General features: G+C 42.4%; 10 protein-coding genes and 1 long non-coding RNA gene across 19 annotated transcripts; 6 read left to right on the plus strand and 5 right to left on the minus strand.

Annotated features, from left to right (window-relative positions):
* The first annotated feature begins 597 nt into the window (after positions 1-597).
* On the plus strand, positions 598-4,870 carry LOC138193433 (free fatty acid receptor 3). The gene is made up of 3 exons (XM_069141468.1): positions 598-705; positions 924-1,107; positions 3,352-4,870. Exons 1-3 carry the CDS (start codon positions 669-671, stop codon positions 4,244-4,246), a joined length of 1,116 nt encoding a protein of 371 aa, XP_068997569.1. The 5' UTR covers positions 598-668; the 3' UTR covers positions 4,247-4,870.
* Positions 4,482-7,974, minus strand: lim2.5 (lens intrinsic membrane protein 2.5). Its single transcript, XM_069141497.1, has 5 exons — positions 7,885-7,974; positions 6,556-6,768; positions 5,379-5,528; positions 5,034-5,168; positions 4,482-4,641 (listed from the first exon to the last, which is right to left on the minus strand). Exons 2-5 carry the CDS (start codon positions 6,731-6,733, stop codon positions 4,580-4,582), a joined length of 525 nt encoding a protein of 174 aa, XP_068997598.1. The 5' UTR covers positions 6,734-6,768; positions 7,885-7,974; the 3' UTR covers positions 4,482-4,579.
* vsig10l (V-set and immunoglobulin domain containing 10 like) lies at positions 7,942-18,476 on the minus strand. Of its 4 annotated transcripts, XR_011177863.1 has the most exons (13): positions 17,289-18,476; positions 16,632-16,961; positions 15,496-15,738; positions 15,097-15,375; positions 13,926-14,018; positions 13,229-13,453; positions 13,014-13,136; positions 12,880-12,920; positions 12,574-12,660; positions 12,355-12,471; positions 9,664-9,695; positions 9,375-9,399; positions 7,942-8,028 (listed from the first exon to the last, which is right to left on the minus strand). XR_011177863.1 is itself a non-coding variant. In XM_069141447.1 (10 exons), the coding sequence occupies exons 1-10, from the start codon at positions 17,353-17,355 to the stop codon at positions 12,397-12,399; spliced, it is 1,560 nt and encodes a 519-aa protein (XP_068997548.1). In that variant the 5' UTR covers positions 17,356-18,476; the 3' UTR covers positions 11,643-12,396. The 4 variants fall into 4 exon arrangements, 3 of the variants coding, with proteins under 3 accessions (XP_068997548.1, XP_068997536.1, XP_068997557.1); XM_069141447.1 differs by lacking the exons at positions 7,942-8,028; positions 9,375-9,399; positions 9,664-9,695 and having other exon boundaries at positions 11,643-12,471; positions 13,014-13,133; XM_069141435.1 differs by lacking the exons at positions 7,942-8,028; positions 9,375-9,399; positions 9,664-9,695 and having other exon boundaries at positions 11,643-12,471.
* A 96-nt stretch (positions 18,477-18,572) lies between these two features.
* On the minus strand, positions 18,573-24,606 carry etfb (electron transfer flavoprotein subunit beta). The gene is made up of 7 exons (XM_069141482.1): positions 24,475-24,606; positions 22,201-22,359; positions 21,692-21,850; positions 21,513-21,575; positions 20,665-20,823; positions 20,256-20,471; positions 18,573-19,177 (listed from the first exon to the last, which is right to left on the minus strand). Exons 1-6 carry the CDS (start codon positions 24,526-24,528, stop codon positions 20,301-20,303), a joined length of 765 nt encoding a protein of 254 aa, XP_068997583.1. The 5' UTR covers positions 24,529-24,606; the 3' UTR covers positions 18,573-19,177; positions 20,256-20,300.
* A 1,796-nt stretch (positions 24,607-26,402) lies between these two features.
* On the plus strand, positions 26,403-40,530 carry usf2l (upstream transcription factor 2, c-fos interacting-like). Of its 2 annotated transcripts, XM_069141510.1 has the most exons (11): positions 26,403-26,451; positions 27,020-27,060; positions 27,277-27,383; positions 28,239-28,358; positions 29,639-29,792; positions 32,723-32,810; positions 34,658-34,696; positions 36,613-36,671; positions 37,065-37,159; positions 37,263-37,391; positions 38,328-40,530. In XM_069141510.1, the coding sequence occupies exons 1-11, from the start codon at positions 26,417-26,419 to the stop codon at positions 38,415-38,417; spliced, it is 957 nt and encodes a 318-aa protein (XP_068997611.1). In that variant the 5' UTR covers positions 26,403-26,416; the 3' UTR covers positions 38,418-40,530. The 2 variants fall into 2 exon arrangements, with proteins under 2 accessions (XP_068997611.1, XP_068997620.1); XM_069141519.1 differs by lacking the exon at positions 34,658-34,696.
* Positions 40,531-47,678: 7,148 nt separating this feature from the next.
* On the plus strand, positions 47,679-48,762 carry hamp (hepcidin antimicrobial peptide). Its single transcript, XM_069141534.1, has 3 exons — positions 47,679-47,965; positions 48,066-48,143; positions 48,307-48,762. The coding sequence occupies exons 1-3, from the start codon at positions 47,879-47,881 to the stop codon at positions 48,412-48,414; spliced, it is 273 nt and encodes a 90-aa protein (XP_068997635.1). The 5' UTR covers positions 47,679-47,878; the 3' UTR covers positions 48,415-48,762.
* A 42,307-nt stretch (positions 48,763-91,069) lies between these two features.
* Positions 91,070-190,748, plus strand: iglon5 (IgLON family member 5). Of its 2 annotated transcripts, none has more exons than XM_069141547.1 (9): positions 91,070-91,240; positions 91,335-91,640; positions 166,282-166,360; positions 168,848-169,080; positions 170,758-170,877; positions 178,621-178,752; positions 178,984-179,104; positions 180,827-180,978; positions 183,576-190,748. In XM_069141547.1, exons 2-9 carry the CDS (start codon positions 91,580-91,582, stop codon positions 183,677-183,679), a joined length of 1,002 nt encoding a protein of 333 aa, XP_068997648.1. In that variant the 5' UTR covers positions 91,070-91,240; positions 91,335-91,579; the 3' UTR covers positions 183,680-190,748. The 2 variants fall into 2 exon arrangements, with proteins under 2 accessions (XP_068997648.1, XP_068997659.1); XM_069141558.1 differs by having other exon boundaries at positions 91,073-91,156.
* A 7,052-nt stretch (positions 190,749-197,800) lies between these two features.
* Positions 197,801-228,890, plus strand: LOC138191841 (uncharacterized). The gene is made up of 3 exons (XR_011177757.1): positions 197,801-197,888; positions 197,973-198,011; positions 228,744-228,890. It is a non-coding gene; the product is annotated as an uncharacterized lncRNA (long non-coding RNA).
* Positions 199,610-202,401, minus strand: LOC138191831 (free fatty acid receptor 2-like). 2 transcript variants are annotated; one of them, XM_069138870.1, is made up of 2 exons: positions 202,118-202,401; positions 199,610-201,204 (listed from the first exon to the last, which is right to left on the minus strand). In XM_069138870.1, exon 2 carries the CDS (start codon positions 200,960-200,962, stop codon positions 199,940-199,942), a length of 1,023 nt encoding a protein of 340 aa, XP_068994971.1. In that variant the 5' UTR covers positions 200,963-201,204; positions 202,118-202,401; the 3' UTR covers positions 199,610-199,939. The 2 variants fall into 2 exon arrangements, with proteins under 2 accessions (XP_068994971.1, XP_068994980.1); XM_069138879.1 differs by lacking the exon at positions 202,118-202,401 and adding an exon at positions 201,826-201,938.
* On the minus strand, positions 215,675-227,268 carry LOC138193473 (uncharacterized). The gene is made up of 9 exons (XM_069141570.1): positions 227,175-227,268; positions 226,903-226,960; positions 222,817-223,167; positions 221,376-221,642; positions 220,480-220,767; positions 220,020-220,133; positions 219,804-219,865; positions 217,767-219,668; positions 215,675-217,359 (listed from the first exon to the last, which is right to left on the minus strand). The coding sequence occupies exons 2-9, from the start codon at positions 226,940-226,942 to the stop codon at positions 217,330-217,332; spliced, it is 3,054 nt and encodes a 1,017-aa protein (XP_068997671.1). The 5' UTR covers positions 226,943-226,960; positions 227,175-227,268; the 3' UTR covers positions 215,675-217,329.
* Positions 228,891-230,357: 1,467 nt separating the features above from the next.
* On the plus strand, positions 230,358-238,724 carry LOC138193481 (uncharacterized). 3 transcript variants are annotated; one of them, XM_069141591.1, is made up of 6 exons: positions 230,358-230,557; positions 231,042-231,101; positions 232,267-232,632; positions 234,057-234,296; positions 237,708-237,804; positions 238,121-238,724. In XM_069141591.1, exons 2-6 carry the CDS (start codon positions 231,050-231,052, stop codon positions 238,179-238,181), a joined length of 816 nt encoding a protein of 271 aa, XP_068997692.1. In that variant the 5' UTR covers positions 230,358-230,557; positions 231,042-231,049; the 3' UTR covers positions 238,182-238,724. The 3 variants fall into 3 exon arrangements, with proteins under 3 accessions (XP_068997692.1, XP_068997700.1, XP_068997683.1); XM_069141599.1 differs by having other exon boundaries at positions 231,045-231,101; XM_069141582.1 differs by lacking the exon at positions 230,358-230,557 and having other exon boundaries at positions 230,580-231,101.
* Positions 238,725-257,223: the final 18,499 nt, after the last annotated feature.

Here is a 257,223-nt window from a genome sequence, read left to right on the forward strand (position 1 = left end):
GACGCTCTGAGGTGTGTCTGCCAGGCTGATGCGTCTCCTAATGCCTCCATAGACTGGATCATCGATGGGAATGAGACTCTCACGTCAGCACCTACCTCTCTCTCCACAAATAAGAAAAATGTCGTCTCTGGGGAGATAAAGATCGCAGCTGAAGGCCAGATTAATGTATCTTGCACAGTCAGGAACCCATTTGGCAGTGACACCAAACATCTGGTTATAGGGAATGGTGGTAAGTTACACTCTGGGGGATTAACAGGTGTTTTGTGCGTGTCTATAATTTTTACTGATGAAGCTGTTCTTTCTTTTGCAGCCTCTTCACTCATGTGGTTGTCATTCTTAATGCTCCTGGGATTTTCTCTGCTGCTAGGATGTGCAATAATAATTTACAGGAAGTATCTCAGAAACAGGTTGGTAGATGGTGCTCCTTGTCAATGATTATGGTTGTATAATGATGATTAATCTTGATATTGTCGTTATGAGTACCCACAGACCACCACGCTCCTCTGTGTGCACTACTATTAACCTTTCAATATATGAAACTGGATTTTTGTTTTGTTTTGTTTTTGTTTTTGTTTTTGGCTGAATAGTTGACGAGGCTTTATTGCAAATTTGCTGAATTCATAACACTTTTGCAAAAAATATTTTTAGGTCACAAAATTCGTCGGGCGATGTCCAACAAGAAGAAAGATACAACACCCTTCCAAGGTGAAAGGAAACCTCTTTACTCTTAATTTCAGCACAAATACTTTTTGTAATTTTTGTGAGTATGCGATGAGCAAACTGGAAAAAAGAGTTTACCTTTGTGTCCTCTGTAAGACCACAAGAGTCAAAGAAAGGTTTTTGACAACAATACTGCATATATTAATGTGCAGAAGAGGAAATACGATTTTAAATCATAGGAAATATAACTATTTAATTATTAGGTCTCAAGCTGAAGATACACAATCAAGCCCCCACAGACCGGAGACAAGGTCAGAGGAGGAAAGACTTTCCTGCGTTTATAACAATGATTTTGTGGAAGACATGGAACAGTTATGGAGCGTTCAGCACCACCAGAACGATCCAGCAGTCCTCCTCAAGGAAGGTGAAATACAGCCACTGGCAAAGGTGCAGTAAATTTTACAACAGACCGTCACTCATTTGTGTAAAACACATGAAAACACACCACATAGATGAGATTGGGAGCTTGCATAGACTTTTTGCTGCTGGTCTATCGGATTGTTTCATCTGTCCTGTCACATATGGGTTTTATCTGCTGTTGCTTTTATTCCTCAAACATTTAGAAATATTAAAACCGTATATTTGACTTCCATAGGATGAGTATTCCAACATGGATGTCTATCGAAACTGCTGATCAGAGGATATTTGCTGCTGATCTCACACTGTAGGTTTCACACTGTAGTCCTCACTGAAGTACATTGCTTGCGACAAATCATTTGGTGCATTATTTCTGTACTGTGCGGTTTCCTTTGATACGGTTTCGTCACACTTGAACATGGCTGTTTGCGCAGACTTTCAGATACAGTTTTGCAAAAGAACCTGCACTATTTCTGAACACATACGGGTCCGTGTTTATGTCCTGTTGCAGTGTTAACCGATGTAGTTATCAAAAGGGTAACAGGAAGGAAATCAATATTTAAGTTGTTCCTAACCAACAGAAAATAAGATCTGTAAGGTAAACAGTGATGGAGTACAACTAAGGTAATTTACTCAAGTCCTGTACTTTAGTACAAATTCAAGGTACTCGTACTTTACTTGAGTGTTTCCATTTCATGCAGCTTTATATTGTTACCTCACTACATCTCAGAGGTAGATATTGTACTTTATTTGTCTGACAGATTTAGTGAAAATTAGATTATAAAATGTCATACCCTTCCTGTCCAGTAGAAATATATCAATGATTTAAATGTTTCTGATAAGAATTCAATTTGAGAAGATTCTCCTACTTCTCAATCTAAATACATTATTTAAAAGCCCAGTTAGGTTAGCTGGAAAATGCATCATCACAAAGCTGAAAACAGGACTGTTTTTCTAAACGCATGGAGGATTGACATTTTAGACGTGTGGTTTTTACAGGTTAGTGATGCTATAAACATGTGTTTCTCTCAAAGAATATGTACCATTGCTTTGATTAAACTAACTGTGTAGCTCAAATTAGCTTAACCTTAAACACTTACAGCAGTAAAATGCAACATTAACATTAACATTGTAAAATTACCACTGACATTGTTTTACCTTTGCTGCATAGTGTGTACTTTTACTTTTGACACCTTAAGTACATTTAACTGCTAATATTCACATCATTTTACTTAAATAGAGTTTTAAATTTAGTTGTGCAGTATTTTCACATTGTAGCAATAGTATTTTTACTTAAGTAAAGGATCTGAATCCTTCTCCCTCCCCTGAGGTTAAAAGCCTCATGTATAGCTACTGTCCACTTTCCTGCTGAAACCACAAAGTTTTCTGAAGACGTGAACTCAAAGAAGGATCTATAAATCAATTGTCTGTGTGTAAAAAATATCTGAAATAATGACTCGGCTTAATAATAAAAGCATGGCCTGATAAAATCTGAACCTAATATCCAGGTTGAGAATTCATTTCAGCAGAGAGCCGGTAGGAGGAGGCTCTATATTAACACAAGTCAACAGTTTTGCATTTGAGTTTAGATTAACCAACTGGTGATCTACACTGTGCTCAGCAGGAGGAGCAGCGCACTGTATCACAACCCTTCTGCTTTTTATATCAGCTTATCATTGAACCCATAAGTTAAAAACTGGTGATCTTTGATCCTTTGGTCCTTAAAATTTTTGAAAATCCTTTACGACTAGGTAAGTGAATATATTTACTTCATTAGATTGCAGATCATTTATGTTCTTAAAATTCTACATCTGGTGTTTGGAGTCAGAGCTGGAGAGACAACTATGACTCATTTGTTTTTGGGACTGGTCAGTGACTGGAGTCATGAGAAGCCATTGTCATAACTAAACTCATCCACTTTCACACAAAAAGAAGACATGGGATGAAAAACACAGTTGAGGTATTAACAAAATCTGTAATCTTGCTTATCGAAAACCTCAAGATGCCGTTTTGACTTAGGTAAAATTAAATGACATTTAAGGTAATTGTAGAAGTGTAGAGACATTTCTGATGTGGGCAAACCTCCAACAGCTGTCAATTAATACGTCTCGATTAATTTGGGATTGATGGCAGGTTCCAGTTGTGTTTCCGAGGTGGTTTGATAATGTTCTGGTATAAGAATAGAAAGTAAAGTATAAATTTGAACTGTAAGCCACCACCTGTCTGTTACTATGCACATTTTGTTTGATGTTTGTCGTTTCCTTTGGTTTATAGGTCCATCATGGAGTCAGGTGTGGAGAGTGAGTTCATTCTCTCAGTTTACATAATCTCCTTCCTCATTGGCTTCCCCTCCAATCTGCTGGCTCTCTACGCCTTCAGTGTCAAGATCCACTCCAAGCCGCTTCCAACGGACATCCTGTTACTCAATCTGACCGTCTCCGACCTGCTCTTCTTGCTCACACTTCCTCTGAAGATGCACGAGGCAGCGTCTGACATGAATTGGAAACTGCCAAACTTCCTGTGTTCCTTCACCGCCTTTACCTTCTTCTCCACAATCTACACCAGCTCCCTGCTGCTGATGGCGGTCAGCATGGTCCGCTACATGGCAGTCGCGTTCCCCGTCACCTATCATCAGCTGCTCAAACCAGTGCACACCATTGCGATCAGTGCTGGTATTTGGATAATCTCAGGGGCGCACTGCAGCATCGTTTTCTTCACCCTGCACCACCCATCCCTGTCCAGCACGGACTCCGGAGTGTGCTACGGAAACTTCACAGAGAGGCAGTTGGAGATTCTCCTCCCAGTGCGTTTGGAGATGTTCACTGTGCTTGCCCTTGCACCTCTTTTAGTTTGTGTTTACTGCTACTCACGCTGCATCTCGATTCTGTACAGCCTCCCCAATATATCCCCGATGCAGAAGCAGAAGGCCATCGGCATGGCCTTGGGGACTGTCGCTGTGTTCCTCATTTGTGTTCTGCCATACAATGTGTCTCACATAGTGGGTTACATTCAGGGTGAGAGCCCACAGTGGAGGTACTACAGCTTGCTGCTTGTCTGCTTCAACACCTGTATTGACCCCATCATCTTCTACTTTTCCTCCTCCATCTTCCACTGCACTGGTGAAAAATCAATTTTCAAGAAGCTTGGGCTCCCTGTTGCAGCAGCGTAAATGCAGAGCATAAGGCTGAGCTAAGATTAAAACGCACTTTCAATATTATATGTACATATTGTGCTTCAATGTTATCATTTTACTGTAAATTAAGGCACGATATCAAGGGGGAAAATGTCATATTCAACACCTTTAAAATATCTTACGGGTGATCTAATCTTGTTCGGAGGGACTGTATTAACCATTGTTGTCTATTTTCTAATAAAACCACAAGACATGTTTGGTACATGTGCAAATTTCCAATTTTTATTATTTTTCCAGTAAGTTGTCTATCTTTGAATGTGAGATGATATCCATTGTAGCCTTGTCACATCATTACTTTCTGTTTTTACTTTAACGCGGGCCTGCCACTCTTCTGCACTCATGCATTCTGTAGGCACACATGTAGAATATACCTGCAAAACAACAACACAGGTCAGCTGTAACGAGGCATCGTGTTAATCACCATAAAGAGCATTTTTATGTGGACAGAAAATGTGTTTTTTTGACGGCAAAACATATTTTTGGTGTAAAATTCTGAATGATGTCTGACTTTGGAAATATGTATAGTGAGCATTTTCATGAATGCAAATGTTAAGACTGTTATGACTCAAGTAGCAACTTCAATCATTTTTGTGAGTAATATTTCAGGAAAATAAAAGTGTTCATGTGCAAAAGTTTGATGTAAGATTTGATGATTTGTTTTTTTAAGGAAAGGCACGATATGTGTAATATTCATATCAAAACTCAAACTGATTTAGTTTACTGTCAGAAAGAAGCAGTAAATATACAAAACTGCACTACAAACCTGCAAAGAAGGTCATTAGCAGTGCCACCCAGCCTAGTATGTATGACCAAGAGAAACGCCAGTCACCAAAACGCTTGCCCAGGAAGTTCACCGTCACCCCGGTGTAGATGGCCATTGCAAGCAGCACAAAGAGAGCTGGTGTGGAGAAAGAGAGGGACGCATAATACAACTCATAAAAGTAAAGATCATCTCAGTTCGAGGCCATCATCTCCATGGCAGCCCTGATGAACCTTGTCTAAACTTCACATTATATGCAAATTCACCACATAGTGTGCCATTCATGGCTAAAGCGGTGTGGAAAACAAATTTAGAATGACGCAATTGGTTGCTGCATCCACGACTCACTTGAAACAAAGAACATGATCCCGGCAGCGAATGAGCGGTTGAACCTCTCGAAGGCAGAAAAGTGGGCGAAGGAGAGGATTCCTGCGATGATGCCAGCAAAGCACGACATGGCAGACAGGATCATGAAAGCACGAGTGGCGTTCCAGTAGGCTGAGGAGGAGTGAAACGAGGGAATGAGTAAAAAAAAAAAAAAAAAACAGTGAGAAGATATGTGTTGGACGATACTTTAAATAGAAGATTACAAACCTTTGATTAGAGTTTGATCCAGAACTTCTCTAAATTTCACACCACGACTGTTTATCTGGCAACAGCCGAAGCAGTTACTAAAATTAGTCAAATTCAGTGCTGAAACTACACACTACTGTAATAAGGAAAAAAAAAAAAAATCAAAATAAATGAACATAGAGATTATTTAAAATTTCTGGAGGATCAAGGCTTTTAGAATTGTAATCTTATTGTACTGAAGTGTTTTGATTCTTAGCCGAGCGGCTGTGTTTGATGTGAGGGCAGCATCTGTTGGGTCCAGACTAAAATATCTCAGCTATTTAATTTAGATATTTACTGTCCTCAGATGGTATATCCCAATGACCTTAGTGAAGTATTAACATTCCCTCTGGCACCAACAAAAGGTTGACTTTTTTGGGGTATTGAGAGAAATGTTTCCACAACTAAATTGCCACGATTGCTCGGGGTAAATTGTAGTGACACTGGTGATGACCTGCCTTCATCAGGTGAAACCTTTCATCAGGCCAAACAAATCTGGGAGACTAAAGACATTCCCGTCAGCTTCAGTTGTGCTTTGTGTTTGGTGCTAATTAGCTCATTTTTATCACGCAAACAGAAGTTATTAAGTTCAACATTATAGTCTAATCAGCGCTGCCATAGTTGCTACGTTTGCATCTTGACGTTAAAGCAGACGTCGACTCGACGTTGTTAAGTCAAAGTGAAAATATATTTTTCCGCCATTTTTGTTATCCTAATCTGCCTATACGCACTTACCATCATAAGTCAAAACATCTTTTTAGTTGACCTCAAAAGTGTAAGGACATTCATTACAATGATCTGGGTATGCATTTTACCCAGATAAAAAAAAGACCTAGACTCTGGTGGGCATCGCTGCTTCACAGGAAGTCCCAAGTAAAATTTGTAGGGCCCACGAAGACGTTTCCCTACTTACCAATGCTGTCAGTCTGCATGTAGCACTTGCCAGACATGCAGTATCGCCACAGGCCCTGATGGGCGAAGCTGCCAGAGAGACGGTACTGCATCCAGTAGTCTGTGGCTGTGGAGACCACCAGCAGGATGTTCCCCACTATGGCACAAAATAGGCCCCCTCCCATGAAGCTGTACATCATGAGTGACACTATGACGGCGGTTAAGGCTTGATGCACTGTGCGAAAAGAAAAAGAAGATGGGAGTCAGTGGTGCAAGTGAATTTGTGGCAATGAAATCGGTCATTTTCCGCAACCAGGGTTGTAGCTTTAGTTTTAATGGATTAAATAGGCAGAAATGACCTGAAGGGAGTGGATGCACAAGCAGAAAACAACTGCACACGTTTAAGCCAACATTTTCTGAGACAGACACAATCTTTCCTCACCATCACTTCATTTCCTGGCGGCAGGGTTGAATATACAAGCATGCATATCCTCAAAGACAGAAGTAACTTCCTCTAATGTAAGAGGACAGAGTTGCCACATGATTGACTCAGATATTTTTGTGGTATGAATATTGCACCTTAATTATTCTAGCAGCAACATTTGAGGTCCCTCTTTCAAGAGAGAGGTTTTCTGGAGATAAATGAGGAAGTTAATGCACGTCATTCGTTTTGACTATGCAGTAAGCTGTAAGAGCAAAGTGCAGAGCTGCTGGCCTGGACAAACTAAGCATAGAAGCCACAATACAATCCGTTCATAGAAACATGTGCTCTCGTTCTCTGTTTGACCTGGTTTTTGCCGTCACAAATACATTTCCTGATCCAGCCAAAGAAAACCCCCAAATCAGAAAATAGAAGAACACAGACACACAGCTCACAATGTTGTGAACTGATACAAATAAAGTAAATACTGAGCAAGGGTTTAAAACATCTCAAACATCTGTCAGCCCGGTCAGTTTTGCTCCGAGTTATCAGAGATAGCATACATCCTCCACATTTGTGTGTAGCATTGAACGCCATATATTCATCTGCATACATGAAAAGAACCAGATACATTTTGAATCTCAAATTCGGGGTGAAATCTTAAAAAAAAAAAAGTGTATTTCGTAAAACTTTCTATATGTAATAATGACAAGAAATGAAAGAATGAATCCGACACACATTGATTGAAAATAAGCACATTGTATGTAAATTATTTGCGTTTGAATGCTGATATCGTGTGACTAGAACATGGTGAAGGCCTTCTCGGCCCAGATGTAAGCCATACACCTGTTAGTTGGCATGCAACAAAAAGACTTTATTGTTTTTACTTCCTATTCATAAAAAGAAAAAAAAAATTCAACATCATCTTACCTGAATTCCTCAGGATAAATCAACCCTCTTTAAGTGTCAGCCTTTCCTCAGGGAAAGAGTGAGAGAGAGTGCAGGCCACGAGTGAGCAAAACGTCAAAGAGGAAGCCCTAGGCTGAATTCCAAAAGGTTATCCCCTCCACTTTTCTGTTGATGGAGGCAAAATCCTTTAAAACAATCGGCACAGAACAAATGCACTTGAGCTGTTGGGCCAAAGAGCCACGTGACTCGTTCACATTGAACTACATGGGAGTATTTTTTTTTTTTTTTTTTTTTTTGATTGGGGGGGGGGGGGGGGGGGGGGGGGGTGGTCAGGGGAGATGGAAAGGGGGTAGGGGAGGGCTTGGGATAAGAGGCTGCTGCACCACAGTCCTTGTCTGTTGTTCTATGAGGCCTTCTGGAACTGTGGATGTGCAAAGGCTTGCAGTACTGCTGCGGTCAATGGAACATGCTGAAGCGGACACTTTCTTTCAGTGTGGCCGGGGTGTGGTTGTGGTGACAAACACACACACACACGCGCACGCGCACACACACACACACACACACACACACACACACGCACACGCGCACACACACACACACACACACGTTTAGAACACATTGGTGACCAAAGACCTGCTTAGTAAAATGACACTGCATGTAAAGCGCATTATACATGTTCACCCTGAATGTGTTATGATGTTATGGAAACATTGCACAGACACTTAAAGGCTGAATTCCACTGCATTGGTAAATATCTTTGAAAATGCAATACACATGGAGTATTTTGTTTATATTAGCATTAACATTGCAAACTACTGGACATGCATCATTAATGCAAACCAGATAGCTTGTAAACTTCCTCGAAACAGTCACAGCTGCTACTTTTGCCATATTAATTTGATAATAAAATGTCAGATGGTGTCTGAGGAACTTCTCCTTCAGGGACAGCCCAGCAGTAATTTCATCCTTTGTACTTCATTGCCTAATTACTTTGTCCATGTAGGGCATTTTTCTCTGTGACTGGAATCATTTGACATTCTAATAAACAAATATTCTCAAAAAGATCTCAGAATAAAGAAAAAAAAAATATTTCTAGCTTTGTATTTGTGGATGTGATATTCCATCAATATTTTGTAGAACTGGGATAAAATGTATTAACACTCTGGTGGTATCATACTTACATGGTTTGCACGTACACAAGTTACCGGCAATGAACTCTATTTCCTCATATGTGTAATCAACATGTCATCTATCACTGTGTTAGTAAGAATAAAATATTGAATGCTGCACCACAGCTGAGCTGTGTTAGTTGTGACGCCTTCAGTCTGACCCCTATCTACACCGGCCTTTTCCATAACGAGAACTGAGGTACAAACAAATCATCAGCCATTAATTCAAATTTTTAAATGCAAAATTAACTGACACATTAACAGAGTTTGTTTAGGTCTACAATTTTGAGTGAGCAGTGGTGTCTAAATGACGCTAGCCTCACAAATGATGACCTCACTTACCTCCAAGCATCACGAGGACCAACATCTAAGACAGATAAAGAGAGCCCGTATAAATCATGAATCCAAAAGATGACTAAAGCAAGAGAGATCACATGATACTGAATTAAATATACAGCTATATCATCTCATCTGTCACCCACAAGCTCCCCATCAACTGCAACTAATAACTGATCTGTCGTATTAAAGCTACCCAGATTAAAACTCATGCATTGATTATGTTGGCCTGAGTTAATTCAAAATCCTAAAATCTCTTTAAATGGGAGTTACATCATTTGTTTCCTGCACTAACCTCAATCAGTAGCCAGTTGTATGTTCAACAACCTGAAAAGAACGGAACAAAAGGATTAGTATCGTCTGATCTGAAAAAGAGTATCACTCAATCTCAAGCATTTATAAGTCAAACTCTTTTGTGGCTTTTTTTTTTTTTTTCCTACATTCAGCTTCATGTAAATAAGGATGATTTATTTATCAGTACTGCTTACATGAAACGGAGAAACTCTGCTAATGCATGTTCAAGTGGGACTTAAGAGAATGTTCAAGGTAGTTCTGCGGTTTGTTTATCAGGGAGCGGTCAACACTCTGCTCTCACGGCCCTGCCCAGCGCATTCAATGTGAAGGGTGAAATGTTTCCACCAAGTTTTCGGACGGTGAACATGAACGTCGATCGCCGCGACAGGTCCACCCATTATATTGCTCCACAGGAAGAGTTCGCTGGAGGAATGTTGTAACCGTCAGTGACACGTTCAAGAACACCAAACTGAACCACTGTCTCATCCAGTGAACAAGAACAAGTGAGGTGATCTCAGATAAAAGGGGGAAATAAAAAAAAAAAGAGAAACGCAAACTCTGACAACGCCATCTCCCAAAGTAACAAAAGTGTACCGTTATAGATTATTTTCCAGATATGGTCAACTAGCTCTGTGAAAGCTGTGAAAACACACACCCCGTCTGCAGCTGCACCCTTTTCTTATTCATCTGGACCTCTTCCTCATTTCAACGTGGCCAGTTCAAGTGTCGGTTGATTACTAGCTGCTAAAAATGTAAACCAGCATAATGTGTTTTTCAACTGATCAAAATTCTAAATAAAACTCTGCTTTACTGTAATATTAACAAATAATGTACACAACTCATAACAGCGTAAAAACAAAACCGTCATTTTGCAACATTTAAATTCATGTAAATTCATGTAATGCATCTCTGACCTAAAGAAAAATCGGTTTGATAACGGGTTTCAATTTTGGGTTTTTAATTTTCAATAGTGGGACTAGTTTACAAATCGGGGATTGAATGTTTTGAGTCAGTTTTGAGTGGAAAAGAAACTATTAGTAGTCAAAATCAACCTCAGAAAATACAGATGCAGGACAACAAAGAGAAACTGCAGAACAGTCCAATTGTATAATGATTGTCATCTATATTCATAATATATAATATTTATAACAAGATATTTTCAATTTTCATCATCTAAACAGCTGTTTGGAAATTGTTCATTGCCATTGCGTGTCTTTCGCTCTTCTCCACAGCACCATCTACTGCACAAATGTGAAACATCAGCTGACCAGAGACCGCAAACATTCAGTGTCACGGTCACTTTGAGTTGTTCACCAGAGCTCTGAAAGGGAAGGGAAGGTGCAGCTGAGGGGCAGGAGAATCGAAATTGCAGGAAACCCCGTCGACACTTCCCTCTGCTGGCTTTCCCCTCAATGGTTTAGTGTCTCTGTGTAACGTGCACAATGAAAATGAAAACCTACAAGCACATCACGGGAAACGGAGAGGCGATGCAAATGGGACGAGAGGCTGGTGGGATGCAGTGCAAAGAGACGCGGCATGAGGATCATGGAGCACATTTACAAACCTGACATTCATATAAAAAAAATTTAAAAAACTTTGTCATTATCACCCACAGCCAGGACTGAAGATACAAACAGCAGAAGCTCACCGTTATAAAAGTTTTAAGATCACTAAAAAAAAAAAAAAAAAAAAAAAAGGTAAACATTTTCAACTCGTTATTTTATGGGAAAACACCTCGATGCGGAAATGAGGGCCTCTGGGAAAATCTACTGTCATTACCTCTTCAATGAGGGAAGCATAAAGCAAAAAGATTTGGGAAAAAAAACAAAAAAAACCAGGGAATTCTGGTGAATATGATAACGCCAGCTTGAAATAGTGACGTGTAAACATTCTGATCACCATTGGCCGTTTTGTAATTTAATAGAATCAAAGAAAGATGAGCTTGGAAGCGTTAAGTTTACACATTTTGCCACACATCCATCAGTTTCTCTCTCATTTATTTTATGACGAATAAAAGAGAAGTTTCAACAGCAGCAAAAACGTGAAAAAGATCTGAGAAATTGACATTTTTGCAGCCAACAGGCAGAAGAGTAAACAGATCAGAATTTTTAAATGGCCGTCACTGAAGTACAAATACCAAGGTTGATGGTTGAAGCATTCAAGAGCAGGAATTCATATTTTGTCTCCGTTTAAAACAAATTTGTGTGTTGTGACTGATTTTCAGTCATTTAACAACTTTCAGGATGAGTTTTATGTAGTAAATGTAGTTTATGTAGCTAATTATACTTCTAAAGCAACTACAGACCGAAGCAGAAAAGGATCTCCCCTGATTAAATACGCTCATTTTAAATCAGAGTACCACGAGTATTTGTGCACGAGTGCGGTGTGTTCAAGGCATGAAGTCAGTAGGGTTTCAGTTGTGTTTTAAAAGAAATATTCAGAACTTGTAAAGTTAGGGTAAATGAGAAAGAAACGGACTGTCACTCACATGCAGCTGAATAAAGTCATAGGCATTTAACACTTTGATTTATAATCATGAGTAATTACCGTTACAAAAACAGAGTTAGTGATTGTACAGGAAAGCTATCCACGTCCACTTCAATTTACGACACAGATCCTCATTTAAATTAAAACTATTAAATATCCAAAATCTTTTCCAGGAAAATAACAGCATAAAAAAAATAAAGCGTACTTTACTAAAATGACCATACGTATCGAAAACCAATGTGAAAGTTTAAACAGTTGTTGCGACTCTGACAGGCGGTGGAGGGACAAATGTGGGCAGAGCCGCAGACCTTTCAGAGGGATCCTGAAACAAGACAAGACACAAGCCAGTTCATTCACTGTAACCTGAGGAAGGCGGCAGCTTTCCACTACGCATGCACATTTATCTTGTATTTAGAAAGCCTACCTGGTGGAATGTGTTGTAGTCGGGGGGGGACTTCAGCCCTCCTGTCTGCGGGTTATGAGGAGTTGAATCCGGCTGGATTGTTTTTGCCTGCGAGTGACGAGACATACACAAAAACAGCCAAATAAAAGTAAGACAATCCGTTGTGCAGCATTATCAGGAGTTAAAACACACAGCACTGTTATCTGGTGTACACCATGTCCAGGAACGGAATACCCACAAGTTCACCCTGAACTGTAAGTATGAACTAATCTGTTGGCAATAAAAAAAAATAAAAAAAAATAAAAAAAAATCGAGCCAGATTCAAACCTTCTCCACTGCTCTGGGGACGGGATATCTTGTCTGATGACCTACAAAACGGAAACAAATATTTCACGTTATATGTTAAACGTAAAAGGAATTAAGTCCCCGTTGATTTATGCTTGCTGCCCAACTTCGCCTACTTTTGTTCGCGTTGCAGTAGACACAGAGGTAGATGAGGCCGCCCAGCAGCAGCAGGAAGAGGAGGCTGCAGGGGATTCCAGCTGCGATGCCAGCGATGGCAGGACCGCTCAGCCCTTCACCTGCTGTCAACAGGCCAGACTGTAACCGAGTATTTCACCGTCACTGACGTGTCCTTTAACGCGTCCTTTAACGCGTCCCTTAACAGGCGCCATACCTGGACCGATTCTGTGGACCCCAGACGGCTCGCCCTCAGTCAGACGAGCTTTGGGGATGACCCGAAACCGATAGGTCAAGTTGGGGTCGAGGACAAAGACGTCGGCGCTCCTGGCAGAGCCGGGCTTCTGCTGGATGGTGCGGTACCCGTTCGGGCTGCCTTTCGTGGGAGTGGCGTTGCTGTTTTTGCTCAATAGGTCTGGTCCTTTCATTTGGATGTCGAACCCTTCGCAAAAGCGCGCACGCGCACACACGCACACACACGCACACACGCACACACACACGGTTGCGTTTTGTAGCACTAGAGCCGACTAAGCATCAAATCCAATTCAACTCAAACCCCCGATCAATATTACAGGTGTTTCTAAATATCATGTACATACAAAAAGGGGGCGACATGATAAAAACGGACATTTGCTTTTCACTTCAGTTTCGTCCGTCAAATATTTTTCCCATCACACGGCCCCGCTCGGCTTCTGGTTTCGCTCGTCACACAGTATTTACGCTTCTGTCGTCTGTGCCCAGTTTCTGTTCGCAACAACTGTCAGCATTTTTCCGCAGACGGGTCGGCTTAGATGTGTACAGTCAAAACAAAGAAGGTTTGGTTTGTGTGCGTGTTGTCAAGAGACACTCGGGCGGCGACAGGGCGGCCTGGAGCTGTGCAGAGCCGCTCTCTCACAGTGAATCCCCCGCTTTACCTGTAACGACGGACGTGGGCGGGACCTCCCAGGTCAACGTGATGACGGTTCCATTTTCATTAGGGAACAGACTGGAATCCGAGATGGTCGGTCCTGCAGACACGCACAGAGAAAGAGAGAGAGAGAGGGCGGGATCGTGAGTGAGTGAAGGGGGAGATGGAGAGAAGGAGGGGGCGGAGGGGATACCAAGACTGGAGAGCTTTGTTTGAAGGGGGAAATAGCAATCTCGGGTACTGCTTGGCTCTCTTTCTGAGGGCCCATTGTGTCGTTCTCCAAATTAGAAACGGGAGGCAACAGAGTCCTTATTTAAAGGCGACATAAATAGTCACTGCACTGCGCTGTATGGCAGCGGTGGAAGAAGTAAGCACATATTTTTAGTGAGGCATCACTATAATACACTTAGATCAATGTGGGGTTGTTTTTTTTCCTCACTCTAAAAGTTGAAAAATTATCAGTTTGTTCATTTAAGTTACATTGTCCAATATATTTTTATGGATGAGCCCATTTATTAATTTTTTTAAGTGATCCGAGGTTTTAATTTTTTTCAGTGCATTCTGTAACAATAAAAGGTCTCTCTATATTTCACCCTGAATGCAAATAGGAATGCAACTAATAATTACTTTTATTATCTATTATTTACTACTTTCCCCATTTAATTAATTCCAAGTTTTGGTCTGTAGAATATCAAGTGAATGATTCCCCTCTTTATTTCCGAAAGTCAAAAGGTATCATCAACAATTTGCTTTCTACTTACAGTCCAAGTGGGTTATTTTTAAACTGATTGCCAAAGCAGTTGCAGATTTATTTCTTCTCCATCCATGGACACAATCTGACTCATGTTAGTTTTGATCCTTTAAAGAACATTTTGCCGATAATACGTCTCTACTTTTACTGAAGTAGAAGTGGTATTAGAAGTTCATGCATGACTTGTAATAGAGTATTTTTACATTGTTGGACCGACACTTTTAATAAAAAAAAAAACAAAAGTCAGAGTGCTGCTCCACTGTTTACATATAAAATCTTAAATGTGCAACTCTGTTAAATGAAGTGGAAGTATAATATTTGTCTCAGAAATGTAGTACAAGTTACTTCAAATGCATATACTCAAGCAGAGCACTTCACAATTGCGTTAAAATCGGTTCCTTTCCATACAAGATCAGCAACCGTGTACCTTGTAGCTGGATTGTCCGCGTCTGGCTGCCCAGCGGGTTGCGGCAGGTGCAGGCATAGTTTTGGAGGAGGAAGTTGCTGACGTCGTGGTCACGAATCTCGAGCAGTGTGGCGTTGCTGCTGATCTGGTGTGTTGCCCCGCTGGTGACGGCCTCGCTGCCTTTGGACCAGGAGACCACGCCTTTGGGAACGGCCTCACAGACACAGTGGATCGCGACCACTATTTTGCCCTCGGAGTTAACTGTGGTCCTCACAGCCGGGAGGAACTCCACTGGGCGACCTGGAGAAAAAGAAGGTTCCGGGGTTCAGGCTTGTGCTGCCGAAGTCAACAAAGCGCATTACGCATAACTTACTTCGAATGACAGACCGTCGATTATCCGTAGCGAGATCGCAAGCTTACTCGCAGTGACGTTGCACTTCTTCTCTTCGGCTTGGTGGTCTGCGGTGCACTCCACAGTTTTCCCGTTGAGGTTGTCGGAGGCGGTGACAGTCAGGTTGAACTCCCCTGCTCCACTGATGCCGTTGCTGAGCGCTGGGAAAGACAGCTGGGCCGGCGGGGTTCCCCCCGTCCACTCACAGTGATACCGCAGGTCCGCGTCATTCGCCGACTCCACAGAGCACTCCGGGTTTCCCAACGGCCTCTCTGTGCCAAGAAGAAAAAAAAAAGAATTATCTGCTGCTATTATATTATTGTGAATCAAGCTACCTGGATATACGTGTTTGGATACATACACTCTATTATTTAGGTCAGAGGTGCCTTAATTCTTGCCCATAATAAAGGGCCATACATTTATCCGGATGGAGGGCCACGGGCCAAAACATGAATGTTTATTTCAAATGACATTTCATTAAAATGCGATATATTTGACAGAAAATTAACATTGTCAAATCTAAAATAAGATTTCAGTATAATCAAAAAAAAAAAATTACTCTTCAATCTGCGCGAGTGTAATTTTGGTCATTTGTCGTCTCGCCAATTTCCCCCCGGTTTGATCTCGTCAGCGTGCCACTGTCGCGTCCGTCATCTTTTCTTGACGTCTTGGCAGCTCAAAGTCAGCGATAGCACCAAGAGTGAAGACAATAAGCACGAGCTCGTCAAACGACACGGTGGGCCAAAACAAAGAGGGTTTGGGCCAAACCTGGCCCGCGGGCCTCGCATTGGGAAGATCTGGCGTAGAGAGATACGAACAATGTCGGGGTGTGAACTTGTATTTATTAGATCTCAACTTTTCCAAGGTCTTTATAGGTGTAAAGATGGAGAAACTAAATACACCGCAGCACGTGTGTAATTTGACTAGGAAACGCAGGCTCTGCAGAATATTTTTTTAGGGCAGGCGACCTTCATTTACGGAAATGCAGGCGCTTTTTGTAAACAAAGAAGAGTTGCTTTGGAAACCCTTTTCTCCAAATTCGCCCACCTATTAACTTTACCCAGCTCACACGTTTCTGGTTAATACCACATCAAATTTGAAGGCGCTATTGAATCATCTCACCACAAGAAGAACAGCAACACATCTCCAAGTTGAAGGTACTCACCGAATACGATGAGGGTGAAAGTAGTCGAGGCTTGTTCCAGTCCAGGCTTTGTCATCTCGACCATGTAGCTGTTGGTGTAGTCAAGTGGCACGTTCACAAAAGTGAGGGATCCATTTTTCTCAATCTGAAGCACAGTCTTGTGTTTTTCATCGATGGTCGGGGGAGCGCCGGAGTTCACCTTCCATAGGACAACGGGTAAACCTCCTATAAACCAGGTAACAGCCGGGTCGGAGGCACCACTGAAGGACACAGCCAGAGTCACGGTGCTGCCAGCGGCTGCATTCACCCGAGATGGACCTTCAGGAGAAACCACCAGTTCGCAGGAGGCACCTGTGAGAATGGAGCCCAAGGTTAGGTCGCAGAGGGGAAAAGTCCTCATTGGGCCGGTGAGAATAAAGGAACAACTTGCATATTTAAAACCAGTGGTATGTCTGTTCCCATTAAAAAAAAAAAAAAAAAAATCATACAAGAAATAGAATTACTGTGGTTTTAAACTTGAAAATAACAAAAGGGAACCATGTTGCAAACGGGAACACGCGTGGAAAAACCCATTTTTATTTAACTGACACACTCTTCTCGTAAACTGATCGAAGAACAAACAAAGCAGAGCAAATGAGCGTTTAACTCGTGAACCGAAACCCGAGTTTTAAACCTCACCTTGAACAGTGAATACAACGGCCAGAAAAACTGCGCTTAGTCGTTTAAATTCCTCGAGCCACGTCATATTTTTTTTTTTTTTTAGAAGAAACTACACGAGCACAGAGATTTGGCTTATTTTGAAGTTGTACCGCGAGCGCAGAAATGTCCTCGGCGTCTCGCGTGTGTCCTCCTTTCCGCTCGAGCCGCGGCTGTCGGGCGCGTGAGCAGCTCACCTGTGCTGCTCGAGTCAAAGCCCTGATTGCGCACGCGAGGCCACGCCCCCTCATCTAATTACACACGACAGCGGCGCGTTTTATCGGGTGGAAAATATCGTTTCATCTTAAAAGCGTGCCTCGTTTAAAAAAGTGATAAATGATTTAAGGTGTCCCTGGTGATTTATGGTTCTTAAATTGAGGTAACTATTACGCATTTGGGTCTCTGAGCCGCTCCGGTTTGTTGGTACTCTCACCGAAGGAGACACCAAAAAGGAATGCGAGGACGTCCAACAGCCTTTATTTTGATAATCGAGAAAGTCCGTGCACTCCGGATCCAGTTTTAAAAGGCCATATATCAAATAAATAGGACATTCGGACATGATCACGAGTAGGAGTATGAAGTAAGATAGCCATGAAACTATAAATTAATACAATAAGTTCTTCATTATCATGAGTTATTTCATCCTGCTTCTTTTCACCATAAGAGTATTTCTAATTGCAGCAGTTTCTATTTCAAACGTTCACACGTGAGATACTTTGAGCCAAATGCTGCACAAAACCAAGATGCTTGATTGTTTCCATATACTTCTACTCCATTTTCAGAGGGAAACATTGTGTTTTTTCAGTACTACATTTATTTGTCAACTTTAGTTACTTTACAATTTAAAACAAAATGATGCATAAAACGTTGTTGTAGGTTCAGTTGCATCCATACACAGTGCCGATTAGTTGATTGAAAGAAAATGAATTGTAAACTATTCTGTCTTTAAAATGTTTACATTTTACGATTCCAGCTTCTTTTTTTTTTAAATATGAAGATTTGATGTTTTTCTGTTCGATTATTTAAATAATTCAGAAGTTTGGACTGTGTCAATACATATATATATATTTATATGATGTGGAAAAATTCAGTGTATTTAAAATGACTGCAGGAGGAAATACATTTTCTCCTGTCCACTCACAATTTGGAGAGTGTGCTGTCATGTATTGTTTTAAAAAAATTTTTTTTTATAGATTATAAAACCGTGAGGATTTGATATTGTAAGAAAAGCACTCAAACAAAAAAACACGTGAACCGACTCAGCTGTAGATATGAAAAAGACTGGCTGCTTTATTGTCATGGTCATGTTCTGTATAATCAACAGAAAGTCGAGGCGCTTGCGGTAAAATTTTGATTTATGATCATCTTTCCTGTCTCATACTGAGAGACACTGTCCTGTCAGTCCTAAAACGCAGCGACAATTTCATCAACTATACATATAACCAGTAGTCATGACGATAATCTTGGACGACACCATCATCTCTACATGTTCGGATCTGTATTTACATACGTCATTTACAAAAACTGCACCGCTTAACATGTGTGACTAGAGATTTACAAGATTAAGAGCCGAGTGTCGGTGAGATGCAGAGTTAGTGTACAGTCCCATACGAACAGCAGCACGAGTGACAGGAAGTTCTTAAAATATTGCAAAAAAGACTGTTCTTTAAATGGCATAACATAGATTCCTGCTAACCACCTATGTGAGTTCAAATGCACAGCTCAGACTGCAGGACAGCGTCTCTCAGTACTCCACCTCCCCTGTCAGTACCTCCCTGCATAGCCTCGGGAGCCACAGTCTCAAACAGAGGGATTAGACCAACGCATGAGCTCGTCCTCCGGGTCTGCTCCTGTAATTCATTACAAGAGTCCTGCGAGGAGAGAAGAGAATATAGATCCATAAGACAAGAGTTGTAATTAACATTTGTAATTAGTTTAGCTTCCATCACCACAAGACATATAACGGTCTTTGTCAAGGGAATTAATTCGATTTTTTTTTTTTTTTTTACAAATAAAGAGATGGTGATATAAAAAAGGATATTAATATTCAAAGCAAACAATTCTATCGTTCATCACGAGAGGTAACTTTGCTGCATACTTGAAAAAGGGTAGACATAGGTTTATTCTTAATTGATTTTTGGTACGCAGTAATCTCCTATAAATGATTAAGTAATGATCCATTGACGCCTCGTTCAAAAACCTTCAAATAAAACGTATTACTCACTTAAATTTTTTTTTAAAGGGTTGATGTTATGATTAAAAAGTATTTTACTGTGTAAACTAAAGTTTCTAAAGAGGAAATATGACTTAATATCACCAACGGCAGACAAAGCTGTCGTAATTAGTTGATTAGTAAATCAGAGAAAATAAGTCTAATTATTCTGACTTTAAATTTAAACACCCAGTGTCACTGTGCGTAAAATGCCGACCCTGTACTGCAACATTCACATCCTTTAATCGAAGAGGAAACCTTTCTTGCTCTTCCAGACATCCCTCTAGTAGTGCATGCAATTCCTAGAAAATAGCTTATGAAAAACAAATGTGATAATCATTGAACAGTGCAAGTCATTTTCGGACCAAAATCATTCTCTGGTTTCACCTGATGTGAGGATTTGTGGTTCTTTGCTGCTTTATACGATTACAAATGGAAAAAAAAAAACAGGAAACCTGAAGACCTAACTTTGAGACCTTGTGATGGAAACTTTCCACTTTTTTCCTAAATATTTTTTTTACTACACTATTATTTGATTAATCCCCCCCCCCCCCCAAAAAAAATCTAAAATAATCACTCGATTAACTGTTAATAAATATGATAGTTGTAGCCTGCGGTGACATTGCAAATCTTTGCAAACTTTTTGCAGGATGTTTTCCAAAAAAAAATGTTTGGCGTGTTGGTAAAAATCAGCAGTTTTTCATCAACTCTATATTGGCAGATGCACTGATACTCACCCCTCTCTTCGGTTCTGCGCTCCCCTGCTCATGTCTCTAAAACCTCTATATCGTCCCGCCGTCCTTCAGTTTGGCCACCAGGTCGTCCACCGTCTCCACCTTCACCCCCGCCAGCCGCTGCGCGGGCTCGTCCACTCTCAGCACCTCCAACCGCGACGTGAGGTCCATCCCTAAATCTGCAGGCTTAATGTTAGCGATCTTCTTCTTCTTGGCTTTCTGAAGGAAGAAAAAAAAAACACGGGAAGGGTCATGTGTTTTTTATAAAAAGTATTTCCACGAACTATGAAAAGAGAGAGCTGCATACACATCTAGATCTATTTAATCCCATTTCATTCCTTAAATCAACAACACAATCTTAATGCCTTCTCCTGGCCTCTCGTGTTTCTGAACACAGCTCCCTGCTACCTACCATGATGTTAGGCAGGGTGGCATATCTGGGGGTGTTGAGTCGAAGGTCTGCCGTCACCACGGCTGGTGTGTTGATCATAATGGTCTCCAGGCCTCCGTCGATTTCTCTTACCACCTTCAATTTGTCTCCTTCCATTGACAGCTCTGATGCAAAGGTTCCCTGCAATATGAAGATACAGCAACAATGCATTCAATTCAATTAATGACTATTTTCGAACCAGTCCATCTGGAAAACAGGGAGACTAGTTTCTGACCCTGCAAATGAACACGGCTGACAAAATGAGTCTCATCGGGTCATGAGGCAGTCAGTGTGCCCCCTCTGCTGGTTAGCTGGTGTAGCTACACTTTAAACTGTAACTAATTCTACAAATAACTACTGACTTTAAAAGATAGCAGTAGCAATAATATGTATGTGAGCGTGTACCCCATTATCTAGATAAGGGAGGTGAAGAGTTATAAATACACTGACTAGATGTTTGGATTTACATTGTAATCCGAGTCTCAAACGGCTCAACCTTTTACACTGGGATAATACGTCAAAGTGCTCCATCTGTTTGCCAGCCAGAAGAACTTCACTCCATCTGTCCCGGCAGCCTTTGACCTACTCTGTTCAGGATCGCTGGCGCTTTTACTGACTGGAACTGGCTTCCACTAACCTTGATAAAAGGCAGTGAGGACAGAAGCGTATCCCGATATCAGCGTTGTTACAACAACACTTGTGAAGAGCAACAGTAGAAAATAGAAACTAAAATTATGTAACTGACATTTAGCTGACAAAGTCATTTTAGGTCAAACCTAAAATCGTGGCTGTGTGCCGTTTCGTATAACTGCATTTAAGTTATGACTTACTTGAGGCCAGTCCAGTAAGGCTGCTGTCATCTGGCCAGTCTGATTGCAGTCGTCATCGATGGCCTATCGAAGCAACACGAGTCATTAATATGAAAGTAACAGCAGTGCAAGTGTTCACCAACGTATGCTAGTTTGATATTAAATGAGAATATTAAGTGAATTTAATCCACATCTTTAACCTGTTTGCCCAGGATGATGAGTTGAGCGTCCTCCTTTTTGGCCAAAGCAGCCATGATCTTGGAGATCTGCAGGGGTCCCAGAGTTTCATATTCTTTCCCACTCACTTCCACATGAATGCCGCGGTCAGCGCCCATGGCAAGGGCAGTACGGATGGTCTCCTGAGTGATGGGGAAATATGGTTCAAAGAACTCTAAATTTAATTTTTGTTACCGAACCCAAAATGGACCAAACTTTATGTCACATTCATCTCTAAATGTTAAAATAACTACTTCTTGGATATATCTGTTGAAAATAATTATTTCTCTTGTTGGTCCGCCTCTGAAATTTACCCCAATTAATTACAGCCTAAATTCCAGCAGTTTTTTTTTTTTTTTTTTTTAAATTGAAAGAGTTTCATCAGCAAATACAGGGTTGGCCTGCAATTAAATTTGGCGACATGTACAAAAAAAGGACGATAATATTCGTATAATGACATCTGCATTGGCTGATCTGGCTCCAGCTCACCCACCTGAGACTGCTGTGGCCCACAGCTGACAGCCACGACCTCCTTAATAAACTTCTTCTCCTTCATCTTGACCGCCTCCTCCACAGCGATCTCACAGAAGGGGTTCATTGAGTGCTTAACGCCATCCGTCACCACGCCACTGTTATCCGGCTTCACTCGGATCTGTGGGGGAAATGAGACAGAGTCACTACAAGGTTGCCAGACACGGAGACAGAAACTTGGAAGACATGACGTGCGACACCACACGATGTTGAGGGAAAAAAAAGACATCTTGTGATGCATGTTTGAACAGGAGCCTTGTAGTTGGCAAAAAAAAATCCTACATTTGAATGGGTTCTTATTTCTTCGTTTATTGGGCTGCTTTACTTTCGGAAAAATGACAGACAAGAACCTCTACTGAAGGTATTAATTATTTAATCCTGAAAAAGTGTCTGGTGTTTAGAAGCATATTCTGTGGGGATGATACATTATATGGCCAAAAAATATGTGGATATTTAATTCCAAAGTCAGGGGCATTAATGTGCTGTTATAACAGCCTGCACTCCTCTGGGAAATCTTTCCATAACATATCTGCAGCTGGCATTAGGTGATAAGGCCTGGCATGCAGCTCACTTTCCAACAATCCAACCAAAAGCAATTGATGTGGATGAAGTCGAGACTCAAGTCAAGCTTTTCTGTTCCAAACTGGGTAAAAGCATTTATGGACCTGGATTTTTGCACGGGTGCAATTGTTATTTTGAAATAGGAAAGCTGTTGTCACAAAGTTAGACATATAAAAAAATTCACCCCAAAGGGAAAGAAAAAAAATAATAATTTAAACAACTGCAGACCAAAAAAAAAAACCAAAAAACAACATAGGTATGTGAACAGGAGCGTCCTGGCATTATATTTTCACATACACTGTTCAGAACACTCATTAGATAAAATATGAATTCTTGCAATAATATTATTATGGTATTTTGAAACACAGTTCTGAGAATATGAAGAATCATCTCAACAAATGGCCAAACATCACAAACAGTATAAGAAATGTTAAAGATATTTGAGAGGAAACTTTTGCCCCGAGTGTCTAAAAAAATTGGGAGAATTTCAAAATTTTGGGGGTTCTTCTAGCAAAACATTAGCGTAATTAGTGCATAAAGTTGATGTTTTTAATGTGAGACCAGTCCAGATTAAAAATGCATAAGGTAATTATCAACTTGTGCCAACAAGAGTAAAAAAAAACAACAATAAAAAAACTGAGAATCCGTATGTGTATAAAATCCCACCTGTATGCGTGAGATAAAGCAGGAGACAATTCTAGCCGTCTATGCTTTTATTTCACTTTTAAATAGTCTTCTTATAGGTATAATCCACAGGTTAACAGATAAATTCAAACTTCGCCAATGCAGGTGCAGGATTGCTCGATCCCTGCCCGATATTGTAATATCGAGTAATGAAGGTACGTAGTGTGAACAAAAGCCGTTTGGTTGAGTGTTTGTTAGAGATGGAAATAGAAGTTTAAATGAAATGAATGAAAACAAAAAAGATGGCATACTGTAGGATTAGGATACAGCCCTAAATTTGTAAATATGATAGAGCACAAATACAAAAAAAAAAAGATTAACCATAATCTTGGGGGGCAAATTATTGCTCCTCCATCACAGTTTAAGGGCTTCCTGAGATTTCTATGGGAATTTGACACATTAAAGTACATACGAGTGTTTTCCAAACCACGCACAAATTCAACAACAACAAAAAAAAAGGGTACTTTTCCTGACTTGTTATAGTCGGATATCTGAGTGATAAGAGGCAAACAGATGTGTACAGATGTGTCAGGAGTGTTCCTGCTGCTAACGCTTCTTGAACACAGCGCTGTGCTTCAATTTCAGGAAACATAATCCAAAAAAAAAAAAAAAAGGTAAAGTAACAAGATTACAATAACAGGCGCCGTTGTCCTGCAAGACTGGTTTAAAATGGGAAAACTGATCCCGTGGAGGTCACGCTAACTGCACAGCCAGCATGTTGCGCAATCAAAAAAAAAAAAAATAATAATAATAATCACCAGCCAAGACAGCAGTTCAGGTGAACTAGGAAGAAGTAATGTACCGCTGCGTTGCTCCTAATAATCTAAATGATTCAAGATATATGAACAGTCAGTTGTGTGTTCAAGTTCTTGTGTCACCACCAGCTGTCGTTTCGCAGACTAACGTTAGCTAAAGTCAAGCGAGTGAGCGCGGAGATAACCATTTTATTTTAAAAGGAAAGACGCGAGTTGAAACAGCAGAAGAATACTACCTTGACCGCGTAGTCAATGACACGCTTAACTCCGACGAGGACACGACCAGACATAGTTTGAGACGTTGAACTACACCAGACAGCTGCCGGGACACAGTCACCGCAATGAACCTTCACCCAAAGGAGGAAGAGGTCGGAATTATTTCAGGGTGAATCCAGAGGAGGAACCGAGGTTCCGCCTACCGTTCCAGCCAATCAGGAGCCGTTATGAACGCAATCCTGCGCTCTGATTGGCTGAGACGCGCTCGACGCCGTTGTTGAATTCAACAAAGAGTCAGTTCGCGTTTTCAATGACTGAATGTCAGCTAAAACGGACGTACATTTTCGGGAAATAGGCTTAAATGGATTACAATGCAACGAAATTGATTACTCTACTGATCAAACTGCTTAAAATACGCGAATTACGACAAATCGGCTGTAAATAATGCGGTGCTCCTCACATCTGCGTCGTAAACAAAACCTAAAGGAGAGAGGTTCCGCTTTATGCGGAGCAAAGTTCATGGCAAATAGTGGAATTTCGGTTTTTCCTTTCGTCTTGTTCTTTTACCTCTTTCTTAATTTCTTTATCCTATTTTATTGTCCCCTTTCCCGTACTGTAAGATGGATAGATTTAATAGAGGCAGAAGAAAGGTATAGAACTCCTTATAATTTCAATGACTTTTAAGTGTTAAAGGTACCACCAGGTTATTGGGGATTAATATTTAGAGGGTTGAAAAAGAGGAGCTTTAGAATTGATATTGATAAATATATTAATTAATACTTGTCGGGTCCATCAAATTTGATTTCTGAGAAATAGCCTATAAAACAAATGTCAGCATGTGCATGTTGTCTGTATATTTAGTTTTTTATTGTTTTAAAAATGAAAAAAAAAAAAAAAATAGATGCAAGTCTGTAGTAATCAGACTGTCATAATCTTAATAGCCTACTGAATCGTCAAAACAATAATTTAGCAATCCAAAGAGTTTGAGATCTTAAACAAAGGGTTGTATTTTGTATAACTTGCTACATTCTCCATTTTGTCCAATCTTTATCTTAAAACTACATATAGAGGAAGGGAAAGTGCAATACTTCACAATTTCCCTCTGAAATATAATTTAATGAAAGTATGAAGCAGCATGAAATGGAAATACTCAAATAAATTACAACTACCTCAAAATTGTAAGTTTACTTTTGTAAAGGTAGCCTACTTAGTTACTTTCCACCCCTGCATCCATGGCAAGCCTGAACACTTTCTTTCCACTTTCCATGATGGTTAAAATGAAGAAAAAAAAAAAAAGAAATAATAATGATAATACATTCAGATGCCAGTTCAATGAACGAATAAAACACCCCTACAACTAATTCGAGCTTCCAAGCTGTTATGATTACGTGTGGTTGAGAGTTGCAAACGACCTGTTGATGTGCTTTTTTTTTTTCAATAATAATGCTTTTTAATATACTTAATAAAGATGTATGTCACCTTCGGGGCGCCAACACAACAGGTTTTTTTTTTAATTTAATTTTTTTTAATTTTAATCCTGACTGCTAACTTGTTGACCTTTTTTTTTTTTAATTGTTCTGCGACCATAACTGTTTCCTCCGTGTTGTGGGCCAGCGGGGGGGGGGGAGAGAAAGAAAAACCGGTGGCGATTGAACGCCGTTTGATCACAGATGAGCAGCAAATCCTGCAAAAGCGCGACAGCTGATCGAGCAACGCGGAGTCACGGTCGGATCACCCGGCGGAAGAAGAACAACAGCAGCGGCGGCAGCGGCGGCCTCCATTTTAACTTCGACACCGAGCCGCGCCTCACGTGTCCTGGGCTGTCTCTCTCACATGACCCGAGTGTTTGTTCCCGTGATCAGCAACTTCCATCTCCGTCTGTGACACCGAATATCGCTTTTTTTTTTTTTTTTTTTTTTTTTTTTTTTTTTTTTTTTTTTTTATTTATTCCTTCCGACCCTGATGGATATGCTCGAACAGAGTCTGGACACCGCAAGGTAACCGAGAGTCGGGCCAAAATGGCCAGCTGAGACACGCTAGCTTTCAACGTGCTATTTAGGATAGCTGGTTTACGACGCGAAGCAAGGCCTGACCTAAAAAAAAACAAAAAAAAAAACAAAACAAAAAAAACTGTTGTCAAAACGAATTTAAACCGAAGGCTGCGATCAAACGTTAGCAAGGAAAGTGGAAAGTCCTCCTCTCCGCAGTATAGCCGACAAGTTGGGTCCATTAAAACAAACGTCCCGTTGCGAACAACGTGTTAATAATTAGCTAATTATACAGCTACAATAGCTTCAGCTCGCTTTTAAAAACACAAATAACAGCGTTGTCAGTCTGGAGATAACCCGAGGACAAAAGCGATGTTGTGTTTGTCATTGCCGTTTAAGCTTATGGTTGACTGGGTTCTTTTTCACAAGTTTTGCCGTCAACTGAGCCGAAGTCCACTCAATGATGTGTTGTTGTTGTTGTTGTTGTTGTTTTTAATAAATATCCGGAATGCTCATCAACGTTAACCGGTTGCGCAGTTTGTAAAAAACTTGAGTAATTTGTGCATCCGATTTGCAGCCAAGAAAAGCAAGAAGAAGAGGTTGTCCAGACATCTGAAGGTAAGAATTTATTTAGTAACAACTGGCCCCGATAACAGCTGTTATGTGTGGAATAGACAAAACACATTATTTGGTAAAAAAAAAAAGAGGTGGTGGGAAAACTCAGCTTGCAGTTGTCACTCTTAAGTATACTTCTTTATCCAGGATTGTTATCGGTGCTTCAGTAGGTCTTTTCCATTCTAATAACTTCCTGTGTCTTTGTCTTTTCTTCTGGAGACGGGACAGGAGAAGAGCAGACAGCTGTCACAATAGCCAGTGTTCAGCAGGCTGCTGCGTTTGGTGACCACAACATACAATATCAGTTTCGCACTGAGGGTGGGCAGGTAAGTAACGGATAGATTGACACCTCAGTTTATGGCCTATTTACATGACATTGCGTTTGTTCAGAAATGTCAACTTGAAAGGATCTGTACATTGTGCAATATGACAGTGGGGGATGATGTGATTGTCTATAAACAACATTTGTTATGCTTTTGTGTATTTTTCCCGGCTACTGATGTTCCCTACGTTTGTACAAATTGCCTGCTGACTCGAAATGTGTGTTGTTTTTTTTGTTTTTTGTTTTTTGTTTTCTTTTTCTAGTCTCATGCTTGACCTTGCTGGCCACTAATGTGGTACTCACTCCCGTAAGGGTCAGTGATGGACAATGATAACAGTGCAGGAACTGGAAAATGTAGCGTGGCATTCAAGTTGGTTTATCCTCATTTGGGGGAGTTTCACTGGAGGAAATTAAGTCGGTGATCCACGTGGCTCGTTTGGCATAAACGGGACTAATGTGAGCGATCATGTGATTCTGGTCTGGTCTTGGATTGGCATGGCGCTCCTGTCACATGTCAGTCAGGAGGAGTGTCACATGATAGAGGGATACAAATGCCGATTCTTGGAACAAACAAGCTCATTTTCTGTACTTGTTTTTTTTAAAATCGAATCAGGCCCATTCTGAAGCATAAGCATATTGTGTGGGATAGTGAGATCAATGCGCTGCTGAGGTTTAGGACTGCAATGTCAGATGCTAGGCTTGGCTGAACTAAAGCAACAGCTATGATAAACAAATCTACAAGTCAGGTAAGGTCTTGACCTGTGCACTTTACACCTGCCATACGGGACTGCAGGAAATGAAGTACTTTATTTTTCTCTCACTCTCTCCTTGTACCCGTCTCTCTCTTTCAACCCCGCAGGTGACGTATCGTGTTGTTCAGGTGACTGACCAGCACCTGGAGGGAAGAGATGATGCAGGAGGAGCAGTGAGTGTCGTCTCAACGGCCGCATTCGCTGGAGCTCCTCAGGCTGTGGCTCAGGTACCATCGTCTTCCCATTTTAACGATTGAAAGAACCCGCTTGTGATATGTTATTATTGACTAGCTTCATTCTTTGTACATGTCATGAATGACGCGGCTGCTGCTATTTCAGCACATTTTTTTCTATTTCTAACAATCCTCCTGCGGACTAAAACCAACAACTACTAACTGGTTTTGCCTCAGCAGACGCAGCCTCAGACCACTCATGCCATAAAACACCAATGTTTTCTAAATTGAGAACACCTGAAAAGGGATGCAGTTTCTTTTATTGTAGGAATTCATTATATATTGGTGGGCGATAATCAAGAAAATGAAATTATTGCTTTAGTTTTAATTCAATTATTTCAGATGTTGATTACATTTGATAATCTGGAGCATCGCCATGGACAGAGGAGGATCCTTGAAGTGCAACAAAGTCCACCAGTGAGGGAGAGAGAGTACGAGCCCGAACTCCTGTTTAACACCTGTTAAATTAGCAGAACAGCTTGTGGAAATGTGATGTCGTTAAACTGCTTCCTCCTCTTCATTCACAGCCAGTATGTTTTACACTGCAACAGTGTTCTTTATGCTAATAGTAAATTGTGTTGAACAAAGTACAAACAAAAGCTATTTGTCAATAAGAAGATAAGGTCTGGCAATTAAACACGCTTAAAATCAATTAATGTATTATTCATTCTGGGGCTGATTGAGGTTCTCTCAGCTGCGGTGTTGTTTTGTACTTTTGAAAATTAATATTATTGCTTATCGTATTTTTACCAGTCACAACAAAGGGATAATTATCAGTTAACATCGGCGCATCTGTGCTTCCTTGTGATAAAAGCTGCAGGTGTCTATAATTCGTCTTAGCTCTTCAAATGGCAGAACGATATAAACAATGAGGCTCGTGTCTGAGCATGACGTCTGCCAAAACTGACTCACGGAGATTAAAATGCAGTTGCAGAGTTGTTTTTAAATGGACTAAAGTAGCAATATATGCTGGACAACATTCGCAGCAAGACTCAGAACAGATTTGTGGTGAAGAGTTTGCAGTTTTTCTTGCAGGAACAGACCAAATTAGTTTTTATTTAATGACTTCACTGACCTCGCTGTTATCCCTGCTAACAAGATCAGTGCGACTACCTTTCATCCCAGCTGTCAAACTGCACCACGTCTGGCTCAGGGGGTCTGGAGGGGATACTCGAATGGAGTCTGACAGAGAAAGAGTTGTGTGTTTACCTGCTGTGACTGCTCCATTGCTACTTGTTCATGCCTTTCCACTGTCTCTCTCTTATCTGTCACAGGCTGTGATCCAGAACCCTTTCAGTAATGGAGGAAGCCCAGCAGGGGAGGCCGTGGGTGGGGAGACCCGCTTCGCTTATTTCCCCGCAACCGCGGTGAGCGACGGCACGGTGTCTGTGCAGGCCGCCACGGACCCCACGCTCACACAGGCAGGGGGTGAGTCAGTGCTCACACTTCATTTGGGTTGAAGCTTATCACACAGCTCAAGGGCTAATTTAGCTATTATTTTCAGGGACAAACAAGAGTGTGCTGAGAAGTACCTTTAAAGGGAGAAAAATAGGTCCTTTTTCAGTGGGTGTAAATAAACCATGGTCCCCACAGCTTTGGCTGATGTGAAGGAAACGATGTGTGGTGCAGGGGGTAGACACATATGGTGATATTGTTATAGTTGCCCCGCAACTTGTTTTGCTCGATATCAGATTCCTTGATCGGTAATTTACTGGAATATTTTTGCCATGACTAAAGTATGCCTCTTCCAAATAGCATATTGTCAAAGGCCAAATCGAAATTAGCTACGCTGATCATGTTTACTTGTCGTTGGCTTCGTGTCCTCCCGCTCCGCCGCGCTTCCTCTTTACCGCCGTATGTCATTGTCTGGCTGTTCGACGTGTCCTTGCGGTTTCATGGTAGTTGTCCAGATGAGGCCGGTCAGTGTATGGCTGGCTGAAGCTCGCCGGCCGTCCTCTGCTCCCGAGTCGTCCGGCCTCGGCTGACCAGGAGAGGAAGACACAGCCTGTTGGTTCTGTCATAAGCAGCCCGCATCTGCTTATGCTGCATTGTTCAGTCAGGTCTCGATATAGCAAGCACACAGTTACAGATGGCTGCAAGCTGAAGGGTGGATTGTCGGTCCTTTCTGATGGCTATAAGAGGAGGCGAAAGTTGCAGGGTTTGTAGGCAGAAAAGTGTTGTGCTTGGACAGCAGTTACTGTAGGAACATGTAATTCATCACGCAGTGTTTCTGCTGCGGTGGGGGATTTTTTTTTTCTCCCCCCAACCAAAGTCTGGAAAGACGTGAAACGAGGAACCAAAAGAACCTGCACCTGCATCCCAAGATCCAACACCACAGAGTTAGCTGTACTGCCGGACAGAGACGCAGAGAGACGCAGAGAGACGCAGAGAGACGCAGAGAGACGCAGAGAGACACAGAGAGACAGGTCCCTTGTTTGTGGCAGTCACACTGCACAAATTCCAGCCAAGTACCAGCACATGACAAGCAATTATTTATTATTATTGAACTCATATTTATGTTTCTAAACTTTAGCAAGGTGAACCAGCCTTTCCAACCTAAAAGCATCTTCCCCAGTCAGACAAGGTCATTGTGTTGCTTCAACGAGTCAGTGTTTTTCATACAGCACATTTAAACACAACATATATTCACCAAAGCGCTGCACAACTTCAGAACACAATCAAAACACGTCAAGCCATCCGACCATTAGGTTTCTTTGATGTACTTCATCCATTACTGATTACTAACGCAGCTTGTCAGACTAATGCAGCACATCCCCACACCCTGCCTCTCGCTCGCTCTCTCTCTCTCTCTCTCTCTCTCGCTCGCTGAGTATTTTGTATCTACTTGCATCACATGACACACACCCTCAGAAGTCAGACACCCTTAAGGCCATATCAGTTGACGCACCTCAGTCGTAGCTTGGATAATAGACTCTGCTACTGTAGGTGCAGCTTTAAAAGTGAGGCCAGATTAAAGCCAAAGTGTTGAAGCAGGTGGATGTAAAGCGCTTGATGAGCATTGAGCATCTTAAAACATTACGACGTGGCCTTGCTCAGTTGGAACATCTGCAATCGGCTGCAAGAGGAGATTGGAAAAGCAGAGTGCTCAGCCGAAACGCTGGCTGTATCCTGCTGGTTTTATGTGAGAAATACCGTATTTGTTGTGTATTTTCTGTCAGCTGTTGTGGCTGATGGGGAATTGTAGTCCCTGATCATATATATATATATATTTTTTTTTTAAAGGATTTAGCTGTCTGGACTAAACTGAATATCTGTAATGTCTCTTTGACTAATTTGGAGAATCTGATTTTTGTTTTAAAATGAAATAAAGAAATAACTTAGCCCTTGTTCATGTTTCTTTGATACATGTCCTGTAACTGATGTTACTGGGGAAGGTTTCGCGTGAGAAAACCTTCATTTTTGTGCCGATGTATTCTGCCTTTGCAGAACAACATTGCGTCGCTCAGTTTTTGTCTGGTCGGGCCATGTTCACCATCCGGCTGACCTAGAGGAACAATATTGGTCTTTCTCCCTGACAGCCATAGTAGCAGTGCTGAAAGCAACAGTGTCTGTGTGACTCAGTAGAATATGTCCATTTTTCTCTTAATGTTTATGTTTTTATTCTTGAGTAAAGTGTCTGGACTCTTCTCCCGTCTGCATGTTGATTGTATATGAGAGCTCCCGGTTGTGTAAATGTTGTTTTGTGTGTGCCAGTGTAGATTTAGGGTTTTACTTCCTATGAAATATTCATTACAAACTGTGGTTCGTGTACCACTGGTGGTACGCAAGAGCACTGCTTAAAGGCCAAACAATTACACTCGGAACTGGCCAAAGTCCAAAAACTGTTTTACGATTTTCTTGGCATAAAACTGAGGTTAGTTTGATGCAGTCGGATTCTGACTTCTCAGTCTTTGATTCTTAGAAAAGCGGAATGAGTGAAACTTTGAAATGGCTGCGAGGTCATAAAATCAGAATAAAAGGACAACCCGAGACCTGACGGGTCCGACAAACCTTTCAATTACGAAGACGAGTCGGCGCCGGCATTCGAGCTGAAGTGCGGGGCCTTTTTCTAGCAAGAGATATAAATGTATTCTTTGATTTTTTTTTTAAATGGCAGCCTTATGTTCTCATTATTTAGCCTTGCTCAAGCTGTTGCCTAAGATGTACAGGACTAAAGTGTACAGGTTACATCTGTGAATTTTATTTTCATGATGGATTTCACAGAAGGAAGTAATACTTTGAAGCCTTTTGTTCGGTTCGTAGTGATCTGAGGAGTTTTAAGAAGTTTTGCGTTAAGAGCCACACGAGTCGGTCTGTTCTGTCTCGTGGCTGACTGAATGCACCCATGTCCTCCACAGGTCAGTTTTATGTGATGATGACCCCCCCTGATGCCATCCAGACAGGCGCACAACGAACCATCGCCCCCCGCACACAGCCTTACCCTGCGTAAGTATCAGCTCTGTCATTTGCTGTTGAGGGAAAAAGGAGATAAACGCTGATGTAGCAGTCTGAGACACATTTAGTTCTTGAAAGAAAGGAAAACACTGTCTGATCTTGTAAACACGCCGCCGCTACCCTGCATGTAAATGCCACTTGAAATTAGCCGTTTAGCGAGCTGAGGATGCAAGTTGTGAAGTTTGAAGGGGAATTTTGGTCGAGAGTGTATTTAATGTTCAGAGCTGTTTACATCGTATTAGTTTCAGTTAGGTTATTTTTTGTCAAGGCTTTTACCCATTTATAGAAGCAATAACACATTTGAGTTCAGCAGCGTGGCTCTGCTCCCGCGATGCTCCAGAACACATTAGAAACGAGATGCAGACTTCCTTCTAGTCAAAAACAGCCATCCATCAAAGTCTGAGATACACAACATTAAATAAACATCAGACCGAGTTAAAAAAAGGAGGCTGAATTTTCTCAGTAGAAATGGTAATGCAGGAGGAGGCTGTGGAAGTAGAGGGAGATGTAACACTTAGCAGTAATGCATATTGATAGAAAGACCAGTCATTGTTAAGGATAGATTAGTTTCTTCTGTCATTGAATGTACGTCTATTTGAAATACTGCGAGGATCAAATTTATCACTCTTGCTGCTGACTGTTGTCCTTTTCTTTAACTAACAGTCATGCATCCCTGTTTCTCCTGAGTTTACTGTGATGTTTAACTTGAAAGATTTCTGCACTGATTGGTCTGGTTTTTTTTTTTTTCACCTCCTAAATGTTACGTTGTTTATCTCTAAAAATTCACAACATGCATCATTATAATCACGTATCAAAAGGAATTCTTCTCGGGCTCTCTCCAACTGGTAGCCACATGCTGGTGATTGCTGTTATTAAGCTGATCAGCAGGCTCACCTGAGGAAAAATAGTTTTTCATTTTAATTGCATGATACCCGGCTGGCTCTGGCCTGCCACAGATACTGAGTAAAAAAAAGAAAAAAAAAAGTCATTCCAACAACCTTGATTCAAACACAAGAGTTCACTCGAGTGCTAGAAAACACATGAGCCCAAGTGCTGAGAGACACAAGGTTCTTGACTGTCAAGTAACTAATTTTCTCTTGTTTTGCTGAAAACTAAACCACAGTCATTTGCCTGCTTGGTGACTAAAGATGAACACATGACCCGTTATCAAATTGAGTTAACTCTGACTTAAGTGAATATTTCTCCATTTTCCACCAGGCTTATACTTAACCTTTAACTCGTGAAACTCACTGGATCATAGTCATTTAGCTCGTACTCTTATATGGAGTGTGACTACCAGTTGTTGTTGTTGTACCTGAGGACACAACATATTATTTGTGGTTGCGGGATGCATCACTTAAGCCGCTGGTTTCCTCTGCATTATGTGCTCGAGTGATTTTCAAGAACTTGAGATTTCTCGAAGAGTTAAGCTCCTTTGTGGTGGGCAGCTTTAAGGGGAAGTTGTAGATCCGCCTTATATTTAGCAACAGCTCTGACATACTTTATGTTGCTTGATGTTCACACACACACACACACACACACAGCGTCAACAGACGCCTGCTTTCCAGGCGGGGGTAAAGATCGAGCTTTGTCGCAGTGTATGTCTGCGTTTTTTCATGTGTTGAAATACAAAAGGAATTTGTTTTTTTTCATCTCTCAGAATGCCTTTCTGCAAAATGTATGTTTCTATTTATTGCCTCTGACATGAATAATTTATGACTTTTCAGTGATTTCAGATTGTCAGAGTTCTATTTAATTGTCAGCTAATAAACAGTGACATTATGGCTTACATGTGAGCAAAGTGAATGAAAACCTGCCACCCTATCTGCCGTTCGCAGAGATGAAAACGAGCTGCTGCAACATGAAGGTTTAAACTGGTGAGGACAGTTTCCACATTTCTCCCACACTCTCTCTTTCTCTCTCTCTTTTTTATTTTTTTAAACACCGCAAATGAACTAATCAGATTAGATGACAAGAAGCACACACACCTCTTCCCTCCTCTCCCTCTCCAACCCCCCCTCCCTACCCACAAGTCCCCGGTGATTCTCCCCGCGCTTCATGTGTGAGACACAGATGTAGCGCTGACCCCAGATCCGTTGTTGTTAGTTGTGCTTGTGGCGAACGTATTTTTCCATTAGGACCCCTAGAAATTAGGTCATTGTTCTCCATCTTGGAAAAAATGGCTCGCACCACTTTTATTCTAGTGTAATTTTTTTAAGTGTCCCGTTTTAGTTGTTAGACTTGTTCCTATTTTAGCCTCGTTTTGAAGTCAGTGATATAAAACGATTCGGACAGCGTTTAAAGTTTTTTTTTCTTCTTATGTTCTTGGAAAATATGTGTATTTTGTTGACACGACAGGAACGTGGAAGTCAATGGAAACGTATTTTCTATATCACTATTAATGGTGACTAACCAGTTAATGCTCACAAAGGCTCATCTCTGTTAAATCATCGATTGAGGGAATGTGAGCTGCAGTCCGCTCAGTGTGTACTTTACTGATTTACTGTCCAGGCCATGGCTTCATGGTAATAATAGTAGTAATGTAGGAGGGAGGGCAGACGGAGTAAAAATTGCATTTCTCTTTCGCAGATCAATAAAAGACTGCACAGTTCTTTAATACACCTGTGCCTCAAATAACGTAGATAAAGTGCTTTAGCAGTGGCTCTGTTAAGTTTTGGGGATTTCTCTGGCAACAATAACTCAGAGATGAGATGTGCCTCTTTACGCCTCTATATTGTGAAAACTGGGGGAAAGACGTTCCTCTCGGCCTGCACATTTAATTATTCATACAGTCATCCACATTTTTTTTTTTTTTTTTTTTTCCCACTTTGCCTAAGAGTACTGCGGAGCTAAATCCATTATACAGCTGAAATCCCATTAAGATGCGTTGAGATACAAGAGAGTGTCGTTTGGCTTAGCTGACTATCTCCAACGAAGCTATCAGCAGTCGAGTTGTATTGGAGGGACACAAATTCACTGCTGTAGAATAAAGATTTGTTGTGGAGGGACAGACAAGGTACAATAATGACCTCATTGGTTGTTTATTAACTTCATGAACCATTAAGCAAGGGTGGCATGAACTTCCGAGATTTTCTGCCGCAATTTTTCCGGAATTCATCATTTCTGTTCTTTTTATTAATGGATGCTGATTGATTTCAAATAGGGTGAGTGATTGCCTGTACCATAAGAGATATACAATAGGGCAGCCATGAGTATACCCGAGTGTGTTATTGGCCTGTTCTTGCCGTGGCGGCTGTTTGGATAAGCCTTCCTGTCACGTCTCAGGGACTTAATTAACAGAATCCTGAGGGAAGATCTAGAGACAAGAGACAGTTGTGTCATTAGGCGTCCGCCCAGACTCCAATAGACATCTGGTTTTCTACACTGTTGTAATTTTACAGCATAATAAAGCGGCGCGCTCCCTCCGGGCCTCACCTGGGAAGAGGACAGCCAGCAAGAATAAAAAGGTCTCAGTATTCCAGGCGAGCTAGCCCACCTGGAGCCTGCGGTGGTGGAGGGTGGAGGGTGGGGCTGCTTTTGTGGCCTCTTCTGACTGTGCATCCTTCAGTGTTGTTTTTGTTTTTTTTACCAGCAGCGCTACACAACTTCAGAGGCTTATTTTACACAGCAGTCACAATAGGCTTGAATTTAAAGATAACAGTGAAGAATGGTTTTTAATAGGCACAGGATTAGTTTGAATTTAGGGGGATTTGTGCTTGATTGTACGGTGCTTGGAGATGGGAGATATTGTAGAGTATGAAAAGAGTTTTTTTTATTTCCTGTCTATCCGCAGGAAAATGGATGGACCCCGAACACCAAGAGATGAAAGGAGGAGAGCGCAACATAATGAAGGTGGGTAATTAGCTGCGATTGTGGGTTTTGATTTCATCAGACGGTGTAACAACGCCGTGTCGCGCCTAAATGGAGCCCTTTTTTTTTTTTTTTTTTTTTTTGAAAGAAAATCACCAAGCCCTGTCAAAACATTCTTTTATTCTATGAGTAGGTATTTGTAAGAGTAGGTATTTTTTGGACTGGCCACTAGAGGTAACTGTTGAGCTGTCAAAGTCGGGGCTGTAAATTTGGCTCTTACAACATCCAGGAAATGAAAACCTGGTTCTGGACACTAAGACTCTCAAAATAAGAAGCAAATTTGTGAATGGAGATTGTATTTATTTAACACACATATATATATATATATATATATATATATTTTAAATCTCTTCCTATTCTACAACATTTTATCAGTTGAAAGGCGGCGAAGAGACAAGATCAACAACTGGATTGTCACGCTCTCTAAGATCATCCCAGACTGCAGCATGGACAGCACCAAGACCGGCGCAGTAAGCAGCCTTTTACTTGACATCCTTTACTGCGGCTAACCTTCGTCTGTTTTAAATGTCCACTTTTCAAAATGCATGAAATTCCTTTGCTCTGTACTTCCAGAGCAAAGGAGGCATCCTATCTAAAGCCTGCGATTACATCCGCGAGCTGAGGCAAAGCAACCAGCGACTGCAGGAGAGTCTGAAGGAAGTGGAGAGGATACAAGTGGACAATGAGTTGTGCAGGCAGCAGGTATATAAATATCAAGTCTTTTTTTTTCTTTTTTCGGCATGTAAATGTGGCATCATGTGAAGTTTTCATGACTTCAGTAAAGGGCAAAGGAGGTCTAACAATGCTAATTCAAATATATTCCCTTTGAGGTGGTCGGGTGTCGTTGAAAAATAGACTTGCACATAATAAGGCAAGTCATAGTGGGCTGCATATGTGGCTGTGAAGATTGCCACCGCACTGAATATGTTAGCCCGCTTTATAGTGCATTGCAACATTCTTTCACTTGAGTCTCAGAAGCATGAAATCCATCTGGCCCCTGTATGCATCTTCATTCTCCAATACAACCCCCCCCCCCCCACCTCCTCGAAGCCTCGGGCTGTATAGCTGATCATCGCCACCTGACAAAGGGGATCAAAGAGCGTGCACTCATCTAATGAGAAGTGTTACCTGAAATCAGCACTGTGAGAGACTGGGAATATTACACACAGGGGTTATGTGAGAACTAAGTACATGCTAATGCACTCAAAGCATTTTTGAAATCTTGCAGCTCTGAGGCTGCCGCGTCTCCCCCCCCCCCCTTGAATCCCGGGCCTGCAAGGCTCTCGGCAATATATTCTTATTCTGACGCTCAAAGCTCAATATCCTTCCCTCAGTCCCTCAGTGGGGAGGCAGTGAATTCAGGATTCACTCAAGAGAAATGTAGCAGAGATGACATACCTCAAGATTTGATAATCCAGTTGGTTGTGGACAGGGGTGTCTTTGAAAAGGGCTGCACACATTACTGTGTAATCCCGGGGATTGCCTAGCCCAGTATATACATTACAGACATCCTTCACTCTCGCTCTTCAAACAGTAAAAAGTTTGGTCTGTAAACTTGGAGCTATATTTAGTTGTCACGGGTATGAAGCTGTTGATGATAAGATTTTTCTTCCTTTTTTTTGGTGCTCTGTATTTGAGATTGAAGAGCTGAAGAATGAGAACGCGTTGCTCCGAGCGCAACTCCAGCAGCACGGAATCGAGATGGTCGGAGAGACGCCACCTCAGTGAAAGAGACGACGGGAACGGGGGAGGAGCACCGCCACTCAGACACATAACTGACAGGCTGGAAGAGAAGATGAGATAATTATTAAAGGACGTGTGGAGAACCACTTTCTCTTTTAGTGAATGCATCCTTCTTCGGCTTTCCAGGTCGCGAACCCTTCACCAGCCAAAACGGCTGCACTTGACTGTTCCAATCCTATTGAGATAACCACCCGTTGCAACTCAGTAGAAATGAGCTCTATGAAAAGATGTCCGCTCGCCTCCATCAGAGTGCTTCACTTGCACTTGCTATGGAAGAGAACCTCTGCTGAACTCCTCCCTTGTTTTCTATTTATGTAGCCTCACTCATGGACTATGAAGTTTGTCATTTAGTTTTGGTCACTGTCAGTGTATGTTTTTTTTCCCTCCTAGTTATTCATTTTGACTTAGTTCATGCTTTTATTCTGTTTGTGTTTTGGAGTTCTGTATTAATATGTTGTTTTTAGATCCTTTAATTTATTAGTCCGCTTGCTGACAGAAGCCTTGATGGAGACCGGTTACGTTATAACTCATGCACCCCGGAGAAGCTGATTGAATTTTAAAGCGGGGAAACATCAAAGTGTGCAAAAACATGCTTCTACAGACGGAAATAATGTGACACACATAGCTTACCTAGACTCAAAGACAGATGCAGAGCTGTGGAGGCTTCTGGGGCTGATTTCTGTAAATATGACTTGTCGTGTTTAAATACAGATGTTGCAGAATGTTAATACAGATTATCTCTGGGAGTCAACAATCAATAACTCATTAACTCATGCTGGACCCTTGTCACAATAATTACCACAATGTCTGTGCAATCTTGAAGCTTGATTTGAACAACAACAACAACAAAAAGGTATACTTGAATTGTTGGGCATTTGCTTGACCAGAAAAATAATCCTCGATGTAAAAAAAAGAAAAGAAAAGAATTACATGTAATTGGTATTTAATAAGAAATTGAAATGTTAAAGTCTTGGAACATGCAGACATGACAAACTCAGAACTTTGGATCATGGACTGGAAAGATTTGTGGTGCAAATCCCAACTTTTGCCAAATCATATTTAGGTACTGTGGATTTTATTTTCATCTTTTGTTCACGTGTGATTTACCGGTGTCTCGATACGTGTCTGAATAATCCCCACGTGTTTCATTTCAACCTGTTTGCTCTATTTTGGTATTGCAACTCTTCAAATGGAGCTCAACGCACAAGGGGAGGGGGATGCACCCTGGAGAGCAGTACACAAAGACTCTGCTCACGATGGAAGAGAAGTACACACGCATTTCTGCGTCGCACTTCTTAGTCGAGCACAACTCCGTGAAAAGACAAAATAGTTGGGAAGTAGGAAACTTTGGAAATGATCTCCCATTTATATCCACCCACTCAGGCGAACAATAAGTAAACCGTAATTGGTTGTACAAACAGCAGAAGCCAATATTAACATTGTTGATGATTTTTGTGAATGAATATACATGATGTGGTTTTGTTTTTTTGTTCCGCTTTGGGCGATGTGAGTGAAAGTGGAAGAGAGATACCAAGCTTCAGAGCCATTTACTAGAGCACGACTGCTTCTCCTTGTATCAACAGCTCAGGATCCAGCAATGCAAAACCAACATTCAGACAGACCCCTGGCAAAATCAGGCAGACTATCACATTTTAATATCTCGCACTCTGTAAGTTAATAGCTAGTGCTGTGGAAGTGCAGTTCTGTCACATCTGCTAGATTCAAACCTGATAGGGATAGTGCAAGTGTCTGATCTATCAAACGAGGCTCCCAGCCAAAGTTGAATGGTAGATGTTTTGCAGTAGAATCTTTTTTTTTTTTTTTTTTTTTTTTTTTTTTTTAACACCTCAGTGAGAGGAGGGCAGAGAATGTGAAGACATGAATAACGCTTTGGAAGACGGATGTTCACAAATGAAAGGTCATTTGTGGCTAATTCTATATTTTATTTTTTTCTTTCTTGTGTTTCTTTTTTGAAATGGCAGAACCAAGGAAAAAGAATACTTTTTCTCTGTGTAGCAGCCTCACTGTTCTCAGGTTAGAGACATCTTTTCTAAGTAAAATGGTGGAAAATAAAACTTTCACTCGCTAAGAAGCTTGATGATCTTTGGTTGTGGCTCATTGTCTTTCCCCAGGTTTTGGCAAATGCAAAAAAAATGATGCCTTATTTCTTCTGTAAGGTCGGTTTTCAGTCCATAATTTGTTTGTCCAACTGTTAATTAACACGGCATGTGAAGAAGTGTAATATGTTTTGAAACCCCGAAACTGTGGGGTGGAAAAAACAATTTCATATGCTGCTGTCTTGTGTGGTTTAATCCAATTTGATTGATAGCACGGCTGGGCAATTTATCAATACCATATCCATATTGTGATATGAGTAGATTTCTTCTCAGATTTTGAATATCATAATATGGTGATAGGGCATACGTGTTGTCTTAAAGGTTTTATAAGCTGCATAACAGCAAAAAGATGTCCTTTTCTGAACTTACTGAACAGCTGATTGACTGAACTGATGTCTATTTATCAAAAATGTAATTGTGCTAATACTTTGTTAAAGCCTAAAACGTCGCCCCTACATGCTGTCGCACAAATTTCTAAACGTCGAGATTCTCGGTCCATAAAATCATGGTATTTGCCCAGCCTTAACTGACAATACCGACAACAGCAGACAATCCACCAACTATTGTTTGGAGTTATATTCAAATAATGTTAAGTACATGATTAGTGCTTAAAAGTACGTGACGTCACTTGTTTTAAATGAAGCCCAGCTGGTTAAAACAACGTAAATAAGACGCTAATGGAAAAGATTAGATTTCAGGGTCTGTAAACTATTCCTTACAACTCCAATGTATTTTAGGTGTGGCATTGACTGTTTCAATAACTAGCAAAAAAAAAAATCACTGTGTAAAATTCTAAAAACATCTGATGGGGCTTTCGCCCACCCTATCGCAACACGATCGTTTTAAATGGCCACCAATCGCGGGCCCTGAATCTTACACTTGGAAATTGGCAGAGTTCAACCTTCTACAAAGCTTTACTCGACTTTTATCACAGCAGAAACGTAGCTGGTGTCACTGATAACATACGGCTGGATTTCATTTAGCTAGATGTCCTACTTCCTGTGGTCCGGTATCACACTTGAACAGAATCATCATTGACGAGGTTTGTTTCACCGTTACCTTTCCTGCTGTCAAAATGTCTTCAAAAATTCAGGTTTGGATATCAGCATGGCCGTCCAGTGGTGATAAAAAAAAATTTTTTTAAAAAGAATTATTTGTTTTTTGTCCTTGTAGGAAATATGCTGTGCTGAAGGCTCCGGTTAATACAATCAATCGATCCACACGCCGGTAAAATTGAAACCAGTTGGTAGTTAGAAGACGTAGAGGGCACCTTGGGTGAGAAAGATCAATGGTGTATCTAAGCCCTCAGTGAGATTGAGTTCGACATCGCAGGTCTAAGACATTTAAGTGTCATTCTGCTGTTCTTTAAGCGGGAGCAGACATGATATCTTTTAACTGCAGACTCGCGTGCTGTACGCATCCGAACAGTAGGACTATTTATAAGTAGTTATCTATCAGTATTCATGAGCTGACACTGTGATAAATTTGCTTTAGTTTTGTCGTGTCGCCCCCCCCCCCCCTCCCCCCCTGCAGTGTTTCCAGGCTTGACAGCTGCCGTTTAAACACACACAGCTAGCCAGGCAGGCAGGCAGGCAGGCAGGCGTCTGTATGTCCCTGTTTCTGTTTGAAGTGGGTGATCTCTGATCCCACGTACATCTCTGATTGGGACATACATACTCTGTCTGTCTGTCTGTCTGTGTCCTCCTCCTTCACCCACAACCCTGTTAAAGCTCTCTGCAGAGAACCAGGCGGAGTTGAAATAAACTCAGTTTGGGAAAGGAAATTAAAAAAAAGCGTAAAGGCATGGCGGGATATTTTAATGAATGTAATATGAAGGGGTGTGCTGGGGAATGCAACTTTCACCTCCCGGTGTAGATAATTCACTTACAATTAATTGATGCATTAATTGGAAGAGGAAAGTGTCTCCGCTTTGAGCAATAAATTGTTGTTGCTGGAATTATATTTAATGGATTTGAAACAGTGGTTTATGTCTGGTCAGTAGAGAAAATGCTTGTTGTCTTTTGCCTGGAGGACAGAGACACTGCTGAAAAATATTTCATGTGAATTGGAATAGTCCCTTATTTATTGTGTATCTGCATGTGTGTGTTTAGGCACGTCAACCACAGCACACGGTTGACTGATTTTCATTGAACTCATGCAGACCAACATATTCTGCTGGGGAGTCACAGTTTCATGTCCTGCAGGCTCGTCTTACCTTTGTGCATTTTTAGCTACAGAAGCACACCGCCACGAGCGTGCATTGTCCACTACCTGCGCCTGTCTAACTATTCCCTCTCTCCGAGATTCTTACTTGTGGGAAAATGGCAGACAGAAAGAGTCTTATTCCATCTGACACACAATGCTTCTCGCATCTTGTGTGAGGACTCTCATTTCTCTCTTTCTGAAGCCTACATTCATAACGACACAGCACCTGCCTCGGTGCTACAAAGGTATGTATTCTGCTGTTGTTGAAGATGGAGGATAAGCTCTGATTTATTTTTTTTTCCACCTTCTCTGAGCAACCAGTCTCCTATGTGACAGCAGGCTCACAAGAATCTGGCAATGCTGGCAAATGCCATATGGGCCGGCACACCTACCGCGCCAGAAGGCCACAAGCAAATAAATAGCTGGAATAAAATTGCAAGCCGCTGGCTGTGGCCGACTTGATAGTGGGATCGCCTATCTGATAGGGTAGTTACACGAACATAAATAGGCTACTTACATTGTAAGGCAGGTGCAGGAAATGCTCACGCCCCCCCCCCCCCCCCCGCCCCACCCCACCCCACCCTTTCAAGTGGACTCGTCCAGCATGTCAGCGCGTTTAGGCGGGAAATATTCAAAACAAGACGGACAGACACTCACGAAGAAAACACAGGAACATACGTCGCAAGCAGATAAACGACGCAGCGGAAAAGATCAAAGAGAAAAAGAAAACAAATTCCGATAGTGATGCTGTCTAAAGTTTTAAGTTAACAAGCTCATTAAAAAGAAGTTACACAGTCCACCGGAACTAAATGAAGAGGAGGAGGAGGAGGAGGAGGAGGGAGGAAGAGTCTTCAGATGCAGGCGGATTACAGTGGAAAGGTGCTGCAAAAAGAAGAGGAGGACCGGGACGAGGAAGAGCAGCAAGACAACCTCACAGGTGATACTGTAAGTGGGGACAATCACCAGAGGCCTAAAACAACAATGCATTGATTAGCTTTAATATGATTTGCCACATCTTGGGAAACACCGGGTTGGTCAATTGCTAGAGAATTTTTATTCCAAGTCCGACCCTGTTTCACAGAATCTTTAGCACTGATCTAACTGACAGATCAATCTGTTTGCACATGTTGAAAGACCGTATGATTTCCCCTTAAAACTTGCAGTTTGGATTGCACCTGCAAGTAATGTTAGGGAATAAACATGGAAATGTCACCGTATTCAGTATTTCTATTTCTGATGTTAGTGCACAAAAAAAAAAAAATAAACATTTGTATACATGTATTTGCTCCCTGAAAAACAACAACAACCAAATTAACACCACACAAAAGGTAAAAAAAAAAAAGAAGTGATATTTCAATGCATCAAATAGTAAAACCATCACATTTAACATGTAAAATAAGATGGGCACTGATTGAACTGATCTACAGATGAGAAGAAACAGAAAAGGTGGGTAGTGATGCATGGGGGGAAAAACAATTTTTTTGCAGGGAAAATGTATGGCTCTGGTCATTTTTGTATATTTTGGGGGATTTTCTAACCACAACCAGGAACGTTAGACAGATCAGTTCAGAAACGGATCACAGATTGCATTAAATTCACTCAGTAAATAGCAACTTGTGCAAAAACCAACGAAGATGACAATTTAACAACTTTTTAAGAAGTAAAATGTCATGTAGAGTTGCTACATTTAATTGAAAAGACAGTAATTATAACTAAAGCCTTTCACCTCGGTCGACATCTCCTGGTGTGCTTTCACACCGACTTGACAAAAGGATCTTTAGAGTCCGTCTTTAATTTTTAATCACACATCAAGACAATAAAAAGAACAGCAATCTGTCCACTTTGATATATTGCTAATGTATAATCCTTCATACAACCATAATGGAGAAAAGATAATTCCTACTTCCATCTCAAGCAGGCTACAATTATAAACCATTTTTCTCCAGTTACTTGAAATGTTATTGAAATAAAGTTGCGCTGTTCTAACCAAATCTAAAGGAAAGCTCACACACTGCTTCTCTGGCTGTTGCTAAACAATCCACCAGATGTTTGCATCCCGGTTGTTTCGATTGTCCGAAATTCTCTTAATACATTTTCCCGCAGTCTTCATTACTTTAACATCAATTTCCATAATTTTTCCATGTGTTTGTGTGTTTTTCTCGAGGTTCCTCTGCGAGTATTTCTGTTTGACATGACAGTCGAAAGCATTTCATAGCTTTAAAGTAGTATTTTGGCTTGTGCTTGGTATACTTTTTTTTTTTTTTTTTTGTATCTGTTAAAAGGGCATTTTATGCCATTATTGGAGATTTTGAAAGTAGAGCGATAAGTAATGGCATCCATCAAGTGTGCAATCTTGGACCATTGCAGATCATAGTAGGTGCCTCATCCTATGAGCCTTTAGTTTGTTTTATAACTTCTAATCAAGTATTTCTCTCTTTTTTCATGTTAAATTAAAGTTGCTTTTTAAATATGGTCTCATTCCTGCATTCAGGACTGATCCTGCTCAGAAATATTTGGGAAGTTCCAAGTAATCCAGTGTTTTGCAACATGCCTCTCTATCCCCACAGACTGGGGGGAAATCCCTGCAGCCACCCGTTAACCTGAGCACCATACTGCCTCCTCAGTCTGAAAGAGACATTGCATTTGTCCAGCACTTTTGACAGTCAGGAGACGATTGGTGGCCTTGATCATAATATGCTCCCACGCTTAGTCACAGATTTACGTGTTTGTGAATGCACCAACACTGCTTCGTGTGACCCAGTTTGCCTATGTTGATGGACAGTCTTTTGGACATGAGACTATTATGTGTGGTGTCTTTGGTAGCAGACAAGTATAACGTGTGGGATGCATTGCAGTTCCATATAAAGCTGGTGGGTGGGTGGAGGGGGGTGAAGGGGGGGGGATGGACGGGCGACAGAGGACGATGATGAAACAGGGACAGACGGGGGCAATGCCCTCGACCAGGAGAGAAAAGGTAGAGTGGCGCCTGCTGAGGTGAACCTGTCCGCCATGCTGGTGCCTGGTTTTGTTTGGCCAGAAGATTCCTAGTGATAGCCTCGAGGGCGGAGACATGCATGCTCAGGAAAGCACAGGTCAAAATGTGCATGCTCGGAAAACACAGGTGTTTAAGTCCTTTTTTATTTTATTTTTTTAACTCTTTAATGTGTTCTTGTTTCTTTCTCAAAATCTGTATATATATATATATATATATATATATATATATATATATATTTTATTTTTTACATTTTTTTTTTGTCGTACTGCAGTCTACTGGTGTCAGGTTAGACCTCGTGTGCTGAGTCATGCTCAGAGAAACTTGACAAACAAAATGGCTTGTTCATCATGAGTCTACAGTATGTGCTGGTTCAAAGTGTACTAGGGCCTCTTTCTGTTGTTCAGAAGCACACGAGCAGACAGAAAAAGTCCCGATAACGTGATTGATGGTTCTAAATATTAGAAAAGTGTGGACAGATTCCAACAGATGTGGAGCCATTCATGAGTGTATTTGTTGACATGGACGTTGAGGTCACCCAAAGCAAGCAGGGTGGGCCAGCGAGGTTATCGGTGATCGAGACAGACTGACGCAGCCGTCCTGCGACATGTTGTTCTCTAATTGAGTCAGCATGGGCAATTTGGACAGACTTTGAAAGTATAATGAGAATTCAAATGGTCTCTGATTTTTATCTGCATGCACAGCCCACCATTTATCAATCCGTACCTTTATTTTTCTCATTTTTGTTATTTCATTTCCAGCATTATTGATTTAAAAAAAAAAAAATTCCCCAGCCTGGTGTTGTTGTGCAACAGTGTTCGTAAACTGACAGGTTAATTAATCTGTTGATGTTTATCGCTGCCTCAGTGATAAGGGGAAAAATAATTCTTACACATTTAGAGTTTTGTTTTTTCTATGAAACCTGGTTTATTATCATTATGCCAACGCCATTAAATAAACAACATTTTAATTTCAAACTGTTCTATTGACATCTATTGACATTTAAAAGTATGCAAGGAAATGAGGAAAGCTCTTTTAGTGAAGCAAAAGCAGCTTTTATGTTTTATGTTGTAGCTTCTTCGGTCTCTAAAAATGATGTCTGGAAATTGAAATAATAGTATAAAAAAAAAATATAGCCCGTGTCATTGTGATATAACAGATGCAGAGTAAAGCACCTGTAGGGATTCTTTTCTGTCCAGACATAATAAACCTCATCATATTACTTTATATTCTTCTTTCATGAATGCATACTGAAACACCTTGACTCTCAAACAGAGGATTTTAATCCTGGCTACTACTCCGCAGCTCTCAAAGGGATTTAATTTGTTTCAACTGCAGGTTCCTGTGTGTTATGCAAAAACTGAACGTGGTGAAATTGAGGGGCTAATTATTCCATTTGAGAGGTTGTAATTACATCCTTTAGACTGAGCAATGGATATTCCAAAGTGGCTCCTTCTCCTCAGTGGAGGATTTCCTGGGTTGAAACAAGTGCAGCTCAGTCAGCCATGCAATACACTGACCCATGCTGTCCTGGCCTTTGCTGTGGGAATCTCCAGTGCCAGATTTTCTCCAAGAAAAGTCCCATTTACAGAAAACATATAACTCTGGTGTTGTAAAAAAACGATAGTCTCGAGCAGCTTGTTCAAGTGTGGAGTTATGTGTTCTCTCAGCGGAAAGTTTGTGATTGGTTTCATATTGTTAACAGACAGTGGGAAGGGGGGGAGAGGGGGCTCCAATCAAAAATAGATCAGAGAATTCCCCCCCCCGTTGTTGCAGAACTATGAAGAGGAGAAGTGAGGAGGTCAAAACTTCCCCACTGGAGTTAGGTAACGGCTGCCAGGAATGGGCCGGGCTTCCAGCAGTGATGAGGCAACACTTGGCCCAAGTGTGTATAAATGCCAGCGCACTCTGCATGCTCAACCATCGGACTGGGGAAGGACTGAGAGCTGACAAGGGTCAGTGAAAGATCTGAAGAAATCCACTCGCTGAGACAATCACCATCCATCACTGAAGAATAAATTGAAGATACTGTGGTGCTCCTCGGTGGCCTGACACCCATGAGAGAGAAGACCTATCAGCTCTAATCTTCAAAGGATTTAATAACTAAACCGTTTAAACCCCCCCCGACCAAAATGAAGGCATTCAGCATTGCAGTTGCAGTGACACTCGTGCTCGCCTTTATTTGCATTCTGGAGAGCTCCGCCGTCCCATTCACTGGGGTAAGAATTTGACTTAAACTCCCTTCATTTGCTTATTAGCTATAAATGTTTTGCCGGGATGCTAAGATGTGGCTCCTAAATGTGCATAATTCATTAACAGGTGCAGGAGCTGGAGGAGGCAGGGAGCAATGACACTCCAGTTGCAGCACATCAAGAGATGTCAATGGAATCGTGGCTGGTATGTTCAATTGACTGAATGAATTAAGCCAATTACCATGAGCAAATTAAAATTTAAGTGGATGTGTTTTCCCCACAGAGTGCCCCGGTGCTCTCTCCATACAGCGAGAGGATGAAGTGCTGGAGATGAACACCTCGCTCACGTCTCTTTGTCTTTCCCACAGATGCCGAACCACATCAGGCAGAAGCGTCAGAGCCACATCTCCTTGTGCCGCTGGTGCTGCAACTGCTGCAGGGCGAACAAGGGCTGCGGTCCCTGCTGCAAGTTCTGAAGATTTCCAGCAACAAGCACAAAATATTAATTTATTACGCTATCTGTCCTCTCCCCCAAGAAACGGCCTTCTTTTCGGGTTTTTTTTGTTTTTTTTGTAACTATTTCTCCGAAGCATTCACTGTGCTAGAGACATTTTGTATCATTTATAAGAAGTATGATTCAAGGACCAGCACTGACAAATGAAGGGCTGCTCTTTTCTATTTATTTTGTATGTTTTAACTTTTTTTTTTTTTTTAAGCTCAATGATATGTAAATTTCTTTTTAATGTCAGATGTGGCGGTTTTTTCATTGGAAAAAAAGGTCGAACAAGTTGATATTTAGTGCTGAATAAATACATTGAAACTACTGGGAAATGTTTTGTGCCATTAATATGGAAATATTGAACAATGATAGGTCTTTGCTGACTAGTTCTAAATTGAATAATATGAGTATCATGATCCCCAGGGCTTGTGATAAATATTGCGCTTATGGAACAGCATGTGTGATAAATTATTATCAGACATAAAGTGATAAAAGGCAGCTGGACCACTCTGAATTGTAATTATGGTCAAGATATTGCCCGATATGTTCCGACTAGTTAGCTCGGTGATGAACGCAGCATCTAAACACAATTTTGCATCTTCAAACACGACACCGTGTTACCACATTAAAATTGAATCTCACTTGAAATGCTTGACATAGTGTGTCTGTAACAGCCAGTATGCACTTTCATATACTTTTAACATCTTTTTTTTTTTTTTTTTTTTCCTCTTCTCCATTGCAGACAAATCCTTTACAAGGAAATGACTCAACTGACAGCCTATGAAACGTTAAAATTGATTGTCAATCACTGCACATAAAGTTCTTGGCGAGGACTCTCGTAAACGATATTTTTCATACAATGAGGCTTTCCTGGTTACATTAAAAAAATAAAAAAAAGTTGTTGTCTTTCTCCCAATTTCATATTTCTGACCTTCATGCATGCTCGTGTGGTTCCTGAATTTTATTTGGGGTACAATAAAAAGTCAGCAGAAGTCATTTTGTAGTCAAGACTGAGGGCGCTGAGCTCAGGCTGTTTTTCAGATAATCGTCATAATTTAACATATTATCTACATAAGATGCATATTGTGATCAACTCAACTTGATTATCATTCGCTGTTGCCGCTGGAATCAGCTCAGCTCCACAACATTAACACCGGGATGCAAATAATAGAAATCGCTACGAGTGTGGCTGTATTGTCTGATCAGTTACACCAGACGATTTTTCTTCCGTATGGTTTTGAGGCACGTTAGTTAAAATTACAGAAAGTACTGGGATGTTGGGATTACCAGTTTCAACAGTGTGCCCTCTGCTGACTCGGCTACTAATCGCAGCCACTAGTGGTTAGAAAATTTCACAAATATTTTCAGAGATGTAGCCTTCACTACAACTCCCCTCATTCAGCATGATATTTACCACCGAATCCTGGCTTCTTCTCTTTTTTTTTTCTTTTTTCTGTTACTCCAAAAATTCTCTGAACCCTACTGCACACTACTAACAAATTTAGCGATCAGAAAAGTAAACTTCTGCTGTGTCTTCATTTGTGTGCTTATCCTTACTTTTTTGAGTGCCTAAGGACTTTCACACACAACGCTGCAGTGCGCTATGGATGGCGTACACATACCGGTCACCCTCAACGGTTACCATTAACAGTCCGGACTACCAACCTGTTGGCAAACTGCTGAGATCGGCAGCTGGGGAAGATGCAGTTTTTTGTGGTGAACGCCAAACTATACAAATGCCACATGTACACGTCCACGCAAAAGTGTTTATTTTTCATCTCAACTACCATTATACTGTTTCAATTGAAGCCATCAGCATGTTTATTGTGTGTGTGAAACAGGGGCATGAAAACACAACAAGTTAGATGACGGGTGACGCATTCAAATAATGTAGTCGGCAATTCTGGTAAGTGTGAAATTCAATAAAACACGACCCTGTTGAAATTCAAACACGACACAATTAAGTATGCTAACATGTAAATGCACTATCGCAACTACGCAAATTGAGACACAGCCATATTCAAAGATAAAAACAGTGAATTAAAATTGTTGTTGGGTATGTAAATATGCAACTGCTTACTAACCGGTTTAGCGAATATCAAAGTGTGGAGAATGTTTGGCCACAAATTGGGCCAAAGAAAATCAGTTATAGCAGGTTTAATGCAAAATTAATGTTAACATATTGATGATGCTTGTTCTGGACATGCCTAAATTCACACGCAATATATCATGAAAACACGTCTGTCGTCACATATTTTACAGACATGTAACTTGTGCTTTTTTTTGGGGGGGGGGGGGTATATAAATTCATCTTATATATATATTTTCAATAGACCAGACCTTGAAATAGATGAACCAGATTTCAAAAGACCGCTGTTACAAAATCATATTTGGGAAGTGCAGCGCAACGCCACAGCAACAAGCTCCCAACAACAGCATCAAAGACGTTGCCAGAATAAACAGGCTCGTAATTTGTGATAAGCCGTGACCAGCTTGGGCAGCATGCTAACGTCGGAAAGTCAGTTCAGGCCACTAAGCATACTGTTTAATGTTTTCCTCACAGACTACAAAGACAGGCACACACACCACCCACACACTCATACACCACACACACACACACACACACACACACACACACACACACACACACACACACACACACACACACACACACACACACAAACACATGAGAGAATTCACTGCAATCAGTCAGTTTTGACAATCATTTCCAGAATAATCAACACCTAATGATGGGTGATCATTTTATAAATTGCCACGTCTTCTGCCCATTGTCATGTCATCACAACTGCCACGCACCCTCCAGATATCCTTCAACATTTATTATAATCAAACTGCAGCCATTTGTAAGTGGGATGCCACTGCCTTCACATGTGGAAATATTTTCTGTACATTTTGACCTCATTAGTCAATATGAGCACACATGTAAATATGAGTTTAAATGTTCCTATGTGCAAGATTCCCTTTTCTAAATTGAACAACAAAATGTAAAAGAAGATCTCTTACTGTGCCCTGAAGATTATTTTGTCTTTGAAAAGCTCTATCTGGGGCAACATGTCTAAAAGCTTTCATTAATTACTATTATATTTTATCAGCTTTCACTTGAGTTGAATTTTGTTTTGGAAATACATCAAGGAAACAACATGCTTTTAAAATGCCCTTTCATTTAAGTGCCTAGTGAAATAGAAAAGAAAACTAAATACTCATAGGGCAAAATGTTTGATTTCAAAGCAATCGTACAATACACTCTACATTAAAGCTATTTCAGTACAGAATTGGGTCTTCGTTAAGCATCATTTTAAACTAAACCTTGTAGTGTTCTGGAAATCAAGTGGCTGCCAGGCAACACATCCTGGGCCAACTCAGTATAACAGCGGCGGAGAGTTAAATAAACCCCTAAGCGTTAAATCCAAGTTCAAGTTCATGCAATAAACTCTGTCACCCCACTTATTATCGCGGCGGTTTGGCCTTTAATATGTCCAGGAAATTCAAATATTAAGAGGAGAAAAAAGTAATCAAAAGAAAATCAGCATCGTTGAAGACAAAAAGAACTTCAATAAGAATTTTCAATGACACGATAGAAATGAATGCCAAAGGCATAACAAGCACAATGATCCCCGTGTTGTCTCATCTTTGATAGTTGAGCAGTCCAACCCCAGGCAAGTTTGTTTATTGGGTTTTCTTTCAGATTAAAGTAACCTCATTGAGGGTATTAATACTTGCGTGCAATTTTATATGTAAGAGGAGGAAGCGGTGAAGAGGCCACCCACATGATGGTCAAAGGGTTCAGACGCAGACATGGAGGGCTCAACCACCACACAGCAGAAACCTAACACAAGGGTGTGTAAAACCTCTCTTACTTTTGTACTGGGGACTAAATGAACAAATGAGAAACATCTGTGCGGCTGCAGTGTTTCAGATTCAGGCGCTCTCCTCCGGCTGCACCGACTGGGAACTGCCTCTGTGACGTCCGACCTTTTGCCTGATTGATTTAAGGCTTCACTGACACGGTTTGTTTTTATTCTAAGAACTTCAGCAGTTATCTTCTGCGGTCATCTCAGTTTATTGATCTGCTCCTTCTAGAAGCTCAGCGGCTACCAGACACACAGTGGCTTTAATCTCCAAGAAACAAAGATGTAAAAACACTTTTGTGCTTTCTAGAAGTAAACAGATTAAAGACCATGTAACCCATATTTTTTTTAATCCTTTAGATTAATTTAATTTCCACCCTCTTGATAATGTGGTCGCCCTAAAAGTATTTTCAAGTTGATAGTTCTCAAATAATAAATGTTGTCCATAGAGCAGGTATTCCATGTTTGGCTTTTCCCCCCATAACCTATCGCCCTGGAGAAGTTTTCATGAAACATTACTTTACTTAATTTCATGTTTATCAAAAGACTGATATCAACTTGTGTCTGGCCTAACACCTAAGTGTCCCGGTATCTTCCCAACAGCCTCATCTTTTCCCTCTGTGCCTTTGCATTTCTTGCATTAGGTCATCCCACTGTTAGCCTGCTAAATTTGTAACCCTTTGTGGCTTGCAGACATCGTCCATGTTGCTGTTGCAACTGTGTTTTCACAACTTCACCACTTGAACGCCAAGTATACAGTGAATACGATTTCCTAAGAAACCACGAGCTTACGAGTTCCATTGGAACACAGGTTCAATACACGGCAGGTAAAGCCACACTGAATGTGGCAAACCTAATCTGGAAATGCCAGTTAGAAGAAATATGTTTTTAATCGGGTTAAGTTGACAACCTGATCCGGAGAGGGTTCAGTTCCTGCATTCCTTAAAGGCAAAATGGAACAAAACTTTCACTCAGTTTTATACAATTTTACATATTGTAAACCTTTTATAGGAGACGTTTTTGTTCCCTTATGGTTTAACAGACTGTATTGTTTGACCTGATGCAGATTAATATATAAAAATGAAGATCTGAGTGAGTGCAGTAGATAACAAAGCCTGACAGCAGGACATTTTGTCCAATCAAAGTAGGCGAAGCACAGGTGTTACTGGTAATATTAACTGTTGTAAATGGAATCGAGCATTCATTAATTTTATTATTTACACCTGCTGGACAGCTGTTGGTTTATTGATCACTGGCTGCTGAGTCAACATCCTCTAACACTTTGATGGAAGAATCTGCAGCAATCACACTATCGCTCTGTCTTTTTATATCACACAGACACACCTTGAATAAGATCATGGTGTCATATTTAAAATTTTTACCTTCTTGTCGTTCAAAAATTGTATACAGTGAAGATTCCGCTTCAACTAAACGACCATCACCATCTTCAAACTAACTTTTACTCAAATCGATTTTCCAGAATTAAATTCATCCATATTTTACACCTGTGATAGTGCCGGCAGTATCGAGAACGTAACTATTTGTCATAATTATGGATCTGTACCAGTGTGTGTGTGTGTGTGTGTGTGTGTGTGCGCGTGCGTGTGTGTGTGCGTGCGCGCGTGTTCGAGGAATGTCAGGACGGCCTTGGGGCTCTTGAGACCCGGTGTGATTTAAAAAGACAGGGATGGGAATAGACCTAGTTGCTCGCTCACTCTCTTCCCATCTTCCATTGATCACCAGATACCTCAAAGGCTGAGGAGAGAACATGTTAATCGACTGCTTAGCTGTTGAGAAACACACCGCCCCTCCCTACTCCCAAGCTTTTGGTGAACATTTAGAAGCCTGATTCTGCCATTGAACCTGCAGCCATCGTCGAGATATTTCACCTGTGTTGCTTAAAAAAAAAAAAAGAAGCATTGTCCTGCTGCCTGTATCACTTCTCCACACACACAAGCGGACTGTATAACTCTGTATAATGCATCAAGCTGGTACCATTTGCATTTAGATCACCCCCTTTTTCCTTGCATTGTGTGTCGGGATCGGAGTCGATACTGCGGTGGGCTCCTAAGGAGAATGGATGGAGGTGGTAATGAAGGCGAACCACCAACACAAACAAGCCGCCCGGCCGTTCCTCTGCCCGGCACCATGCAGCACCTGGAGTCGTTAGTTTTAATTAGTGGAGGGAAGTGATAGGAGCTCCTCTCCCCTCCCACCCATCCCATCCCCTCTGGTGGAGAGCAGCTGCATACTGATGCTCCCCTCACACACTTCTGCGTGGTTTTTCTACACTTTTATTATTTAATCGCTGATGCAGAATATAACAGTTTGTTTGGATGATAAAATTAATCATCTGGTCAACATATTGATGAGCTCAGTTGGATTGGTTAATTAAGACTCTTTTTTTTTTTTTCTATTTTGGTGTCACAATCGACTTGCATTTCTTCTAATATTCAGCAGCATGTGACAGCTTTAGTAGAATCTGTCGGCTGTAAAAGAGAAAATGGCATATGGTTTATCAAGTGGGCTGCTCTCCACAGCTATTTCATGGAATTAACCTCTTGACAGTTGCAGAAAGTTGGGCAGTAGATTCCAGCATCCTTAAACATCGCCTCCCTCCTACAACTCCGCTCTCAACACTGATAAGGCCTGTAGTCACCTACACTGGCCTGACACTCCACCCACACACTACACAGATGCCTTGTTAGCTCAAGTGGAGGAAAAAAAAAAAAAAAAAGCAACAGCACTGAACTCTAAATTCAGGCAAAAGCGTGAGATTAGCCAGTAGGCGCTGATAATGTCTTCTGATATTTCAGAGAACAGTATGGCAAATCTTCTGTTTGTCTAATATTACAGTTCCTTTCGTGGCTCCTCCAAGCTTTATCTATTTCATTCTTATTCAAAGCTGCATTTGGAGGATTTGATTCCTGATAGAATCACTCTGCTCCAACCACCTCCCTCCTCTCCACTGAGGCATATTTCATGATTTACATTACCTATCAAATCTTCCAGTCCCTTGCTGTCAAATACTCAATGCAGCCTTCCAGCCAACTGGAATAGCTTAGGCTCTACCTCATCCTCACAGTGTGTGTATGCCAAGTCGAGGCGGGTGCAAGGGGTGGTGTGCAGCAGTTTTGGCGGACTTATTTCTGGGGAAAGAAAGAAAGAAAAAGTCCAGTGTTTTGGAAACCTGTAACACTCTGGCAATCCCATTGGTATGTAAAGTCCTATCTTGGGTCAGACATGTGGAACTTTTTTTTTTTTTCCATTTTCCAAGGCTTCTTGAGTCCCAGGCAAACTGTAAAAAATGTATACAGTGTAAAACTATTATATGCTCCCACTTCAAGCCTGCATCAGTTTATGAGACTACTTGTGTAGATGAGGTAATGCATTGCACGTGAAGCAGAGTCATTTGGGGCCAGCCTCTCGCAAAGTTTGTCTCGCCTCTTGTCTTGAAAATACTCTTGGATTGTGACCACGGCCTTCACGCATGTATACAGGCACCAGAAAGTACAAACCGTACTCTCTCACAGCTGCCTTTAAAATTGTTCCCTGCTTCCCCAAAACCTGTGGAAAATTGTGTACCTCACATGCAATATTACCCATAGCCACGTGTTGAAATCTGCATAAATCATGTCAGTGTTACTCAGACTTATATTACCCTTGGGAGGGCCATGTGTTTGAATGCTGCGCAGTACCCCCTGGTCTATGTTGATTATATCAAACAATATGCAGCACGACTGGAATACATAAGGAGACCGGGCACATCTTCCCTCACGGCTGAACTGTGCAAGAAGCCCCTTTATCTCAGGGCTCAGTTTAATACTCCAGACTTCGGAGGAGCCACCCTGGGGTGGATAGATAGGGCTTGTCATTGTTTTACTGGCTCACACTCCACTATGGAGCTGTATAGGCTCCCCTGTGTGCCTCTAGTCAATGTAACGGTGCTACAAAATCAAACAGCATGGATTTGTCATTCCAGCTTTCACACGCGCTCCGTCTCTTACCAGCCATGTTCTGCGACACCAAAATGGATGTTGTTTAGTGTACATAAATGGAACTGTTTCAGATCAGAGTGAAAGATTTAAAAAAAAAAAAAACGGATGAGGCTCTTTTCTTTCTGCCCTACCCCAGAGTGACGCTTTGTCAGTTGGTGCGTCTTAATATTTTATTGTAGACTTGTAAATCATACCAGTAGTAAAGAGTCATATTGCAAAACTTTGGGAGCGAGTCCAGATTTAAGTTGTGAATTAGTCCAGGATTTATGTAACAAACTAATACAAGAAATATATCGCACATTGCCCTGAGATCATGCATCAGTGCATTTTCGTGTAATACTATAATGCCGTAAATGACTTATTTAATCCGTTCCCACACTCTGAAAGGTCTCTCTCTTTCCCCTGTCTCTCTCTCAGCATTCATTCGCATCCATCACCATGAATGGCCGGTGGCCTAAAACAAGCCTGCCCTCATATAATGGATGGTTCCGATTAGTCACCTCTGTGTATGCTCGACAGCGGCGGGGCGAGTTGAGCGCTGTGCGGCTGGTGATTTGTAAGGTCACGTTGTGGTACAGTGGGGACGGATATTAGCAGGCCGTTCGGTGTCCCAGGAGAGCTATGTTTCCTGCTGACGCCATCACATCTGTAGGCAAATATGCGCGTATATCTCTGCGCCTCCCCCGTCTCCGATGCCACGGCTCCTGCACAAATAACTTCCTCCCGGACTTAAAAAAATTTGCTTTGGGTTGCACCATCCATCGATCCGGCATTCCTGCTCCATTTCCCCTCCCCCACTGGTGGCAAGGTCCTCTGTCAAGGCACTCCTTATTCTTCAGCTTGTTTTGCTGTTACACACATGGTTGGAATTGCGGGAGAGCTAATGGGAGCTCAACTGCCCTGAAAAGGACATAAGCTCACCGGAAAGCCTACTTTGAGGCATTCAGGGGGAGCTCTAAATCATCATCCATTTTCGAAGACCAAAGTGTGCGCTCCGGATAACAGGGCTCCCCTAAACGCCGCTGTGTAATTCAAACCCTTTCACACATACTGCCCTGCAATATTTTCTTTTAGTGAAAATGCAATTTCCTTTCGGTTCCGTTCAGATATCACCAAGAAAATCTGGATGAGTATTAAAGAAAGAAAGAAAAAAAACAAAAAAAAAAACAGGGATGGGGGTTTTTCTCAAAAGCTGCTACAGGGAAATAAAAAAAATATTTTATCTGAAAATAGGTCAGTAAATAACAAGACAAGTGAATATATTTTGTTAAATAGCACATGTGCTGACTTGTGGACAGCTGAATATCTGTGTAGCTCATCTCTCGTGGTGTTGACTCTCCAAGGATGCTCCAGACCAAAACATTATGGGAGAGGGGGGAAATGTATTTGAAGCTAGTGCTGGAGGAAAATCATCCCTAATTAAGAAAACCCTTGTCTGGTCTCCGTGCTGTGCGCTCATAGGCATACGCCTCCCAAATTCCTTACGTCCTCTTATGTAATTCTGAACCGATTCCCTTAGAGAAGGCCTTAAAGGGATTTTCTAAGCACCTCTTGAAAGCAACACGTTAATGATAACAACACTGCATTATTTGTTTTTTCACGTCACCTCGGAGGGATTTCAAGAAAGGTGTTTCTGTTTGTTCCTCGAGCAGCTTAATGTGGCTTAATCCAAGCTTTGTTCTATGCAATATGTGTGTGTGTGTGTGTGTGTGTGTGTGTGTGTGTGTGTGTGTGTGTGTGTGTGTGTGTGTGTGTGTGTGTGTGTGTGATGACTAAGCACTTTCATTACAATTTGAATGATCAATAAACTTGTTAGAACAGTTGTCAATGTCATCCCCAGTCCTAAGGGGATGGTTCTCATCAAAAAACGATCACACAAAGTCCACATGGAGGGCAAAGGCCTCCGAAAGGTTCCCCCTCTCTCCTCTGTGTAGAAATAGGGTGAAGACACGAATTTGAAGAGGAGTTATTTATTAGAGACACATGCGGCATCTCTCCATCCTGCTGATTCAGCTCTCTAGTGGCACTCCAGAGCACAAATCAGCAAACCCAGGCCTCATTCCCCAAATGTTCATCTGTCTATCCCAGCCCGTGGCCCCGTGAAATGCTGCAGTATGTGTCTATCATCTGTTGCAACCAGATGCCCCACCCAAAACAAAGGGTCTCCAAGGGGACTGCTTTCTGGAAGTCAAACGGCCACCGTACGGCACAGCTGAGGGGGGGTCCCCTCGGTCTTCGAATGTGACTTCCCCTCAAAAAATATCCCATCTGTGGTTGCTGCTGCATGACGAGCTAAATGGAGAGGAAAAGAGTTTAGGGAAGGGGAGCTGAGATACACCCAGCTGTTCCCCCAGTCGGAGGAATTGTGCCAATCCTGGCTCTTGTTTGTCTATCTTGTTAATCCACTGCCATCACACCTATCCTCCAAGTGCCCATCCGCCATAGCTCACTTCACATCCTGGATGACTCCTCATCCAGCCAATCAGAGGCAGGGCGACACTGGCCCCCGTGCTTTAATCCGGTGCCCCCTATCAGAACAGGCCTGTGGTTTATGGACAAGAGTCTCTGCATGAAGTGACACTTAACATTTATTGTTGCAGAGTCAATCAAATAGCTACAAACAGATGCAAAATAACTACAAAGACACAAAACTACTGTTCTGATTAGTCATTTTCTTTCATTTTAAGTGTCTCGCTCTTATTTAGAGTGGTGGCCCTTTAGATGTCTGCGTCCAGGCTCCCACAGTCCATGGCTGTATGCTATTTGAAGTTACAAACTATAAAGTATTGATGTTATATTAGAATATTTAAAGCTGTTTATTTGGCATTTGCTCATTGCAGCAAAATAAAGAATGTAACTAAAATAAAGTTAATTTTTGCCAAAAAAAACAAGTCTTTAAATGTGAGTCTGGTTGCATTTTTACTTACTTTTACAAGGACGTCTACAACCAGTCCAAAAGTACATAAGCTGTAGTGTAGCTGTCAAGGCCAAAACTGACTAATGCTATGAGGAAAAATCGCCCTGCTCAGACAGCCTTTTCATTTTCTCATCTTCTCTAAAAATAGTTTGTGGTAAGATAAGGTCCCTGTGGGGAACTTGTACAAAAAAACCCACTTCCTGCTCCTCTTGTTTTATGCTCTCCATTATTCTAGCAGGGCTGATAAAGTATCGACTTCTAAGCTTGTAAACCATCATGACCTTTAGCTCTGTTTTCTGTAGACTACCATTATAAGACAAAACAAAGGCACAGCCAATTTACCAGCGACTACATCTTCCGTGTGACAGCTAGAAAATAATTGTGAAAGATGCATTAGTGAGATGAATACTGAGAATACGGAAACTTTAATTTTTCTTTAAATTTGAGAAGTTTTCAAAATTGAGACTGGATTCCTAGCCATTCAACTAGTTTTAGAAATATAATTCATTTATGAATCATAAAGAACAGTATAATAACTTGGAGCCTCTTTATTCTGTCGCATCCTCTGTGCCTGGCGTCCTTTTATAGAGCACTTTATTTCTCAAATGTAATATCTCTTTCTTCTCCGCCTCTAGAGCCTCCCTTAAAACATAAATCCACTCCAGACTAGCGTGCTTCACAGTCCGCAACGATTCCGCCGTCTCGCAGATTAAGGCAGAGTGATCCAAACAACTTGGCAACACTCTCCCTGACACCACACTGATTTGCAAACTGATTACCATGTAAGAAGAAGAAAAGAAAACGCAGAGGATCTGAAGAGGTGTCAGTCTTGTCTTCTAAAATAGGCGGCAAATAACACGGAGAGTGGAAAAGAGGGAGAGGAGGGGGAAGGAAAAAGGGTGGAAGGTGAGGAGTTAAAGGACAGGGGAAAAAGGAAAGCTACAATAGGACTGATTGGGATGATGCTTTCCACAAGATGGGGAGTGGCAGAAGAAGATGGGTTAGCTGCTTTCAGACAAGAAAAAAAAGAGGCAGAGGTAGGGGAGGGTGAAGATGAGAAAGCTGCAACTCTCTCATCCCTTAAAAAAAAAAAGAATAAAACAATATGAGGTTTTTGAATGAGGTACTCTGGGACTTGAGACAAGGTCAAAAGGATAAAGGCATCAACAACAGAGATGCGACACTTTGCCAAAAATAAATGTCATGGAAAAGACTGCGATCCCACGTCGCTGTGGGGGGGGAGTCTTAACGTCTGTGTGTGTGTGTATGTTTGTGTTCTCAGCCATAAGCCTACAGCCAGCCTCTCGATACGGGGCCGGGCCACAGTCCAGAGAGCTCAGGTAATTTGACGGATCGTGCCACTCCGGCTGGTGATGCTTGTAGCTCTCCCTTGCTAGGGATTGTTTCCCCAAGCTTGTTTGGCCAGGCTGGCATGCCGACATAAGATGAATAGCGGCTCCTTCTCCCCGCCTGTCTGTCTCTGATCTGTCCTCGCTGCTCCAAGGTCAGCCAGCCACAGAGTTGTGGAGAATGGGAATGTGGACCTGGGAGGGCTGGTTGGCTGCCTGACTTGAGGAGAGAGGAGAGAGGAGAGAGGTGGAAAGGGACAGAGGCAGAAGTAGGGGTGGGAGGAAGGTAGGTGTGTGTGTGTGTGTGTGTGTGTGTGTGTGTGTGTGTGTGTGTGTGTGTGTGTGTGTGTGTGTGTGTGTGTGTGTGTGTGGCGAGAGTGTTTATTAGAGGGAGAAGACAGATGTCAGGGAATCTACAAGCAAGGGTACATGACTTGGGTCTGAGCAGGCCTGCGTGTGCCCTCTGTTTGTCCTGTGGGTTTTCAGTGTGTATGTGTGTGCAAGGAAATAAAAAATGGTGAAAAATACATCAAACACCATCAGCATGCTGCTGAGACGGAGCCTGCCAACATGCAGTTTGCTTGGCCCACCTGCAGTTAAGTGTGTTGGTCTCGCTTTGGTTTCTGTAGCCTCCTGAAATGGAAACCAGGACAACTTTCTGTGTTTACCCAACTCTCCGGTTAGAAGAAAAACCATCAACCCTAATGGATAACTTAGAGGAATAGATATTGTATATAAACTGTATTTCACTCAGAAACACTTTGACCATTTATAGGAAATGCTTATGCAGTTACATTTGCTAGAAAAGGCTCTGCTTTCGAGGGAGCTTTCAATGAATCTAAGCAGTGACAAGTATTCTGCTGAGAGAGCTATTTCAAATCTGTTCTTTGATTAGGCCGTTCCATAATGCTCTCTGTCTTCTTCATAAACCATTAGTGGAATTGTCTGCATTGGATCATTATCCCCTAGTTCAACTTAAACTTTCGTACAGTTCTATAAGCCCTTCGTTATGGTATTGTCAGAAAAAAAACCATTTTTTGCGACTTGGTAGGTATGTTTAGTAAGAATATTTCCTCATTATGTTGCCTATTGTTTACAGGTTCAGTTTTCCTTGCTGTGATTATCATCCAGAAACACTGTTCGCATTAAGGTTCAGTTTCAGTGAACAATATGGTGGTCAATGCTGATTGGGTAAAGGCTTCCCCAATTGTTTCAAAACTAACCCAAGGTCTACGCCCATTATGGGATGACAATTGGAAACAAACCTCAATGTGACATGGTCAGACCCAAAAAGTAAAGCCCGAGAGTTATTAGTGTACGACATTTTGTCTTGAGTTAGTGATTTTAAATGTTTGGTTATGGCTGGGTGACCAAAACATTTGATTTACTTCCAAAAAGACCAACATTATATTATATGTTGGGCTGTGACAAACGTTGCTCTCCAGATCAGAGGTGTGACATGCTGCACGGCCTTTCGAATGTACAATCTGCGCATTCTTACGTTTATCAGATCCTTGCTTCAGTGAGGACATAGATCTGAAAATAGGGTTAGGTAAAACTCAAAGCTTTAAAACACTGGTGGTCTTAAAAAGATGTACCACTAATGTGACATTTCTGGAACAGTTTTAGTCAGCTGAACATCTCAGGCAACATCGCCTTACTAACTTGCTGCCATTGTTATTGTCTCTGTTGCTTCATGGGTGGCTTAAACCGCTCCCTTTAGATCATGCTCTGAAACTATGATGGGACCTTCCACTTTGTGTCTACAGCCACCTTATTACTACTTTCTCTCGCTGGTGGAGGAGGACGAGATGTGACTCGCGGTGACAAACTTGGAAGACATGTCTGGCTTACAGGTGTTTGAGCTTGGGCTTGTTTTTCGGCCATTCAAGATTTAGCATTCTCAAAACAAGTTGCTTTGATAGACCAGGATGCAATGCAGTGTTTTGGTGTAGAGGCCAATTTTGATGTGTGGTGGCGTATTTGTTTTCCTGTGGTACCTGACATCAAATCCGATTATGATAAACTTGCTCTTGGCTATCGCTGTTCCTCGCTACACCCACATATGTGTGTGTGTGTGTGTGTGTGTGTGTGTGTGTGTGTGTGTGTGTGTGTGTGTGTGTGTGTGTGTGTGTGTATGTGGTATCTGGCTGCAGTATCTGTGTGTTTGCATTTGTGAGGAGTGTGTACATGAGTGTCAGTACACATATGTGAGCCTCATGAGTGTACTGTATAAATGTCACTAGATCATCTCTTTGTGGATGCGGCTGAGTAAGTATAGCTCAGAAAAATCAATTTTGTGCCCCATAAGGGGAACATAAAAACCACATAACTTTTTCCTTTTTATTTCAAAACACGTTAGCTAAGCTTTAGTCTGAAAGCTTGGCCCGCAAATCATGTGCCATTTTTTTTCACCCTGAGTAATGCAGCTGAAATAAAAACTGCAATACATGAGGACACAGCTCTTTCTGCACTATATCATTTATTTTTTTAACAGGCGACTGCTCAGGAGCTGCTGTAATTAAATAGTTTCCCCCCCCTTACACAACATTTGATTTGTGTCGGAATTGGAGTTAGTTCAGCAAATTAATCGTTCTCTTGTTTGGGGAGCTTTGTGAAACACTCATCCCTCTTGGAAAAATGGAGCCTCTTGTAAAACGAGTAATGCAGCTACCAGTAATGACAATTTCATGTCTTTCCAAACGCACAGTCCAGTGTAAAGCCCGTACTGTTCCTCAACGTATTTTATCAGCCTTCCACTTCACCCCTGTCCCATTCACTTTTCCTCTTAACTAACTCCCTCTGCCTCTCCTCTCCTAACAGCCACCCTCCTTCGCCATCCCCACACCGCCCTTGTTCAATCTCTGCACTGTCACTTTGAGGCGCGCGCTTCTCCTTCAGTCATTGATCACGGTGGCAATAGCGTAGTGTTTGCTGGTCTGGAAATGTGTGGCGCGGCGGGGAAGGAAAGGAGATCAAACACTTTAATTACAGCAGGCTTGTAGGTGGCGCCAGCGACAGGCAGCAGGCATGTAACAAGGACAGGTAGGAGAAAAAACCTCCTTAATCCAGCCGCACTCACTCCCTCCCTCACATTTGTCGAGCGTCATCATAACTACCTTGTCATTCCTGTGCTTATGAATCCTGCTGACACGGATGGGCTTGAATATGTAGGTGAAAGCTCGGCTGAACATATTCACAGGCGCAGAAATCAATCACTCGTGTGAAAACACCAGAAATGCCTTTGCATACACAAACAGTCAAACCCAGTTATGTGCATACGGACGTGTATAAATCATATCTGCACTTCTAATCAAACTAACCAGCTTGATCAGTCAGTCTTCCACTAAAAATGTAAAATCCTGTAAGAGATAAAAACTCATTGTCATTCTGCCTTCCTCGCTCCACTGATTCATTTGTAGGACCTGTACTGATCCCACAGAGAACTTCATAGAGAGGAGGGAAAGGCTGACACAGACCCTGTGATTGATGCCCTCTCTCGCTCATCCCAGTGCTGATTCAGAGCTCTGGGCATTATGGGAACCACCTTTCTACTTCGCTGTTTTTTTATTCCTACCAGGTACTGCCTCGCTGTCACTCAGGGCCCAGTCAGGACTGCACACAGTGTCAACCAGCTGATCAGATGTTGGAGACGCCTTTGGCTTGTCAGAATTATGCTGCTTATAAGACCGAGGGGCTAAAAGGGTGGTCTAAAGGTCAAGAGAAAGGACTGCGTGACCTAAAAGTCAAGTAATTCAAATGGATTGGAGGTCAGCTTTTGGTGAACATGGCAACAGAGGAAAAGTGAGAGACTGTCCAAAGCACAGATAGCATCACAGAGTAGATAAATCATTAAAAAAAAGTCAACACAAAAAAGAGCAAGATAAAGTGTGGGCATTTTAATTACGACAGCTACACAAAGCCTTATGCTGGTGGGACTCTGTTATAATTGTTCAGGTTGCTTTGTTTGTGGTTTTCTGTCTTAATGAACAAATTAACTCAGTTGTGATTTTAGTTTAAGCCAGGCGATGAAGTGTTTTCATTTTTCCCCATGAAAAGAAATAAATTTAAGCAAGCAGGCAAAATGTAATCAAGGAGACCTTCAATTCTGTTGTATTGTTTGCGAACATAATATATATTTTTATTGAGATTTTCCATGAGTGGTGCCGTCCCTTAAAGGCCACAATGAAACAGAAGACATAATTAGAGAGATATGTGAAATAATACATGCATAAAGATGATTGGATTCTTTTGGTGGCTCATCGTTTTTTACCCCGAGAGAATTATTCTTTATCTTCTTAAATGTACCTTGTCTACCAGTCCCACAGGGGCTGCCAAAGACATATCAGCTTTACGGTTGTTTGGTCTGGCTTGCGCTAGAGGAATGGATTTTTTTTCTTTCATGAAGAAGCGAGGTCTTTGATATGGCGGATCAATTTTTTCAGAAGTGTTTTTCTTTGATAAACAAGGGCCTTTTCCTCACCGGGTGAACACAGGCGCAGGCTTGGACCTCACCCAGCGCAGGTTGGAACGAGAGCAGTCAAAGAAATTACGAGGAAAATAAAGTGAGAGAGCGAGAGAGGTTGAGAGGGACGAAGGGGGGTGAGGTGGGGGGTGGGGGTGGGGGGGAGGCTTGGAGAGGAACAGATGAAGATGGAGGCAACAGCAATGAAGAGTGGAAAATAAATATTTATGTCCTAATGTTTCTGCATGACAGATTTTATATTATATTTGAATGTGGTGCTACACCTCAGCCATGAGGAATGTGTTGGCAATGAATCGCACACCGGGCCAATAAAGCACATTGGGGGGATTTGGAAAAAGAAAAGAAAGAGGAAGGGTAAACAGATTGTGGGGATGTGCCGGAAAGAACGGATGAAATACAAGTGAGAGAGGAAGAGAGGGAGCAAAAAAAAAAAAAAAAAACTCATGAAAGGAGGAGCCGAGGGATGAGATACAAACAAAGCACCGACAGACCGAAATTGACATTACGGGTACGGCAAATGGGACAACGGACATCAAGCAGATCGAGATGGTGTACACATGGAAAGATGGCAAAAGAATGAAAGAGAGATTTGTGGCCTGCGGAGTGAAGGGCATGAAATGGATAGAGCCAGGGGGCCCACTGGAGTGTGTCAAGGGGATATGTGCGGCTGGGTCAGGGAGCACAGAGGGCTGTGGGAGCAGGCATGGCTGCAGGCCCGGTCTATAGAGCCAGCTAAAGGAAAGAAGAAGAAGAAGAAGAAGAAGAAGAAGAAGAAGAAGAGACAGACAAGGCCCATTAACTCAGCAATAGTAGCTACCAGGATCACCTAGGGAGGGGTGGCAGTTTGGATATCTGCACTGACGGGAGAGAGAGGAACGAGGATGTTTAAAATGGAAATCTGCAAAACCCTCAGTTTTCTATATTTATGTGGCATCGTTTTTGGTGAGCTCTGCAGTTTTTGCACCACACTGACATCAATCTAAAGCCCCGATCTGTAGTTTCTCTTTATCATATAATCACAGCCATATTTACTTGCGCATTTGAGATTTGAGCCCCCCCCCCCAAAAAAACTACAGGCCTGTATTTCTTCTGATAAATTGGAGTGGTCTTTTATGGGTGCGAAAAATCTCCCACTTCTTATGCTAAATAAACTTTTAAAAACCCATTGGGTTAGCTAAAAAAGGAAATGTCACCAGTGGTGGGAGAGATATTCAAATCCAAAGAAATGATTCAAAACTACTCTTCAAGTTAGTTGGTAAACGTCCTGCATGAAAAATCACACTTGAATAAAAGTAAAGTATTTGTGGCAGGATGTAGTTACTGTATCAAAGTAAAATTACTAGTTTGGTTCCTCTGACTGATATATTTTTGTGTATGACACAATTGGATTATTAATACTAAAGCTAATTTGAACTACTTTATACAGAGTTTTATATGGACAACAGCTGAATGTGAAGGCTCATCAGATGATCACTGGGAGAGGTAGGAAGAAAAAACTATTTCTGGACTTTTTCCTCCAATCTTAACTTTTTGGTGAGATATTAGATTATTCAAACTTTTATTGAAATGAAACCAAGTGAGAAGTTCAGAAGGAAAAAAAAAAAAAAAATCACTGTTTGGTGAAGCTATTAACAACTCAGACATCTGAAATGTAACGACTCCACACACGCTTTCTGAATGAAGTCAGGCATGAAACCACTGGTTTAATCTGTAACAATGTGTAGTATTTTAAACACATTGTTATCCACTCTGTCAAAAATGCATCTTAAAAGTAACTGAAGCTGTCAAATGAATGAGTAGAAAGTCCAATACTCCCCACTGAAATATATTGAGTGGAAGTAAAGAGTGACATTAAATGGAAATAATGAAGTAAAGTATAAGAACCTCAAAATTGTAATTAAATGCAACTTGAGTAAACGTTTCTCATAAAAAGTTGATGTTTTGGGGGAAAAAAATGGGGGATGCACCTTCAATATGTCAGTCAGATTTTGTTAATTTTTTTTTGCATTAAAGACCCATCAATCAATTAAGAATAAAGATTCCCTTTTCTTTAGATCACAGATTCTACTGCTCCTCTAAATGTGTGGCAAGAGCAGATTTCTTTTAGTTTACTTGGATTTAAGCTAAAGTTTGGTGCCACCTTCCACTAGATAGTGTTTACAGAAAATGATTTAACCCAGAACCAATGGCTACAACAGTGAATCTAAATAATGTATGTTCATAAGTTAGGTTGGCTCTCTGATGTGTAAAATACATTTTCAGTGTTTGAAAATCTGTACATATTTATTCAGATAATATTTTCAGAGATTAGTACTTTTATTCCTTGACTGATTCCTATGAGAAGCGGGAATATGCAGTTATAAAAACAAAAGAACCAAAAATGGCTCACATTCAAAACTGAGACATAATTGTGATGAAGAATGAATAATGATTAAAAAAATGAAATGTGTAACAAAGACCGATGGAAAGAGGGGAAAAGTCCTTTTCACGTGGGACTAATTTCACTCTCACGTATCGAGCAATTTGTAATAATTGTGGTGCTGGATGGTGGTTTTAATCCACGGGGAATCTGCCACGTCTGCTGTTTCAATCTCCCCTGAGCCATGAAAAATGGAGGCAACTATTGGTGGAATCATTTAAGGCATGTTTTGCTTTGCTGAATCAGATTGTGACAAATGGAAAAATCTGGAAAACCTCCACTCAGAGTTGAAGATGTTCCAGTTAAAGGTATAATTAGCAATTATATTCAAACTAATTACATCAAATGACCGTAATATGAAAAGGTTGCAACAGTTGCACGACCACTAATATTAATTCTGGATTCCTTTAAGCCACTTTCATCTGATTGTTTTGGTTTATCTATCTATATTGTTGTGTCCCTTCTAACCGTCCCCTGCTTATGAAACTGCAGGCAGCTACTCACACAAGCTGGTTGTAGGCTTCCTGCCCAGCATGAAATGACTGAGAGCCAAAGTATCTGAGTGGGTAGTGAACACATTCGAACATCCAGGATGCCAGAATGGGCCAGATGTTTTTCTCAGGAGTTGGCGGACTAAACACAAGAGAAAGTGCCAGTGAATATTGGACTTGATTTAACAAGTGGTGAGAAAGAAAGATCCAGTTGAATGCCTATGTTGCTCTGTTTCTTCTGGGTGTGTAAGCAATATTTCATAAGTGTTTTCGAACACATTAACACTTTGATAAATGGATTGATTATCAAGGCATGTCGGTGTGAGTTTGTTGTGGAATTCACTTAGAGTGTTGAGAGCTCAAACTGATTTGTACCGCCTTAATTTCATTTTCCAATTTGAATGTCTGTAACAGAATGCACAGATTGGAAAATAGTACACATTTATTATTCTGTACGCCTCCGATTTCCAGTGTTAGTTATGCCACATGCAGAAGTTCTCTGTGGTGGTGGGGTGTCTTGGATATAGGCAGGAGTTGGAGTGCAGGGAAGACATGCATAAGGAATCATTTGTTCCTCCATGTGAACATGACCATAGAGATAGTGGTAGATTTTAGGGAGGAAACCTCATGGGGGAGTAGGGATGCGTACCCTCAAGCGGCAACAGTGCCGTCATCCATTGGTTTGTGAACTGCTGTTCTGAAGCCTCGAGTTCTGCATTTTGTCCGTCGCCATTTTGCTATTTTAGAACCAGAAGTGACCGTATTTGTACGAGCAGTGGAAGAGTGAGCTCTGGATCTAATTGGGAACCTGAGGGCACTATGAACATGCACCCTTGGCAGAAACCTGACTGCACCACAGGCCGATATTTTCTAAAGAAGGTCAGATTTTTCTATGTTTGTAACAAGATGATGGAAATCTTCTACCACGCTGTGGTCACAAGTGCCATCTACTGTGCTGTAGTCTGCTGGGGTGCAGCATCAGTGCCAGAGATGCCAGCAGGATCAATAAAAACATTCGCTAGGCTAGAACTATCATAGGTCAAAATCTGGAGACGTTGCAGGAATTGTGCTGTCTCATTTCCATCCATCTATCTATTCAGTCTCTTTTCTTCCTCTTTCTGCATGTATCTTGGTTTATAATACAGTGACAATCTTAAGCCCAAGCCTTTGCTGCTGGCGTCCACATTGCAGCCTTGGACTATATGCACACGAGTTTGCCCATGCACTTTAATGCCATGCAGCGCTGAGAGAAAGCACTGATGTGTGACAGAATTGCCCGACGGCTGGCGATGCGCTAGCAGGCTGTATCAATGGAAGTGTCTTCCTTGCTTCCCCTAAATGCTCTCAGACACAGACAAAGACAGAGGCTGCAGACTGAATCCCTGACATGGACAGCCCTGGGACGCCGAGTGAAAGTCAAACAGTTTAGTGCAAAGTAGTTAGAGGCTGGAGCTCGGTTTGCCTGCTCCATTAATAGACAGTCGAGCAGGTGAGATGCTGCAGTGGTGCAGAGGCTGGCATATGCCACGCTGGAGGGGTGAGACTGGCACAGCAGACCCCCTGCCTTCGGTGTCATCTTTCACCATAGGAAAATATGTGCGTGCTATATGTTTATGTGTGTGTGTGTGTGTGTAGGTGCAGCTGGGAAAGGACGAAGAGGAAGATGAGGGAGAAGGAAGAGGTTGATGTAGAGGGCAGAAAGCCTGGCAGATACCGAACAGGGAAATGCAGTATTGGTTACAGTATTCGGGAAGGTAGACTGGAATAATTGATAATCCAGAGTTTACAAGCAGGCGAGAAGTGGAAAAACGTTGTACATTTAAAGTAAGATAAAAACCTGCTTATAAAATCCACTGTGTTCATTTAAATCATGCTTTTTAGCTGAAGATACTCTTTGTCTTCATAATATTTTAAACAAGGGCCGAAAGCAGGAAAACAGATCATTCAAGTCATTCAGTTATTTTAATAATGAGCTGCAGCATCTTTATCTCATTGTTTTGGGATTTTCCTGTCTGCAGGTTTTCTGGTTATACCACTTTTAGATACTCACTGAAAACAGCAAGTAGCTTTTTTTCAGTGAGCAAAACCTCCAAAAACCCACAGGATGCCTCTTACCCAGCACCAAATAGCAGACAGACTTAACCAATGCCTGGCAGGTGAACATTGTGAAGCATTTAAGAGCTAAGGAGTGAGATATTTCCCCCTTGGGTTAGTGAAGCCCAAAAAACAGAGCTAAAAGAGAATTAATATTTCAAGTTGTGTGCACTGTATCAACTTGAAAAGATGATTGTTTTCATGGCTTGTTATTAGTGTTTCTCAAAGGCATGAATATCAGTTAATGCAGGTCAGGTTAGTGTTAAAGTCAAGGTTTTGGTTAGAGGTTAAGCAAATGCATTAAGTAGGGAACTAAGGTTGTTTGGATCAAGAAGTTTGGCATTATCTATCGAGGCAGTTTTTTTTTTAAGTTTGTTTTATTTCATTTATATTTTTACTTATGGGATTGGTAGTGATAATTTAAGGAGTCTCAAAGCATTTTTCAGAAGCAAATCATTCTGTAGGCTGCAGAGTTAACCTTTAAGTATGTTTTCCACCAATGCGGTGGCCACGTCTTTGCCGAATTAAAGATTTTCAGTAGGTTGAAGAAGTCATTTTCACCAAATCTGCAATATTCTGTCATCAGCAAAGGCTTCCCTTTCAGGATGCGAAATAATGCTGTCTGACAAAAATAAAAGTCCATTCAGCTGAGCAGAACATCAAGAAATCACACACACACACTCAAGCACATAGGTACTGGGCTTTATCACCGAAGTAATGCAAGCAATTTCCCATTTTTATTTGTGCTTCCCTTTTTATCTGTTTTGATGACAGGCTGCACAGCCAGGCCAAATCCATGGCACACATTTTAACACCTTATAACTCCTCTTGAGTTCCAATTTATTACCACGTGGCAAAATGAATAGTAGTTGAGGGACTTACAGCCTATAATGTGCTCTTTCTTCCTATTGTAGTCAAAGTAAAAAAAGGACACAACTCGGTAATACAGTACTACGTCTAATCACAGCTCAATGTGTGCGACCAGCATGCACAGACACATTCATATTATTGTGCCGTGTATATTGTAGCCACGCACAATAGCCTTGTAGGTCACTTTTATTCATTATCAAGCTTAGATCACAGTTTCCTCCACAGTTGTTAATATGCGTCACCTGCGTTGTGACTGTTGAGCTTCAGTCAAATCTCCAGAACTTCATATAAATCAGTCCGCCAGTAGTCAGATGAGCTGATCACTTATTCCAAAATTACTTTCCACCTTCCCCAGAGCTCTCCTGTTGTGCTTTGAAATTATCTCTCTAGATTTTTATATTCTGCTGTCAGAGATAACAAAATGGAAATATGAAATAGCTTTTTGCTTAAGACTTGGTCACTACAATAAATCTGCTCTCTTGGTGTCCCAAAGGAAATTCTTCTTTTACGATTACAATAAAAAGAATATTCCTGGTGTTTGTCTTCACATATATACTCAAAATTATAAACATTCAGAATTTTTTGTTTTGTTTTGAACTGTGATAACCCTCCCTCCATTAATGTTCTTCAGTGGATGTAGTCACTAGGATAGGTGTGTCCAAACACAGCTTATGTGTGGGGGGCCAACAATGACACAGTGAATGAGATGACAGACCAAAGTGACTGATGATTAACTCACATTGTAAATTAAATCAAGCTTAGATGCTGCTAGTGATCAGCTTTAAAGACCAGAACAACAAAAAGAGGTCCACCCAGCAAGGAAGGTCATCAGCATTTAAGAAACTCCACTTCATGGCATGCGAAAGTAGAGTTGTGGGGTCATTTAAAAAAAAAAAAAAAAAAAAAAAAAAAATTTGGAGCAAAAGAAACCCAAATTTCCCTGAACAAGGAGACGCCAGCAGCTTTTTAAAGAGAGCACTGAGGAAGCCTGGCTTTTATGCTCCTCCTCACAAGTGCAGACCATCACCAATCAAGAGTAGGCGGAGCCTCCCAGCAAACAGGCAGCCAGGAAAGCAATTGATTTCAGCTGTGTCCTAAAGCCCTCCCTCATTCATTCCTTCCTATATAATAGACACGAACTAACCATTGTCATTTGGTGTCATCACCTGAAGCTGTAGAGGCGTGTCACCGTGGATTTCACATATTTTAAATGAGGGGCATTGCATTGTGGAATTGTTAGCAGAAAGTGAGTTAATATCACGCGTTCAGCCAGATGGGAATTGAGAAAGTTATCGTTGAGGAACGTTCCTTTTCTCAGAGAGTTACAAACAGGCCTTAATATCATCTGTGTAAAGCAACACAGGGACGAAATGGAGACCAGGAGGTCAATTTTGTTTCAAAACCTACTTTTCGGACCTCTCGGAAACCTCCCGCTTTCCTACTGGGATGTTTCCAGTTTGACAGCCATTCGGGTGTATTCTCCCACTTCCCAGTTGCTCGTTAACTTACGAATATTTACACACTCAGTTTTCGGACGCTCAAATTAAATGGTAGAGGTATATGTCGGAGATTATATAGAAATAGCGATTTTAGAGGCATCCCACAGAAAGCAGAGAGTCACACAGCCTGAGAAGGACAGACAGGCTGTCACAGTAGACATGTAGTTTAGGTCAGTGATTGCAGTCTGAATAATTTGTTTTTTTAAAAAGCTCAATTATTTTCAGTTGATTAGAAATTAAATTGTATGGAGGGCCCTTTAAATTCGCAGTACATTCGGTCCTTATCATTATTATTTAAATTTCTATAATAACCCATCTTAAATGTTAAGAACACATAATTTACAGCCAAAGAAAACATGAAAGTTGAACACTGGATGTCTCATCAGCCATCTCTGAGCATATTGAGGCCACACTCTCCATGAATTACCAGGGAAACAAGCCTAGCATGGAAATGCATCCCACTTCGATGGAGGACCAGCAGTGCATCTTGAAGCTAAGCTTTTGGAAGCAGCCAGCAGAAGTGGTGCCTGAAGCTAGAATTATACTGCTCCGCTCTCAGAGTCAATCTTAACTGTGGGGAAATGGGCGCTTTTGGCCCCCTTAAGCAGGATCAGCATCCGACACCTGCTTCAGTCTTGGGTTACAGGTGCATGTTGTCCCCTCGGGGCATTAGTTAGCAGCTCTGACCATCTTCCAGAAGCACGGCCTGGGAGAGACAGACTGAAGCAAACTCATGTCAAGAGTTATCTGGTAGCCTCTCGGATACATTTCACGAGGTACGTGGTTGTGAAGAATTACATTTGACAAGTACAAATACACCTCGGGAACTGAGAAATACTGAGATTATTTAATAGATTTATCATACAAACATTGACTTTTCAACAGAACTTTGAACATAATACTAACCTATTTCAGTCTGATGAGCAGTTTATTTTATTATATCTTGGAATTACGTATGCCTGTTTCAATGTCCTGGTTTCCGTCACAACGCAATCAGCAAGAGCACAGCGCTGAGGAAACACAATACCTTCAAAAGAACATGTCTAACAGTGAAACCTTGAGAGAACATTTTCAAGGCAGCTTTTTTCATTGCATGCTTTTGCTGTGAGGAGCTTTTCACAGCAAGCCTTAAATTCTTGGGACTGAACACGAGGGCCATCAGAGCCACTTTTCACCGATGGAGCTTAGCACATCCTCTTTTCTTTTGTGCGGCGTCAAATTCTAAGCAGTGTTTATAGAGTGTCAAGGCCGCGTGTCGTGTTGCTTCAAAGACAAAGAACAGGAGAAATTTCTGGAGAAGTCAGATTCTTCGTTCTTATTCCATCACTCGGAAAGACAGCGCTGCCGAGCATTTCTGCCGTGGCAGGATTTTTTTTTTTTAAAGCACTCAGGAGGGGGAAAAAAAAAAAAAAAAAAAAAAGAGGACACAGAACGAGATCGGTGAACAGCCTCACACTTTTTCAGCGAGTAGTTTTCTAAAGGTCACAGTGTCCATTCACACACCAATTTCCATTGATCAGCACTCCCCGCAGTTGTTTATGCACTAGGAGTTTTGGCCAGAAAACCCTGCCATAAATCAACCACGGACTGAATCCAGCGTTAAGAAAAAAGATCTCAAAGCCCTTTTTCATATGAATGCGCACTCGCAACAATAGATGCAGCTGAGGCTTTTTCCCTGTTGTATTTCTTTTTGCTATAAGACACCGTTTGGTTTTCCCTCACCAAGTTTAGTGCGCAATTGATGCAGATCAAAGCACAGAACATTTCACAAAGAATCAGGCTGTGAATCCCAGCGGTCACTTGAAAGCGCTGACATAATAAATAAATAAAGAAGGAAGATACATTTTACGTGACATGTGTTCAGTTAGTCTGTGTGTTTCAACATTGTGAAGCTATTTGTCTAATTAATATATCAGTGCTCACTAGTTGGATTGGGGTATAGTGAATAATCACTATAATGACTCAATTAGGTTTAACAATTAGGTTTTTCTGCTTTGCTTGGGAAGGCAGCATGTAGGTACGTCTGCTTTTTTTTTTTCTCTCTATGCACCTTCAGTTATTTTCCCAAGACGCACGGTATTAGATTTTCATGTGCTTCACAGTTAGCTGCATATATACATAACACAAACCATAAGCCCATGAATATGAAAAACCATGCACAGCAGGTGGTGAGTGACTGCAGTGCAATTAGATTTTTCATATGTAACAAATAACTAGTCATGGGGAACCCAGAACCAGACTCGGTACTAGAAGTCTTACAGTTTTCTTTATTTTCTTACTGACAAAACAAATTCAATGAAAAAAAAAAAAAAACTGACAATGAATTGAACTGACTAGCGTTGTCCATGTACCCAAAGCCTGACAGCTTTTTAATCTGCCATAGTCCTCTACCGTATGAAAACTAAAAACAACAGTGAGGCACACCTTTGTACCATGACACGTTACTTTATTAAAATTTTAGGTATTAAGATAACAAGTCCAGTACGTTATTTGTTTAGGTATGTTCTGAGCGATTTTTATTGTTGGCGTTTTATTATTTCCGGAGTACACACGGCAAAACAACTTTGAAATTATTATTTTTTTTACTGAGCCTGTCTAACACATACCGTCCAGCCACTCTAAATACTTCCAAATCAAAACCTTCTCCAAAAAGCAACCCCATCGGTACTTGCGGTTTTTGTGCTTGCAGTTTATTACGACCCACTGGTATGTTTTAACAATAAGCGCCCTCTAGTGTTTTTTTTTTTATAAATAACAACTATCTGGTGATGCAGTTCAGATGGCGTCTATATAAAGTGAGTTTTTCCTCCTCGGGAGAGGGCCAGTTGGTGGAATTTAGTGCAAGAGATGCGCTGTTGGCTTTCCGTTTTAAACCACAAATGGAGACAGTTTTCTAAAACTGCCTTTATCGTTGCTATGACGACAGATGTTGCATAGCTTTAAGGAGGTAGTCATTTTACGGTGCAGCAAGGTTCAAGATCATTTTAACAGAAAGTGTTATCTTTCTCTAATCATAACCAAGTTGTTTTTGTGCCTGAACCTAACCAGGAGTGTTAATCTAGAATACACTCCTGTGGGTCGTATTTCAAGATGAGAACAAACGACCTATTAGGTCATATGGAATGAAGGACTTGTTGGCAAAGGTAACATTTGCTACTGAGGCTAAGAATTTACAATTATGCTCACAACTGTGTGATGCCTTCACAGAGGTGCTTTGAACTAAATGCTACATCAGCACGCTAACATGCTTTTGCAGATATTTGGCCTTAAACTGTATAGATAGATAGATAGACAGACAGACAGACAGACAGACAGACAGACAGACACTTTCTTTATTAATCCCCAAGGGGAAATTATTTCGCTACAGCAGCATTTATAGATACAGGAAAGCAATAAAATAACAGTAACAAAAATATTAAATATAAAAATGCACAGTATATACAATAAATATAATAAAATAAAATATAATCATTAAATTAAAACTAACTAAACAAGAGTACAATTAAAAAAAAAAAAATAATTATTTAACAAACAAGAAAAACAGACAACGGTGTTATTGTTGTGTGATGGATTTTTCCAGGGGTGAGTTATTGTACAGTCTTATTGCAGTGTGTGTGACGATAAGAAGAAGTTTGTTACAAATTGAAATGCAACCCATTAAACAGTTGTTATTGGATAGTTTGGAATAAAGTAGTAGACTGAGCAGCCAACACTAATCCCAGGAGCCACACAGTTAGCATGGCAACAGACCAACGTACCCATAAATTTTAGAAAATGAAACTATGAATTTGGACAAATTTTTTTGACATTTGAACCTACATTAGAAATTAATCAGATAGAGCAGCTGGAAAATAAAGTGACAGGTGCAATGTTCCTTTTGTTCTTTTCACAGGATCTGTTTGAAGACAAATGTAATGTTAACACCACCATTATTCTTTCACTCAATGACTTTGACAAAAATCAGGGTTTCCAGAGAAGGTGGCCTCTTTCTCCAAACAGGTGGCACTCTGCCATCATCCCAACGCCAAAATAGATTATCCTAAAGGTGATGCAATTTTGCAAATGCATGATAATGAGATTCACGCTGAGTTGCAAATCTGTTTGCTTCAGAAATGTCAGTGAACTGCGTTATAACAACAGCTGCTGGCCTGTCATGACAACTCTATCAAACAAGACAAAGCATCCAATCTCAGCATTCATTTTCAGTCCTAACTATCCCACATCGTTTGAGTCAAAAATATTGCAGTTTTAAAAAGTACCAGCTAAAACGTAGGACACAATTAGACATGATCAATGTGTATAGAGCACAGAGATATTGAGGGAGGTCAAAAAGAGATGGAAAAAAAAAAAAAAAAAAAAGCTGGAGGGGCTGAGAGAGAGATGAATATCAGCTGAGTGATTGAGATGCAGAGCAACGAGGACGGACAAGTTGAGAAGCAGGTGATGCATCATTGATTGGCACTGTCATGGAGCCAGGACCGAATCCACATCAGCACCGAGGTCTTTGATTCAGAATGTATTGACAAATGTTCCCTCGTGTTTGGCAGCGCTAGGATGTGCTTAATTAATGGGTACAGCAAGGTGTATATGTAGAGCGCTGAGCAGGGCCAGGCCAGAGGACACGGGGAAGAATCGAGACTCTTACACAAACTGCAACAAATCTTGGCAGAGTTTACAATCAATACATTAATTACGGTAGTGTGTGATTATCACGCAGAGATGCTGATGACAGTCGTACTTTGATTAATGATTTTACTGGGAGTCAGTCCAAGCGCAGAGCAAACGTGCCAGAAGCGTGACATTAATAGTATAGCATATCCGGTGTACGACTGTTTAAATGTGCATTGATGGACCATGGCAAATGGGTTAAGAGACAGCCAGCGAAATGAATGGCAGCGCCATAAACAATCAAACATTTAATTGTACATTCCATTCCACTTAGCATCTCCGCTAGCTGAGGATAATCAATTTTAAAAGCCAGTGAGTTAACTCTCAGTAGAGCTGAATCTGTTTCTGGATACATTTAACGCACTGTAGACGTATCACCATCATGTTGAAACCCTTTAACACTTGAGCTGTGCACAAAAATGATTGCATTTCTCAGGTTCCCTCTCTATATCTTCCTCTACAATTCCAGCTCTTGTTTTTCCTCTCTTCCTTTTCTCTATAAGCCTTACAAACCCAGCAGAAACATTCGGAGGAAATACAGCGTGGCACAGATTGATTATAGGTCTCAGCTAATACATTGGAGACCGCCACGTTGTTGGGATGTTGCTGTGTTTTGAGTGGGGAAATGGATAAATCTACCAGTGTGTGCTTGTCTGATTGCACCGCACAAACAGCTGACTTTAGCTTCTTTTTCAATTTTTTTTTTTTTTTTTTAAATCTACAAACTGATGAAAAGTTTAGTGCATATGTTTTTGTATGCATCTTTGGCTGCCAATCCAAAAGCTGCTTATCAATTCTCTTTCATTTTTCCCATCAATCACACATCCAACTCTGCAGTACTTCTTGAGGGGAAATTTGTTTCCAAGCAACTGCTGAACATCTTGCTGAGAAACAACTATCAAAGAGAAGAATGAAATCACAACTCATTCATGTGCAGGGCCATTTAGCTGCTTCTCTAGTTTGGGGGTTAAGTTGAGGGAATCAATATCTGCCCTCTCCCGTAACTTGTATGGTTGTTTGTTATACACTGAAGCAGCGCTGAAGTTAATAGCACAAAACAAGTGAGTGCATGTTGAGTGCGCCTTTGTAGGGTTGAAAGCCCGATTCAAAATTCACTGGATGTGTTCAGATCTATGTTCTAGGATTGCGTGTATTTTTCCGTGGCAGAAATCATATCTTTGGCTTGTTTTAACAAAGCCAAGAGACGGGGATTTTTTTTTTTTTTTTTTTTTTTGCTGGCATTACTTTAAAAGACAACAAGAGGTAGCCACATATGGCTTCTGTCAGAAATATATTGGATTTTTCATTAAGCCAGAAGACAGAAGTCAATATGGTACTTACATGTTTGGCAAGTTTTTCCTTCTGCTTTGAAACTTGCTCCATGTGTTGCTACTAAGTGCTTGGCACAGTGATGTATTTATCCTTTCTGTCTACTCAAGCATCTCTTATTCTGGTGCTAAAGGATGAGACCAATGTTTTTGCAACCTTCAGCCTGTTTACTACATTCCATCTTTGCCGCTGCAATACATGAAGGTATTTGGCCACCAGACTCTAATATGTAGTTAAAGTGACTGTCTTTATGTCTAAAAAAAAGGTTCAGTTACACCTGAGTTAGTGTGGCTAGTTTTCAAAAAGACTGAATAGAGTAGCTGAGTTAAATTCTTCACTTACTGGGAGGAATTCTGGGCTTTATAATAACAATTGCCACGTATGTATTTCTTCTTACATTTTCTTAACAACTTTTTGCGAAGCCTGCCAGAGTTATCAGATAATTGCCTGATTGTGAAAACTTGAGCTGACTGCAATCATTTTGCACAACCATTAGAAACCTTTCCATTCATCTGTGCAGAAATAGCTGGATGAAACTGACAGAAATTTCATATTTCCATCATTATTTCCACGTCGTTTTGCCCTGTTTGACGTTTTACGGGCGCTCTTTTAATGACATCATCTCCCGTCCCTTTCTTCTGTGATGGTTTGGCACCACCATGGTAACGTTGTTTATTTTGATCATTAGTCTCTGTCCTTGTCAGTACTTTCTTTGCACGTTTCAGTAATATACTTTTTGTATTTAAGTTATTTATGTCATATCTTCCCTGTGCAATCGTTTTTTACAAAGCCTCAAAGACAAACAGAAATTGTCTTTTCATTTCAATAAAAGTTCCAATATTCAGTGCCAATCAGTAGCCCTTCTTCATACAGTATATGTACTATTTAACAGTGATTAGGCTAATACTACTTTTGAATTCCACACAAAGTGCCATAATACAGAATAACACTGATTCTATCAGCCAAATGTCTCACTAAGCTCATACACATACTGTGTACTATGCTCATACACCAAGAATACTCCCTAAGACAAAGTCTGAGCAACACAGTGAGAGTGTGCAATATCATGGGGTTATCAAGTGGACACCTCCCTTCACTGGTGTTTCATTGAGTTTGGCCCACGACACCTCGAGAAGGCTCAACAGCAGTCCTGGCATCCCAGAAATACTCCCCTCAATACTCACACCCACCGCTCCTCATCTCCCTGTTTATTCAGACTAGTATGACCTGTGCCTACATACTTTGGCAACGTTATCTTTGCTCGAAAAACCAAAGACTGCCCTATTCATCTGCTTCTGCCATCTCCCTCACTGCCTGCTACAGACTCCGTCCCTGGTTTCCAAGATTCCGTAATAGCGCTGTTGTTGACCACGCAATGAACCCTCGTCAACCCAACTTTCACTGGGTGCACTCTTCGCTCCTATACCTCAGCTGCTAGTTCGGTATATCTTTCCCTTTTCCTCTCATATGCCTCATCATATACAGTGGGTATGGAAAGTATTCAGACCCCTTTAAATTTTTCACTCTTTGTTTCATTGCAGCCATTTGCTAAAATCAAAAAAGTTCATTTTATTTCTCATTAATGTACACTCAGCACCCCATCTTGACAGAAAAAAACAGAAATGTAGAAATTTGTGCAAATTTATTAAAAAAGAAAAACTGAAATATCACATGGTCATAAGTATTCAGACCCTTTGCTCAGTATTGAGTAGAAGCACCCTTTTGAGCTGGTACAGCCATGAGTCTTCTTGGGAATGATGCAACAAGCTTTTCACACCTGGATTTGGGGATCCTCTGCCATTCTTCCTTGCAGATCCTCTCCAGTTCCGTCAGGTTGGATGGTGAACGTTGGTGGACAGCCATTTTCAGGTCTCTCCAGAGATGCTCAATTGGGTTTAGGTCAGGGCTCTGGCTGGGCCAGTCAAGAATGGTCACAGAGTTGTTCTGAAGCCACTCCTTTGTTATTTTAGCTGTGTGCTTAGGGTCATTGTCTTGTTGGAAGGTGAACCTTCGGCCCAGAGCACTCTGGAAGAGGTTTTCTTCCAGGATATCTCTGTACTTGGCCGCATTCATCTTTCCTTCAATTGCAACCAGTCGTCCTGTCCCTGCAGCTGAAAAACACCCCCATAGCATGATGCTGCCACCACCATGTTTCACTGTTGGGATTGTATTGGGCAGGTGATGAGCAGTGCCTGGTTTTCTCCACACATACCGCTTAGAATTAACACCAAAAAGTTCAATCTTGGTCTCATCAGACCAGAGAATCTTATTTCTCATAGTCTGGGAGTCCTTCATGTATTTTTTGGCAAACTCTATGCGGGCTTTCATATGTCTTGCACTGAGGAGAGGCTTCCGTCGGGCCACTCTGCCATAAAGCCCCGACTGGTGGAGGGCTGCAGTGATAGTTGACTTTGTGGAACTTTCTCCCATCTCCCTACTGCATCTCTGGAGCTCAGCCACAGTGATCTTTGGGTTCTTCTTTACCTCTCTCACCAAGGCTCTTCTCCCACGATTGCTCAGTTTGGCTGGACGGCCAGGTCGAGGAAGAGTTCTGGTCGTCCCAAACTTCTTCCATTTAAGGATTATGGAGGCCACTGTGCTCTTAGGAACCTTGAGTGCTGCAGAAATTATTTTGTAACCATGGCCAGATCTGTGCCTTGCCACAATTCTGTCTCTGAGCTCCTTGGACAGTTCCTTCGACCTCATGATTCTCATTTGTTCTGACATGCACTGTGAGCTGTAAGGTCTTATATAGACAGGTGTGTGCCTTTCCTAATCAAGTCCAATCAGTTTAATTAAACACAGCTGGACTCCAATGAAGGCGTAGAACCATCTCAAGGAGGATCAGAAGAAATGGACAGCATGTGAGTTAAATATGAGTGTCACAGCAAAGGGTCTGAATACTTATGACCATGTGATATTTCAGTTTTTCTTTTTTAATAAATTTGCACAAATTTCTACATTTCTGTTTTTTTCTGTCAAGATGGGGTGCTGAGTGTACATTAATGAGAAATAAAATGAACTTTTTTGATTTTAGCACATGGCTGCAATGAAACAAAGAGTGAAAAATTTAAAGGGGTCTGAATACTTTCCGTACCCACTGTATATCTTCCCATGGCACTCTCAGCTCAATGAAATCAACTATTCGCTGGCTGCCTGACCACAGTAATGAATCAGAAGATATATAGTTGTGGCATAAAATCCTCAGCAAAAGACAAATACAAATTGTAATTGCAATTATTTATGGCTTATAATTGTCAACCAAAATTTCGTGATTGCGACAGTTCTACTTCTGGAAGATAAAAACCCTGTATGACATTTAAAAGAAATCATGAGGTTAACCGTCTAACATGGATATAACTGCATGGATTACTGGACGGGCAGTGGTTGTACAGCTACAGTACATGCGACACATTGTTTCGTGTGGCTTTTATTTTGGTACACAGATTTCTTGACATTTACTTCTTCTATTTCCCATTATTGCCTTTGTTCCACTTACAGAAGATTGAATGTTAAACACGGGCAAACTCCATGATGCTTTTTTTTTTTATTGTTGCTACAAATGTGAACTCTGTTATATCCAGACTTATTAATTTCAAGTCCAGAATTTACATTAAATCTCACTGGCCCAGGGGGCGTCACATGACTCAAATGTGCACCTTGTGATTGTGCCTATTGTGCCAAAATCACTACTGTTCAGCCCCGTCCCCCCGGGGCTCTTCCTGGTTGACAAATGTGATTATTTTGCTGCCAGAGCAGCTCTGTCTCTGGGAAGTGTCTTTATTACAAAAATTACAGTCTATTGTAGATGCGAGCCGGCCTTCTGGACCCATGTTAATGAAGAGTTAATAAATACGGTTGCTGCCTTCTACACACACGTGGTTTTGTGATGTTAACTAAGACACCGCAGCTGTTAAAATACAAAGTATTCAAATGTTTTGTTTGTTTTCATGAAGGATGTAAATGTAGAATCATTTGTGGGAAAGATAGAGAAATCCTGTCGTGCATTAGTATACTGTGACACAACCGTTGTGATTGGGAATCCTTCTGCTTTGTACTAAATGCCAGCGCTCTGTTAATAATGAACTACTGGCTGCCTACATGATAGCATATGCATGGCACCGATTCTGCAGCACAGAATGCTTAGCAATGCCAGCCGCATCCAATCAAGACATCGTTCCACAACTCTGTGGGGGTTACCAAGTAAGAGGACAGAGCAAAGGAGCCTCATTTGTAATGAGTTGCAGTGCAACACAGAGCGCGATAGATAGAGAACGAGATAGAGGAGTAGAAAAAGAGCAAAAGATAGAACGTAGTAGGGCTGGATGAATGCGTGAGAGCGGGTGGCAGAATTGCGTCAGCGATAAGAGATGGCGAAATCAATTCTGGACAAAATGAGAAAGATTGATTTGTGAGTGAAACAAAGGAAATAGTGGTGAGAGCAGGTGGGAGGAAGAAGGGAGTGAGACGGAGGGGAACATGGCAGAAAAATAGATGTCACCTTTAGGTGACTGGAAGTCAGCGGAGAAAGTGACAGCCTGTCAAACCTCTGAGAACACTAAAACCGCTGACTACAATCTCAATCATGAGTATTGTACTCAAACATTGTTGTCCTCATCAAAGTTCAGTTTTAATTCAAAGATGATTTGGTTTAGTTTCTTCGGTCTAATTTGTATTTTGAGATCTGAAACACTGCCGTCATTTATTAAATCATTTGTTGATTTACATATTCATTTTTTTTATTCATCAATTCATTTCTTCTCTTGCAAATCATAGTCACTCTATCTATCCCCAGTGGTCTCACAGATGAATGAAAATGTCGACAGTGCATCATTCACTCGCTTCCTCTTGGCAGAGCTGATGAACTGTGTGGGCCGCTTCATGTGTTTGACACCCTGTGTCCTCGTTTGATTTTTAATTTCCTTAATCATAGCAGCCTTGACAAGGAAAATAATAATAATAATTCTCAAGATCCCAGATAACTAAATTGTTTATCGTACTAAAAATCATGAATGCATGTATTAATACCGATTAGTAAAACTAACTTGATTTATTACTCGTTATGAATCTGAAAGAGCTCCAAATATCCGCCTCTAATGAAGCAGTTATTTATTTGAATAAGGTCTTTGTTTTGGACCCTTTCTGGCTCACTGTCATTCCTACTTTGACCTCAGTTGATGGTCATTCTGTTGGGCATGAATGTGTTCGTGCATCAGCTGAATTCACTCTTGCAAACGTTATATCTGTCTGTCAGGTCGTCTGTTTCCCCGGCCTTGCTCTCTCCCTCTCTGTCTCTTCAGTCATCCATTTTCTCTCCTTTTTACACCTCAGGCAAAAAAAGCGAGGTTCCTATCCTCATTAACCTCTCTGGCTCTTTACAGCTCACCTCAGGCCAGCCCCACCTTAAGCTGCGCTCATTACTGTTGAATCAAGCTGGGGAGAAGGCAAGAGAAGGCGGGCAGCAAGGAGGAGAGAGGAACAGACAAATAGTCGGCACGGAGAGGGAAGGCTGTCATAATGGGTGAGAGACGGGGAAATAAAAGAGATAGGAGTGGGACAACAACTGTAAGCAGAAAAAATAAATAAAAGGAAGACAGAGAAAAGAATTGTGATTCACTTCGGTGTGGTTAAATGAAAGAGGGATAAAAGAGACACAGACGACAGGGGCAGAGAATCCATTAGGGAACTCGGAAGTGGCTAAGATGATGTGTGAGCCCAGTCTTAAGCAGACACGCTCAAAGCTTAAAACTATGGCACTGGGCATGATTATCCATGATAGATATCTACCTTCAGAAACCAGTTATTCATCAATGCCACGTTTCTGTTGGCTCGAGACGACCAATTCCTGCTCCGAGCGAAGCGTTTCATGGCATCTCCTTTCTTTCTCTAAAGATCCTGACTCCACTGAGCTGCTTTTGTAGACCCCTGTGCCGCCGCTTTTTATGGCTGAGTCAGAGTTCAATAATCCCTACAAACGCATCATTGATTAATGAGCTGCTGCTTAAAGTGCAACAGTTATGGATACAAATAAATGCAAAAGTACTCTTGATTATAATGAAGCACACTGTTTTAAAAGTTCTGCTTTCTGCTGCCCAGATCTATGGACATGATTAATGGCATAAGGAACGCTCTTGAAGTTCTATCATTAAGAAATTTTTTTAATTAGTAGGGCATGGTTTGGGGCGTGAGAAGCACTTATTTCTCGGACAGAGAAAAAAAAAAATAAAACATGGCTGAGCAGCAAAAATGCCAGAAGGCAAATCACGGACGCTCGCTAAGATGTGACATGAAACATGACCCGCTTGGTCTGACATCAGTCCGCGCTAATAAAGTAATTATGCTGATGTTTTTCTGTCATTGGACTTCAATAAGCCAGCGACTTGGATGTAGAAAGTCCGAATGTTGCATTGATGGAAAAATTTGATAGAGTGGAGAGTTAAAATAAATGGGAAATGGCAGTTGCATTTTGAAAGCCGTAAAACAGACGGATGGAGACAAAGTAGAGAGAGTGTGTGGAGAGACTGTTAGGCAGCAGACATGATTAAATTCTATCATCTATTACAGCTCGGCTCGTGGCTTTGATCTGGCTTCAAGGCCGCACTCGGTGACGCACTCGGGCTCCATTCGCTTCTTAAAAGGTGACTCTCCCTGCGCCTTGTTTCATCATTTACTATCCATCATTCTCCGCCTACAGGGAAACACATTCATGTGCACACGCTCATGTTTGCCCATGTACACTTATCCCTCACGCTCGTGCTTTGGTGACAGCAATCAGCCGCTTTGACCACAATAATTCACATTTTTGACCTTCAAGGGATTTAATTCTCACTTTTTTAAATTTTTTTATCATCTGCCTTTTCTTCCACTTCTCTCCGTTTCCTCCATCTCTTTGTCATCTCCTCTTCAAATTCAAATGCTGTTTCTCAATTTCAAGGTACTTTACAAGCATGGCGCGTTGTGGCGGCGGCAATCAGCGGTAAAAACAATCGTGTGCTTTAAGTGGATGTAACAACATCAACTTGTGAGGCGCTACCACCGAGGGTTGTGTCAGCGGTGGAAATGAACCAAATTAATAGGTTCTGGTTAACAAATCAATTTTTGGAATTAACATGCAAGGCCTGTTCCTTCCTGACTGTTTCTCTCAATTTTGAAAGTTTACAGAGGATGAAAACCAATTAAACTACAACAGGTGCCACTTTAATGTCAATAGACTTCTGTCATCTTCCTCTGACCCTCCACTCCCGTCTTTTTTTCCCTCTCGTTTTCTTTGTGTCGATCAAACATCCTATCCCCCATCCCCCAGCATCTTTTTCCCCTCACAGATCCATCTATCAATCCACATCCATAATCCCCGACATGAATCTCCCATTTATTCCCAATTCTCCCTCCTTCCATCTTGAGTCCTCCATTTCTCTGGCAGCCGAGCAGCTCAAATCGCAATTTCCTCTCCAGCTTCTCTCTTTCTTTTCAGTCCTCGTTCCATATCTTCCTTTCTTCCTCTTCCCCTCCCTGTCTTTCTGCTCCCTTGCACCTCTTGGGATAACGTAATTCAGAGGACAAGCTTTTCGAGACCAAAGGGCTCTCCCTTGCTCTCCCTCCGTCCCTCTCTCCTTCAATCCTTCTCAGTGGGGTTCTCAGAGGGACAGTGATTACAACCGAGTGACTGCCGCCTCTGCCATGCCAATTAATGTGGGGGGCTTAAAGACAGAGCGGGGGGGGGGGGGGAGTGGGGTGCTCGTGCCCGCATCTCCATACATTATCATACTAAACAGGCTGGTGGGGTGTCTCAAGCCCAACTGGTAGCTCTACAGCAGACACTTCAGGGACAGCCTCCCCCCCCACCACCACCACCACCAGCCAGACGTACTCCAAGTCAGATGTGTTTGCATAAACTGCCCACGCTGTCCAAACAAGGTGTCCTTCTGCGTTTGTCCTTGCCGTCAAGGTGCCAACATCTGACATTATAGTATAGGTCTGCTTTGTACTCCATTAATTGGGTGTGAAATTACTGTCATTTCAGCCTCGCCAGTGAAGGTGTCTCACTGACTCTGGCTGTGGATGATAGGTGCACATACACTCAGGCGTATACCCTCACTGCACAGCCCGCACACACAAACCGATATATGCACACATATGCTACAATGCATCTTGCAGCAAAGTGCGTTAAAGTTCCAATTCATCAAACCGGCCTCACTGTTCCTACCCCTGATGAGTAATGATGCACTCAGAGGCCGGTCTCACTCTATACTTTGCATCATGACCACTATAATACATTAGTTGTGGTTGGCTACAACAAACTCCCCCCCATCAAAGTTACTCTGAGAGTTCATCGCAAGAAAGCCAGAGGAAGAATTGAAGAATCATTCGAGCTTTAATTGCATCACGACAGCACTGAGAAGCCTGTTTGCCCGGTACAAGTGGAACTGCAAAAAAAAAAAAAAAAAAAAATGGTCACTCACTGAAGTCATGAAACACGAAGTCAGTGATGGTGGAACATTTATGCAGAGATGAGTGGGATTATTATGTCAAAAGTTAGTTACAATAATTGGTCACTGCAACCAAAAGAACCTTCTCCTCGAAAGAAATTAAAGACTGCAGGTAGAAAAAGCAAAAGGTCAGAGCTCTGATATGACTCCTCTAATTAATGTTACCTTGGAAGAAGATGAGGTCTTCCTCCTAAGCTAAAAGTCTCTCGCTCTTCTGTGAGTGCAAGGGGCCGTTTTCATTCGACGGTACATTACAAAGTTCTTTTAGCAGAAAGAAGCTGCCAAGATGCATTCCATCCTCTTTAAACGCTTCCCCAGCACATATCCAATTGCCTCCACCTGTCTTTTGCATTACGTTGCCTTAAGCCAACATTTCAAATTACTGAGCAAGCAGACTGCAGCACTCATTTCTAACCTTAAACACGTACTTCCCAACTTCTATTGTCAATTCACCTTTTCTATATCTTTTAAGCTTTTCTGCTTTTCAAGTTCTTTTCTCTCTATTTGCCCGTTCCGCCAATAAATGTCTCCCGCCAACATTTAGTCTGAAATGAAAGTCCACTATCAATCTTTGTAAGTTGTTTTGGTGAATCTGTTGAATCTCTCCAAGTCTGCAGGAAGTCCAGCACAGCATGAATGTGCAGCATTAATAAAATTGCTCATGTTCTTCTCTGCAGTGTTGTGCTCCAGGGACAAAGTGACAATAATGCTTTTAGATAAAACTTGTAAATAAAATAAAATCATTGGAAATTTGAAAACATCATTGCAGACTTAACAGCCAAGGTACTCTAACCGAGTAATCAGAAGATAAAATGAGATAATAACCCTCCATTGTCTGTTCCTGTTTTTTTTCAAGCCCTCGAATTATAAGAGAAAACCTATTCAATGCATAATTTTTCTAATTATTATCTGTTGCTCCAACGTGAGCTGTCCACCAATTGGAAAAAAATTGGCACCTCTTAAAAGACGATCTAAAGCACAAAATTGCGGCAAATTATGGTGCTGTTTGCTTTATCATCACATGCCATCAATAGCTGGCAAGGTTGCTTGTTTTAATGTGTGTACATCAGTTCAAATTAAGCTTTTCTGATATGTGCTAATAGTTATTCTCGCATCTCGTGGAGGCAGATTGTTGTTAAATGGGTTCTGGACAAAAACTAGAACATTTGTGTTCAGTTTATGCAAGAAATAAAAAGACCTGTGTGTCGTTAAAAAATGTACAACAATACTTTTTTAGATACCATTTGGACGAAATCCATTTTAACAAAAAGAAAGGTACATTACACATTAGCGCACAAATCTTTTCATGCAGTTTAGGAGGGGAGAGTGTAGCCAAGGTTTGTCTTTTGTCACTACAATTTACCGATGTTCCCTAAACGCTTCACATGCTATCGCTAGATGGTAGCTAGCTGTGCACAGATAAACTTGAATTTACGCTAATGAGATTTACTCTGGAATAAATGGAGCAAAAGGTATGTGTTTAAAATAAAAAAAATGTCTGTGTAGATGTTGGAATTTGATATCAAATGACAAGGCACTTTTAGATAGGCAGTATCAGAAGTTTGGTATCCAGCCCTAGAAATAGGGCAACTCAAAGAATTTGTTATACTTGAAAAATGGAAAGATATTCAACTTCTAATAGAAATGTTGTCAGTAAATTGAGGATGTCGCCGCAGTGGATCCTGACTTCCAGCAAATGTGTGTTCCTTTGTGCTGTTTTAGAGTGAAACTACAGCCTCCCCAAACTTTTATAAAGGTGTGATGATAAAGTTGCCTTATTGTACTTTATAGTCTGCTTCCTGTGTGGCCTTCTGACACACAGACTATGTTTTGCTGACAGTACAGCTGACGATTTGCACACCAAAGTTGTCGTAGTTGTACTTTTACATTTTGAACAAAAAGGACTGACATGCACAAAGCAAAGAACCGTATGTTTCCATTGGTTCACAGGCCTGATGTCCTCAGCGGGGAAGTCTAAAGCCTTTAATATCTTTGGCCTCAATTTTGAATCATGGGAGGAAGTGAAACATTTCCCATCATGTCCTTCTGCTGGTGCTGATGCATGCCAGTCTTTCCAAAATTAAGAGATCTCCCTCGGCCTTCCTGCCTGCCTGCTTCCACTGCGTGCTGGGTGTCATACAGTTTGATGCGAGCTGGCGAGGTCTGGGGGTAATTGGCTTTGTAAAAAATCTGAGTCAAAATGCTAATTTATGTCAACATTTTCTCAGGTGTTTTCTTCTTTTATCAAATAACTTGGAACAACAGAGCGCAAACAAACTGCCGCTTGTGACAGGTCTATAAATTAGATCTGTGAGTACACGGCAACCCGGCTGAATTACTGATTGCAATCATGGATACCATTAATGAAGCTCCCCGAGTGGAAACACTGTACCTCTTGTTTGGATCAGAGTTTGGTTTTTTTGGTGTCACACAGAGGCGAGGCTTTAGTGTGGAAGCTGTACAGTAACTGTCCTGCGGCATTTCACTGCAAATACTGAATGTCCAAACAAAGAGGAGGAGGAGGAGGAGGAGGACACGCTGATTAGAGGAACAACATACCAGTCTGTGTTTGGCTTAATTGTTTTGTACAAACAAAAGCATAAAGTAAAGGGTGTATAAGCCCATTTTGAAATAAGATTTCCCTCAGGACACAGACTATTCTGTCACCTGTGATAGCTGTATACTGCCATTTCTCCTGTTTCCTCACACAAAAACAGGAATTGTACTATAATATTGATTATCTGTCACTCTCATATCAATTGCAGTATCACAAATGATTAATTTCGTATCAATTGCAAAAAAAAAAAAATCAGATAGTGACATTTAAAAATAGCAGTTTAATGAGCCAGTGGTTAACATCATAAACAGGATTGGCTCCTGATTCACTCTGCTGTGTCAGATCTAATTAATATTGAATAATAAGTATTTACAAACAAATCACACTCGATACATAACTAATGCTGGGCTTTGATTAGCTGACTCATTAATCAGCCTTGGGTTTTTCTTGGTGCCGGCCCATTCATCTTCCTCCATCTTTCATCTGCAGCGGCTACGCAGTCAGTTTATCCTCTTCTGTACTTATTCAAATTTTGTCCGAATAGCATAAATCAGCAAAGCAGTGTTTTATTACTTATGCGCTCACCAGTAATACAGTATTAATTGGTTATTTGGGGAATAAAGACGCAAAGTGTATCAGTCAAAAATGAAACAATAAATCAGATATGGAAATAATCATCTCAGGGATACAGTAAATATTGCAGAAAATGGACCCGAGGGCACCGCACGAGCTGTATGTTTTTGACCGTGGAGGCCCGCTGATATGATGCAATATGACTGTAATAAACTGCCAAATGTTAGGGAAAGCATGCATAAATTTGGCAATCAAAGTTTTCTGTCTCACGGCCTCCTGTCTCTCTCTGGTTCTGAGCTTTCAAGCAAAAATGATTGGCTCATGGCGTGAATGTCCTATTTTGCTTCACTCTGGGCAACTGGCTTTTTAGTAGCAGATGCAGCACAGACACTAACATGTTTACAAATGGCTCATTAGTACTTCTGCATAAATATAAAGTGTCTTCCTAAATGTGTTTATGGTGCCTACCATTAAGTCAGCAGCATCATCAGATGGTGCGTTTTTTTCTGCAGCAGAGACATAACTTAGCCTCGATATGTGCAGTTTTCTCACACTATTTACAAGCTCAACCTCTTCTGCTCTGGCAATATTCATTTTTCAGCAACCGGGTGATATGTGCTCATCAGCAGCACAACCCGTAAATTCTACCTCACTCAGTTTTCATTCAGCATCTTCAAAAGCCCGCCACCACAGCCGATATGGCTCCACCTGCCCCTCACTCACCCTCCACCTCTGTCCCTGTAGTTATTATGCCTGCCTGTCCCCCTGTGGACTGTTTTCTCTGAGTACTGCAGCAACACCAAACTGGCTATAAATCACATTGCATTATCGCCGCGCCGTGCTTCGCCCCGCGCTCTGCCCGCCCACCGCGCACCTCCGATTGGCCCGTGAGGCTCTTCGCTCGGCCTCTCTTCGCGGGACATCGGCGCAATCGTAAATCCCGCCTCCCTCCTTGGGGCCGGTGATTGGAAGAAAGGGTCTCTCCTTGAACTGTCAATCATGCTCTTTACTTGTGCGACTCGCATTCAGTGCTGCTGCCTGCGACGCGCTGAGTACGGAGCGACGAGACGCGCTGCATACCAACAGAGACATACGGAGCAGGCTAATATTTCTGGTCAGGACGCACGGACCCCCCATCCTGATATATTGATGACAGGCCGTTGGACAGTTTGAATTGCACCTATCCTGCATGCATTTTGTAAATTATTTTCTCTGCTCTTCAAGGCACTGAGAGCCAAACTAAGTGTCTGGGATATTTGTTCAATCTGCTTTAATATTTTTCTGGTTGACAGATTCTGCACCGGAGAAGATATAACAGCCAGCCCGCCTCACTCTCCGACGGGGGGTAACCAGAAAGGAAAAGTCAAGACTGATGTTTTCGTCCACTCACATGTAGAAGCGTTGGACTATTGTTGTTGACATTCATCCACTGGGACATTTTTTTTTAATGAACAGATTCCCCGCTACGGTACCGTAAGGGAGGAATACCGAGACATTTGGCTGCACAAACAAGCAGACAATCAATCAGAACTCCACCATGGGCTGCCCCCTCTTGCGGAACGCGTTCGCTGGTCTGATCCTGGTTCTGCTGTCGAAAGGTAAGTTCGCACGAGCTTAGCCTACTTTGGTGATGTGCCGACAGTTCCTGTGCTGCTGCGTCTTTACGCATGGATCTTTGCCTTTCATTAAAAAAAAAAAAAAAAAAAAAAAAAAAAAAAATGGTTGTGGAGGTGAATACTAATGATGATGAGGAGGAGGAGGAGAAGGAGGGGGGGGTCTACCTGCTTGTGAATCACGCGTGTCTGCTGTGCCACTGGGCTCCAGCTTTCTATTTGCTCACACGGAAATGCAGAGAAAATGCTGTGTTTGTGTGTGTGTGCGCGTGCGCGCGCGCTCGCATTGTGCGCTTGGGGCGCGTGCACGTGAGCGCAGCGCCAGGTTCATCTCCAAGCCAACCTCGTGGTTCAGTGTAAGCATCGAGTGATGCATGTCAAACTGTTTACTATGGAGCAAAAAAAAACAAAAAAAACCCAATAGACTTCCCCTTCTGTGAGCATTCCTTTACGTGACATGAATGGCCTCGGTATCCCCACGCGCACGACGCATAATCAGTGCGGGGTGGGGGTTGTGGAGTTAACGTGAGTACGGGGTAGAAGCAATGCAGAGAGACTCAGGATAGAGACGGTGTTTTGTTCTCTCTCTTCAAAACCAAGGTCGAGAGGGAGGCAGATAACTGGTGAAGGTTGGACAGTTGGGGGGTCTGAGGGGTGCAGACGTGGACCTGGCCTTCCTGTCAAACCTTAATTCCATCTTTTATCACTGGCATAAAACATCTTTCCGCCCACTGCTCCACGAAAGGGACAAACACACACTTCATTCATCTGCTCCAAATTGATCCAATTACAGCAGTTTACAGTGTTGAGATAAGCTGCACAAGCAGGAGGTTCAGATTGCATTTTAAAGCTTCTTCATTAAGAACCACCACAAACAGACAAGTGCTGTGTATGTTGTTGGTTTCGTCCTCGGGGAACGCTGACCGGGGAATATTTAAAATCTTCTCACATTTTTCACGTCATCCTCTAATAGTCTCACCGTGCTTTGGGATGTCCCACCCTATATTAGCTGTGGACAACACTCTCACCATGTACTCTAATTTCCCTCTGCCCATCTAGCACCAACACACACACACACACACACACACACACACACACACACACACACACACACACACACACACACACACACACACACACACACCTGGCTCAATTAGTCCTGCCTTCGTCCTATGGGAAATCAGTATATAAATAAATTACTCTGGCCCTTAATAACAATAATTGATGTGTCAGTGCAATAAGATGTGAGGTTAACAACCTACAGATGCAGACGGGCTATAGCCTCCTGCTCCTCAGCTCCTTGTGGGCAGGAGAGCCCAGCTGGTCATGGTTGGCTTGCCACAGCGAGCCCCTTCTCAACACCAGGCAGAGACCAGACGGACAGCCCTGCAGGACGCACACAGCACACACAAACACAAAGCTCAGCGCCACGCAGACCAACCAGAATCCCCCTCATTTCAGGTTTTCAAGCCCCTCTGTTTTCGTAACCTGTGTTTTTTTTTTGTTTTTTTTTTGGCGATGTGAAGGTGTGACCGGTCATGTAAGCCACACTTCAGGAATGATTCGATATCGATGTGAGCGGTGCACATTGCAGCACATGTGAATCACTTCTGCGAAGGAGGGGGAGGTAAGGGGGGTCCTGCCTGCTGCCGTGAGTTGCTGTAGGTTCACAACACGTCCATCTTTAAATGTAGAGAGCATGCATTATAAAGGAAGAACATGACTGTTAAAAGGGCACCGTTCGCTGCTCGATAAATCATGCAGCAGTGGAATAATCCTCGGCATCTGTGCCACTGAAATTCAGGCAAGTGTGGTGTGTGGTTGCTTAAATGCTTCCCCACCACTGTTGGGCAGATTGTGTGCGAGGTATTATTGCCTGTTTAATGATGTATAAGAAGATATTTCCTCCTCTGAAAATATTTCATCCTTTTGAGTTTCTCTCATGTAGCTTTTCACATTATGGACAACAAGTTTTAAGAGACTAGCATTTTATTGTAAGCTCAGAGACTGATAGTAAGAATGGCTTTCAGAACCTGTACAATGACACGGCAAGAAGGGCTTTTTCTGTGCTGCAAAAACACCTTTAGGCTATTCAAAGGTTTCCTACTGCCTTGCCGTGTGAATGCACAAACCACTCCATAGGTGTGATGGCCAGCTCCTGGCATGCTTTCTCCTCCTCATTTATTTTCCCCTTTTTGCTTAAAATGTACTCTCTAAAAGAGGTGGATGGGCCGAGCGTCCACTCGTACATATCTTAAAATACCTACATATTTCTGGCACAGAAGACATCTGCGATTACTCAAAAACTCTGTTTCATTGGTGAGACCAGACCAACGGCGGAGCATTAAGGCTGGAATGTATCCACACGAAATTAAACAATTTACCCTCCGCTCAAAGGATTTATGTTATGACAGAAGCCTGCAATATCTAATAATGAGAATCACGCCGTCACTGATTCAGTGAAAAGTGAAGATGACAAGTGAAATTGCTTCTACGTATGTTGATCCACAGGTCCCAGCAGAGGAAGTTTAAGGTTATATCAAAGGATATGATCTCTTTAGATGTTTAAACTCACCAATTTCTGCCTTACAGACATCCATTTATCCATTAAACCAATGTCCACCTTCACATTGTACACTAAACGGTACACACTGTATATGTCACTGATGGTCAAACAGATGGGTCTTCCCATGATGGAGATTCTGGTTAGAGGAAGTGTGCGGGGCAGGATCACAGGTGAAAACAAGCGCGCCATCATGCTTATTTCAGCAACATATTGAGGCGCCAAGTGGGGTCAATGTATATTGCACATGTTAGCCCGTAGGCCACCCTCTTTCCTACCTGCACCCACACACACACACACACACACACACACACACACACACACACGGCTGGATCACCGGTATTGGCGTGCAGATGAAGAGCAAGGATATGCCAGCATCAACAGATGCCTTGCGCTCCTATTCAGGAAGGGCCTGTGCTTTTTCACCCTCCCTTTGAAATACACGGTTTCTGTGTGCCGTTGTTCTCCGGTTGGCTTAGAAAATGCTCTGCCATTTTGGCAGGTTTTAGTTATCTCCAAGTGTTGGAGTGAGAGGGCCCCTGTTTGGACTGGAGAGCCTGGGGGATGAGGATTGGGGGGTTGTAGCCAGCCTGGAGTGGGCCTGTGGTCTGGATGTTTTCCACGAAGGTTTCATCTTCTTTTTTTGTTTTGTTTCTCTTGCTGTTGTTCGGTGGCTTGTGGTGCAGTGCATCCAGCGTTTCACACAGAATGCATTCCTCACACGTCGAGGAGCTGATCGCACCTTCAAAAAAGTTTCGATTGGCCGAGGCAGGTGATGTGATGGAAAATTATTAGGCGAGTTAGATGTTGCATTTAAACCTTGTTTTAACTTGTGGTGGAGAATTGATATATGAGGGTCTGCCGATTGATTATAAGGACCCTATTATGTTAAGTGTGCTCAGATGACTCAGGTTGGGTTTTTGGTGCCATATAAATGAATCAATATATCAAAAGTAAAACTTAGCTGAAAAATGTTTGGTGACTACAACATGTTTTACTGGAGAATAGGGGCATGAGACATGTTTCACTCATGAATTCATTTTGATCTGATAGTGTTACTGCGTGGAGGGAGTACTGCTACGGTATCAAAGCGCGAGAACAAACTTGAGATTCTTTTTGTAATCGCATCAGAAAGTCTCGACTTCGTAAAATCACCTCAATTATCTGACTTGCATTGCAACTCGCATTAATTCAGAAGTCAAATGGCTTTTGTACTATGACTTTAGTGTTGTGACTGCAGTGCAATGAATCATATTACACCTCAGAGGCACTTGTAGTATTTGTATTGGATTTCAAGGTGTTACGAATCCACATCAAGGAATATAAAAAAAAAAATACAAGCGATTCATTTTAGTCTTTATTACCTGCTACGGGAAATTATGCTCACGGCATGGCAGGAACAACCGCACTAAAACAGACGGATCCGTCTGTAAAAGAGATTAAAAGAGACAAATATGATTCAGAGTTATACAAACACAACCTGCATGAAACAAAAGAAAGACCTGGAATTCGGAACAATTAAAAGAAACAATGAGACAACAGGAAAACAATGCAGGGACTGTCTTGATTGCAAAGAGTACAAATTAAGAGATGTTATTTCACACACTAAAAATAAAATGTTTGAGGCCTCCACTATAAAAGAAGCAGCAGAGTAGGAGTATCTGGGCAGTAGTTGTATCAAATGACCAGAACAGAAAATAATTTCATTGTAGTCGTTATTGATCCGTTTACGACGTGGGTATTGCTGCATTTCCAATTACCGGCTAGACGGAGGTGAGTAACCCTCCCACCCCCGAGCCAGTGACCTCCTGACCTCACGAGCTGCAGCTGAACTCAGCATCTCGTAGCGTTAGCTGCTATCTGGCGAGAGCGGTGACGGAGAGGTCACGGGTTCAAATCCTTTGAGGACCGGTAGCCACGGCGCTACCGTGCGAGATAGGTGGATGAAGCTCCACCTCGCTGCCCTTGAGATTCCTCCTGTCAGTTTTGATAAACACACCGCTGGGCTGCACATATTGGTTTGGGGGGGGGGGGGGGTTGGCAATTACACATAGTGTCAGTGTCATAAATAATGATTACAGTGTCGCTTGTTTGCAATTATAATTACAGTTATAATATATCGAGTTCAGTGTAATGGAAAGTAGCTGGGACCGCTTTCAACTTGGGACAGGTAGTTATACTGTGTTTAATTACTGTAGTAATTCTCTTCATTACAACCTCCCCTCGTCCTCCCGGTGTCCCAGTCCCAGCTTAAAGACCCGGTGTCAATCCGGGTGTGAATACGAACATGAGCTGTGGGTTCTCACTGTAACAGATGAAAAAGAGCTATGTTTTATTTAGTGCAGGGGAAGGATCATTCAAGAGGGAGCAGAGTGGCTGTAGAAGCAGAAATAAGTGGAGGCTCTCGTACTCACATCTACCGCCGCCTACGAAGGGCCCCACACACACACACACACACACACACACACACACACACACACACACTCTCTCTCTCTTTCTCAGTGGCCTGTGTGCATGTGCACACTGTAGCATAGCTCCTTTGGACCACTCGGAAGATGAGTTTCCACAATTTCCTCACTAAAGGTGTTCACAATAAATCGATGGTGAGCCAACAGGAAATGAATATCTTTACTTACACATGGTATAAAAAATAAAAAAATAAATAAAAAACTCATTGATTTCATTTCAATAATATTCTAATAGAGAAATCAAATCAGTCTCTGAATTGAACAAATTTCTTCCATTTGGTCTGCGGCGCTTCGGCCCACACTGCAGATCGAACAGGGAAAAGGAGAGCGGAAGAAAAAGAGATGTTTTTTTCTTCTTGTTTGGTTATGTGCAGATGTTACAGATTTAGCAGGAATGAGTACTGGTTGAGGGGGGCAGGCAGAAAGTGCCATATGATGTTTCTTCCCTCTGTTCCTCCTCCCTCTAGTCTTTTTTTTTTTTTTTGTGTGTGTGTGCCAGGGAGTTAGCATCATTGGAAACACAATTCAGATTAGCGCAGGCGGCTTGTCCTCGGGGAGCCGGGAGGGACTAGGGTCCCGCTTTTCTCCCTGTCCTCATTACCAAAAGACAAGGAGCTCGCCGGCAAATCAATGGAAAAGGCTTAGGCACTAATGCAGGCCATGTCTGGTGATGGGACTTAGCTTTGTGTGTGTGTGTGTGTGTGTGTGTGTGTCTGTGTGTGTGTTGTGTTTGTGTGTGTGCGTGTGTTTATGTGAGTGATCCTCCTCTTTTTGTGTGTGTATGTGGAAGTTTAATCATTTGTGCTACACCAGAAGGCTGGAGAAAAACATTAGTTTCAAACGACTGTTGAATTGCTCGTTGCTGGAGTAACCTCAAAACTCCCGGTTAACTATGCTGATGTTTACCACGGGGACACGCGATAGCACGGGAGCCCTTTAATTACGCAGAGATAACGTCAGATTCATCTGTGAATCCATTTAGTCCAGTGCAAACGCTGTTACCATTGTAATCATAATTGCTCAGGGCATTGTTACCATGACTACTACTACTTCAATAGCCGGCAGTTGTGTACAACTTCCTTTACACTGACACAAAAAAGAGCAGCGCCTCGGTGTTTCCTGTCAACAAGCCCCTGCAGCGGATGCTGGCATCAAAATACGTCGAACAATCCACCTGTCTCGCGGCTCAATATGCGCCGCATCTGGTCTTGTTGGGAGTTGATGCCGCAAAATGCCTTCATCTCGGTCTTGCGCCTCTTATTTTGTTTACACAGGTAAAACCACTGTGTGCAACAAACACTAAATAATGGTTTTATGTTGTGGATTTTCAGCCCCTCCGCCGCCTCTGACATCTCGTGGCGCTTGGAGGTGTTTCTGGGTCTGTGCGGAGGGGAAAGGGAGAGCAGGAGGGGAGAGAGGGAAATAAATAAAACTGAGGAAAACAGATCAATAAATATTTCAGCAGCTGCTCCCTTCACAGACTTCTCCTGAAGCCATAAGAGGTGGAGAGAGAGAGAGAGAGACAGAGGGGAGGGAGGGATGGATAAAGTGCAAGAAAGAGAGAGGGAGAACAGGGGTAATTGTGTTGCAGACTCTCATTCACAGTGAGTGAGAGAGATGGAGGGTGAAAGAGGAGTGACAGAGAATGGGGATAATTGTGTCCCAGACTTTAATAGACAGAGAGAGAAAGCATGAGCGCGGGGTGGAGAAGCGACACGGGGCGTGCTAACGAGCACCACATACCAACATTATCTTCCATGGGAACAAAACAACAAAAAGCCATAGGAGAGCCCGGGCTCCCAGACTTTGGCACTCTGTAATAGTGACTGTAAGAATCTCTGTCGTCCCGACTTTCACATAATTCAAATTCCTGTCAGGAAGTTGGCGACAGACTGTGTGGGTGCGCAGTTTGTGCAGCGAGCAAATGACAACGAGCCGGTCAACAGCCGAGGCGGCTAACGCGTTGCTGGACAGTCAGACGCGGTCCCCGTCGGTCCCACCGCACTTCCGATCGTCCGCCGGCGAGTTCCCGTGAAACATGGCCGTGAAATCTGCATCGCACAAAGACGCGCATTACATGCGGCGCGTGTAGTGCGGCCTGTATGTTTAATGCAGAGAGCAGAGGCGGCGGGGGAGAAAAAAAAAAGACAAGAGGGAGCTCATGAGGATGGACAGGCCGGAGAGATGGAGTTATGGAAAAAAAAAAAAATGATTGAAGGGAAGGGCTGCTGGGAGGGAGCGAGGGAACAGAGACAGATGGTGTGAGGGAGGAGGGAGGAGGAGGGATTCAAAGACCCGCAACAGGCAGTGATCGAGATGGATTGATTTCGCAGGCAGATGATTAGGAGGAATAAAAAAAAATAAAAAAAAACATGTCAGGTTTATCCTGCCAATGAAAGCTGTGTTTGGGGTGATATTGAAATTATTTCAGGGGTCACTCGTTGTATGATAATGCGACATTTGGGAGCTGATGCTAATGTGATGCGCCACTGGTTGGGGAGTCACTCCTGCGAGGCAGCACGCCTCTAATGAGACGCTCATAAAGTGTGGAAACCCACTAAGAAACGGTTTGGAGGTTGTCGAGGATCCACAGGTTAAATAAAAAGTTAGATTTTGAGAAATCTCTGCAAATTTACCACCGCAATCAAATATAGATATTACACGCTGCTCTATGGCAAAGCTACATAATTAGGAGCTCACGCAGTGTGGATGCCGGTGGTAGGCAGGGCATTGCGTCGCCATCCAGCCAGAGCTTCCACTGCGATTTTCGAGATATCCCACAATTCTCCTGTCATTTAAGGCCGGCACGTGGCTGTGGTTCCAGCTGTGAAGGTGCCTGCTGGGATTTCTTGTAATAAAATGTCCATGTTAGCATGACACGCTGACAGTAAAGACTCAGTTAGGCAGAATTTCACCAAGGATTTGGCTGTGACAGCCCATACATTTACTTGCAGAAAGTGTTCCCACAGTTTCTTGAAAAAAAAAAAAAAATCTCAATTCCTTTCCCCCACCGTGTCCTCTGGGTATGGGGTGTAAAGTGAAGCAAAAGATTACAGGAATAGTTTTTGAACAAAATATCATGTTTGTGACGTCGTGATACTATTGTCATAATTGGGATGTTAGGTGAGATTTCATCAAACATTTGTGCTGCTTATAGACCATTAATTGGGTTTGGGAGAGGAGGCTGCTGTATTATTGTGTGATGATATTTCACTAATTAGATGTGCAGTTGGATAACACCAAAAGCCTGCGCTGCTCTTCCCAGTTTAGTAATGCACTGAGTGAAATTCCATTAGTGTTTGGACCTGCATGGGAGCGGATGTGAGCAAAGTATTCGCTTCAGATTATTTAAGACATTTCAAGGATATGGTGCGCTTTTTATATTGTGCTTCATTTGCTCCTTTTATTCATTGAGGAATGTGGATGAATTGTTCTCTCTAATTTGTTTTGTAATAACATTCCTGGGGTGCCAATGTGACTTCCTAATTCCCCCTTAAAAATCTGTTTCAAGGCTGCGGTGCAGTTTAAAATCACACGCCGGTTCTTCTCTTCCCTCTTGTTTTAGCTGCAATAAATATAAAGAAATTTGGCCAAATAGTGCTTATGAAAACACATGATGCAAGGCAAATTTTTCAATTAAAATGTCTCATCCAGCGGTCCTTGTTCAGCTGTTGTTGACTCTTAGTTGCAGCAGTTATTGCAGCACTAGAGCACATGTAACCGTATTAATAAAAATGATTGCTGGAACCGGTCATCCAAAGTGCTCTGGTTCCTGCTATGCTTGATATACTGATCAAATATAGTGTTGGAAACTCTTAATAGTACATACAACACAGTCTTTTAGCAACCCTGCTGTTAGAAATGACTTTGTGAAATCAATTTGTCACAGCGGCAAAAGATCTCAGTCTCTCCTCATCGAGGGGGCACCGGCTGTATCGATGTGACCTTTATCTGGCCAGCAGACCTCCAATTCCATTAAGGAATAATGGATGTGTCAGAAAAGGGCAATTAGCTGCTTAATGTTGAGCAACAGTACTCTAATACAACATATTTTTGCTGACAAGTCAATATCTATACCTGACAACAAGCGCGATAAGACGTTATTGGAAACGTTGACATTATAGAAATGACTTGGTTGATTTAAGTTTCACTGCCTCAAAAAACAGATCTGCTTCTGGCGCGGTAGACAGCTTGGAAATAAAACAAAACACAGTGATTGAGATGCCTTTAAATGGTGCTATAAAATGAAAAATCGGGTCACAGATTGAGTGATTTAAATCCGATATTCAGATGTCTGAACCGTAGAAGATAAATAACCCAATTCAACACTTGTTATTAAGCGTCATGTTGGCCTGTTTATTGTAAATATCTGCTTTATCAAACCTTCAGTTACCTTTGTTTGTTATTTTGGGTTTGACAGCTGTAATCAAAATTGATCTGTATGCTACGGGGAGGCAGCTAAATCAGACATGACAAATGTGGGGCAGACAGTGCAGGTGTTTTCTCAATCAGGCCGACGTGATTGATCCTCTCTTGAATCCATCATGATCAGGCCTTATTGACATTGGGCTTCTATTAAGATTCTTTTTTTTTTCTTTTTTTTTTTTTTACAGGGGGAGAGAACAGAGAGATAGCAAGCTGAAAGACTTTAGTGGGGAAAAGTTTCAGCAAAAAAAATTGCATTTCCACTCAAAGCTACAGAGCATTTATAAATCCAAAACTGTTGGAAGGATTTCTGCTGGTGCTATTGATTTTCCTTTAATTAGATTTTTTTTACCAGACTGGTTTTGTGTGTTGAATTAATGTGAAGAGTTATGACAGTGGGAGAACACTTGCCTTGAGGTTCGATTATTTCAGGCAGTCAAAGAAATGACATCATATGTAATATAACTGGACTTAATTGAGACATGTTTAGGCAGTAAAATTTGGTATGCATTGCTGAATATGATGCACCGGAGCGAATATGTTCGATATCATGTGCTGAATAAGACGTGCCAATGCCTATCATTTAATGCCTCATTCCTGCTCCCTGCATCACAGCGAGCTTTTTATTCTCAAGTATATACATGTCCGTTGTCAGCATTTTGACAGTGCGGTTTGATGTAGCGCAGAGATTTTTATTTTTTTTCCCTTAAAGACGGGACTTCTAAATGAGCAAAGATTCCCTTTTATACCATTGTGCAGCGCGGGCTGAAAGCAAAGATGGCACAACACAAGTTGTCAAACCATATAGACTGAATGGCTTTGAAATAGTGCGCCTTTGAAACTGCAACATTTCAATTCAGAGGACAGCAATTACGCATTCAAACTTAGAAGTGGATGGAATTGCATTACAGTAGTGCCACATTTATTATAATGTAAACCCTGGCCCATTTGTGCTCTATAAGTTATGCTTTAGTGCTCAGCCCTGGAGACCCTGCAGCCCTTCTGACTGTGCCCACTCACCCGTCGCTACTTCCTGCTCTCGTCTCACACTTAAAGACAGGAGCGCACAACCTGAGGCCATCTGTTTGCTTTTTTCTGGGGCACCTCCATGCCTACAGGGATGTAGGCATATGGGATAAAAGGTACCATCACAGTTGTCAACCCGTTGCGTCTGCCCTGATTACCTGGGGAACATCACATCTTCTCAACCTCTAATAAAAGCTGTGCCCCCCCCCTGCTGTGGCACCCCGCAAAGTCCTCTCACTTTGCAGCAAGTTTAATGGGAATGTGCAAAGATATTAATGACTTTATTCATGCCATGCTCATTTCAAGAGGTATATCACAGCAGAAGTTGGTTAATGTACTCTCCAGATCGGCTTACCACTTTAAGGCAGGGCAATAGGATCAATATCACTATGATGAAGACATTATTTTTGCATTATTTATGCAGTATAAGTCTTAATGTCTGTAATCCAGTTGCTGTGCATTACGTGAGTTGAGAAGCCTCGATGTTTTATTCCACTAGTATCCACTAGTTATTTGCAGTATTTTGTATAACAAAATTTTGTAAAAGAATAACACAATATGAACATACTGTTATGACATTAATTCCACCAACAGCAGAGATATGGTAACGTTCATTTATTGCCCATTCTTAAGTCACTCATATACAAAAACAGCAATGGTATGATGGGTACCTCACTTAATCAAACTATAAACAAGCCATCCAAATTATACTGTAAATAAAAGTCATGAAACAAAACACATGTTGCTAATAATTAGTAATATGTTTATTTCCCCCCCAAAAAATTCATATAAAAACAACATCAGCTTTAAATATATAGACATAATGATTTAAAATTCTACTCTGGAGATGCTGATGATTAAAAACATTTGCCATCAATTTCAGAGGCAGGCAGTGTTGGCAGATGGGAAGCCAGCGAGAGACCTATGTTTATTATTGGAGACACACAGTCTTTTTTTCCTGTTGGAAGTATAGACAGAGTTATCAGTGACCATAACTGTAGAACGAGGTGAATTCATCTATGTTAAAACTGCATATATAGTATTTTTCACTTTACATTCGGAACACTTCTCGCAGGGTTCCCGGACCCCACGTCGTAAAAAGAAAATCGACTTTAGGCTGTCATCGAATGGAGCTCACATTTGACAATAAGTTCAAGAGGAAGCAGCACCTGTAAATGGCTCCTGCATGTAAGCAGGAGGGGGGTGGCTGTGCTGGATGGACTGTGAGATGCTTCTAGCTGAGGATGGATGAGGCAGGTAGAGTTGGATGCGGAGGAGGTGAGGAAGTGCACCATATGGAGGGCTGTGGATGGTTGTTTTATTTATTAGCTCTGCCAGGTTGGTCGCTTCATTCATTTCATGCCTGTGTTAGCCCACCTGCATCTTGAGTTGAAATCACTGACTTCTCCATAATGGAGAAAACACGAGCTTTCCCTCAAACTGCAGAGAAAATTATTTAAATCAATACCAATGTGGCATTTATTGTAATTACAAGTGATTAATAATGCATTTAATTTTTCGGTATTAGCTGTAAGCTTTTGATCTGGTGAACACACTGGCCTTTTGATCTGAGATTTTCTTTTCAGATATTGTGGGCTGTATCGCTGAATACTGATATGCTTTGATAGAACCACAACATTCTGCATTGAGCTGCAGAGTCATAACAAGGGGTGACTAATCAACTCAGCTCTCCCACACTGATGAATATTTACGTGGCATGTTGGTTTTATTTTCATTTTTCACAAGTGTTTCTCAGTTGCTCATCGTAATGTCAATCACCTGAGTCATGGCTGATTGGAGGAGAACTTTGTTGGCGAGAAAATTAAACAAAATACGTGGTGACTAAATGTATTGAATGTGACATCCCTCCATTTTCCAAAATAATGCACAAGATATATATATATGGGTGTTTGAGTTGCATAGAAATCAGAGCGGGACATCTGTTGTCTCAAAAATTGGATCTTTGTAAATTCAGCCCTGGCCAAAGAGGTGAGTTGTTTGTGAATTGCTAGCGACTGAAGGGCAGCGGAGTCGAGGGTCGAGAGAGAGAGAGAGAGAGAGAAGGGGAGTGGATTGAGGAGTCTGACCTCTTGGCCAATCAGGGAGGATCAGTTTAGAGGGGGAGAGGCCCTCGGTGGCGAGCGTTTTTTCTACCATATTGAAAACAAACACTGAATACGCTCAGCCTTGAGCATCCATAGAATATATTTATATTTGACACATTAATTCAAGAGTCAAAATCTGTTGTTCTTCTTCAAGATTTCCTGAAACAAGTGTGTCTTCTGAATCCCCACTTCTCTCTCTCTTTATGTCTGCAACACGATGATGACCTGTCTGAGACCACGATCGAGGTGCTCAACCCTCTGTTCTTACGGTTCATCGAAACCCACTGGGGAGCGACTTCCCCCTCTCTTTTTTCCCCTGTTCCTTTCCCCATATCAAACAGACAGCCACTGCTAAAAGATTCATGCATGTGGACTTTGGGGTCATTAAAGAATGATCCACAGCAAAGCTGTTTTTTCACCCTCATAATGAAATCCAATATTCATGAAATGGATTTTCCTCTCTGCTCGCCCACTCACTCTCGCGTCAGATGTGTGTTTGCTGGTTTATTTAGTCTGTGTTTGCACAGTGTTGTTAGGCTAGCACGGGTTAATGGTGTCCTAAAGGTGCATTTTCAGGCCATCCAGTTAATTACACAGGGTTGACGGATGACCTTGCCACCCATTACCTGTGTAAAGTGACACAAGAGTTTGCGCTCTTCTGAGATTGGGATCACGGTAGAGACCAGTTAATCACAGCTGTGTTTACGCTGGTATGATGCTCACACCACAGAGCTCCCAATTAGACATAATCAGATCGGCACATCTGCAACCTATAATATGCAAATTTTTCCATTAAAATTATACCATTACTACATCATTTTCACCATCAAACTATTTCTAAGATTAGACCATTTGCTGTCGATGTGGTGGCAAATTGATTGAACAGTTAATTCTGGGGGAGAGGTGAACTAATACTTTGTACAAGCAAGTGAAGATGAGATGGTTTATAACCATTTTTGGGGAAAATGAAGCAGCCACAACAAGCAAAACCTAAATCTGATGTAAAGATGAATCAAACAATAACGCACGAGACGGCATTATTTGCACGACAGTGATGTGGTCAGGACCGAGGCGCTTTTTGTTAGTGAGATCTCCGTTTTCATGACAACACATGAGGTATAGCTAATCACGTCAGTAGACTCTTATGTAATGTGTGCAATGTTTACTACCAGCTACGGGGACGATTTCTAGTCCTTTTTAATGCTTTTTACGTCGTGGGATTTCTCAAACTGAATAAATACAGCACACACAGACACAAAACTGCTTAGCTAGCTCAGTCAGTATTGTTTTAAGTAAGATATCTGCTGAAAAAAGATATCGATGGACTCATGTATTTTTTTTTTTTTTTAGATATTAGCACTGTGTCATGTGTTAAAACCCGGTCAAGTTGGCCACCGCTAGCGGACAAAAAGGACCAAAAAAGACAACATTTTGCCAAATGGGTCATATTTAATAGGGCTACAACAATTAAAAACAATATTAGTTATTATTATATGAAATTCAATTGCAGTTATTTATTTGCTATTGAGATGTTTGAGTGATATTTTCTAGTGACCAACACGGTGTGATGTTATGATGATTTGAGCACGTTTCAAATGTACAGTTGACCAATCAGACTCCTGGGTCGGATCTACTTGTTGTATAATTGATATTTGATAAGACACCCTGTGACCGTTTGTACTTTTGGACCTTTCAAAGCCACATTTTGGATTTATACAACAACCTTTTTAAATGTTTGTTTAAAAGTCTGTATCAGCCTTCTATGTCCTCATATAGCTTCAGTTTGTGTATTGAATTAGATTTCCTGCATGTATGAGGATCAAATGAAAAATAATTAACAGACGTGAACCAACTCAATTACTCTCCACTGGCAACATTTGATACTGTCAGCCCAGACAACACAATGTAATAACTCTGCTGTAATATCAAGGGACCCTGAGAAAAGAGCCCTTCTCTAATCAGTCTTTAATTGAGTTGGAGTTGTTGTGGATCAGGCCACTAGATGGCATGATTATGGAAATCCAGTTTTTTTTTTGTGGGGGGGGGGCATTTGGGTTAAACACAGGCAGATAGAACTTGCTTGGAAATGTGTAATTATTTATCTGTATTGCAGATTTACATATTCTTCTTCCACACCTGTGCTGAGCCTTTTGGGTAGCGGTTACCTCAGCCTCAGGCTAGAGAGCGGACAGCTCATCATTATTGGTGACAAGAGTGTGGGGTGGGACCTTCACCGGCTGAGGGGGAAAGAGGTTGGAAAAGCTTAAAAGCTTAAAGTAATAATTCGCTTCTGTAGGTATAAAATGGCCATGTAGGCCTAATTTAATTTTTAAGGGTTAGCAGTCATACTAGATTTAAAATAAAAGCTAGTGAGTGACACCAGTGTTGATACCTATTACATATTCATGAAGTCATATGGGAGATTGTGTGCTAAAATGCAAGAGAAGAAGGGGGGCGGGGGGGTTGGCTGCAAAAGAGCCTCCTGCTTTACTGAATTATGGCAGAATATGTAAGATGTGGAATCTCTGTGATTAAAATTGTGCCAACCAAATACCACTATCATCACTGGCATCAGTAGCAATTTTAATCAAGTCGTCTTTTTTTTTGTCATATCATCAAGACATTGTGCCACGTTTGATCCTCACCACCTTCATTATGATAACCACCAACACTGTGATCATCAACGCTGATAATCAGCTGAATTTTTCCTCCCCAACTTCTCACTATTATCTCTATCTTTATCACTGCTGCTAATTCCCAGCATCACACTCGGCTCTCTGCGGCACTATTGTGTTTTGTTGTCGCAGCAAGTCACACTGTTTTTTTGTTTTTTTTTACTACAATTACGTACTTCACTGAAGCAAAGGAGGTAATCCTTTCCCCCTACTTTGATTATATTTCATTACACTCATTCTTCGGCTCACCATCACCGAGCCCACCCTCGCCCCCTCCTCGCTTGCGTGCATTCCTTCCTCTGGAATCTGCAGATGTGGACATCTGTCCTCACCCATTCTTTCATATTCGTTTTTTGGGGCTCTCAGTTCCGCTTGTTACAACTTCCCGTGTGTGTCTTCCTTCAAACCCATTTCCTTGTTTTTCTGATGAAGTCTCTTTCTGTGCCTTTGGGTGTTCCTCTCAACCCATCTGCTCCCCATTTCTGGTTCATTTTGTTTGCCCCCTCCCCTCCCCCCCTGTGTTTCTTCATTCTTATGCACTGGACTTCTGTTGCTCTTCTACTCCGACTGTGTCAGTATCAGTGAGATTGCTGTGTAGCTCCTGGGCCTACTGCTCTGCATGGAGCTGTTTTGGGGTGTGCAACAGGGGTGGGGGTGAGTCACCACAGGAAGTGGAAGCTGGTGGAGAGTCCAGTGCTGCGTGCCCTCCCTCCCCCCCCCCTTCCCCCCCTCCATCGCCCCTCCCACGCACCGAAGGGACCTCCACCCACAGGGACAAACACCTTGTTATCTCTGCCGCTGTCGTCCGCACCTCCAGTGCTTTCATTGCGAGGGAGAATAAAGTTATCAACGCGCCACACACACGGTGGCAGGAAGGGGAGCGTTGGCTCCATTAACAAGTGTTTTCTAATTGGTTCTGAGCGCTGACAGACAGCCACGCGCTGAACACCTACAAGAGCTTTCTATAAATACAGTCTAACAGGCTCGTGAAGTGCAGCGGGAGGAAGGCTCGCATGCACACATCTGCCTCCCCACATATGCACACACAGGAAGCATGAGTTAGACAAACAAGTGAATAAATCAAAGCCTGAATAAATTGGGAGATCTGGATATAGTTTTTTTTTTTTTTCCTCTTTTCCTTTTGCCTCATCCGTTCCTGCCTTTTGCTTGATCTTTCAGCCTCAACAGGAAAAAAAAAAAAAGAAAGAAATTGAATTAAGAAGTGCTTTTGATATCTCTTCCTTGCTGCAGATAAATAAAATGATCAGACTCTGTCAACACGATGACTTCCGCCCCTGTTTCACCCTCCTCCTCCCCCTTCTCCTCCTTCCCCTCCCCCTCCCGACCTGCCCTCATCTTTCCATCTCTTCACCCCCACCTCCCGTCCCACACCTCTCCTCTGATTGGAATCTGGAAACCCATTTGCTGTCTTGCTCTCAGACCCAACTCGGGCCGTGTCAGGTAGTCTGCGCACGTCCCCTTCAGTGCTTGTTCCCTCGTTCCCCTCCCCTCTCTCTCCCCCCGTTCCCTTTTTTCTCTCTTTTGCTCTCTGCTTTCGTCTTTATCCCCTTGCCGTCTGCTGCAGGCTCTGTGGAGAATTTGCCCAAATTACCTGTCATACTGGCAGCTACGTGTAAATAAGCCCGGAAAGTGTGTCGCTTTTTCTGCCCCCCCCCTCTCCATCCCCCCTTCACCCCCTTCCCTCCCTCCCTCCTACTTCGCTCTCCCCTCCCCTCCCCCCCTCCACCGCGACGCTATCTCGTCTCACTTCAAACCACCATTCCTCTTCTTTTCAATCCATCACATCTTTCTCCCTCATTTTTTTTTTTTATTTTTTTTTTGGTGTGTATTTTTTTTTTTATGCCCTCAACCTCAATCTCCCCTTGCTGTTAATACCCACTTCACTCTTTCTCCGTCTCCGCTGTCTCAGTTCGCCACCAGAACTATGGGGAGGCTTGGGAAAAGTCTTTGTGGTTCTTTCTAATGGAGAAAATGAGTTTGTTGCTGACTCTGTGGGAGATATTGCATGCAGAGAAGCAGGCCATTGACTACCTGTCATTTAGCCTGTGGGCCTAGTGAATTGGAAATAGCAGCCTCTGGTGTGCTGTCCTTCTCCGAGCAGCTTTTGGATGGTGCAGAAGAAAGGTGGTGCCCTGCGTGTGCCGATCAATGATAAAGCAAAGGTGCATGTCTTCTAAGATGTACATGTTGCTTCACTTATATGTAATTGATCCAGGAAATATTCATTGCATGTACTGGCCTTTGTAATTTTACAGGTGTACACCTTTGTTTCATGGTGGTTGTTTAATCGTTTGCATGATAGTCAAGATGGGGGCAGGTGGAGGTGGAGGTGTGCGAGGGAGGTCAAGGCCAAGCTCTCAGTTCAATTTCTGCTGTGGAAGGTGTAATCATGTCTCACCCAGGGGTTACAGGTGGAAAGTCTGTGATTTGGAGTGAGGGGGAAGTGGAGGCAAAACCTGGAGGAGGACGTTGTAGCGAGGTGGAAAGAGCGATAAAGAGGAGGACGCGGAGAGAGGGAGTTCTTAAACCTTGACCTGGTGACAGAGCCGGGCTGTAGCCAGCCATCTTGTGAGATTTATTGAGATACGCACACGCACGCACGCACGCGCGCTACTCTCTCTTGTTAAAAGCCGATAGTGATGTATCCTCCTGATGAATTAAGGGGGTTCTGGGTTATTTCTGGCCTCTTTTAAGGAGCCTATTGGGAGAGAACGCTCCCAAAACTCGTCGTAGCTCAAGGACAGTTGTTTTTAAAACCTTGGCTATTCTTCATTCATCAAAACGCTCCGTGTCGAATTGATGTCTTCAGATTGATTCAATGTGGAGCCCGCAGAGTTGGAAACCACCAAGGGTTTTGCCTACACAAAACAAGGAAACCACCTCCGCCTTGGAAATTCAGCACATTTTTTTCTTTTCTTTTTTTTTTTGCTCTCATCCTGCAGTCCAATAGCCCACTTTCAATGTTCATTTACTCTGAGATTTCCTGCTGCGCCTTCTCTTTGTGATCAGATCATTTATACATTTGTTCATCCTTTACCTTTTGTGGGGGGCTGCGAGTGTGAGGTGCCAGCGAAGGTTTGCAGAGATGATGGCACCTGTTAGCTTTAAGGGTGGCTCAATCATGAGCAGTCACGCATCACCTCACAGCGATCTCGCCATGTGGGAAAGAAGGCGAGATATGCACATCGGGTCCGGGCTGTAGTGGGAGTGCAGTGCAAGTCTCCTAATTGGAGATGGCCTGCAGCTCTGCTAAAATACATACAGAGAAGGAGATAGGGGGCAGAACGAGGGCAGCTGGAAGATCAAGACCTCGGAGCACTTTTTGTGTGCATGTATGTGTTTCTCTGAGGGTATATGCAACATAGAGATTTCTGCACAAACATGTGGATGGAAACACACATGCGCTTCCACAAACTCGTGCTAATCCATGTGCAGTAATGTAATATATGCATGTCAGTCCCCGGAGGCACGGCGCATCCACGAGGAAAGAAAACTAAGAGTGAAATTCCTCCTTCTTGTGTATCTTATTAGCATTCCTGTTGAAACAACACACCTCGGGTCTTTTTTCTTTTTTTTTTTTCACGTGTGCAGGTTTTCCAGACGTGGAGGGAAAGAGGAGATAGAGGTGGGGTGAGCAAATGTGGAGGAACATTCAATAGAAAACGCAACAAGCTCTGTTCCCCCTGCTGGACCAGCTCACCTGTACAGTCTTTTTGTCACGGACCTAAAACTACGATAGATCTTAAAGCCAGCGCCGGGGGGGCGGGGATTGTGGTTTCCAACCTGCTGCAACCTCCCAGGTCACACGAAAAGTGATGACTTATAACAGTATGTTGCAGGCGGTGTCTTCAGATTTTTCTTTTGGGGTTATCCTGCGTTCACATTAGTGCAGCATGTGTGCCAGTCAGTCAGTCGGGAAGGCAGAGAAGCAACAGAGTGGACGTTAGAAAGTGACAGCAAACTGAGAGAGACGCCTTTGATCAGCGCAGCTCTGTGACTCCACACAGCCCTATTTACTCTGGTCTCCCTGACACACAGCTGCCCTGTTGTCACAAAGCATGGAGAGGCTTCAGGACCCCTCTTCCTCACCTCCTCTGTGGCCCACTGTTAGCTTGACAAGCTGAAGTCAGGCTTGATTTCTCCCACGGCTCGTACGCCAAAGAATATCCGTAATACAAAAGCCCAAACAAACATTCCCAATTAAAAAAACATTCATGAATGTAGGGACCCAGAGAGAGAGAGAGACAAAATTCTATCAGCATATTGTGCACCATCATGAGCGAAGAAGGAAACATGCTTTTCCTAATGAGCTCAGGATAAAATTCCCCACCATGCAATGTTGGCTTTTCATGGCTTGATTTCACATCCATTTATCCGCCCCCTCGCAGCAAATGGGCTTGAGAATTTATGCTTTTCTACGACAGTGGTGCTATCAAAGCGGAAAGCTGCCTTTGGATGGGGAGAAGAGATAATAAAAGCGCTATACGACTGGATCAATACCGCAGCACTCGTTTGTGTTCGGGCAGCAGCATAAAGGTGCAACGGAGATTGAGGCGCTTGAGCCAGATGGCGAGAAGATGTGGCCGTGTAAAGAAGTTTTGTTGCTTTAATTCTGTTTCTATTTCTTGAAAGAGTAATTCGTGTGCATGCAGCCAGGACATCCTTGGCTTTTTTTTTTCTTTTTTTTTTTTTGAAACCTCACTGCATTATGTTTACGCTCTGCTGGTGTTCGGTTCAATGTCTTCTTTTTTTTTTTTCTGTTTGATCTTTCTTTTTTGTTGTTGTTGTTGTCGTTTTCTTTTCACTCGTGTACGCAGGACACAGACACCAAGGCGGAGCTGGATCACATAGAGCTTTGGCTCTCCAAAGCTGATTGAATTCCTAAGCCCATTTCCCTTCAGAAAGGGAACGAGAGAAAGCAAAAAATTATGCATCTCGCGGGCGCTCCAAGACAATCTTCAGCCTTTTCATTCTCATCCCAATTTAACTGTGTAACTAAATCCTGAGTTCAGATTGAGTGATATGACCTGCTTAATCTCTCTGCCGTTGCGATAAGCCGAAGCCATTTCTTTCCAGCGGTGACACGAAAAACAAAAACTTTCATTTGATTTCCCTTCCTATATCTAATTTGAACTTTTTAAAAGAGGGGAGAGCTCAGAGAGAGGTTGGGTTTTGAGTCATTGATTCCCGCATATTTCCTTGATGGGAATGCTTTGCGGCCGTACAAATGAGCACATTATGGTATCCCCATGATGCACTGTGATTGGATTACTCCGGCGTCCAGGAAGAAGCCTTCTCAATATGCTGGCAGTGCAGTGAGAAGAGAATAAGTGGACATGCACAGATTGGGATTGATTCGGAGGCCCGCATCACCATAGCACTCGCTATTCACCAGTGTCCCCCACCCCCCAACCCCGACCAGCAAATTATCTCGAAAACCAGAGCAAATGAACCATAATATCTATCTCAAGAGCTAGCCCGACTGTGTTTGTGCAGCGCTGTCCAACGAATGCGTCATCCGGTGGTCACTTAAGGTTGAATTCTCAGAAGATTTCTAGTTTCACTCCACTACGCCATTTAATGACAGTGAATCTCCTATAGGAAGTACATCTGCAAAGACTATTAGTCATGCTTCGTTCTTTTCTTTTTTTAATACAAACGACACATGAGAGCAATTCTATTTGATGTGATTCCCGAGGCGGATTAGCGCTGCAGCTCTGTGGGAGACCGAAGCCTGTCCACCGTAGCGCTTCCTCTGCCGCTAAGAGGGGTCGCGGATGTGCCACCGAGAACGGCTGGGTTCCCCGTCAACGCCCCCCCCCCCCCCCCCCTCCTCTCTCTCTCTCTCCCCCGACCCTCACCCCCACTACATTTTTTTCACATGGAACAAAAGTGAGTGGGAGGAAGAGGTCAAAATAAAGAGAGAGTGAGCGCAGAGAACTGGGAGGAAGGAAGATAGATGGAGAATAATGGGAGTATTTGTTGTAATGGAGATGAGAAGTCATGGCGGTGTCAAGGGAAAACACTTTGCTGATGATGGAAACACTGAGGAGTATTGTGAGCCTTGGTGGAGGAGGGTGCAAATGAGAGTCAGTGGGAGAAAAAACTAAAAAAAAAAAAAAAAAAACTAAAAAAAAAAAAAAAGGGGGGGGGGGGTGTTGGTGAAGGCATATAATGGGGTGGTCAGAGTTGATAAAGATGGCCACACATTTTACAGGGAGGATGAGAAAGAATCAGAGAGGCAGACAAAGCAAAAGGTGAGAAACAGATACGGAGGAATATACAGCTCATGTATTATTGCTGACCGTATTGACTGAGCCGGGAAGGCAGAAAAACAAGAGAGCTGTCTTCAAACCGTGGACTGATGGAAAGGGAGAACCGCATGGCAGGATGACAATAGTGTCTTTTTCAGACTCCATAGTGAACAACATCCCAGAGCCTTGTGAGAATTCGGAGCGGTGTATATGGTTCATCCTAACTTTGTAAACAACATCCTTTCATAGGTTTACAAGGGAGTCGTTGTCATCCGTCTAGGTTAGACTCGGATGATCTGCTAACACAACGATCGCCATCAACACTCCCCGGGAGGGCAAACTGCATGTTTACCATCGCTGATTGTTTTTTGAATGACTAACACGGGCAAATACAGAATGGTTGTTGTCTGCACTCCCCCTAACCCCCCTCTCAACATGCCGCAACCTCTCACGGAGGCAATTAGAAATCGAGCAAAGATTCGTGAAGGGGGGGGTGCGGGGGGGGGGAGGGAGGAGGAGGAGGAGGACCACTGTCTGTGACCTTGAGCAAGGTACGCAATTTATTTTAGTCAGTGAACATGTGACAACTGCAGCAATTGCATTAAACAGTGGGTCTTATCAACGTGGGAGTCCTCTCATCAAGCTGACATGCAGATAATAATATGGCTGAAACGGGAGAGAGAACAAACTGTTGAGGAGGAAAAGCTTTCGGCTCAGCACGTCTGTCTGCAGACGAGCTCCCGTCCTTGGCCCCGGCCACGGTTTTACCTCATGTTTGTGTGGAGTCTCCGGGACGGCGTGCGTGCCTGCCAAGAACCCGACGGTGTGTTTTCGATCGGTGTTTGCGTGCGTGCCCGCGTCGGGGCGTGCGCGTGAGTGATCTGTGGCTCGAGCCATCCCTCAGGTGTCTGATATCTGATCGCCTGGATTGATCGGCCCAAGGAGAGCGTGACATTCAGCTCGTACTATCAGGCCGCAAGCTCACCCAATAATAAGGTTGTGGAGCAGCAGAAGTAAAGCCCTTTGTTACAGGAAGTTAATTAGCCCCGCTCGAATCGCAAAAGTAAAAAAAAAAAAAAAAAAAATTAAAAAAGGGGGAAGAAAGGGACCGGGTAACGACTCGGAGTTGCGTTGATTTCCCAGCAGTGGATGACTGTGCGATGGAGCTTTCCACGCCGACGATGCGGTGTGGGGGCAGGGTTCCCTGTCTCTGCTGTAAGGAGAGTCCCAGGGGACGCCAGCTCCATCTTCAGAGGAGACACGGAGGCTTTTAGCGGGGCTCCAGGCAGCACAGGTGGTACCCCTGCTCGCATTGATCTCTCAGTGCTTTATAGGGAATGTCATCCGTGACAATAGAAAACACTCAGGCGTGGCTAGAAGACATGGTGCACTATAACCACACAGTGAAGGCGGTGCTGCATTGCTGTCAATACGTCTTCATGTCAGATGGAAACTGCACGAACTGCTGATTTTACTAATGGAATGTAATGGACATAGTACGAAGTCTACGCTACCGTTTGAACTTACTGAATGCAACACAGCAGTTTTCGGGCCTCTGCTCTCATCCCAGTATGTTGTGATGTTATAAATACGACCACTTTTCTACAGATTGATGTAGATTTGAAGCAAAATATGTCTGAATCAAACACTCGATCAGTATCCATCTTACATCCTGAACTCTCTTCTTTTCTGTTTTCAACTTTTTAAGTGGTTGGTTTCCTTTGCATGTGCTTTAAATTCTTTATGCTGTATTTCTTATTCCTTCTTATTCTCGTATACATTCTTTCACAGAACTTTGCATTCGCAAAGCAAGGTCAAGTAGCTCTCTGATGCTTCACATTTAAATGCATTTCAGTTTTGGTGTTTGGTTTGATGCTCAGGCTGTTGTGGCGGCTAAATACACGTAAACACTGTTTACTCACATCTCAAACTCTGAACTCTGAAAAACATTTTCGCTATTTAACATAAGAGGACCTTTTAATGTTGAAAGAGGACGACTTTAAACTGCAGGAGTTCAGCGGAAAGACGTTTGACATCTCAATTGAAAATGGTATCTGTCAAATGAAGGACTACAAATGAAGTTGTTTTAACTGAGATTAGTTCATATTGTTGCTGCGTTATGGTTGTCATTAACTTGAAAGTAACTCCAAATCTTCAATCTTCTATTCCCACCATGTTCATTTGTCAATCTACAACCACTGTAATAAACATTTTGCAAGCAAAAATTGCTGCTTTTTAAAAACGGCTTTTAAATTCCCAGAGACTGACTGAAATGTTGAGGAGAGTGACAGATGAGACAGAAAGGAGCACAGAGAAAGAAAATAAGGTGCAAATGATTCATGATTGAAAAAAAAGAAATGGAAGAAAAGAGAAAGAAAAAACTGATTGTGAACCAGTCCATGAATCAGATGATGGAGAGACATGCAGGCTGCAAAATCTGAGGTCACAAAAACCTTTATAGTCTAACTTAATGAATTTTTTAAGGCCTAATCTAAATCCAATCAAGTTCAATGCACAGATACTTGACAAATCTTTTAGTCTAGGGACTAACACTGTTTAAGAACTCTGTGAATGTATTTGCTTTTTTTGTTATCTTTGAAAAACAATAAAGACCAACTAGATCGTGTTTGGTTCAGGATTGTTTTTCAAGATGGACACTGATCGGTCCATCTTTCCTTCATCACGGCCCGTGTGGAGACTGGGAGGGAGTGGTGAGATTCACCCAGCCTTTATTTTACCACCACAGCCCTGGTTATGGATTGAAGCGATATCATGTTCCTTTATGAGGGCATTTAGGACGACAGATCAAACCCTGGCCATCAATTCAGTGACTAGTCTTTTCTTGTGTGATCCGTGGGGCTGCTTTCTCACAGTAGAGCACTGGGACACCATGACAGCTCGCTCCAATTCACTTCTTTTTTTTCTTTTTTTCCCCTCCTTCTTTAAGATCTTCCTGACAAAGCTCTCTCAGCTACTGCCAACAGGGAAAAGTTTTCCATCTGCATACCCAGGAAGACCTTTGCTCACATAACTTGACACGAAAGATAATCGCCTTATGGATTTTTTTATTTTTTTTAATCAGGAGTTTAATTCTATGAAAGAGAAATTAATAGCAGGAGTTATCAGACAGCTCCATAGTGGTGCTGGAAGTCGGAGTGGATCCCCATGGATCTAGATCAAGAGTCCTTCTAGTGGGGGGATCCCACAAGACATCATTAACACTATCTTGGCTGACTGGCTTGGAGGGACAGTATTCTCTTTCTAATTCCATGTTCTGAGTAATCCCCAGTCACGAAAAACCTCCTTAAAATGTGCGACCGAGGCGTGGTCATTACCGGCTAAATGAGGGGATTCAAGGTTAGTAAAAGCAGACAAAGGACTTCATGGATAATAGATGAGACATTTATTCAGCTTTTGTTTTCTCTATGGATGTGCCGTGTTGTTGTGGTGCCAGCGAGAGTATTTTCTCTCGCTGGCGTTGCCTTGATACCGCTGACATCATAGTCTGCATTGTGCATTCGGTCTGGCCGGCAGCCATGGTCATCAGAGGCAGTTATGGCTGTCTTTGATCATCAGCTGGGAGGGCAGAACCTCACACTTCACAGCACCTGGTTGCCTCACGCCCCCCCCCCCCCCCCGACATACCCGCCTAGCAGTCTTCCCGGCAGTCTGCTGTGTCCTTTCAAACTCCTTTAGCTTTTTTTGCTCCGCTCCAGATGTCCACACAGGACGGAGGGAGGTGGGATTCAGTCATAGACACACTGCTGCAAGACTTGATCACAAATCAACACCGCAGCCCACGAGACCCGTGCGCCTTGTCGTCGGAATGAAAATATTTGTTTCCTGCGAAAAAACGATGTCACAAGTATGCAAACTATGTCGTCCGTGTATTTCTAATTAGTGGCTGGAAAGAATGCACCAAAAGAAGCAGCAGGTTGAGAATGAGATGAATAATTTTGCGGTGAGGCAGGCCGTCTCTGATACTGGTGGACATTTGGCCTCGGATGCTCCCTCGCTGATGTAATTGCATATGTTTCCGTCGCTTCTTGTTTGGCTCTCGGAGATCAAAGGCCACAGCCGACATTTTCTTAATGTGTGTGTGTTTTTCTGAGGTCGCCGCGTCCTTTCCCTCGCCAGTCATTATATGCAGGGCACTCACTAAACCTTTCATAATTTGCTAATGTAGCATTTCAGTTCTGCGGTCAGCTGTAATAACACATTTCTCTGAACATTTAGCCTTATCCGAGGTTTTGCTCAGAAAGCACGAATGTTCCATTCCAATTTGTTATTGGTAAACACTGTGAAATTGCATGAGTCAACAGCTTCACTGAAGGCCTGATTTGCATGAGTTTGCCTTTTGAAACAACATCCTCCCTCTTTAAGTATGTTTTAGTCTGCACCATCTGGTCCTTAGTTCAGTGCCGTATCAAGCACTGAATAGTCATTCTCCCACCAAGAACGGAGGGTTTCAATTTTCTCCCGAATATAGGCGTCTGTAGTGTCGAGCGTCAAAAAAGCCGAGTAAATTACACGACGCAGGACTGTATTTCATCTGCTGTGCCGAGTAAATCCTAATGACTATTTTGCGGACGGACTAACATTCATCTTCACCGCAGATCTCCGATTCCTGTCTTTCAGGGTTTTGCCGTGAAGAGTGTTTATTTTTCTCATCCCAAAATGCCAGACTGTACAGACTATAAAACTCTCTGCTACATAGCAGTCGCAGCGAATGTATCTAATGTGTATTTTTATCACGCCTTTCAAAATGGGTGGCTGCCAAGTGGAAGGATAATAAGATGTGGAACGTGTGTGTGAATTTTAAAACAATTCCAATTTTGCCCTCCGTTTCCATTATCATAATCTTCAAAGATGCTTGTCTTGTTCATTTTGCTCATGACCCTGGCAAGTAAGTCATTGAATTTCCTGAAATAACTGCAAATAAGAGAGCCATCATTAAGATCCCCAGTGTGTAGGAGTGATAGGACAGCAGAGACTTTCGCATATGAAAGGACATTCAGTTGATGGCTTTGCAAATGATCTGAACTCCACTCATGACATGAATGCAAATCTGTCAAGTTTTCCTCTTCCGTCTGCAGTGCTGACTGACCCCCATAATTAGATGAGTACTGAGAGATGTGCTCAGCTTGTGGCAGTGCTGATGTAGAAGAGAGTGGAGTGTTTCTATACATGGTTTAAAGGTTGTAAGACAGGGCGACTCTGATAGGAACATTGTACCTTGAGTTAACTGAGCACGTTGCTTCTAATCTCGTAGGAATCGTTTATTACGGAAATATGTGACTCCATTCTGGGACTGTTTTCTTGACATTTTTTTCCACTTTGATGCTAGTTGCCAGGGTTTTTCTGCTTAAAAAATGGTCTCTGGGTAAGGATGGGGAATTTTTTTTTCTTTATCAGAGCTGACAATACTGAGTTTTGGGTATTCCTGCTGGAAACAGCACCTTCAAGGCTTTAAACTCAGGAATGTTTTTCATCCAACAAAATATGCCAGCCTTTTCAAAGCATCCGCTTTTAATTCCATCTTCACATGTGCAACAACACAAGAGATTAGACAGTATATTCTGGACACAGCAGTATTTTCAGATTTCTTGATAAAGATCGAGTAGCATTTGATCATAGAATGAATAAATAAGAACAAAAATCTGGCTTTGAATACGATGCAACCACTCAGCATTTATACCGAACAGATTGTAAAGCCCCTTGAAGCAAATTTGGGATTTGTGAACCGAGGCTATATAAATAAAATTAACTCGACTTGACTTGATACCCACAGCTCTAGTCACCCAAAGCAACAGCAATTATGAGTCAGTCACAGAGGGCAAAGAAGTCCAACAAAGGAATGCACGCAAACAGGCACAATCTCCAAAGTGGCAGAGATCATGAAAAGACCGTCAGGACAGGCAATGGCATGAGTGCTATCGTAGCATGAAATATGGCCCCACAGGACTGGTATATGTGGGCTGATATGGTGAATTTGTAGCTTGTTTTTTTACTTGGTCTTGACTGGCTTTGTTGCACATCGGAGTGGAAATGCAGATTATTCAAAAGAAAAACTTCTCAAAAATAGCTAAAATAGAATATATTATTTTATTTATAAAAGCAAACTGAAAAGGAGAAATTAAAAGTGTCAATAACAAGCAAATGAATGGTGCATGAACCATGTAACTTAACATCCACTGAAGCTCCTCAAACAAAACACATTACATAAACTGCTCAAATTATTTCATGAAACAAAAACAAAATCCATATTCCCATCATGTTTTCTACATTATTTTCCACCATTTGAGGTTTGCTAACTTTTTCTGCGCTGGTTTAATGGCACAGTTTGCATCACCACTGTTCACTTCGACGAACCAACTCCCAACATGAAAATACACATTAATTTGCATCTTCTTTTACTCAAAATTTGAGATGCATTAGGATGGCGAACCGAGGTAGTGACAGATGTGGTTTCTGGTGCAAATTGAGAGCAGGTGTGCTGGTGGGTGTGGAGATCAGATGACCGGGAAAAGGCATCTGTTGAACAGGTGGAGAATAGCGAGGACCGGAAAGATCCATTAATAAAATGACTGAGGGGAAGTAAGAAGAATTTGAAGCTTAAGGGAGCAACAGAGGATGAGTACGATTGACTTCCTCATGTCATCCAGCATTAAAGCGGTTGCATCCGGAAGGCAGAAATCTTCCACTCAAAATTCATCAAGTTTCTCCAACTGGAGGAGATAATGTGTAATTAGTTTTGTCTTTGAGACCATTATGAATAGATCATTAGGAAAGGATCATTTCAGACCATCGAGGGGAACTGGCCAATGAACCAAGCTAAAGCCATTCCACTTTGAAATAAATTAATGATAATACTGCAATGTTTTTTTTTTTTTTTCATTTTTATTCCATCTAATTTGCTGATTGTGTTCTTGTAGTCTACAGGCGGGACTTAAAGCTCTTGGAGAATGTGTAATGCTAAATCTATTTGATGATTGGGTTCTTTTTTTTAATATTGACTCATTAGATTCAATTATTTTGCCTCTAATAACATATTTAGGGAATGTTATCAGTAAAGTAAATATTGAGATAAAACAGGATCATAACAAACTCTGCAACTGCATTCCAATGGGAATATGTTCATGATAATTGCTTTGTTTATTTTTTTCAGATTTAAACATCACTGTAGTTTTTTTTTTTGTTTTTTTTTTTGCATTTACTACATATTTGCACAGTATCTCTCATCATTCTGCTACGTGACTACTGTTGCATAAGCGATATGACTGCAGAGCTTTGTTTCTGTTCCTGTAGATAGGGAATGGTTGGCTGGCCCGGGGCCTCCGTTGCACTGTTTTACGAGCTTACACCGAAATACACAGAGCCCTCAAGGTGAGCAGGAGCATCCATACTTGACCTACTTTGCTGAACTTTCCTCTTTTCCCTGCTGCTCTCTAAAAAAAAGTATTCTCTTCTGTTCATGTAAAATCATCTAAAAAAAAATTCAAATATATTCTTTACAACTTATTGTTTGAATGATTTTTGTGTTTTACTACAAGATAAAAATGATCCTACAGTTTGAAATGATCATAAACTGTCTGTGGCACTTTGATACGTCGTTTGATCAACAACAAAGACGGAAATATGAGTTAACCAATGAGGATTTTCTAAACTGAGCCACACTGATTGTTTTGTGAGCTGCTGTAAAAAACAAAAAAAACAAAAACAAAAAAAAAACTATTGTGAAGGTAAAAAGCCCCATTTCTGAGTCAATTGTGATAAACTATTCATTTGGCCTTGGATGCTCTATTTAGCTCACCAACAAGTCTCTATTTTGAGTATCAACTTTATTATCCTTGTCAGTTATAGGCCACTAGATGCTGTGACAAAAACATGTTTATTTTTCCCTGCTAGAGATCAGTCTAAATGATTCTGGTGAAAAATGTGTAACACACACAACCTCAAGGTGTGCGTCAGTGAACACGCTGTCACTTTAAAACTGAGGCGTCGGGTCGATGAGGGGCGTTTTAAAAATCTGCAAATGTGTTGAGAAGCAAATCCTGCACTTCCCCGCAAAGTTCTACCGTAAGCCGCGGTGTATAGCAGTTTGGGATCAAGGAGCGCAGCTGGGGACAAAGAAAAACTCTGATTTGCTGCGTTATATAGAGCACATACCAAACACAGCTCTACCTGGCGCTGCAGAAAACTCAAAAGCTGCAGGAAGAAAAATGCAATGTAGCACTTTGATCCATTTTTTCAGGTGTGTCGTGGCCACATGCCGCCACGGTGATACAAATTGCCGTGGCGGTACAGTAAATACACAAAAAAACAAAGTTGCTAGACCACATTTGAGGTTATAGGATTGTAATTTAACTCAATATTCACACAGAGCACAAGGTAACAAGTATAAAATCCTCTACACCTGGCTGTGGCGCGTGTCCAACTGGCTGTCGGCAGCGTGGAGCCAGAAGCAGCAGCCGGCCCGGGGACTAAAGCGACATGCCACATGCCTTTTTTTTGTTTTATATCCCTGCTGATGCTACTGCCATTGAGACTTATTGTTTTATTCTGTCACTTATTCGCTTCATGGCTGCCTTAATCTAATGCAATTTAAGCCACTTACATTTTTCATACAGCGCCCATTAGCGAGTTAGTACTGCCTGAGTGGACCAGGTTAAGGACCTTCCTGAAGGGCATTGTCAGTGTTACACACTCCCTCTTCTCGCGACTTACCCTGCTGTCTTATACACTTTCTTTAACTCTCTATTTCTCCACCCTGGTTGCGGAGTGGATGCAAGGGCCACTTCACGCTGGGCCTCCGCAATAGGTGCCTCAAAACCCATTTGCAGGCTTGAATGGTCTGGTTCTGCTCCAAAATACAGCCTTTTGTTTTCGAGACTTTTTTATTTTATTTTTTTATTTTCTTGTATTGACTGGACAGTATATCACACCGCATGAGAGGGAAGGCCCAGGGTGCGCTGGTACAGGGGAAATAAAGACAAACATAAATCTCTCAGTGGCTCACCTAAGCCAGAGCATAATATGATCTAGTAAATGACAGAGAAGGTGTCTTAACATCAGCATCACACATGCAGCAGCTGGCAAGACGGATATAATGAATAGTTAAACTTTACGTGCATGTGACTTTATTTGTGTGTGTTTTTGTGAGCGTGTTCAGCCCTGATGAGCACGTTCAACCTTGTACAGAGACACTTCCCTCGCTCACTTAATACAGCTTGTTAACTTACGGTGTGACAGTCCGAGGCCAGACCGTACTTTAGTATTCGGGATTACATAATCTTTCTGCTTTGCTTACGCAGCTGTGTATGTGGGGATTAGGCAGCGCAGGTGAGATAAATCTTTCAGGGTCAGGACACGTAGCAGAAAAACAGATGTTATCTCGCGTATTAAATATTACCACATGAAAAATATAGTGTACTTCCTAATGGTGGTTGCAAAGGGTTTAATGGCCTTGCATTCAATCACTCTTCCGCTCACTTCGCTTTCTCCCTCTACTCCCTTGTTTTGCCGCCTCCACCTTCCATCCCCCATTGGTCTATCACGCCGTGGTGCAGTTTGTCAGAGATGGAAGAGAGTATTCTGGCTATAGAAACTCACATCGATCCGCTCGCCCTGCAGTCCACACCCAAACCTGCTGACTCCCAGCAGAAAATAAAGGGAGACCAAAAAAAAAAAAAAAAAAAAAGAAGAAGAAAAGTCAATCCTCAGCTCTTTTCATGGCTCTCCACCCCTCCGTTATCACAACCATCAACAATACAGGTCACTCTTACACTCTTTGGTCCCTCTTCCTTCCCAGCGATCATACCAGCCTCAGCCTTTTCTCTCCTGATGACACGTTTCTTATTCCACATGTGACTTTTCCCCCTGTGGTTCCCCCCCCCCCCCTCTCCCGCCCCTCCCCGTGTTCAGCATTTACTTTTTCATCCCCACATCCAATTTACCAATTCTCCTCCCCATCTTTCACGTTTCTACCTCCCACCCGTCTATCTTTCGCTCGGCCCTCTTTGCATCTGCTCTGTTCTGCTTTCCCTCGGCACATCTATTGCTCTGTGTACACAAACACGGACACGCGCACATCTATTCCTCCCTGTCTGCTCCCCTGCTGTTTGTAGCCCATATTGGAGGTTCAGTCATAGGGGATTAGCCACAGACTTGATCAGAGTCTCAGCGGTTGCCAAGGTTGAATCTGTGGCATGAAGATTTACACCAGGCACTTAATAACACACAGACACACACACACACACACACACACACACACACACACACACACACACACACACACATGTTTGGATCTTGAGCTTGATGTCTGTTTTTCAGCTTTGCGGGGTAGGGGCTCGTTGTGTTTTTTTCTTGAAATTAGTCTGTCCTCCTTTTTGAAGAGATGAAAGGCCTGCGCTGCACTACCTCATTTCTATACCACCAAATAAATCATGTTCGACCTGAATGGGGTTTTGTCATGTGTCAATTACCTGATCCCTTTATGTTTCATTACGTGGCGTCCTCCAGATGTCACACTATTCCTGTCGGTAGATTAAAGTTACAAAAAAGTGCGTCATTAGGATAAACAGATTTATTAAGGGGAATGAAATCAAATCGAGCTCTTTTTGAAGATTTTAACACCTTAACTCATTTCACCGTGATATATTATAGAGATATTTAATCGTAAGATTTAGATCATAATTTTCTCATTCAAAATGGATAACACTTTGGAATAGAAGTCTTCAATTATTAACCGGTCCAGGATTTCAAAGACAAAGTGAAAAATGTATTTTTCATAAAAGATACAAGGAGAGCCGGCCCACTGCTGTGCGACCGCATTTGCATGTACTTGAGCATATATATCATGTTATTTTTCTTCCAGAAAAAAAGGGATATATGTAACGTTGTTTTTAAAGGACTTACTAATATCCCTGATTGGTGAGTCCATGTGCTAACATTTTTTACAAATCAATCACCATTAAGGAATTGTATTGGGAGCTGGAAAAGGGATTCTCAACATCATGCGCCTCGATGATGGCTGCTCTCGCCAGTGTTTGAACATTAATACAGAAACCCTGTGATTTGATACATTGCATATTCGCCTTCCAATAAGCAAGGCGGGAACACATTACACATTCAGTTTTCCATCATACGGCCCTAATTTATAGAGCGTTTTCATCAAAGGCTGAGCCAAGCTGCAAGATCAATGGGCGTCATGTCTGCTGATGTAGATTGATACCGGACGACAGGAGAATCAGTAACAATTCAGCTCGCGTCTGTTTATAGTTTGGTATGCAGCCATGCTATTCCGATGTAGCGGCTGCCAATGAGCTGACAGTCAGGAGGCTAAGAGCTTCCCCTCTTTCCTACTGCGATAAGACAGATATGATCCGCTCCTTCTCTTGGCTGATGTCAGCAGCATCATTAGAATAAATGAATCACCATATTGCACTGTCTCCGCTTCTTCACTTCATGCATACAAGAGGAGGCGTCTATTGGCAGAAACCTATGTACACTTTCTGTTATTTTGTTTTTCATTTATTGACCTCTGTGAAAGAACACATGCATTTGAGCTATCCAAAAGCAAGTCCACAAAAAAAAAAAAATCCATGTTTATTTACACAAATGAGTGTCCGTGTTCCTCGTTAGGCCTCCAAACGAGGTCTTAATTAGTTAATTGGCTTGTTACGCCGATCGCTCCCAGGGCAGCCGGTGTGGGTTGGCTGTCATGGATAGGAGGCCTCCTGCAAATAGTAAAAGAGAGGCGAGCCGTCTGGACCAATGAGAGACGAGGAGGGAAGGAGCGGGAGGAAGCACCGTGAGAAAAATGTGGCAGTCGCGGGTTGATTTAATAAAGTGTGGCAGTTCAGCAGCTCGCCATTCCAGAGTGGGATGGTCGCAGTCTCTCAGTCTGCCCTCAGTCTCGCAGCGGAACGACGGGTGAGGGGTGACTTTCAATTAGCAGAATGAGCCTAATTAATCAGCGAGGAGGTGATCTGTAATGGGGACCAGCAGCATCGCCTGCTCAACAGTGTGACAGGGTGAGAGGTTCTGCCGGTTCCGTCGCCATGTAGCGGTGACCTTCACTGCTACAGATGGGGACCCACCGAGTGCACACATGACAGCCCAGAATCACTATCATCCTCATTACCCAGCAATATGCTAGAAATTTCTTCCGTTGTTGTACATATTGCAAGTGACCTGTGCATGTCAGTGTTGTCAGCTACAAGATTTGGAGCATGACAGGGATACTCTGCATTTAAATTAACTCATCAGTTTGGTAAATCATTTGGTTTGGCCCTCCCCCCCCCCCCCCCCAATTTTTTTTTTTTTAAATTACTCCCGGCTCTCCGTTTACTCATTAAAAAAACATAATTTTACAAGTCTAGGAGCAAGATGCAGGCTATTTTCTTTTTGTTGCTTTACTTGCTGTCTCTGTCATATAACGTCCCAGCAGAGGGCTGTAAACATTTCTGATTGGAGGGGATTCATGCTGATTGACGGAGTTTCCTGGAGTGGTGACTTGGAAGGGCTTAAGAAGACTCTTAGAGCAGGAGAGTTGATAAAAAAAAAAAAAAATAAGAGGATATATTTCCAAATAAAAAAAACGTTTATACGGTTGGAACATTTTTTTTTTTTTCTTGACACTTTTAATCGTATGAAATTATCTTCACTCCTGATTAATATCGATATTTCTCCACAGCCAGTCTTTTGTGGAGGAAAACACATGGTAAACATATATAACCAGAGTTCAATAACAGGCCTGGCATGTAAAAAAAAAAAAAAAAAAAGCTCATTTAAGTAGTTTTATGGAAAGGTCAGTTCTTTCATGCCCTATAAAATTCCTTATTTTGTGTTAGATATGGAGTCAAATATGAAGACAGAGCTCATTAAGTCCCAGAGTTTTATTAGGAAATCAGCTGTTAGATTCTCAGGCGTCTGATGCAGGGTTTTTTTTCTGGCTTTGAGTGATGCAACGGGTCTCAGTGGGGAAAAAAATTAAAGTCAGATGAGCCTCATATTACTGTCTGAGCTATGCAATATATGCGGTGATGTAACAGACTAATTACCCTGATGTGTAGATCTGCAAGTTAACATGTTCACACAGTAGAGATATGCATGCAGAGATGCTGGAATGCACACAAGAGCATACGATTACTCACACGAGTAAATGTATGTAGAGAGCTTGTTTGGTGTGTGCGTTTATGCTGCTCATATGTTTGAGGTGCGTACTTGAGTTACTGGTAATGTCGTGGGCGTTGATGCTGCATTCATATTCGCAGTGCACTGGCAGATCTCCCTCTTAAGGCTAAAATGTTTGCACTTGACTAAAAGCAGAACACCCACACGTACCCGGGTTTTTCATAACTAGATGGCTGTTATACAAGTTGAATGCTGACGCTCGTAGCTCCCCGGGATCTGTATTTTTCTTTCTCTTTCTGCGTCTTTCTCATCATCATAGATTGCTTCCGAAGCAAAACTTTCACAAATGGTGTTACAAGGGCGCAAATTATCGTCAAATCCATTTGCTTTCTATTCATCACCGTAGCATTGTGTTTTGTTTAATTGACTGTGAACCTGCTGGTGTGCATCCAGCTCGTGTTCGGCAGACGCCAGGCCTTCCAAATGAGTCTGGGGGGAAATAAGAGGAGGCAGCAAATTAGCCAATTCGCATGCATGTCAGAGCGGTGCGTTTAGGGTGACGGTAGAATGATGGACTTGATAGACAGAAAGGAAAAGAACAAGATGAAAAAAACACCCACAACTGTACGATGATCTAATATCTGCATCACTTCATCTTCGCTGTCACCTAGGTGCCCCGTCAGGAGGAGGTTCCCACTCCTCTATTTTCTGCTCAGCAGCTCTTCTGCTCACTTCTGCACAGGTTGCTAATTACTCAGGTACATGCACATTAAAACAGGCTTTTCTGTTCGATTCCTGTTCCTTTCAAATTATGCTCTTGCAGCTAAAAAAGGTGAACACTGAAATTAATTTGCAAGACTCTTGCGAGGTGAAGAAACAATGTTTGAGAAAACTAGTGTTTAAAAACACTCAGTATGAGTCAGTTGGGATATTTATGATTTTTTTTTTCTCTGTTTATATCTTCCTTTATATCTGAAAAGGCAACCAGTGACATGGCGTGGCAAGAAGGTCACAAATCACTGGGTCTAATTGTCACTGATGGGCAGCACCCAGGGCAACCCTGGGCCTGCTTCTCTTGACTTGGTCAACATGAGCTCGTGGTGTGTGTGTCTGTGAGAGAAAGAGAAAGACAGCAAGACAGAGAGGGACAGAAAGTGAGTGGCATTTTCCTCCTACTTGCTTTCTGTTTTAACTCTCATCCCATCAAACGTCCCATCACTTCAGCATCACTTTGTCACTCTCTCCCTCCACATAGCTTCAGGGCCCGTTTCATTAGTTGCTATTTTCAGCATCTGCCCTTGTTGTCCTCCTTAAATTATACTTAGTTATGAGTTATGAGCCCGCCGACTCGAAGAATCCTGTCAGGATCTCGGTCTCATTTGACCCTCTTGCAGAAGGTAGCTTGTGGAGTGCAGTCATGCGTTGGCTCGGGCTTGCCAGCTGTCGCTCATATTGACAGATTTTTTAGTTTTTGTTTTTTTTGTTCTTACACTCACACTGAGCGGCGTGCCACCGTGCATGTTTATGCCTCCTTCAAATTGAAATAAGACTTGATATTCCCATCTGAATGACATTAAATCTTTACAAGTGTGACTTGACACGGCAGGGTTGACGCTCCAAAAAGCCCGACCAGGGCCTCTTGTGACAGAGGGACACAACCTCTCACTTCACAAGTTGTGTTTTCGGGAAGCTGTATAAGTGGCCCGGGCTATTCAGATAATTAGCAAATTAAGTATTTTCTCTATATAAGTCAGTAAGCCCATCATGTTCGCCTCCTTGCGAGCTGATACTGACAGGCTTGCATTTAATAAGTATAATTAGCAATATCCCCTTACCCCTCATTCTGACAAGGGTTCATATTCATGCAAAAAGGACTGTTGTGTCAAGATTTATGTCCAAGCTAATGTATTTATTTTCTGGGTAGGAAATCCCCATTATCCATATACAGTAACCATGGTGATACTTATCGTAGCAACACTGCATCCATTCATTTTCATACAAACTGGATAATTATTACACAGAAGTGGTAATTATCCATTGTTTCAGTTACCAGTACTGCAGTATCAATAACTTTGACACACGATTACTGACTTCAGGAAACTCATGTCTACGCTGTAGCTGTGTGCTCTGTATGATTTTTTTTTTTCACGAGACCCACTTATGTGTTACGTGTTTTTGCTCAAATTTGATCATGAATTTTGAAACTTTTAGATATCCAAATACTGAAAATTCCTTCCAGCTTTTATCAGGTGAATTTTTTTGACTGATGATTTCCATCCTTCAGAAGAAAGGCACCATCACTCAAATATTACTCTTTAAGTGTAGTACACAATCGTATACTTGAACCGTTTCAGAGCCCTATTTAATTAAAACTCCAAAGCAGATCAATTCTTAAGTTTTCTTTGTTGATGCAGCTGGATAGGATTTGTTCTGAGGACAACTATATCCCCCGTATTTGTTTTTATTTAATTTTTTACACACTGCAAATTCACCACCTGGCATCAAAGTCTCCTCCAACATCAGCCCAAGCCGTGTGCCAAAAACTCATTAGAGCTTCAACCGAACAGAAACGAGAGTCACGGGACCAGAGAGGAAACCATACCATTGACTTTCAAAGATTTTGAGCAAGTAGGGGCCACACGGACTGACTACCCCAAGGCCCCAATGGTGAGATGGTCCTCAAAAAAAACCGCAATAAAAAATTTAAATTGGTTGAATAAATCGGTAGATAGACTGAACTTTGTATAAAAAGCACTTTTCTTTTAGAGGATCTCAGTCTTGCAGAGAATAGTGCAATCCATCCAGTATGTTATTTAATTGCCGGCAAGCAGGCGGCTTTTAGGCACATTACCGCCACTTTCTGACGGGAGTAATGCATTACTACCAGGCGCCGGTAAAATCAGGGGAAATGTCTCTGGAAATAAGGAAGAATGATAGTCACATAATACTAATTGATTATTTGGATTATAACGACTATTTGAATATTCGAAAAATCGTGCCTCATCCCTAATATCTGCAGTTATATTTCCAGGGTGGTGAGGTGTTTTGGGCCCAAAATCCCTGGTGACCCCCCCTGCACACATCCATTTACGAACCAGAGTTTTGATCACATCTCGAGTTGGAACAGGGACTTTGGATTGGAAAAGTACAGTGGTACCGGCTCAGTGGACCGATCAGCCAGGAAACAGGTAGCATCATTACACACCGCTTTTGATGAGTGAGATCTTCCATTAAAAAGCATTAAATAAAAGAATCCCATCTAAGCACACCAGCACCCTCACACATCTCATAAATCAAGACTGCAGTTCATCAGCGTTGCCTGTCCAGTGCATGTGTAATAAGGCAGCTCCGGTCTGCATAGCAGGAGTATTAACACGCTTGAACGGACTAATTAAAGGGATCACTGTAAATTATTTCTGTGGCTGCTTAGCGGTCAAATCCTGTCCTACACTCTGACTTTCTTTTAGCCTTTGTCAGCCAACTCTACTCTCTCCATTCGCCTGCTGGACCAGTCCACTGGATTCAGGCAAGCTATTAGACCATCCAGATGGTTACAGTGGCTTGGGGAACGGGCTTAAACACGGCAGGTCCATTGTCTGCTGCAACACTGTGTGTGGCAAGATGTCTGAACCCATTTTGTCTTCCCGGAAGCCGTCTCAAGCTCATGGTTGCCGGCTGATATGAAATGGGAAAAAAAAAGACGAGAAAATTCCATGCGTTTTTCCTTGAAGTCATTTCACAAGCACTTATAATCTCTTTAGAGGGAAGAAGAAGAAAGCTACTGCTGCTGCTCCTTTTGTCTCCCCTCTTCCCCATCACAAGCACTTTGGAAAGGAAGCAAACTGGAACAAAGAGACAACGGGGACCAACACAGAAAAATAAATCTGCTGATTTAATCAGGTTGCTATGCCTGTCTCTCACCAAGTGGGTTACTCCCTGCCTCCAAGACAGGAGGGAGCTCTGGCAGCGCCAGCCTGCTTCTCACTGATCTAGTGTAACCAAGAGAACAGATAATGTCACTCCTCTGGGGGGCATCCGAGTTCAGGTGCTGTTTAATTATCATCTCATTAGGACATGTCTTGAAGACTCAGAAACTGAATGAAACAGCCAGTGTGAGTTATTATCCAAATGACCAGTTGAATTTGGTAATTAAGGCCAGGAGTGGAGAGGAAACGAACAAGCCAGTTGGACTCTCAGGGGGATGTCGGACCACACCTGGTGCCAGGCTAACCTTTCCTGCGAGATGCTCTAGCCCACGGAGCCTCAACATGCTCACACAGCTGCAGGCCCAGTAGGAGATCCCGGCACTAGAAGACCAAATTAGAGCCAAGTCGGATGATTGAAACATGGAAATAAGACTGTCTGAGCATATGAAATGCATAATTTCTCGCCAGTCCTACTCTCTGATCTAATCATGAAATCCGGCAGGAGTGAAACTGGGTCTCAATGTGCTATGCAAGGGTTCCAACTGCGCCTGGATGTAAATATGTGTTGGATAACAAGGAGGAGGAACACAACAGAGCCCAAGCAGGAGGCAGGTTTTCCAGCCTCCAGGGAAATCACGGTTCCAAACAGCAGCCCGCCATCCGGCAGAGAAAGGCCCCTCAGATTCATAAACAAGGCCGTGATACTTGGGTGGCAAAATAAAGAGGGGGGGGGAGGGGGGAGGCTTTGATTTAATGTGCGTCAATGTCAGGCACTTTGTGACAGCTGATGGGGAGATATACAGTGGACTGTGTACCATTTAACCCACATGACACACTGCCTGATTCACACTGGCTGTCTGACAGACACGCTGCCTCGACCGGGTGAGCTGACTGACACAGTGACTCTCGGCGACACGAAGTCTCATTACAGGTAGGGGGAAAGCGAAGGAGACCCACGAGGCTATTCCTGGAGCCTTCCCACCCGCCCTGCAATTTCTGGAGGTGTAGGGCCGCGCCGATGAGAGGCCGGCAGAGGAGGTTGTGTGAAGAGATTGCTCTACTCTCGTCGGGAGGTGAATGGATTGTAATGAAAGAGTGAGTGATCGGGGACATCATCAATGGAGGCAAGAAGTGGCCCAGTCTCCCCAGACCTGAGGGGGTGTGTTTGCCTTTTTTCAGATCAATAGCCTCGACCATGCTGCGACGAAAGACAATTTATGAGGCATAAAGGACAGACACAAGGTTCAACACCGGACCCTGAGATTCCGCCATCAGATCCGATTCTCTTTTATTTGTGTTTTACCTTCTCGCACGCTTTCACATCTGATTGCCCTTCACTGTCCTTTGGTCTGAATTCTCCTTGCTCATCTACTGATTTGGCAGTGACATTGTCTCACTCCTCTTCCTGTCTGTTTTTTTTTTGTTGTCCCTCTTCCTCTGTCGCTCTTCATCTTCCCCTCCTCTATGTCCCCACAGATACCTCTCTTTCACTATCCTTCCCTCTCTCATTAACTCCTCCTCTCTTTTTCGTCTCTGTCCTCCTCCGAACCCCTCTCCTCTCGCTCTCTCTCTCTCTCTGTGCCAGCTGTGTGATGAGCCAGAGGCTGATAAGCGGTGGTCAGCCTCTCTCCAGATGGCAGCCTGAGCAGCAGCTGCCTGGGGGGTGGGCCTGTGGGCGGTGGTGATGGTGCGGGAGAGAGAAGAGGAGGGGAGGGCGGGGGGGGTGTGTGATTACAGTGTTGTTGCATTTCCAGGTGAAAATGGGCACACACAAAAGAAAATCAATTGTCAGCGGCGCGCTATGGCCCGCCTGCTTGAGCCGCTGTTCGCCGCTGTGTGGTTTTCGTCTTCTGTCGCCGTGGGTGAAGTGTGTGATGGTTTCGGCTTTGTGGAGTTGTCGCCGGAAAACGCCGCCGCCTCTGGTTTTTCGAAAAGTGGCGTGCTCGTCTTCCCGTGTGACATCCCTCTGCCACGGTTGCCTGGAGGGAAGATCCTCAATGGGGCTCGCCTCCATATACGGAAGACAGAGCGATCTAAGTGTGAGCAGCGCCATTTGTTCAGGTTAAGCGGACTTGTTATGCAAGCACATGAATTTGTCGAATGATGTCTCAGACAAAAAAAAAAACAACATATGCTCCCACAGTATTTGCTTCGTTGTGAGTCACTGATGTGCCATCATACCCTGGTGCGTGATGTAACCCTAATTCTTTTCATCTGCTATGGTGGATATGAAATCAGTGGCCTTTTGTTCTAGCCAATGTGCTCGGTCACGGTCTTGGCTCGTCTCTATAGGGATTCAGAGTGTGGGTCTGAGTGAGGGGCCACTGTGAGGGAAGAACACTTAAAGCAGTCAATAGTTTCAGTATTTTCAGCAGAGCCAAAGTGGAGTTCCTCACAAGACCAACTTTTGCAATTGACATACTCATAAATCTTTGAAATGAAAGTGAAATTCAATAGAAACTCTTGTGCAAGTGACGTCTTTTTCTGGCTGCTACATGGAAACTTCACACACGGTACACAGTAGGTCCGACACGTACAGTTCTACTCCCACTCGTGTGTACTTTCACCTCACTTGCTCTGTTGATGTCCTCCCCTTGTTTAGGCCATTTCCTCCGATTCCCCTCCTCCCAAACACACACACACACACACATACACACACACACACACACACACACACACACACATACACACACACACACACACACACACACACACACACACACACACACACACACACACACACACACTTTAATTTGGTTTGGATCCTAACAAGGGCTAAACTCTCTCAGCAGCTCCTGCATCCACTTCAAACAAGGCCTGTTTTCTTAGAGCTGTTGGTGGGAAAAGCCAGTGCCAGCCATGGAGGGTCTCCAAGGGACTTGTATGAGAGGCATACAAGAGAAGAAGGGGTGGGAGAGTCAGAGTGGAAATAGAAGGATTGGGAGAGAAAGGGAGTGAGGAGAGGTACCCCATGTGCATGACAATGAGGAGACCATTCAATTAGCATCGCTTTATGGCCCCTGATGTTGATTACCTCAGACAGGCCAGCAAGTCCCATCTTTTTACTGATTAAAACCAAGAGGAGCGCAGCAATGAGACACTTGGAGGGATTGGTCAGACAGTGGAGGCTTTCTAATTTCTGTTTCATAAGCAAGGAGAAACAAGGTCAATGCATTCTTGGAAGCAGAGCCCACTTGTGTTTGTCACTCCTGCCGCCAGGTAATTGGATGTAAATGAGACACAAGCTGGGAAAAGCAGCAGTCGCTATGTGCCTTTTTTTTTTAATTAATTATTTTAAATGTTCTTCATACATACATACATCTCGTGTGATTCGCATCCGCTAAGGAGAGTGGCGCTTGACATGTGATTAATTACACTCAGAAATGTCATTACCCCCTACTGGGTAATCAGGCCAGCTTTCAGAGGAGTTCTGTGCTGGTTGCCAAATGTGTCAACAGTGCCAGTCTTTGATGACGGCCCGGTTACGCACGTATTATAGCAGATGATTCTCAAATTAGAGAGTGGACGTCGCTTGATGCTCGGTGACTCCGGTTTATCAAAACAATAGTAATCCCAGTTACCCTTTAATGGACAGTGCAATCACTACCATACACAGACCACATCAGATATTTCTCATGGTGCTGCCAGTCCCCCTGTGTATGCACTGTGATGTGATAATTGGCCCCATTATATTTTTGTTCTGCGGGAAAAACACTGTCAGAAGCTATAAAAGCTTTAGATCTGTTCGCAGTAGAAAAAAAATTAGATCCCCGTTGTCTAATTTGGAGTTTTACACCATCAGTTAGGAGGCATCCAGTGGCAGCAGGTAAATCGGAAAGACATGCGGTTCACCCAAATGTCTTGTGCGCACCTAAAAATATTCAGCGAGCGTTTGAGTTCTCACCTGCTTTCATGTTTGTCCCACCCTGTTTTCATGGCTTCACTCAAGGTGACACTGCCATCAAATGTCGAGCGACGTAATTGTGGCCGCCGGAAAATAAACACTGACATTAGTGCCTCAAAGGCCACTTGCAGCGAAGTCTGTGTCTTATCTGACTACTAAAAAGGACTGTGACAGACAGTTTTGACATCCAGCACGGGGGCTGACGGCGAGAAGAAGTGGGAGGGATGGAAGGCGATGAGCTGAACGAGAGGGCATGTAGTGTTTTTTAGTCACAGTTTTGCCGTTGCCGTCGCCCGCATGTCAGCGATGTTTGTTGCTTATTCAATAATTCATCCCAAAGCCACTGACCCACTCAATTAAATCCCCCACAGTTCCGTCTTACACTTTTTTCCCTTTTCGCCAAGAATGTGGAGTAGAGAAGACAAATAAATAAAGCAATTTCAATATTCAAACAGTTTGCGGGGAGGGATAAACAAGCAGGGGGAATTGGTAAATATGATTGCCTCGGTAATTAAAGAAAGAAGGCGAGTGAGGAGTGGAAGAAAGGGGAAGGGGAACGGACCGGAGGATGTGTTAGTCATATCTGAGACGCGTTTTTGACGAGATTACATGAAGAAAAATAGAAGCGGATTACAGAGAGGCGAGAAGGGAGGAGAGAAAGAGCAGGGCAGACGAATTGGATGAAGTCTCCGAGGCCCCGAGGTGTAGGCTTAGACCACCGTGACCTCACCGCTGAAAGGCCAGCGGATGAGGTGTGTGTACATTCGTGCGTGCAGATTTGTGTGGCTGTACTAAAACGCGTTTGTGAAACAAAGAGAGATAAGAGGGAATAAGGGTGAGATATAGAGCAAATATACAGAGAATGTTTACGTTTGCAGTTTTATCCGCTGTACAGTATAAATACACAGCCGCTGTTTGTGTATATGTGTAAAGGTTTGATTGAGTGTGACTTCAGCACAGGATTTTATTGTATTTTTTTTTTCGGAACGAGGATACCCATCAACCTCCCCGTTGAGTCCCTCATGGCCTTTGCTGCCACAGCTTTGATGGGGGCATATGCCTGCTTGTGTGTGTGTGTGTGTGTGTGTGTGTGTGTGTGTGTGCGCGTGTGTGTGTGTGTGTGTGTGTGTGTGTGTGTGTGTGTGTGTGTGTGTGTGTGTGTGTGTGTGTGTGTGTGTGTGCCTCTGGGTGCACTATGGTTCACTGCTCCTCTGAACCTCGTTCAGTCAAAAGTGCGGGCAGCACTGGAAAGTGAGCAGCGGGTGGACGTTCACTGAGAGGGCCTGTCTCTCGTCGGAGGGCGGGGGAGTGGTTGTGTTTTATGCGGGGTGGCGGCTGGCATCTGGAGGCGCCGCTGGCAGCGCCGCAATGATGGCAGGACTCGAAGGAGGGGATGGGGGAGCCGGTGAGCAAGCGGCAAACAAGATCAATGACACGGCGGGCGCGGCGAGAACAAAGTGCTCCGGCCCTGTGTGTTGATGTGGTGGAAATTGCATCTTCAAGGAAACATGCTTGATGAGATTGTGGGATCAATAGAGGACGGGAGCTGCCGGGCTGCTCGGCGGCTGGAGAGGCAAGGGAGCCGAGCCTGGGCCTGAATGAGAATAGGGGGGGTGCAGACCGAGGCTCCATAACCTTCCTCTGATGGTCTAATACAATATGTCACTTCAGCCACCAGAGGGGCAGAACCAGAGGAGCGGGAAGGGAAAGGAAGGGAAAGGAAGGGAAAGGGAGAGAAAGGGAGGGAAAGGAGCCTGCCAATAGTAAAGGCTGTTAAGGTCTTTGGAATCCAGAAGCAAATTGAACAGATTCAATTCCACCACAGCAATCCTGGGATTGGCTGAGAGGCTTTAAACAGGCTGTGGTGCGTAATGGACCTGCCATGCATGCGGCAGATGTAAGTGATGTCACCGGTCAAACATTCTGTTTGATTTACATTAATCGTACACATTAATGGGCGGAAATTGGATCAGTAACGGCATACTTAACGGGTTGGACGCCACTCCACACGGACAAACACAGAATACAAAGTAGGATGATGGACAGTCGGTGTTTGACTTTATTTTAAACATTCAAATATAATTAATAAGCGCACGGTGTTTCTTCTCCTCCTCTTCCTCAGTCTCTCTCTCTCTCTCTCTCTCTCTCCTAAATGCATGTACAAAAACACACAGCATCCCGTCTCCACAAGTGCCTGAATACACACTCATTCATGAGGTCTCTATCAGACAAACACACACATGCACACACTCACACATAGAAAACACTCATCCTAGTCGAGCAATGCGGCAGAGATTTTTTTTTTCCCCTCCCCTTTTATACAAGGCTGTTTCTATGGCAACAAGCTCCAGTTTCTGGCACTGAAAAGGGGAAAGTTACAGGAAGTATGAGTGGCCTCCAGGAGGCGGGCAGGCGGAGGACTGGGTTGGTGGTTGTTAAAGAGTTGGGGGGTTGCTGTGTGGAGGCACGTTCACGCTCAGGGTTCAGCTCACTACTTGGGGCTCAAATCAATAGCGACTACTTATTCTGTCTCCTCCTTTCTTTTAAGTCTGTCGTATGATGCATCTCTGTATTCCTGCCTTGTGCTCCTCATTTAGCTAAAACGATTTTGTATAAATTCATCAAGGACGCCTGATTCACATCAAAGCATCTACTGCCAAAAATGTATTGCCATGCAAATGGGGGCAGCTTTGTGGTTCAGCCTCCAGGCCCGACATGTAGGTCAAGAGTACTCGGAGACTGGCTGCTTGTTGCTCATTTCTCCAGTGTGTCTGTTTTCTGGATTTCTGTTTTGCTATTGAAATTCCATCCCTCTGGGCTCCTAGTATTATTCTGCTCACTTTTGAGCTGGTTTCATGGAAGATTTATCAATGTCTCACCTATAATTTTGACAGTGAATGCAGTGACCAAGGCTATTTCAGTGCCTGTGAATCCTTTAGTCTTGAATTATAACCCAAAGCGTGGAAAAACACATTACAAATGCAGCACCATGCAACTGCAGCTTGATTATCTGCCGCAAGAAAAGTCTTTTTTTTTTTTTTTCTCCTTCCCGCATGAACATGAGTGTCTGTTTGTGTTGTGGAGAATTTGGCCAAAGGGGATGAGCTGATTGCCTGGCAGTAGTACTGGTGAACAAACTGGAGGCCATTTTAACACCTAAGTCTAGCTTGACTTGCTTGACGTGCAATATTAATATCTCTCCTCATCGCCATCCTCTCCTCTCCCTTCACCTCACTTCCTCTCTGGAGAGATTTGCAATGTGACTGCGACAAATATCTAAGCTTTTCCTTTTCTATCATTTCGTTGCTCTTGGCTGCTTCGGCTTACACTCGCAGTGTCTTTCACCTTCCTGTTTTGCTTTTTTTTTTCAACTTCTTTTCCCAACTCATTGTCGTCTCCTTTCTCTTCTGTCTACTGTGGCGTCTCATTCCAGCTCTCTTTCAGCACGCACTTCGAAACGACTGTGATTGACATTTCCAAGCTCAATCCCACAGCATTCATGACTTTTAAGAAATTATTATTTTTTTACATTAAAGCCCGGCATGCACACACATTCAAAGGCGTTTGAATATCCCCCCCCCCTTCATCCCAATGGATTTAAAGGTTTTCACGGTTAACATCTGGTTTACAAAGTGAAGTGTGGCGTGTGAAGGTGTAAAATGACAGTGTTTATGAAGTTTGAACTCACACCTCATACTTGCGACAAAAGGTAGACGTTTGGGATACTTAATGCGGACAAAGACTGCTGAGACGTATGGCCGGGGTGAAGTGGGATAATAAACTTCTTTTATTGTGGACTGACACCTTATTCTTCATCATGCAATAAAGTCCACTACCGGATTCCAATTCCTCTGCTCTTCTGGGAGAGAATAAAACATCCTGACAACCTTCCTGTCTTCTTCTGTTAAAACATGTCAAAGTAGTGCTGAAATATCTAGAGTTATAGTTCTGATCGGAAACATTGGAGAGCCGGACTTAAACATACAGGGTTTGGAAGTACATAACTGTCTGAGCCACATGAAGTCTCTTCATGGACCTATATTCTGAGTGAGTTAGCTGGAATATGCCTGGCTAACTTGCAATTCTGTGATCGACTCCAAAACTTTGAAGATGCCTCTGACCAGCTTCTGTAAATGAGTTTTTCTTATTTTGTCTCCACTGCATTCGGCTCCTAATCCTCCCATGAGTCAGTGTTTCCTTTTCGTGCTGTGTTCTTTTGGCTCGTTTCCCTCCCTCCCGTTTCATCTGCTGACTCCCTCTACCACTTTCGCTCTCTCTCCTGCTTCATGTCCTCCCTTGTTTACCTTTTGTTCTCCCTTGATCGGACCTATACAAGCCCAGTTCTTCTGACCCTTGGTACCCTGTCCTGCCTCCAGCCTTTCCACGGGAATGAGCAAATCTGATGATCAATTCTCTCTCCCTCTCTCTCACCCAGACACACACACACACACACACACACACACACACACACACACACACACACACACACACACACACACACACACACACACACACACACACACAGAGAGACACACTAACACCACAGAGTGCACATATCGGCTCAGCCCGAGCTGCCCGCCAGCCAATTACCACACCACATTGCCGACACTGCTATCCACTAATGTCTCCACCCCCACCACCACCACCACAACTACGTGTCCTCATGCTTCAATCTATTCCTGTAAAATTCCTAATTTAACATTAAATTCAACACTTGCTTTTTTATTGCCCACTTTGTCAAAATTCTCCCCCCTTCAGGTTTTTGACCCTTGATTCTCTTACATCGCCATCTCCTCCATCAATCCTCCAACAGCAGTTTACCCTTCTCCAATTTGTTCTCAATTATGACCGAAGTTTGTAATTTTTTTTCCCCTATTGTTTCTTGATATTTTTTCATCTTTGTCCTCTGCTCCCCAGCCTCGCCAACCCAAGTCCCAGCTGAGCAAACTCCCTGGCCCTATAGATGTTTTCTACTCAAGTCTAATTAAAAGCTCTCTGATATGAACTCCCATTTTCTCGTCCTCTTTCTTGAGAGCGTATAACAGCAATGTAGTGTGATCTCATTAAATACGTATCTGTTACATAATGAATGCCTACCCCTTGCCAATAAGACCTGACCGGCAATGTTTTTAATCAACCATTTGCACAAGGGCCATTTTTGTTTTTTTGTATATTTGGGTTAAAATGCTAGTTGGTTTAGTGAACTGTGTGCTGTTTGTGGTACTTCTCCGCTTGTTTTTCTGCAGGTTTTTCGAGACACAACAAATCAGTTTTGGACTTTCCAACAAATAATCTTCCCCTGCACTTCAACACTTCATTTAATAAGAGATATTGTATTATGGGGCACCAGTTGCTTCTCCATCTCCACTGGGGTGAAGGTGTGGAAGCAATGGGAAATTGAATGATCATCCAAAGCTGATGTGGCTTGAACTTTCAGCTTGGTGCCTCCAGTCCTTTACCTTGTTTATTGCCTAATTTGTTTGGCCTATTGTAGTTGGGTTAGACATGCCAGTCTGCTAACACGCACTGTGAGCCACAAGGTCAATGGTTAACAGCTCTCCTGAGCTATCCAGCTGCCTCATGAAATACACATTTTTCAATTGAAAGGTGTATTTAAAAGGTAAGGAAGGAGACCCATGGGCTCTGAGGTTAAAGGCTGTGTCAACCAGTTGGAGATGTTTACATTTAGGAAAGCCTTGAGGAGAGGAGGCAGGTTTCACCGTGTTCCATAGGAGGATTTTACAGTTTCCAATCATAACCTGAAGAAAAAGGCTAACGAGCACTTTGTTTCCACTCATTATAGCTCTCCTGCGAAAACCTAGCTGAAAACCCTCAGACCCCGTTTGACAGCCCAACGAATAGTCAAAAACAGCCATGTTGAACAAGGCTTAGCCTTTCTGTACAGGTGTCAGGTTGTGTTAACAGCAGAGCACTTATTTCTCCCGTTCATCTGTAGTGTTTTTAACCTCTTCTCCTTCATCTCCTCCAGCATCCTCCCTCTGACTCTTCACCTCAATTTGCTGCTTCACATCCACAAGGCCCAGGCTTCAAAGTTGCTGTGACTGGTGTGTCTGTCTCTTCGCCTCGTTTCTGAAGTTCCTTTTGAAGTAAAAGTTCAGTCTGGAACATTTCACGACCAACTTATTTCGCAGCTGATCCCTTGATTTTCTATTGATTCCCATCTGCTTTGGTCGGGTGGAAAAGGAAAGGGGAAAAGAAGGAGGGTGGTGGATCAATGCTAGCTTGACCTCCCAAGGGGGGTTTAGGTCGGATGCATTTCTGATGTAAGTCGTTAACCATTTCTGGTTTGCCAGCCTGAGCGAAAAAATAACAAAATAACCATCATGATTTTTTTTATTTTTGTTTCTGTGAAATCCAAAATCTACCTCAACATTCAGATTTTCATGCAATATTTGGTGATCTTCCTTCATATTGAACTCGCAAGTGGTGTGACGCGAGATGGTGGTTGTTATTGGAAATCGTTAAAAGACATCAATTTGTGAACTCAAGGCCAACTTCAGAAATGATTAAGGCAAATATCCGTATCCAAAGTAAACACTAAATTGCATTACGAAAGCTTGCCCTGCGGCAATTTCTCTACTTTTCTGTCTCTGACACTGTTGTCACATGGTTGACACACATTCAATGGGAACAGAGAGCATTTTGAGTTTGAGAATTCCTATAGCGTGTTGCAGGAGGAGTTGGATGTGAAGAACCACACAAATCAGATGCTTTCCCCTTAACAAAATACAATCAAATTGACATGCTGTTCGTGCTCGTGTAATCAGGTAAGCCAGTCATTAATTATGGTAGTGTCGTAGACCTCAAAACCTCAATCCACAAACGGCACAGCTGCATGCAGCAGTCTCCTCTGTGTTCTCTGCATCTCCGTGCCATATTCCTAGAGCGACTCCATACAGCACTCCCTCACCAGTCATCCTCCATGGCTTTGACCAAGCGTGCAAATGGCAAATGGACAGTGGCTGCCCCGGCGGCCCTTTCAGCCCATGTCTTATTCATGAGCGGGGGTCGCCGTGATGCCCCTCGTCACACACCATGTCAGAAACATACTCTGCCCTGTGCAACGAAGCCTCTTGCCCCCCCCCCCCCCCCCCCCCCACTCCAAACCTTTCCCCTATCCACTAAAACCCCTGTGACATTTTCACTTTATGTGCTTGCTCCACCGCTGTCCTGCCTAGCAAGGGAAGTGATAATAGTAATAGCCAGCCGTAACGGCAGGGGGAAACACTCGGCTGAAATGTAATCCAATGCAACATCCCGCTCGCAGCTAGTCTCCACTACTCTATAAGTCACACAGATGCCGCGTGAATATGATAATGTCATTACTGTTGGTGTTTTCTTATATTGCAGCACATCAGTGAGGAGAATGTAATGTTGTGGTCAGGCTGCGGGCTGCCCGTGCTGCCGAGCGTCTCATAAAGAGCGGAGAGTGGGTCTAAGCAAGAGGGAGTTGAGGGGGGTTAGATGATTACATGGCTCTATGGTTTCATGAAGATGGGTCCAGCGTCCCGGGCAACTATGATATCAGCAGTCTGACATTCAGGATGAAATATCTACCATGGAGCACTGGTGAAGTCAATAAAGTAATAAAGTTGTATTGAGCACCAGGCTTTGTTTAAAGGTCGGGTCGGTTTTTTTCCTGGTGGCCAAGCGAAGGTGGCAGCTGTAGAGGAGGTAGGGGCATTATAAACAACAATGTGTGCACTCCAGAGAGGACTGCAGTATTAATTATATTCATTCACGTAGGACAAAATTCATTCACAAACACCGATTTCGCTTCGACCTGATGTTAAAAGCAACAATATTGGCACCAGGTTTCCCCTTGAGACTCCGAGGAGAATAAGAGACTATCCTCAGGTGAATCGAGGCCAAGCCAAATTGAAGAATTTCACCTTTATAGTGGCTTAATCTTTTTTCTAAGATCTGGCAGCTTCATTGAGAATCAACTGATCGATTAAATTTTAACAAGACACCAGTGATGGGCTCTCTGCAGGGTTTAAACATCCAATCTATCACGGCCATGGCGCTCCCCCTCTTTCGGCTTCTGCTCGGCTCTATCCATCTCTTTCTCCTAAATGGTTTGGGGAAGGGGAAAATTATCTCTTGATTAAAATTTAATTAAAAGCCATTTAAAAATTTCCCTCCTCCTGCATCGCCCTTAACAGAAACAACTTTCCCCTCCTGGTGGGGAGCATCTCACTTTGGTGGCCGAGAAAGTGCTCGACTCTCCCCAGGACACTAATTGTGATGATCTATAGGTGTAATAAAAGAAGCTGAGAAATAATCAAAGTCCAAAAAGGGGGATCGTAAAAAATGCCTACCTCTTACAATGGTAAACAAGCACTCTCTGGGGGGTCTAAATGGAGATCACACCAACTATTCACAACTATCCATCCCATTGCTACTCCACCTCGGGTTCAAAGTTAAATCCATGGAAGCAGAAATCAACTCTAATCCACTTATCTCATCGATTCATCCAGCTCTGACCCCTCTTGCTCCGAATACGTCTCGCCTGGAGATCATATCATGGGACCCCGTCCTCGTGCTGTTCCGCTTGGCCTGAGTAACATGCAGTGGCAAGGGTCAGGATGCAGAGCAACACCGGGGTTGAAACGAGGATCCCATTCTCTCAATTAGCCTCCTCCTGAGTCTCCCGGGTCCTCGGGGGCTCAGTATTTAATTAAGTAATTGAATAGATCATTCCCATTCGGCTGCCTCATGCCACACTGGCTCCCCCTGTGGAAGGTAGTGGAAGTAACGTGTGTTTGTGCACGGTGAGCTGTATCTATCTCTCAGCCCCCTTTAACCACTCCGATGGCAAAGGAAGAAGGGTGCTGCTTCTTTCTAGTGATGTCACATCTACGTGTCTGTGTGCTTATTTGGATCAGTGTGCGTCTGTGTGCTCGTGTGTCCATGTGTTTGTGGTCATCCTCCGGCTGTGCTGCTGCTCCTTAATGACCCGTGCAGTGGCTGGGAGCTGGGGGTGTCACAGCGTCGTGACTAACAGCCTGGGCAGATTGGCTGCTGCCGAAACCCCGGCCCCAGCCAAGCCCCCCGTGCACATTACACACCAACACACACAGGCACACATGCGCACCAAAACACACACGCGCACAAACACACATCACTGTGTCTCCTGCTGCTTAGATTCCTCTAAATGTGTTTACGTTGCTGTGGATGGGTGCCTGAAGACATTATTAGAATTTAATGTGTCTGCAGGGTGAAGATGTGTGTGCACGTGCAGCAAACATGTATGTGTTGAGTGCCTCTATAGGGAACGATGAGACTGCGCAGCCGTGGAAGGTACATGTATGTGAGCTGCACGTTGCTTTAAAGTATGTAAAAGGTGAAATGCACATGACAGCAGGGATTCCCCCGCCACAAGATTCTCCTTGTGGATTAATAACTTAGTTCAAGCCGACAGTCGACGAGTCGTGCGACGTTTATGATGTTCATTTTAGTATTTAGATATCAGAGGAAAGTTTGAGCTTGAAGGCTGAGACAGAATGTGGAGTATAATACTGCCTCAGGTCTGCAATGTGTCAGTTAGCTTGTAATTGCAATAAACAAAAATATTAGTGTGCTGAAATAGCAAAAACTTGGTCTTAAGATTTTTCTGCACTTGTGCTGAAAGAAAATTTTAGTGTACAGAGTGATACAGACAGACACCAGTGCACTACATCTTTTTCTTTATTTAAAAAAGCAGCCAAAGTCCTTAAACTTTCCATATTGTCTAAACACTTGCAGATGTTCAAGAACTTTGCCTAAAATGCAGTCTTAAACTGATTAAAGTTTGCTTTGAATTAGGGACTGTTTGATCAAAGAGTGACAAGACTGATGACAAGATTACACAACTGAACTTTTAGTGCTTTACAGTCTTTGTTAAGAAGCATTGAGGTCCACGAACCAGCCTTAGAAAGAATACAATTAAATATCGGGATAGAAGCCCCTCTACAGCAGTTACTTTTGTTGATATTTTACTCCAATGGGCCATTTACATAATTAAATGTATGTGCATAGTTTACTTATTTAGTCCAGCCACAGTCACAACCTCACTTATAAGAAGCAGGGAGCATGTGTATGTGTGTTGCACATGTATTCATAATGTGGGGATGTAAATCTGTTTTTGGGGGACAAAAAGCAAGTCCTCATAATATAAATAAATAAGTTTAAAGATAAGGACTTAAAGGTCAATGTAAGAGTTGGTGTTTGGCATGTGGGTTAAAATAAATCTCCCTGAAATGAAATCCAACATCCTCTGAAATGAAGGAAACGCGGTGGTGGGTGTGTGTTCATGTGTGTTATTGCATCTTTCTGCTTGTACGTATGTTTCCATGCAATTGTGTTGGTGTGTATGTGTGCGTACATGTATACTGGGCAGGTGAGTGATGAGCACTGCAGTGCTTTTGGTGCAAGTTGTGGTTAGAAATCACAGGAGAACTCAAGTAACTTGATTCGCCTCACTTGATTGGGCCTCATATAAATACACCCCCTCATCACAGCATGCGCACGCACACACACACACACACACACACACACACACACACACACACACACACACACACACACACACACACACACACACATCCCTTAGAGGTATAAAGAAAGAGAGAGTGTGAGAGAGTGAGGTGATGGAAGAGAAAACCCTCACATCCTTTTAACTGGGTCTCATAAATCACAGACAGCAGCATGGCAGGATTATGTTGTCAAGTAAAAAATAGTGTGTGTGTGTGTGTGTGTGTGTGTGTGTGTGCGTGTGCGTGCGTGTGTGTGTGTGTGTGTGCGTGTGCGTGCCCTCTCCCCTGTATGTGCCTAATGTGGTGCTGCCGATACGGTAGGACAGGTGGCGAGGCTTTGACACAGCATTGTTCAGTTGTTGTTTGTTGGAAAATGGATACATAAAGCCACCTCACACGGCAGAGACAGCTGAACAACTCCAAGAGGCTCATCTGAAAAAACTTAACAGGTGGATGAGAAGCTGAGACAGAGATGTAAAAGGTTTCAGCGAGAGAGAGGAGGGCACAGAGTGTGTTTTGTGTATGTATGAGAGAGACTGAGAGTGTGAGAAAAGAATTAGGATGCTTCAGTTGATTCATCAAGAGACAGAGAATGAAGAAAAATGCTTGAAAATGCATTTTGATTGGGGGAGGAGGGGTGAAGTGGGAGTATATTTATAGGCGGAGGAGAAAAGATGGAACGAATGAAAGTGAGAGAGATGGAGGGGGGGAGAGAGTCCATCAGAGATCTGTGGTTGCAGCCTTCAATCAATTATTAACGCTATGCAGATTAGCAGCCGAGCCGACAAACGATGCAATGATGGCTGTCAGTTTCCCCCGCACCACTGCCTACCTCGGGGAATGATGGAGAATGAGAAAAAGACAGAGGGGAAGAGCAATGATGAGATGAATTAGGGAAAAAAAGTTGGAGCAAAACTTGTTCTGTGGTTTGTTTATCACTCTGCGAGAACGATAGAAGGAGGGACAATCTACAATCGTGAGGAGATTGATGTGTTATTTATGAGCAAAAGAGGAAATTAAGTATCATCATCTGCTTTCCTGATTGGATGAATAACTGTTTAGTTGAGTTTAGAGATGGGAGATATGAAGATGAGTCAATAGAGATTTGTGAGCGAGCAAGAAAAGATGCCAAAGGCTTCCGCAGAAGGTACATATTCCTTTAAAATCTCTGCTTGTCGTCCATTTAGGGCAATTTTGCAAATCAGTGAGCCTCACTGTCTTTTGTGCCGCGGTACTTCTGATAATCAGTGAATCCTTTAAGTCATTTATCAGAACAAAATACCAAAAAAATCTCTTCTTTCAGCTTTTCAGATATGAAGATTTCTTTGTTTTAAATCATTTTAAAGTGGCTATTGATGGGTTTATTGGTTGGGGGGGAAAAAACAAGCACCTTGTAGACCTTCCTGTACTCGAACTAAATGATAATCAATAAAAAAAAAAGGAAAAAAGAAGATGAATATTAAAAGTAATTATTTGTTGCAGCCTTGGAGAGCCCCATGTTTTAGGTTGGGTTTTTTTTGTGGATTTTTGCAGTAATATAAACTCGTGCATTGAATTAAGGTATTTTATGCACTGGTATACCCCCAAAAAACACGTCCTCCAACCCATACAGCCATATAAGTTGTTTGTTCCCTGAAGTACGACCCACAGAGGGTTTCATAAGGGCCCCTGGTGAGGCTTAGTTGCAAAAACCACTTTGTTAGGGTTAGGGATGGTTTAGGTTAAAATGCTGACTTAAACAGCTAAAGCTACCACTTCCTTGAAGCAGCCTTCATCGTTGTGGCAACATTAAATGCATTTTTTTTTTAAACTGTCTCGACTCGTGGTTGAAAACAGGGATAGAACGGCGGTGTCCCGCACCAACCATTCACCCAACCTGCCTCTTCCTTACAAGGAAAAACTCACAAACTCACTTGTCTGGGATACTAGATTATGCTCTGCATTCAAAATGCAGAATTCTATCAAATGCAGCAACAATTGTCCAAGGGAAATTTCAATACAATTAAGTATCGTATCGTATCGTATCGTATCATATCGTATCGTATCGTATCGTATCGTATCGTAGTTATGTATATGACCACTAGAGCTCGCTTAGCTTTGCAGTAAAGATGCTTGTATAGAGCTAGTGAGTTGTTTTTTTTAGCTGAGTGCAGCCTCTTCTGTTACGATGTGCAGTAATATTTGCTTGCGGCACGGCTTTATAAAACATCTGAAAGCTCATTTGTTTTTCTTCTTGATTTTACAACATTTATTTTGTGGGTAAAACTCCCCATGTACTTATTTCTTCTCTGTCTCTTTCAATTTATTCTTTCTCATTTTATTCTTCCCATAAAACAACGCTTAGTGTTTTTAAATTGTATTTCCAATAATATTATTTCACATGATATATGACTATCATGATGTAAAACTCCATCTAGTATGATAGAACACTGGGGCTGTGTCCCCGCTGCTAGTTCATCTTAAGGTTTGAAATGTGTATTAAAAGGAGCAGTACAATAACTACTCTGTTTTCCCAAAAGAATTTAAGATCTGGAGGTGCAAAAACAAGTGAAGCAATTATTTTTTTTTTTAAATTGGATGCGTTGTGTTTGTTAATGTTTCAGCATGTAATCCAGCCATCACACCTCCAGATGAGGTGTGAGATTTTAAATGAAGAGCAGCAGCCACACAGAAAATCATGTAACACCGCGGATACAACTTCAAGTCTGCATCAGTGCTCTGTGTTGTTTCCCTTTAACGTCCAGAAAACCCCTGAGTCTGGGAAATTATTTTGCACTCTTTCTTTTTTTTTCTCTCATCACAAGTACTTTGTGTAAAATGTCAAGAGTACAAAAGCACAGCAAGGTGATGTTGCCCAGTTTCCCAAAAGTTTGGGAGTAGACAGAGGACTTGAACTCCTGACCTGCGCGTGGGAGAACAGCTTTCACCTGCGGCACCGAGCAACCAGCATTGTCAAGGGAAATGACGATGATGACGAGGCAGTTTGTTTTGCAGAGGTGAGAGAGACAGGAAAGAAAAAAAAAGTAGAGTGAGAGAGGGAAAGTGGGTGAAAAGGGGAAAGGAAAGCTTTGGAGGGGGGGAAAGGATTGCTTGGCCTTAAAATGTAACGTGGCAGATCTCTCAAGGGCACTACAGCTGGGATACCCTTGAGTTTGCACAATTAACCTATATGCCCATTGGTGCTATACATAGCTCTCTATAGAGCTGTGCCCTTTGAGCATGTTAAATCTCCCAGAAATCATAAATCATTCAGAGTTACCTCAGGATGTTCTGACCATATAGGGACACCCACACAAGAAACACTGAGGGCACATACTTTGTCTCTGATGGCCCCATATTTACAATATTCTCTTTAATTAGAGAATGATGTTAGATCTGATGGTTGGTCAGAGGAAATCAAACATGCTCACCTTGCGATTACACCTGAGCTCAGTATATCTAGCAGGTGTTTCAGAAATCAACAAGTCTTAGATCTGGAATCTGGGAATAAGAAAGCGAGCTCACCTAAAATGCAAGTTTTACTTTGAATTTCACCAAATGATGTGATTTAGATCAGTGGATCCCAACTTTTTTATTTTATAATCCATTAAACGGAAGGTCTGGTAACCCTATCTCACATGTTGTAAATGATATTAAGCTGTAGGTTGGTCGTACGGAGAGGGATTTTCTCGTTTTCTTCAAATTTTCTCATATTGTTGAATAATTTTTTGATTGCCTGCACTGATGTGAAAAACACATACATACAAAAAGAAAACGCAAAAACTCCCCAAATATCAGTGGTCGTAAGGTGCAAAACACAAAAAGAAAAAGAAAACACAACCACAAAAATGAGCAACCCTGAAGTGCAAAACATAAATACAAAAAGAAAAAACACAACAACAAAAACATACGGTCCCAAAGTGCAAATCCCAAATACAAAAAGAAAAAACACAACAACATTAAGGAGCAGTGCTGAAGTGCAAATCATGAATACAAAAAGAAACATACTCAACCACAAAAATGAGCAGCCCTGAAGTGCAAAACATAAATACAAAAAGAAAAAAACACAACAACATTGAGGAGCAATCCTGAAGTGCAACTTGCAAAAATTACAGAAATAGCATCATCAGCTGGTCCGTCAACTTTAGCTCCGTTTCCGGAGGACTTCAGGCAGCAGCACCGAGATGGGAAAGCGGCTCTTGCATCAGCATAACAATCACTTCAGCGGTATATCACTGCAATGCACCGTTCCCGAGTGGTATGCCACTTCTCTACCACCGATAGATTAGCAAATATTAAAGCTGGCCGTAGTTAACGGAGTTAATGTTAGCCTTGCCACTATAGCCAGTCGGACCAATCAATAACAGAAATTCAGTCACCAAAAAGGCTAAAACCTGTATTGATGTTGGCACGTTGGATGAGCATGATCACTCATCACATCAGATAAAACTCCATGTTGCAGAACATTAACCAGGCATATGTTTGTCATCATATACATAGATACGAGGGTGGATGAATAATTTCAGAGTGCTGCTCGTGCGTGCGCACTATGACACCGTACTGAAGCAAGGTAAAGACGAAAAGGAAAAAGTGTCCAGTTTTTAATATGAAAAAGGCAGAAGTAAAGAAAAATACATAATTTGGTGTGACCAAAATATTTGTTATGCTTGTCACAGCTCAGCTCAGAGACTGCACCAAAAATGAGGGACAACACAAGAGGGTGGCTAAATAAAAGTAATTATTTTACAGGGACAAACGTTTGATCATATAATATGAGCAGCGATCAATGTAATCACAACAGAGTGCCACAGCTGCCAGCTGGTCTGCCGGGAGAGAAAACGTCCCTCCTGAGAGCAAGACAGCAAAATGAGGGAGATTTAAAGGACGAGCACACCGGGCCCAGGTGTAGCTCACTGCAGTTGATGACCCTCAAATCAACATCTCCAAAACACAACCAAAAATAAACAAAAAACGGGACGCGTATTTCTCAGATGGAAGGGTCCTTACATCCTCAACTTTGTAAATCATGCTGTGACCACTGAGGTTTAACCTGTGACCGCTTCGACCCCCCTGTTAAACATTATCTGTATGAACAGCTGGGTTGTTTTTTTTTTAACCTGTCTGAAGGACTAAACACTCATTTCCTCCCCTGCCTACTTTAGTTATACAAATGTTTTCCCAGAAGTGCGAAATTAATTTTGGTGATAACAACTGATGGAAATGATGGACGAAAACAAACATCAAAAAATAAATTATGCCTTCAAAAGAATTTCATTGGGACTTCAGTTTTTTCAAGAGTAGAAATATTTTTTCAAAATCAGTCTTCATCCTTCTACATGCGTCTATTACTGATGCCTTCACCTACTCACTGATGTGTTTTTAGGCTCTGCAGAGACCAAGGGCAGAATAAATTAAGTATGGACTCCTGCAAGGTGTGTGAGTTGAATCTAAAAAAAAATGGTCACGGGTGTGGTGCTGGTTGAAAAGGAGGAACCAACACAACTTAAGGGTTGTTTTCCTCGCCTGAAGGCTCCCTTGCAGGGAAAGAGGTTTGGAGCTTGCCAGAAAAAGGAATAAGGCTTTGCAATTAACCAGAGTGCCATCAAGAAATAAAAATAAAGGGATGGTGAGAAAGCGGTGAACCAAGGAGAGAAAAATGCTCTAAAGGAAAATAGGACGTGTGCTCACAAGCCAGCCAGCGCTTTCCATGCATAATTGGAAGTGAGGTTTTAGGTGAGGGCAGATTCACCAATGTGTTGGTTTCTATCTACTTTTTTAAAAGAGGCGATGGCAGACGGTCTGTCACTGCACCATTCTGTCTGTCTGTCTGTCTGTCTTTCTTTCTTTCTCCCTCCCTTTCCCTCTTTGTTAAGCCAGGGCCCTGCCGCCAGGGGCTGCCTGCTGCACCATCTGTGGCAGCAAAGTGCCCAAAATTCATTAGTGGAGAGAGGCAAAGGAAAACGAAGAGTAGAAAAATCTACCAGGAGAGTGACACAGAGGGAAGAGGAAAAGGACGAGGAGGGAACGAGAGGTGACGGAGAAGGCAGGAGCAGACAGGGGCAGCGCAGACTGACTTTTTGAAGCTTTTTAATGAAACCTCTCTTTCAAAAAAGAAGGTAGGAGAGTGGTAATGAGTGGAGGGAAGAGCAGAGTCAAGTCGGTGCACCGAGAAAACGAGCGAGGGGAGAGATGATGCACAGCAAAAGAGAAAAATGGGAGGAATTTGAGTGAAGCAAATGGAGAAATGAGGCGAAGAGGAAGTGACAACAGAGGGAGAAGCTCTCAGAGGGGGGAGCCAGAAAGGGGGGGGGGGGATGAGGAAGAGGAGGAGGCAGACTAACGGGGGGGCCTAGGCACAGCAGCAAGATGTTCTTTGCGCCTGTCAGAGTCTGACTAAAGATCAGGATTTGTGTGACACATCTGTACTAAATCTCTAACAACGACATCCTGGCTGTCTCTGTCTTTATCTGGGGAGCCGTGTCTCTCACTCACTTCCCCCATTTCTCCATGTTTTTTTTAAATTTATATCCACTACCCCTGCTCTGTTTCTCTCTTGCCACTGTTTTAAAATTACATCATGACATTTCTCCTTTGTTTGACCTAATCTGCAGTGATAGGTGACAGAAAGAAGATTAAATTCAGAAAAAGGTTCTGAACCCCAAAAATTCAGGATTTATCCAACCTGTCCAACAGCGAGTCTCTTTCCCGGTACGGCCATTATTTTATTTTTGACCCGTCCGATTTCTATTATCTTTGCCCTCTTTTCTGCACTTCATTGCATTTCCTCATCATCTCCTCGTTCTCTGACTACCTCAGCATTCTCAGCCATGCTTCCTCCTCCCCCTCTGCCTCCCCTTTCTGTCAACTCCTCAACCTCCCAGCTCCCTTCCTTCTTCCTCCCCCCAACTAGCTTTTACACCATCGTCTATCTGCAGCACTGACTCATGATTCCCACGAGGGCTGCGAGGTGACAGGGATCATAGAGCTTTATGGAACTTGTATGCTCAGATAAGCGGGCTGAATTAGACGTAGGAGAAGATCAGCTGTGGCGTTGCAGGGGGAGAGAGGGAGATGAGCGAGGAGGTGAAGAGATAAGAAAAGTGGGGAGGGAGAGGAGAGGAGTAAAAGGGGAAATGGCAAAGGGAGGGAAAGGAGAAGACTTGTTGGGGTGGGATGGGGGCAGAGAGGATCAGTGAAGTATTTTAGGAGGTGATGAGCTTAGATGGAGAAAGTAACTGAGACGGTTGCCACACCTGTTGAGCTTTATGATAATGAAGGATTTATAGTGACTCCCTCAATATTTTAAGTAGCTAGGAGTTCATCATTTATAGTTGGTGCTGCCAGTTCTGATGGTGGACATGATAGCTGTTGTTGGCAGATCAACAGCAGTGGTAGGCTGACGTTTAAAGTCTGTATGAGGTTGAAAACACTGTATCCCGATGAGAATAATGAGGAAAAATGAAATATGAAATATGAAAGATCCGATGCTGGCCTGAGTTGCTGAATAACCATTAAAAAGCCAGACAGAGCCGCTGATATTAACTAAACTCTGATAATACTCAGGACCAACTTCCATACAGAAGATATTTTTGTTGCAATTAGGGCTTCTTTTTAACGTGACATTTACTATTAACCTTATATGTAATGCAGGTAGTTAAGTTCCTTGATCTTAGAAATAAAAATTCAGTACAATGTAATCTTAAAAGCATGCTAACATAGCGTCTTCAGTTAAAGCACACAGCCCTTCAATTTGTATTAGAACTGCATGACTGTATAAAATGGGAATCACAATTTTCTTAGAACCGAGATCATGATTCTCTCCCAAGATTTTATTTTCTCTCAAAATGTTTATTGCGCACATTTACTTGATACAGAAGGAAACACCACAAAAAAATATGACGATCCCTGATGTAGGAGCGGCACAACAACTTTGGATGACAGAAAGTTAACGTTGTTGTGTTTACCTGAACTGAAGCAGCTTTATCAATCTGAGACTGAACATAATCAACTGCAGTCTCTTGTCTTCTCTTATTAAACACAACCTCACAAGTATTCCTCTTTGCGTTTTCCTATCGCCGATGACTGTCACTCTCCCTCACTGGGTTTCATTGTCTGACCGTCGGTTCCTGCTGCTGTGCATCACATGGTGTAACGCAAGCAAGCAACAGAGATGGGCAGCTGTACACGGAAGTCAGCCCAATATCAAAGAAGAGGGTGTAATACACCCACCAGTCCGCTAGAAGGCAGCGAGTGGTTGTGAGGCCCGGTGTCGCCTTGGCACAAGAAGGAGACTCGCGTCAACTGAGACAGGTCACATGATGGAGATCATGTGACAGACATCACTTGACGGAGGTGACGAGACAAACTGCAAAGGCTTGGAGAGGTGGCGAAAGTCATGGACCACCGAGTACGAGGCTGGGGTTTACGTTTTGTGTGTTTGTGTGATGCTTTTCCCGAAACCCTGACACGTAGTTTTCCTCATGTTTTTGTTGTCCTAAAGCAAATGTTTTTTGACAGCTTTTGATTTGGTTTGGTTTTTGAAAGCAAAAGCTCGGAGACTGACACGCTGCCCCCTAGTAGACGGATTACACACTTTGCCGTGATAGTGGTGGAGACACAGGGCGAAAGAACTGCAGCTTACAAGTGCTACGCAGAGAAAAATGGCAGAAAACAAAGTGAAGAAAGCGGAAAATCCATTACGTGCTCGGTGCATACCAGAATGCGTAGTGGGTTAAAAGATGTTGGGTTTCAGGGACACGAGTAATATTCTTTTTAAATCTCTGACATCTCACTTTTTTGCTCTAACTATGCAATTCTACAATAAATCTGTAGCTTTAATAGAGGTTGTAGATGAACTAGATTGCTGCAAAGTGGGTGCAGAAAAAAAAGTAAATTACCTCATCACAAAAATTTCCTGGAACACAGTGAGCATCACAGATTGATGATAAGTTGTATAACAGTGTCAAGGAATCAGAGGAAAGATATTTTTTTTCTTGGAAACATTCTCCTAATATCCTCTTCGCTCAAAAACTTTTTTTCAATCAGGGTCTAAATGCACTGAGTCGGGCACAATGGCGTTTCGCTGCAGGTTAACTTACATCTCGGGGTTTGATTTTAATCCTTCACTCCAGACTCCTGTGCAAATGCAGAGGAATAAACATCTGGCTAATGTTTTGTCGGGTCATTTGCAGATGAAGTCGGTGCGGCTGCACTACAGAGTGACTGAAGATAATGAGACAGCTTGTAAAAAGGTTAAAAATTACGTGTTAGAAAGCAATCTCGCTATGACAAAGTCGCTTGCTGAATAGTAATGATGAATGACATGTAAATTACGTAATCTGTCTGATAGTCTTCAGTGTATCTTGTACTAAACTGTGGTAATAGAAAATCGGTTTCAATACATTAGATTTCAAGTTAAGAGGATACTTTCCACTTCAAAGTTTCTGGTATTTTTGTAGTATTTTTTCTGCTAGGTGTTCCTGGTAGCTCAGAATATAAAAGATGTTGCCATACACGCTAATTTTTACACAGTCTTTGACATTTGCAATACAACCTGGCAGCTGTGCATGTTTTATTGTTAATATTTCAATTCATGTCTCAGGAAGATGGCTGTGTCTCCATCCCCATTGTTCCCTTGCGCATTGTAGGTTGTAAATTGTAAGACAGTTGAAAAATCAATGATTCTCCAGCTTTTTTTTTATTTATTTTTTTTATTCGCTCAGCATTTACAGCTGTCAAGTGTGAATGTGTTTGTGTGCTCATATGTAATACTTGATATTGTGTTTGTTTACGCATAACCATAAGTAGTGTGTGCGTATTTGTGTCACAGTAGTAAAATTGTTATGTGTCAATGAGGGAAGGGAATCAGAGATCATTTTCAGTGCTCTACACGAAGGGGCATTAATCCAATTCAAACAGCTCCAAGGAGACGGGCTCTCTAATAACTTACGGTGACTTAGGAATTTGTTTATAAGAGTGCGCTGAAAGATTAATAACCTCCACAATGGAAGTTATGCAACACTCTCTGCAAGAAAACACAATAAGAAAACGCACAAGAAACTGATGTGCACAGATAAATGAAAGGCAAATTAGCCAGTGGCATTGTATTTAATTACACATTACTTCTGTCACAGCTTTAGTTATGCTCCTGATTTCCTCATATTCCTCGATAGCCTAGGGCTTTGGTAAAACAGCTTCATCAGGAACATGAGCCAGCAGATTCATAAGTGGCTCACTCTGGCCGGGCTGACATAAACGCGCAGCTTACCTTCGCCCCAAGTAACTGGCTTCCTGCTTGTTTCCTCCTCAAACACATTACGACATATTTATTCACCTTTACCTCTCTTTTCATTTCTCTGTTTTTCATTTTCAGTAGTTTTTTTTCTGCATGTCACACACGACACCCCTCTCCGTTTTGCTCAGCTGCAAAGATTAAATGTGCTCTCTATCGATTGCTCTTTTCTTAATGCACTGGCCTCTCTAAAGAAATACCAAAAGCACACCATCACCCAGGCTGAAAGACGGGGCTGGAGGGTGAAAACGAGGCCAGACTTGTCTTCAAAGTCTGAAATATTTTTAACTCAAAGGGGCCTCTTTTCCCAGCGAGATGAATAGGGCAACCAGGGAGCATGTGAGCGAGACTATAATGCTGTCGAGGGAACGGGTAGGGGCTTCTCTGCAACTGAGCAGCGGCAGCATGCTGGTGGTGCCAAAAAACTAGCTGGGGTGTCATCTGACTTCCATCTGGTGTGAGAGAAGGACGCAGAGAGGAAGAGAGGGAAGCTCCAAGATTCGCTGAGGGAGAATCCACTACGAGGCAGCTCAGAGGAAAAATAACATCAACCGAGTGCCCTCTGATTTACAGGCCGAGGCCCGAGCTTGTGGCGGTGGTTTTAATGTTTGCCACTCGCTCTCCGGCACAGCTGCAGCCAGACGCGACTGGCACGGCGGCGATGTGTGCAGGATGTAGCAGTGACGAGTCACAGCGGTGGAGAAACAATGGCAAAGAGCTGCTGCGATTCAGAATGCAAATGAAGCCCTTCCACAGCTGTAAGGATGTCTGTGGGCACAAGCAGGCAGAGTCTAACTGCACACAAACAGACGGAAGTGTGCAAACACATGCACAAAAACGCACACTTAACCACCCACTCACCCACACACCCACACACACACACACACACACACACACACACACACACAAACACACACACACGCTGATGCTTACTTCATCTGTACTTGCCAGCGTCTGAGTACACTGCACCATCCCTCCCTCCTTTTTCCCTCCTTCTCCCATTCTCTCCCTCAGGAGTTTCTTCCTAAGCAGGTGTTAGCTGTTTTCTGTTCCCTCAGGTAATTCTGTTTTGTTCTTCGCAGCAAGTACTGCTGCTGTGAATTATCCTGACAGCCCCTTACTCCTGGGCCCTGCCCCCCCCCCTCCCTCCCCCTCCACCATCCCAACCCCTTTCTACCCCAGCCTGCTCTCCCTCTTTTTTATTTTTCGGCCTGCGCCTCCAGCCTTTCCTCCCCGCTCGGATCAGCTCCTTTCATCCTCTCCTACCGCCCCCCCTGCGGTACAGGTAGCAAGACCCATGGACAAGCAGCCTAGTGGTCCACAACACATTAGCCCACACGCAAGCAAACAGACACACATAAATTCTGCTTGGAGCCCACGCACACTTAAAAATGTTCAGTCAAACACGGCAGGAAATATTCTGAATTCATGGTCACGCATGTGTGCTTAAATGTAAACCAGGTGCACTTGAAACCATCACAATCCAGCAGCAGTTTTTATTTGCATGTATTGAGCTTGAAGTGTGTTAATGTGAAAATGTTGCTGCTTCTCTGTAGCAAAAATGTCGTCTCATCTTGTTTTGCTCTTTTCAAAAAGGCGCCGACAAATAATGACTTATTTTAGATTGCTCATTAGCATAGCGGCGTCAGACGACGACTAATTGCCCTCCATTCAGTCATTACAATTAACTGGTCTTATTGCTCTGTTTGACTATATTACATATTTTGCATATTTCCACAGAAATATGTCATTATCAGAACGAAATGAATGGTGTTGGGGGGGGGGGGGAGACAATTAATATGCTCAGTCAGTGGTGGTGCTGTAAAGGCTTATGCATGCATGCATGCAAAAAAAATCTAAACAAAAGCAAAAACATCTTTTATTCAGCTCTGCAGTGACTCCAGACTTTGTTTAAAATTCACTGAATGCATTTTCAGCGCACTGTCTTCTGTGTTTGATGGAGATTGCATGATTTCAGCTCCTTCAATGTCAGTTAATGTCCAGATTAACAGCGGCAGTGATTCCCAAGCCCTCGTTTTTCTCGTTAGTCCCACTGTTTAAGTGTGTCATAAATGACCAGTGGCAGCTGGTCATCTATTCCACACACACACACACACACACACACAATGTCCAAACACTCAACTGACTTTTTGATGCCTCATTCCTTTCGACTCCATTTTACAGCCAATGGTCCTATCAAAAACTAACTGCTCCCGTGCTATTACACGTCTTTGTCTCCTGTCACTATCGGCCGGTAATTGCTGTTTTTATTGTAGCCTCTTAGATGCTCAAGTGTAAACTATAGGGTAAGCCTTGCCACCGAACTGGAAGCTTAATCGCATGGCTGGTCATATTTATTCAGTCTCACAGCGCCCTATAAACAGACCTCAAATATGGAACACCACCACATATTCAGTTTATTATTAAATGCAGTTATTGTTTATTTATTTTAATATTGTAGTTAAAACAGGGCAAAGAGTTCAGATTGAATTACAACTTGGTGAAAAAAAAAATTCTGTTTTTAAACGATTGATCACAAGCAAATCAGGATTAAAAACTGTTAGAAATAGTCACTGAAGTTTTTGTTTTATGTGCGAGTTTTTGTGCCGCACAGTTCACGGTGTTTAAGTTGAACAAAATGTGACTTTGCGAGCTTGTCCTCCCAAGAAAATAGCAGCATCAGTCGTCTCAGCAAATACCAAAAACAAATGACATTCAAAAGACAAAGCTCTAAAGAAATGATGACTCTTGTCCGTTGGGTGCAAAGTAGAAACACTGTTGTTGGTTCCTTACATTCAGTGTTGGTTAAAGGATAACTTTAGGGATTTTCTCAGTTTTTTTCTTCCTGTCAACAAATCCCAAGAAAGGATGAAAACTAACAAGTATAGTCTGTGTATCCAAACCCTGATTTAGTTTCCTCCCTCTGTGCCACAGAGCTTCATTGTTGTTCAAATACTGTCAAAAACCCATCACTGAGGCACACTATTGCACTGGGTGATGTATTTCTTTATTACAAATAGAGATATTGGTTCTTCTTAGAAAGATCTAAGGTCAAGAAGAGTGATCGCTTTCACAGTGAGAGGACATCCTGGAGATCAGGGGTCCCTGTTGTCAGACGAGTGATTTTTTTTAAACTGCTTTGACAGCTTTTTGTGCTACTTGTCTGTTGACGTTGGGACAGAGTCTCATCAGTGTGTCAATACAGTATATGACTCTTACCATATAGATAATGCACAAGAAAAACCGATGTGATGAGTCATGGAGCCATAGTTATGTGAGCAGGAGTATTCACAAAAGGTAAATGCATAACAGACATGCAGAGAGGGAAAGCCTGTAGATAACAGTAGACATTAATGTTTCCCCATTAACTATGATAACAAAGCACTGAGCACCTCTAACAGTCTTCAGCAATGTCCTTAACACACTCACTAACACACCTGAGACCCACAGCATGACCCACCGTGTAGTCCAGACTTCTCCACAACCAGGTACAGGGTTCATCATTTTCTTAGGCTGACTTTGTGCAATTTCAAAACGCAAAGAAAAAAACAACAGTTGTTTGTGATCCTGAGTGTGCCTCATAGGAAGTAATCCTCTCCGGAGACTGTTATTAGTCTGAGAAACCGTTTCTAAATGAACTGTAGTGCCTGTCTTATTTAAAATAATCTGTATTAACCACAGATGTCAGTGATTTGTAACAGCATGTGGGATCCAAAAACATTTGTATGTATCTTCCTGGAGGGTTATTACAAATCCTTTTTCTTCATTTGATTAGGGGAACTTTTTACATATCTCTTCAGCATCTTTTCCATTATTTGTCATCCTCCTCCTCTTCTCTATCCATCTTCTGCCTTCCTCCTGCTTACAGTTCTCATATCCCATTTCATCACAGCCACAATGAATCTAGTAAGAAGCATTTCAAAAGTGTATTCCCATGATAACAAATGTCCAAAGATTTGAAGAAACTCAGACAAACACATTTCTTTTGCATACGTTAGATATTTCCATATTTTACTATATATATGTTGATAGCAGAAATTTCTTCCCATTTAAGGTTCCACTTTGGAGTCTTAGACCATGACTGACTGTGTGGAACAATGTCCCTGTTGTGTTTGTATCTTACACTATTCAACAGTCAGTGGTTGTACGGCAAAGCAAACAATGCAGGTTTCAGAATATGAAAAAAAAAAAGTTTTTGAAATATTGTCCGAGGAAGAAAATGCAACAAACATTGAGCATGTCTGTTTTTAAATTAAAAGTAAATAGAGGTGTATCCATTGGGAATCTTTAACAGAATACTGATTTTATCAGGACTATTAAACATAAGAGAGACATGAAAACACTGACAGTAAGATGCAAATATCTCCAAAAGTTTATCCATTTATTCCGCCTTTACTGTGTGCTTTTACTGCAGTATAACACGTACTGTATGCAATAGGGTATACGTAACCTAAATATAACACTGAACTGTGAACTCACAGCTCTGATTTGCTGGGCGTCATAGAAGGCACCATGCTGCCGTTAGGCTGCATCTACTGTAAGTGTTATATTCCTTTTGTTGCTTGTAAAGCATGTTGTTGTCAGAGGATGTTAGATGTGGAGCTACTTGGGGGTGAATCAGTATTTTAAGCTTCTCTTTTAAAGCAGTGACAGCACTTGCCCACAAATCTGTCAAATTACCAGTGCACAGGGTGTATTTAGGGGAGTCTACAGGGCCTTGTGCAAGGCAGGCGGGCGCGTGTGTGTGTGTGTGTGTACTCACTGGGAAAGGAAGTAACAGTTTAACTACTATATTGATTTCAAGAGTGCTAAGGGGTTTAGGCGTCAGTCCAAGGAAAATAGGGGGTAAAAGAAAAGCGGAGTGGGGCTCGTCCCTGGTTTTAGCACGCTCGGCTTTTCTCCTCAGCCACGCTTGATTCAGTGGTAAAGATCTGTGGCTGCCCATTGAAGTTGTACAACTGCTGCATTGAGTACTGTATGGCTCTGTGCACTCTGCAGTGCTCTATTGATTGATGTGTGAAGAGGGATTAGTAGGTGGGAGGGAGACAAGGGAAGGGAGGGAGGAGGCTGGGTGGGAGGGAGCGACCAGAGGCAAGAATTGTGGATGCCGCATGTGTACAATAAAAAGGGGCAGATGTCACATCTTTGGTAAGGCCAAGTTAAACACCCAAGGGTGGTGACCTGCTTCTCTGTTAAATTTAATTGTTTTTGCACGCTTGTGAGATCAAGCTGAGCTCCTGGTTATACGTGTGTCAGAGTTGCTGGAATATCTGGGCTTTTATATGACCACTCAAATACACGACCTTGAATGAAGAGCAGCTAAAAATGTCAGAACAATCCTCTTGATGCCTCACAACGAGCTCGCCAGAGCACTTAATGTCAAAAAAAAGCCTCAGTCACGTAAACACTCATTTTAGTCATTCCTCCAACAGGGGGAAAAAAACACATTTGGTCTCGGGGGGGAAAAAAATGACATTACCAGACAGATTCAAAACAATTCATTCACCGTGACTTCTCTGACATTTCTTAGATTTCCTGTCAAGTGGAATCCTGCCGACATCCATTTTGCTTCGGCGGCAATTGTGAAAAGCAAAGCGACCTGCATATCCATCTTGTTGTGCTGTTTGAGCGAGGCATCCAGGTGGTTTCTCGCCACTTGCCCATCACTCTCTCCCCGGTCTCCTGTTGCTTTGTCCCTGACAGGTGGAAGCAGCCCGTGGGGGGGGGCTCCATTGATAGGAAGTAGAAAGGGGCTGAATGACTATGGTTGGAGTGGGGAAGGAAGAAGAGGGTGCTTCAAAGAGGTGGACATGAGGTTTGATTTGGGCCGTCCGGAGTTAATGGGATCAGATGAGGTAGAGAAGGGGATATCTGGGCCAGTTAATATTTAATCCCCCATCCCCAACCCCTTGTCTCCTGCCTGCGGCTCCTGGCATCTGATAATCCTTGGGCTGCCTCTCTTCATCATCAAGGTGTCGAAGGGAAGTGCCTCTGTAAATATTTAATTGGCTGCAGCATGCCGGTGTTAATTATGCGGGTGTGTCTTTCCTTTGCTTTGGTCTTTGCCCTGGCGTAACCAACTGCATCCTTCCCTCCTCTTCATATTAACGCTGCTCTTATTGCTTACCACTATCGCCAATACTGCTATTATCACTTAATACTACTGCTACACGACAGCTTCCTCTGCTGCAGTTATTCTTACTACATTCTCTAATTCCCTATACCGCGACAGCTTTTTCTCACTCTCAATGACTTTCCTTTTCAGGACCCCACCTCGCCACCGTTATCTATCTTCACCTTTTTCCTTCTACCTCGTGCTATACCTCTCTCCTCTCCTCCTTTCAATTTCAAAACCACAGCAGCCCCCCGTTAAAAACGGATTATTGTTACGGGTTTCATTATAGCCTCTGCCGTTATCCGTCTTGACGCCAATCATGCTTTCAGAAGTAGCTTTCCCTCCTCACTGTTTATTTGATCGTCAAGGGCAATGCGAAATAGATGAACAGTACAAAGACAGCCTTTCAAGGACTTTGCGGGCTAAAGTTGTACAGCTCAATAGAGCTCCACTCATAAGTGTCTGCCAGTAGCAAGTGCAATTACAAACAGGCGCATGTAAAAGTCAAGAGAATACAAATCACATAATAGATGTCTCGTGGGTACTGAGCACGCAGCCTTGCAATGCTGTTGCAGACAAAAGACAGTGCAGGAGAGCACGGAGACAAAAAGACCGGACCACAAGTGGAGGGAATTATGTGAATGTCTTCATATAGCCTGGCAACAGATACAGTAAAGTGTCATCCACAGACGAGGAAAGCATATTTCTGCTTTTGTTGGCAATAAGTGAATTGAGAGACCAAATATAAAGACCTACTGTCGATGAATTAGTCTTCTAGCCCAATGTATCCCAGTGTGCAATCCCTCATGCATGCACATAAAATTGCTTTATTTTAAAATGTCAAATCTAGACTCGAGGCTCAACAGGCTTGTGGTGGGTCATTTGGACGCCGTACAATTGTGTCTTTGTGTCTGTGCATGGTATGGTATGGAGGGAAGGGGGGGTATTCCATTTGTGTGCAAAGCAGATCATAACAAGGACAAGAGATACCAGTAGCCAGGCTAGACTGTATCTTCTGGAGACAGCAGTGAAGCAGGGAAATTCAATATGCCGGTGGCCACGTCAACACCAGGGGCCACTGCAGTGTTCATCACCAACACTGTCCAACGCTGCTTATTTATCATTCATACTCAGCTCTGCTTCATCCAGACTCACCGTTACTCTCTCCCGCTTCTTTGTTTTAGTAAAGCGGCAAAAAGCTTTTTTGTGTATTTGTTTCCACATTTAGAGTCTGCGGAGTAGCCGATGGTTTAAGCCTCCCTGTTGGCAAGTGCTCTCCTTTCTGGAGTGTCGATGGGCGAGACTCCCGAATCCTCCGGGTGGGTGCAGTTCAGCCTGCGTGCCGAGCCGCACGGAGGGAGCAGAGAAAAAGCGAGAATCTAAAGATAGGGATCGATAAAGCCAAAAGTAACTGAGAAATTGAAAGTGACGTCTGAAGATGGTGTTTTGCTCGTGCAAGCAGCACACTGGTGGTGGTGGCAGCGGCACTCTGGTCTCGTTACTGCTCTGTTTGATCATGTCCGTTGTGGTTTGGCCGGGCTACATTTGAATTAATTGCCTGAATGAGGAGACACATGCTGTTGTTCGGCCAGATGATGTTTACATTTAGTTTTACATCCAACACTCCCACTCCATGCTGCAGAAGCACACTTTGTATTCCTCCCTACGTGGAAGCAGTAACCATTTATCTCCATAAATTTTCTCATAGATACTTTAGTGAACAGAGCTCCTGACACTTTTTGGCTCAAAATCTCATTCGGCATGGAAAATGAAAACAACGGTTTTATATAAAGTAATACATCACTGAATTTTTACTCAAAAGTTTTGTCATTATCAGATCAGATGAAAAAAATCCTCATCAAACTGGGAGAGGGGCATGGAACCAAAGCTATTGTAAAATGCCACTAGGATTGTTTGTTTCTTATATATAAAAACTTTACCTATAAATCTACACCCAGGTCCAACAGCCATCTGACAGGCCTGTGGGCTCAGCTTGTATTGCATCGTGGTCTGCATTACGTTTCTGATATTATCTTAGTATGAAAACACAGTAGTCCACCTGCCAAACTGATGATACTGTTGTGACTGCTTCTCAAAAAAAAAAGGAGTGTAAAACCCAGCGCTGCCCTGAGGACATCTTTTGTCTCAGGATGGAGGTTGTCTCAAATACAGATGCTGATCCTGTTGCATTGATGCATTCAGAATGACAGCTGATACATATACATATATAGAGTGTGTGCATGAATCAAGAAGAGTGGTTGCTGAATATTTGTGTCCCTGTCTGTGAATCAAGCGGCGACCAACAGTGACGTCACCCATTGGTTTGTGAACAGCCGTTATATAACCTGTTGTTTGGATTTTGTCCGGCGCCGTCTTGCTTGATCGGAGCTGTTTGGAGCCAGAAGTGACCATATTTGGGCGAACTAGGGGTCGGGGCGAGCGCTGGATCTGACTCGATCTGATTGGAAACGCGACGATACTACGTCCCGCCCACCAATAGCCGTAACTTGACAACACCACAGGCCTGTCAATCAAACAGACACGCTGCCCAAAAAAAACTGCTTTTTGAAGCTTATTTTCTAATTCATGACAGTATTTTTTTTTTTCCGATGGACCACCAGAAAACGAATAAAAAGGAGCAATTTTAGCTAGCCGAGATAACTCATGGGGAAATTCTATTGAATTTTATGAAACTAGTTGAATGGGAGTCTATGGAGCCGGAGGCTGTTTGGAGCCAACCTCCACTGACTCTCAAGTGGTATCGCAGTTTAAGGCACTTCCACATCTGCCTCGTTTTTCAGACCCAGAAGCTACGTCCACTTTTATATACAGTCTATAGCGTGAATCTTTGACTCGTGTATATGTAAAGTCACATTTTCCACAGGAAATGTGAGGGGAATCTTTCTGTCGTTGATGACACAATGACATCTTTCATCTCTGTTGACGTTCATCTCTGTTCATCGATGGTGGTGTACGAGGGTCTTATAAAGTAGCTTGTGACTGATTTGTCCTGTAATTCAGTGCTTTGGTAAGAAGTGCGGGTTGAATGTGTTGACCTGGTTATCATGTTGTGCGGCGCCTGGAAGTGGAGGCAGGGTGATACAGGTTTTAGAATGCAAGGTGCCAATCGAGCTGTGAAAATGGGAATTGAGTAGGGAAATGGGAATAGCTCCCCGCTGGTTTGTAACCTTCGCAATGTTGTTAGGAGCATTCACTGTGTGCATACATCATTCATTCAATCAAAATAAGTGCATGTGTGTGTTGACTGTGTGTCCCCGTGGTTACATTACGTGATAGGGAAAGTCTGTGTGTGTGTCTGTAATTGCATATGTGGGGTAGTGTATTTATGACAGCATGTCACACCCGTTTCCCAGCCCCGAGCCCTGGAACTGAATTGAATTAACCTAAATAAAGTCTTGTGTGTGGAGTACAGAGCACTTGAAAGGGAACAGCTGAGGGTTTGAGGAGGGGAACGTCTGAGTCTAAGACAGGAGGCATGAGTGCAGTGATGCCATGAAACATTACTCCGTAGTCAAAAACTGCAGATAAATGAAAGCTTGTGACAGTTTTTGATCATTGGACACAATGGCTAATATGCTACGCCCCTCCCCCGAGGCTTTCTGAGAGAGAGAGAGACAGAGCCAGTTCCTCGCATCCTTGGCCGGCCTAGATAGTGCAGCAGCAGTGGCGGCAGCAGCATCCATTAATGCGATTACAGCTTTTAGTGGGAGATTTTCAGGGCCAGTTTTCTTTTGAGGCGTCATTAGTTTGTCCTCTTTTCTTGTTCGCTGTTGGCATGTCGGCAAACAAATGCACACGCTCACACCCAGGAGTGACAGACACCTAGACACTGTTACTGCTTACACAAAGCGACACATGCACTACAGACACATCAATATTTTAATACGCATGCATGAATATAGCCTTTATTTTCCATGGCACATCAACACAGATAACCCAAACCACACTTGCATTCAGGAAATCAGGAAAAGAAGCTGAAAAACAGGCATAATTAGTCTTTATTTAAGAGATGATGAATTACTATTTAGTGTAGTTGGCAGGACTTTTCGCTATGCAGTTTGAACAACTTTTGATTAGCGATCCATGATGTGCATTATGATTCGGAAGCCTTTCTCATTATTCTTTGTAATCAAGCCACGAATCCACAAAGACCCTCCTTTAATTTAAAAACCCTCATTTCTCATCCATTTAGTGGCGCACTGCCGACATGTTCGGGTCTCGTCTGAGCAGGGTTCTCGCATCGGCGTGCTTAACGTGTCCTTAACTTCTAGCGGCTATTTTACAAACCTTGAGCCGCTTCTTAGCACCTGACTGCAGCAGCTTCCTTTCATAAAGTCACCATTTATTAAACCTCAAGGCAAGACAGCCTATTGAGATATTGAGGTCATCTCGCAGGCATAGGGAAGAAAAGATTGTCAAAGATGGAGTGAGGACACAAGCTGAGGTATCTGGTGTCATGCTGTTTTTTGGCAGAGTTTAGATGGACAGAGACAGATGTCTTACTGGGCAGAGGTCTGCCTCAGTAGGTAATATTACTGCCAGCATATAAGGTCTTTGGTTATCTCTGTTTGAAGTCCAAGCAAGTTCTCAAAAAATGAGTTCAAACTGTTTAAGTTGTTTTTTTTCCCTTACCTGACTGTGTCCAACACTCATAGATGCCAAGTTTGTTTTTCCTCTTCAGCTAATGGCTCTCAGGATGTGTCTGTGTGAGTCTGTGATGTATGTTTGCGTCTTTGTAAGCATGCACCTCCCTTCTGTACGTGTGTGCGTGTGTGCGTGTGTGTGTGTGCGTGCGTGTGTGTGCGTGTGTGTGTGTGTGTGTGTGTGTATTGGTAGGCAGGATGAGCATCCCTTCTGTTACCGTTGCTGTCCCTTCATTTCACGCTCCGGCAGCTCCGCGTGAATCCTCTTCCCTTGGCTCATTATCAGCGCTGTTCAATGAACGCGCATCCCACCAGAATGCAGGGTAAAACCAAATCATTATTCAAGTATGGGGGTCAGTGCAGACGGTGTGCCTCTTTTGTTTAGTGTATTTATTACTTTCCCTTCTGAAATAAATAAGCAGGATGCAGGACACATCCGTAGTCGTTCTTCAAGCACCTGACCTGCGATTGATAAACACCAGTCTGGTGTCGTGATTGGACGCTCATTGTGCTCTCCTCTCGTTTTTCTTGGCAGGGTCCAGTGTGCATGGAGCAGAATTCGGACACCTGCCGGACAACATTACAGTGTTGGAAGGGGAAAGCGTCACTTTGAGGTAACTCTTGATCTTACACCTGCACCAACTGATAATATGAAAAACATGTTTGCCCGTCCACCACCTGTCATGCTGTTTAATTGCCAATTCTCCGTCAGATAACTTCAATTAGGCGTCCCGCCTTGTGCCATATTTTCCAAGTCTGTCTGTCCTTAGCTGATTGAGGAATAATATCAAATGTCGGGGGAGTCGTCCACTCTTTCTGCAATCACTTTTCCCCTTTTGTTTAGATGTATTAATAATAATGTAGAGTGAGCGGCCCTCCTCTCCATCCAACCACACTTGCCTAACTGTGAGTGATAAAGTAGAAATCACAGCTTTTCCCAGCTCCCAACCAAGCAGAAAAACAGCCAACTTGCTGTTTCCCCTTGTGTGGATGTGACCTGGCTTGGCAACTCAGCAGTGCAAAAGAAAAAAAAAAAAAAATCCAAGTCAACATTACTCTCATCACCTACAGCCTACACCTCTAACAACTCAACAAATTCTTCTTTTCATTCCCCTTTTTTCCTTAAAAGAAGAGCTGGCCTTCCTCTAAAGTCAGATGTGTTATTCTGTGCTGTTTTGTCAATATTTGTTAACATCAACGAATCTCTGTCAAAGTTGAAAAATCCAAGAACCGAGCTGATCTATAGTGTCATCAAGACGTGTAGCCTGAAGTGGTTCTATTGATGCTGTGAAGTCAGATCTATAGGATTTATTGTTGCCGTTTTCATCCCTAAAACCCCAAACTGAATGCACCCGGGTGGCAATATTTATGCTCTCAGTCCAACATTTTTCTTCCTTCACAATTTGGCATCACTAAAGCTGTGCAACAGTGTTTCATTACGAGCATCACTCTTATTCCTGGCTCCAAACTGTGGTCCCTGTGTTGATTACAATGCGAGTTGGACGGCTTTAAGGCCTCATCATCGGGCTCGTGATGCTGTATTTTGTAATCAGATGTGTGTGTGCGAGTTTAGTCTGCGCAAGACAGCAAATAGCTGTCAAACAAAAGACTAAAGAGCTTTATAAATAAACTCCATTTTAATGTAAAATCACTTTTGCCCAAGTGGCACAAATACTTGAGACAATGCTGTTGTGTTAGCTTTGATGCGGGCCATTAAGAGGAGGAACATTTGATGCTATTATGGTGCTCATTTCCTCTGGGCTTGCAGTCCTGTAGCAACATCATCAGTGCAGAAGTGATTAATTTTAAAAATAGATTAATAGTGTTTGTACACAATTCATTTTTATGGTGTCATTTCTTACTACATTGCCTCTTTCTTTTTTTTCTTACACCTACCAGCCAAAGAAAAGACAACTGATATGAAACAATATAATGGTTTTCCTTTTCTGCCGGCAGTGTTTGAGTCTTGGGTCATGTTGATCTGATCTTCAGGCTTGTAGCCTGTTTGTTAAAGACTTCAAAGCTTACCTGTTCTCTGGTTGTTACATTGCGGTTTCACTGCCGTTGACTTGGCAACTGATCTCAGATCTGTTTCAGTAACATTTATCCAGGTTGTATCAATTAAGCAAGCAGACTACAGAGGCCTGTCCCCACACAAGTTGAAGCTGGGTAAGGACATCTAGTGGCCAAGCCGAGAACTGAATTCACACCTTTGGCACAGGGTTCTTGCTCTGCACCATGACACAGTGTTTGGGAACAATGAAAGTAAATTACTGCATTTTAGCATACTATTATTATATTTGCTGTATCTGCCCGATTGATTGTCATTAACTTTATAATTAGTTTAGTCAATTTTGGGCAAATCTCCAGTCGACAAAACCTCTGGACTTTGTTTGCATATTCACTTGTGTTCATTTTCATTTTCAAGTTGTCCTGCAGTCAGAACAAAGTAACCGAGTTGTGAGTAATGGTATGTGACTACTGCTCCTGCAATGTATTGCTCGCAAGCTGTCGACTTCTCTGTAACGGATCTCAGCCAAATGTTCTATAACTTGACTCATTTTCCTCCACCTGTGCAACAAGGATGAGGCATAACAAGTTTGCTCATTTGTAATGCATTACCCAAGAGTTTACAGACAGAATGAAAAAGCTAAATGAAGAATCTGTGTAAATAGGTGGAGAGACAGAACAAATACAGATATGGAGCATGGGGTTACTGAATGGTTTGATGATTATGATAATGATGTGAATCATATACTACAACCTTTACAGTCACAGTATTTTCACCTAGTTGAAGAGACAGTTGTCCTCATTATAATTAAAATGGCAAAGGAGGATTATTTTTGTGAGAACGGCGTTTCATTCCTTCAGTAAATTTCCAGTCTTTGACAAAATCCACTCTAAAGTGCATTCAAGCTGTTCTGGTGGCTTATGGGTGCTCAACACTGAGCACTTAAAGGTTTTTATTCTTATTTGTCAACCATCTGTACCACCTTCCTCTGATTGCAATGAGAAATATTTCAAGAAGCCATTACACAGAAAAAAGAAAAAAAATCAGTTAAACAGGCCTCTCGTGTTTGTCACTTTTTGGTGTTACGCAGATGTCGGATCGACGAGGAGGTCACCCACAAGGCCTGGCTGAACCGCTCCAACATCCTTTTCGCTGGGACAGATAAGTGGTCGCTGGACAAGCGCGTGACGCTGGTCAACAGCAACAACAGCGACTTCTCCATTCACATCAACAAGGTGCAAGTAACCGACGAGGGCCCCTACACCTGCACCTTCCAGGCCAACAACAAGCCCCGAATCGCCCACGTCTACCTCATTGTACAAGGTCAGCAGGACCACTGCATGTTTACTGCATATTAGATAATTCCCCTAATATATCCAGAGTCTGCAGATTTGATTGCCACTGCGGCTGCAAAAAAAAAAAAAAAAAAAGATTTACTGTGCCCGTGGTACTGTAAGCTGCCTTGGATCCACTAAATGGTTTAATTATGTATATTGTTATTCATCCAAGCATAGGGCTGTCTATTGGGTGTGATTGAGGTTTGACATCAGGGGAAGCAATTAAGATTTTATGTGGTTATGTTTCAGTGTTCCTTTTCTGTTAAAGCATGCTTAAATATATAATATAATTAATTTATGATAAACAACTCAGTCATTAATGTCTATGAATTCTCAGTATTTAAGGTTCATATTTATGTTAATATCAAAATATAAATGCTTGTGAAGCTTATTGAGCCTGCGTGTGTGGTTACAGTAAAACAAGCTACAAGCAAGTCCAGAGTAAATCCCTTCGTTGTTTTCATGTTGCCTTTTAAGTTTGTCTTTATAAAGAGACAGTTAGCCAGATCAGATGGATGAGGCTGTATGTGGAGTAGATGAGCTACACAGGAGGCTGTCCAACTGCCTGACTAAATAACTGACAGTGCAGGACCACGACTGGGGCTCGGTCATCAAGTCGGCAGCTAAGTGAGTGAAAGTCTGCCTGATCCTGAGCGACATGATGTATTGATGCAGGACTGCTCGGAGGATGGATCTCAGACCTTTTCCCCCCAGCATGTGTCAATTTTTATGCATATTTTGGCCCGCGCGGTGCAGATTGCACCTATACATCACCGGCAGAATGAAACTTTTAACAGGATATATTGGGCACATTATGCTGGAATGAAAACATAAGGCCGGGCTCCCAACTCGCAGGTGGCAGAGGCAATGTCAGCCGCTTTACTAGATTCCACGTTGCACTACAGCCAAACAGACACTCGTGTCTGCAGGGGCCAAAACTTGGCACAGATGACCATATAAACTCAATTATACACCCAATTCCAAGTCACCTACAATTGCATCCCTTGCTTGATATCAGACATAATAATTACACCCTCAAGTCAGTGCATCAAGCAGGAGCGGCTTCATCACCACTGCTATCTGTGCTTTCTGAGTGCAAGTATTAGACTCCGGCAAGATAGAGAAAAGTCAAGCCCAAAACAAAACAAAAAAAAAACAATCTCAGGGCCAGGCTCATTAAAAACAATGATAATGGACCATTTAAATACAAGGGCCACCTTGTTATCAAACTAAGTACATAGTACCCCAACACTTTGGGGCAAAATAGTATTCAAGGGTGGTCATGGTTATTCACTTAAAAAACAGAAGTAAAAATTCCTCCAACTACTGCTCTTATAAATGTCCTTTTCTTTAAAGATCAACTTCGATTAGATGTCAGGACAAAGAGATTTTAATGCCCATTTGCAGCCATTTAGAATTCGGTGCATTTTGAGTAGACGGTCAAGCATACTGTTGCACAGTTCAGTAAGCACTAAGGCACAGATCATTAATCAGCTGATTGCCTATCGGTCTAAGGTGCCGAGATTTGCATTATATTTTAAACACCCTAATAGACTGTAAGGCCAAACCTTATAAATGATTTATGATTTTTTTTTTTTTTTTTTTTTTTTTTTTTTTAAGGGAGTTTAAGGTCATATTTTAATAGCATGATCTTGTTTTTTAGTGCCGGCCAGAATCGTCAACATCTCAAAAAATGTATCGGTGAACGAGGGTGAGAATGTAAACCTCTACTGCCTGGCAGTCGGCCGGCCGGAGCCCACTGTCACCTGGAAAGACCAGAAATGTAAGCTACCCCTTCTTTGTTTGCTCGTCTTCAGATCCAGAGATCTCTTGTTCACAGCTTCACCTTTTATCTCCCCGTCTTTACATTCATCCCAAACCCTCTTCCACCAGTCTTTTTTTTCCCCCTTTCTCCTTTCCAGTCTATGAGCTTATCAGCATTCAGCTCATGTCCGTGTCTTTATACCTCGTTCCTCTGTCATCATTCTTTAAACCCAGCTGTTTAGTCTGTCCCCATCTTAAATTCATAGTCCCACATTTTCCCCATGTTCCAATGTTTTGTCCCAAATAACCACACATTATGTGTAATTATCCCCACCGTGCCACCCGTAATCATCAGCATCTGTCTTCATCCACTCTGTCAACCGGCATCACGAAGCCAACAGCCACTTCTGGCATTAAATCAGCTATTTTTAGCTGCTATTGGTGTGAGGAATCAGAGTTCGTTCAGGGTGGTCAGGACGCAGGTTTGATGGATGAAATCAGATTCCTTTGATGTGATCAACACAGCATTTATTCCATATTATCCTCCAACTGTTCTCTCCACTAATGTCCAAAGTTGGGCAAATCACCATTACATGGCATCTGGGGATTGTAGAGTTTTAGGTTTTTTATTTAGGACTGCTTTGTCATCTGATTGTCTCAAAGAAAATTGCTATCCTGTGCTATGACTCAATATTCCTGAGTTTACTTTGGGTGTTTGTTTTCAGAGAGGAGTTATTGTATTATTTTACTTTCTTGTTTTTTTTTATTTCTCAACTTGGATGAACTGGAAGCTCAGGAGCTCCATGACCGTCTGGTGAACTGTATCGGCATGTGTGTGCCAGAAAGTTTCCTAATGTCTTTGATAGAAGTTTTGAATCTGACAGATGAATTTCACAGAGAGCTCGAACAGAACAAGGATTATTATTTTAGACTTTCAGTGTTTTCAAAGTGTCACTGAAGTCATGGTTAAAGTGCTTTTCATCACACAGCAGTAACTGGCTGACTTGCAGCTCAACTACAGCGGCAGTAACACTTATCAAATGCTGCAGCAAGGCAAGCAATAATAAATAGGTCAGTGTGAGCATCTACTCAACACGCTGTAATTATACCGTTAGGCCAATAAATGCACAACCTACTGTACTTACAGACAGGTGTGACCTCACTCAGAGGTCTGTTCCTCCTCCTCCTCTCTCCTCTGTTTGTCCCTTGGTTAGCCTGCTGTGAACGCAATGTCCTTCTCTGCACAGTCAGTGTTTGTGAACCTACACAGTACAGTACAGTACCTCAGGCAGGGACAAACCCAGTAGTGATCACACACACACACACACACACACACACACACACACACACACACACACACACACACACACACACACACACACACACACACACACACACACACACACACGCGCGCGCACAAATATAGGGGAGAAAAAGGAAAGCATGCATAGAAGCACACCTGCAGCAAAACACACACACACACACACACACACACACACACAGACTTACATCACAAACCCTGTGCAGTTGTCCTAACTTGAAAGCCTACGGCATTTCTCCTCTGTCAGCAATCCTCCCTGTCTAACCGCCCCCACCGTCTCACACTGCTCCCCACCAACCCCCTCCATAACCCCTCAGCTCGCAGAGAAAGAGATAGGGAGGGCCCGCATTGCTATTCTGTGGGAGTCTCTGCAACCGAGCCATCAGTTGCAGGAGACCAGGGGCGGTGGAGAAGAGGGTGGGCGGGGGGTGGGCGGGGGTGGTCGAGCCCAAAGTAACAGCAAGAAGCTGCTGGCCATCTGTCCCCCATTACTCAGAGACTGCATGGAGAAGCTGCAGGGAGGGGCGGAGAGGAAAGGAGCGCATGTGGACGTTGTGTGGAAAATGTATGTGTGGGTGTGGCGGTGAGAGGGACCTGCAAGAAGTCTTCAACCCCTTTGTAACTCGTCTGCAGTTACCAGAGTCCTTACTCATGCGCAGATAGCAACATTGCTCTGCGCTGTTATTTGCAAGTGCCACCTCCTTCCATCTTCACCAAAGCGCAGATACAATCTGTCGCACCCATTCAGTCTCACTGGCATCCATCAGTTGACCCCCACAGAGACATACAGGCATTTTGTCTCGTTCAGTTAAACACACCAGCGCAGCACAGGCTTATCATTTGACATGCCATCCATTAAGGCACACAGACTTAGCATGAATAGATGCTCTTGGCGGCACGGAGGAGGAGGGATGTGATTCTGGTGTAAACTAAAGCGTCACTGATAGTATGATAAATAAAAAAAAAAAGGTTGCATTTGCTCAGTATATTTCACAGGCTGTGGCAACAAATTCAATTGGGATTTTTCCACTAGGTGTTGTATGGACCTTAAAGCTAGACTCAGAAACAGAGCAGGTATGATTAATATATGGTTTGCTTGGTTTTGATTGAGTGCAGAGGTTGGCAACAGGAAAGCAGTAAACAGGGGCAAACAATCCAGGCAGGGGAAGGGGCACTACAGCTACACGCAAACAAAGGAGGATCTGCCTGAAGATTAGTGTGTTGGCTGGTATATATACGCAGAGTTAAGTTGATTAGGGAAAGGTGGTGTGGGAATCAGCAGCAGGTGTGCAGGTGGGTGGGGAAATCAGAGGACTGGAAGGCAGGGAAAGGCTGAATCAAAATTTCCACCCCCTGGACCTGCAGACTGAGGCCTCGTCGTGATCTACAGTCGTTCAGACTGTGAAAGGCAACATGAGCCACTGATAGAGTTATACTCAAGTTCTTATTTTGGTTTTTTTTAGTAGGCAATTGTTACTGCAGTGTGCAGGTTGGGGGCGTTGCCCAAAGTGGGGTGGCGGGGGCCCAAGTCAAAGTTTGGCCACACCCCATGCCCACTCACACATGTCTCTGTTACCTCCAGTTTAAAATGCAGTTGAAAAATGCTAAATTTGAACCTTTATGTTTTCAAGGTCAAATAAATTCAGGTAAAATGGGCCAGATATGGGTGGAGCCTCTTAAATTTGATATATATATATATAGCATAGTTTTGATTAGTCTGAGGTTGTTCATGTGGGTGGGGTAGGGGTAACGGGCTTTTGGTGCAAACTAAATCATCACTGATAGTATGATAAACCTTGAAGGTCGAATTTGCCAAGTATATTTCACAGGTTGTTTACAATTGGTGGCAACAAATTGCATTTAGACTTTTCTGGTAGATGTTGTGTGCACCCAAAAACTAGACTCCAACAGAGCAGGTATAATTAAAATATGGTTTGCTTGGTTTTGATTCAGCACAGAGTTTGACAACAGTAATGCAGTAAACAGGGGCAGACAAAGCTGGGCAGGCTGCAACATCACACACACACACACACACACACACACACACACACACACACACACACACACACACACACACACACACACACACACACACACACACACACACACACACACACACACACACACACACACACACACACACACACACACACACACACACACACACCACAGAGAATCTGTCTGAAGACTGGTATGTTGGCAGGTATATATACCTAGTTAAGTTGATTAGGGACAGGTGGTGTAGGAATCAGGAGCAGGTGTGCAGGTGGGTGGGAAAATCAGAGGACTGGAAGGGAGGAAAAGACTCTGTGGATCTGCAGACTCCGCCCTCGTGTACTTCAATCGTTCATACTGTGACACTTTCACTGTCATAATGTCACGTCTTCAAGAACCAAACACTTAAAGGAGATATGAGCTACTGATTCATGCTAAGTTCTTCTTTTTTTTCTTTTTTTTCGTAGGTAATTGTCGCTGCAGCGTGCAGTTAGGGCGTTGCTCAATGTGTGGGTGGGGGCGGAGCCATGTTTGACCCCGCCCATATCCAGTAGTACACTTCTCTAACTTTCAGTTTAAAATGCAGTTGGAAAATGCAAAATTTTAACCTTTATGTTTTTCATGTTAGAAGATGCTTCAATTCAAATGCTTTGTTTTTTAACATAATCTGGTCAATTTAGGGATAAATTACATAAAATGTTTTATTTTCAACATAATTTGGTTCATTTAGGGTGAAGTCAGGTATCACGGGCCAGATAAGGGTGGAGCCTCATAACTGTTAAAATTGTACAGCCAATCACAATAACTGATCCTGTACTGTTGCTACACTACTTGACATGTAACAATAGTTTTGATTGGTCTGATGTTGCTCATGTGGGCGGCGTAGATTTATACATAAAATCGCTATACAATCACTCGTGCAAACCAAAACTTATATATATATATATTTTGGAAGTACCAGAATCTGAACAAATAAAAACCCAGCTGACATAATATAACCAAACCAATGTGATGCAAAATTAAGGGTGACTACATGTCTCTCAAACAGCATTAATTGTGGGAGAAAATTATCAAATGTCGACAGACACGTTTCTCTCTTTCAAACTATCACAACTGCTAGTCTCTACGTTCCATCACGGAGTTAGAAAAGCTTCGTAGAAATGTAGAAACACTTGACATGAACCACTTTTAACTCATAATCATAAACCCTTTTAACAGCAACAATAAAAGGTATCAAAGCCATAAACTTAATTGAAATGTATGTAACATAACAGTTCAAATTTAGCATTTTCCGACGGCATTTTGAACTGAAAGTAAAAGGGGCAGGGCAGAGCTCAATGTGGGCTGAGGTAAACCTTGGACTCCGCCCAAATCAAGCCCATATTTGTTCATTCTGAAGATAAATATTGAAACTTTTTTGCAAAATAACAAATTATATCTTGAACATTTAAACATTTTCAAAACATTTTCAAAACTATTAATTATTTCCTAAAAGAAAGAATGCAATGTAGTGTTCAGCAAATGCTACTGAAACAGAAGTTTGTTGGGAATTACTTTCAGCTATGGATTTATTTACATCAGTGAGAATTCACTAATTCAGCAGGACAGTACAGTATGTGGGATTAATTTAAACCACCATAGCTGTGCTTGTAGTAATAAAAGAACATGTTGCTCAAGGTATTTTTTAAACTGTGGTGCATCTCAAAACATTTTTTTTTGGGGGGGGAGCGGCAGACCTAATTACAGAGTGCTGATGACTTAATGAAACACAGGTGAGCACAAGAAGTGGTGGGGAAAAAAACACAAGGACAGGACGTCAGAAAACAAGCCGAAGAGCTGACCGATTTCAAAGTAAAACAGGAAACCCAACAAACTAAAAGGCAGAACCATGACATGATCTGAAACAGGAGAGGGGAAATTGTAATATTACCTGGCCCCTTCTAATATATTTAATACAAAATGTCAAAATAGATGTAGATGCAAAAATCCACCACTGGACAGGCTCTATCTATATCGGTTTCTAATAGAAACAGCAGAAATGCAAGGAAGAATATGGAATAAACTACTTGGATAAAATGCTATGGAGCAATTTTAAGCATTTGTTTGGAGCAGTAAGGTAAACTGGCTTCAAATTCTGCTGTATCATTTAGCTCACCTAACACACATCTAGCCCCTGACTCTTCCAAATGACAGGTTTTACTTGTCTGTCAACCCGTCCACCCCCCTCTGTTTTAACCTGACATCAGACCTCTCTGCCTTGACAGGCGTTTTTGTAATGGAAATGGATAAGAGGAGCCGAGAAATCAAGTGCCCCGATGATCTAGTCAGGCTCAAAGTGCTGCCGGAGAAATAGAGCAGGGTTTCACTGTTGGACAGGCCAGAACTCCTGATCCTTTACCCCCCCCCCCCCTGCCCCCTTTTCATTCACACACCCCTCTCTACTCAGGTGCAATCCAACTATCTCTGATGGTCAGGAGTCAGGCTCCTTCAAAAGCCATAAGTGGTTGATGGAGCTGTATTTTACACACCATTGTGGGAGTGCCAGGGGCCGGCTTCACTCAGATATGATCTCCCACCAAAGGGGAGGAGAGGTGTGCAATGCAGGTCTGGAGATCTCAGGGGATGGAGAGGGGAGGGGGAGACAGGGGGGAGAGTGAGAGGACTGCTCTGCACTGTCATATTACATCATACCTAGGTGCTGTGGATGAAAAGTCCATGAAAGAACCAACCATATCAAAAAGCCAACTAGACATCTCTCACTGTTTTCCTCTTGTTGCTGTGTCTCTCTTTTTCATTTATCTCTATATCTGTGTATCTCTCAGCCTCTTGCACGGTATCTCTGGCAAATTACCACTCTATGTCTGTAATGCGCACTCTAGTGCTCGATTGCTCTCGTTTTTTATTTTCTTTGTCCTTTTTATTTCTTGGAAGTCATCTGTAACAGCCTTGTGTGTAATTTCTCCAGTGTCACTTGTCTGATTCTATCTCTCCCCCCCCCCCCCCCCCTTCTCTGCCACCTCTCTTCTGGGGAAAGTTGGGCGCTCTTCCTGCTCGACAGAGATGTCACAAGAGCGCTATATTTATTCGACTAATGGAATGAGTGGATAACATTGCTCCCACCCCCCAGCCTATCACCCGGCGCCCACCCGCACTCACTCGGGTGGCACAAGCAGCCATCACCGCAGTTGTCGCTCGCTGCTCAGCCTCCGCCGCAGCAGCAGCAAATAATCGTCTCCAGCTCAGTACCCGCACTAATAATCCTCCAGTATAATCTTCAATTAGAACCGCCGCGCTAATCTCTGACAGGAATAATCGTGGCGTTTAGCGTCTTTTTCTGTGTGTCTGTGTATATTGCGTTGGTGTTGTGTGTTTGTGAGGGGGAGTAAAGGTCTACTGATGGTGGTTCGGTGTGTTTAAATGTGTCTCTTTCTGGGAGTGGGGGGCTTTGGAAGGGAAATGTGAGCGGCAATTTACGAACTGGATTTCCTTGTTAGTGATGAGATTATATATTATGTCGTGTTCCACAGTCTGACTTCTTTAATGGGGTAAAGGGGAAAGGAGAGAAGAAAAAAAAAGTCCTAATGGTTTTTGGAGGCTGTGAGACAGCTGGCTGCTAAGACTTTCAGGGAGGAGGAGCAGGATGGTGCACCCGCTCTCATTCTTCTTCTCTCGCTCACTCTGTGCCACTGTCGAGCCAATAACACCCCCAGCATCCATTCCCTCACATGAAGGAGCAATAACTTGTAGCCCGTCCCCTCGACTCTCCCCTCTGAGGAGATTTTGCGGCTGTTCGTCGCCCAAGGAAAAAAAGAGTGAAAGTGTGAGACTGACTAATTTGGTTTTGGCCGCACCTGGGAGTTTGTCAACATCAAATAACAGCCAAATATTCTTCTCGCTACGTAATGTGGTGAATGAGCCGCCACCCCCTGGTGTCCAGTGTTCTGAAGCAAAGCTTACAATTTCCCCTGACACTATAAAAATAATGGTGTCACTGCTGTCAAATCATGTTTACTCATTTTGCATCCATAAAAAGGAGCCTGCCCGCCTGAGGGCCAAGAGACAAATATAAAAACATGATGAATTTTTCTTGATGACAGATACGTCATTGAGACTTGCTGATAATTCTACATTGATTTTTTTCTTTTTCTGGTATCAGTAACGATTTAGTGTCAGAATCTGTTGTCTTAATTAATGATTGTAAACAGCAAAATGTCATTAATTAAAAATAAACACAATGGTTTGAGGTTATGAGTATCATGATATTGATTTTCACCACACCATGAGCTCTATATGCATTTCATGTTGTTATCTGATATGTCTATCTTGGCCTCTTTAATTGTTTTCTGTCCCCAGGCAGCGCTATCTCTCGTAGTAGACCTTAAATATTTTGCCTCTCACCTTGCATTTGATAAATGGTGACCTTTGACTTCCACCTTATGCCGTTAGATGGATTGGTGAGCGAGGGGGAGTTCCTAGACATCACAGAGATCAAGAGGCAGCAGGCTGAGGACTACGAATGCATCACCAACAATGGCGTGGCTCCGCCCGACCAGCGCAAGGTCAAAGTCACAGTCAACTGTGAGTATCCCTCACCTAGCAGCCCACTGGTGACAATTCAACTGAACCTCCTGTGAACACTGATGCATTATTAATGTATGCAAATGCTGTGGGTGCATTATTTATTCACACATTTTAATCTTGATCTCTCCGGTTGGTCTTTTAAAAAAAAAAAAAAAAAAACATGTGCACTAATTACTGGATCCCCTCTTTCTGTTTGCCCATCCTTTCCTCCCTCGTTGTCTCCGCCAGATCCTCCCATGATCACAGACATGAAGAACATGCCAGCCCATTTGGGGAAAACAGCAATCTTGCGTTGTGAAGCTATGGCAGTGCCACCAGCCGCCTTTGAGTGGTACAGAGACGACCACAGGTGAGACCGCTCACAAGTTCAGTGCTAATTTGTGTCATGATGTCCACACTAAGCCAGCTGAATCTAAGATGTCAGTTTTTTTCTCCATTGCTTTGGTCCATTCTGAGAGGTGTTTTTTTAAACCCAAGTTGGAGTTTTTTGAAAAATATTCTGCAGAATGGATTTTAGTGTTGACTTCATGGACTGCATATAAAAATGGATGTAGTCACCGGGTCTGAAAAGGGAAGCAAACGCAAAAGTGCCTCGAACTGCAGTACAACTCAGGGTCACTAGAGGCTGGCTCCAGAAAAACCTCTGGCTCCCAATAGACTTCTTTAAACTTTTCTCATTAAACATAGAAGCCAATGCATTTTTCCCACAATTCATTCTAGTGTCATTAGCTAAATTCACTCCTTCTGATCAGTATTCAGTTGGCCCTTCTAAAAATAATTCCATAATCAATTAGATATTAGGCCTCAAAGAGAGGTGTGTTTGGGGCCGGCCTGGTTTGATTGACATGCCTGGTGTGCAATTACGTTTGTGGTGTAGGTGGGCATGGTGTCCCCGGGTTCCTCTAACTCCTCCCAGGCTCGTCTAAATATGGTCTCTTCTGGCTCTAAAAAAAAAAAAAGATGGTGACGGACAAAATGCCACACTTGAGGCTTCACTAACCAATGGTTGGCGTCACGATAGGTCACCGCTTAACTGACCTGAAAAACTAAGCCTCTGAACCAATGTTCATGGCTGGCAGCTGCAGTTGTGAAGTTAAGACAACTCCCGCTCTAACACATGCAGCTGTCGTTTACCTGTGTTTTTGTTTTGTGGCTTTGACATCAATTAGCACCAGTTTCCCTGGTTAATAGGAAGCTTTTTATTGAGCCACAATCAAACCTCTGTTTCATACCCATCAGTTGTCTGTCAACAGAAACAGAAAAATATGTTAATGAGAATAATTAAATTGTAAGTTCAGGAATATTAAAACACTGTGTGCAGCAGGTGATCACAGAGACAAGAAGGGAAGAGAACACAGATTTAACTAGTTGAAACTCAGCAGAGTAGCCTTTATTTCCACAATTTGTTGTTTTTTCACCCAAAGAAGATGGAGAAGAGATTTTGTCATTTTTCATGCAGTTTTGGACCGAAATTTTCACAAGAATCATTCAAAGATCCAGTATTTTCACACATAAGCAGCATATTCAGAATTAGCATGCTTATTGTGAATGTGCTCTTGGCTGTCGTCACCGTACAGTACCTAACCTCTGACATTTATACAGTATATATCTGAGATAATCATGTATGTTTCGCAACCTCTGGAGAAATATTAGCGTCCTGGCAACATATATTTCCTCCATATTAGCAGCACATAAACCGTCTATCCGAGGTTTGTAAAAGGTCCCGGAGAGTGTAAAAGAGTTACGGTGATTTGGCATCAGGCAAAGAAAGACACAGAAGTACTTAGACAAGGCTTCGCTAGCCAGAGAGAGCTGTTAACAGAGTATAATAGGCCCCAATTGGAGACCTCTTATTTATGGACTGTGAGATTTCACTGTTAGTACAAGGTGAGACAGAGCCGATGTGCGGATGGTCGAAAAAGTTTATTATGCAGGCTGAGTCACTCGGTGTGATGTTTTTGTGGCGTTATCTCTGTTTTTTTCTTCACACCCTTTTTCTCTTCTTTTTTTCTTTTTTTTCCCCGCTTCCTTCCTTCCCTCACTTTTGCCTCCCCCCACTACAACCACCCAGGCCAGTAGAAAGTGACAACACCCTAAGGATCAAAAACGAGAAGACGCGCTCGCTGTTGCTGTTCACCAACGTGACAGAGAAGCATTTCGGAAACTACACCTGCTTCGCCTCGAACCGTCTGGGGGCTTCCAACGCCAGCATGCTGCTCTTTCGTAAGTTAGCACACCGAATTAACTTCACGCAGGTGCACACACACACACACACACACACACACACACACACACACACACACACACACACACACTCACTCACTCACAGCAGAGTGCGTATGCAAAAACCCGAGATTTCACAAATACGCTCGCATCAATCTCATGTGACTATCAATCAACGTGCCGGAGTTACAACAGACACATCCCACTTCTGCAGAACAATTTGCAATGACATACTGTTTTTCCCTCTCCGCCCGCCGTCTTGCTTTTGCTCGGCACGCAGCGCAGCATTTTCTCAGCTTCCTCGTCCCTCCTTCTTCCCATTTTCGTTATTCTCCGCCCCATTAAAGCTTTGCTTGCCTATATTACCGTCTCCCTCTCTCTGTCGTTCGTTTACACTCTCCGTCTCCCGTCCGCACACGCACACGCACACGCACACACGCACACACACACACACACACACACACACACACACACACACGCACACACAGAGAGACTGTCACACCGCTCTGTCCCGTTACCCAAGAAGTTGTCATTTCTCTCGGCGCCCAATTCACATTAACCGTCCCCAATGAGCGATTTCCTACCCTTCCATTCCCCCCCCCCCCCCCCCCCTACCCTAACCCCCCCCCCCCCCCCCTCTCCCTTAGTGCATCCGGCATTACCATCTTAAGTGAGTCCTTCATCTATCCCCTTTCTTCTTTCATTCCTTTACCCATTATCTCGGGCCAGTCTCCCTTCAATGACTCACTCCTCCGTCAGGCCCATACATCTTCCTGCTCTCTTTTTTCCACCACCGCTGCCACTTCTGTCAGCCTATCTCTCCATCATCTGTCCTTCTGCCTCCTCTTTCCTTCCTAATCTCCTCCTGCCATCATTAGAACACAACAAACCCCTCTCTGTGCTTGGACCGGGCGCAGAAAATCGGATCATAATCTGATACTTTTGTGGCATTTCTATTCATACACTGTCCCTCACTGTCATTGCCTGCCTTGACTTTGTGTCCTTGCTTTTTGTACCTCTTTGTTCACCATTTTAAATATGCCCCATTTAGCATTTTAACAACAAGACACTATCGCATCAAAATTGGCGCATTATTGTAATTACCCTGAACCGATGAGTCCATTACTGAAACCACTGGCAGTCTGCACGAGCTCTCATTTTACACCGTTAAATTAGAAGCCACCAGGTTAGATTGTTGAAACCTAGTAGACAGCATAGTAGCACCAAACATAAGAGAGAAGGGTCATTAAGGGTTCTTTCAGTTGTCCTTTCAATACTCGCGCACTGCTGTGGCCCAAATAAAATATTATGAATAATATTGGATAAGCTACTGTAAATCTCTGAGCAGCTATTCTTAAACTGGATTTATACTTCTGCATTAAGGAGGCTGTATCTTTGGTGACTACGTGTGTTGACTTTTTCGCGTACATATTTCTGTTGCTGTCAGAGTTTGTTGAGAACCTGAAAAAAGAAGTTCAGGAAAAACTCTCGGTGGTCGTCTCCGTTTATGCAACAAACATCAGAGAAACAATTACTCTGCAAATCTTCTGCTCACCGCAGTCGTCACTCTGTCGGAATTAATTAACGTAAACACAGAAATTGCACGGGAGCAGTCTCTCATTCATTAACGAGACACCGTGACATAACACTAAAACTAACTTGATGCAACTCCAGTGCAATTAAATCTTCATGCGTGTCGCTCACATCACTACTTATCTCAAAGAAAATAATTAAAGAATGTAAACACGGTCACTGTCCGTAATAAACAACACAAATTCACAAAGTGGAGTAAAATAAAAACAACAATTTTGGTTGTCAATTAGCCCAAAATCTCAAAATATAATTCTGTGTCACGCCTTACGAAATGCAGCACACTTTTCTCATGATGGTCATTTGCATGTATCAAACACAGATGTAACTAAACACATGCACGATCCAGGCATTTAAATTTACCCCTTTTATAAATGGACATTACGACATGTCAGATACACGTGAAATTATTGACATTAATAAATGCATTGATCCAATAGTGGCTTTCCAGTGTCAAAGTCTTTCTATTATATTGTGCATGCTGGTTCAGTGGCTCTGCTTCTTGGCACACCCACATTGAACCGTAGCCATCAGTGATGTTATTAGTTTCACCTGTGTCACCTGTGTTTGAGATGCCAAAGTGTCCAGAACATGTGAAGTCTGTATCCTAACATACAGTATGTGACAGTGTATTGCCCATTTTAAGTACACCTTAACCTCATGACATCCAAATGCTCGGCCATTTGCACCATGAACACAAACAACACAAACCAATTTGAAGCCGTTGCAAAAATGTGACATTCATAATTTGGAGAAATAGCATATCAGTGTTGTAAAATGCAGGGAAACTCCTATTTGTTTACAGTAATTATGCCAGGTTAGCGAATTGTATTTGGTTCATTAATTTGAACATGTTTAAAAAATTCATACAAGCTGTCACAAACAAAGACCCCTCACTTCCAGCAGCGGTTGTAGCTCTCTGTGTGTGCGTTTGTAATAATGCCTTCGCCTCCTTCTTCTTCCCCTCTCGCTGCTCTCTCCTTCTTCCTCCCTCTGTCTCCATCCAGGACCGGGCGCCCTACAGGGCCGAGGGACCGCTTTACAAGCAGGGCTGAGTGTCAGCGTGTGTGTTTGGGTTTCCCTCTCTTGCGCTCTTCTGCTGAAGGTGTAACAATTCAAAACGCCGCCTGGAATCGTCCTTAAAATCGTCCCTAAAAGCCTCCCGCCCCCCCTCCCCCAGCCCCATCCACACCCCACCCCTCCCCTCTCCCCCTCTCCCCCCACGACGGAAGGAAAAACGGAAATGAAATTCTTTAATTACGAACCCATCACTGTGAACAAAAAGAATATGCATTATTCCAGGAGCCATTGAATCATCGCATCAAACAAACAACTACCCCCCCCCCCCCACACACACACACACACACACACATGCCCCCAAAAAAATAATCCAGCAACCCTCAATTTGATTTTGAGGTCAACTCATTGTCAGTATCTCTTCCTCTCTTTCTTTCTCTCTCTCACACACACACACACACACACACACACACACACACACACACACACACACACATACACATACACACACACACACACAGTCTGTCTCTCTTTTTGTCTCTCAGAATGCCTTGCAGATTTGTCTGACTTGGTACTTCCCTTCCTGTCCTCTTTTCCCCCCTCATCCTTACCACCGGGCTGATGTTAATAGAGAGTGTACATTAATGATGATTATGTTGGTGATCAATGAGAAAATGGATAATCTAACAACTGGATGATCATTTATGTAATATACTACATAGACTATTGACTGACCTACAATGTTTGCCTTATGGAAATGATACATGAAATCACTATATTACGGTGGATGTTTATGGAAATGATAGTTATAATGTGGTACTGGCGGTCATGTGACCTTTTTTGAAAATTTTTCCAATTTGTGGCCATCTGAGGTGTCACCCTTTGATCACACACACACACACACACACACACACACACACACACACACACACACACACACACACACACACACACACGTATGGCTTTTTGATTTTAACTGTGTAGCAGTGAAGCTACTATGAATGATGTCAAAATGTATAAAATAAAATAAAAAAAAGGGTGGGTGGTGACGGCGTCGGTCTTAACTACCCCTTTAAGTAATTCTCGGGGGGTTTATACTAAAGTTTCGCATGTTGACTCCCTCACTACCCAAACCTTTTTAGCCCCTCCCCTCTGTTCAACGTGCTCTGTCTAGTCGCCCCTCGCATCGCTATAGTGTTCTCTGCTCTGTGTCAACTCCCCCCTCCCTCGCTCCTCTTCCCCCAGTGTAAATATATGCAGTACAGAGGCAACGCCGGTGACTTCGAGTTGCCGAACAACATCTCCCATAAGCCTCGACTACGCTCCAGACTTCTGAAGCAGCAAGAGACTGTCCTCTGACTACAATATCTTCTGTTTCAAAGCTGCGGCTCCATCCTCTTTGTCGCTTGTTGATAGCATGTACTGGTTAGAGATGTTCCTGTTGTGAGTCCACACACTCCCTCCCTCCTTCCCTCCCTCCCTCCCTCCCTCCCTCCCTTCCTTCCTTCCTTCCTCCCTTCCTCCCTGCACTGTGTCTGTTTTACTCTGCAAGGTTACCTGCTTTTACTTTTTTGGTGTTAATAATACAATGATGATGATGATGATGATGTTAATAAGTATTTGAATAACTATGAATAGTAATTCCATGTGAGAAAAAAAAAAAAAAACTAAATCTGATGGGTAAAGAGCCGTGCGTGGGACAAATACTTTTTTGTACTTTACTCAAACACATTCAACGAATACAATGAAAAAACAAAAACTAAAAAAAAAACTAAAAAAAAATAAGGTGTAAAGTTTTCGAAGTGATGTGCTCTATTTTGCCATGACAAGCTTTTTAAAAACACATTTAAAACAGTCCGACGGATCATTTCACCCGAGTCCAGAGGCGGTGAATGATGATGTAATTTATAATTTGTAACAGTTTATGTATTTGACTCTTTTGTCATGCTGTTAACTGCATCACACACACATTTACAGCGCATTTGTCCACTTATCATAGTGTGTCTTTCTCCGACCAGCTAGATAAATGATTTGGATCCATGTCAGCTTCTGGTCGTGGCTTTAAGTCAGCTCTTGTTCTGCCAGGCCGCGGGGAGATAAAGATGTAATTAGCCATTACCTGTGGCTGGCTAAGTGAAGGAGCCCGGGCTCCACCTGTCCTTCCTGCTGCCCAGTTATGGCCCCCATAAATCAAGCTCAATCCTGCAACTGACAGGAATCCTCTTCAAGGACAACCTCCGCCTTGGTGCACCACCGCTCCCTCCGATGTGTACCTGTGACATGCAGGCATGGGCACGACGAAACACCCCCCCTCCTCCTCCCTCTCCCCAATGGCACAATTATCCAGCCACTTCCCCCGCACAGCACAAACAGTGGGAGGAAAGCCCGCATTTCAATGAGGTGGCACTCGTTTCTCCTCTAAAACACTGTTCCACTCACATGCAGCGACTATATGCAAATTCGCCATAACGAACCTGCACGGAGAGACGAGTGTACCCCGGCTGAACCCTGACTACGGCGACCTGAAAGTGGAATTACTCAGTATCGAATCAAATGTCTGAATGTGCTTCTTTTTTCTTTCTTTTTTTTTTTTTAAAACAGCAATAACCCCTAATCCTACTGTGCAAAGATATCAGTCATGGTTAAAGCTGTGGTGTAATATCTGAAAATCTGCCATTAACAAGGTATATCAAATAAGTCTGTTGTTGTACTTTTATTGTGTACAGTACTCTGAAATGATTGTGAAGCTCTGTTTAAATGGCCCTTAATCTAAAACACTACATGTTGTACTCAAAAGGTCTTGCCCTCTGCAGTGTATTTGGGTTGTCTGTGTGACAGCGCGTACGTTGTGCATGCATCTTGTTGCTCCGAAAACAACGATGGATTCCATTTCAAGCATTAGAGCAGGTCGTTCGGTCAGTGCTTCTTATTTTTTTTATTTTTTTTTTTCAGTCTCAATCACTCTTACATCCTCTCATTAGCTCTGTCTTCTGACATTTTTTTTTATTGTTTGTCACTCACATACTGTTCCATGTCAGCATCCCACTGGGTTTTTCAGTGGCACACAACACCTGTATGTACATAATCTGTCCTTGATGAAGAAAAAAAAATATGATAAAAAAAATATGGACAAAAAAAGAACATGCTGTCATGTTTCTCAGTGTGGGTTTGAAAAAAAAAAAAAAGCACGTCAGTATTTGTGTATGGGTGGATTTTGAAAAAAAAAAAAAAGCAAATATTGTATGGAAATCGGACGTAGAGTGGTTATTAAGAGAATGTGAGCAGCAAAGTTAACGTGTTTTCATCGGTCATGATGTATGTACAGTGCTGTGCAAAAGTTTAGGCACTGAAAGAAAATGGGGATGCTATTAAAAAATGATGCCATGTATAGTTTGTATTTATCATACTTACAGAAAAGTATCTATTGTGACCACTGTTTGCTTTTAAAATGCACCAGTTCTCCGAGGTGCAGTTGTGCACAGTTTTTCAAGGTACTTGGTGGGTACGTTATTCCAAGCATCTTGGAGAGTTGCATTCAGGCTGTCTCTGTGTCCTCTGTCTCCCCACACTGACTTGATGATGTTGCGATCAGGACTTTGTGGGAGCCTCAGCATCTGTTGCAGGGCATGTTCTTCTTGTCGCTGAAGTGAGTTCTTTATGACTCTGTCCGTTTGGGGTCAGTGTCATGCTGCAGAATACCGATGGTATTATGTGAAGGATAACAATGAGTAAAAAAAAAAAAAAATTCGCACAGTACTGTGAATGAGTCCCACTCCAGTCCTGCTGTCGCACCAGGAGGACCGGAGGGGTTGTGGGCAAGAAGGCGGCAGATCCCCCTAGGTGCTCAATGTGAGGGCAGATGAGGATGCTGAGAGAGCGCCCGGTCTGATGGGCCTATGGGAGGATATCCTGACAATGCAAATCCAAAAGCCGAGAGCCAGAGGGAGATGGGATGACACTAACCAGACAGTGAACTCTCCATTTAGGAGAGGAAGACAGACAGGCGTTCATATTGCGTTTCCAAACTTGAGCGCTACGGTTTTTCCCAGGGGAAGGTGTACCACACAGTATTTATGGTTGCTCTATGTAATACGAATAGCATTAACATAGCCTTGATCACAAACACAGTCTGGCCTACTTCAAGTGTATAAATAACACCCCAACTGGGGTTCAATGAGTTTACAGTCATATAAACAAGACGTTTCCTCAGCCTCTAATTACATTCAGCGCACCCTGATGAGAAAGTGTTGATTGGCTCCTGTAGCTGAAGGTTATGATGATCTGTTTACAGAATCTTTGTTAATAAGGTACCATGAAACTGTTGTTTGGGGCTCACAAGACTAACACATTGTGCCAGTTTACAGAACATTGCATTGTGTTGCACAATCTATTTGTTTGCTATTTGTTTATGGTATAATTTAATTAACGGGGTTTGAATTTATAGTTGTGTTTTTTAAATGAATTTGTGTGAGCATATCCCTGCTGTGTTATAAAATGGATCTTAGGAACAGGGATTGTAAAAGTACTTTGCTATGAAGAGTCAGGTAATCATGCTCTTTAGGGTATACGAACAGATACTGTAAAAAAATTATTATGGTGCTTTAAAGAGAGACTGTACAACAGCAAAAAGAAGTGTGAGCCTGGATAATGTGTGATGGTACCCCTTTCTACGTTTTATATGTGGCAGCAGGCTCAGGCTGCAGCCCTTCTGACAACACCTTCACTACACACAACAGATCCTGGACAGACTTTCAATTCACAATGCAATGGTTAATCGATACATTCGACTGAATGGCTTTAGAATAGAGCAATTTTTTCCCCCGGCCAGACTTACCGGGTGCCCAGAAGCTGAATTGATCAAGTGTCTATAGACCAGCCTTAGAACAGAGAGCATAATTCATCATGCCTGATACAAGACACCCCTAATTGCGCATTGATTTTAAGCCCTTCTCTGAAACTATTTGGGCAAGCTGTAACGTCAGCTCAGTAAACTATGTGTTCAGAGCTATGGTTCAGATCCAGGGAGTGAAGAATTAATCATTTGTTTTTCTTTTGCAGCCACTCCTGGCTGGTATTTGCGCTTTGTTTTGGTACATAATAAACTGCAGTGTAACATTTTATTAGCAACGGCAGAGATGTGACCTGGAGATTTTGCAGCAGCTAATGGTACTATATATATGTATATATATATATACATATATATATATATATATAGAGAGAGAGAGAGAGAGAGAGAGAGAGAGAGAGAGAGAGAGCGAGAGAGAGAGAGGCTTATATCTGGATGTAAAATACACAAACATAAACTGAGTGTGCAATACAATAATAAGAAATTATGTGTAACAGATTGTAATTTCAGCATGTGAGAAATTGCAGGCGTTGCAGCAGCAGAGTCAGTATACCAAAAGGAAATGCTACGCAGAATGACAATTATATATGAATGATTATCGTTGCACCAAATACCCTGCTCATGTCCTTTTCTGCAAAGCACATCTAATTCCCATACATTATCCTAATTATCCATTGTTTACCAACTATCTACAGGCTCATTCGGCTCTCAAGGGGCAACATCAGTGTTACTCGTCTATTAGGGGCCAGTACTGTTCCATTACCCCGGCTAATGAGTGCATCGGTATACAGCGTGCTAGACAGAATCGTGGGTAGTAAAGACTTTGTTACACTGCGAACATTTCAGGTGTTTGAGGTGACATTAGGTACTGTATGTTCATTCGATGCAGACACACGTGAGCGTATCATTCAGTTGAGATCATCCGTGTATATTTAAAACCTCAGCTCACAGCAAAGATGTTGGGCCACAGAGCCGCCAGCCTCACGGCGACCACAGATGGTGTCTTGTCAATCACTCACCTCCCTAAGAACAGGAGCGTCTGGCTAATTAACAGCATGCTTCACTCCGCCAGCTGAGCAACAGAAAACGCACGTGCGGACCGCGCAGCACAATGGAGTCCTCTCGCCCACCGCGTCTCCCCTAGTCATTAAGTCGCCCACCTCACATCTCCGACACAGAAAGAGTCCCATTACTTGGCCTCTCTGAATTACCATCCCACGCCTAGCATTTTCCTTGTCAATCAACCAAAGGGTAAATATTGGTTGTGGTGCCCGAGAACCGACAGGGGAAACTTGGATTTCTTTCACAAGTGACAGCACCAACTGGTGTTTTTGTGCTGATTTATATTGCAGTTATGAGATGGAAGGGCGATGCCAAGGCTGCGGTGAAGTCATCGATGCACCTCACGCAAAGTGTCTCGCGCAAGGTGCATTGGAGGGTAGGAATATGTGACAGGAAGTGTGATGGAGGCCGGTCAGGTGCCTCGAGAGGGAAATAACAGTGCTCAGCCTGCAGGAATCCTCACTGCAAAGTAATGGAAAATGTCTCATTTGGAAACTAATAACAAATCTTACCAGAAGAGAGCCACTGTGTCTAATTGAAGGAATGAGCTGGCTTAGGTTAGTGTCGAATGTGGAACCCATCTCTCTCTCCTTCTTCTTCTGCTTCTTCTTTGCTCCACACACACACAGTTTCCTTTCATCTTCCTGTCCTCTCTTTCTTTTTCTGCGAAGATAACCTGTTAACAAAACAGTGCTCCAGGTTTGCTCGCTCTGCTGATATAAAATTTTGTGTGTGTGTGTGTGTGTGTGTGTGTGTGTGTGTGTGTGTGTGTGTGTGTGTGTGTGTGTGCGTGCGTGCGTGCGTGCATGTGTGTGTGTGTACCCAAGAGTCTATGTTCAAGTGCATATTGAGCTCCAGAGTGAGTATGAGTAATTCAAGGGGTCTGCATCTGTGTGTATGTGTGTATTCTCTTGAGCTCCACGGGGGGCAGGTTGTACGGTTCATTCATTGCACACACACCTGGATTACATGCATTTATTACTTTTCTCCAGATATTATCAATGTAAACACACGAGACAGAATGAAAGGGAAAAAAAACATTTGTCTTCCACCATGACAGATGTTCAGTGCTGTGAAGCGATGATTGTACTTCTTTTTTGATATGTTTAGTTGCTGAATTTGTCTTCTTTGACTTTTATTTCGGAGTGTATTACGTTTTGGTTTTTTTGTCTTTTTTTTTCAAAATCCATGAAGTGGAGTTAAAAATGATATCAAGTGGAGGGAGACAAAAAATAAAAATCAGTTTTGTTTTTAACAGAGCTCTTTGTGTGTGGTTTGTTGCTGGAAGCGAGGATCTGTGTTGGCCCCTGTTGTTAGAAAAGGAGGTGAGGTCAGGCGAATTGCTTCAGCTTGCTTTTTGCTTCCTGCTGAGTAAAGAGCCTGTGCTTTTGTTGTGATGACAGGTTTGCCTCAAGAGTTGTTTTTTTTTTATTTAACAAAATGTCTGAATGTCTGGTTTGATGGAACACTGTCACAAATGCCTCATATCAAATAGTTTTCCAACAAACGAGCTAAATGTCATTAGTGGCTAATAACTTCATGATCGACATGATGAAAATTACATCTGTCATCAGGTCGCTTGTGTTAATTTCTAGCTGGTTTGTAGCTACAAATTAGAGACTTTACAAACAGGATGAAAGTCTGCACTTGTCCTACTCTTCTCAGTGACAAACATCTGTGTCTCCTCATCTTCAACTTCAACACACAGATTTAGTCATGCATTATCAAACAAATTGATTATGGCTTTTGGGGAGTTAATCTGTTCTAATTAGGCTGCTTTCCCTCCGTTTAAATCTGTTCAGGGAGGAACGCTATCGAGTTGTATCCAACATATGTGCCAAAACCAACCCGGTATCACGGTGAATTGTGAAATAGACACGCCTGTCCACTCCAGCAAAATGTGAGATTGCCACGCTTTGGGCTGTTAAGGCGTGAAAGTTTCACATTTTATAAACATTAAATTTACATGCACGTAAATGTCACATGACCCAGATGATGTGACGCAACAGAGGTTTTAAAATCAAGGACAAAAGAAATGTTTTGGAGGCAGTCGAAGACTGGCACGCGGGACGATGAGGTTCAAACCTCAGCCATTGTTTTTGTAAAAAGTTTCATTTTCCTCAAACCATGCAGTAGGTTTTATTTTTGTCCACTTCAGGAAAACTGGTAACTTTCACACTGAGACAAGACCCAGCGTAGTTATCTCACATTTTGTTGTTTCACTGGGTTGGCAAAAACATATAACAATAGTTTCTATATATTTCTTGATTTTAATCGTGCCACTTTGACTATGTAAATAGTCTGCCTGTTCAACACTTTGCTCCAGATCAATAACTACTTGATGGACCAGATGGTCATGAAGCTTTCAAATGTTTAAAGCTGAACTCTGTGAGATTCAGAGGGTAATTTGAAACACCGCTATTGAATCCCAACCCTCTTCCTCTCAATGTCAGTTCCATTCAGTGGAAAGTGGACTCTGAATTGTATTTCTCGTCAAGACTGTAAGCACAGGAAGTGAGATATTGATCTCTGTAAACAGACATCCGCATAAGACTGCACAATCTCCAACAGGCCAAGATTTATGGACCATAAATGTTCGATTTGAATTGAACAATCATATTTGAGCTGGCTTTAGTTGTAAGTTGTCCTTGTAAAGAACAAAAAAGCCAAAGTACATTGGCTGAAATGCAATCTTGGAGTCCAAAAATAAGAAATGTCATTTTTTTTTCTTAATTCATACGCTGGCAACCTTGAAAATGTATAAAACTAGGGTTTGCATGAGCTCATGGTCTTACATAAAAATAAAGCTGTTATACAACTGAATAGATATCAGTGCATTCACCAAATCTGTAAGATTTGAAAAGGTGATATTGACGTGTACTAATACTGTGACCAAGAATCACGAAGTCATTAAGTAATAATGTAAAGTCAAATTATGAAAGTTTTGTCTTTCAAACTGTCTGACTTGTGCTGCCGTATCTGGATATCTGGGTCACATCTGTTTTTAAAAAGCAAAATGATGGGAAAAATAAAGTCACTCCAGTTATACTGTAGTGTTTTTAGAGTGGATCCTCTAGTTTCAATAAAGTTTCAGCCAGACCTTCTTTTTTTTTTTTTTTTTACTCGACTTGAGCTCATATTTCAAAACTTTCTGTTTGTAGCTTTGATGATGATGATTTTCACCTAGCTTCACAACTTTCCTTCCCTCAGAGGACACAAATGTGAATTCATTATACTGTTGCTCATTAGGGCACTCAGTAAATTCATATTTACAGTTATTGCACAAGAAAAAAAAACCTCAAGCCAAAATCAAAACAAGAGTTTTGGAATATATCAACACAATCAGGAGCATGCTGCAAATCCTCTGAACAAGTACTTGTTAGTACTTCTAAACATGTTTGGCACGAATCTCATGTTCATTCATTTTACTTGTATCAAGGTCTTGTTTTGTTTTTTTCTTGACCTTCACTCACATATCTTACAAATCAAACTGTTTAATGATTTAAAGAGCTTTGGCACTGCTATAGAGGGGAAACAGGAACCTGTAGAAAACTAATAACTGCTTGTTGCACAATGTTTTCTGTCAACATGCAGAGAAAGTACCTGTTAGTTTGTAACACGTGTAGTTGTTTTTTTTCACCCCAACAGCCTTTGAGATTCAGGTTTGTGTTGAAACATGACCTATTAATGAACCATCACCTCGAACCAGAAAGCTGACACCATCACATTTTAATGCTCAGCAAGCTTCAAACTTAAGAGCGCCTGAGAATTTATTTCACCACTCGAGCTCGGAGGAGGGAAGAACAGCAGCATGGCAAAAACGGCCTCACCTGTGTTTGCTTCTGTTGTTGGCAGGAAAGGCAACGCGTCAGTCTGAATACAAGTCAGTCATATTAAAAAATGTGTTATATTATTATTATGTTTCTAATGTTTTGGGTTTAACAATGTCTGTTAAACCTGATATTTTCCTCCATTTGTGTAAGAATCCAATTTAAACCACAGGCATTATATCGTTAATTAATGATTAAAAGGAATATACTTATAACTCCTTAAATTTGACCGTCTGTGACAATAATCAGTTTTGATCCAATGAGACATAACAGTACGTAAATTACATCCTTCTGCCAAGGATGAAAAATAGATTGATTTAGTGCAAAAATCGTGCCTCTGCTCTCCTTTTAATTAACATAAGTAGAGGGTAGCGAGACGAGACCCATTTCTGGACGATTATTTTTGTGGTTGTTGGTCTTGTTTTTTTTTTTTTGTCGTCTGCACTCCAATTGTAAGCGACTGAGTGTTTTGCTGCTTATCTTATCTGCAGTGTTTGATCATCCCACTTAATAATCACTTCATCACACTTGGTCTGACAAGCAGTCACTACAATCAAGCCTTTTCCAAAGCTGTCGAAATCTTTTGTATTTGAGTGGGTCTGTACTAGACTTTGTTGGGAAATAAAAAAAAAATTAAAACATCATCTTTTTGTTTGTTGAGGTTTATCATATTGGAAGCTATTTAATAAGTGTTTGGTGCATTGTAAAATTGTACAAAATTGACTTCCTTTTTCATTCTTCTGGTTGTTAAGAGTTTTTCTGTCTGATCGTCTTTGTCTGGCAAACGTCGCTCTCAGCTGTCAGCCAAGCATACTAAACACACATTTAAAGTATTTGTAGCTGACCCGCAGGTCCGGCCTGCCCTTTTAAAAAGTTCCTTGTATGACACATTGTATTAATGGCTGTGTCTTTAGCCCTGACAGCGACCCCGGAGGGACTGAGGGTTTTGACTGAGGATCATGCATCACGAGCGGCCATCTCTCAGTGTGATTCGGGGTGAGACGGCAATCCCGTCCTGTCATTTCAAAGTTGAATCCCTCAAGTATGGGGTTCAGTGGTTCAAAATGAAGTCTGAAAAGCAGCTCATCCCAAAGTCATCCAGACAGACTGTCGTGGAGACAAATCAAACTTCGTCCCTGGTGATCGCTGAGGTAGCCCCGGAGGATTCTGGGTGGTATAACTGCGAGGTGAACGTCCTGCAGACAGACCTAGAGCTTGGCAGCGGCACAGAGCTGGTCGTCTTGGGCGAGAAACTAATAGCTGGTTTCAAAAATGAACATGGCCGCAATTCATTAGGCTTGCTCTGCTTGGGTGATGTTGCCACTCTGGTAATTATGTCTCATTTGTATCTTTTTTGTGCACCAAGGCCGCAGTGTTTTAGCGTGTGAGGCAGCTCGATACAAGCGCCGGTGAGGATCATGCATCACGAGCGGCCAGGTTCAATCTATAAAAATTCAAGTCATGTGAAATTCCCTCAGAGTTCATCTTTTTGCCTGAGCAGTTTCATGACAGATCTAGAAATAATCACCCCGGCACCGCGCGCAGTGCCTTGTATCGATCTTGCCCAGGGAATTGAAACTCACCAGAAAACAAGGCAGGGAGGGATGGCCAAATTATTATGTGGAAATCCCTCGTGCGGAAGAAAAGCTTCCCTTTGATTTTCGCCAAATGCAATGTTCCCTCCACCAAATAACAATTCATATTGCATGTTTTTACCAGTGTTATTCTTGTTTAATCATTTTAGTCTAGACTTATTCTGTTTTATATCTATTTTGATATTTATATTTTTGACAATATATTTTATATGTATACGTTTATTTGTTGGAGATAAAGTATTTTGTAACATCTGTTTCAAATCACATACGGTTAATGATATTAGGGACGAGGATTTTACGCATCTCATTTTCATTTTGATGATTGTGGGTGTCTTTACATGTTTCTACTGATTGTACCGTAGCATCTCATCACGCTACACACACACATTTTATTGGGACCTTGTAGCAACATGTTCTTTTTCCCCTTCTTTTGTTGCCTGATGGCGTTTGGCAAAACGCTTTTAGGTACATTACCGCCACCTGCTGGTGATAGTAACATGCTGCACCCAGGCAACACTAAACTCACATAAACTATTCATTTTAGTCATGATTTTATGACACTTATCCCTTCTAATTATAGATGAACAGCGATTGCAGTATGATTCAGAGTAGCACTTTAGTGGAGGACTCTTTAGTTATTCAGCATGCTTTATTTGTAATATAGTGCATGTCTGAGGTGTATGTTGTTTTTCACCTCCTTTTTCTTTGTGTCCCATGCTTTGCCAATATATATTTTGTGCACCTTGCATATCTCCATTTTTACCCTTTCATCAGTCAAATATTTCTCCTTAACTCTTCCTTACATTATGAGTAATACCACCACATTTTCTCTTTCCATGTTTCTGTCCTGTTTTCCTTTGCTGTATTATTATTTGCCTCTGCAATGACCGACTTTTACAATTTGAATAATCTCATCTGATGTGTTTACTTTGTTTTATACCCTCCTTCACCGACTAGCACCACCTTCTGCTATACCTCCAGATTCCCCCCAGTCCCTCAGACCAGTCACTGGGCTCTCCTTTGTCTCTCTGGGAGATTCCACCCAAGTAAGCTCAGTCTCACCTGGACCTACCAAAGCGCAGCAAATAGTTTCAATCCCTTGTCAGTCACCAACTGCGCCCTTCCTGCCAAGAAGCCTCACAGTAACATGTCTGAACAGCCAGCTGAAGGAGCCCTGCTGTCTTCAGATTGGTTGGTGGACTCCACACTAGTCAAAGTGTTTCTAGGTGATGGACAATGTATTGCCGGGCAGTGTATCTCTTCAGTGTTTTTTTTCCTGCCTAAAAAGTAGTCCTTGAAAACAGGGTTAACCTTCACGAGGGGGCTGCAGGACCACCTTGCCATGACTGCCTCCTTGGGGTAAATAAGGAAGGAATATCAATACATTTTTTTCAAATATGATAATGTTATACAGCAGAAATGTGTTTTGGAGGCATTGGTTGTGGGATTATTTCCGACAGTTTAAATTTCCATTTGTAAATCAGCTTTTAATCAAATTCTTAATGTTCCTTAATGTAACATAAAAAAAAAAAAAAAAAAAATGGGACTTTACCCACCAGTTTTAATTATTTAACTCCATTCCGGAAAAATCCAGTTTTTTTTCTTCTGTCACTTTGGAATGAAAAACTGCTCTAAATATTACAATACCTACTGTTTGTTAAGGAGAGGAAGGTTGTCAGAGATATGTATCACTGCTGTAGCAAATGTAGGCGCATGTCACTTTACAAACACTGCACCTAGTTGCTGTATTGATCTAATATTGACCCAGAATCTGAAAGAAAAATTGTTAAATAACAAAAGCATTTCATTAAAGCATTCGTTTTAGCTTCAGTTATGCTCCTACTATTGGTCCGTACAACAGAACAGTTGCAGTTGACATTTATTGGAAGCCTTTAATTATTAAGTGGATGGTGAAACACATTAGCAAACAGTTGCCGACTGGAAAACATTGGAGATGTTGCATATATTTAGCAGAACATTTATCTTATAAATGTAAGTCCAATATTAACTCTCCTTTGAGCTCTGAGGAAAATCTCTGCTATTTAAAGATAGACTGTGTTCACTTGTTAGCTGCTAACTTTGTGTGTCTGCTGTTAGGTCCGGGGCAGGTAGTGCATAGTTGCGTTTTTTGAACTTTTTGCTCGGTACATCTGCCAAAGAGTGGGCACAGTGAACCAAATTAGAGCATTTGTGTGTCAAAAAAACAAAACAATGGGCTGAAAGATGCTTAAAATCCCCCATTGTATGTATGAACCCTGTTATATTATGCATTTGATCCACTATCCCAAAAACATTGATTTGAGCAGCTTCAAGTTTTTATATACACAGGCTAGTATCTTTGAATTGTTATGGGTCATATATTTTGTAATGCAATTGCTCGACTCGATAAATGATGATTCAACAAGATTTTGGAGGGGCGCCAACTGCCAGTCGCCTGACCTTATCGATGCAGAAAATGAACTTGGCCTTTACTGGATGCCCAAAACAAGCTCTCTGTACTTTGCAAGTCCATTTGCAACTCCCTACCAAATAATACAGTCTGCACGACAGAGAATTCACAGACGACAGGGCCTCACATATCTCACATATTGCACACGCGAGTCGCTCGCTCAGTGTTTGCCCTACTTGACTGTTAATGTGGGTCAGACATTGATCATTCCAAGGCAACAGATTGCCTGCTATACAGCATACTTGAACAAATTAATGATTTTCCCAATCAATGTTTAAACACCTCTCCTCCCAGGGAGGAGGAGAATGTCCATCAAGCAATGCCAGTTCAACCTCCTGATTTAATTCTGTCGTGCTCAATAACATGATAAGTCAGTGCTAATCAGTGTTGGCTATTTTTTTTTTTTTTTTTTTTTTTGCTCTACCTTCCAGATGCCTTTCCCCCCAATGACCTGATTGTGCACTTGAATATTCTCAGGATGTGTTTCCTCTCTGCAGTGACCGCCGTGTATATATTGGAAGGTGAGCGAATAAAGCTCTTTAGCATGATTTACAGTAAGTTGTTAAAATCCATGTTTAATTTATGTGATCTGCTCTCCTCGGCAGTCAAACATTTCAGGGTGCAGGGAAAATGATGTCTGCCACGTGAGTACAATATTTTTCTCTGCCTTTGGTGAACACATCATGTACACACACACACACACACACACACACATGCAGACATGCTCACGCGGTGCCGTTTTTTCTACTGCCTTATCCCTGTTACCTATCACACATTGTTAGGAAAAAGTCAACACTGACGCAATAACCAATTATTGTCTTCCCGGAAACACAAAATGAAATAGGAGAGAAAATAAATAAAAGGACCAGCGGGTGTTCAGCGTGGCTCATCTCAGCAGACCGACCTTTGACAAACAACCTCATAGAAATTCAAGTCCAGAGTCACACAGAATGAATAGGATTAATTCTGAATTACCAACGAATCTGCATCACAAGTAAATGATCACAAGTAAATGATCTGCAGGGATTCCTCTCTATTTCATACAAACTCGGAAGTTTCTCCCAATTTCAAGCTACATATGCACACATTGTGTATGTATGCTTATACAGTACACTGTACACATGTATGCACACTATGTTCTGCTTTGCTTTTCTCAAGCTGTATACTCTGACGCATCGCCGATTTCTTTCTCCACATCAAAGCTGTTTATCTCCTGAGTTTTTTTTTTTAATTTAATTTTTTTTTTTTTTTTTTATCGATGCGGCATCCTGACTAGCATGTTTTGTGATTTTGTTCATTGTGTCAGCGGCTGCTGGCCCGCGCATCTTAGTCATTCACTCAGTCTGTGTGTCAAAATGAATGCTTCATGCATGATCCACCTGTCAAACAGATACAGTGATCAGCTCAACCTCGGCGCGGGCCTAATCCTCACAAAACAGGATTACAGCCGATGCCAGCGTTTGCTTGTGTGATAGCATTGTTTATGTTAGCAGTGTGTGGGGTGAGATCTTGATTCACGTGTCGGAGGAAGTTCATTTTAAATTTAGGCCTGCCCACACCGCCAGGAGCAACGCACGCTGCCGGAGATGATGAACGTTACATTCGGAGCACGCGGCTGTAACTACTGTATAAACAGATTAGTAGCATCAAAAACAGACTGCTTTTACGCTCAATAAACTTTCTATTGCTCGCGCTTAATCCTTTATTTTTCATTTGATCCTACTTTCATGAATTCCATTAAACGTACATAAAGAGATATGTACGTTTCATACAACAGGACCGATCTGGTGATCACTTTTGAATTCATGTCATGCAGTGGATATTTACGTACAATCTTCCCGTTCGTCATTCACTCTTTCAAAAACAAATTAGTCCTTATCGCTCCTCTTTCATGTACAAACACAGCCACCTTCTTCCCGACTGATGCTCATATTGCAGTCATTAATTTCGTAAATGTATTATATGACTAGTTTATGAAAATAGGGTTTGTGTGGTTTGTCTTTATATCTCCGATGTGGCTTCCGTTTTTTTCTTCCTCCTGCGTTACGTTCGCTCACGTGTATGAACACACACAAACAGGATGATCTCATCCTGGACTGATGCCTTTAAATACATAAAATATGTAAAAATCTATCTGATTTGTGTACGAAAATAAGGTTTCTTTCTTTTATATTATGTCGTTAGAACCCGTCTTACATGGTCTAAACATAAAGTATGTGCATCCATACAGCTAGATAGCTAGATAGATGAATACAAAATTGTGCAGAGGAAATCCAGAGCTGTTGTTTAGATATTTATTATGTTGCCATCTCCGCTGCGTTTTCATTTTATGTGACAGTTCAAAGTAGCCTGTCTCTGTTGCTTCACACTTTACACTGCATGTACAATTGCTGCGCCTCGCTCAGGCAGACAGAAGTTTATCTGTCTCATCTCATCTCCAACAAGGAAGTTCATCAGAGTCAAACATAGACGTGGTGCACTGTACAGGGCAGTCTTTTTCTCACGTGTAAAAAAAAAAAAAAAAAACTGCGTTAATTTCCTGCGTGCAGGGACGCAGAAATAAATTAGCCGCTCACAGATCAGAGATAGTATTGATGTCCTTTTGCCTGTGCTTCTTATCTTTTCCAGTCTTGTTAATTTGCCCCTGCACCGCGTGACAGGACAGGCACCTGTTGAGGCGACTTTTAACCCCTTTCATCACACTACCCACATTGCCTCTCACAGCAGAGGAAGAGAAGTAGAAAATAAGAGGGTCCAGACAGGCGTTAAAGGTGCTGCACAGCAGGGCCTTGCTTCTCCACTCAGGACTTTTCCAGGTAATGATACCCACAATGTGCGAGATGTTGTAGGGGCCAAAACATAAAGCGAACACCAGCAGCGTTCCCAAAGCCATGCCAATGGCCCGGAGGCGCCGGCGCCGGTCAATGTGTTGCAGCTTTGACAGAATCCTGATGAAGTTGATGTAGCAGAAACTGCAAATCAGGAAAGGGATGCAAAACAGCACCAAACAAAGCTCCAGACGCACCGGCAGGAGGATCTTTAGCTGCTCCTCTGTGAAATTCGCATAGCATACGTCCCTGGTGTTGCCCCTCATGATATGGTTAGCTGTGGCATTGTTGCCTGCGTTGAAATTCTGGGGCTTTTCTGAGCCAATAAAGGGAATGATGAACACAATGCTCAAGTGGATGATGGTGAAAATCCAGAAGAAGATGCTGGCCACAACAGCATACGCAGGTCGGCGCCTCAGGGTGTGCTGAATGGGGAAAGCCACACCCAAGTAGCGCTCCACACTGATGGCAGTGAGGAAGAAGGTGCTGTTGTAAATGGTCATGTAGAAGATGAAGCCGGACAGCGGGCAGAGGGGGTAGGGCAGATCCCAGAGCATGTTGTTCATCACCTCCTGCATCTTGAAGGGTAGGAAGAGGAGGAAGAGGAGGTCGGAGATAGTCAGGTTGAGGAGCAGGATGTCGATCGGAGTGGGTTTCTGCCGCACTTTCATACAGAAAGTGTAGAAGGCGAGGACATTAGCCGGGAAGCCCAGCACAAAGGTAATGATGTAGATGGAGAGACACAGCCCGGTGTGGCACTCCTGCATTGTGGCCTCGGTTTATGTCACTCAAGTCAGTCAGGGATCGAGACGTGTCACATTATGTCCTTGACTCTGGGGGGATGAATGGGCCGCAGCTCGGGGAGGTTTGTTCTGCCAGGCAGTCTGAACCGCAGGAGACGAAGGCTTCTTATTGGGTCAGTGGCCTGGAACAAACGTGACGAGACAGCGTGGTTTTCCTGTCCCCACCAATAAACCAGCGCTCATCATTTACTCGAGGGCTTTGAGCTCTGCCGATAAGAGAGAATGGAAAGAATTACCACACCGCACAGCGAAGTGTTTCCAACTATTGTACATTTGACACTTGGTCCAAGAACACACCGCTTTACTTTTTATACATATAATTTTAGCCTACAAACTTTAGGACCATAGAGATAAACTGTAATTATTTTTTTCCCCTCTACTCCCTCTTAATTTATTTCCATATGCCTACTTCAGAGTTTATTGTGGTGGTGTATAATCTCTTAATGAGAAGACAGTATTTCAGTGTGGCATATGAGTTTGTATACAAACTGTAATGCTGTGTTATTGCTTGCTCTGTGTTGTAAATACAGTGCAACGAGGCCTTTATCATTAACTCCCAGCCCCTGTTTCACTATATGCAAAAATACTGGACATGTTGTGAAAATGATGACCCTCATAAACTTAATGAGTTCACTACACCAGGTCATTTTTTTTTGCACCTCAAAGCTTTTAGCTGGCATGTCTTTAAAACAAGGTGCAGTGCTCAAAATAATGTCTTTATCTTCTTCTGTATTATAAAGGAAATATAAAATAAAAGCTGAGGTAAGTAAATTTGTGTAATATAAATAACAGCTTTTGCATAATATAAAGAAAATCGTATTTCTTACCCTTTATGTAATGAGCTGCATCAAGTAAAAGTGAGCATGTGTGGAAAAAGCTCATCTCTTATAGTAGACTGACAAAGCAGGGGGAAGTTTTATTTTACAGCGTTGTGAAGAAATGTGACGAAACCAAAGAATCCTCACCAATTTCAGTAACTTCAAGACTTCCTCTTTGTCGGCGGTTGCAATTTTTGTCAATTCACAAATTTCTCATCCACCTCCACAAGTTTCCATTTTAATATTTTTTTGAAAAGAAACTACTTCAAAAAATAAAAAGAAGGTGTGATTCATGGCTTACCTTGGCTGCGTGTCTCTCGGCACACCCACATGTGGTAGCTGCTCAGCGGTTTTATATGATCTCCCCTTTTCACCAGCCTTCATCTCCAACCTGCTGTCACATCCCCCTATTTACATCATAATCTAAACATCCAGTGCAGATAATAGAAATTATTATTAGAGAGATACTGCTGCAATTTATCACCCTCGCTTGCCAAACATGGTTTCCGTGGTAACAACTGGCCCCCTTTTCTTTTTTTTTTTCAATATAAGTGGCACAGACGGTCTCTGCAAGGCTGTTTGATCGCAGGTTATTAAATCATATTTAGTTATCCGTGCCCGCTGCTTCTTCGCGGACGCCACTTTATAATTGTGAGGAGGAGTAAGGAAATAAAGCATTTGACAAAAGAGATGACATGTTGTCAGAGCAGTTCCTCCCTTCACAACATGTGGTGAGGGCAGAGGTGCCACCTCAATGGTTGTCCAAACAGAGGCCTCCTGTTTGGATAGCCATATGCACACAATAATAAAACATAATAAACCATGACTGACTCGTGTTTTGTTCAGATTGATTAGGTTTCCGTTTCTGACATAATTCTGACTCCTTCAGGTCACCGCAGCTGAAAAAGTCAGTGAGGTCAGTGGCCTTATTTTTGTATTCACCACCTACTAAAACAGCAGCAGGGTCGAGTTTGTCATAAACAGGTGAAACATGAAGTGCAGGTAGTCCTGGTTAATTTTGCGAAGTCACAGACACAAGCTTTTGAAGTAATAATGACTCAGAGGTGTACAAAGAGTCCCTTTGATGTTGGTTAATGTATGTAAATCACTCAGAGGCAGTTTCACTTGAGCTTAGTCCGTAAACGTTTCATTCCCATGTGTGAGTTTTGGGTATTTTGTTCCCATCTGACATGACTCCAACTTAGATATTTACCCTTTTTTTTTTACAGTGTCACTCATTTCTTGCCGCTGCTATTGATCTTATTTAAAATTCTTCTGTACACTAGACAAACAACCAAAACAGAAAACGTATGAGCTCCAGGCACTGTGCTTCTGTCTGAAATCATCTTGTTTTGTATTCCATAAATAAATCTTGGACGGTCACATATTGTTATGCAAGCTGGTGCGTTCCACTGCAATAGCTGGTTTTTACACAGTGACATCAGGGAGTTTTTTTTCCTAAAATGCTGCCAGAGCACAAACTTTGCTGTAATGCTCGGTGATATTTCATCACTGCAGGACAACCCGCTTTAGTAGTTAGCCCGAGACAATTCAGCCTCTTGGCAAGAGACAGAGGAACAAATCAAAAGAGAAATGAATACAGGGTCCCATTTCTGTACTTTCACATTTCATATTTTATTTTTTCTTATCTTCTCAAATGATACCCGAGTCAGAAGATTATTTTTCACATTAAAGCTGTCCCCACTGACAATGGAAAATTTTATACACAGCACTGAATGTGTGACAAGAAGCATACAAGGTTAAATCCTCGAACATTTCCATATTTAGTTAACAGCTACAACACATTCTATTTTTTTATCACGAGATAAAAAGAGGAAGAGGAGGGGCAAGGTCAAAGAAAAGGATTTCAAAATAGTATCCTGAAGTTCCTCCTTTATATACAGTCTATGATTCCCCCACCACCAACCCAGACAAACTTCGAATTATTTATATTGTTCAGTTACTTTTCATTGAAAAAATGAGCATTTATTTATTTATCAACTTGAAGGACTAAATGCATTTTCAAATCCACACTGCAGAAGATAAAAGAGGAAGAGGAGGAGCAAGGTCATAGACAAGGATTTCAAAAATAGTTTACTGAAGTTCCCCCTTTATATAGAATCTATGATTACCCCATCACCAGTCCAGATAAACTTAGATTTTTTTCAAATTGTTCAGTAACTTTTAAGAGAAAACATAACCACTCAACTATATTTTCTCTATATATTTTATTGTTCAAAAGGAAGGACTAAATGCAAATCCACACTTGCAGAAGATAAATTTGGTAAATATTTTATTACATTTACGTGTTTTATATGGAATATATTCACAAAAACACTCAAATTCGTTGAGTACAACCCTGAGGAAGAGGAAGAGGGAACTCCCAAGAAGAAGGACAGAATCAGAGGATTTGAGAAGTGTCTCAAATCGAGATCTACTGATAGTCAAAAGCCCACTACAGTCTGTAGTTATTAGGACCAAGGCAAAGGATGAGGGAAGGTGACGTTATAATAGAACGGCAAGTCAGAATAATGAGGAGGTTGTAGTGGATTGATGGGCCAACAGAACATCAGATTTCCTCAAACATAACAAGTCTTATTACTGTATCAGATTATGTTGTGCTGCTGATGAGGAAGCGCCTATTTGTTGCTCTAAAGGTCATGAACAAATTTCCTGTTTAAAAGTTTAATTTGGAGAACTAGATGATTATGTTAGCTGAGGTAGAATTTGAGGTATAGCAGTAGTCGCAGTTGCAGTAGTAACTGTAATGTCAGTAGGTGACTGCAGCGGCATTGGTGAGCCTCGTGGCAATAAATAGGCCTATTCACTCTTTCGGGTGTGTTATAAAGGCTTCCAAATGCTCAAAATAAACAATGATGGAGGTTCCAGGCAGGTGTGTTGCAGATGGGTGTGTTAAAAGGAAAATAAGGGATTTTCCCAGCAGCACTGGACAGGTTGAGTGGTGTGAAAAACAGGCTGTGAATGGCAGCAGCAGACCCACAATCCGGAGGTGTTTTTCAGCGTTCACAGCACTGGGAATGCAGTCAGACAAAGCTGATGCAATAGGATGGTATTTGTGACAGAGCACACAAAATAGAACAAGGACATGGTTCAAATGTGTTGAAGTACAGAGGCAAGCCTTCAGCGCGGCAGCAGTCTGTGTGGCGACTGAGGCAGCAAGAATAAAGTCACGCATTATAAAAACGAGCAGTAGACAATGTATGAATCTATTAGCTTCCATGATCCAGATTTCTTTCCCTATTGAAGAGTTTTATTCTTAAATGTTACAGTCTTTTGTAAGTTCATGTTTCATTTGACCAAAATAGATATAGTTTATTGCACTCACGAGAGTTTTTACCCCTTATTCCTGAGGTTAAATAGAGAGGGTGAGCGATAATGCTTAATGGAGCTGCTGACAATAAATTAATTAAATTAGTGAGATTTTTAATGGAGTATTTTAGTGTCCTATGAAGTCCCTGAATATTTAAGTGAAAAGTAAACAATTTTTAAAATTTGTTTGAAATTATTTTTGAATTGAATTATTACTGAATATTGTAACTAGAATCACTGTGAGCTTGTAAAAAACCTGCTGGAGTCACAGCGTACTGTAGCGTAATACTTTCCAGAAAATAAACCAGCCATCGGAATATCCATTCTCTTTGTGCTCAATGGGAAGGGCCACTTTGAAGTTCAAATTGACATGGCTGTTATGAACAAAGTGTCAGAGTGCTCGCGTTGTTGAAGAGCACAAACACGGACAGCAGAGATGAGAGCTGCTCTGTTGTGTTATCAGCAGCCTTTTGAAGCGCAAATGGCGAAGGGTGGAGATGATCGAGTGGTGGGACGAAGCGGACGTGACTGCGCGCTTCACCTTCTTCCTTTACTGTCAATTGCGTAAATAAAAATAATCTCTCGGCCTCCTGAGGTCTTGAGAAAGAGGAAGGAACTGACTGTTGAGGAAATCAATAACATCTGCAACACCATTTCTTTTGTAGAACCACACACTGCGTAGACATTTTCCCATGAATTACTTCATGATCTGTCAGAGGTGGAAGAAAAACACCAATGTTACAACTGATAACACTCACTTTGAAAAAGTCAAAGTCCTGCATTTAATATTACTCTTACAGCTGGTTGAAGTGTGACTAGATCATCAAGTTGCATGTGGGTAATTCAATTAATTGGTTACCAACTGAGTGATCATTAGATGATTTATGGAGCAGGAAAACAAAAACAAATCCCTTGCGTTTTTATGAAACATGGAGCTTCAAGTCTTTTGGCATCAAATGTTTTTTTTAAATCAAACCACATGAGAAGTTTAGAGAGAAATTAATGAGATAACTGTCTATAATTATATCAAATATTTATTCAGAATTTTTCTCGAGCAAACATACTTGCCACCACTGGTTTTACAAATAGACTGTATCTAAAATGTACAAAGCATGTCATACACATGCTTGCCCACTAGAGGGAAGCGTATTGGATCAGTGTCAGGTGCTTTTGGAAAACAAAACAATGTGGAAATCCATGTGTTTATAGGGTTAGGGAAAAAAAAAAAACATTTTCACTACGCGAACTCTTGATCTGTCACATACATGGTTTTCTCACGTTTGCTTCCCTTTAGTGGACAGACGTGTATTACACGATTTGCCTCCTGTTCGATGTACCCTTCGGGCCTGAAAAATGAAGTAAATGTGGAAGTCCCTTAAAGTGCAATACCACTGAGGGCCGCTGAGGGCTGGCCCCAAAAAACATCTGGCTCCCATAGACTACCACCTAAAACGCATACATTTCTTTTGTGAAATACAAAGTCAATAATTTTTTTCTGTAAGTCATTATGTTGCCATTCCTTTTAATCAGTGTCCTGGTGGTCCCTCTTAAAATAATTCCATAATTATTTAGATATTAGGCCTCAAAGAGAGGTATGTTTGGGGGTTCCTGGTATATAGGTGAGCGGGTGCAGTATCCTCGTCAGATCCACGTCTCGGTGTAATGGACTGTATCAGTGACAGTCTGGTGTTGACAATCAACTTTGAGTCACTTTATTTTCATGGAGTTGAGCACAGTAGAGGCAAAAAAGCTTTGTAGCGCATATTGCTAATTCTTAATTTCACAGTTTATCTGACCAACATCTCTCGGTGACAGCCGCGTCTTATCTGTAAATTTGTTTTGGTCCAGATCAGAAGAGACGAGCCATCGTCTGAGACGAGACTGTGCACTGCCACAACAGGTTAGATGTAACACATAAGGAATGAAAACCGCTTCCGTCTCGCCTCTACACGACAGTGTTTGAAATAAATAGTTAATTGTGTTACATCAACTAGATATCTCAACAATGGAGATATTGCTTCTCTGGGCTTCACGGACTTGAGCATCCCAGAAGCTTCCTGCTAATCCCTCTGTTAATACCCCGAGCATGAACCTATAAGCTTCCTTATATTTGCGGCGGGGGGGAAGAAAATAACAACATAATTCTCCCGTCCCGACAGAAGTGTTCAGTGGCTGCTAAGCTACCACATTACTATTTGAAGAGTGACTCTGTGTCCAACATAGCTGGACTCATTTCATTTCCAGTGACACATTAATAACATGAAGCTCGCGTCGTTGAAAAGATAATCCCGTACTTTTGGCCGGCAGCCTTATCAAGTCTGACCTGAGTCCAAAGAACGACTGTTAGACGACAGAAATCTGTGTGAAAAACAGACAACAACATAATAGCCATGGACACGAATAGATTTTCAGTCCTTGGCTCCCAGCTCACGCCAGCTAATCAGTTTTATAATGATCACATCAATCCCTTTCACACAGAAATACCAAAAGGAAACTCTCGTGTAGTCTCATTTCAAAGTGCTCTGCACCAAACAAGCGCGATTATTTTTTTCAGCCAGCATGTGTCCTTTATGTACAGTAAGTCTTGTAAACACAGAAACCAAGATTAAGTTTCAGTATAATTTATGATCGGTGAGCTAATTTTCAAACTTCTCCCACGGCTGGGAACAGGGCCACGACACACACCTGTACAACGGGTCCACTCGTGGGCGTTTATTGGATTATCTTGGTGTTACTGGGATCTCGGAAAGTGGGCTGTAAAAGAAAAGCTGATATCGAAGCTGCTGGATGCATGGCTGCGTGGTCAGAGATCACCGTCGCATGGGGCGTTAGTGTTTGAGGTTCCTAAGCAATAATAACTCTTGCGTCATCGCCTCTTTATCATGAGCCTTAATTTGAAAAATATGCACAACAGTAAATGGCTTGTTGATTGTTTAGTGGGCTCGTTGTTTTATGTTTTCGTCCCTGTTTTGCATCAACCGTATTTGTAAACAATTATTTGAACAGCACCAGTTGATCCCTGGTGCACGTATTTTTAGCTCTAGTTTCCACATGAATCTCAAATTACCCAGCTATGATCAGGGTCTTGAATACAAAGTGCTTTTAGTCACTTCAGTTCCATTAAAGAGAGTTTAGCTTTTAATGTACGACTGCAGAGTGAGATAAGTGCTCTGAACTGGATCGCGTAGATGTTGAAAAGCGGTTGATCCTCAGACCAGGAGCTGGGATCGTGGAGATAAAAATGTCTTGAAAGATCAAAAAGGATAGCACTTAAAATCCATCTCATTATGGGAGCAAAAGAGAGTTGAATCAGTGGGTTTGTCAAATAGCGAGTGATTGGCGAGATGAAAGGAGCCTCCTGTTGGACCGGAGCCACAAGACGGAGACATCACGCTCGTTCTTAGAGGTCGATGAAACTTGAAAGTCACCGCTCGTCTGATTAGAGTGTGAAATTGCTCAATAGATGTACAGAATTCACATCTTTAATGTCTTAGCAGTGCAAGCCGAAAGAAAGCGGGAAAGCAACTGTGCTCCAATGTTACAGTGAGATTACATTTTAATGATCGCCGTGGGGAACATTTGCTAACATTTGGGAGCATTTAGATGAGAAGTCAGCTGCTTCTGACCTCACTCTGGCTCTCCTCTGTAAAATGAGTAGCTCTAATACCAATAATTGCTCTGCCTGATATCTTTTCTTTGAAAGAAATTACAAAAAGGTAAGCGGATTAAAAAAAAAAAAAAAAAAAAAAAAGATTCATTACAGAAAAGATTTTGAAAATAATTGATGTAGACTCCATCACTAGTGATGAAAACTAATATATAGAGAGGTGGTTACAAAACGTAATTCAATTACTAAGTAAACAGCATCTAAATCTCTTATTTTGAAAGCAGATTTAACCTTTGTTTTCTATGTTACAGTCATAGATTGTCCATTTTGTAAAGCTACATCCCTTTTATGATTCTCTTCTTTACTTCACACCCCATGGCTCTGTAAGTTCAATCAATACAATTTAAAAAAAAAGATTAGAATTAAAATACCTCTGTGTCATGGAGCCTGATTATTATTACATGAAGTGATTTAATTTGACTCTTTATCAGGTAGTACCTAAAGGAATAAGCCATAAACTTATAATATAATTGAACCCCATCTTTATCATATTTATGGTTGCATTATTTCAGCAGTAGTCAGTCTCTCCAGGATTTTCCAGTTTTTGTTGTGATTTATCAAAAATACTTGATTTTGCAGTGGATCGTGTCAAAAATTGCGATGTAATTAGTTTTTTGCAGTAAAATTCCAGGAATTAGTAAAAAAAAATTGCAAGTTGAGCAAAACATATTTTTTTTAAAGCATCTTAAAACATCATATAGATTTCTAAATAAAATTAAATATTCAGGTCAAAATGAGCAAAAAAAAAAAATTTCAAAATTTAAAATGTAGGAATGTTTGATCAGATTTGATAAATGGCAGATTGGTAGCATCACAAATTGACATCACATTTTGATTTGAATGTTTCTGAGCTCTGATTGGTGTGCAGAATATGTGACATCACATTTTCCCAACTGAGCCACTCAAACCAGAAAACAGTGATGGAATCAAAAAAGAAATAAAGAAATGTTTCACCGGAAAACATTTTCACTAACAGAAAATTTAAGAGATTTTAATGAGAGGCCCTTTAAAGTTCCTCTAATCCTCATTTCTATATTAATGAAACGTAAGAATGCCTTCTAACGTAAAGCATCCACCTGGAAAACATACTGACAATACCAAGTATAGAATTTATTATAGGTTAAATTAGAAGCTGCATAGTGCAAAAAAAAATTCAGGCTTTTAGGGCTTTATAAATACATAAACAATTTTAAAACCTTGGCACTACAGAAGATAAGGATAAATAAAACATAACGTATCATTACAGTGTTTCCACCTTCAAAGGGCTTTTGCTTACTCAGCTTATTCTTTGAGGGCTGATAGGACAAACAGTATCTTTTTTTTAGCTCAGCAAAAACGTCACTTCCGAAGGATCTTCGACATTCCTCAGAAAACATTGTCCTTATCAAAAGCAGTTCAAAAATATATGATCGTGACCAATTTTGTACAAGTGAACCCCGCCAAAAGTTTTTGCAAATGTCAAGGTAAACTCCCCCAAAGGCTGGCTTAACACGAGGTCACATGGTACAGCGGTGGCATTTCAAAGGGTAGAGATATTCCAACACTGTCTAGGCCACTTTTTATAACACAAAGTCACACAGAAAGAAGAAGGAATGATGTAAGGTCTGCTGTCAACAGTGGTTTTCAGTATCAGCTATTTTCTGATTAATCATTGAGTCTTAAATGTCAGAAATAAATGACAAAAGCCCATCACAGGTTTGCAGATTAGAAAGTGATGTCTGATTACTTAGTCTGCAGGAAACCCAAATAAAAATTCAGCCAATGTTTTGATTGTTTTTTTTTGGGTGACCAAAGCAATGACTGGATTTTCCAAATTTAGTTTTTCAGATTGCAGCTGATTATTTCAACACTTATTTAACACCCACACCTGGACTCAGCATCCACTTATAGATTGATTTTGTGCAGTTCTCCCCCCAACTTTTTCTTTTCTGATCTGTGTGGCAAACTCAGGCATCATTGAGGTTCCTTTATCAGATGACCCGACAGCACTGACTATATGAACGATAATTTATCTGAATGTCGACCCAAGTGTTGATGTGTCTGTTCTGTGTCTGTTGCATTTTGTTTTCAACATTACATCCCTTCAAACTGCTTTCTTTTTTCAGTATTTTAATGTGTTTTTTGATAGCGATACTTCATTCACCCACTCCCCTTCTTTTTTTTTTAGCATTTTAATAGCAGCATTTAAACACTTGAAGAAAGTTGTAAGCAGATATACTGAAGTATTACTTCTGTGCAACATCTATAGCTGCTGTATAAACAGTTAACGAATGACTAACAACGTGGGTGTAGTCATATTATTTGATTCACAAATACATTTCTTGCAGCATGGTATACACTATTTATTAATGTATTATAAACTTATTTAAATCAATAATAATAAATGTTGAGCTTCATGTTTACTTGCATTCTCGTGACTTTGTCCCACTGTACCATGAATGTAATGCCCTCCTTCAGTTGCAGCCGTGTAAATAAGTGTTTAAATGTGCTCCAAAGGCGGTTAAGATAAAGTTACCTTCTTCTTTTCTTTTCTTTTTTGTTCTATTTTAGGATGTAATTTTGGACATTAATAGTTCATTTTGCATTTTTTAGTTATTGTTCCAGTCCTTTGAGATTAGAACTGTGACAAAGGGCTTTGCCAGAAAATCTGACTCGATTTACTGCATACTGCAATCAGAAATGTGTAATGAGTTGCTAAAACAGAGATAAATTTATTACAGTTGACTAATCTGTCAATCAAGACCACTCTCATTTCCTGCTGTGGGTGTAAAAGATATATTTAGAATTTAAGAGTTGTCAGTGCTGAGCCCGAAGAAGTAGGGCAACACATGCAGATCAAATAACACAAGTGCTGTATTTAATAGGAATGCAGGGATGTACACAAAAACCTGACTTAGCTGAATACATGGCATGCATAAAGGTTGAAAATGTATAGTAAGCTGCACAGTCGGGCATGAGGTTAATTAGAAACGGTGGTATCATTACTGTGTTTGTTCTGCAGCACGTGAGCTGACAGTGCAGCATATAACAACAGTGAAGCTGTAAAACACCCTTACTACATATTGTACTCTAAATCTTCATCATGACTGTTTTGCTAAGCAAATACAACACATCCCTGCCGCTTCTATATAGGTCGGACATGAATAAACACCTACAGAAAGAAAGGTTTCTTCGACAATTCCTTGATCTGGCACCTGGATGACAGCCAAGACATGTTTTTGATTGTGTTTGCGCTGCTTTCCGGTCACAAGAAAGTAGGCCGGCAGCACAAAGCGGTCCAGGAGAGAATGAAATCTACCCAGCTGGTGGCATGAGAACGTAGTCAAGCTAATAACCAACTAAAGCCTCTGTCCTGCAGGGTATTTAAAGCTCCACTGACAGCCTTATGATTAAAGGTATGTGGGTCTTCACTGCAGGCATGGCATGTAGGACAGTTGTTTAATCAGGCCCCTTCTGCAATATACTGCACCTTACATCACCCGCAGGCTGCCACGGGAGTAAGGCTTGACTGGCTAACAGATACAGCATAATTTATCAGCTCTTTTTTGTCGTCCTCTTCCATGATTATCTGCACAACTTGGTGAAACAAAACTCCTGTGAGCAGTTTTTTTGTGCACCGTGGCTGCAGGTTTGCAAATGGATCCATCATCTGATTCTTATCACATCTGGTTCGTGTGTCGATCTCATTTATTTTAAGACTTTAGACATTATACTGGAGTATATCGTGCATGCATTTCCTGGCTTTTAAATTTGGCCGTGTTAAAGAAATAAAGAAAGAAATAGCACACGCCTCTTCTTCCGAACAATAAAAAGTTGAATTTGTCAGCAGTGAATGGCACTCAGAGGTTTGTTCCAGTGTGACTCGTTATGACTCAGTTCACTTCCTTTATGACCACTCTGCTTGTGCTGCTGTCACACCACATTTTGAATAAAGACCGGACAGAAATGTAATATCCATCAGCTTTTACAAAAGACTTTTCACTGTGACACCCCGACTTCCGGACAAGTGTAGTATTTTTAAAATATGTTGAGCTTTCATACGAGTGATGAAGTAATTAGTAGAAAATGGACCAAAAATCTCAAAATGAAAAATGTGAAATCACCATTTTGTTAAGTATCTTCTCATGAGTAACTGTGATGCTGCATTACTCGCCGCTCGAGGCTCACACATATTTTTAGTGACTCATGCATCTGCTCTGTTTCTCACAATCATCTTTCTTCTTTTGTGCTGACGCTGGATTTTGGGCTGCAACACATGACTTAATTATGAGAAGAACTATCTGCACTACAATTCGAAGAATCTTCTTTTTCTTCGAACATCTAACAAAAGATGTCTGTGCATGAACTCTCTTGAGGACACATCTCGTCTGTGGTTTCAGTCTGAAAACTGTGACCTTCTTTTCTTTTAGATACTCGGTAGGTGTGAATTTAAGTGTCATCATATGTGCAGTTGGACTTTCCGTCCACTGTGCAAGACATTTACGGTAAAGCCACGATGACTTCTTCTGTTAAACTTCTGCTTCTTAAAGGGGGAAAACATCTGTGAAAACATTAGTGTGTCTACAAACCAGCATCTATGAGAAATAGATTTTTTTTTTTTCATTTATGCATTTGAATTACGCAGAAGATATCAGAGATGTGTTGAAAAGCCTTTGAAATAGTGGATTTCTTCAAGGACTCGGGTTTGTGTCTGATTTATTTTGCTGCAGAATATCAATAAATAGTCTGTCTTTGAAAGAGAACGCATGGTGAAAGATATTAAACACAACACAATACGCTCAATTGATTCAACAAAAGATTACGATGCAACACACAACTCTTTGAAGTTCCCGTGTTTGATATGTATCCCTGAAGGCAGCAGTTCACCTTTAAGCATCTATAAAAATAAAAAAAAAAAGTCTATGACAAGGATTTCCTTGTTGCTGCACATGACTGTATTTTGTTTTTTTCCTCGTGTTATATTTTTCTTAGCTGGACTACAGACAAAAATAATATTGCCTATGGCTTGTATTTTAATTTCAGCACACACCATCAAAGTTGCACAGATGGTGAAGGCCTTGAGGAGGAAAATCAAATGGTGGAAAGTGATCAATAGAAGTTAAAAATCCTCTCACATGGCTCCCCCTTGTGGGTGAGGAGGAGTCAGTGGCTGCCACAGTGCAGTTTGGGCTTCTTATTTCTGACTCTGGCATCCAGAGCGATTTATAGTTAGTGAACTGTTGGGGATTCACTGTCCTGCTCAAGGACATTATGACTGAACAGATAACTGAGGCACAGACTAAAGCTATAAATTCAGGGTCATATTGTCAAACTCTGAAAATGTTGAGTTTTTTCGTACAGTGTTCCAGTGTACAAAGTTTAATCGTAAATTGGTTTCCCTCGGAGAGTCGTATTCATATGCCGTTTCACTGAAAGGGTCAGTGCGCCGCGGCACAGTTCAGTGTCTTGCTCAAGGACACTTTGACAGGGACGGCCACGCTGATCTCAAAGGGCTTCATTTCAGTGCTCATAAGGACTTATGAGGCCCCTTTTCTCAGTCACCATCGATGCCACGAACAAGAGACAGGTGTCATTTATTTTCATTCACTTGAAGATGTTAGTTAATTGGACTAAATTCTGCCTGGACTTTGCGGTGGTTATTTCTAAACTACAACTACATCAGATCTACAAAAATATGAGTGCCTGCTGAGCTGGACTGAGTCTAAATAAAAAATTGGATTAGGATTATATTGGCCATTTTGCAGTATTAAGGTTTCCTGAGCAAATCTACTGCAGTCTCCCGAGTAGAGTCAACACCGGCTCTCCACACACTCGTCTCGGGAAGGCTTGTTTCTGCAGTTTGACACACTCAGAATCGAGAATTCATCAGTTCAAAAAAATGCCCTAATTGCACACACAGCACTTGAGTTATGTTTTCCTTTATTTTATGCCTCCGAAGGGATGCGTAAACAATTACAATTACTTGCGGCAGTCACAGTAAATTACTGTAAATCAGGATACTAAAACAACAAGGATAGATTTACATGCAAATTGGCCTCGGGAAGGTGGCCACATTAGCTTTAGAGGTTTACTGTGTTGCGTGTTTGAAGACTACAAAGTGTCTCGCTATTTCAGTCGAGCCGTTTACACCATAAACAACACACGTCCCTCCGAAAAGAACAGGCACAGTCTAGTATACAAAGTAGTGCATTTGTAAAACTGCTCCAAACTTTTCGTAAATCACAGCTTTCATCTGGAACCGGTGGCCAATTCTGTAACCTATTCTGGTAGCAGGTACTCAAACGCACTCCATCTCCAGTCATTACACTGCTAGACTACCGTGAAGTGTCTCCAATAGTGAGCAGCAGGACTGTTCATCAGAGGTGACGTACAAGTGGGAGCAGGGGATTGGGAGACTGATGGAGCTGTGATCCAAACACACGCGCTGCATCTCCACAACAAGCCCGAGGAACAGATTTATCTGAGGAGAATCAACAACAGCACTCGGTGTACACAGGCGCCATGAATAATTAGCACTATAGACACAGTGAGCAGAAATATGCTCGAGCTGCAAACAGCTCTGAGATTCTGAGGAATACCAGAATAAGTAAGTGTTGTTTCTGTGTGTGTGTGTGTGTGTGTGTGTGTGTGTGTATGTGTGTGTGGACTCACTTAAACATGTACGAGGAGGCATTTTGTACTGAAAATCAAAAGATCCCCCTGTTTGGAAGAATGCACTTATTTTTGAAAGAGGTAAAACAAAAGTCAAGTGCATTCGAGACAAGTTACTTCCACTGTGACGGCAGAGAGACAGCCACCGCAACAAACTCAGGTTATCCATCCAGATTATACACAAACACGCACGATAACAAAAATCTTTAGAAATTGTTTTATTTTAGCAATAACAATAAAGGAGCACAAATAAAAACTGTACTTGTGGCACTTCTTATGGAACATCTGTACGAATTATTTACAAGCTTTAACTTTCCAAAATCAGAATCATTTTTCAAGGCAGCAAAGTAAATCTCCTGCTCCAGATGTTTGGTGCAGCCGCCAGCTGTGCTGTGTATTTGTCCATGTTGTTGCTCAAATGTAGATGTTGAGTTTATTCATTTTCATATTTAAGTTTAGGGCTGGGATTAGTCTGTCTTTTGTTTTTCGTATTATCGATAAGTCCCACAAAAAGACCAAAAACAATAAAAATACATTCCATGTTTGTGTTCTGATTGAGCCTCTGATCTCGGTGCATCTGTCTCGACTGAAGATGTAAAATCTTTAAAAACAAGTCTACAAATGTGTAGTTTTGATGATGATGTAATTTTTTTGGGCGGTGACGCGGTACTACTGTGATGCTCTGCAACATTTGAACTCTGTGTCACAAGAGGCATGTTATATGTCACATTTGAGCAACAATGACTCAATTCATATTTGTTAGAGGAAACTCCCTCAACAAACTCGTTGACAATAAGAGGAACATCCTCAGCCTCATCCTTGAAATAGCAGCACTGATAGCAAGAAGTGGTGCAACCGAAATCGTCCATGCACAAGTCTACCCCTGAGTTTGAAAAAAAAAAAAAAAAAAAAAACATTAAATAGCAATAAATACATAATCTGTAAACATAATAATGACATTCCCTTGTTTTTAATATGCTATCTGTGCTGCAGTAAATTGTCTCACTGCTTTTTCAGCAGAAAGCGTGGCAGCTCAGGTCTTTGTGCTGACCTCATTCATGCATGGGTGTGATTATTTTCCCAAGTCATTTAAGTCACATAAAAGCATTTAATTAATGAGCGCCCATCCGTTCGTGGGATCCCCCCCCCCCTTCATAGTTAGCCGAGCATTATGTCTGAGCACCGCTGAGGCGAATCCTCTTAATTGAGAAGTGTCATAAGAGGCATCTGTAAACAGAGGGCGCGAAATAAATAACTCAGAGTGAATCAAGACCACCCCTACCGCTAATTTCCTTCTTTCAGAGCTGTCACTGTTCCCAGCGGACGAGTCCATCTTGTTCAGAGGTCCTCTTCTCATTTACCTTCTGTCACGGTTCGCTCAGGTAGTCACAGATATTCATACATAAGTGCATTTTATCAAGCGAGTGTTGTTCAGCTATGAATGGATGACGGGATGTGAACTCGGTCAGGGAGCCATGGATCACTGATTTTTTTTTTCAGAGCAGGCTGTCGGGCAAATTTTGATCCATGACCGTCGCTCCAGAAATCAAAGCAGTATGATACATGTGGAGCTGGGAAACAATGCGGATGATTTGAGGGGAGGATTTTAGTTTAAGTATAATTTAGCATACTCAATTAAGTACTTTTTTTTTTTTTTAAAGGGCAGATAAAACCTCCGTCTTTGCCATTTCTTTAAAGAAAAGAAGAATAAAAACTGACTGCGATACAACGGTATGACAGCTTTTGAGTGTAGAACCCCGTGCAGTCAGTCTTGCTTGGTGGTATATTGGATCATGTCTGTCAGCTGTTTGTTTGTGGCAGTGCATGTGGGACAGTCGTAGATTGTAGTCTGCTGACATCTGTCATCATCTCGGTCTCCCTCGGTGAGCCTGTTGCTGGAAAAACACAACAAGCGCCTTCATTGCCAACATGTCATGCAGAAGAAGCAGCAGAACCTCTGACACGCGACGGTACTTTTAAAAAAAAAACTGCCACAATGTGACAAACACTCAAGTCTAAATACATTTTCACGCCATCGAAAAAACTGTCAATCAAAGCGCATGCTGCATCCACTTAGAGGCGCTGTCAAGCATCCTTCGAGAAATGCACCAACTTTTAAGGAGGCAGTGCAAGTAGAAGGAGGCCTGTAACACTGCATGCATGCAAGTACACAGAAAGCATGACATGCCAGCCGTAAGTGCACATCTGAGAGATAACCACATGCCGGAAATCTGTAAAACCAATAAACATATGGCATCTGTTGGCTGCAGTTTCAAACTCTCATTCTGTGTCTCACACTCACCTGCGATGGGTGGGTGAGGTGGGTAGGGTGCCCATGTCCACGGGCATGGACGTGGGCATGCCTATGTGCGCTGACGTGCGCGTGGCTGTTTCCAGGACGGTGATGGTGGTTGGCGGGCATCGTGGCAGGATGCCGCTGCACATTGGGCTGCTGGAGCACCTGCGCGGGTCGCTGAGCCACCGGCATGTTCACCGGAGGTCTGGGCGGCTGCGGCCCTCTCGTCGGGGATCTGTGCTGGGTGCGCTCTTTGGGGAGAGTCTGAAACTGCGTGAGAGGGATGGCAGGAGGAGGAGTTGGTGGGTGCTGAGGCCCAGCGGCTGCAGGGTGAACCAGGGCAGCCTGCGTCTGCTGGTTGCGGTTTTGAAATGTTTGAGCCCGCTCAGTGTGGGCTTTAAGTGCCGCCTGGGTTAGGTTGGAGGGATTACGCTCGGCAGAAGGGTCTGGTACTGGAGCAGTGCCTCCTTGGCGGGGGTGACTGGCACCGTGTATGACAGGTTGCGTCTGTGTGCCTGGGCCTTGTAGTGGTGTTTGGATCGGTGCTGCTCTGTGTTGCCGGGCCATGTGTGCCTGTTGATTAGGATCAGCCAAAGCTCTTGTATCTGCACCCTGCGGCGCAGCGAGTCTCTGTTGTGTCGTGGGTCCTCGTGGCTGAGCAGAGTGGCCTACAGAGGTCGGCTGGCTCATGAGAGGCAGTGCCTGGGGGTTATTGCTGTGAGTGGCTTCCTGCCTGGGGGCGGTCTGGCTTCCAGGCAGACCTCTGATGTCTCGCTGAGCACTTTCCCTTTGTGTGCGGGGGCTTCTCTGTGTGTAGCGCGAGGACTCAAGCTGTGTTACATTGCTAGTGTTCGGACGTCTGAGATCAGCCGAACGGCTCCGTGTCTGCCTGTCCACTGATGAAGCGTCTTGTCTGGGTGGTCCTCTGCTGCGGGACGCCGTCTGGCCCCGAGTCTGAGGATGAGGTCTGTTTGGTGTTCTTGCCTCCTGTGTGGGAGGATGGGTAGTGTAGTCTGTAGTCTCAGAGGTGAACTCAGGTGATGTCTGAACTCTTTGAAACGTGCCGCTGGGATACGCTGGTGTCCCTCTGAGGCGATCCCAGGGCATCTGTTGACGGGAGGAGCTCGGCGCCGCCTCGTGTCTTCCCGAGTTCCTCTCAGACCTCGTGTGACGCTCTGCGTCCTGCTGGTACGTCTGCGTGTTGGCATTTCTCTGAGCGGTGTTATTCCTGTTATATTGTGTATATCCAGTGGGGATAAGTCCCGGCTGATCAGTGTTTACGTGACCATTCAGCCGGGGGTCACCAGGATCCGACTGCCCGCTTTGCATTCTGGGATTCGATTGTGCTGCATGTGACAGGTTGTGTTGGATTTGTGAAGCGTTATTATTGGCTGTATTTGTAAGAGGAAATGAGCCGTCATGCTGAGTCTGTTGGCCGTACGAGTTAAGATTGACATGAATGGTTGGCATCTGAGCATTGTTGCTTGTCTGGCCGGTCTGCGGCAGCGTGTTGAGGCTGACGTGGACCGCCGGTGGCTGTGCGCCACCCTGGGCCGGGCCGGCCTGTATAAGAATGTTGGGATTTTGCTGCAGTGCGTTCGGGAGCGTATTTGCATTCTGAGCATCGGTGTGCATGAAGGCTGGGTTGTCAATGCCATTGTGTGGGTATGAATTGGTGTTCTGAATAGTATTGTGCAGGAGTCTATTTGTGTGGTTCTGGCCATTGTATTGGTGTGTGTCGGAGTTACGTGGGCCGTTCGGCGGCAGTGTCTGTGGGTTGCCACGGGTTTCGCGCAGGGCTGTGTATGAGCGTCTGTCAGGGGGGCGTGTGAGTGTGTTCATGTGGTAGAGGGGGGGGTGGGAGCCTCGGTCCAAATCCCGTCCACCATTAGTTTGTGGATCTGGGGGCTTAATGGGAGTAAATGAAAAATGAGGGCAGGAGGACACAGCAAAGGAAAGATGGAGTGAGGGGTTTAATTTGTGAAAAGCCCTTCAGCACCATCACAAAGACAAAATCAATATGTAAACTTTAGAGTGGCTTACTATTTGCCTTGGATTTGGGTTCTCCTTCTGAACGAGCACAGTCTCCCCTTCTCTTTGCTGCACTGTGATAACAAAAATAAAGAAAAAATTACCCCTTAGTGCAAGAAAACATGCCATCGTAAAGTGAAGATGGACACAGAGATCATCCAAATTCAATTTTAAGTGTTTGTCTCAACAAAATAGCCAAAGTGGATAAATACAATATTTATGGCTTACCCCTCCTCCTTCGCACCAGCCAGATAATGAGCAAGATGAGGAGCACGATGATTATGATCAACAGCAAACAGCCAATCACAATCCCCGCTACTTCCCCAGCATTGAGACATACATCTGAAATAGAAAGAATGGTGTCATAGCGGGAGAATTAATAAAGATAATGAGACTGGAGCTCAGACAGACAAGAGGAGGGAAAGAGAAAAAAGACCCAGAGAGGAGGGCAGGATTCTAAAAAAAGATGATAAAGTAATTGCAGAGAAAGAGACCGAGGAGGAAAGAAATGAAAATAAGGGAGGGGTGGCTGAGGGTCACTGAATGACTTTGACCACATTCTCACCAGCTCAATCTCCCAGGATACTTTCTGTCCCTCTCCTGTCGTGAAGACAGATATGGGGACGGAGCCCAAAACCAACCGTCATCATCATTAGTCACGGAGAGGTCAGCATTCACCATAACTCACCTACAATGACTAAGTCTGTGCCCTGCTCCGACGTGCCGCCGGTGATGCCGTTTCTGGCCACGCAGACGTACCGGCTGCTGTCATTGGTCGTGAAAGTCTGGAGGCTGAGCACCCCGCTGTCCGCCTGGCCAGATGCGACCGGCTGTCCGTCACGTTGCCAGGAGAAGAGGGCAGGGGGCAGCGAGTCAGATATACAGGTGAGACGCACCGTCTGTCCCACCAACACGTTCCCTTCACCGACGCAGTCTTTAGGGGTGTCCACGGTGAGCACCGGGGCGTCAGGGCCATCTGGTTTATTGAAGATTAAAGGACACCGTTATCAGTATCAAAAGGATCTGATGCACAAGTACAAAGAAGGACATTTTTAAAAAGCTGATGCTAATGGACATATTATATGTTGTGCTGAAGGAGTTGTCATTTCTGAATTTGGGGTTTAAAATTACCTCATCAGGCTAAAATCACTCTGACGAACCCTCTTTGATCTCTTCTGTATTTTGCCCAGATAGCAACAGCCCCTGTGATAGTGATATCATAGATTGCCACTAATTCTCCTGATGGAAACTTTTGTTCCCACAGAACGTGGAGACTCAAATTTAACGTGACTTACATTTGCTTAAGCACAAATATGTTGGGCATTTGGGGTTTCTCATTTGGGAAAAGAAACCTGTGTTAGGTGTTGGAGAACAGCGATACTCCTGAGAGACTTGTCACATCAGAATTAATAATGCGATCAAAGCCAGAAGCAGCACAATGAGCTTATGGTAGAATGTCCTGAGCGATCCGAGTGCAAATCGGCACACTGTATGTAACGCAAGGTGGATAAGCAGATAAGCTACTGCTATTTGCAATGGCTGCAGCAGATTAGATGCCTCTTGTCTAGATCAGTGCAGACTCACAGTAGACAGTGATGCTCCCTGTGGCAGTTCGGGCACTGACAAGGTTGCTGGCGGTACATGTGTACTCCCCGGCATCACTCCGTCTGGCTGGGTTAATGACCAGAGAGCCACCCGAGATGGTGATCCTGGAGTCAGCGGCGATGATTGAGCCTCCTTTGCCCCACTGGACCGTTATCTCCGTCCCAGCAGTCCATGTACAACTCAGCGACACATTTCTCCCCTCCACCGCCACTGACGGAACAGATAGACTCACCCCGGCTACCGCATCTGCAGGGAGAATACAGAGCATCCGGGGTTTTTTTTACCGACGAGCTGCAAAAGCAGAATTACAGAGAAAAAGGTTTCTAAAGTAACTATTACTGGAGGCATAAAGCCTGGGAGTACGAGAGAAAGAGAGCACACTTCAAAGTTAGGGTGACAGAACAATAGAGGTCAGTTTTATGTTGCTGTTGAGGATAATTTGTTGTAATAAAAGCAAGTGGGAGCTGAGAGGGGACAGCATTCAAATAAAACCACAGATGGTGAATAAGGGGGCAGACGGTGTGAGTGGTAGCCGAGATGCATCTTGGCGAGCAGCCTAAGTTACAGTAAATAATTGGAGAGGGAGAAGAGGAGGCGTATGGACGGAGGTGGATGCTGTGACTAAGCGACAACCGCAGCAGCAGCAGCAGCAGCAATGGCAAACAAACAAAAACATTCACGCAACAACGGAACATCTCTAATCACTGGCGGTTCTGCACATTTTCCGCTTGCTTGTGATTCAGCATTTCGAATTTTGGGATTTGAGCTGCCTCTCCTACTGAGAGTGAGGTCATGAGTAAGTAGGAGGTTTGCGAGTCGTGCTCAAGGACTCGGTCGTTTCCCTGACACGAACCAGCAGTTATGAGTTTGGCGGATGTGACCTTTCAGCAAAAAGAATTCGGTCACCCTGCCACCCTATTAGCGCTGGAGGTAGGAAAGACGAGAAAATCTGTACGTCATCCGTCCAGCGTGGGCTGCTGACTGAAAACAGAGAGACACTCAGCTGCTCAGGCTCCATTAGAGTACTGAATATAAATGAATGCAAATACAGTATGTACTGTATGTAAATGCCCCGCTACGTTTATACCGCGACAATATCAGACATCTGTGACCATGAGTGCTGCATATCAAATGTGTTTTAATTAGCGTAGCGCCTGATCTACTGGTTACATCCACTCCTCCTTTTTTTTATTCATTTTACCTCGCCCACTATGGGTCACTAATTTCATTATACCTCCCAGGCTAATTCTCTTACTCCCCGAAACTTCCCTCTTCTGTCTTTACTCCCCTTCTGTTCCTCCTTAACATTACCACTTCCTTCAAAACCTCCCTTCTCCCACACACACCCTCCACCATCCCTCCCACCTTCCTCCTCTTCTCGCCTAACGTGAACTCGCAGGCACGCTTCTTTATCTCTTACCAAACACCCTCAGCTGTATTGATCTGGAGTTAGCAGCCAGGCCCGTGGTAGCAGAGGGGATCACCCGCACCGTGTAGTTCCCCGCGTCTCGGAGCTGGGCATTTCCGATTCGGAGCTGAGTAGCGGTGATGGTGACCCTGCCCTGGAACTGGGCCACCGGGTTAACCACCACGGTTCCTCCGGCCCACAGACCCAGAGTGTCTCCCCCTTGGAACTCCCATGTCATGGACAGGACCTGTGGCACGGTCAGCACTGTGAACACTATGTCAGTGCCAGTTTGAGTGAGCACCGGATCTGTCTGGAACTGGATCTGCACCTGGTCCTGAGCCAGGACTCCGGCAGAGAGGAGAACTAAAAAGGAAACAAAAGAGGTTTAATGTTTACAATGTTCCGCAGGTTAGTTTAGGGTGAAGTCTGACAGGTAATAAACAGAAAGTACAGCTGAAGCTGATAGAAATCTAATTTCATTTTGCAGGTTTTTAGCTGAAACACCAAAATAAATCTACCAAATAATCACGCTACATTAAAAGTTGAGGAATCAGATGATGATAATTTTTTTCATGAGGGACACATGAATGTTTGTACCAAATTTCAGGGAAATCCATCAGCTGTTGAGATTGCCAACCCTGGAGCTATGCTGCTAGCAAGGCTAAAAACACAAGCTTATGAAAAACAATGTGTTGTTAGAAATCAAATCAGCGCCTCCCAACCTTCGTCAAACTGGGGCTCGTTTTACATTTTCAGTGTTTGAGCAATTCCACAGAGACATGCTGTCTTTAAACTTATCAGACGAGATGAATAACTCTTCAAAAAATAAACTAAGATCAGGAAAAAAAAAAAAAAAAAAAGCCCAAATGATCGATATAAAACTTGTGCAGAAGAACATTTTACTTCTCCAATTAATCATCAGATGATTCCTCAAATACTGCAGAGTGTATACAGGGTAGTTAAAACCAGCTTCACTTCAACCAGCTACAGCAATAAAACTCAGATTCTACATTATTAGAGTGATGCATCAATGTATAAGCAACGAGGCATTTTTACCTGCTGAACATCTTCTGTACTGTCACTGAAGTTGATTTATGAAATACTTGTAATACAGTAGTCTTAAATTTGAACTTTTACCAAGGTACAGGATCCAACTACATCCTTCACTGCTGCAGAGAAGAAAATCTATAGATACACAGACTCAGGGCTCGGGGGGTAAAAATCCATTACTAAAGTACACACTTTTTCCCTCCTCGTAGATTTCACACCGTGTTTTTTTGGATTGTAAGTGATCCCAAGCTAAACATCTATTTTGTGTTTTTGTTAGCCTGACTTAACGTAAGCCATGTCATAATCACATTTACTATCTCTGTTCACAAGAAGCAGTGGTGCATGGGCGATTTTTAGGAAACCATGTTGTGAAGAGCCATTGATTTTACGCATTCAAGCATTTGACTCTTGTATGTCCATTTGTAGCCTGCGTGGGAGTAAAGAAGAAAATCTGTGTTTTTGTATTTGGCTGCCAGTCCTGCTTCTTGTTTGTGTTGGTGTTACAGATTTAGGCTGGAAAAGCCCAGTTGAAATTTCACTGCCCTTTTTCCTGGCATACAAAGCTACCACGCAAGAGCGCTCTCGCCAATGAATTATAGTAAATCAAATCAATATGGTCGCGATCAGCCTCGCTGGACTGCCTTCGCAGGGTTTTCACAGGTGGAGCAGAGGAGAAAATGACAGAACATCAATACGATCCATTTCGCTGCTTAGTTGATAAAGGCGAGGAAAGTGTTTCGGGCTTTCAGCTTTGTTGGTTTTTCATCAGAGTAAAGACTAATGACTCAGATTTGAGAAACACCTAAGTGACACAGCACAGTGCCGATGCTTTCATGTGCTGTAGGATTGTTTTTACAAGGCCGGAACACAAGAGTCAACGTCAGATTTGAATAACTAGCAGCTGAATAATAATTATGTAACGAACGTATAACTCTGAAAGTGCCCCAGTTGCAGATGTGTATCTTACAGCTCAAAGGCCAACTGTGGTAAAAACAGATTAACTGGTAATCAAAAAAGTTTGTACTTTCTCTGTGGATGGTCTGACGGGTTTAATCCGACAATAATTTTCTTCAGTTTAGTTCAAACCAAACACTGTTTCTAGGAATGTAAAATAAATGCTCTTTGGTAAACAGGAAGTGATTTATCAGAGACACGTCTACCAAACCGCCAGCATTTACAACAGAAAAAGAGAAATGTTTTCACAAACAGTGTTGGTTGAATCAATTCTGCCGATAGAGAGCAGCCAAATGAATATTTAATATTATATGAAAATGTTGATGATTATTGCTTTAATTATGATCTTCTACGCATGAAAAAAAACAACATTAATTAATAAGCAAATAAAAAAATGATTTACATTCCTGGTGCTAATTTCCTTTGCTCGTCTTATTGCAGCAGCACAAATACCTGAAGATCTGTGCTGCTTGATTTGTTTTTTTTTGTCATTTTTATGCTGAATATTCTCACCAACAAATTAAAATTCAAGCACACGGCTGGTATTATTCTGTAGTTTTGTTATTGTCAAGAAGTTCCATGGAAAAACTAAAACCAGCAAGAGTTTTAAGTCTGCCTCTCGGCAGTTTCTGACCGAGCCAGTTTGTTCCTACTGAAATCATAAATCTTGGAAAAGGTCTCACAACAAGTTGTTTTGGATTTTTCAAAAAATTGAATGGGTGTAGATAATCCCGTAAAAGAGAAAGGCAATGTAGTTTAAATACAAAAAAAATATTAAAACAGGAGTAAACAGTGCATTTGTTGGGGGACATTTTCATCTGTTAGACTAAAAACAATCAGAGTAGTGGGGCTTACTTAAATTAGAATAAGCTACACATGTCCATGGTGTTGCTCACTTGTGTTTTAGTAGCCTACATTTTGAAGAACAGCAAATGTTCACAGTATAGAGAAATAAACTGTATCACGCTTTAGATCCACAGACAAATAATGGCTTTGGGTTTTTCATGGGATATGTTGACAATGCCAAAAATGTAGAATACTACCGGCTGTAGTCTTTAAATTGAGGGTGTTGCGCCAGTGATTGGGCCCAAGCGGCAGCAAACTGTGACGTGACCAATTGGTTTAAGAAGTGACCATATGACGGGACTATATTCAGATAGACCACCAAAAAAACTAATAAAAAGGGATGACTTTAGCTAACAACACCATAATAAATGTAGTAACTTCGTATTTCACAAGAGAAGTTAAATGGGAGTGTATGGAGCCAGAGACTTTTTGAAGCCAACCTCTAGCAGCACGAGGTGGTTTTGCAGTTTAAGGCACTTCAGAAGCTACCTCCACTTTTATATACAGTCTATGATTGGGCCCTACAGTGACACAAGTAAAGATGCATTTTAAGTAAGGGTCGCACAGCAGCTATGTAAAGTATTTAATATATTTGTGTAAAACGAGGATAAAAAAATAAAAAAAATAAAAAAAATAAAAAAAAATCTCAAGTGTAAAAGTTAAATATTCTCTTCTCGTTGTCTTTTCTTTAATTTAGTTTTGTCAGTTCTGAGAAAGAGATTTGGGCTGTAAAATACAGACTGATCTGTATTTGATAACCTGCCTAGGTTATTTTTAAGTCCAATCTTTGACATACAATAGCCAAGTATCGGTGGTCATGCTATTATTAATGCTTCAACAGCCAATCCCATTAAAATAACAGGCAGCGTACCTCTTAAAGAAACAAAAACCTCCTCGTCATTCTGATCACATGCTGAAAACTCGGATGTATGAGCCTGGGAGGAGGCCCTGAAGGCACCACGTCACTCAGTAGTCAGTGCACAGACAGGAATGCAGCCGCGCAGGTTTAAGAGCGGTTAAGACGAGTTTCCTGCTTGAAATGCAATTGTTTTATATACGTGCCTTGAATACCACAGCTTTTCCTCCCTGGCCTGTGTTTTTTTTATTTTCTTTTTTTTCTTTTTTTCCTTCTCAGTACAGACTCTGTACCGATACTCTTTAGACTTTAGAGACTTTTGCGAGCCGTATGAACCATTTGAACGTCACAGTCGGATCAGGAGTTGAAACTGTCAGTGCAAATTGTTTTACCTGCCAGCGACAGACTGATAAGGAGCAAAGGTTGTCTCATCTCGTCAGTCGGGCCGGTCTGCAGAGAAATTAAACGCTTTAATATACAAAATTACTTTTGCTATGAAGTCTGGTGATTTTAATAGTTTTTAGCAGTTTCTTTAACAGAACCGTCTCCAACAAAAAAAAGGTTTTACCGCATTGTTCTATTTTCAGTTCAGTTTACACCCGAACGAAACATAAAAGCTCTTGTCTTGAATCGTGAGAGTATGAGTTAGCTGTATGTAACTTACCAGAGTATCTCTCCCCTGACTTCATGTTCATTTTGTGCTTAGCTGCGCTTGCTGTCTTGTGCGTCTACTTCCTGGTTCTGGACTGTCACCTGTCAAAGACACACCTGTTGTGTTAAAGAACTCGCAGCGATTAATCGGCTGCAGAGTCACCACTGACACAATGAAGTGGAGCTTTGAAAATATAGCTTCATGTAGAAAGAGGGAATATAATAATTTGTCTATGCTTTATTAGGCTGTATTATATAAAACTGTGAGGGAAGGATTGAATTTCATTTTACACTTGTGCAATGACTAATAAAGGCATCGAATTGAATTTGTGTTCTCAAAAATTTTTGATTCATTACTTTTTATTGGAAATAATAATACTTTTATTGATAGAGCTCCTTTAAATCAATAAGATAAAGGCCAGAAAATTAAAAAAAAATTTTAAAAAAATTGGCAATATAAGCATGTACATATACATACAAGCATGCACGGGCGACTGCAGGTCAGCTGGTAGAGCCCACTAATCATAAGCTCGGTGGTTCAGTCCAGTCCACATACCAAACCTAAGGGGCAACCAACAGTGACTCCAGTTCGGCATTTCGGTCGTTGCCGTCTTGCTATTTTGGAGCCAGAAGTGGCAACATTCGGACGAGCAGCGAATCTGACTCAATCTGATCGGGAACCTGAGGATGCCACACCCCGCCCACTGATAGCAGCAGGCACACCCCCAAAAATACTGCTTTTTTTTTTTTCAGATTGACCACCAGAAAACTAATTGAAAGGAGTGACTTTAACAAATGAGACCATTATGACTCCTGAATTTTAATGGGAGTCCATCGAGCCAGAGCCTTTTTGGAGTCAACCCCTAGCGGCATTGCATAGCGGCGTTGCAGTTTAAGGCACTTCCACGCACGCCTAATTTTTCTGATCCGGAAACTACGTCAACTTTTACATGCAGTCTATGGTCTGAACCCCAAGTTGCTCCAGAAGGCGGGCGAGCCGGTTGCATGGCAGCTTTGCCGCCACTGATGTGTGAATGCGTGTGTGTTTGAGTGGGAGAATGGGAGGAAAACTGTGAAGCGCTTATGACAGCTAACGTCATAAACCGCATATAAATGCAGAGCATTGACCATTTACCAAAGCACATGTATGTAAATGCATCAACTCTACATAAACACAAAGAGAAAACGCTCAACGAAATAATTAAAAGCCAACAGCTTATGACCACAGAAGTGTAGTCTGTCAGCTGTTAGGAAAAGCCATTCAGTGGAAGGTTGTTCCAGAGCCGAGGGGCCGGTACCGGAAACACTCCATCATCCTCTGTTTTTAACCTGGACTCTGGGACGGTTAAAAGACCACGACGAGCAGACCTGAGCCACCTGTTCGGACGGTAGTGTGAGGAGCTCGGCCATATACTCCAACGCCAGATCATTCTGGGCTTTGCATGTGATTAAAAGCACTTTTAAAAAAAAAAGATACTGGAAGACAAAACTGGTGTGATATGTGAGAATTGCGTTTTGGTCAATAGTATAACTGCTGACATCTTGACAAGCATGACTCAAGGTCACTTTTATTTTCCCTCAGTGTTACGCTGCAGCTATGATCCGATGAAGCAGCAGATGAAGCAGAGACAATAACCCTCCGAGTCGGGAGGGCGACTCCGACAGGTAGCCTGCAGGAGGAACGGGAACGGGACGGACGGAGAACGGACGGAGGACAGACGGGTGACTAATGAACCGACAACCAGAGGAGTGCAGGGGCAGGGTACATATAGTCCGGGGAGGTGATCAGGGAGATGTACGTGCAGGTGGGGATCCGGGGTGAGTGGCTGCAGCTGCTGGGACCGGTGAGGGGCGTGGCCACGGGAGGTGAGGAGAGGAGGACACAGAACAAGCAGACAGGGGACTGAGGGGACACAGGAGGAGAGGGGATCAGGGGGCAAAACGGAGGAAAACCAGACTCCTGACATCAAAATCTTTATACAGTGAGTTCTTTGATTAACTTGCTTACTTGCACAGTGATATGTTAATGTGATCCAAAAGCCAAACACTAATACATTTGCATATGGAAACACAAGCATATATATGTACATAATAACTGCTGGGAAAAAAAAAAGAAAAAAAAAAAAAGAAAAGGCAGCTGGTATGAGGGCCAAACGTGTTGATATTTCTCAGCTGTTGTGTTAGTGCCACCCACTGGTTAATTCCAGCTCACAGCACTCCTACGTAGACAAAGGACTCGGTGGGAACCACAGCTGTGATTGCCATGATTATTCATAAATCCTCTGAAAATACAAATGGATTTATAATCAGTTTTAAATCACTCGTTATGTCTGTGCCCCGGGATACGCTTCCCAAACTGAGAAACTGCGGCGCTAACCTCTGAATAAGTGATGTCATTACGCTTCAGTGCTTCTTGTAGTGTAACGGGCATGTGTAGCTGACAAAACAATCTCATCTCAAGGCTGGTTTAGTAGCTGCTCTGGAGCTCTCGATCACATCACCTTGTTTGAAGGATGAGGGTTTTTTTTTTCCCCCTCGCAGTTGAGTTTCGCATTGTGATTTATACGTGTTGGAATATGAGCTCAGTTTTATTGTGCTTCACTTTTAACAAAGCAGACTTAGATTTTAATAACAACTCAACTTTCCCAGGGGACAAAACTATTGGCATTCCCCTTCACGTGCTTGGATCTTTCTCAGTTGCATGCGGGGCACAATTATTGGAAGAAATAAGAATAGAGTAAATCATCCATTACCTCTTATTTCTTTTTACAATCCAAAGCCCAGACAATGTGTTGAGTCTGCAGGGCAAAATAGTGTTTGTGCCAGATAAGAAGCCCGCAATACAAATCCTGTTTTATAAGACTGCGTTTCAACATTGTCACTAGTTTCCTTTCCAAAGAATACCATTGCCTTTTATCTGTGTTTACAAACAGTGCCACAACAGTTGTGAAAATCCCCCCCCCCCCCAAAAAAAAATCTAAAATATGGTATTGTTGAAGGGGCATATGCTTGGACACAGGTCAGAGAAAAGAGGAGGAGGAGGGGTGGGAATAATGAGGAGGGGTGATTTCACAATGGAAAGTTCACTTATTTAAAGCACAGAGCATAAAGTAGTATTGATTGTACAGGAAAGAGGGGTGGGGGCGAACCCAGGGGGGGGGAGGAAACTGTTTGAAAACAGGGTGACGCCTACGTGACAACCTCTGTCTGGACCTGACGAGAAGAGAAAAAGGACAGAGGGAGGCAGAATAAGATCCAAAATACATTTGGCTTTACTCCGGTTTGAAATGTGATTATTGCTCACAATGCAATGACATGTGCTTTGAAGATATTGTTTCATTCAAGGCCATAAATCTACTCTGGCTCGACTCTTTTGTTTGCCTCAACTTTGGAAAGGTAGGTGAATCCCACTCTTGAAGTGGATAACTTCAAGGTAAAGAAGAAGGGGAATTTATTTATTGCATGCAGTTTGGGTTGTGTTCTTGCGCTGTTATCAGCATTTCCTCTCTCCATGTTTTGTTGTAACAGCTGTGCTTGAGGGGGTTCATTTTCATTTTGGCAGCAGACGCGTCCCGGTTTTGTTCCAACTTGTGATTTTACTGCACTCCGCAGTGTCAATACTGTTGTTCTTTTGGATACTTGATAAATAAATTCAGAAAAAAATAAAAGAATATCCCAAACATTTGGATTACATTTTTAACAGCGGGACATGTGGCTTTAATTGTTTTTTGCTCTCGTTTTAATTTCACATTTTCTCTGGAGGTGGTGTTATTATTTTTGCCGCAGTACAGCACCCCTGCTGCCTGAGTACAGAGGAAACGGTGTGCTGCTGCTGAGGTCATGGATAAATTCCTCTTTCTGTGCTCTCTGTCTACATCAGCAGGTGTTATGGATCTACAGTTTTTCCTGTGTTGGAGAATTGCCCCACTGTTTCTCTTGAGTAAGGCTTCTTTTTTGTTGTTGTTACCACAATCCTAATAATTGGTTGTAAAAAGAAAAAAAAAAAAAAAAAAACAAGAAAAAAACCAAACAGCTGAAACCCAAAGGAAGAAAACAAAACCTTTTCCAACATTCTTGATATTTTTTCATTTGTCTGTGTTCAAGATAAGAAAACAGCATACTTATATATTAACATAAAGATAAGTCAGCGCAAGCTTTAAATTTTGCAACCAAATGTATAAGACTTCTGGTAAACAGCTTCTTCCATTAAAGGCCAGGCTTACATTATTTACATTTCCTCCATCCTTTGCCTATCAAGTTGAGACACATGATTAATAGCCCCTTGTGGTAACTGCACACAGGCTTACCAAGCTTTGACACAGATTTTAGGATATTGATGTGGCTTGATGGATATCACATTAGGCATGGCTGTCACGCACGATAAATCATCACTTGACACTAGTTGACAGAAAGTAGCCATATATATTCATAAAGTGCATGCTGAGGGTGGAGATGACGTGTTATGCCTTTGTTTGTTTTATTAGCTTCCCAGTCTGTCCATGTCATGAAAACACAGAGGTCAAAAGGTCAAATCTGATTAAATATTACGGGTAATCCTGGCCAGCTGAGTAGTGATGTAAACTGTATGAAGAATATATAATAACACAACCCAGTATCACGGCAAAGCGTGAAATAGACACGCTTTGGGTTGTCTAGGCGTGATAATTACACATTTTCCTGTGGTGGATGAAAATGAAAACTACTGCACGTGAAGAGCCATGTAATTTACAGGAAAAAAAACATGTTTTTGCTATAACACATGGTTGGGGTTAAGAAAGAGAAAATGTTTAGGGTTTGGAAAATAGACTAACAAACTAAAAACAACTGAAGAAAAACATTTTCACCCCCTTGGATTTGAAATTCCATGTGGCAGTCTGTCAAAGTCCAAGTCCAAGACAACCCTCCTGACTGATAATACCACCAAAAAAATGTCCCTTGGACTTGATCTCAAAACCTATCTTGTGTCACATGACATTTACGTGCGTGTAAGTTTCAAGCCTACAAAACGTGGATATCTCGCGTTTTACTATAGTGGATGGGCGTGTCTATTTCACGCTTTGCCGTGATACTGGGTGAATAACCAATGTTTCAATCTCTGTCCTGAGTGCCATGTGGGCTCCGGTGTGTGTCAGTGCACATTCTCAATGAGGAGCCCGTGCATGTAGTCCCCGGCTCCAGCCTGGTTCTGAGAGCCCGCATCGAGCAGGGGCCCCTGGAAGATGTCTCCATGGTAACCTGGGAGCGGGAGCCCGAAACTGGAATTGCTCCTGCGTGGCTGATGCTGGCCACGTGCCCCAGCAGAAGCCTCAAGTGTGCTGGGATGAGGCCAAATGTCCGCGTGCACACAGAGCAGCAGGAGACGATACTTCAGATTAATGGATACAGCAGAGCGGAGAGCGGCGTGTACGCTGTGACTGTGACAGATCACACGGGAGCCAAGACCACGGCACAATGCATCGTCAGGGAATACGGTACAGTAAGACGTGCAGCACGTGAGGGGATTTATCATGACATTTAGATAAATCCCCTTTTGTTAGCAAATTATGTGTACAGTCACTTTATTACACCATCCGTTGAGCCACATCTTCATTCTGCAAGGCTCGTTGGATCAGAAGTTACTTGACTTTTTCCACAGAAATTCTTTGACACAGCATGCCAAAGTTGAATCTATTTTTCTGAAGCTGACATTTGAAGGTTATAGCTTTTCCAGTTTGAGGAGTTGCATCTTAAAATGTAATCTTTTTGTTGACAATCACCTCCTGAAGGTTCTTTTTGTAGCTTTTTCTGGAGTTTATTTTTTTATCATAATACATTTTCTTTATCAACCCGGTATTATAGAATTATAGAATTATAGATTTTCTACTTTCTTAAAAGTTGAGGTTCAAACTTGAGTTTTGACCATAGAGACAACCAGTCCTATTTAATCAACGACTTTTTCCATCATTGTTTTGTGATTATTTTTTTTTTATAAAGTAAACAATCAGTTAATTGCAAAAATGAGCCCATAGCTGAATTGATAGTAAAAAAAACAAATCCTGAATTGCAGCCTTAACTGTAGATTATTCCTCCACTATTCTTATATATACAAAGTCCTAAGAAAGCTCACGAGATACTGAGCATGTTAAAGGATGCCAACAGCGAGTGCAAATAGGGAAATATGAATGTAAATATTGTTTTACATTTTGATATGTATACATTTGATATTGCTTTTTGAAAATGTCCCAACAGCAGTTTATGTAAAAAGAAATCTCAAGTAATTATATCTAAGCAGAAGTATAAAAAATACTCATCAGCTGACCATGTTCTGTCCTTTCAAGTGTTAAACTCAAACAATTACCAACAGTATAATGAATGTGCTTTAATTTCACACTAGCGGGCATTGTTTTCTTCTGATGGTGAATGTCTGATTTAATAATGTAACACTTGAAATTAAATCTGCCCAGAGGCTTTGCTTCCCTGGTCCTTTTTGTTTCGACCCCTCCAGATGATTCAGGTCTCATCGTCGCTGTCTAGTTTTTAGTCCACGCTTCTGTGCTTTTTCGTCTCATCAGTCTGCTCTAACAGTATCAATTCATCAGCTCCACTCTTCTCTACATCTGCTCTCTCAGCTTCCAGGGTTTTCCATCATCCCATTCTCCAACATTATGCCTCACTCACTGATCTCATTATTGTCTCTGAAACTGAGCCAGTTTCTCCTGACAGCATTAAATGTCTCTCATGATTCTTTGTCTTCGACCCTCTTGGACAGCCATGCACCATTATTCTTTTCTTGTAACAGATAGATGCCCACGGCTGAACATTTCATATCTCCTCTGGTTTTCTGTCCAGGTTTTACCTCCATATTTATCACCTATTTTCATATTTATCCCCACTCCTGCTCGTCTTATCTTTCCAGAGGCAGTTCACCACGTTTCCGTCAGCATCAACGTCTCTCACTCCTCGCTGGTGTGTAGAGAGGCCTGGGGGACAGACCCCAGCTTCAGCTGGCTCCACGAGAGAGCAGCCATCACCCAGACTGTGGGAAAATTGTCCAATGATGGAACCACATTGCTTGTGACCAGGACTCCTATTTGTGGCCACTTCACCTGCATGGTCAGCAACAAGCTGGGCGACAGTTCTGCCACCTACACTGCAGGTACGACGACCATCTAGCACTCTGAGATTTGTGAGCCTATATGCTTCTGTAACATTAATACTGTTAGATAGCACAGTTTATAGCAGTTAGGTATTTATTTCCCGAGTAAAAACTTTTAGATTTATAGAAGTATAAAAAGAAAATGCAGCTCTGTTGAGTGCTTTTCAGCTTATTGTTTTGGTTTTGCAGGCCACAGCTTCACTGTTGTGGTTCACTCTTATTGCTCTGAGTATTATTTCCAACACCAGGAAGCTGTTTTCACAATAAAAACCCACTGAAGACTCCCGGTGCAACAACAAAAAGCCAGACACAAAGTTAGAGACTAACTGGTGAAGAAAAATGGAGTGTTTAGCCGCTACAGAGATTAAATACACTCCCCTCGGGAGTTGGAGACAAAAACAGAGCTAAAAAAAAAAAAGGGAGCGTGAACATTGAACTTGCATCAACAAGGGGACCAGCAATTTATTTTACTTGAGAAGTTCCATTTAATAATATATTATAATTATATATTTACTCCACAAAATGTCCAAATAAATTCCCTACATTAATGTGACTGCTATTGTTACTTTGCAAATGGAGGTGATACATTATACACGTGAGTGTAAGGTGCTTTGCAAATCATGCACGGCTAATGTAAGTGCACCCTATATAAAGTGATTTACTCCATTTTGTTACAACATTACAAATGCTGCATTCTCCTTAATCCATCGTACGATATGTATGAGGGGATCTCGCTGGCGAGCGTCCGGTGGCCGGCCCTTCGCCAATGGGGCCCGGTCGGGCTCAGCCCGAAGACACAACATGGAGCAGGCACACTGTGGACCCACCACCCACAGGGACAAGCATCGGGGTCGGGTGCCATCCAGACCGGGCAGCGGGCCGGGCCTGGGGCCCGGGCGAAACGATTGCCGGCAGCACAGACTAGCTCGAGGGACGTGGAATGTCACCTCGCTAGCGGGGGAAAGAGCTGGAGCTGGTGCAGGAGGTGGAGCGGTACCAGCTAGATATAGTTGGGCTCACCTCCACGCACAGCACTGGCTCTGGAACCAAGCTCCTGGAGAGGGGCTGGACTTTGTCCTTTTCTACAGCTGCCCAGGGTGAGAGGCGCCGGGCGGGAGTGGGGATACTCACAAGCGCCGCCGTGTTGGAGTTCTCCCCGGAGAACGAGAGGGTCGCCTCCATGCGCCTGCAGGTTGCAGGGAGGAAGACTCTGACTGTTGTTTGTGCTTATGCGCTGAACAGCAGTTCGGAGTCTCTGATCTTCTTGGAGTTGGTGGGGGGAGTCTTAGAAAGGGCGCCGCCTGCCGACTCCATAGTTCTCTTGGGAGACTTCAACGCTCATGTGGGCAATGACGGAGAAACCTGGCAGGGGTTGATTGGGAGGAATGACCTGCCCGATCGGTGTTTTGTTATTGGAATTCTGTGCTAGTCACGGTTTGGCCATAACAAACACCATGTTCGAGCATAAGGTGGCTCATAAGTGTACCTGGTACCAGAACACCTTAGGCCGGAGATCAATGATCGACTCTGTAGTCGTATCATCTGATCTGCGGCCGTATGTCTTGGACACTCGGGTGAAGAGAGGAGCAGAGCTGTCAACTGATCACCACCTGGTGGTGAGTTGGATCAGGTGGCGGGGGAGTCGGCTGGAAAGACCTGGCAAGCCCAAACGTGTAGTGAGGGTAAACTGGGAACATCTGGCGGAGGAACCTGTCCGGGAGGTCTTCAACTCTCACCTCCGGAAGAACTTCTCACACATTACGAGGGAGGTTGGGGACATGGAATCCGAGTGGACCATGTTCATGTGGTTCCCTTTTTCAAAAAAGGGGACCAGAGAGTGTGCTCCAACTATCGGGGTATCACACTACTCAATCTCCCGGGCAGAGCTTATGCCAGGGTCCTGGAAAGGAGGCTGCGACCGTTTGTCAAACTTCATATTCAAGAGGAGCAGTGCGGATTACGTCCCGGTCGTGGAACAGTGGACCAGCTCTTTACCCTCGCAAGACTACTGGAGGGGTCCTGGGAGTTTTCCCATTCAGTCTACATGTGCTTTGTGGACATGGAGAAGGCTTTCGACCAGGTCCCCCGGGGGTTTTTGTGGGGGGTGCTGCAGGAGTACAGGGTGCCGGACACATTGCAACGGGCCATCCGGTCTCTGTACAAGTGCAGAAGGAGCCGTGTTCATATCCTCGGCAATAAGTCAGACTCGTTCCCGGTGGGTGTTGGCTAAAATTAGTTTCCTCTGTAAGGTGGCCGGGCTCAGCCTTAGGGATAGGGTAAGGAGCTCGGACATCAGGGGGGAACTTGGAGTTGAGGCGCTTCTCATTTGCGTTGAAAAGAGTCAGCTGAGGTGGTCCGGGCATCTGATCAGGATGCCTCCTGGGCGCCTCCCTCTGGAGGTTTTCCGGGCACGCCCAACTGGCAGGAGACCCCGGGGAAAACCCAGAACATGCTGGAGGGATTATACATCCCATCTGGCCTGGGAACGCCTCGGGATCCCCCAGAATGAGCTGGAAAATGTTACGGGGGAGAGGCAAGACTGGGCCAACTTGCTTGGCCTGCTGTCACCGCGACCCGATCCTGGATAAGCGGAAGATGATTGATGGATGGATGGATGGATGGATTGATGGATGGATAATTACAATATTTATTTTAAAATGCACATAAGAAAATAGTCATTAGGTATAACAATGCTTGTAGTGAAGCCATAGTGGTTTAGATGCAGTTCCAAAGTTGTTTTTTTTTACACGTTTTAATGTTAAGGGAACTCCTGTAATGGAATACTTAGGCTGATGAGTACTTTTGATACATACAAGCAAATATTTTTCACAATACTTCAGTGTTTTCACTCGATAAAGTGTTTTTAATGGCAGACTTGCTATTGCCACTTTCAGTTCTGAATACTTATTTCAACACGAGATTATGATGGTAATGTTTAATCCCCATTTGGCCAAAACACTTGATTGGATGTACCCACCGAGATCTCATTTACAGTCCGCTCACTGTGTCGTGTCACGGATATTCATAAATCTGACTCTTTTTATACCGTGCCTTGTGTCTACGTCCCGATTACACTTTGTTCTGTGTTTTGTATCCCTGGTGATGTTTCAGTGATAAAGGATTTTCCAGAGTGCAATCAATAAATCACTAGCGCCACTACTGCTACTGCTGCTGCCACTGCTGCTAAACAGCCGAGACAAATGCAATTCTTCGTTATCTGCCAAAGCGGCATGATGATCCGAAGACAGTCAGGGTATTTTTAGGATACCTCCTGTTAGCGCTTGCTGTTCCAGTCAGTTAAGTGACTGTACAGACTTGTTGCAGTGAACTTTTTGCCCTTTTTAGGGCAGCCCTGTCAGATGACTTGAGTTTTTCCTCCCCCTCATAGGATGTCTTTTGCCTTGTTGACAGCACCTTGTGAGACCGAGGGCAGAGGGACAACGGCGGCTGTAGTCTGTCTTGTCCTCCTGCTGCTCTTTGGAGGAGTGCTGGCATTTCTGCTGTGGAGGTACAGTAACGCACGCTAGCAGACACTGACACCAATATCATTTCAGGCTATGCTTTGATGATAGAGCTATATGCTGCGAGAGAATACGAAGTTGGTAGTAGCTGCTCTTAAGAGGACACAAAAAAATAATAAAAACGGAGGGTACAAAATGAAACGGTAAAATGCAACACGGCGTACTCCCACACAATATGCGGCACACATGAGGCATGACAGGCCAGGCTGTGTCTGCTGACAAAACAATTGTCATATTTACTTGAGCCAGTGTACAGTTTGTCACTGCTGTTTGATCTAAATTGAACACTTGGTTTCTTTTCAGGCGGCACAGGCACAATAACCGGGGAGAGAGGCTGCATGAACATTTGGATGACACCATCTAAAAAGAAGGCCCAAGCTACATCGGTGTGACTCAGAGGTCTCGGAGAGGAGAACAGGAAATGGACTGGACTATGAAGGGAGGACCTTCCTGTTCTGTGAGCAACATGACCTTACACTGTGTTGGAACAATGTGAAGAGTGAACTGCTTTCTGACAAATACAAAAATATCCAAAAGTGGATATTTGGCTGGAAGTCCCTGCAGTGTCCTTACACTGCCTCCTGCTGGGCTGTGCCTGAAACTGTGTATTTAATAAAGTGCTAATTTTAAAGCTTGCATATCAAACTTGTATCAAAATGTACTGTACTGCCTTCACTCTGAAAGCCCTGAACATAATGTGACAGAAACAATCTACAGAAAGATTTTGAAAGACCGCTTTCTTTTAAAAGGATGCTTAAATTTTCTATACGGACGGAGCTGTGAGCCGATTTATCTTTTTTCTCATCTGCTATCACCGTTGTTGTTTTGTCCTCTGCTCCTACAGTATGTATGAAAGTTCACAGCTGTGCAGCGAGCTGAACACTGCCAATAAAGCGTGAAGACAGGATTTGAAGTCGTTAAAGGAAGCAATTGTAAAACTGAAAACTTTATCAGTCATGGTGATTACAAGAATTTCCATGGGATGGGGGTTGTACGATGATACTTTTTTTTGTCATCGTTTGTTTTATATACGTGGACAAGAAAACATTTGATTATCTTTGATACAGTGCCTGCTGTGCATATAAACGTGATACATTTGAACACCACCACAGGGAAAATTTGCTTTTTCAATCATTTACTCAATAGAAATATCAACACATGTAACATTCTTCTATAACCTCAGAAGCTAGTATTGCCTAACCCGGTGCGAACCAGACCCAATTTCACTCCGTAAATATGGGTCTGGACACCCTGCATAGGGAATCGTTTGCAGTCGTTCCATCCACCTGGCGGAGACCTCGGGTTAGTTTTAACCAAACAGCTAAGGCTGAAACCGTCCGACACTCTGCCATCTCTGCAACTAGCTACCTACTGCCCGTGTCCACCAAAGTGTTTTTTTTCATGAGTACAACATATATATTTTTTTTTTTATTTTTTTTTTATTTTTTTTTTTTTAATTGATTTAATGAACACCAGCAGGTTGACAAGGTGCCGAGTGTTTATTCTGCACGGAGTGCTAAACGGGCGGCACATTTTTTTTCCAGTCCACGAGAGTTGAAAAATATAAACGCTGCGCTCATCATGGTCACCAGCCGTCCAATCACAGTGAGCGAGAAGCGGGACGAACACAGTTAACCACCAATACTGGTCGCTAATTGGTCCGCGCTTCATAGTGGCTATGTATATGCTAATATGTGCAGAGTTCCCAGATTGTATTCACACCGAAGAAAAGTGAAGCCGTGAGCCATAACTGTCCACTACTCTCTGACGGCATCTTGCTAACATTTTTGACCACTTTTTTCACTCAAAATTCCTTCCGTTTCAAGATGTTCCAAGATTTTCTGACATATACTGCCCTTTTCAAATGTACCCGTTACATTTTGGATTCAAATGCACATGACTCTCTATTTTCTTTTTGAACCCTTGCTTGCTGGATTTTGCTCGTGTGCTCGGGATCATTATCCTGCTGAAAAATTCACTCACGGTTTATCTTCAACTTTTGGGCAAATGGCTTCACATGACGCAGGACTCATAGTTGACTCAATGACTGAACCACCATGATTCACAGCTGGTACGAGGTTCCTATTTTGAAAAGCTGTCTTTAGTCTGTGCCAAACATGTCGACTGCAGTTGCGACTGTAGTTTTGCTCTAATGTTGTTATTTTTTAACAGCAAACTCTTTTTCCTGGCTTCAATGCAGGTCACATTTTTGTGCAGGTCTCTTTGTGATTGCAGCAGCATCCACTCTGACACCAACAGTTTGCAAGAGATACCTGCAGATCCCGTGATTAAAATCATATTGACTCCTTAGAACATATGCGCTGTTTGTTTTTGGCACTGAATGCAGCTTGGTATGTTGTATTTTCACTGCAATGTTGTTGCCGGCACACTGTGAATTCTATTTGTATGATTTGGAGAGGAAATTTGTCTTCTGGGATTCCTTTTTTAATTTCAGTTTTGTTTTGTTTCCTCTGGCTGAGAGAAATGTTCTTGGTGTTCATCCAGGAACTGCAGATTGTGTATGCAAAATAACACTGCACACATTATTATCCACTCTAGCAATGTTCACTCTCACAGTACGCCCATCACACTCAAACCCTCTATAACCTCCAGCAGTGTTATCGCTGTGCTTCGCGGAGCTACACCGGACCACATGGAGGAAAAGGAACCAAAGAGCCAGAGGTCAAGAGGAGGACAAGTTTTATCGCGTGTGGAAGGAAAAAGCAATAGAACATCTGCCATGAAAGTTTAGGTGTGCCTCGGGGAGTTTTAGCCAAAGATTGTTTCTGCTTTTTACACATTTTTTGAAACATATCAAAGAAAAGTCGTTCCATTTCCAACAAAAGTCCTTAATATTGCCAGACCTTAAACTGAAACAAGTAGTAGATATAGCTTACAGCTCCCTGAGGCCATATCCCGGGGTGGAAAAAGACAATGATGAAATATTATGAAAATGGAAAGAAAAACTGGAGTGAAGGGCGTGGAATACAAATCACTCATTAAAGTCAGATTGTTCTGAGTACGTATGTGCCAGTCCTCTGAACATACCCATTTGAAACGGATATATAGGCTTCGTGAGAGTCTGCAAAGTTCCAAATATCAGCAATATATGAAATTATACATGAAATAGATTGGACTTTGTGCAGAGTGTCCCTCTGTCAAGTACTGTGACACTATACAAGTGTAAAAGGAGGGCAGAAACGTTTCTCAAATGGCTCTCTCACCCAGATTTGTGCCAAAATCCCCTCTGTCTCAAGCCCATTAGCACTGCTCCCATTGTATTGTTAGCCTACCCTGTGCTCCCTCGCCTTCATGTGCCTCCCATCAGACTACAGAGGAGATGGAGGTGCAGGGGAGGCACATACATCATGTGGAAGTGGGCCCACGCTGGATGTACAAAAAGTGAATGTGTTGCAAAACATCCTCCTCAGAGGTCCGAGAGCTAGTGGAGTAAAAAAAAAAAAGAAAGAAAAAAAAGAAAGAGGTCTTGAAGGGCAATATCAAGTAGGTCTATCTGTGGACACCAAGCGGCAACCAACTGACGTCACCAATTGGTTTGTGAAATGCCGTTCTGAAGCCTCAAATTCGCATTTCAGCTGTTGCCATCTTGCTATTTTAGAGCCTGAAGTGACCGTGTTTGACACAAGCTGGGGAAAAACTAGGGGCGAGTCTGACTCGTGACTGCACCACAGGCCTGTCAATCAAACAGATACGCCCCCCAAACATGCCGCTTTTTGAAGCCGAATATTTAATTAATTATGGGATTATTTTCAGATGGACAACCAGAAAACTAATAAAAAAGGAGTGACTTTAGCAAATGACACAATAATGACTTGAGGAAACAATTTATTGACTTTGTATTTTATGAGAGAAGTTGAATGGGAGTCTATGGAGCCGGAGGCTTTTTGGTGCCAACCTCCGGTGGACTCAGTGGTATTGCAGTTTAAGGCACTTTCACAATTGGCCTCATTTTTCAGACCCAGAAGTTACGTCTATTTTTATATACAGTTAATGCAGTATATATATATATATACAGTAGAAAACATCTACTGTTGCTGGGGTCAAAGTTAGAGTTAGATATTTCAAGGGGTGTGTTGTGTCGTGAAGTGGGTGTGTTACGTAGGAATGTGTGTGTGTCGTGTAGCTAGCGAGACTGCAGATTGACCCTTGGCTAATTTAGTTGACATTCAGCTCCCCTTCTGGCACCTGTAGGTTGCCGTTTTCAAAATCACTGACACAACAAGAAACAATAGCAACCACGTTCGAGCTTGCAACCAACACACTGAAAATGGCAAGTTTAGATCATAAAATAAGGCGCCCCTGCTCGAGTTTTTTTGCGTCTTTTGGTGGGGATTCAGACATGGTAATGCCAGGCCATGTAAATGTTCCAATAAAATAAGCTTCCCCCCACACACTATTTTGTAGAGGCCCCATCACTACATCCTGGGCTCAGCACCACCCAAAGACAATTGTGACTGGTTTAAAGAAATGCAAACAAACCAGAGCCTTTTTTTTTCTCCCCTGGACCAGAGTGATATATTGGTGCAGCCGTGCCACTCTCCAGGACTGGCACAGCATGGTGGAGAATGGTTTGGCTGAGTGAGACTAAATTAGCACAAAACACAAAGGCTGATGGGGTTCGCAGGTATTCAGTCAGAAACCTTTCACAATCAGACGAACCGACGTGATTAGGCATGAATTTCTCTTCAAATATTCATTGAAATCCATCTAGTGGTTAATGAAATCATTCAGTCTGGACCAGAGTGGTCACCCAGCTGACAGACAGGTATTAGCCATAATTATGTAATATTAGCCAACTGTCCTGGGTTGAGAAAAGATTAGAGAATGGGTAGTTATTACATTTTTGTCCAAATCTCCATCAAATCATCTGTAAATAATCAGATCATTAGAGCTGGCAGACTCAGTGGACTGACAAGTGTACAATAGCTGAATGGTGTCAGTTGAAATGGTCATAATTCACACAGACTGTCTGCTGATCCCCAAAAGCTCAGTATTATCCTGTCACCATCTCTGCTCGCTGCAGCGTGCACACAGATATAGATTCTTGTTTGTGTGCATTGTGCGGAGCAGTGAATTGATCTGAGACGTGCATCCCGTGAAAAAACACGCGTTTTTCATGTTTTTTATGACGTGCGTGTCAAAAAGATGCGTTTTTCATGACATGCATGTCATTTCCTCCGCTGACTGCAATTATTCAACATCTCTGTGCATTCCAGCCATGTTTCTCTTATCACAGCTGGATTCCCTCACCAGAACTGACCATATTCATGTTGGTTTTTTTTATAGATGGGACCTGTGAAGGGCTAACAAAAGGAGAATGGGTGGTCTGGTGCGATTAGAGAAAAACGTGATTCGATATTTGAGAAATTCAGAGCTGTTAATTTCATAACCTAGACATGTGCCTATGAGCGTCTCAACCTTTTAAGCATTAGTTTGACATTTCTGGGAGATAGGCTTATTGCCGTCTCGCTGAGAGATGAGAAGACTGATACTGCTGTCAGACAGAGGAGCGGTATAGATCCTCTCAATGCAATTCACAGCAAGAAAGCAAATTAATGCATTTTCCCCATTTGTCATTTTGGCTCAGACTTAAGAAAATATGATCATGAAATTGAATTAAAGTTCATCAACATTGATCTGGGCTCCTTTATTTCTTTCCCGAAACCTTAAAAAAAAAAATTTTTTAAAAAAGGGGCAAATATTCCCTGAGCAGACAGTCAATCACAAACTATGCTTACATGCACAAAGATTGTGGTGTTATTAAATCAATATTTGTAGCTGACGGTGCCCGGCGGATGCCAAAGCTTGTTCTGGGATGGCCTTCAGGCAGCTGGTGGATTCTCTTTAGTGGGTTGACGCCTGATAATTCCCTGAGCTAATGCGACCGTTTGTCATCTAAAAGGACAGGAGATAGTGGTGTGCAGCCGGGGAGTCAAGTTGTTTTCTCTGTATATCATCCAGCTGCCTGACGGAGGCGGCGGCGGAGGTTAGAGGTAAAATAAAAACGTCACACTCGAGCTACAGCGTTGAAAAATAGATGGCAACATAGTGTAATGTTAAAAAAAAAAAAAAAAAAAAAAAAATGATACTTGAGGAATCACGTCATCACCTAATCCAAGTCTCTATCCGCATGTCCACACATCCTTCTGGGGTCTTGACCTTTTCAGTTCAGCCCTTCACCCCAACTTCCTTCAAGAGTCTGGCCTCTGGGAAAGAAACACACCCTTTACTACCTTCTGTATACACTCTAGCTCTCCATCCCTTCCTCAGACGGCCAGACTCTTTCCTTGGTGCACTGTTCCCACTCCTGGAGAGAGGTGGAACTGCAGGATAAACTATATTTATGTTTAAAAACAAGACAAGCAGACCACATCATCCTCATCTGAGACTGAACAGTCATGATATCAGAAAACAGGTTTTTTTTTAAACCATCTCTCAACTTGAGGACCACATTACAACTACATTAAAGGGGCAAACAAACTGGGGTTAATGACAAATTCATGTCAGACTTTGTTGATATTTTATTGTAAAATTGTGATTTTATACTTTTAAAGATTTCCTTTTTAGTGCAAGGGATTTTTTTTTTTTTTTTTGGTCTTTGAGGCTTTCTTGTTTAATCACCCCAATATATTTACTGGGTCCCCAAAAAGCTCCTCTTTGTTTTGTTTGTGAATTCACTAGTGCATCTCAAAAGTGGGCTCATTCTGATCGGGTCTAGTTTAGAAGACGTGGAGCTGCATTTGAATTCCCTGGTTAGGTCAGAGCTGAAGGGCTTTTTTTTTTGGGCATAAAATATTCTAAGTATGGAATTTTCCACCCACAAAAACTTCAGCAGCACCGGCAGCTCAGAAAGTCATGCTGTCTGGGCAGACCGCTCCCAGTCGTCTTCCCCCAAGTTCTTCCTTTTATAGCTAGCAGGTCAAGGTGTCCCAGAAGCACCTAATCATCATTAGCTAATCAAGGACAAGGATGCCAAGAATACAGAGCGAAAGCAATTGTGGAAATTATATTTAAAAGGAGCAGATTTAAAAAAAAAAAAAAAAAAAAAAAAGGGAATGCCGGAAAAGGCATAAAGCAGTTTTTGTATGCATTTTGGAAAGTTAAAACAAAAATAATAAAATGTATTGATAAGAATAATAAAATATATGAAAAGACTGTAGAGCTCTATACTCCATTCACGTATTCAGCTGGATGAGATTCACCTGTGCAATTCAGGAGGCAGCACTCAGGCAGAGTGTTTGAACATTTGTACATGTAAACTAATTCATAGAAATGATGATTAGGACTTGTATTAAAACTGACACATACTTTCCAGTGGTATTTATTTTAATCAGAAGCAGTTATGTAGCCGCCTTGGTAATTATGATAAAATGTTGGCAGCCTGATTTGCTTGTGAATCAATGGACTTTGCAAGATGTGGCAAAGGAGAAATTCTAAAATAAACATGACAGATCCTCACAAATACTGACTGGGAGACACTTGAAAGGAATAAATGAACATCTCAACAAAACACAGCTTCAAAAATGAATTAAATAACTAGTCTAAAAAATTATTACGAACCCAAAACATGATCTTTTGGTGACAGGGAAAAATTCCAAATCAATTAAGCTGTCTTACAGAGCAAAGAGTGTTAACGTCTGTCAAATAGTCTGTGAACTTGTAAATAATTACCAGCATCTTACTTGAAACAGAAAATCAGATTTTTAAAGCTTCTTTAAATTTTTTAATATTTTTATTTCAATAATGATAAAAGTTGATTGCAACTGAAAAGTGTCAAACCCAACTATCATATTTATTCACCTCTATGGATGTTTTATTGTCATTACGCTTCTTTTTTCTTTCGACAGCCTGCCACTTTTTGATGAGGCCAAAATACTTTGGAGGATACAATCCACTGATAGAAATAAGGTCAAAAAGTACCCTTTTGTTTTTTTTTTACAGATGAAAATCAGGCATCAGACCACCTCTTCTGTTTAGTGACGGTCGTTGCAGTTTGATGTCAAAAAGCCCCTTTTTCATTGCCAGCGACTCACATTTTTGGGGTTTTCAATTGGGCAAAACTTGTTGATAGTTCCTGGTACTATTTTTGGTATCATCTTCGTTGAAGCAAGCCAACCCTAACCATAACCCTCACCCTATAGAAACTAGGGAAACTACCTGCAGTGGACAACCACATTTCAGAAAAGTACTGTGTACCAAAAGCAAGTCGTGTAGACTAGATGTGATGCCGGCAGTGGAAAAAAGGCACGGCAGAAGCGACCTCACCTCAGACCGCATACCCCGCTCGAACCCGCTGCCTGGCTACCATCTATTGCTAAAACAATATGGGGTTTCTGCAGAGGGAACCATGGGCCGGTGTCTCTAATAGTGACCAATCCTTCACCTGGATCACTGAGAATCTTCAGACACAACAACCGGCATAACCCCCCCCCCCCCAAAAAAAAAAAAAAAAAAAAGCTTGTCACTATAGATGAACGCGTTATTTAAGGACATCTGTTTAACAGCGGCTGTCCTTGATTGAGATGACGTAGGGAAATTAACACCACCGTTTTGTCTGTTGGACGTAGCTGGGGGCACAGCGACTGACAATTAGGATGTGAACATAATCGTATGTGTTTAGTCCCACCCTGCCCAGCATCTGGTTTCCTACAGAAAAATCCATCTCGCCTGTTTTTAATGATGTTGCAGCTGATTGTTTGTTGTTGGTTATTGTTCTCTGATTACGCTGCGCGGTTGCTTGACGCGTCCCCAGTTTGTTGCAAATTGTCGGTGTCCTAAATGTGAAGGAAAAAAAAACAAACTGTTTCATAAAAGCACATTTGACCTTCTTTCAGCCGAGTTAACCACAAAACTAACAAGGATACAGAAGTGATAAAAGAGCACGCCTCCTATTTCTTCTCGTAACCTTTCTCAGAAATCAACCGTACAAGAAAAAAAACAACTTGAATATTGTAAAATAAAAATTTCAAATAATGCCAGTTTTTAAATAAACAGATGGTTTGCAATTATCTCGTAGTCCTTTATCACTCTTATAACTGATTCAAAGGTTAAAAAAAAACCTGGCAAAAAAAAAACTGTGCTACAAGACAAACATTTCTGAAGCAAAAAGATAACCTTCACGTTTAAATATCTTACACAGCAATTTATATCGTGTTTTTTTTTTTTTCTCCATTCTCGGTCATGAAAATGAACTGAAGCTACGTTAAGTTTAAGATAGACCAGCAGAAGAAAATGCACTCCGAATCATCAAAAACATCCAATTCTGGTACTCCATGACGTTGCGTGAACAACAAAATACAGACATGTTGTTTTGAACTGCCACTCTGAAAGCCTAAAGTTTGGTATTTTGACTGTCGCCATCTTGCTATTTTGAAGACGAGACCATCTTTGGACAAGCCGAGTTTAAGGCACCGCCGCATCAGCTTCACCTTTCCGACCCCGAGGCCACATCCACTTTGATATACCTAATATCCAATATTTACCCCGCAATTTAATTACATTTATAAGTATTACACACACAAAATAAATCCTCCGCCGATCGGCCATAATATTGAAAACCCCTGACAGAAGCACGAAGTATGGCACAAAAACAGCCCAGCAATAAACGGCCTACTCTCTTCAGGAGGAATATAATGTTCATTTTTTTTTTTTTATGGTGCCGTTAAACCGTACTGGGTTATACGTTCCCTAATATTTTATTTTTTTTCCCACCTCCCATTTAAATGAATTAGGTGGACAAAATATTAGCGGACGCCTCTCGGTGGGTATAACCGAGTAAGGTTCGACAGCACCGAAAATCACAGTCTCAAAACTGACCTTTTAAATAGATCAACACCCTCTCAATCAGATGGAATATTCCAACCTCATACACCCTCTCAATCAGATGGAATATTCCAACCTCATAATCCACACGAGGGGAGGATTTATTGCTCGGCGGTCGCATTGCGCTCCGCCTGTCGGCGGTTTTTAAATGTTACGGCCGACCCGCTGTGTGAAACGCGGGCAGACAGGTGTTTCCACTTGGCCGATTAAACCTCGGCTCACGGTTTGCCACGTTGGGAATTACGCCGCATCAAACTTCCTGCACAAACAGTGATAATATAGGCATCGGGGAGGGAAAGGGGGTCCGTGACAGTTTGTTCACGCCGACGAGCGGCAATCGGGGACGATGAGTGAAAACACCTGCGTTTCTGCGGCGGTACGACGGGCCCGACGAAACCTCTTGTTGTTCCGCGAGGCCTTGTTCAACGTCCATCACGCCTGCGAGCGCTCGAGCTCGTTAGTGGGAACAGCGCTCGCAGAGCGTGTCGGCCTGGCTGCCGGCGAACGTTTACCGATTACACACCCCCGTTACCGGTTTGGATGCGGTCTTCTATTAAGCTTTTGTGAAACCTTAAAAACAAAAATTGTAGTCAGCTGGATTTTTTTTTTTTGTTTTGTTTTTTTGCCGTCTTTGCAGAAATGTCACAAATGAAATCTAATTTTTTTTTTTTTTTTTACATATTAGAATTTTGTGTTGGAATTCACGTCTCTTTTCTCATTTAGGACGTGCCGATGAACGGTGCTGGGTCCTTGTTAATCGCTGGGCAGCTTTGGCACTGCCCCCCCCCCCCCCCCCCCCCCGCAAAAAAAGTTGAAAGCTTCACATTTGTTTGCCTTCTGCTCGGTAATTCGCATTACACTTCAACGGCCATCATTTTAGAGGTGAAGTTATCAGGTAGAAATTCAGAGCTTTTTTTTTTTCTTTCTTTCTTTCTTTTCTTTCACAATTTAATAAAAAGATGCAAAGCAAGTTTTCTTTCTAATTTTGACACACTTGCCGCGGCGGGAATGTTGATTTTTTCACCTTAGTCACACCGAATATCTCAACACCTGCTAAATGTATCGCCGTGATAATGTTGAACAGACATTAATGTCTCTTAAGAAGATGAATGCTGACTTTTGATGATCCACTGACTTTTTTTTTTTTTTTTTTTTTCTGGCGACATCCCGAGATTCACATTTTTGGATGTCAACCCATCGGATAGATTGACATAAATATTTGGTACAGACGTTTGTCCCGCAGGATGCCAGAAAATTTGCCGCTTTTCTTCCAGCGCTTTTATCAGGCCCAAATTCATATTGTCCGACACTTTTCTTATGATCTGTAGTGCTGACGACATTAATGCTAATTTATGCTATTTAGCGCAGCAACATGTGTTTGACAGGCCAGCATGTTTCTGCACTTAAACCTTAAAACGTTTCCTGCTTTTTAGACATAAAAAAAAAAAAAAAAAGACAAAAATGCGATTCATATTCCAAAGCATCCGAGACGAAGGTAAAGCAAAGCATTTTATTGCAAGTATTAGTCAAAGATACACTTCAAACTGAAGCAAAGCAACACTAAAAAGGCCAACAACCTATAAGAGAGAGTTACAAAAGAAAGAGACATTTAAAACTGAAAGGAATAGACCTGTTGGTACAACAGAGCCTTCGCAAAAGACAAGAGACCGAGACATGGATCGTCTGGTGGTAAAGGTTCGCTGTTCAACGTTTACATCCGCGTGCTGGTGCCTCGCTCAGGAGGTATCAGAGCCCGAGATCTTTAGTTTGAAATGAGACTGACGTAAAGAGGGATGCTACATTGAAAAGATGAGTGTTTGAACAATCGGAGAACACAAAATCCTTGGCCACAAAAGAATATCTGTCTTCAAAACCATTGTGTGTGTGTGTGTGTGTGTGTGTGTGTGTGTGTGTGTGTGTGTGTGTGTGTGTGTGTGTGTGTGTGTGTGTGTGTGTGTGTGTGTATACATGGTAAACGGCATCAGGAGCCTAATCTCTTCTGCAATATTTGGTTTGAAGTCGTTTGGAATGCAAATGCAATGAAAAACAGGTCAAACATCCGATAGCCATGGGAGTATACGTTACGGTAAACATTTATTAAACCAAATGCTATTTGGTTTAAAAAAAAAAAAAAGGGACAGAGGGCCGACTTGCTTTGGAACAGGATTGACAACACTCAAAAGGTCCATGTCTCTGATCCTCCAACGGGGGTGAGGGGAAAACCAACAGAAATTAAAAGAAAAAAAGAAAAAAGAAAAAAAAGACATTTCATCACAACACAATTCATTCTCGGTTCATCGTACAGGCACAGGTCTCTGAAATCCAGCACTCTGGGGAACCTCCTGGTTCTCGTCAGGCCCGGGTCAAACTGGCTCTGAAAATACTGTTCTTTGGATTTGCCATAAACGACAATACGATGATAACCAAACATAGAGAAGTGTATATTTAAAAAAAAAAAAAAATTTAGCATATGTAGCGTATTCAGAATTTATATGATGATGATGATGATATCTGAATTGTCCTGAGGCAGCAGACGCTGCTCATTCGGTAAAAAAAAAAAACAAATGCCAAGAATTGTTTCCAAACGTCGTTCGACCCGGACCTGGTTTCTGTTCTGACATCAGTACAAATGAGACGGAGCCATTTTTTTTTTTTTTTTTTTTTTTTTTTTCAAAAAGCTTACGCTTTGTTCGTACATCAGAGTTCACCAAGTTCTGTAGCAACGTTAGTGGTTTACATGAGAAGTGCGAAGAGATGAGGACACCTGTTGGGGGGGGGGGGGGTGAGGGGTGAGGGGTGGAGAAGTGGGGGAGAGATGGGGGTTCAGGGCAGATCAAGTACGTAGGCTAGTTTTCTTGGCAGGCCACCAAACACAGGCATCGCAGAGTCACAGATTTCTGACGATTACGCAAGAACGCACTTAAGGCTGAGGCGTGTCTTTTCTTGTGGAATGAGACCTGTTCCTGTTGTAAAATATTCTGGCACAAGAAAAGAAACAAAAGAAGAAAAAAACAAAAACAAAAAAAAACAACAACAACATTGCTGACAGGAGACAATCGGAGAGAAAGAAAAGGAAAAAAAAAAAAAAAAGCAACACCTGTGCTAAAAATTTTCATCCAAAGAATTTTGCCTTTCCAACATCTTTCCATCTTTCCTTCCTTCCTTCCTTCCTTCCTCCCTCCCCCCCGCCGTTATTTTAGTATTTTTATTTTTTACACTTGCCGTTTACCGGCTCGAGGAATTGACATGGCTAACGTACCAATTAGCAGCTTGGGATGAAAAGTCAGCTATTCGACACTCTAGTCAGTGTGGTTCAGAAATGGTTCCCTTCGTCAAGAGATGAGCTGCAACATGTGGGGGTTGGCGTTTTGGCCTTCTCGGGTGGTAAAAGAAGAGTGGAGGGTAGAGAATTTTTAAGAAAAAGAGGAAGAAGAGCGGACTCGTTACTACAAACCAGAGCCTGACACACGGCCCTGGAAACAAGTCCGAGTCCACCTCCTCCCCTTTCCTCCACCTCGCACCCCCCTCCATATTGTTGTGCTTGCGTGTCTCGGAGAATAAGGCGTCAACATGGAGGGGGAGGGGCTAAAGGCCTCTTCCTCCTGGCTCCGCCCCCGCCATGCTGCAAAAATGATGCGGAGACTCCAGCCGCTTAAACGCACTCTCAATAAATACACCATAAAATATTCCGCATATATATATTTCATATATATATTTAAAGAACAACACATTTAAATAGGACAACAAAATAAAAGTCGGCTCAAGAACAATTTTTCAAAATCGGATAAGTGTTAAGACAACAGAATTTTTTTTTTTTTTTTTTTTTTTTTTTTTACAGTTATACTTATTTTGACTCTAAAATAGTTACTATAAGAATATCGCAATCAGGCATTACTCAAGCATTATATGTCATAATAAAAGCAATTTGCAGTTTTTCTTTCATGTAGTATAACATATGCAGCATACCAAGGTAAGTGAGGTGCAGTGTTTTTTGAGATTTCTTGTAATAGAAAGATTTCACCCCCCCCCTGGACTGAAAAGGTACCCACAGAACTACAGACTATCCTCGGTTTTCAGTGGACACCCTACCGGCTCGAGACAAGGATACTGCTGGGGCACACATTCCCTCCATCAGGGACAAGACACATGGCAGGGCATTGCACTACGATGAAAGAATGCCATGGGCTGCTACTAGGGCTGGGCATCGCGAGTAAAGTCTCAATACTGACACTGGCTCTGTAAATTTCATTCCTATAAGTGCTGTGAAATGAAACCTGAATGAAAGCACACGTTAAAAGTATTTTCCGGCCATTCGTGCTTTTATTTTATTTTTTTTTCCTCGTCTGTTCAAACCGATTCATGTTGCTTTCCTTAGTCGGGAGGGTAGGGGAGGGGGGGGGGGGACAACAACAACAACAAAAATGCCATTCAAGAAAACCGTTATTCCTCAGTGCAAAAAAAAAAAAAAAAAAAAAAAAAATCGACTATTTGAAAAAGTTCCAGAGGCTGCTTCTTAAACTCACAATGCTTCAAAATTGTGACGGCAAAGATGTGGGAGGTACAGATGAGCGATGTTTCGACACCCAGCCCTAGCTGTAACAAAGTGTCGAGCGGCGGCTTGCCGGAGAGAAAGAAAGAAAAAAAAACACCAAAAAAAACCACGCCGCCCGAGAGCGGGCCGACTCCAGCGAGCCAACAACAAAGTCACAAAGAGCATGAGGCACACTTTTTTAACGACCGACTGCTTCGTTTGGTAACGCACGCGCACACGCATCCCTTCGACTCCTCGTTTACGGCGAGGTGTGGGTCCTCTCCTCCTCCTGAGCGGGAGGACGGACGAAGGGGGGGACTTGGAGGGACAGAGATGGAAACCTCTTGGCTATGTGTTCTGAGCGAGAGTGGCAGTCTCTAAAGTGCTGTGCTAAGTTTGTCATTTGTGGGCCGGGGCTGCGTCACACCACGCTATAGTGTCAGCTTACGACGACCCCCCCCCCCCTTCCCCCCTCCTCCCCCCCACACACCTTCCCTCCCTCCCCCATCGCCAAAACCCACCCCAAACGCACCTTCCTCTGTACCAACACCACCATTGGTCCAAGACACTAAAACGCACCAGAAAGCAAAAGAGCTTAACCCACAAACCATGTACTTGGCATAATATTCTACTTCTGGGTAGACGTAATGTCTAAATACATGAAACACAAGTTTGCATTGCCGTCTTTTAAAAAAACAAAAAAACAAACACAAAAACGTGTACAGTGAGTGTGTGTCGAACGCAGCTGTTCCCGCACTGTGCTGTTGAAAAGGAGATCCTTTATTTTTTTCCATTTTCTCTTTCAATTTACAGCACCGTCATAGGGAAAGGCACTTTCTGTGGACTTTTTTGTTTGTTTTTGTTTTTTTTTCTTACTCCGTAGCCACCTTTCACTGCAAACAGAGAGCAACCAAAAGAATCCGGGATATTAATCGATTACGCAAAATGGAATTCACCTTCGCTTCCATTTTTTTTTTTTTTTAAATGGCAACGCTGACCTTTCCCCAAGTTAATTTGCAGATTTCCTTCAGCAGACAGGTGTCACTTTGCGGATAAGGTGTTTGTTCTTCCGCCTCCATTAACACTCGTCTGAGAGCTGAAGGACGCCGCGGTCTGCGAGCGGCGAGATTACCCTACCCTTTTATTTCAATCAAATCGAACAAGTCATTTTAAAAGAAAACGGGGGAGGACAAAGATGAGCTTCTCCCTGGCGATGTCACACAAATGTCTGTGGAGAAAAAAAAAAAAAAAAAATCCCATCAAGCGTTCATTTCACTTTCTCGGGGGGGCCAGAAAGGGGTCTCGCTCGTGTTAGGTCACTCACTCCCGCTGGCTAATATTTGCAAAGCGGAGCTGATGGCGTTTCAAACGGAGGGCGAGGCAAACACATCTGCTATGTAAACATGTGTTCAACTGCCCTCGGGAGGGGTGGTGGCGGTGGTGGGGAGGGAGGGGCGTAGCTCGTACACAACATGAACGATCTGTTACGGGCCGCAGAGATATCGCGAGTCGATCGACCCGGACACCCCCGCCACTTGTTCAACTTTCAACATAACCTGCCACATGTAGTTACCATCGATCAGCTGTGATTCCTTCCAAAAAAACACACACACACACACGCACGCACACGCACTTGAATGAGTGTCACAGAACCCACTGTATTGTCCTTCAGCTCTAACCTTTCTAACACCTCTCTGGAAGGGGGCGGGTTGGAGGGGGGGGGTTGATGAGATTGTACGGCCATGGCCATGTAGTCCTCTGGCACAGGGGGAGTAAATGTTTGGTACCAAAATAGGGGGCGGGGGGGGGGGGGGGGGGCAAAAGAGAGCGAAAATAAGATTAGAGGCTTTGTCACACTGCAGATTTACTGTACCGGGAGGGCCAACTCTTTTCTTTTTTTTTTTTTCTACTTGTGTGCACGTGAAGTGGCTCAACGAAGGAGACGGGTCTGAAGAAAAGCAACAGAGGTTGCAATCCGACGTAAATCCCTCAAGGCTTTTAACACAAAGGGGAGCTGCTACCTCTTGTTGCGTTATTCTTTGATCACACGCGTCTTTGAAATGGATCACCAGGACTTTCACAGAAAAAAAATAACCGAAAAAAAAAACAAAAAAAACACCTGCCTATTCCTTTCCACTCTCCCTCTTGATAAGGAGCAGGCTTCAGCACCGGTTGAAGGCAATCGGAGAACATTCAAGAGCTTTTCGACAGACTCTTCTTCCATTCGACTGTTTGTCGTCACAATACGCCTCTAATGTCTTAATATCCAGGCTTTCGGAGTGCACTGTGTCAACATCATCTTCTCCTCTGAACCTTTAACTGTATAAACATCCACAGAAAAGGAGAGAAATATGCATTCAGCATCTCGCGAGTTCCCCCCCCCCCCCACCAAACATCAAAGCAGGAGGTGGTTTAAGTCCACATCCCTATCGATAACAGTATGACAGTCCAAACACACGTCACTAGTTTCAACAACCCCACCACTGTTCACACATACACTATACATTATACAGTGACACAGGAACAAGTCAACAGTCTATTGCGATAATAAAACTTTTGTTATACCTTTTTTTTTTTTTCTTTTTTTTTTAACCATCACTTATCAGGATACATTTATTACTAAGATTAATAATTAGACTACATTATTGTTTTTTTTTCTGTTAGCAAAAATAAGTGGTGTGCATTACATAATTTAAAATGTACAAATATACTTTTTGATCTGGCTTTTTAAAAAGGCTTTCAGATACAAGTGAAACCATATGAAGGCTCAAACCCGCCGGCTTCCACGCTGGAAGGCTCGCCCGTCAGAAGGCAGTCGAAACGCGTCAGCGGAGGCGGGACCCGACATTATAGCTCACCGTCCGGGGGGGAACGCCTTGCCTTTGTACCGTTTACAAGATGTTGATCTGACCCCCCCCCCCCCTTCCCCCCACCACCCGCCTCCCCCAGTGAAATCACACATCCAGACCTCCCTGCACCGACCACAGCAGTGGGACCTTCTCCCGTCCTTCAGCGAGTGAGGTTTAACCGTTTTATTTTTTTTTTCTTAACCTAGCCCACCTGCTCAGAAGGAGTCTCTCGTCTGGAGTCTTCAGCTTCAAATTGTAATCCAGACAAGAGTAGCACCACGCCTGTGTTCAGTCCCGAAACACACGCTTCTTTTAGTGCAGATAACTTTTAAAAACACCCTCCCCCCTCCCTCCCACCCTCCAACACCCCCCCACCCCACACCCGAAAATCAAGCTTCGGGTCCGTCAGCGGAAGAGAGGGGCTACGTGGATGACCGCGAATCCAGACACACACACACACACACACTTTCACGTCAACAGTCAGCTGTGCTTCGGCTGCAAATGTCGGTCATCCACTTCGCTCCCCGGCCTCGTTCCGAAGCCAGTCCCCAACTTTGAGGGCGGTTTACATGGGCAGGAATTCAACCGAGTCTCGGACTTCGGATCTCTATGGAAAGAAAACGGTTATTGGGAGAATTAGTTATCGACGAGGCTCAACCCTGTGCCCACGAAACCGTCCCGTTAGTTACAAAACACACTAGCAGCTGGATCCATGTCGGGTTGATTATTAAGCAAAACGACAACTGTGCCCGCTTTGTTTGAATGCTGCCCCGAAGCAAAGCCAACAGCTAACACCGCTGTATAGGCAAATACAATAAATATATTGATCTTAGGTTGATTTGAATGAGATGTGTAGAAAAGTCAGTAGACGGTTGTTGAGAAGAATAAGAGGCATCGGGTGAAACTTTCTTGCTTCAAACTATCATACGCTGTCCATTTTGTTGGATTATATAGTTTTTGATCATTCGACCCCACTGAAACAAGACCCTCATAATAAGTTACGCAGCTTTTGACCATTAGACACTTCCACCAGGCACTTGAACACTACCTCTTTATGGCCTTTGTACTCCACTTTGCTGCTGTCAGGTGAAAAGCTCAACCTCATTAGCGAACTCGAGTGATCAGGAATTCTGAAATCATTAAAATCCTTCAAGTAAAAACACGAAAATCACCGAAACTGCAGTTGCACCATTTCTGCCCAACAGCGAGGGCAAACTCATAAAAACACGCCGATCAATCGACTCAAGAGGAGCAATACATGAAAGTGCCTTGCGAGTGGCAAACGCTTTCTCCTTTCGAGGACGCTCGCTTTCGAATGAAATATGTTGCTGTACTTTTGAGTCGTTCTGAGTCCCCTAAAATCCTCTTCCCTTCGTTCAACTGATTATTGCACTAGAGGAAACAATCTAAGTGATCTCTGTTCGTCCGCCGTCGGAAACTCGGAAAGGGAAATGTAAGATAAAGCACTGAGGGGAAATTAATACATGACGAGTACTAGGATTAAAAACTAAAAGCTTACATGATTAAGTAATAAAAAATAAAAAAAAATAACATAAAAATAAAAAGTTTGAATCATAAAATGTTTCACATAATGTAGAAGATACATAACAACCAGAATCAAATAACAGTGTTATACTTTAAATAAAATCCATAGATGGCTGCAATTCAGCAATTGATATATCAGCCAATATAAACTGCCCCTGTTCTAATGTGATAGCTGACTATTAGAAAATAAATCAAAACTGATCCGAAACCTTACAAGACAACAACTCCTTGTTGTGACTGTCAGGGGGGCTTTTATACCTCGTCGCCAACAGGTGGCAGTGTGCTCCAAAGAACATGTAGCTCCATGCAAGTAACTGGTGACTTCCCACAGGCGTGAGAAGTGATAGAACAAGAGAGGAAACAAGAGGAAAAATAAAAGAATAAAAAAAAAAAAAAAAAAGTGGCAACTGGGAGGACCTCTGGTCCGTGAAACGAGTAAAGTAAATCAAACACCTCTTAACGACTGCAGAGTCAGACCCTTCCCTATCTGCTCCCTCATTTCAAACTTCGGGGAGACTCAACGACAAACTACAGTAAAACTGACAGAATGTAAAAGTGCTGCTGCTCAAACTGACTTGAGGTACTGGAGATGGCAAAAGGAGCAGATTAATAGACTCTAAAGAATGACTGTGCCAAAG

The sequence above is a fragment of the Embiotoca jacksoni genome, unplaced genomic scaffold (assembly GCF_022577435.1).
Source record: "Embiotoca jacksoni isolate LCO1_2020_lvr unplaced genomic scaffold, fEmbJac1.0.p SCAF_11, whole genome shotgun sequence".
Taxonomy (NCBI): domain Eukaryota; kingdom Metazoa; phylum Chordata; class Actinopteri; family Embiotocidae; genus Embiotoca; species Embiotoca jacksoni.

Coding starts and splice junctions, on each gene's coding strand:
- LOC138193433 (XM_069141468.1), top strand. CDS start 669: ATGTCCAACAAGAAGAAAGATACAACACCCTTCCAAG. Junction 706..923: donor AGATACAACACCCTTCCAAG/GTGAAAGGAAAC, acceptor TTTAATTATTAG/GTCTCAAGCTGAAGATACAC. Junction 1,108..3,351: donor AAATACAGCCACTGGCAAAG/GTGCAGTAAATT, acceptor TTTGGTTTATAG/GTCCATCATGGAGTCAGGTG.
- lim2.5 (XM_069141497.1), bottom strand. CDS start 6,733: ATGATGTACAGCTTCATGGGAGGGGGCCTATTTTGTGCCATAGTGGGG. Junction 5,529..6,555: donor CATGCAGACTGACAGCATTG/GTAAGTAGGGAA, acceptor ACTCCTCCTCAG/CCTACTGGAACGCCACTCGT. Junction 5,169..5,378: donor GATCATGTTCTTTGTTTCAA/GTGAGTCGTGGA, acceptor TCTCCACACCAG/CTCTCTTTGTGCTGCTTGCA.
- vsig10l (XM_069141435.1), bottom strand. CDS start 17,355: ATGACGTGGCTCGAGGAATTTAAACGACTAAGCGCAGTTTTTCTGGCC. Junction 14,019..15,096: donor GCGGACAATCCAGCTACAAG/GTACACGGTTGC, acceptor GCGTGTCTGCAG/GACCGACCATCTCGGATTCC. Junction 13,137..13,228: donor GGTCCACAGAATCGGTCCAG/GTATGGCGCCTG, acceptor GCCTGTTGACAG/CAGGTGAAGGGCTGAGCGGT.
- etfb (XM_069141482.1), bottom strand. CDS start 24,528: ATGTCTGGTCGTGTCCTCGTCGGAGTTAAGCGTGTCATTGACTACGCG. Junction 21,576..21,691: donor TCATCATCCTGGGCAAACAG/GTTAAAGATGTG, acceptor TTGCTTCGATAG/GCCATCGATGACGACTGCAA. Junction 20,472..20,664: donor CCACCCTGCCTAACATCATG/GTAGGTAGCAGG, acceptor TTCTTCCTTCAG/AAAGCCAAGAAGAAGAAGAT.
- usf2l (XM_069141510.1), top strand. CDS start 26,417: ATGGATATGCTCGAACAGAGTCTGGACACCGCAAG. Junction 32,811..34,657: donor CGCACACAGCCTTACCCTGC/GTAAGTATCAGC, acceptor TGCCGTTCGCAG/AGATGAAAACGAGCTGCTGC. Junction 36,672..37,064: donor GAGAGCGCAACATAATGAAG/GTGGGTAATTAG, acceptor ACATTTTATCAG/TTGAAAGGCGGCGAAGAGAC.
- hamp (XM_069141534.1), top strand. CDS start 47,879: ATGAAGGCATTCAGCATTGCAGTTGCAGTGACACTCGTGCTCGCCTTT. Junction 47,966..48,065: donor CCGCCGTCCCATTCACTGGG/GTAAGAATTTGA, acceptor ATTCATTAACAG/GTGCAGGAGCTGGAGGAGGC. Junction 48,144..48,306: donor TGTCAATGGAATCGTGGCTG/GTATGTTCAATT, acceptor TCTTTCCCACAG/ATGCCGAACCACATCAGGCA.
- iglon5 (XM_069141547.1), top strand. CDS start 91,580: ATGGGCTGCCCCCTCTTGCGGAACGCGTTCGCTGGTCTGATCCTGGTT. Junction 166,361..168,847: donor GGGGAAAGCGTCACTTTGAG/GTAACTCTTGAT, acceptor GGTGTTACGCAG/ATGTCGGATCGACGAGGAGG. Junction 169,081..170,757: donor CGTCTACCTCATTGTACAAG/GTCAGCAGGACC, acceptor CTTGTTTTTTAG/TGCCGGCCAGAATCGTCAAC.
- LOC138191831 (XM_069138870.1), bottom strand. CDS start 200,962: ATGCAGGAGTGCCACACCGGGCTGTGTCTCTCCATCTACATCATTACC.
- LOC138193473 (XM_069141570.1), bottom strand. CDS start 226,942: ATGAGACAACCTTTGCTCCTTATCAGTCTGTCGCTGGCAG. Junction 221,643..222,816: donor AATACAGCTGAGGGTGTTTG/GTAAGAGATAAA, acceptor TTCTCCCTGCAG/ATGCGGTAGCCGGGGTGAGT. Junction 219,866..220,019: donor GCTGGTGCGAAGGAGGAGGG/GTAAGCCATAAA, acceptor TTGTTATCACAG/TGCAGCAAAGAGAAGGGGAG.
- LOC138193481 (XM_069141582.1), top strand. CDS start 231,002: ATGGATAAATTCCTCTTTCTGTGCTCTCTGTCTACATCAGCAGGTGTT. Junction 234,297..237,707: donor TTCTGCCACCTACACTGCAG/GTACGACGACCA, acceptor CCTTGTTGACAG/CACCTTGTGAGACCGAGGGC. Junction 237,805..238,120: donor CTGGCATTTCTGCTGTGGAG/GTACAGTAACGC, acceptor GTTTCTTTTCAG/GCGGCACAGGCACAATAACC.